At 43.1% G+C, this 243,793-nt stretch overlaps 5 protein-coding genes and 1 long non-coding RNA gene across 11 annotated transcripts in view; 4 read left to right on the top strand and 2 right to left on the bottom strand.

Moving 5' to 3' along the window:
- Nucleotides 1-6,425: 6,425 nt before the first annotated feature.
- On the top strand, nucleotides 6,426-35,874 carry DEK (DEK proto-oncogene). The gene is made up of 10 exons (XM_037518918.2): nucleotides 6,426-6,576; nucleotides 9,813-9,914; nucleotides 10,133-10,242; nucleotides 11,524-11,618; nucleotides 12,417-12,537; nucleotides 19,489-19,677; nucleotides 30,832-30,967; nucleotides 31,283-31,431; nucleotides 33,868-33,936; nucleotides 34,347-35,874. Exons 1-10 carry the CDS (start codon nucleotides 6,426-6,428, stop codon nucleotides 34,356-34,358), a joined length of 1,134 nt encoding a protein of 377 aa, XP_037374815.1. The 3' UTR covers nucleotides 34,359-35,874.
- A 639-nt stretch (nucleotides 35,875-36,513) lies between these two features.
- Nucleotides 36,514-90,952, bottom strand: KDM1B (lysine demethylase 1B). 2 transcript variants are annotated; one of them, XM_037518915.2, is made up of 22 exons: nucleotides 90,929-90,952; nucleotides 90,621-90,663; nucleotides 87,810-87,909; nucleotides 86,836-86,963; nucleotides 85,686-85,775; nucleotides 85,107-85,218; nucleotides 81,900-82,016; nucleotides 72,919-72,957; nucleotides 68,880-69,084; nucleotides 65,973-66,157; nucleotides 61,800-61,976; nucleotides 61,377-61,451; nucleotides 58,156-58,293; nucleotides 57,056-57,227; nucleotides 54,208-54,335; nucleotides 52,640-52,771; nucleotides 51,641-51,715; nucleotides 48,360-48,476; nucleotides 47,289-47,414; nucleotides 46,381-46,503; nucleotides 44,409-44,561; nucleotides 36,514-38,416 (listed from the first exon to the last, which is right to left on the bottom strand). In XM_037518915.2, exons 3-22 carry the CDS (start codon nucleotides 87,894-87,896, stop codon nucleotides 38,333-38,335), a joined length of 2,463 nt encoding a protein of 820 aa, XP_037374812.1. In that variant the 5' UTR covers nucleotides 87,897-87,909; nucleotides 90,621-90,663; nucleotides 90,929-90,952; the 3' UTR covers nucleotides 36,514-38,332. The 2 variants fall into 2 exon arrangements, with proteins under 2 accessions (XP_037374812.1, XP_037374813.1); XM_037518916.2 differs by lacking the exons at nucleotides 54,208-54,335; nucleotides 57,056-57,227.
- An 814-nt stretch (nucleotides 90,953-91,766) lies between these two features.
- On the top strand, nucleotides 91,767-115,090 carry TPMT (thiopurine S-methyltransferase). Of its 2 annotated transcripts, none has more exons than XM_037518914.2 (9): nucleotides 91,767-91,820; nucleotides 97,733-97,915; nucleotides 99,506-99,598; nucleotides 104,528-104,660; nucleotides 108,430-108,482; nucleotides 108,983-109,057; nucleotides 112,851-112,936; nucleotides 113,909-113,953; nucleotides 114,378-115,090. In XM_037518914.2, the coding sequence occupies exons 2-9, from the start codon at nucleotides 97,776-97,778 to the stop codon at nucleotides 114,488-114,490; spliced, it is 738 nt and encodes a 245-aa protein (XP_037374811.1). In that variant the 5' UTR covers nucleotides 91,767-91,820; nucleotides 97,733-97,775; the 3' UTR covers nucleotides 114,491-115,090. The 2 variants fall into 2 exon arrangements, with proteins under 2 accessions (XP_037374811.1, XP_037374810.1); XM_037518913.2 differs by having other exon boundaries at nucleotides 91,767-91,876.
- A 3,423-nt stretch (nucleotides 115,091-118,513) lies between these two features.
- NHLRC1 (NHL repeat containing E3 ubiquitin protein ligase 1) lies at nucleotides 118,514-125,054 on the top strand. The gene is made up of 2 exons (XM_037521006.2): nucleotides 118,514-118,642; nucleotides 121,016-125,054. The coding sequence occupies exons 1-2, from the start codon at nucleotides 118,514-118,516 to the stop codon at nucleotides 122,465-122,467; spliced, it is 1,581 nt and encodes a 526-aa protein (XP_037376903.1). The 3' UTR covers nucleotides 122,468-125,054.
- Nucleotides 125,055-137,893: 12,839 nt separating this feature from the next.
- LOC119253078 (uncharacterized) lies at nucleotides 137,894-140,987 on the bottom strand. Its single transcript, XR_005126983.2, has 3 exons — nucleotides 140,869-140,987; nucleotides 140,224-140,327; nucleotides 137,894-138,044 (listed from the first exon to the last, which is right to left on the bottom strand). It is a non-coding gene; the product is annotated as an uncharacterized LOC119253078 (long non-coding RNA).
- Nucleotides 140,988-237,405: 96,418 nt separating this feature from the next.
- The window catches only part of KIF13A (kinesin family member 13A), a 207,861-nt gene continuing 201,473 nt past the window's right edge, over nucleotides 237,406-243,793 (top strand). For 3 of the 4 annotated variants that reach the window (XM_037518911.2, XM_037518910.2, XM_037518908.2), the window contains exons 1-2: nucleotides 237,406-237,598; nucleotides 237,869-237,959. In XM_037518911.2, the coding sequence (XP_037374808.2) occupies nucleotides 237,544-237,598; nucleotides 237,869-237,959 (146 nt within the window). In that variant the 5' untranslated portion in view covers nucleotides 237,406-237,543. The remainder of the gene's footprint in view (nucleotides 237,599-237,868; nucleotides 237,960-243,793) is intronic. The other variant, XM_037518909.2, reaches the window with a different exon arrangement.

Raw genomic sequence — 243,793 nt, 5'->3', positions numbered from 1 at the left:
TATGGGAGCCCACATTGCTAGATTCTCTGCAGTTAGATGGGGGTCATATAACTGATGCAGGAATTGGCTTCTAAGCAGAGTCATGAGAAGCAGGCGTGAGTTTCTGTCCTGCTCTCTTCCCCCTACCTCCTCAATCACTGGAAGACTTGTGCTGAAATGGTGGAACTACAAGATTAAAATAGTCTAGAAAAACAAATAAACCAATAGAATGCAGGGGACTGCCTGGTGGAGCAAGGCATTAAGCACAACATTGTGAAGCTATCCGCAGCCTCTGCAGCAAGCCCTGACCAGGCCAGGGAGCTGACCCACATGGCACAGGAGACCTCTCCTGTCTCACCAGCTGCTCCCCTCAGCAGTGTATTTCAGTCAATCTACCTGTTCTGCTCCCCACTCTGTCTGTGGTGAATCCTCTCACCCCTCTGCACCTCGGGCCTGTACCCCAGTTCTTGTGTGCATAAATAAAAAAAAATCTTTAAAAAAATAGAATGGAAACCCTAGGGAATTAATTGTGCGAACTGACAGGGCGTTTTATAGAGTGAGAAATAAATGTTTGTATTTCAACAAAACTGTTTGAGTACTACTATATAAATGTTTGCTGAAATAACCTGTCCTATCCTAATATACCATCTCATCCCATTAAGCAAAAAATGTTCTGGATCTTTATAACAAGAGTTTGTTGGTTTGCATTTGTTCAGCAAATACTTATTAACCACCTATGATGTGTTAAGTGCTCCTTTAGGTGCTGACAATACCATGATGAACCAGAGTCCCTGAAGCCACAAGGTGCTTAATTTTTCAGTAGGGAAGACAGACAATAAACACATCCAATTTTCAGTAGTGATAAATGCAACAAAGAGCAGCAGAGACTTTACTTCTTGATCCTGACCAGTTTTCAGTAAGTCTCATCCCTCTCATTGCCTGACTGTCCACCTTCATCGACTCACATTCTATGCGCCATCATTATGTCCATGGTCCTGCCCATATTCTCAGCTCACTGGCCCTATCTTCCTTCCTTCATACTTGCCTGACAAAAACCCAACCTAGTTCAGTCCAATTATTTGCATCTTTGCACCTACTACCTCGTAGCTGAATATGGCTGGAGGCAAACCATAATCTCGACATTTCTCCATTTGACTTCCTGGACACTAACTTTAAGGGGTGCTCTTTGCTGCCTCATGGCAACCCTTTGATTTCCCCTAATTTATTTAGTACACGTTCTCCTACATTTCTCTCCTGAAGTCTCCAAGAGTCCTCTCCCACACTCACCATCAATGATTTTGCTCCTGATTTCAATGAGAAAGGTGGTATTACTTCTAAAACTTACATGATAGGGCCTCCCCTGGTGGTGCAGGCGGTTGAGCGCCGCGCTGTGAAGCTGGCAGACCTCTCCTGTCGCACACGCTGCTCCCCTCAGCAGTGTATTTCATCAGTCTGCCTGTTCTGTTCCCCACTCTGTCTCTGGTGAATCCTCTCACCCTCCTGCGTATCTGGCCTGTACCCTGATTCTTGCGTAAATGAATAAATAAATCTTTAAAAATAAAATAAAAATAAAACTTCCACTGTATCTGCTAGCCCCATACCCTCTGTCACCTTTCTTGTTACTATATGGAAACTGACCACCCTCCTACCTGAAGACAACACCTCCACTTGTGACTACGCTTTTCCTCTCACCTCCTATGGGAGATGTGGAGATGTGCCACCCAGCACCCCTTTCAAGTAAGGCCCTGCTGCCCAGCTGCAGAGCCCATGATCAGTGGGCAGCCTTCATCTGGCAGCTCTTCAGAGTGTGCCACAACTGTGAAGTCACCTCACGGGGGTCATGCCCTTCCTGGGGGCAGCCAGCCAGCAGGCCAGACAGGACACCTTGAAAAGCTGTACTCACTCCAGAGCTCCAGAGGGTTGGCTAAAGCTTTGCCAGGCCAGCTTCCAAGTTGATCTCTTCCTCAGCCCAACTTTACTTCTTCCCCCTTCATTTCAATACATATTGATCCCTAATAAATGTGTAGTACCCCATATCCTGCTTCAACATATGCCTCCAGAGAACCCAGTTGACATAATTTAGATTGCTTCTAGCTATTATCTCCTCTCTCTTTCATCATCAACTTCTCCTTCTCTATTAACTCACCCCCATCATCATATAAACACAAACTAGGATTGCCCTTCTTAAAAATCAAACTCATTTTGGGCCTCCCCGGTGGCGCAGCGGTTGAGCGCTGGGTTGCAAGGCTGCCCGCGGCCTCTGCGGCGCCGGTTCGATCCCTGGCTGCTCCCCGGCCACCGGAGGAGGGTCCCACATGGCACGCAGACCTCTCCTGCCGCCCGCTGCTCCCCTCAGCAGTGTACTTCAGTCCTTCTGCCTGCTCTGCTCTCCCCTCTGGCTCTGGTGAATTCTCTCACCTTCCTGTGCTTCTGACTGTACCCAGTGCATGTATAAACAAAGCAAACAAACAAACAAACAAATAAAACATGCCTCTATAAAAAAAAAAAAAATCAAACTCATTTTGAGTTTCCGTTCCACTTATCCACTCTTCTACACAGCAGAGTGACTGCGAAGTGTCTGAATCCATTCCTTGCCTTTGTCTCTATATTCCCATTCCTGGCACCTTCAGACTCAAGCCCCAAACAGCTCTTGTTGGTGTCGCTGTTAACTCTGGGGTCAGGGTAAGTGACAACCACGGTTGTCAGGGTCATTTTTCTAACCAATGGTCAATTATAAGTTCTCCCCTCACCTGACCTTCTAGCACCTTCTGATCCAGTGGATCGCTCTCCCACTCGTAGATACTTACTCATTTAGCTTTTGGGACTCAACTTTCACTTAACTCTCCTCCCGCTTCTGCTGCCCTTCCTCATCCTACTTTGCTGGTTCTTCCTCTGCTGACCCTCTGACTACTGGAGAGCTCCAGGGTCCACTCTTGACCCTATCCTCATCTCTACCTATATTCACTCTGTTGATGATCTCATCCAGTCTTGAGGCTTTAAATACCAACTACATGTTGACAACAGCTAAATTTACATCTTGAGCTAGAGCTTCCTCCCCTGAATGCCAGACTCTCATATCCAACTGCCTGTTTTGATTCTCCATTTAGATACTAAGAAGAATCTCAAATCTAACATGTCTAAAACAAATCAACTGAGTCCCTTCCTCCAACTTTCCCCAAGACAAAGAAAAAAGTCCTGCTCTATCCCCAACTCCTGAGGTCTTCCTCATCTCCGTAAATGGTTATTCTGAATCAAAATGGTTATTGAACCAGAAATCCAAAGTCATTATTGAGTCCTTGTTGTGCTTATCCCCCACATTCATTACTTCAGTAAATCCTTTAGACTCTATCCTATGTGTCTCCACCGCTCTTATTTCCTTAAGGTCCTTTCCAAATGTCATCTTATTAATACGATCTTCCTTAATCATCAAACGAGCACAATACAATCCCACCCACCCTACTAGTACTTCTGATCTCATTGTATTGCTATTTGTCATGCAATATATTTGCATCTTTATTTTTTCATTGTCTCAAAGGTAAACTTTGAGATGGCAGAGACTTTGTCCTGCTCTCTAGCTCCTAATGAGGGGCAGAGAGTAGGTGTTCAATAAACATTTTTGAAAGGATGTGAAAGAAAGAGTAGGTATTGAGGGAGAAGCACTTGGCTACAGAGCTAAAGGATGTGAAGGTGTAAATCATTCAAACGTTTTGAAGGAAGAACAGTCAGTCAGAATAAAAGAAAAGGAAAGGTCAAAGATAAGGAGCTTGGCTTTGTAGGGGAACATCAAAGAAGGCTGATATTTAAAAAGGAAAAAAAGGTTTTCTTGACTGCTGTGTGATCAGTAGGAGGTGGGGGTGGCATTGTGGAAAACATCTGACCTGTGAGAAGCTACTTGGAAATCCAAGGACAAGAGAAGACAGGATTTGAACAGCACTGGGAGAGTGGGAAATGGTATAAAAATTAGGGTAGCAATGACAGGATTTGCTTATTTTGGATAAGTGCACAAAACAAACACAGAATTTGACAAAAACGTTTCACTTTTGCTATGTAACCTGGAGTTCGTTGGGGCAAATCTACCTGGTCCTATATCCATTAAATCCGCTGAATAGGGGCTCCCTGGTGGCACAAGGGTTAAGCACCGCACTGTGAAGCAATCTGTAGCCTCTGCAGCCGGAGTTGGATCCCTGGCTGTCCAGGGAGCTACCCACATGGCACAGCAGACCTCTCCTGTCTCGCCCGCTGCTCCCTCAGCAGTGTATTTCAGTCAGTCTGTCTGTTCTGTTCCCCACTCTGTCTCTGGTGAATCCTCTCAACGCCCCCACACCTCTGGCCTGTACCCCAGCTCTTGTATGCATGAATAAATAAATCTTTACAAAAAAAATTCCGGGGGGGGTGCAGTTGTATGGGGAATATAACCAAAATGAAAATGCATACATTGTAAGAATTACATCATTTTTCATAAAATAAAATATTAATTTATTAGTTTCATAAAATTAATTTAATTTCATAAAATAAAATATTAATTTATAAACAAATAAATAAATAATTGCGCTGAATAACTGAGTAAAGTAAAGGGCTCCTTGGGGTAGCTAGTGCTTGAGTTGGGAGAAAAACAAAGGAGTCACAAACAGAAAGGGGAAGCATATGGGGGTGGGGAGAAGTGGGGGTACAGTGTTCCTTTTTGGAACTGCTGAATTGCAAAGCTATCTGCAGGGCTGGCCTAGGACTGGTGTGTGTGTGTGTGCATGCAGGCAAGAAGGCATTCCCTCTATATATCTCACACTCTCCCCTTGTGTGTGTGTGTCTGTGTGTGCAACAAGGCATTCCCTCTATTAAATCCCACAATCTCCCAGTGTGTGTGTGTGTGTGTGTGTGTGTGCAACAAGGCATTCCCTCTATTATATCCCACAATCTCCCTGGGTGTGTGTGCGCAACAAGGCATTCCCTGTTATATCCCACAATCTCCCAGTGTGTGCGTGTGTGTGTGCAACAAGGCATTCCCTCTATTATATCCCACAATCTCCCCGTGTGTGTGTGCGCAACAAAGCATTCTATTATATACCACAATCTCCCCGTGTGTGTGTGTGTGCAACAAGGCACTCCCTCCATTATATCCCACAATCTCCCCGCGTGTGTGTGTGTGTGTGCAACAAGGCATTCCCTCTATTATATCCCATAATCTCCCCGTGTGTGTGTGTGTGTGCAACAAGGCATTCCCTCCATTATATCCCACAATTTCCCTGTGTGTGTATGTGTGTGTGTGTGCGCAACAAGGCATTCCCTCTATTATATCCCACAATCTCCCCGTGTGTGTGTGTGTGTGTGTGCGTGTGCGTGTGCAACAAGGCATTCCCTCCATTATATCCCACAATTTCCCTGTGTGTGTGTGTGTGTGTGTGTGTGCAACAAGGCATTCCCTCCATTATATCCCACAATTTCCCCGTGTGTGTATGTGTGTGTGTGTGTGCAACAAGGCATTCCCTCCATTATATCCCACAATCTCCCTTCACATTCACAGGCCTGGGAATCTGTTTATGTCTGGGCGCCGGCCCCTCGCACGCGGCAGGGTTCTCCTTTAGGGCGCCCCTGATCTGGGAAGGGCCCTCAAAAAACACGGCAGGCTCGGGAGTCGCAGCCGCCTGACCTCGGGGACCAAGACCCCGCCTTGAGTCCCCCCCCCCGCGCCTCCGGGGACGCCGCGCGCGGCGACTTCCCGGGACGCCAACTTCTGTCCCGCCGCCCGCCCCGCACCCCCCCGGTGATGGACCCCCTGTGACGGCCCCCCTTTTCCGGCACCGCGTCGCGGAGACAATACCCGCGCTGCCCCGCGACGCCCCGCCATTCCGCGCGGCCCGGCCGCGCCCCGCCCCCCCCTCGCGTTTGGGGCGCCCCCTCGAGGCCCCGCCCCGGCTCCCCGCGGCGCTCGGGCCGCCCCGCTCCGCCCCCGGCCTCGCGCGCGCCCCGCCGGCCCGCGGCGCTGATTGGCCGCGCCGTTCCCGCGCTCGCGCCCGACCGCCATTTTGAAATCTTGTTGACTCGGCGGCGGGCGCGGCGGCGTCACGGAGAGCGGCCCGCGCGCTTCTTCTCGCGGAGCTTCCTCGGGCCTCGCGCGCCAGGCCCGCGGCGGCCGCTCCCCGCGGTGAGGGCCGCGCCGGGCGAGGGAGGCCGACGGGGCGCCGCGGGGCGCGGCCGCGGCCCTTGGGGCGGCGGCGGGGGCGAGGACGGGGCGCGGGGCGCGGGCCGGTGGGAGGGGCGCCCGGCTTCCCGCCTCGGGCCTCCCCGACGGCGCGCGGAGCGGGGGGGCCTGGGCCGCCGGGAGGAGACGGGCGCGAGTGGGGTTCCCCGCCGGGCCCGGGGGTGTCGGCCGAGTCCCGGGTGGGGGGGCGCCCCTCCCCGCCCGCCGCGAGGCCCGGACGGCTGACCGCCTCCCGCCCGCAGGCCCCAGCATGTCCGCCGCCGGCCCCGCGGCCGAGGCCGAGGGCGCCCCCGCGCAGCCCGCGGCCGAGAAGGAGCCCGAAATGCCGGACCCCAAAGAGGAAAGTGAGGACGACGACGAGGACGACGACGAGGAGGAGGACGATGAGGAGGAAGAAAAAGGTGGGGAGCAGCTCGTGCCCCCCCCGGGGTGCATGGGCAGAACCCGGGCTCCCCGCTCCTGGAGCGCCCGGGCGCGTCGGGGTGATGTTGGGGCGCATTTAATCTGTGTTGTGTGTGAAGCAGCAGCAGCAGGGAATTAAGTTGGGGTTGAGGTTTTTATTTTGGAAAACATACTGGGGAGCCCTGTGCCTGCGGTTTTTTGTTTTTTTTGGGGGGGGGGGCTTGCAGTTGATTTCTTGCCAGGCGACCAGCCTCCTGGCCTTGCAGCGTTCTTGCACAGGAAGTTTGTGAGTTTCACGTCTGTTTTTCAAGCCGTGTTTACCTCCCAAGGCGCCTCCGTTAGTATTTTCATCTTTTGCTCATTGCAGGGCACCTCTTTTTTTTTTTTTTGCCTTTTGAAGTTATGGTCTTTCACGAAGCTGCACATTAAGTTATTAATAAGTTGGCTGAGCTGCAGCACAGGCAGGACCTTTTTTAAGGAGAAGAGTCTCCAGGGGAAACTTTCACCCGGGGAAAGCTGTTGCTGCTTGAGAAAGTAGCTGAATATGAAAGCAGTGAACTCGGAGGGAAAGTCAGAGATGAGCTCAGTCGTCTCGGTTTTGAAGTGGAGGCAGAGCAGTATTTTTTTTTTTAAAGATTTGTTTATGCATACGAAAACTGGGGTACAGGCCAGAGGTGCAGGGGGTGAGAGGATTCACCAGAGACAAAAGTGAGGAGCAGAACAGGCAGACTGACTGAAATAACGCGGCTGAGGGGAGCAGCTGGGAGACAGAAGAGGTCTGCTGCGCCATCGGGGTGGCCTGGGATCGAACTCTTGCTGCAGTGGCTGCGGACATCTTCATAGTGCTGTGCTTAATTAACCTCTTGCCCCACCAGAGAGGTCCTAGGGAGAGCAGTAAAAACCACTGTTTGAATAAAAGCAGGAAACAACCTTACAGGTTTGTTGGAAGGTTTGGTACTGTTGGGATTCTCTGAGATACACAGTGCAGTGCCTCTGTAGTGTGCCAGCTTCCCACGATGTTTCTGACTACTTAAAAATCGGTGTCTCAGCATTCTTTGGTAGTAGCCCAGTCTGAATTTATTTTATTTAATAGCTGCAACTCAGTTCAACTTGAGAAAGGGTTTGGAATTTGCTTTTCAGATCCAGGTTTGACTGTTGAGTTCTTGTAAACTTAAACCAATCCATGGTCATCACTTGATGAATATACTTGATCTTAGCCAAAAGGCCGCGAAGCGATCACTTTATGAATATAATCCAGGTTTAGATTAAACCATGTGCCTTTTGTTTAAAACGGTAGGTGCCCTCAGAAGGGAATTTGTCCACACTTAAGTCCAAAAACATTAGAATAGATTGTAAATTATTTATAATACAGTAACTGAAAATTGGCTGCATTTTGGCAGTACTAATCCAAGACTTCCTCAGCACTTTTTCCTCCCATGTTTTTTTTGTTTGTTTATTTTTGAATCTTTTAAGATAGGATTCGGATACCACAGAGGGGATAAATTTATGCGTGTTGGGGGGAAATTGTAGAAGTCATGTAAAAGTGCTGTCACCAACATAGTCATGCTTGGGAGACTGATACTAGTTCAAATTTAGCCTTTTTTAAAAAAGAAAATTTTACTTTTTTGAAAAAATTGCTCAAGCAGTTCTGTGTTTCTAATTCATTCTATTTCTTTTACTTGTGGTGTTTGTGGAACAACTAAGATTGTGAATGTTTTAATTCTATTTAACTCTGAAACGTGAACTCTACTGAGGAGACAGCAGAAACAAGGAGCGACATCCATGCCAGATAAAGAGTGACTTGAGGTTTGGCAGTGGGTGTAGAAATAGGATGACAGTGGCAAGAGAGAAGCCTATTAAAAGAAGACTCCTGGGTTTCTGTCCTTGGCAGCTGAGTGGGAAACATTACTTTCTGTAAAAAATAAAGCCGGATGAGCAAGTTGCAGATGACTGTATTTTGTCTGCACTGAGTTTGGTGCCTGTGAGACATGAAGTGGAGCTGTCCATTTGGCAGCCAGTTCAGTTGAACTGAAGGTTGGGAGAAAGCTCTGGACTGGACCTAGAACAGAGGTCATTAACTTAGAGGTGGTAATCAAAGGCAAGCATTATGATTTAAATTACTCTGGGAAAGTGGCGTTGCTTTAGACTGTTTTCTCTTCATTCTATACACCATTACGAGAAAATACCTGCTGGAATCCCTTTTTCCTTATTTATTCTTTCCATACAAGTCTTTGCTACCCTTCTCCAAATCTTACCTACCCTTCAAAGCTGGGTCCATTGTTTTGGTTCTTTTCCTCTAAACCAAAAATATCCTTAATTCACAGAACTTCAGTTTGTATGTTAAATTTTTATTGTTTTTTATTTTGGAGTATAGTATTTATGTATCAATAACCCTAGTAAACATGTCTTTGAGAAGATATTCAGTGTCCTAATCACCTCTTCATCCCATTAGTATCTAGTGCAGCTTTGCACAGAACATGCCTTAAATTAAATGAATGAAAGACCCACAACAATATGTAAAATCTTCCTAATATATGTGACTTTATCAATAGATATATGACTTTAGATAAATCAGATTTTTGTTTAAGGTTAAAATATGTTATGTATTTTCTAGTTTTTTCCTTTTTTAGCAGTCCAGGCTAAACAATTTAACTGTTAGAATGATTTAATATGATTCATTAAATTACAGAGTAATGGGGCTCCCACAGTTGATGACAGTTTAAATGTAATTTTATATTACCAATAATAACTCCAGGCTGCTCTGCTTTCAGGTCCCTGTTGGTCTTTTGTCAGTAACTAAATTGTTACTTTTTTGTTTATTTCTTGAAGTGCTCAGAAATTTGATCTAAACTGTCTGATGTGTAGCAAACTGAATCCCAATTAATAGAAATATCTAATCAAAGAGTCGACTTAATGAGGAGGACCTTAGTGATCTTTCACAGATAGAGAAGTTTTCCATAACAGTAATATAGTTGGATAAAAGTTTGTTGCTTTTCTAACTGAATCCCCTGTGAAATTGTCAGGTAAGTAAAATGTCACTCTAAAAAATCTTCAGTGATACTATTTGTTTTATGAAGTGTTTTTTTAATCTTTGTTACATCATTTGTATCTCAGCATCATGCTTGGAAGAGTAGGGTATTAGGTTTCTGGGATTTTTTTTTTTTCCTACGTGTTTATCCAGTAAAGTTAATGCAGTCTAAGCTTGTTAGTAATGAGGTGTTATATTAATTTCTAGAAAAGAGTCTCATTGTGGAAGGCAAGAGGGAAAAGAAGAAAGTAGAAAGGTTGACAATGCAAGTCTCTTCTTTACAAAGAGAGCCATTTACAATTGCACAAGGTGAGTTTAGTCTTTCATTTTGGTGAGCAATGCTTAATTTTTAGTGTGTACTAAGTAGTAAGATATTGTAAATTTTTATTTAATTTGTCGTGTTGAAAGCTGTATGTAAATTATGTGAAGATAATTCTTAACTGTTTACTTACAAAATATATTAACAAGTAGTGGGTGTTTACCTTTATTATGGGTTTAATGTTTTTTGTTGTTTCTTTTTTGTCTAGGAAAGGGGCAAAAACTTTGTGAAATTGAAAGGATACATTTCTTTCTCAGTAAAAAGAAAACAGATGAACTTAGAAATCTGCATAAACTGCTTTACAACAGACCGGGCACAGTAAGATTGTCTTTATATCTTTAACTCGGTAGCATATTTATATATTAGAATATTTCATAATAGAAACAGTTTTAGTCCTAGAAAGGACTCTAGTGATCAAGTAGTTTAATTTTCTTACCATACAGATTAACACACTACGACAAACATTTGTTAAATTACTTTACTATGGGAAACAGCCACAAAGATGCAACTGGGATTATAATACCCAGGATTTTTTTTTTTTTTTTTTAAGATTTTTATTTATTATTTATACATGCACTGGGTACAGTCAGAGGTGCTGGAGGGTGAGAGAATTCACCAGAGCCAGAGCGGGGAGTAGAACAGAGAGAGTGACGAAGTACACTGCTCAGGGGAGCAGCGGGCGGCAGGAGAGGTCTGAGTGCCCTGTGGGACCCTCGCCCGGTGGCCGGGGAGCAACCAGGGAGCAGCCGGGGATCAAACCTGTGCTGCAGAGGCTGCGGGCAGCTTTGCAACCCAGCGCTCAACCGCTGCACCACCAGGGAGGCCCAATACCCAGGATTATTTTTACTGTAGTTGTTTTTATGCCAAACACAGTTCAGATTATGATTATTTGGGTGATTTTTAGATGTATTAGAAGAAATTTATTTTGGGGCTATTTTGACCATTTAGAATAAATAATAGTTTGATTTTCACTTTGAGCAAAGTTCTGATAAATCAAGTGTTAATTCTTTGCCGATGGATTTGTTAAAATAAGTGTTTCATTTACTGCTTTGGATTGAGTGTGAGCAAAGTAAGACATCAGAATGTCTGAAGCATTGTGTAATTTAACTTGTATCTTATTCAGTTCATACGCACATGAATTCACACAAGTCTTATTACTAGTTAATGGTATTAATTTTCCTGGGTGCTCTGTTCTTTTCAAAATAAAATTCCTAACTTTTCTGATTTGGAAAAGAAATGTTTCTTGTAGCATATGTTACTTAGAAAGGGGGAGTCTTTTTATGTAGTAACTTTCCACATTTCCTGCTACTGTCAGGTAACATCTAATTGTGGTTTTATAATTACCAGTACAAAATTTCCAGAAGGAAACTCATTTAAATTAAAATTACTTTCAAAAATTAAGTTTGTAGACATTTTAAAATGTTAGTACCTTAGTAGTAACCAATTTAGTTTTCAGTTGTGAAAACTAAACTATTCAACATAGTTGAATAGCTAGTATTATAATTTGGAGGCATGAAAATAAAGGTGTTAGCTTTAATTTTTTTTTCTTGTGTACATTACTAGGTAGTGAATAGCATTAATAATAAGCAACATTTTCAGGTGTCCTCATTAAAGAAGAATGTGGGTCAGTTCAGTGGCTTTCCATTTGAAAAAGGAAGTATCCAGTATAAAAAGAAGGAAGAAATGTTGAAAAAGTAAGTATTTTGCTCAGTGTGCTTTAAATTTATTTTTAAACATTTAAATGCAATCACTTGTGCATTTTCAGTAGGCTGTTCCTTGCTCTAAATGCCAAGACCTGCATGTCTTTACAGTTGTCAACTTGTGATGTTCATTACTTTCCAGTAAATACTAACTCTTTAAGATTATTGAAAACATAAAGACCTTCCTGTTATTTAGAGGAATGACATAGGTACATCATTCAGAAGGTCTAAAGGGAACATAATGAAAAATCTACTCCTGTCCTGTCCAGCTGCTGTTTCCCTGTGTGTAGGCACCATTTAAACTGTTGTGGAGATGATCAGTTTGATAGAAACAGTATCCGTCACTACAATGTGAGCAAGATGGTATCTTTTTAGAGCTCCTGTTTATTAAATAGCCTGTAGTTCACGAACACCAAATAGTAAAGATGATTACTTCCTTCTTTGAAACATCATAGTAGGGGAAAATGTATTTGATTACTAGCCAGAAGAATTACCAAGTCCATGAATTTTGTAGTATTGACATTTTTAGATTATGTTCTAGTGATTAAACTTAGTTTGTTCTTTTACTCTTGTAAAACTTAATTGGTAAAAGGCATTTTCAATTATTAATCATCTGGTTGTATTTTGTATTCCTAGTCAAAATTACGAGTATTACTTTTAAAATTCAGAGAAACATTGGCTATTTTGTATGTTAGTAGCTTAGCCAGTTTGGTTAGTAAATTGCCTTTATGGTATGGAGAAGGTGCGCTTTGCCTATGTAATCACCTAGGTATTCTCTATTTTCTCTTCCAGATTTAGAAATGCCATGTTAAAGAGCATCTGCGAAGTTCTTGATTTGGAGCGATCAGGTGTAAATAGTGAATTGGTGAAGAGGATCTTGAATTTCTTAATGCATCCAAAGCCTTCTGGCAAAGTGAGGAACAGTTTTTACTATTTCAGTTTTTACTCTTTTTATTATTTATTCCTTCTCTTTAGTGTCTTTCTATGAACAATTTAGTTAGCAGTGTTGCTATCAACATTCAGTAATACCTTCTTTATTCAAAGGATGTGTCTGCCTTGGACATCTGCAGCTCTTTCATGATAGAGACAGCATGGGGGGCACAGGAATGTGTTCCTCCATGTCAGATGTCAAGTTAAGGAAAATATAAGATGTAAGTTAAGGAAAATAATTATTAACTAAATTACATCAGGTAAGACAAAAAATGCAAACTGAGTATCCAGGGTTATGTATTTCAGAAAGCACTGGCAGAGAACAGAAACAGATAGAGTTGGGCCTCCCCTGGTGGCGCAGCGGTTGAGCTCTGGGCTGCAAAGTTGCCCGCAGCCTCTGTAGTGCCGGTTCGATTCCCGGCCACCGGCGAGGGTCCCACATGGAGCGCAGACCTCTCCTGCCACCCGCTGCTCCCCTCAGCAGTGTATTTCGTCAGTCTGCCTGTTCTGCTCCCTGCTCTGGCTCTGGTGAATTCTCTCACCCTCCATGCTTCTGACTGTATCCAGTGCTTGTATAAATAAATAAATAAATCTTTTTAAAAAAAAGAAAGACAGAAACAGATAGAGTTGAGAATGAAGTTTGGTATTGACAGGAGAGGGTATATAACTAGCAATCAGGTGAAGAAAGATGAGATTTTGGGTATTAGAACTGAGTGTTTTCTTTTTTCTTTAAAAAAAAAAAAGATTTATTTATGAGTACAAGAGCTGGGGTACAGGCCAGAGGTGTGGGGGAAGAGAGGATTCACCAGAGACAGAGTGGGGAGCAGAACAGGCAGACAGACTGAAATACACTGCTGAGGGGAACAGTGGGCGAGAAAGGTAAAGTCTCCTGCACTGTGTGGGTAGCTCCCTGGTCAGCAGGGGATTGAACGCTTTGCTGCAGAGGCTGCGGATAGTGTCACAGTGCTGTGCTTAACCCCTTGCACTACCAGGGATGCCCTGGATATTTTCTTGATCCTGGAATAAGGTTATGAAAAAATGACATTGAAAAAGCGGAGTCTTAGGGCCTCCCTGGTGGTACAGGGCTTAAAGACACAGCGCTATCAAGCTATCACCAGCCACTGCGGCATGAGTTAGATCCGCAGCCAGAGCGATAACCCACATGGTGTAGCCGAGCTCTCCTGTCTCACCTGCTGCTCCCCTCAGCAGTGTGTTTCAGTAGATCTGCCTGTTTTGCTCTCCACTTTGTCTCTGGTGGATCCTCTCACCCCCCACACCTCTGGCCTACACCCCAGCTCCTGTATGCATAAATAAATCTTTAAAAAAAAAAAAACCCAAAGAAATGCTGAATCTTAGAAGTCTCTTGGTTTGGGTTTCCAAAATTCTCAGCAGATTCCAGGAGTTGACCAGGAAAGTAAAATGGCCTCTGGTTTCTCTCATTCCTCCTAAACTCTAGATTAGGTCTGTCCTAATTATTAACTGACAGGTGACATCACTGACTTAAAATATCCATTGAAGTGTTGGTTCTGTGACCTTGCATTTTTGGTTTAAGTCTGCCTGCAAATAGTTTCATATTATAGGAAAAAGACGGAAGGGATCTGGAGAGTCTAGAAGGTTGGGTGAACCTGCTTGGTGAAAGGAGAGGACATACAGATAAGAACCAGAGATGAACTGGGTCCCTGCTTATTGTTACCTATACCAGGACAGATGAAGGGTATTTTTGTCATGTAGGTACAAACCTAAAGGGTACGGTGATTTTTTTTTTTTGCTTTACTTCACACTGGCTTAAAGATGAGAGATTTGTCTTTTTATATTTTAAACTTTTTTAGTATTTCATGTAACAGTTTGATCACTATTTCCTCAGAAGCAATTACTGAATTTCTGGGGATATTTTTCTATTCATCTTTTCCTTAGTGATTTTCAAATGTATTGGCTTCAGGACGCCTTTTTTTTTTTTTTTTTTTAATAAGATTTTTTAATTTATGCATATAGGAACTAGGGTGCAGGCCAGAGGTATAGTGGGTGAGGGGAGTCACCAGAGACAGAGCGGGTAGCAGAATGGTGGATCTACTGAAATCCACTGCTGAGGGGAGGAGAATGCGAGACAGGAGAGGTCTGCTCTGCCATGTGGGTTGACTCCCCGGCTGGGCATTGAACTCCTGCCACAGTGGCTGGCGATAGCTTTGTAACAATTTAATGAAGACCAAAGAATCTTCTATTTATAAGGGTTATTTTTATAATTTTTCATGCAAAATGCTTTCATTAATGGTTGGTAGGCACTTACTTAAATTGTTTTTCAGATTTAATTTAGAATACAGTAAATACACTTCCTGAAAAATTAGTGATAAAAGTGGCATTGTTTTTGCAAATCTATTCATGTTAACTTAAGAGAAGACAGCCTGTTCTCATTTGCTTCTGCATTTCAGTTTGTAGCAATGTACTGTTTTGCTTTAAGTATTGAAGAAAATCCAGCATCTCACAGGTATGTCAATAAGAAAAGGAGACATATTTTGAAAACTCTCTTTGGTACAGTACCAAAACTCCAAGGAAGTAGTTTCTTTTTTTTTTTTAAGCCAGTTTTTGTTACCTTTTTTTTTGTTTTTTTTTTTGAGATTTATTTATGCATACAAGAGCTCCAGTGCAAGCCAGAAATGGGGGGGGGTGTCACAAGGATTCACCAGAGACAGCAGAGACAGAGCGGGGAGCAGAACAGACAGCTCTACTGAAATACATTGCCGAGGGGAGAGTGGGCGAGACAGGACAGGTCTGCTGCGCCATGTGGGTCACCTCCATGGCCAGGGGTTGAACTCCTGCTGCAGTGGCTGCAGATAGCTTCATAGTACTACATCTTAACCCCTTGGGCCACCAGGGAGGCTCCAAGTGGGTAGTTTCTTATTAAAGGTTAGTTGTGGTGTGAAATCTGAAACCATATTAATAAACCTGGAATTTTTTTACCTGTGCATGATTTTTTAAATATATTGATCAGATGGAAAATACTGGTTTCCTAAATTATGCAGGTTTTTCCAAAGGTTGGCACATTTAATTAAGCACTGTCCAGAAGTCACATTACTTCATATAACCATCTCATCAGAAAAATCTTTAGGTATTAGGAGACTTTCAAGTTGACGGTAATCAGTATGAGTTTTCCAAAATTGTAATTTTCACTTGATTTATGATTAACAATACATCCTGTCATTTGTCTTCTTTGAAGTAACAAGACCTTATTCTTTGAGAATATGTCTATCACATACCTAAGTCTGAAGTTTTTCCAGTCTTTTAAAAATGGTGTCCCATGAAAACAGTAGTTTGTTATACAAGTACTTTCTCTTTATTTTTCCCCAAAGATTTATTTTATTTGTGCGTACAAGAACTGGGGTGTAGGTCAGATATGCAGGGGGTTAGAGGATTCCCCAGAGATAGTAGGGAGCAGAACAGGCAGATGTACTGAAATACACTGCTGAGGGGAGCAGCAGGTAAGACACAGAAGTGTGCTGCGCCATGTGGGTCAGCTCCCTGGCCAGGAATCTAACTTAAGCCGCAGTGGCTGGCCATAGCTGTGTAGTGCCGAGACTTAACCTCTGTGCCTCTAGGGGTGCCCACGAAAGTTTTTCTTGATAAAACCTTTGAATTATATTATGCAGCCGTAGTGCTGTGTATGCACTTCATTTTGTTATATAGCACTCAAAGGGTGATTACTGTTATGTTAAGTAGAACACCTTTTGTCCCTCGGCTAGTGTGGGATCATGAGGCATATGACGCAGTGTTGTAGCAGCTTACTGCCTCTGCCTTGATTCGTACTAAGTTAATAGCAGTTTTACCCATGTTTGCTTTTGCACAATCAGTATTAAGAAAGTAGTTTGCATTTTGACTCCTGAAAGGTGTCAGGAAAGCACAGGTTTCACGAGCCATGCTTTTGAGAATTGGTGTTTTCTATCCTTTCGTGTGGAGTGTGACTCTTACGTCTGTTTTCATATCTGACTCCGCTTATGATTACGTATTAATGTAATGATTTCTCAAGCTATTTTCTGTGTTTTCATCATTTAAGAAAAATGCTGTCAATTCACTAGTGCTCATTTTTTCTCTATGATAATCTTAAATTGTTGAGTTAATACTGTTTTACTAGCCTCCTTTCGTACTGCTGTCTGAGTTATTTGTTAATTAGATTTTTTTCCCAAAGAGAGATGAGACCATTGACATTAAAGATTTTATTTATTTATTTATACAAGCACTGGGTACAGGCAGAAGCACAGGAGGGTGAGAGAATTCACCAGAGCCAGAGGGGGAGCAGAACAGGCAGACTGATGAAACACACTGCTGAGGGGAACAGCGGGTGAGACAGGAGAGGTCTGCTGTGCCATGTGGGACCCTTGCCGGACGGCTGTGGGGATCAAACTGGCGCTGTGGAGGCTGCGGGCAGTTCCTCAGCCCAGCACTCAACCGCTGCACTACCGGGGAGGCCCGAGACCATTGACATTAGATTCTGATTAATAGATTCAAGTATTTTTTAGCCCTAAGGCATTTATATATATATATATTTTTTAAATAAATGATCTTCTCTTTTTTTTTTTTTTTTTAAGATTTATTTATTTATACAAGCACTGGGTACAGTCAGAAGCACGGGAGGGTGAGAGGATTCACCAGAGCCAGAGCAGGGAGCAGAACAGGCAGACTGATGAAGTACACTGCTGAGGGGAGCAGCGGGCGGCAGGAGAGGTCTGCGCGCCATGTGGGACCCTCGCTGGCGGCCAGAGATCGAACCGGTACTGCAGAGGCTGCGGGTAGCTTCGCAGCCCAGTGCTCAACTGCTGCGCCACCAGGGGAGGCCCTATATATTTTTTTTTTAAAAAGATTTATTTGTTTGTTTGTTTTTATTTATTTATTTATGCAAGCACTGGGTACAGTCAGAAGCGCGGGAGGGTGAGAGAATTCACCAGAGCCAGAGCGGGGAGCAGAGCAGGCAGAAGGACCGAAGTACGCTGCTGAGGAGAGCAGCGGGCGGCAGGAGAGGTCTGCGCGCCATGTGGGACCCTCCTCCGGTGGCCAGGGAGCAGCCGGGGATTGAACCAGCGCTGCAGAGGCTGCGGGCAGTTTCACAACACATCGCTCAACCGCTGCGCCACCCAGGAGGCCCTATATATATTATTATTTTTTAAAGTAAAAGTAATTGACTCATTTTTGGAAATTGCATAGCATAAATGGGTACTTGAATGAGTTAATGTCCTTTCACTTTGTGGTGTAGATTTGTCTAGTTCCCCATTCTAGTTTCTTTGTCACTAATTTTATAAACGAATTATATTTTCACCTGCCTCCTGAACTGAAGTGGTGAGGGGATACCACCTTTGCCTAACACATTTGAATTCTGCTTTTCATATAGTGAGTAGTGAGAGTTTAGGTGGCGAGTTATCTTTTCTCCAAAGTGATGCTAAAAAATTTACTCAAATGGATTTTGTTCTGGCAATAGGTGGTTACAGTGTGGTTCACATAACGGTATCTGTATATGTTCAAGGAATCTCATAGGTTTGGAACTTGTCAGCAAAATATCTGTGATTGATCCCACTAAAGGCTTTTGGGAATGACCTGGAGAGGCTATTTCCTTAGAACAGTAGGTTGCTGGGCACGGTTGAAGCTGTCTTGTAGGTTGAGAACATTATATTAAAAAAGCATCTGCTTTTAACATGTTTTTGTGCAGATCACAGTGACCACCCCCCCACCCCCCAACCCTTGAGACCACAGTTCCTGAGAGAGAAAGAACCTGTAGTTCATGAAAGATACTACCACTTTTATACATTTTTATAATTTAATAACAGACATAAATGAAAAGCTGCCCATACTTTCAGAAATAAATGTTGATTCCTTGGTGTTTATTTTTCTAGATCCTTATGCAAGGTTATTTTATGGTTTTCAATTCGAAAAGTTAGGAAATACTACCCTATGAAAGCATTTAAAAATTAAATTTGTTGGGCCTCCTTAGTGGCTCAGGGGTTAAAGTCCCAGCACTATGAAGCGCTCACCAGCCACTGCGACATGAGTTTGATCCCCGGCCGGGGAGCTAACGTATGTGGCGCAGCAGACCTCTCCTGTCTCGCCCGCTACTCCCCTCAGCAGTGTATTTCAGTAGATTCGCTTGTTCTGTTCCCCACTCTAACTCTGGTCACTCCTGCCTCACCCCAGTCTTTGTATGCATAAATAAATAAATCTATTTTTTTAAAGATTATTTATGCATATAAGAGCTAGGGTACAGGCCAGAGGTGGGCGGGGGGGGGTGAGAGGATTCACCAGAGACAGAGTGGGCAACAGAACAGGCCGATGGAGTGAAGTACACTGATGAGGGGAGCAGCGTGCGAGTCAGGAGAGGTCTGCTGCACCATAAATAAATAAATAAATATTTTTAAAAAATAAAAATTAAATTTGTTGGTGAATATAATCAAATGATTTTCCTTACGTGAGCTATGCTTTTTTAGATAAGTATGATTTAATTGAATATCATAGTAATAGCAATCAGCTGGATTTTGAGGTTCTTTAATTAGTTTGATAATTAGCACTGCATATTTAAAATTATCAATGAGAATATAATCCTGGCATTATTGAAAGTATATGAATGTTAGCTATATAATTCATAAATTTGGGATGTGTAAAACAAGGTTTTTATTGCCTTTATAGACTGTGTCTTCCAATCCTGTGATTAGAGGGTCCCCTAAAGCAAGGAGTTCCTCCTCTGTATGGAATGAAATAAGTTACATATTTCTCTTGATATTTCTGAGGAGTGTTTAGAACACAAAAGGATATTGATAGTGAAGGCAAAATTTAGGTTATCAATGAGTTAAGGATGTGTCAGTCTTTAGAGAGACTAAAGCTTCTTGAGATAGGAACAAGGCGAATTCATAGTTGGTTAACTTAGCAATGTAATACTTTATTGGTGTTATCTTTTGCACAGCCATTACCAAAATCTAAAAAAACTTCTAGCAAAAGCAACAAAAAGGAACGGAACAGTTCTGGAATGGCAAGGAAAACTAAACGAACCAAATGTCCTGAAATTCTGTCAGATGAATCTAGCAGTGATGAAGATGAAGAGAAAACCAAGGAAGAGTCTTCAGATGATGAAGATAAAGAAAGTGAAGAGGAGGTAAGAGAATTTTTTTCCCCCTAATTTCTTTCCATGGGACAAGTTAAATGTTTCTGTTATATTGTAGGTATAATCTGGACACAGATTCTAGCACTTAAGAGTACCATATTGTTGGGCCTCCCTGGTGGCGCAGCAGTTGAGCGCTGGGCTGCGAAGCTGCCTGCAGCCTCTGCAGCGCTGGTTTGATCCCCAGCCTCCGAGGGAGGGTCCCACATGGTGCACAGACTTATCCTGCCTCCCGCTGCTCCCCTCAGCAGTGTATTTCAGTCTGCCTGCCTGTTCTGTTCCCCGCTCTAGCTCTGGTGAATCCTCTCACTCCCCTGCATCTCTGGCCTGTACCCCAGTTCTTGTATGCATAAGTAAATAAATCTTTAAAAAAAAAAAAAAAGAAACCACCACCACAGTGCTCTGATTACCCATCTTCCTTCATACCAAAAATATACTAAGGTATTTATGAAACACCTACTGGATTTGTCTAAATTCTTTTTAAATTGTAAAGCATTTCATATGTAGCTTTATAGAAGTCTTTATTACATTAAAATAAGCATGAACTTTAATATTTCAAGACAAATACACATGACATAGACACACACAAATATAAAATCAAAGTTTACTACATCTGTATTCCCTCTCATCAGTATTTATGAAGAGGAGGTGATTTGAGAGGACATTTGGCAACATGGGGGCATTTTTGTTTTCACAACTGGGGTGTACTACTAAGATCTGGTTAGGAAATAGTCTACAATGCACAAGACAGCCTTCCACATGAACAATTCTCTGGCCTAAACTGTCTAGCCACATTAGTCAATCCCTAAATAAGACAAGGGAGATTATCCAATTTACAGGGCACGCTCTGATCACAAAGGGGCATCGAAACAAAGGTAAAACAGAGTCTAATGAAGCACTATTAACAACAGGAACTCAAATCCTTGTTAACGCTCTCCCTCATCTACCTGCTTGAAGATACACATGGAAACGACGATAAAGTCAAGCCTCTAACTAGTTCAGCAGCTCTCTACTTCCTGAGGTTGACTTTGAAAACTAAATACTGTCAACATTTTACAAATACTGCCAAGTAAAAGAAAATGCCAGACATTCCTAAGTGATAGAAAACTTGCCCACCATATAAACTTCAAAATGCTACTACTCTTATTAAAAATCCCCTATTTGCTTAGTACTTAACCCCCTTACTTTTTGCATGAAACAAAATTAAGTTGTCAAGTCAACCATAAAATATCAGTGTACTATGAAAGATTTCTCAAATGATTTGCTCCGTTATTTAGGATATAACCTTGCTTCACCCCAGCCCTCCCTACACTTCCCTTCCCATTTACCTTTCCTAGTCTTCAGGGTCCAGCTCAAAGCCCAGTTCAAATCCATTCCATACCAACCTTATCCTTTTCAGCTCCTATACTCTGGGCATGGCAATAAAGCTTAGCTCCTTAAGAGAAAAATAACTTGTACTGAACTATTTCTTTGTCTTCAAAATTAAAAACCAACAATGTGGTACTCTTTTTTTTTTTTTTTTTTAAGATTTATTTATACAAGCACTGGGTACAGTCAGAAGCGCAGGAGGGTGAGAGGATTCACTAGAGCCAGAACGGGGAGCAGAGCAGGCAGACTGATGAAGTATACTGCTGAGGGGAGCAGTGGGTGCAACAGGAGAGGTCTGCCTCGCCATGTGGGTTGCTCCCCGGCCGGCCAGGGGCCAGGGATGGAACTCGTGCTGCAGAGTCTACGGAGTACCCCTTGTGCCACCAGGGAGGCCCTGGTTCTGTTTTTTAATTTCATTTACTTTTGAATAGAATGGGGGTATGGGCGAGAGGTGGGAGGGCAGAGGTGAGAGGAATCATCAGAGACAGAGTGTGGAGCAGAATAGGCAGATTTGCTGAATACCGCTGAGGGGAGCAGTGAGCGAGATAGGAGAGCTCTGCTGCTCCATATATGTGGGTTAGCTCCCTGGCTGGGATCCAACTCAGGCCTTAGAGGTGATAGCGCTGAGATTTAACCCCTAGGCCACCAGGGAGGCCACAGCACTAAGGTTTTTATGAAATAGATTTTAAGGACATCTAGAAGGAAAACATGTTTGTTTACATATGAATATGTGAATAGTGGTAATTTTATAGTGACAGTATTCCTAATTCAACTACTTCTTAGTTTTTTAAATCCAGTCTTCCTGTCATTACCAAGGGACAGGTTCAAAAGTGAAGATATATTGTCTCACTGTTCTAAGTAGGATTAGTTGCCATCTGAATGTAGATGACCCTGATTTATAACTATTGGTTCCTGGATAATGATCACAAGGGGAATTGCCCCACTGGAAATCAAAAAGCCTTTCTGCAGTGCTACAAACAAGCATCATTTGCTAGAAACCCAAGTCAAATGATGAAAATCCACAGAGAAAAGAAAGAAAACACAAAGAAGCTTTAACAGACATTAAATATATAAAGTCACACCGTATAAAAGCTGTATCATGATGTTCTGTTTTCTACTTGGGCTGGTACTGGCTGACTACATAAAATAAGCCTGTGAAATCTGGAGTGAGAAGTCTTTCTTTTTCCTGATAAATCTCCCAGTAAATGTAGGTATTCTTCATTGCTTTAAAGACTTTTAGATTTAGGGCTAGCCTCAAAAACTTTTTAGTGCTGTTCAGTTTCTATGAAAGGCCCTGATTGCTTTTGAAAGGTAAGCGCTGGCAGGAGGAACAGTGTTTTTATGGTAGCATTGGTTTTCCTTATTCCATTTCTTGAGGACTCAGTAAATTGGCAGCTTTGTTACACATGTCATAAATGAATTTAGTTGTGGTCTTTACTATATGAAAAGAACTCTTCTAAGAGGTAAAATTGCAGATTGATTGGAAAAATTGTGAAAAATGGAATTTTTTTCACAGGAAATTACTAAGTGAGTATTACTTAATCCTGTTTATTTCCTGAAATGAATTTTTCTCTAAAGACTCCACCCTGTTAAGATCAGCTTCTTGTTCTGTTTTAGATTCTTAAATATGAGGCTGGATAGTTTGGTTTTACCTTCATGTGTTTCTGAGACCTTGGGTTATATAACCTATATCATATTTGCTGAATTTAGAGATTGTACAGAGCAGGCAGAAATCCAGCCCAGATTTTAGTTGTCCATTGAGGTTGGATGTTACTCATCTACATGCTAATATTCATATTTAACTTTATTTGTGTGGAAGAGTAGGATACTTAATTTATGAGTAAGTTTGTTTTTTAAATTAGGATTTTAATTACAGAAAACTGCCAACTTTTAAATAGAATTGGCATTTTAAGTCTTTTTTTAAGAAAATTCATTATTTTTAGCATGTTAGCCAACAGTTGCAAAGACATTTTCTTTGATGTTCTTTGTTACTGTTCCTATGATTGCAGCGAATATTTCACTATTTTTAATCCTCCTTTTCCTTGTGAAGAATTCCTTTATGAAAGAGTCATTTTAAGTTACTTTATCATTTTAGCTCTTGGACATTTGCTTATTTGAGCAATAGAAGGAGAGCAGTTTGGAACCAGGAATAAAAGGGTAAATGAAGTTTCTCTAAAATACAGTAGTTACCTGACCATCTCTGGCTGTGGGCAACTGTGAGATCAGGTGCTGTCTTTCCTGCCTCTGTTGGCCAAATAAGGAAAAGGTTCATTGTAATTTTTGGGGAGGGTGACTGCGAAAGTTATGTTTCAAAAAGAAAAATTGCTCCATCACTTGATCAGAGGAAATACAAACCCACATATGAAACCTTTTGTTGGAAGGCAAAGTTGAGTGATCAGCACAGTAAGATCTATTTAGACTTAAACTTGAATTCATAATCTTTTGTTAACACCCTGCAAGCTTGCACATTCTTTACTCTTGGCGTTCATGGGTTTTCTCAGCCAAGTTGTTAAAAGAATAGTGTATTGTAAGCTAATTTTTATTTTGTTCATCTGTTCACCCAGTACAACCTTTCTGCTGTGAGGACAGGATTCTGGCTCTGTGACAGGCGTCTTTTTTGGAGACCCTCCTTCAAGAGCCCTGCTGCCTATAAAAGATAGGTAAGCCTTTTCTCCAAAGGTATTTTTTTGTTTTTTTGTGTGGCCTTTTTTTTTTTTTTTTGGTTTTTTTTTTTGCCTTCCTTCAAAAAGTATTGGGTCATTCCTCTGACTATACCTTCATGGTATCAAAGACATGGGAAATTCCCTTCAAATTTTAAAATTTTATAGTAATCTTTAAAGAATTTAGATTGCAGTACACCCGTTTTATTTTTTTGCTTTCCTTTAGCATGTCAAAAATACTTATATTACTGCTGAATGGTTCTTATTGAACCACTCACAACATATTCAAAATAGGAAACCAGAACCTTAAAAAGAAAAACTACAACAATTTCAAAATGAATTGTTTCTTTTTTTTTTTAACTTAGTTACCTTTTTTTTTTTTCTATGCATTTTGCTAAAGAACCCAAGTCTTAACTTCTATTTGATTACATAACAAAGGTATTAGCTGTTGTAAATACCTCCAATATTTTTCCTTTATAACAGCAAAGACTGTGTTTAATATAATCATGAAAATTTTCAGAATATTTCATTTTTTAATTTTTTAAAAGATTTATTTTATTTAGGCATACAAGAACTGGGGTGCAGGCCAGAGGTGCAGGGGGTGAGAGGATTCACCATAGACAGAGTGGGGAGCAGAACAGGCAGATCTACTGAAATACACTGCTGAGGGGAGCAGTGGATGAGACAGGAAAGGTCTGCTGAGCCACGTGGGTAGTTCACTGGCTGGGGTTTGAACTCATGCCACAGTGGCTGCTGCTAGCTTGATTGTGCTGAGACTTACTAACCTCTTGTGCCACGAGGGAGGCCCTTCAGAGTATTTTAAAGGAGATTCAAAATAGGGGACCAGTATTTGTTATCCAGTGTAATCTCATTTTGATTGTACATTTCCAATCATCATTCTCCCTGCCTGTTGATGAAGGCAGACTTTGGTGAGAAATGGAAGAAGTATCAGTTGAAGTTGACCATAAGAGTGGAAAGGAAGGTTGAACATAAAAACAAAGATGGGGGTACCTTTGAAAGACATACTTGTTTGTAGTTATGTCCAGAGTAAAGCCATGAGATGGTGCTAGAACAAGATAGATGGAAACCATACTGGAGAGTCCAGGAAGTTGGGCATTGTGGCTATCCACCTTTGGGGATAGACTCATCATTCTCATTCAGAATGATTGTACTTTTCTACTGGAGCTTTTACTAAACATATGGCCTCTGCCTTTCGGGAACTAAGTCTACCTGGGGAGACGTACACTCAGGGAGCATTTACTGGTCCATTCAAGGAACAAACTATTGAGAGTCTTTGACGTGCAGTGTGCTTTTACAGCTTGCATCTCATTTAGTCTTGACTTAATGTGAGGAGATGATACATCCTCGTCTTGTAATCTGTATATTTTGTAGTCTAGAGTTTCTAGTCTATATATTTGTTTTCAGAATTCTCTATATAGAACTACTGATTTAGATCCAAATCTGATTTTATTTGTCAAATTTTATTTGTCTTACCTGGTTCCTGTCTTTTCCCTGTATCTTCAGTAATTCAAACTCTAGACCAGGAGTTGGCAAGCTCTGATGACCTGTGCAAATACAGCCTATGGCATGGTTTTTATATAGCTTAGAAGCTAAGAATGATTTTTTTCTTTTTTCTTTTTTAATTTTTTTTTAAAGATTTATTTATTTATTTATACATATAAGCACTGGGTACAGTCAGAAGCGCAGGAGGGTGAGAGAATTCACCAGAGCCAGAGCTGGGAGCAGAACAGGCAGAAGGATGGAAGTACACTGCTGAGGGGAACAGCGAGCGGCAGGAGAGGTCTGCTCGCCATGTGGGACCCTCCTCCGGTGGCCGGGGAGCAGCCAGGGATCGAACCGGCGCTGCAGAGGCTGCGGGCAGCTTCGCAGCCCAGTGCTCAACTGCTGTGCCACCGGGGAGGCCCGATTTTTCTCTTTTTAAAGTAGTCATACAAAAATGAAGAAAATAAAGACCTATACTACAAATTCATGTTTCGTATGATTTATAGCTAGGTTACTCACAGGAAAGTTTTAAATATCTGTATAGGTGTCCTGGTCCCACTATTAGTGATTTGTGATACTTCTCTTTTTTCTCTCAGTGTAGAATCTATATAGGAAAGTTATCAGAAGACCAGCTAAACTACTAAAAATCAAAATGTTTGGCTAGGACCTTGCTGGTGGCCTAGGGTTTAAGTCTTAGCGCTGTCACCTCCACAATCTGAATTCAATCCTGGCCAGGGAGCTAACCCACATATGGTGTAGCAGACCTCTCCTGTCTTGCCCTCTGATCCCCTTGGCAGTATATTTCTGTAAATCCACCCTGTTCTGCTCCCCATTCTGTCTCTAGTGAATCCTGTCCCCGCACCTTTGGCCTACACCCTGGTTCTTCTCCACAACAACACACAAAATGTTTGTCATTGCAGAATGAGGCTAATTAAATAGAACCTAAGGGTTGGAATAGATCTTTCAGGATTATCTACTGCACAGGTCTTTTTCCCATCTCCGTTCCTCAAATAATTATATAGCACCTACTCAGTACTAGTTGTTTTTTTTTTTGTTTGTTTGGTTTTTTTTAAGATTTATTTATTTATATAAGCACTGGGTACAGTCAGAAGCGCAGGAGGGTGAGAGAATTCACCAGAGCCAGAGCGGGGAACAGAACAGGCAGACTGACGAAATACACTTCTGAGGGGAGCAGCGGGCAGCAGGAGAGGTTTGTGCAGCTTGTGGGACCCTCATCATCTGCCGGGGATCGAACCGGTGCTGCAGAGGCTGCAGGCAGCCTCACAGCCCAGCGCTCAACCTGCTGCACCACCAGGGGAGGCTCTCAGTACTAGTTTTAAACTCTTAAGTTCTATACTGGAGATCATGGGACACATAAGACCAGCAGTTCAGTTTAATTGATAGGAGACGAGAGGCCAAAGATTAGAAGATGACAAGTATTTAGACTAGTATAAGAGCAAAAAATGGAAAAGATGATGTGAAAACTCCGAAGATGGTGTATACCTCTTTCTCAGGTACATGGGGAGCGAAAACCCACACTGAAACTTCCCAAGTAGTTAATAAATGAGAAATTAGCATAGCAAAACCTTGTATACAAAATTGGATTACACCAAAGGGCCATCTTAAAGAAAAAAAAAATCTAAAGGACAGACCCTTGAACTCGCACAGAATTTGGGATGTGAAGTCCACAGACAGTTCCAATAAACTTTGGTTGTCCCTTGTTGCCATTCTGTATTTTCTGTCAACATGCTTTTGTTCCTGTCATCATTAATAGCTTTTGTATGTAGTGGAAGAAGTTAAATTTCACAATGTGTTTATGGTATCACTAACTTACTACTATAATTCAGTTCAGCAGTTCAACTCTGGCTTAAGGAAACAGAGTCCTATCTTAATCATTTCCATAAGCTGCAGATATGGTGGTCACACTGGACTTAAAGGTTCTTACTAATTGCTGACTCATTTAATGGCTCACTTACAGATTCCTTATGTGTAATAGGACAATTTTGTTTAACTTTTTTTCAGCTCCAGTGAGATAAATAAATTTCACAAAGTAAATAGAGGTTAATTGCAGTTCATTCTGTGGGACTTGAATTCGTCAGATTGGTAGTATTGTGAAAGACTTCGAGGAGTGATTATTAAGTTGGGTTTAGAATGAGGAATGAATTTTTCCTAAGTAGGGAAAGGGGAGTGAATGTAAGATATAAAAGTTCATGTAAAATTCAAATGGATATGGTGTAGCTTTCCTTCTTAATTCTCCCTGGGCTTCTTCCCATTTCTCTCAAATGACCAGATTATGCACATTTGCCTTAAGTGCCAAAAATTGGCCGCTGAGATCTGTCCTTTGAGATGTCCCAATTTCCAAATTTTACTATTCCTTTAATACCTAGTGATTTCAGAGTAGTTACCTTCAGGGTAGTGATTCTTAGTACCTGCAAGACTGAAACACACAATGTGAGTGACAGTTACCTCATTGCCTCTCTGCTCAAGATGAAATCCAGAGGTATGAATTTCTTCAGATTATATTTTATGAGGCAGCTCTTTATTTCCCCACACTTACATTTATCATTCTAAAAGCTACTTTACTGAATTCCTGCCTTAAGTTTGTCGTGGAATACTTTGTAACTGGTTAGTAAAGAAAGTGAAATCCAGTATAAATAATGTAACTGTTATTGTGGGGATTCAGATGTTGATGGACCCCTGCCTGTGTAGCATAATGGATCATGGCTAATTAACACAGGTGTCATTGAAGTTGATTTTATTACTTTTATTAAATGTATCTGTCTTGATTTGAAAGAAAGCTTTTTATAAACTTCAAATTACTGGAGAAAATTAAATTTACAAAGTAAATTTATTTCTACAAGGAAGCACCTGTAATAGTAATAATTGCTAATATGCATTGCTTCCTAGGTGCCTGTCATTATTAAAGGTAACTTTAGTTTATTAATATATTTATTCTCCATAAAACCGTAAATACTATTATTTCTTTCACTCTGTTAAGTGAAGAAACTAGGGCCCCAAGATGGATAGGGGCTAGAATTTGAAATCAGGCATCTTGCCTCAAGAGCTCACACTTTTAGTCTGTGTCTTCTGTAATTCTATGACAGATGGTATGTTTGCAGTCTTGTGCTAGAGAATAGGCTACTTTACAAAACTATGGAACACTATACCTTTTAGAAGATGATGTTACATATAGACAGAAGTATAGTTTCAAATCTTTATGTGCAATAGTAACATACGGTAAATGGTTTGATTATCCTGTATTTATTACTGCAAACTTTTTTAAATTTAATTTAATTTTGTATATGTTTACATCATTTTTCACTTTTGCACAATGTATGCATTTTCATCTTGGTTATATTCCCCATACAATTCCCACCCCCCTGTAACTGCAAACTTATATACTTAAAAGTTATCTACTCCCAAATGATTAAAAATGGTGCCATGTTGTGTGTGCCTTCTAAAACTTTAATGACAGCCTTATTCCCTGGCCTTAAATTTCAACGATTTAACATTTTTTTTAAGGTTTATTTATTAATGCATACAAGAGCTGGGGTTCAGGCCAGAGGTGTGGGGGTTGAGAGGATTCACCAGAGACAGAGTGGGGAACAGAACACATGGATTGACTGAAATACACTGCTGAGGGGAGCAGTGGGCGAGTCAGGAGAGGTCTGCTTTGCCATGTGGGTCACCTCCCTGACCGGGGATTGAACTCATGCTGCAGTGGCTGCTGATAGCTGCATAGTGCTGGTGCTTAACCCCTTGCGCCACCAGGGAGGCCCCTAACTGGTTTTAATGACCTAATGTGAAGGAGCATTAAGAATTAATGCTAAATGTGTTGTTATTCTTTCCTATCTTCCCAATTTTTTGTGTAATAACTTAGTTTCTTGTAGAATATTTGAATGACCTACATGTCCAGATTTTGTGGACTAGAAAGTGATACATAATACTTACTATTTTGTGTATTAAATGCACCAGTGGAAATTATGAATTTTTAGTACTCCCTTTCAAAGACTAGTAATGATTCATAAGAATTAGGTGGAATTTTAATAAACTGAAAACTTAGTCACAGAAAATTGATGAGTCATTGTTGTGTTTTCAGCAACTCCCCATGCCCCCTCCCCCCCAGAGTACTTTTGAAAATTAGGAAGTAAGTAAAAATGGCCACTGAATAGCAAAACTCCAGGTAAAGCTCTACACAACTATTAGACACATGTCAGTCCTTTGACACCTCTTACATGCATTATTGATAGCAGTTAAACTAGGTGTGGTTAACTAGGTCCCAGCCAACAGTGTATTATTAAGATAGTGCAAAATGATACTAGGCTTGTATAAATACATGTAGTGATAATGTTGTAACAAGAGGAATGATAAACACTGAAATGCAGTGAACTGCTCTGAGAAATAGCCTGAGTCCAAATAACTTTTGTACAGATTTGTACACTTTAATTTTTTTTTTTTTTTTTTTTTTTAAGATTTATGCAACAACTTGGGTACAGGCAAGGTGCGTGGGAGGGTGAAGAGGATTCACCAGAGACAGAGCGGGGAACAGAACAAGCAGAAGGACAGAAATACACTGTTGAGGGTGGCAGTGGGCGAGGCAGGAGAGGTCTGCTGAGCCATGGGTGACCCTCGCCGGCTGGCTGGTATTGAACAGCCGCTGCAGAGGTTATGGACAGCTTCACAGCGTGGCGCTCAACCTCCTGCGCCACCAGGAGAGGCCCACATTTGAGAATCTTAATTAAATTTCAGATTAATGCTTCCTAATTTCATAGGTGGGTTGAGGTAAAGTAACTATAATTTTGTCATCTTTTCATTTATATATATTTGCTGCTTTTTTTTTTTTTTTAAAGATTTATTTATTTATACAAGCACTGGGTACAGTCAGAAGCGCGGGAGGGTGAGAGAATTCACCAGAGCCAGAGCGGGGAGCAGAGCAGGCAGAAGGACCGAAGTACACTGCTGAGGGGAGCAGCGCCATGCGGGACCCTCCTCCGGGGGCCGGGGAGCAGCTGGGGATCGAACCGGCGTTGCAGAGGCTGCGGGCAGCTTCGCAGCCCAGCGCTCAACCGCTGCGCCACCGGGGAGGCCCCTATACTTGCTTTATTTTTATCAGCTGTGAGTTAGCATTTGAGAAACTAGGTTTTGGAGTCAGATCAGTTTGAATCTCACATCTTTAATTTTAGTGGGTTATATGAGTGTGAACATAGAACCTCATCTATTTACAAAGAGTTATTGAGCAACTACTGTACACCCTGCATTTATTTAGGAATTATGGATACATCAGTAAACACAAAGGTCAAAAATCTGTCATCGTGGAACAAACTTCAGACTGACAATAATGAACAATAACAATCCCTAGATTTCAGAGTTCTTTTTTCAAGATTACAGTAGTACATATAGTGGTATAGTACAAATAACTGGTATTTGTTATTTTTAGTGATTGATTTTTGAGCTTCCACAGTAACTAGGCTTGATAAAATTGTTGAGTATTTTTTCGTCTCAAAAAATGGTAAGGTAATTTTTCACTGGTGATACTGAATACATTGTTTTTTCTGATATTGAGAATTATAATGAGGGATGACATTCAGTGTATGTGTTCTGCTTTCATTTTCAACAGCCACCAAAAAAGACATCTAAAAAAGAGACACCGAAACAGAAAGCCACTCCGAAAAGTAAAAAATCTGTAAAAAGTGCTAATGTAAAAAAGGCGGATAGCAGCACCACCAAGAAGAATCAAAACAGTTCCAAAAAAGGTATGCTAGAAATGACACATTTTCAGCAAATATAAAGATATAGCTTATAACATAGTTTTTCAGTGTGTGAAAAATGGGTAAACTGCCAAGAATACTGCAGGGAAACGTAGTATACCAGTTTGTTATAGTTACAGTTTTTCAAAATTGAGAAGCTTTTCAGTCCATGTTTTATGGGTGGTTTGTAGAGAAGTGATTTTTCAATTTTTTTTCCTATTATCCCTTTTAATGCTTACAGAATATTTCCCAGTCTGTCTTAAATGTTTGTTTTTCTTTGTAAGAAATTTTTTTTCATGTGTAATAACATCTTACTTTTAGAAAGTGAATCTGAGGATAGTTCAGATGATGAGCCTTTAATTAAAAAATTGAAGAAACCTCCTACAGATGAAGAGTTGAAAGAAACAGTAAAGAAATTACTGGCCAATGCTAACTTGGAGGAAGTCACAATGAAGCAGATTTGCAAAGAGGTAATTGGACAAATGCTTAGAATATTTTGCTTTTATTTGAAAAATACTTTCACACATTCCTTAATTCCAAACAAGATTCTTATTGCATACATTTATTGAACAATTTTTTTTAACTACAGTGTACCAAGCATTTTTACAGAGTCCTGAATACCATACTAAGTCTCCAGAGCTATTTCATAAGTAATATTATAATGTATACAGTGAAAATTAAAGTGCTGCATTCTATCCTGCATAGGAATCTTACCTTTCTTGATAGGAAATGGTTTTTATTGATGTATCTTTAGAAATTGTAAGTTTCAAATAAAGCAGAATTCATGGACCACCTTATTTTCAGCATTGCCATAGTAAATGAGATGTCACAGATTAGATTCTTAGCACAAAATTTCTGTGAAGTGCTAATGCTTCTCAGGAAATATGATCTAGTTTTTCTGTTTTTCTTTTTAATGATTTAGTTTTTAAAATTTATTTATCCATACAAGAACTGGGGTGTAGGCCAGAGGTACAGGGAGGTGGGGGGTGGTGAGAGGATTCACCAGAGAATGGGAAGCCGAAAAGGCAGATCTACTGAAATACGCTGCAGAGGGGAGCAGCAGGCGAGACAGGAGAGGTCTGCTGTGCCATGTGGGTTGCTCCCTGGCCAGGGATCTAGCAGTGGGCTGGCTGTAGCTTGAAAGTGCCGAGACTTTAACCCCTGTGCCATCAGGAGGCCCCGATGATCTAGTTTGGAATGTGAGTCCATAGGAGTGGCATCCACAAACTTGGCACATTTTAGAGTCTACAAATTTCAACGCAATTGAAATTTGAAATGTACCAAAGATGAAATAGCTTATACTTTCTAAGACATTGATTGCTTATTCATTCAGCATTTACTGAGCCTCTGCTCCAGCCACTTAAATAGATGTAAGAGGCAGAGCTCGTGGGCCTCTCTGGTGACTCAAGGGGTTAAGTCTCAGCACTATGAAGCTATCGGCAGCCACTGCAGCACGAGTTCGATCCCCAGCCAGGGAGCTAACCCACATGGCACAGCAGACCTATCCTGTCTTGCCCGCTGCTCCCCTCAGCAATGTATTTCAGTAGATGCATCTTTTCTGCTCCCCACTTTCTTGGTAAATCCTCTCATCCCCTGCACCTCTGGCCTGCACCCCAGCTCTTGTATGTGTAAATAAATTTTTTTTTTTTTTTTTTTTAAAGGAAATAGTTTAGGTGCAGATAGGGAATACAAGTGACTAAGAAAATTTTCTAAGGTCAGGGAGAGAGAACATGTGTATGGCTAAGGAACAGTGCTGTGGAAGGAGGGAGAAGTTAAAGATACAGAATGGGTCCCTGCAGAGGTAAAGGAAATTGATTAATCCAGATAGAACTAAACTGGAGGGTGAGAGGTATGTCAGAACAGTGAAGGAATTCATCATAATGGTTTTATTGCCTGAGAGGAGTGTTTAGGACACTTGAGTAAGGGAATGAAGTTGCCATTGATAGTAATGAAAAGAGGGCCTGGTTTGCGACACTGGGCATTGCTGGGGGGCCTTTGATGTTGAAAACCATGAATTCCATGCACATAAAATGGAACCAGCCTTCAAAGTTATTATATTTTCCTGCAGCAGTCTTTAGTCTCAACTTAACCACAGAGTTGGAGTTTTTCAGGGAAGAACAAAGGTCAGACAATTCTAGTACTTTATACGATTGACTCTCTTTGCAAGGGTTGGCAAACTCAGCCTGTGGGCTTAATCCATTTTTCCAGGTGTTACTGTACCACAGCTACACCTGTTCATTTAAGTATTGTCTGTGACCACTTTCACGCTACAGTGGTATAGTTGAGTAGTTGTGATTGAAACTGTCGCTGGAAAAGCTGAAACCATTTAACTCTAGCTTTGTACAGAAAAAGTTTGCTAACTTCCAGCTATCCTGTGGACTTGAAGCTGGCAGGGTGCGTACAGTTTGGAAGTGTGTGAAAAGTCAGGACTATGTCATTATGAAGTCAAGCAGCAGGTATAAAATTCACAGGAGAGGGGAATTTAGAGAACAAAGTTCTAGGAGTAGGACTTCTGAAGCCACCTGGATCACAGTGATACAATTTTGGGAAGAAACTGAGCAGTGGTGTTCAAGTTGAGGAGTCATAAATAGTACTGGGATGATAGAACAGAGAAGGATTTCTCCAAAATACCCGACAACCTGCCAGTATAAAGAACTTCATCCATTTAAGATCTACAGTTCTATTAACTGGAACTTCTGTTTACTAAACACCAAATGCCTGCATGCTGGTTTATTTTCTGCTTTCTGTTTACACCATGAAAAATACCCACCTGCAGTAGAATTCTGTGGCCAACCAGAGTCCTGTTAGAAACTAGTTGCAGATTTGTACATACCATGCATTTCTTCTTTATCTAGACAACATTGGATTTTTAAATCTACCCTGTATTTTTTTCCTTTTCACTATAGGTTTATGAAAATTATCCTGCCTATGATTTAACTGAAAGAAAAGATTTCATAAAAACAACTGTTAAAGAGGTAACTAGCCACCTTTGCTTACCTTGATCGCTTTGGGCAAGAGATTAGGTATCTCAAATACAAGCATATTTCAATGATTTTCATGTTACTAAGGATCATACTGACCCTCAGATTTCTTCAAAATAGATAGGGAAATAAATTTCATTTGCATTTTAGAGTTTAAGAATAAAATCTAAACCTGACCTCAGATCAAGACGCTTGGCTCACAACCAAGCAAAGGCAGGAGCAGCGCACAGTAGTTAATCTCAGCTGATGGAGGTCACCTTGGCCTCAGCTAAGGTCACACTGATCTCAACTGATTGCCTGAGGTCACATTAGTGAAGTAACAGTTTAAAAGTAGGGTTTTACAGTTTATGTGTGCTTAACATTACATATTTGGTATGGGAAATAACGTATGTCTTTTATTACAGCTAATTTCTTGAGAGCGAGGACAGATGACTTGTTCCATGGATTTAAGGATCTGATTTATACCATTATACCAGCAGAGAGAATGTATTTCCTTTTTTTAAATCTTTGCAAGCATTGTGTTGGTCGAGCTTACTGCGGACCTTTTTATCTTGAGTGTTATGTAAATTTGAGTTTGCCTTTTAAAATTGCATATCTATGCAGTTTTTAGTTTAAAATTTTGCATGGCGGTAATTGTTCCTTGCTTTTATAGTCATATTTTGTACATTTCGGATTTCTTTATATAAGGTCATAGATTATTGAATTGTTGTAGTTTTTAGTGCACTTAATATTAGCTAAAGACATACTTTTAATCAAGTAGTACACAAACTATTGTAACTTGGCATTTATACATGCAGAGATTATCGCAGTATTTAGTATATGAAATATTTTGAATACACATCTCTGTCAGTGTAAAACTCAATGGCGGTGTGTTCATCATGTTTAAAATAGCCAGGCTTCAGCTGCCCAGATGACTAAATCGGAACTTTTCTCCTGCATGTGTATATATGTCAAATTGTCAGCATGTCAAAAGTGACAGATGTTATTTTTGTATTTTTAAAAACAAATCTGTTGTATATAAAGTTTTTTAATTTCTTTTGTGCAGATCAATTTTTAAACTCACAGCTAGGATACCCTTACAGTTATAAAACCATGACATATCAGTGTTCAGCCAGAAGGTGTGACAGACAGAGCAGCGAAAGTCAGGATTCAGTGAAGGAAACACTGACAGAACAGTTCTCTGCTTTGCTTGGAAAGTGTCAATTTATAGTTTTAGTGATTAACTCTGCAACAGTGTCTGTAGATAACATTTTGTATTTAAGGTAGACCAAAATCAACACATCAAAAAGTACATGTTTTTGGAGTGGGATTAAATATAAGCACATTTGGCTTATGAGAAGTGAATTGATTTTTATTAACTGCTTTTGCCCGTGTAAAATGCTGATGTTTATAGAAAACTTGGCCACCTTTGTAATGATAAAAGTAGCCAGTGTAATTGTAGAAGATATGTGGGCAATAATGGGTATCTCTGACAAAATATTTCTCAAAAATGATAATATACTTGTAACATTGAAGAAATTTAATGTGTTTCTGGAATTGGGGCTGTTGGGGTTTAAATTACGGCCAATCAGGACTCTAGGTGATCAGCATACGGACCACTCCTTCCTGAGCGTAATTCTTTTACATTGTCTTAATCAGTTTATTAAATAATCTGAATTTTAAAATAAAACATGCAGCTTATGAGAGTATTAGGCTTTTGATAAACCAGTTGGGTGCTTAAAATATCTTTGCATCATAGAACAGAAATACAAAAATGAGATAAATGTTGACTGTTAGAAATTTTCACAGGTTTGACTTGTTTCTTGATTTCAGGTTAAGACCTTAGAGTTATATTACAGACTAAGCAACTAAGAAAGAACTAGGAATTGGCCTATGATTTTAAATATATAATTTGTTCCTATAAACCTTGTCAATAAAAGTAATAAATCAATGATCTAGTCTCTTGTGTTATGCTTTTTTTGGGGGGGGGATTCATTTGTGGGGAGGCTGGGGGGATTCGCCGGGGGCAGCCCGGGTCGGATCGGCGGGCGGGTGGGCTGGGGGCGCGCCGCTGCGGGTGGGCTCTCGCTGGCCGGCCCGGTGATTCCAGTCCGGTGTGCCGCTGCGTGTGGGCATCTGCTGCTGGGCTGGCCGAGTCGGGATTCGAGCCCGCGCCGTGGAGGCTGTGGGCTGCTTCGCAGCGCAGCGCTCAGCCCGTTGCGCTACCGGGGAGGTCCCCTCTTAGGGTGCGCTTTCTATACCATTTCAATCGCTGCCTGCCTTGTGAGGTTTTCAGAGCAGGGACTTAGCTCTCCCACAGCTTAGGTTATTGGAAGTGCTTTTCAGTGCTTTTCACGTGAAGTCACTCCAGAGGATTGTTAGGGACAACCTGAAGCAAGCTCACGAAGCTATCAAGTTGATTAAGGTTAACAGTTCTTAACTGGAAATGGCTGGCCGGGAATCGAACCCGCTGGCTGGCAATCAAACACAGTAATGGCGCAGACCTGCAGGTCAGAAGAGGGTTTGCAGATGAGGGGATTTACTTGACCAGGGAGTTCTCGGTGAAGATGTACCTAGTACCATCACCACAGCACACAGTATTTGAAAAACAAGTCCAGTTTTTATTAAGCAGTTTTACACAAACAGCTGACACGATCTGTAGTTTAAAACGTGTATTCACTGCCACTCAATTACAAAATCTTCAGACAACGGTGAAGAACATTCAAAGTAATCCAAGAATAAAAGAAAGTACCGTGGTGCCTTGACCAAAAACAGCAAATGATGTGTGCCGCCGGAGAGAGGAAGTGCAGATCTTCCCAAAAATACACATTATGTAGATCTTTACCTAGGTTGCTTATAGCACAGTACAAGTTTTAAGTGCCCAGGGATTAATAACTTACTGTGGCCATTTCAAACTTAAAATTTTTGCATTTATCGCTTAACACATGCTATTCTTGAACATCTTAATACATAGCACTTTAAAACAGACTACTTCCCAGTCAGTACCAATGAGGCATCAGATAACCTAAAGATCACCGTTGTTCTGCATTAACTTTGAAGCTAAGAGTCACTGTTTTCTTTTGTTTGTATCATACTTGGATGGGGAGTGAGGTGTGCCTGAGCTCTGTAAAGTTCACCATACATTCTTTACATAAAACACGGTTTCTGCTTACCAGCTGACTTCGGTTAAATTTTTTTTAAAATACTTAATATTTTGAAAAGTGACCTTAAAGTCCTTCTGAGTGTCCCTTTTAATAAGCAGACCAAAATCATTGAATTAAGACTTTTTAAAACAAAAGCACTTAAGTTATCCATATTTCTAACCTATATACTAAAGTTTGTTGGCAAGATAAGCATCCTGAAGACCCTGAAATCGATGTTTTTTTTTTTTTAAATGACTTTATTAGTGAAAAAGAAAAGTAACTATTTGCCATGTTCTCAGGCTAAGATATGGCTTATACAGTGTAATATTTACCAGGATGTCACATTTTTCTGCAGTTTTCCAGTGGACCTGCCTATGGAATACTGAAAACAATTCTGTAAAAAATATTCCTGGAGCCTGAACCCAAGAGGCATTTGGGAGAGGCTTTTATTAAATTACCTGACAAGATCGTTTTGTCAGTGATTGCCAAAATTAAGGCTATTTTATGGGTGCCATCCACTAAACTCGGCTCTAGGAAAACAGCCATATTCTAAGTCAAAAGTATGAAGCCCACACCATCTACCCCTTCTTGATAGAACATCTGTATGTGTAAGGAATTGAAAATTTTGCTCTTTTGCCAATGAGTGAACAAATTTATCATAAAAGACACCTGAATTTAGATTTCCTTTTGAACACCCAATGGAAGAAATATAAAATGATCTAGATGCTTCATTTACCTCTGAAGAGTTTGTGGTGTATCCAAAAAGGAAAGATTCCTATCTAAATTGTAAGTAAAAACTCGATTTTGGAGCTATATAAAAATCTTAAGGCTCATTGGTAAAGATGCTGATACATTGTCATAGGAGAAAATACATGGCTTTATCTGTTTTAAGTGGTTCCTGCTTGATTGACTTAGTTTCTCAATGTATGAAAATTGAGCAACCAAATAAAATGTCAAATTTGAAGGGAATCTTTCAATCATGGAAAAATCATACCCCAAATCTTAAGGTTATATTCTGCCATATTCGGAAATCCAGATGACACAGCACTAGTCAGATCTGTGGAAAATTAAGTGCTCACAAAAGGATTCTCGAGGCTAGTGCTTTCAGAATGGTGAAATGGCTTCCATTACCACACCACCTCAGGGACATTTCAATTTTTGCTATCCAGAGGGGATTTTTTTTTTTTGTTTGATTTTATAAAAGTGAGGTTTGATGTGTTTCAAATTTTCCCCTTTGGGGTACCCACGTGGCTGGATTGAAATTCTTTTCAAAATGCTGCTATCTTGCTTGCTTCTCGAACGCCACTCAAGTATGCCCCTGTAACAGTCTGCGGGAAATGCCTGTTTGTTGCCTGTAAAATAAAGAATTGCATCATTTGAGACCACGTGTAAGGATTTTAAATGATAATCAAAAGATAATACAAGCTTCTATCCCTTCCTGTTCTTCCTAAATTGGCTGATACTATACTGCGCCTATGTGACTTGTGTTGACACTACTCATCCAGGGCCTCCCTGGTGGCGCAGGGGTTAAAGTCTCAGCACTATCAAGCTATCACCAGCCACTGCAGCACGTGTTCGATCCCTGGCTAGGGAGCTGGCCTACATGCATAGCAGACCTCTCCAGTCTCGCCCACTGCTCCCCTCAGCAGTGTATTTCAGTCAGTCCACCTGCTCTGCTCCCCACTCTGTCTCTGCTGAATCCTCTTACCACCCTCTCCCGGTACCTCTGGCCTACTGTAGGGTAAAGAAAATGTCAGGCTTTTCTGCCCTCCCGCCATCAGGATAGATGATGGATCCTTGTCCTGAATGCATGCCTGATGGCGGGCACCTGGAAGAGGGTGTGGGCATAGGTAGATGGGATTCAGCTGAGCTAAGACTGTGCTTTTAAGGGCGGTGTCACGGGGACGCCAGCAGCAGCAGCAGCAGCCGCCGAAGCCGAAGCCAAAAGAGAAGCCGAGAAGCAGCAGAACGAACTCCAGAGAGCTCAGATAGAGTGAAGACTTGCTGGGGGCTGGGAGGCTGGCAGGCCTCCCAGCCCCCGGCCCCCCGAGCCAGCACCCCTGCCTTGCACATACCCGCTAAACCCCAATAAAAGACCTGCAAAACCACTGAGGACTCTGACTCCTCCTTTACCCGGTCTGCATGGGATCAGAGAACCTGCACTGTGGCCATTCCTGCCTTTACAATTGGCGTAAGTCGGCAGGATCCATGCAGACGGGTACTGGAGCCCTCCGAAGACCTGGAGGGACTAAGGAGAACAGGCTGCCTGTGACGACGCTGGAGGCGCCATGGCGGCACAGAAGGTGGATACGGTCCGGAGCTGTGGGACGAGACCTCGCATGGAGGAGATGCCCGAGAGGACCAGGCAACGACACCGGAAAGGACCAGCCAATGACCCCTGAGGCAGCAGGCCGTTGCTGAAGCAGGGAGAGGCCAGTGGACTTGAACTGATGGACTGATGGACTGGCAATCCCGCCAGAAGGCGGAGGTCCTTGCAGGTTGATATGTTTTGGGACCCTGGGGGTGGAACAGTTTTGTTTGTAAACCCCAGGAGATGGGAATCTGGGGGTGGCCAGTGGGCCTAGATGGCCAAAAGCAGCCTGTTATGCCCAGCAGCCAGGCGGAGGAGAAAAGCCAACTGAGAAGGCAAAAGCCGGTGCTGATGGTAAGTTGAGAAGCCCTAAAGCGGCTGTTAAGCAGCCTGGGTATGCTGAAGCCCTGGGAGTCTCGTCAAATCACCTGTGGGGGATGCCCTGCTCATTCCTGAGTGAGCGTGAGGAGCTGAGGAACCCGTCCTTGGGGGACGGGTGGGGAACGTGGCTTGGGGTGGAGCCCAAGCCGAATGCAGAGTTTGGATCCCCGACCCACGCGCTTGTGCAGTGGGTTGGCCTGAGTGCAGGGGTCTGCGAGTCGCATGGGTGGCCATGAAGGCCGAGTGTTGGAGCGACTGCAGACAGAAACCCTGAGGGCTGGCGATTACCCCCAACAGAACAGAATCGCCAATCCCAGAGCGAGTGCATCCTGGGGGTGGATGCTGTGTGTGCCTTGTAGCCGAGACGACAGCCAGAGATGGCCAGGAAGCCCGACGGCTCCTGGCGTGTTGCAATAGATGTCGTGAGTGATTCCCTCCCTCGTGTGAGCAGTGCCTTAGGCAGCAGATTTGGTGGCTCATCTGCTGGTACCAATAATTGTCTTTTGCACTAGGTTGGGCTTATTTGTGTTCTGTTGTATTTTGTTATATTGTGATGTATTTGCTTTTGTGGGCCATGGCTGCATTGTTTGTTTGCTAAGTTGTATATATGTAGATTATATGGCAGAAAACCCTGAGGGGGTGGACTGTAGGGTAAAGAAAATGTCAGGCTTTTCTGCCCTTCCGCCATCAGGATAGATGATGGATCCTTGTCCTGAATGCATGCCTGATGGCGGGCACCTGGAAGAGGGTGTGGGCATAGGAAGATGGGATTCAGCTGAGCTAAGACTGTGCTTTTAAGGGCGGCGTCACGGGGACGCCAGCAGCAGCAGAAGCAGTAGCAGCCGAAGCTGAAGCCGAAAGAGAAGCCAAGAAGCAGCAGAACGAACTCCAGAGAGCCCAGATAGAGTGAAGACTTGCTGGGGGCTGGGAGGCCTGCCAGCCTCCCAGCTCCCAGCCAGCACCCCTGCCTTGCACGTACCTGCTGAACCCCACTGAGGACTCTGCAAAACCACTGAGGACTCTGACTTCTCCTTTACCTGGTCTGCATGGGATCAGAAAACCTGCACTGTGGTCCATTCCTGCCTTTACACCTCCACACCAGTTCTTATATGCATAAATAAAAATAAATCTTTGAAAAAAAGAATAGGACACAGCCCCTCTCATCAGACAAGTAGGTACTCTAGGATAGACTATTTCAAGGGGAAGGAAGATATAAAAAGGTGAGGGCCATTTAATTGGGAGGACGTAGTAAGACAGTTGATGGGAGAAGCTCACTTCCAAGGAGAAGCAGCAAACGGGGGCAGGAGTGTAGGAGGCTTCAATCAGTGACTGTTGTGAAGTAATGACAAGGTCAGAAATGTGATTTCAGGGGTCCCCCCTTGTGGTGCAGCGGTTGAGCGCTGGGCTGCGAAGCTGCCCGCAGCTTCTGCAGCGCCGGTTCGATCTCCGGCCGCCAGGCGAGGGTCCCACATGGCGCGCAGACCTCTCCTGCCGCCTGCTGCTCCCCTCAGCAGTGTATTTCATCAGTCTGCCTGTTCTACTCTCTGCTCTGGCTCTGGTGAATTCTCTTGCCCTCCCGTGCTTGTACAAATAAATAAATCTTTAAAAAAAAAGGGGGGGGGGTGTTTAATAAATCGAGGTAACAAGTATAGCAGAACTGAAGGAGAGCAAAGAAGTCTCAACCTGCTCAGAACCTGAAGGCACACAGCCTAAGCAGCCATCTCTTGGAAGCAGCTGACAGCTGCGCCTGGCATGCAGCCAGTAGCCTCTGTTCCTGCAGAGCTGGCTCTTCACAGGCCAAGGATTAACTGAAGATAGCTTGGGCTTCATGACATTCTTTTGTAATCACTCAAAAATGAAGAGAAAAAAAAACACTAGATGAAACTAGCGTAAGCCCAAACTATAAAACACAAAGTGTGAAAGTGGATGAAGAGTTCTGAGAATTCATTTTATTCTGCTTAGTTTGGGGGCTGGGTAGAGTGGGGTGGGGTGATAACAAAAGCAAGCCAGTTCACACCAAAGAATCATTTTAAAACCTCAGCTGTTGGAGGCATCAGGGACTGTGGCAGCAGAGGTTTGTCATAAGTGAAAACAGCATTGATTTATAGGCTACAAAGAACAATTTGGTCAGTCACCAGGTTCCCCACTCCTACCTGCTCCACAACCCCAAGAGATAGGGGGTGCAGTGCAGGGGTGAGGTACCAAACAAAAGGGGATTAAGTAAAGTCTTCATAAATAAGAGTAAGGCTCCAGTTCCCAGAATGCCAGAGCTGAGCTTCAACCCCACAAACAAGAGAAACTACGCGTTCCCAGACAAAAGAACTCAGATACTAATTCTTGGGGGTCTAACCACTAGTTGAAAAAATTGCTGGAACTTTCAACTCATTTTTTAAGAAATGTCTCATACAAATTTGAACTGTCAGGGATTAGACATTTGGACATGTAGGACGCAAAGGAGTCACAAACGAAGGTGCAAACTAAGAAATAAGGTATGAAGCAAGAAAAGGATGCTAGCAAAAAAGGACAGAATGAGGATAAGGAAGTGCACATAAAGTAAAAGGGTCAAATTTTTAAGTCAATTCAAGGGTTGGAAGATAAATTTCCCCACCCCAAAAGTAGAATAAAAAGATGGATAATAGTAAAGAAAACCATGCAATCAAATCCAAGAGTTCTAATATATATAATAGATGTAGAAATAAGAGAAAAAAACTGTGGGAAGAAAATGATCAGAAGTAAAAATTGAAGATGTGAAAACCAAAGACTGAAGAATAAGAGCTCAATTCTAAGGAATCAAAAAAAGGCCTAGCAACCAGGAGCAGAAACCAGAAGAGCAAAACATTTCTCAACAGACATAAACCAAGAAAGAAGAAAGGCCATTTCACACACATTAGTGTGGCTAGTATCAAAAAACAAAGTAAGTGTCGGTGAGGATGAGAAGAAGCCAGAATCCTTGTACAATGTCGGAGGGAATTTAAAAACAGTGGTAGCTCCTCAAAAAAATAAAAATAGATTTAACATTATGATCCAGCAATGACATTCCAGATAGATAACCCAATAAGCTGAAGGGTACAAGTCTCTGTACGCTCATTCTAGTGGTATTCACAACGGTCAAAAGGTAGAAGTGACTCAGTGTCCACTGATGAATAAACAAATCATGGTCTATACATATAATGGAATATTACTTGGTCTTAAAAAGGAAAGGGATTCTGACGTGCAGAACATAGATAAACCTTCAGGACACTATGCTGAGGGACATAAGTCAGTGACAACAGGACAAATACTGTGATTCCACTTAATGTGAGGTACCTAGAATAGTCAAATTCATATACGCAGTATAACCGTGGTTGCCGGAGACAGACAATGCACAGGTATTTAATGCCACTGAAATGACACTTAAAAATGGTTAAGATGGGGCTTCCCCTGGTGGCGCAGCGGTTGAGCACCAGGCTGCGAAGCTACCCACAGCCTCTGCAGCGCCAGTTCGATCCCCGGCCACCGGCGAGGGTCCCACATGGTGCGCAGACCTCTCCTGCTGCCCGCTGCTCCCCTCAGCAGTGTACTTCATCAGTCTGCCTGTTCTGCTCCCCGCACTGGCTCTGGTGAATTCTCTCACCCTCCCGCGCATCTGACTGTACCCAGTGCTTGTATAAATAAATACATCTTTAAAAAAAAATGGTTAAGATGGCAAATGTTATGTGTAGCTTACCATAATTTAGAAAAATTAGAAAGAAAATGAGGGGGATCTAGGGATAAAAATTCCAAGCCTGGGAAGCAGGAAGGAGTCGTCCCAGGGATCAACCTAAGCAGAGAGCGGAGGGCCCTAGGAAGAGGGGTTTCAAAGATGGAACTAAGAGGAAAGTTTCCATAAATTCCACTGTGAATTAGAGATGATGGGACACTGGGGAGGCTTAAGGAGTGGTAGAAAATGAAAGTTAGTTAAGGGAAAAGGGACGCAGTGACTGTTCAGAAAACAGACAGCTGTGTTCAGAGGAATCCAGAAACACCCTCTTGGCTTGGCCTCGAGCATTTACAGCCACATCACCTAACACTGTCACCTGGTTAACCCAAACTGACAGGCCACGTTGAAGGAATGTGCAGAGAGACCACACAGGTTAAATCTTTAATCTACAGGAAGTCAGCAGATTCTATCTAATAATATTATCTTAGGTTATAAAGTAGATTCCAAAAGACACAGGGGTGAAAAATGGCTACTCTGGGAGTTTGAGGAAGACACTGATATGTCATCTGCTCTTTCTAGTTTTAAGAATTTTGACAGTATTTGACTTTGACTTTGCTTTTAAAGTCTGAACACATAGGGGCCTTGCTGGTGGCCAGGAGTTAAGTCTCAGGGCTGTCACTGCTACAGCCTGAGTCTCATCCCCAGCCAGGGAGCTACCCACATGGCACAGCAGACCTCTCCTGTCTCGCCCGCTGCTCCCCTCAGCAGTGTATTTCAGTAGATCTGCCTGTTCTGCTCCCCACTCTGTCTCTGGTGAATCCTCTCACCACCCTCTCCCCGCACCTCTGGCTTACACCCCAATCCTTCTGCACACAATATAAATAAAGTAAAAAAAAAGTCTGACCATGTATCACTTTAACTTTTAAAAAGTCATCAAAGTAAAAATTAAGGGGTTCACAATCATGACACGCACCTCGCCCGCAAAAAAGATGGTTCCCTGTATTTCTTCAGCGATGATATCATAGGCCTCCCCACTCCCGCCTGTCTTCACGAAGCTGTATGCCATCTGGATCCAGGGGTCTGCGCTCCACCGCGTGACGAAATACTTTGTGGGATCTGGGACTTCCTGTGTCGAGTCAAGGGAATTGTGAGAGGATTAGGAAGGGGCTTAAAAATGACAAGCCCCCAAGGATTAATATACAACCTCCCTTTCTTTTTTAGAAACTGCATTATTCTGGTAGCACTGTGAAACAGTAATTTCCAGAGTGTTCCTCTTCCCGTGCAGCTCCACCCAGGCCCTGGATCTGGGCAACTTCCTCATCTCCTGGCCCAACAGTGTGGACCCCCTGACTGCACACACACACACACACACACACACACACACACACACACACCCTCCTCACTTGTACACTTTATCCTTTTCGTAGACACACACCTCCCTACCCCAAATGCCAGGGAGCATCATCAATGGCTGAGAGTTGGGACTTTCCGTTTTCTGTGGCTCTACAGAGAGCTAGAGTAGGTTGAAAGGAGTTTCTGGGCCGCGTAGAGTTTAGGACATCCAATTGAAATTCTCAGCAAACAGCTAAGGAAGGATTGTCTCATTCTGAGTTTTAAATAATTTTTTTGGCTGCCCTGACAAGCACCGTCATGAGAAATATTTCTGTGGAAACTGTGCTAAGTTCCAAACAACTACTTTGGAAACAAAGTTTTGGACAAAGGCCCCAAGTTAGAAACCACTGTGAGAGCCATGATCACATCATGTAAAATGTGCACTAGCCCTTGGGTGTCTCAATCTCTGATTCATGTAACTCCTGAATCCTTTCTACTTTCGTCCTTCTACTTCTGCTCCTTTGTTTGAAAAAGACACAAGCCACAGCCTTTCTGATTCTCTAGAGATGGTGAGGTTTAGTGAACCGGCAAAATCCTGGGCTCCTGGGAGAAAAGATAGAAAAGGGACTATGTGTGCATGTGGGGTATGAGGAAATTCTGGGAAACATCCCTTTATTTTTTATTTTTATTTTTTAAAGATTTATTTATTTATTTTATTTATTTATACATGCACTGGGTACAGTCAGAAGCGCGGGAGGGTGAGAGAATTCACCAGAGCCAGAGAGGGGAGTAGAGCAGGCAGAAGGACCGAGGTACACTGCTGAGGGGAGCAGCGGGCGGCAGGAGAGGTCTGCGTGCCATGTGGGACCCTCCTCCGGTGGCCGGGGAGCAGCCGGGGATCGAACCGGCGCTGCAGAGGCTGCGGGCAGCTTCTCAACCCAGTGCTCAACCACTGCGCCACCAAAGAGGCCAAAAACGTCCCTTTAAAAGGGAAGTTGTTGTTGGGACTCCCTGGTGGCGCAAGGGGTTAAGATGCAAACTATGAAGCTGTCCGCAGCCTCTGCAGCACGCGTTCCATCCCCGGCCAGGGAGCTACCCACATGGCGCAGCAGACCTCTCCTGTCTTGCCCGCTGCTCCCCTCAGCAGTGTCTTTCAGTAGATTGGCCTGTTCTGTTCCCCACTCTGTCTCTGGTGAATCCTCTCACCCCCCACACCTACCTTATATGCATAAATAAATAAAATAAATCTTTAAAAAAAGAAAGACAACACAAGTAACAAAGACAATGCAGACAACACAGAGGGGAGGCCCAGGGAAGACACAGGGCGAAGATGCCATTTGTAGGCCAAGGAGCAAGGCCTCAGGAGACACCAACACCTGCATGTGCCCATGCCTCAGATCAGTTCCAGCCTCTAGAACTGTGAGGAAATATATTCCCATTGTTTAAACCATCTGGTCGGTGGTATTTTGTCATGACCACCTGAGCTTACTGCTCTAGGTACGTCAGGAAAGTCGGGTACTGCAAGGAAGAATGACGTGACCTACTGCCTTGATTCCCCTCACTCCCGGGGCACACTCAGTCGAGGCAAGCATGCCTCTCTCCTCGCCACTAACCTGCTCCTTGAACAGCTCCCGGAGTGTGGTCATGCACTGCTGCAGCACCTGCTTGTCGTCCAGGCTCCTCACCGAGGCTACCGCCTCCCCGGTGATCACAGACATCAACACGCTGTGCTTCTTCTGGAGACACAAGAAGGCGAGGCAGCTTAACACACTTACTATGCAAAAGTCTTCAAGTGCACACTTCCAAGCAGATAGGCACCTCGTGCTCACAAATTAAATTTTATTATTCCCTGCCGCCCCTTGTCCTCATTTCCATCACTAATTCATTTCTCTCACACTTTATTTTTCCTCCTGGAAAAAAAAAACTCAGAACATAGTGTCAATCTCAAGCCCAGGGGTTAACCTTTGAAAGAATTTGTGGAGAAGGGAAGTTTGCAAACAAAATAATGGGTGAAGCCTTCTCACATGCTACAGAAATGGTGTCCTTAACTCTCTTGTGAAGCCTGTTCAGGTAAAGTTTCTTGAACAGAGACAGGAAACAACTGGGATTCTTGTGCAAGACAGTAATACCACTAGAGCTTCCAGGTCGGGGTGTGCCTCTTCCTTCCCCACCAATCACACCAGCACTCACTGGACGACCTCTGGAGAGTAGTTTCAAGGGCCAACAGTTACCATGTTGACGCCAATTCTAGGGAGAATTTCCCTATCAGCCTGGAGAAACAGTGTCCACAAATGACTAATTCATTTCCCAACATACAGCACTGGCACTGCGAGAAATATGGTGCATGCCAGGAACCCTTCCCTTCAGGAAAATGTGTCAAGCATCCTCCCAGAACGTAAACATACACCCAGAGTTCCCACACCGTGTTCATTAGCCCCTGAGTCTGACACACGTGTAATTACCTCCTCAAGTACTAAAGTGTAGGAAGCGAAATCCAAGCACATTTCACCCGTGACCTTACCTGGGGATCCATGTCATAGAACACAGCGAAAAGTCCTCGCTTGCTGGCATTAGGAGGGACATGGCCGAAAAAGTCAGCCCCTTGGACTTTACTATCCCAAAATCTGTAAGGAAACTGCAAGGCAATCTGCAAAGAGCAAGAGAAAGGTGGTGAGGATTTCTTGAATCAATCTCAAAGAAGCAACCTATAGTTCCTAATTAAACTGCTCAACAAAAATACCTAAATACCCTCTTTCTATTCTCTTTACTTCTTTTGTTCTTTTTGTAAGCACCTTGCTTTTCATTTTTTGTAAAGATTTATTTTTATTTATTTATGCATATAAGAACAGGGGTGTAGGCCAGAGGTTCCAGGGGGTGAGAGGATTCACCAGAGACAGAGTGGGGAGCAGAACAGGTGGACTGACCAAAATACACTGCTGAGAGGAGCAGCGGTGGGCGAGACAGGAGAGGTCTGCTGCACTGAGTGGGTCAGCTCCTTGCAATGGCTGGCGATAGCTTGATAGTGCTGTGACTTAACCCATGCACCACCAAGGAGGTCCCTGCATCTTGCTTTTTATAGAAATAGTGCTGTGCACCCAAGCACCTCAGGGTACTTATTAGCCCCTAGGCTAATCTGAAGACAAAAAGCTTTGCTGAGACTGAATCTTGAAGCTTATGCCTGTAAGACAAATTCTGACTACTCAGAGGTCTGCCAATCTAATGTAGCATGGGTCGATTCTGCTCAAGGAAATGTTATAGGCAGAGGAAGTAAAACAGTCTCCTTACTGGGTCAATTCATGGAGGGAAGGAAAGGAAAGCAGACCTCGAACCCCCCAAAAGAGAATGGCTTATCAATACAAATTTAGATTCTGAATAACAAGATTCATTCTCCTAAAGTGAAAATTGACCTGAGCCAACTCTCTTTTTATTTTGATAATACCTTTCTGTATTCTTCATGGCCAATTATTCAAATGAAACATGTTTGAATTTTATCCTGAATCAAAAATTATCTACTCTCCAATAGCGGAAGTTAAGAAACTCCTGCCATCTGACATTAATCTCTTTACTTCTGAGGCTTAAGAAATTTAGTTACCTTTTCAATGATGCCTGCGCCTAAGCTGTTGATGGCCTTCATCTTCTTGTCTGACAAAGGTGGATTAAACTGAATGGCACCTTTCTGCAGTAAAGCCAGTGGTACAGTGACCAACACCTGTGGGAAATAATGAACAGTTAACATGCAGTCAGCAAACTTAACAGTGCAATTATCAGTGGGTTCATTTCTAGGAAAATCTCAATACCTAAAGAACACTCCTCTCTCGTCAGTCATGGATTGCTACCAACATCCCAGGTTGTTATACTGATAAGAACAAGGGCTGCCATGTACAGTTGTGCAGGCTGTTCACTGCACAAGGGTGAGCTGAGAGGAAGTGGCATTCACATGGAAGAATCTGCACAAAGGTCTTGACTGTTAACAATAACTCTGGATAAGACAAGTCAGTAGATTCCCATCCTGAAAAGCAGTGCTGTAAGAGGGAATGACCCTAAACATAGTCAGGAGAATTACATTTGTGTATCACTCCTGACACTTTCTAACATGTGGCCAACGTAATAACTGCCCTATTAACCACAAAGGATTGGGGTACTGCTTACAACTAAAATTCTTATATATCCATGTGCTTCATAAATGGCAAAACACATCACTCAAGGATATAATAAAGATAATTGTATAAAGCCATATGACGCTCGCTTGTACGTGGGGGAGGAAAGAATTTATTGCAGGGTCTCAAATGGCTTCTAGGATCATTTACAAAGGTCAAAGAAATAAATGCTAAGAACCTTCAAGAATGACTCCCAAGACCAGGCCATCAAAGAGAATTGCACTCTCTCCATACAACTTGGACCACCAGGCAATCGGGAGCCATAACCACCGCTCCCAGCAAGAGAGTCATGCCAGATACAGAACAACCTGCATCCACAAATGGATGCCCTATCCCTGCCTCTTGACTCCCTGCTAGTTAGTGAGGGCACTTTGGACCTCTATTTTCCCCACTACAGGAGAACCCGCACCTCCACCACCGCGTTTGTCAGCAGAGGTGAAGCAAAGCCACAGTCTACCTTTAACTTCCACTCAAGTACACATGACTGGTCAGACCTAATTCACATTTAGAACCTCAGCTGCAAGAGACTCTGTGGAGTGTGTGGGTGTTTCCAGGGTAACACAGCAGGATGAGCGTGGAATGGAGCTAAGGCCAAGCACCATATCTACCTAGTCCCCATCAAAGATTTAGAGTATCTGGTTTGAGTCCCAATTCTAGGATCACAGGGAGTTCAGAATTCTTCCTGTGATTTGTCCCTTTCTGCCGTGTGGAGAAAATGGAAAATATTGCACATGCTCTCTCCTCAATCTGGTTATAGATAACAGCTCCAAGCAACCAAAAAAGGTAACAAAGACCCTCTTGGAGATATAAGAACTGCATAGAAATAAGATCTAGATGTTATCTTCATGGCCAAAAAAAGGGAAAAAAGGCTTTCAAAAGCACATGAACTTAGATAAATAAATTAGACAAAAGATAAAAAACACCCTGTAAGGAATTAAAAGCTAGATCTCAGCAGAGGCAGCCTAGATTGAATTACAGAGAGTCAAATGTTTATTGGTATATCAAGCTGAGTTGGAAATCTTTCACTTATAATCTGGGGAAATTTCCAATTCAAGCAGCATGATGTATGCTATCAAAAAAAAAAAAAAAAAATGTTTGCTTTGAACACTCCAGAGCAGACTTTGAAACACAGTCTGAAGCTGTGTCCTAATTTCTCTGGGAGCCAAGAGACAGGAGTGAAAATCCAGCCCCAGGGCGGGCTGAGGATAAGCAGGGGAGGAGGAAGAGGCCTGATTTCCTGGATGCCAAGGGCCAGAGCCACAGAATACCAGAGGCTGAGCTGGCTGCTGATCCGCAATTTAAAAAATGGGTATTCAAAATAAATTTTACCCTCCACAGACCTTTAGATATTGATTTTAGCAATTCTTATCTTGGGTTCACAAATAAGGACACGGTTGCCCAATGGGTGTGAACCCTGACTGCCAGCTGGAATCACTGGGGAAGTTTCCCCAACAGGACCAGACCAGTTCACGAGACTGTCTCTGGGGGTGGAGCTTTGTGACTGTTCTCTTCTAGGTGATTCTATGGTGCAACCAGGATCTCTAGTCCAAAGTCTACACTATTACAACTACTAATTTCCCAGAAAGCTAAAGGTAAACAGGTGATGAGTACCCACCCACCTACACTCATACACCTGACTTCCTACCCCAAAACGTGCAATCCTTACTGCCATAGAAATATCAAAGACTGTGAAATACTTTCAGACAACTGCAAAGGGTACAAATACCTAGTGTAGGAGCTAGCGACAGTCCATTGATACTTTCTGGTCATTACTTCAGAAATAATTAAATTTACAATAAATTTATAGGGCTTGTAAAACCCCCTGCACCCCAAGAAAGCGCCCTTGTTCTTCAAAACTATAGAAATAGCGTGATTTTATCTATGACAGTTTTCTCTGTCCACCTAGCAAAACACTTTACCAAAAATTCAGATGATGTAAGAGTACTTCTGCCAGTTTCAAGATGAAAAGAATGTTTTCGTGATGTGAAAGGTTTCTGTGATTAAAAAAAGCAAAAAATCGGGCAGCAGTCCTCCTGCCCACCTGTGCCTATGCAGGTGTGTCTCTGCCAACTTTCTCCCTTTGCAAAGCAGCAGAGGCATCTCTCCTCCCTGGGCTGCCTGCCTGAGACCACACAGGCCTCTCTTTTGGCAAACCTGTCCCTTTGGGGGCAGCTCTTTCTGCCCACTTGTGTCTATGCAAGTGTCCTTTATTTTTTCTCCCTTTTTATAATAAACCTTTATAATAAAGACCTTTTGGATATTAAAAAAAAGGTAAAAAAATAAAAAATCATCAACTTGTAAAACAAATAAAATAGGGTTTTTTTTGTTTTTTTTTTTTTTTGCTTTTTACTTTTATGCAGTACATCTCAGAGCTTTAGTATGGTCCTATGTAACTCCATAAGCAGACTGTTGTTATCTAATACTTCCCAAACTTATTTAGCCAGAGAATTTCTTATTGTTCAACTCTCAGGATTACTGTACCATAGAGTCACTTTGAGGGACATATTTAGGATGCCATCTGCAGAGACAGTAATAACTTAATAGTATTAGGTTAATGAAAGTAGATTTGCACATCCACACAAAAATAAGCAGAGATACATAACTCCTGAGAAATCAAACGGCTCCAGGCAGATCACCCAAGGAAAAGAGTTCTGTGGAAGAGGTGGGAGGCTGACCCCGAGGCCCGGGGCAGCACCTTACAGATTCCAGCACTCACCTTTTGTGTGGTGAACAATGTCCCTTCCGTGGTGGTGACCTGCACCTCCTCCCCAGAATAATCAATACTTTGCACCTGCTCGAGAAAAACAACTGTGAAAAAAACATGACGGAGGACAGACCTATGTGATCCAGGATCCTTTCCAAATCTATTATGTGAGCTGACATCTCCAAGGCTACAGGGAAGCATTTCCTGGCATTCAGAGATGTAAACAACAGTTATAGCTTATTTCAGGGAAATATCAGTCATTAAAATTTATAACACAATGGTGGAATTTGAAAGTTCTTTATAACAAAGTATATGTGTGTACATGTGTGTATATGTGAGTACATATTATATACTTCATTATAAAGTATATAATATGTATATGTTATGTGTGTGTATACATTTGTAAAATTGCCTCTCGATTAGAACAATGCAGGAAATAATTGCGGGGAAAAAGATTTAAAGGAGAAAATTTATTTATTTTTTGTGTAGAAGAACTGGGATGTAGGCCAGAGGTGTGGGGGGTGAGAGGATTCACCAGAGACACACTGGGGAGCAGAACAGGTGGATTGACTGAAATCCACTGCTGAAGGGAGCAGTAGGCAAGACAGAAGAGGTCTGCTGAGCCATGTGGGTTAGCTCCCTGGTGGGGGATGGAACTCAGGCTGTAGTTGTGATAGCACTGAGACTTAACCCCTAAGTCACTAGGGGGCCCCTGAAGGGAAAATTTTAAAGTGTAGCTGCAATGGGTCGGGGTGTCTGGGAGCAACTTGGACACTTTATTTCTGATGACAATGCATCTCAGGCACTACTGTTTTGAACCAGCAGCAGTTATGTAACCTCAGTGACATGGGTCACGCTATGGCCATAGGCTCCATGTACCACAGAAGCGCATGGAGACCCTGGCTGAGGTCAAAGCAAGCTCGGGTCTCCTATGTAATCCACATGCCCCAAACGTCTCATCCTCGACAAAAGAAGGCTGAGCCAGCGCCTCCCACTGTCTCCGATACTTACCGGAGATTTGAGCCGTATGTCCAGTCCTTCAGCCAGTTTTTCAACAATTGCAGAGTACCCGGGGGTCAGGAGTGTGTGGTCACCAGCAAACTGGGCAAAGAATTCATTGTGGTCCCAGGAGCGAGCAGACACCTGGGGACATCAGGAGAGGTTGGATACACCAGAGGTGGTGGAAAGGCTTGAAGCTGCACCTGCGGGACAGTAAGGCACCCAAGGCAGGAAAAGCCACCCACAGGGAGGGCAGGGCAGCTGAGCAAGGGGTGCAGCATGAAGGAAGGAGAGGACAAACAGACTAGCCCAGGTGGACATGCTACTATGGAAGGCAATTCTTTTCTTTTTTTAAAGATTAATTTATTTATGCATATAAGAACTGGGGTGTAGGTCAGAGGTGTGAGGGGTGAGAGGATTCACCAGAGACAGATTAGAGCGGAACAGGTGGATTGACTGAAATACACTGCTGAGGGGAGCAGTGGGCGAGACAGGAGAGGTCTGCTGGGCCATGTGGATCAGCTCCCTGGTTGGGGATCAAACAGGTGTCTTAAACCCCTGCATCACCAGGGAGGCCCAGGGAAGGCAATTCTTGACACTGCATGGGAAGGCTTATCTTAGAATAAAAGCTGGGTATGACGTGGGCTTGGTCACGACTCCTTGGTCAATATTATATATATTAAAATTGTTTTATGTATCAACAACCCTGGGAAGGGAGAGTTCTGTAAAGACTAACACTGCATTTGATCACCTCCCTGCAGATGGATGCCAACCCTCTGTCTTCAACATAGAAATTTTAAAAGGCTGGCATGCAGCATGATTTTAGAAAACAGGACTATTGCTATTCACAGCCAAGAACTGAACGGGGAAGAAGAGGTTCCATAATGGACAATTAGTCATCAAGGAGCCTCTCTTCAAAATACAGCACATCTGAGATTCAAGGTCATAGTTGGTGAAATGAATCAGGCAAATTTAAATTTATTTTCTCAGGGAAAATAGACCATAACTGCAAGGGCGCTTTGTTCTGGCAGTGTCTTCAAACCAGGATTCCACAGATGCGCCTCTAGGGTCTCCCTGGAGGGCCCGAGAAGGTGGGGAAGACAGGAACACGCACACCCTGGCCCATCCCTGATGCAGCCCAACAGCCCTCTGGTATTTGGTTTTACACACATCGCTTCCTCGCCAGCATTATTTAAAGGTGTTTCTTGCTTTAAAATTTTTTTTTTTTTCAAAAGCACTGTGCGGTCAGTACACTCTGAATTTGTGGTTTTCAGGTTTTCAAGCAGCAAAACCACTGTTTCCTGTTTACCCCAAACACTTAAGAGTTCAACAGTGAGACAGAGGGTGAGCCCACGCTGAACGTCTTCAATAGGCTCTTGGAAACTACAACTTTAAATGAAATGACATCGAACGAAACCAGGTCTTCGAATAATGTCCTCTTGTTCAACCTTCAGCAGGATTTGTCTCCCTCATCAATGTCATAACGAAATGACCCCGAACGGAAGGACGTTATCCGAGCATCTGCCGTTTAAAATACACACACATACAGAAAAACAAGCATTTTCCAAGCCCATTCACACCTGATGGAGGTTGCTGCCACAGGCATATTCCAGGTTACTGAGGTGGAACTGAAGCACCTGTTCTTCCAGCTCACTGAACTGGATACCAGACTCCTTAATAAAAGCTTTGTAGATCTCCTCTATCTTTTCTGCAATGGGAATGGATGAAAGCAGAAAAACAGCTTTAGCTTTAGCGTTATTCCGTCATTCCTTACCCTTTGCTATCAACCGCTTTCACCCCACAAAACCCCAAACTTCCAAAGTTGTGTCCCAAGTCAAGGGAAAACGGCGCCATGCTAAGGCTGGTGTCTTGCAGAAAGATAGAGCTTCACTGGAAACAAAACTATGTGGGTTCTTTATCTTCAAAAAAAAAAAGTTTCATTTCTGCTTAGCTAAGCAACTGTCTCTTCTTTTGCTCAAGGTCAAGAAAGCACCCCCCGCTTTCCGTGCACATAGAAACACGCACACACAAAGGATTCCAGTTCCCTCTATGGTCCTGCTGACATCACCTTAAAGTCAAGTTCTTGTAACCGCTCACCTCAACTACCAGACCTACCACAGACGGCCCCTGCTCTATCCTCAACCCAACAAGATGGTTCCCTGGTGGACTTTCATCTCAAGAGTCCCCTGTCCTGTTGCCTTTAATTACTGGTTCCCCATCACTGTGGAATCTATTCCAACCCGCAGTCAGCCAGCCTCAGCACTGCTTTCGTTTCCCAGACAGCGACCGATTTAGAGGCTCTGCTGTGATGCCTACCACACCCCTCCCTGGCAGGTCTCAGTGCTGCAAGGTGTGCTACCTCCACGCCCCTCACTGAGATGCCCCTATTTACAGCCTAGCATCACTTGGCCACTGCAGGCATCAGGGTCGCCCTCTCAGAACCCCCTTTCAACTTGAACTACCAGACACAGCCCTGTGATACCACTGCAGGGACTATCTTAGAGCCCTTTCATGGAGGGTGAGGGAGGGAGGCACCTGTCTGACAAAGGCTAAGAATCTTAGCCCACATTACTTCCATATAACACCCCAAGGATGACAACTACTGAGCACATTGCAGACTAGAAGCTTCTATAACATGCTGTGCATTTGCTTGACTCAAAACAGAACTGAGTACCATTTAACATTTTTTCCTTGACAACTCAAGGTGGTCATTAAAGTTATTGCACTAGTTACATGGAGATGTCCAGGGGGCTCTGTGGGCCAGGCTTTTGCCCCCAGACTGCTAGGCTTTTCAGTCACTTTCAGTCCCTCCTGTGGCAGTATCATTCCTGCCTCTGCTATGTAGCTTTTATCTTCCTTTAAGTTTTGTAGTGGTTTGGAAGAAACACCGTGATGGTTAGAACAAGATCTAAAATGAAGTCTAAACAGATCAAGAGAAGGCTTAGTGTGGTTTCTGTAATAGTACATAATAATGTGATGTTTTTAAAAAGTGTACAAATTCATAATATTTTTCATAATAATGTGATTTTTAAGTATTATTTAAAGCTTTAAGCCATCAATAAAAGCTTGAGGACAGAGGCTTTGTAGAATTAACTACAACTTCTTAGTACTTCTATTTGTTTTTTTTTTTTTTTTTTTTTATTCAGCCAATAGTGAGATCCCAGGGAGCTGAGATACTGCTGGGCAGGCTGTGGCTGTGACCTTATATAGAGATGTGTGCACCACTATTAAAGCTTTCTAAAAATATATATTGATGAGATGAAATAACTGCTTACTCACTAGGTATTGCTGATCCTCCCTTAATAACTTTTTTAAAGTAAGGTCAAGACAAAGCAATGTTAACTTTTTTGTTGGGTGACCCTGATCGAGGTGTAAAGGAATCATCACCCAGCAACTTCCACACACGTGCAAGACACTAAGCAGGTTCTGAGATTGTGAAGGCACCTTCATAACTCAATTCCAGAAAATTCAGCTCACCACTTGGTCTGCACACTACTACACTGGATGAAAAGACCCCAGGGGGTGACCACCATAAATTTCTGAAAATGTCCTGTTATGTTTGTCAGTCGATGTGGGGTGGGTCTCAGCATCACTGGGGTAGGCTGAGGGGAAGCTAAAGCAGGGAGACAGAAAGTGTACCCCAACAGTTTCAGTGCATACAAGGGTGAAGAACTGACAGTCCCTTTACAGAACCATATAGCTGAAGCAAAGTAATGCCTTGCAAATTGAGTTCAAATGTTCACGCTTAAAAAACTCTGACATGCCTCCAAGAATTTCAGTGAATGTATTTGGGTCATAAAATTGTAGGTTAAATAAATATTAATATCAATGTATCAATATCAATGTAAATAAATATTAAAATTGCAGCTGGGCCCCCATGGAAGTCAGTCATTCTAGACATTCCACTTGTTGTAAGGGGCGGTGCCATTTGAATATCAAAGTCAAAAGATTGTGGCATAAAAAATTCTTAAATTGTACTATATATTCTTTCATTAAAGAAAATACACTGCAAAAACCTTATCCTACTGCCAAATAAAGAACTGAAATGAAATCCTGGCATATAGAAACTCTTACTAGAAAAGGTATTATGTGGTGACTGTTCACACATGTCTTATCACAGGTTCCTTGCAAGTGAGCTCCTCTGGGTGTTTGAAAATTAAATATTGAAGTCATTTTTTAAAAGACCAGCTATTATGTAAAGATTTGTGTATGTGAGTGTGTGTTTGCACACAAGCCTATAAGGGTCCCTGAGCAAGCTCAGCATCTCTCTGGAGAAAATTCTGGAGAACTCGTAGCCCAAAAGGAACACTTATAAGGACTATCCCCCCTGCATACACCCAACCTCAGGGCTGGATGATGTCACTGTTCATCAGCCTTAGGGTACAGTGAGACTCGGACGGAACCACCAGAACACCATTCTCCCCATACCTCCTAAAGGGACATCTTGCAGCTGAGTCTTATCCTTCCTCCACTCAGAGACAACATCCAAGAGAGCATTAAAATGAAAGTCCATGCGCTTGTCAATAGTGGGGTCAGTTATTCTTCCACCTTCCTGAATTAAGTCACATCTTTCTCCAAATTTATGCATGCTGATGCCAAGCTTCAAAATAATAAGAATAAGAAGGTGAACATTTTCCCTGGAAAAAATATTTACAGGTTCTCAGCTGAAGTTAGACAGAGCTCTCATGGAGAAAATGTATCTCTCAAAAATAAAGCTCAATAGGCTTGACGGTGAATGACAGCAAAGTAAAGCAGTGAAAACACAGCATGAAACATATGAGACCTTATTTGATGAGAATGTGAGGGTGGCAGCGATTGCTTCTTTCTAAGCCATGCACTCTAGCTTTGCAGCCAATATTGGTTAATGCTTCAGATGCTTTAGCTGTGCAACGGCCTCTCCTCGCCCTTGACCTTCGACCTCCTCCGTGGACTCGCAGGTAATGAGCACACAAACACGCAAACACTCACAGCAGAAGTGGACACTGAATTTACTGCTAATAAGTGTTTCAGAAAAAAAGACTTGGGCTAGAAGGTCTTCGAAGAAACTAGACAGGGTTACCCGATGGAAGACAGGATTGTCCAGCTAAATTTGACTCTCAGATAAACAATGAGTAATTTTTAAAATATACCTATGTCCCAAATAGTGCATGCAAAATATCACATGGAACATTTGGGACATACTTCCACAAAAAAACACCAACTTTTATTTATCTGCAAATTAAATTTAACTGGGCATCTTGTACTTTATTTGCTAAATCTGGCCACCCTAAAATTATGAGCTCATCAAGTGGCCTAGAAATAACACATAACTTCGCTAATGATCTTACGAAAACAAAAACATCCTTTAAGTCATTTAGCGCCACCTTCTCCGAAAGGGAAAAATGAAATCTTTGTATTTACTTTTTAGAAGGAATGAGGGAGCAGGAAACCATTTAGGGAGATGATAATAGTATCTGGTCGCTTATCAATACTATACACAAACAGAGACTTTTCTCTTTATCTACAATACAAATCTTAAAGAAACCCACTTGTTCACACATGAGCGCTACTGGGTTGTTGACACAGCCATTGACAATCTGCGCTCCTCTGCCCACAGTGACCCCTTTGAAGGATTTATCATCCCAGACTCGGCCTCCAATTCTGTCTTTGGCTTCTAGGATAGTCACCTAAAAAGGACAATGAGGGATGCTGAATTGGATCAAATTGTCTTACCGTCAGCAGTATTACACCTATAGGATGACACAGATAAATAGGCTTCATATTTAATTAACATGTCATGTTACTAGAAAAACAACTTGACAAAGCAGGCAGTGTGAACAGGATGTGGAAACAGATGTTAAAAACAATCAATGTAGGGCCTCCCTGCTGGCCTAGGGGTTAATTCTCAGCACTATCACTGCTACTGCCTGGCCTGAGTTTGATCCCCAGGCAAGGAGGTGACCCACATGGCACAGCAGATCTCTCCTGTCTCTTGCCCGCTGCTCCCCTCAGCAGTGTATTTCAGTAGATCTGCCTGTTCTGCTCCCCACTCTGTCTCTGGGGAATCCTCTCACCCCCTATACCTCTGGCCTGCACCCCAGTTATTCCACACAAATACAAAAGTAAGTAAGTGAGTAAATAAATAGTCAATCCATGTAGGCCCAGCACGGAGTAACTGAGCTTCTGGCTGGAGAAATCCCTCAGATTGTTTCCTCTGAAATCCCTAACAAGGGTTGATGAAATAACACATAAAATGTCCGTTGAAAGCTTTCACTAAATAGTACCCTATAAATTAAAAATGCACTATTAAAAACTAGGGTAAGGAGGTGAGTTTGTCCATGAAATATCTTTGTATGTCACAAAATTCCATTAGCACTGCAAATAGGTCTTCACTTTCCTAAGATATAACTGTCAGTTTTTAAAAATCCCTAAGATGTAGTATATTATTCCCGAAGATTAATTCCCTAAGATATAACTGTTTTCTTAAATTCCTAAGATTTATTATTTCCTGAGGTAATTACTATTTTTTTAAATTCCTAAGGTAATACATTATTCCCTAAGCGATAACTATTATTATTTTTAAATCCCGAAGGTAATATATTATTCCTAAGATAACTATTATTTTCAACCTCTAAAATATTATATTATTCCGTAAGATATAACTATTTTTTTAAATACCCAAGATATTATATAATTCCCTAAGATATAACTTTTTTTTTTTAAATCCCTAAGATATTATATTATTCCCTAAGGTATAACTATTATTTTTTCTTGAATCCTACGGCAGCCTATCTAAAACAGACCTCATGGGCTTGGTCTGACAAGCTGGTCTTCCACTGGACTCTTATTTATTTATTTTTAAAAAAGATTTATTTATTTATGCATACAAGAAGTGGGGTGTAAGCCAGAGGTGTGGGGGGTGAGAGGATTCACCAGAGACAGAGTGGGGAGCAGAACAGGTAGATCTACTGAAATACACTGCTGAGGGGAACAGTGGGCGAGACAGGAGAGGTCTGTTGTGCCATGTGGGTAGCTCCCTGGCCAGCCGGGACTCGAACTCCTGCTGCAATGGCTGCTGATAGCCTCACAGTACTGTGACTTATTAACCCCTTTCGCCACCAGGGAGGCACTTCCATTAGACTCTTTTACCAAGTCCCTCGTGCTGGCAGAAGAAGAGCTGCTGTCACTAGCCAGGCTGGGGACCTGGGGTCTCTGCACTGCCCTGGGCAACATTAACTGGTTACAGGAGCCCTGTTCTGTGCACAGCTGGTCATTTCCTCTCTGGAGCGCTGAAAGCTCTCTTTCCCACTGCTCAACAGGTTCTCTCAGGTACTCAGAAAAATCTATGTCACGACCACCAGAGGAGTGAGGGTTCTGGGGGGGTCTCCCTTGTCACTCAGAAAGAATAAGGGAAGAACAATAAGGGTCCTGTGGATATTTTCCTTCCGTAGACCTATATTCTTCAGAATCTCCAACCAGGAAGGCTACTTGTGGTTATATCCTCCCATTTTCTTTCTCTGCCTTCACATGAACAGAACCGTCCATTTCTAGATTGTTTTTAGTGCAAGAGGAAGGGTACCACTCCCCCTAGGCTTTGGATATTAATCATCTCCTCTTAAAATGATCTGTTGGTTTGCCAAGTAAAAAACAAGACACCTTAACCCTAATTTCTAATACAGAAATAACTAAATGATTGATTGAAACACCCCATAGCTTAATGTTACGAAGAAGGTATTTCACAATATAAACAAACTTCCTGGATCCAACTCAGATTCTTCCATTTGGCCAGCAATATAATGTAATCCAAGACTTAGGTCTTCCATGCAATCCAGATAAAAACCTCTCAAATACCAACGTTTCTCATCTCTGAACTCTTCCAGCAGAGAAAAGATCATGAATAAGAGTTGTCATTTCTTTTAGCCAGATAGAAAATAGTGAAAAGACTAACTCAAGTCTATCAAATTGATTTACATGTTTGGTTTAACTGAAAATCAATTCTCTACAAAATAAGTTTTTCAAGTGGAGAAATATTTCAGACCTAGGAAATCACAAACCACCTAGTGGATGATTAGTATGAGTCTAACATAAGTGAGATACTGAATCGCAACATTTTGGGGGGATCACAGTATCTAATCAGCTAATTTTGAACAACTGGAATAAGGCAACATACTAGATAAGGAAAAAAAATGCTTCCTTGGAGAAGCAGGCTATCTGAAACAGGTAGTTTACCTAATAGTCATCTAATAATGTCTCAACCAATGATTAGCTAATTTGAGCTTGTTTCCAAAAGCAAAGCTATTTGTTTTCCAGAGTAAGATTCCAAGCAAGTCTTTGATATGAAAATTTGAAATAGGATTTCAAAACATGAGAATTTAACTGGGTATTTCAGAAATTTTTGTGCGACAAATATGGTGGATTTCCAAGCTGCAATTTATTGTCTCAAACAATTGCAGCTTCAAGGGCTCTTGCCCCTTCTGTTGTGCCAGTGACAACCTGTCAAGCATTTCTGCTTGAATACCAAGAATCTGCTCTGACTTCTCACTCAAATTAGAAACTCTCTCCAAAGCTATGGGAATATTCCATTTTCCACTACTTTCTTTAACTAAGCCAATTTCGAATTTTGTGTCTTTTCTAGGATTGACTACCAAGACATAGAGACATAATTTATTTAGCATTCTTCACTAAAATCAGGATTCTTTAAGTCTTATAATATTTGGAACAATGGAGCAGTTAACCATCTGTTTCCGCTTCCATGTCCCAAAAATCTTACCTTAATTCCAAAGTTATGCAGTTGTCTAGCAGCTGCTAATCCTGCTGGACCAGCCCCAATAATGATGACCGATTTCTAAACAAACAAAAAAACAAAAAATCTAATTAGAGCCATGAAATCAATGTTCTCTTTCAGTTGTTCTGGAAGGTTCTAACTTCCCATAATGCTAACTCATCAACGTTTGCTTAATGTCCATAGAAAGTTATTCTCCTACAGAATGGGAACGTACCTAGATTAAGTAAACTCTCAATAGTTGGGATAACAGTATTTGAGTCTTTTCCCCAGAGAAACACATACTCTGCAAAAAGTCTTGCTTTACAATTTCCATGGTGATAATGTGGCTCTCACTAGTGTTATTAATGTGATGTACTAGCATTTATCACAACCACGGGCAGTGGTCTCGCCGGAGCTGCAGGCACCTACATTGTGATAATCTTTAGGAAGAAGGCGCTGGTCGGCACCCACGTTGAGAACCCCTGTGTTGATGAGACCTTTCCTCGTCATAAAATAAAGTATCCTCTCCACCTCCTGCACACACCGGATGCGCACGAGACCCCGGACAATGATGTGAGGAACACATTTCTGAGGCGTGAGGGCTTCCTGTGGTTGGAAAGAAAACCACACTGTTAAAACAAACAAACCAAACAATTCCTTTCCTGGAAAAGCTAAACAGAATCACCAGATGAGCGAGCGATTCCATTCCTAAGGACACACCCAAAAGAACTGGAAACGTGTCCAAACAAAACATTCTCAGCAGCTCTCCTCCAATAGCCAAATAGTGGAAACTGTCCACGTGTCCATCCGTGGGCAAACAGACACGCCAATCGTGGATACAGGGAACATGATTCGCCCATAAAAAGAGGGGAAGTCCTGATCCATGCCACCACATGGACAACCTTGACAAGCAGAGTGAAGAAGCTGGTCACAAGCGTCCACACGTTGTATGATCCCACTTCCATGAAATGCCAGTAACAGATGAGTCAACAGAGAAAGCCAATTAGAAGTTTCGAGAACATTCGGTGAGGAAAGGAAAAGGGAGTCACTGCTTACTGGGTGTGGGGTTTCCTTTTGGGGTAATGAAGATGTTCTGGAACTAGATAGCTGGATGGTTATACGACGTTGCATATATATTTAATGCCTCTGACTTGCACATTCCCAATGGTTAAAATGATAAAAATTTACTCAGTTGAAGTGAATATTTTACTACCAAAAAAAAACCTCTCAGGGTAATTCAAATCTATCATTTATCACTAACATATAAAAGGGAAGTTTGCCTGGTGAAGGAAAAAAAAGAAGAAAGCATCAACAGGAGACTACACCACTTTGTATTTTATCATGTAGGATCCACACTGGTCCACACTGACTGCTATGTGGGGCAAATCATTGCCTGGGCCCAGTGCTGTGAAGTCAGAACAGGTAGGGGAGGGGTCCCCACTCCAGGCCCCTCATCTACTTGTCATCAACCCCCAGTTCCACGAGATCCTGATCAAACACAGGACGATGAAGATCAACTTGAGGTATTCAACAAACAACACATACATTGTGGACTTGGATTGCTGCAGGTCAAAAATTTGTATTGGTGAAGTTTAAGAAAAACCATTTCATAGATCTAGAATAAGATCCAGCCATTTCACTCCTACCCAAAGAATGCAAAAACACTAAACTGAAGGTACATACACACATACACACACACACACATATTCTGTAAACAGTGCTGCAATGAACAAAGTATATGGACATGTACATATATTGAAGGGCTACACACAATAGCCAAGTTATGGAAATAACCTAAGTGCTCAAAGACAGATGAATGGATGAAGATGTGGTCTATACAGAATGCAATACTACTTAGCTGGAAAAAGAGATGACCTCTCGCCATTTCTGATTACATGGGTAGAACTGGAAAGGATAATGGAAGTAAAATAAAGTAGAAGGAGAAAGACAAAATACTGGATGTTGTCACTTACATGTGCAATATACAAAAATAAACCAAACATTAGACAAAACTAAACCAATAGCAAACCCTAGAAGTCTGACTGTAGAATTGAGGCTACCAGAGCAGGATGGGGAGCATGGAGAGCCAAGTAGGGAGGGGACATAATGGGTTATGGTGGAGAATTGTGGGCGCCTTGGTGGTGGGTGTGGTGTGGTGACTAAACCTCTACATCACAGTGTTGCAAACCAATGTTACCTCAATTAAAAGGAAATCTTTCAAAGTCTTTGACTCTTTGAAAGCAAATATTTTTGTGTTTTCTACTAGAATATTATAAATGTTATGTATATATATGTATATATATTATATGTATTATTTTCTTACTAAAATTAAAATGCGTCCAAGCTGACAAATTGGAGATTTTAAAAATAAGATTCTTGGCCAGAAATTTCAAAATCCAATAAAAAGAATTGTGAGAAAAATCCCTCTGAGGCTGATTCAGTAAGGAGTATCTTTACAGCTTATTGGAAATTCTGACCACACTTTTGCTGAGTTCAGCAAATGCTTACTGAGCATCAACCCTCAGGTCTTTTAGGGAAGACTTAAACACGTATTCTACCTTACCCAACCTAATCACCTGGGTATAATTCATATAAACCACATTAATAGTTACAATTTGTTCAAGTCATCTCATCCTGGTATTTCCGGTGAAATACCAAGATGAAACTAAAATTCCCTTTTCTTTCCTTCCTTCCTTCCCTTTTATTTATTTTTTAAAGAATATATTGAATAAAGATTATTTTGGCACACTTATAAAATATTCTGCACTTGACAGTCATTGAAATAATTGAAGACATTGAAAAATCAGAAAAATATTAAGATCAGGTGGCCTCTGTTTAAATAGAAGCTCATGTTCCCATCTTTACCCCCAATTTATCTTTATTCCTTTCAAAGTGGGTACTGTGCGAGGTCCTTAACATTTATTTGTTCCAACAGAGAATAAAGTCTTGTTTTTAGTTGTGTAGTGCAGAATAGGAATCCCTTTCCTCAAGGGGTTTACGGTCCATTCTTTAGTACTTTTTAGTTTTGCTCCTGGCATTGCCATTAGAACTCTTGAAACCAAACTTTCTACCTTACACTCAGCAGAGAGCCAAGAATTCTGATCATATACGGTCGATAGTGGAAGTGCTCAGCAAGGAGTATCTGGACATTTTGGTTGTCACAATGGGAGGTGCTACTGGCAACCAGGGGGTGGAAGCCAGGGATGCCACAAAACATGCTAACATACACAACACAGTGCCCACCTTAAGAATAAACCCCCCAAATTTCAGTGGTGCTGAGGTGGAGAACCCTGGTCTGAAGATTCCATCCACAGTAAAAAGCTCCTCTTTCAGACAAGCCTCTGTCCATGACTGGTCCTAACACACCGTCATTGACTTCATGTCCACTGGTGTTCTTGTTCTTGAACCAACTGAAACAGGGGTGTGGGCTGGGCTGCTCATGCCTACAAGCAACCCAGAAGGGTGTCCAAGAACTGAACTCTATTCTGACACCACTGACCCAGACAGAGCACCAGAGTCTCTTGGTCAAGGGCTCAGTCCCTGGAGTCCACCTTCTACCTCAAGTCCAGGCTGCCTGCACCCAGGCTTCTGACCAACTGGCTACAGCTGGGAGGTTCTGACCCTCTTCTCAGACACCCATGCTGTCCTCGCCCCAGATAATCTGTGTCATAAATCAGAGATTCCCAAGACACCCTCCTCAAGTTCAATTAATTTGCTAGGACAGCACATGATAGCACATTTACTCACAAGACCTCCGATTTATTACAAAGGATACGAAAGCTATGAATTAACCACCAATTAGAAAAGACGCATAGAGCAAGGCATGGAGGAAAGGCGAGGCACAGTTATGCCCTGTCCAGACTTGAGATCCTCTCCAAATTTCCATATTCACCAACCCCCCAAACCTCTGCAGCCCCCTCCTCTTGGGTGTTTACAGAGGTTACATTTCTTTCTTTTTTTTTTTTCATAATTATTTTTTAAATTTATTTTTTATTTATACAAGCACTGGGTACAGTCAGAAGCGCGGGAGAGTGAGAAAATTCACCAGAGCCAGAGCGGGGAGCAGAACAGGCAGACTGACGAAATACACTGCTGAGGGAGCAGCAGGCGGCAGGAGAGGTCTGCGCACCATGTGGGACCCTTGCCCGGCAGCTGGGATCGAACAGGCGCTGCAGAGGCTGTGGGCAGCTTTGCAACCCAGTGCTCAACCGCTGCGCCACCGGGGAGGCCCTACAGAGGTTACATTTCATAGGTATGATGGATTAACTCATCAGCAGCTGGCAACTAAGTAGCCTCCAGTCCCTGGCTCCTCCCTGAAAGTCAAAGGGGCGGGATGAAAAGTTATATCCTCTATGCAAGCTGGTTTCCAAGGCAACCTGCTCTCATCCACAAAGGTATTTCCAAAAGAGACTTTCAGTAACACAGCAATGAAAGACAACTTTAACACTTTCTATACTTAGAGGTTCCGAGGCTTGGGAGCTGTGAGCCAGACTGTGGATGCAGATCAAATGGATGAGAAATACTTATGTTGGCCATGCAGATGGTCCCCGTAACAAGATGACCAAGTATATGATTTCCGATAAACCCCAAGATCACACTTACTTTGCAGTTCGTATGCCACAAGGCCAGGATGAGGTTCCTCAAAGCTAGGTACATGGTGGGGTCCCGTGAATACTCGGGGAACTCATAGAGCTCATCCAGCTCCATCACGTCTGGCCTCACACACAGGGCTTTGCCACACTCATTGGGCTGGTAGAAAGGCTGGAAGTAGCGGTTCATGCCTGGAACTGACAAAGAGACACGAACAGGGAATGCTACCAGCTGGAACTTTCAAACCCAAGAGAAGTCAAGAAAAGAACAAGCCAAGAAGGAGTGTAAACAAACTCCACAGTTGATCCTACATAAATCCTTCTCCAACCAGTATGACAAAATGTGCATGAATCAAACCAATACGTCCCCCATTCTTTCCTCACAAATGTAATTTTTCTGGTATGGAGTATCTTTTCAATTTTCATTGTGGTTTAAAAAAAACACACATACCCTGACATTTACAGTCTTAACCATGCTTAAGTGGATGGTTCAGTTGGTTCTGTATATTCACACTGTTCTGTAACAGATTTGCGACTTGTACATATTCCAGACTTTCTCCCTCTTCCAAGACTGCAACTCTACACTCACTGAACCCCAAATCCACATGGAAATGTATTTTAAAAGCAATTTTTTTAAAGATTTATTTATTTATGCATACAAGAAGCGGGGTACAGGCCAGAGGTTTGGTGGGTGAGAGGATTCACCAGAGACAGAGTGGGGAACAGAAATACACTGCTGAGGGGAGCAACAGGCACGACAGGAGAGGTCTGCTGCACCATGTAGGTAGCTTCCTCGCTGGCTGGGGATAGAGCTCATGCTGCAGAGGCTACGGATTGCTTCATAGTGCAGTGCTTAACCCTTTGAGCCACCAGGGAGGCCCCCTTAAATGAAATTTTTTTTTTAAGATTTATTTATTTATGTATACAAGAGCTGGGGTACAGGCCAGAGATGCAGGGGGGTGGGTGAGAGGACTCACCAGAGACAGAGTGGGGAACAGAGCAGGCAGACTGATGAAATACACTGCTGAGGGGAGCAGCGGGTGAGTCAGGAGAGGTCTGCTGTGCCATGTGGGTAGCTCCCTGGCCAGGGATCAAACTCATGCTGCATTGGCTGTGGAGAGCTTCGTAGGTTGCATCTTAACCCCTTGCGCCACCAGGGAGGCCCAAAAGAAATTTTTATTGGAAATTTTCTTGCTATAAAATGAATAGGTTCACAGGAGTAAATAATAATCATTAATCCCTGGTAATCCTTGAGTAGTGGGGAAACGTGTAGAGACACGGTCCAGCCTTAGTTCTGTTTTTATGAATAGAGGCTATTAATATAATAGACATTTGTTTTTATAAAGCCAGAAAAATGTTATAAAAATGCTGTTTTCTAACTTGCTTTTTAATATTTACAAGAATAAAAACAATAATATTCAGTGTCCCATGTCATGAAATAGGGTTTCAGTGAACTCATAATAATTTATTACTTATTTAGCCATTCCCCTATAGCTGGGCATTTAAATATCATCAAATCACTTCACTAATGCAAATAATGATACATAAATTTCTTTGCACATAATTCTTTATACTTACTTTTGATAATTTACTTTGGTCATTTATTTAGGATAAATTTCTAAGGTCAAAGGGTTATCTCTGTTAAGGTTTTGATTCACCAAATTGTCCTTCATAAATATGCATGCCTGCTACTAGTACTCAAGTGCCTATTTTATTCCACTTTCAACAACACTAGGATTTATCACCTCAGTATTGATTTCTACAACATCTATATTTTTAGTGGACGCAGTGTTATTAATTAAAAAACTTAACGGGGCCATAATATCAAAATCTGTACCATCAAAAGTAAATTTTGTGGACACTGGTGGCACTGGGATTAAAGACACAACGCTATCAAGGCATTGCCAGCCACTGTAGCATGAGTTCGATTCCTCCCTGGCTGTCCACATATGGCACAGCAGACCTCTCCTGTCTCGCCCGCTGCTCCCCCGAGCAGTGCATTTCCGTTGATCTGTCTGTTCTGCTCCCTACTCTCTCTGGTGAATCCTCTCACTCCCCACACCTATGGCTTACATCCCAGTTCTTACATGCATAAATAAATCTTTTTTTTAAAAAAGTAAATTTTGTGAGTGTGCAGGAAGGAGAAAATCTAGAATTCTTGCTTCTACACCAAAAATTATGATGTCGAATTTTTAGGATTCCTTTAAAACAAAAAGACAACAGTGTGCCTGTTGGGACTTGAAGTTTAATTTTGCTTTTCAAGGGTAGCCATTTTCCTGAGATGATCAGTAGCATAATCAGAAGCAGAAAGACTCAGGGAGGAAAACATAGGACTGTATGAAGAGTCAAAGTTTACAGCAGCATCATATGATGTAGCCCTTTCAAATAAGCACCGACAGAGGCCTCCCTGGTGGCACAAGGGGTTAAGACGCAGTACTGTGAAGCTACCTGTAGCCAGTACAGCACGAGTTGAATCCCCTGGCAGTATAGAAACCCTCTGCAACAGTTGAAAATTGCATGTAATTGTTGACTCCCCCCAAATTCAACTACAATCGCCTTTTGTTGACCAGAAACCTTATAAATAACATAAATGGTCAATTAACATACTTTGTATGTTCTATGTATTAAGTACCGTATTATTACAGTTAAGTGTGCCACAGAAAAGAAAATCATAGGGAAAAGAAAATTTACTGCACTGTGTTTATCGAGACCACAAGTTTAGGAGAAAATCCACATCTACATGGACCCGTGCAGTTCAAACCTGTCTTGTTTAAGGTCAATGGTAAAACCAAATCCATGAAATAATGAGGTGCTCTATATCATGCTGCACATATTGAAAAAATATGCAGCCCCCCCCCAGACTCAATGCATTTCCACAGTGTGGGGGAGAGGGAAGCGGGTCATTGGGGATCGCTCTTACCCAACACGGAGGGGACTGCCTTGGAGTGGTCCAGCTTCCCAGGGCTGGTGGTGCTGGCGGCGCGGTGCGTGCTAGTGCAGGAGGGGCTCATACCAACGCAGTCGGGGTAGTAGGCACACAGCAGGGGCGCTGCCACGCTGTCTTTCAGCAAAGGAGGTAGGATAAGCATGGAGTGCCACCAGTGGTTGGAAACTTCTGACACTCTCTGAAACGGGACAGAGCAAGACCACAAGTGTAGCTGCAGATGCTGCTGATCCCTTCACGTCATTCATCCTTGGCGCTTCTGCTCTGCCTTCTTGCACCCTGTAAACCTTTTATCTGGGTGCTGCACGCTCAGAACAAAAGCAGCTGGTGATACCTGGAGGGGTATCTGGAGGGCTTCTTATGCAGATAGAAGGCCCCTCTCCTAAATCCCAGGCCACCAGCTAAGTCTTATGCAGCAGCCAATGACTATATTGCAAGCTTCTGTTTAAGTCTGACGTGAGAAACTTCATTCTGCCCAGTAATCTTTTCCCATCCACTCCCACATACATACTTTTTTTTTAAACCTAGGATCTAAAGCATAAAGCACAAACCCTAAGCATAAAGCATAATTCCCCCTAAGTAGCAGTCAAGTGTTAATGCTTTCTGCCAGTGGTTACCTAAAAAACTTCCAGAGGAAAAATGACAACGATCAAAATAAGATGCTAAATGTGGTAACTGAACAAAAACACTGTTTTCAATCTTAAAATATGTGATCAGGGCCTCCCCGGTGGCACAATGGGTTGAACACAGTGCTGTGAAGCTGTCTGCAGCCTCTGCAGTGCGGGTTCGATCCTGGCCGGCTGAGGAGATACCCACAAGGCGTGGCATACCTCTCCTGTCTCGCCCGCTGCTCCCCTCTGCAGTGTATTTCAGTCAGTCTGCCTGTTCTGTTCCCTACTCTGTCTCTGGTGAATCCTCTCACCCTCCCACACAACTAGCCTGTACCCTGGTTCTTGTATGCATGAATAAATAAATCTTTAAAAAAAAATATGTAACCATATTCCAGAGGTCATTTAGCACAGGGACTCACTGGATCAGTCTCCCCGGGATGACTATCACAATAAAAATAAAATTGACTTGGCTTCTAAAGCAAAACTGATCAAATGCTTTGTTAGACAGCCTTTTGAAACATGATCTTGAACATACACTCCAAGAATTCTCGGAATCTGATAGAGCAGAACCTTGAGCCCTGGTGTTACTTCTCCAGGCTCTATGCAAATGCCACTTGCCATCAGCAGAGGTTTGTGAACTCCAGATCTACAGGGCAAATCCAATTTGGAACTGCATTTTTTTTTTTAAAGTTTCTTTTTTTTTTTAAGATTTATATATTTTATTTTTCTTATACAAGAACCAGGGTACAGACCAGATGCGCAGGAGGGTGAGAGGAATCACCAGAGACAGAGTGGGAAGCAGAACAGGCAGACTGATGAAATACACTGCTGAGGGGCGCAGCGGGCGAAACAGGAGAGGTCTGCCATGCCATGTGGGACCCCTCGCCGGCCGGCCGGGATCGAACCAGCATTTCAGAGGCTGCAGACAGCTTCACAGTGCTGCGCTCAACTGCTGCACCGCCAGGGGAGGCCCTGGAGCTGTATTTGATCCAAATCTGGGGCCTGCATTTTTCATCTTACTACAAGCCCCAGCACCCCTTATAGGCTGCTACACACATTCATGTCTTTGCTGGCCCCTGGGCAGTCTGCAAATCTTTGTTCTCAAGACTTTTTGGGGGTTTGGCTCCCTTGCCCAGCCTGAGCTATACCAAAGAGGGACATCTCAGTCCCTTCCTGGGCACCCCCAGACTGCCCCCTAGGACTCCCTAATTCAGCCAACAAGGAAAGAAAAAAATTGAGTGCCCAGATGCTGACCCAAATGCGTCATATAGAGGTCAGATCTAGGTGTCTTAAAAAGCATGAACCCCAGCTCTTCCCATTCATTCTCTTCAACCTCTTGGGTCACACAGTGGTACTGTAAGTTGAGTCAGGATCCAAGACAGCCCGGCCCTCCACTCCTGCTGTATCTGCCACTGGCATGAAGATGAGGAGCTTGAAGGATGGCTAATGAACTAGCATTTCTCTGGTACATGAGCACCCTCACTCTTTCTGGCTATCACCCTCACTTACCTGGCTATCATTCTGTCCATATGCCCCCCAAATCCCACTCTCCCCTTTGACTTATCACTGAAGAAATCATACTTGATCCAGTCAATCTGTCACCTTATGTAATGAAATACCCACTCCACTAGGTTCTGTGGCATCTCCCCAAATGTGACCTCATTTGGAAGAATGAGGTATTGTCTTTGCAGATGTTAATTTGTTTTCTTGTTTTTGTTTTACATTTTAAAAGGATGCGTTTATTAGGATGAGAAAGAAAAAGAGAGACACCTGTATAGTCACAGGACAGGAGAGCTGGGGAGCTGCCTGCAGATATAATTTGCTAAGACGAGGTCACACTGGAGTAGAGAATGCCCTAAATTCACTATTATTGGGGTCCTTTTAAGAAGAGTGGTAGAAGGGCCTCCCTGGTAGCACAAGGGGTTAAGCATCAGTACTATGAAGCAATCCCCCAAAAAAATAAAGATCATTGTTTTAAACAGCTATTGCAGTATGAGTTCGATCCCCTGCCAGGGAGGTGGCCCACATGGCGCCGCAGACCTCTCCTGTTGTGTACGCTGCTCCCCTCAGCAGTGTGTTTCAGTACATCTTCCTGTTCTGCTCCCCACTCTCTCTCTGGTGAATCCTCTCACCGCCCACACCTCTGGCCTACATCCCTGCTCTTGTATGCATAAATAAATCTTAAAAAAAAAAAAAAAATAAGAGTGGTAGAGGGCCTCCCTGGTGGCACAAGGGGTTAAGCACAGAACTATGAAGCTATCCACAGCCTCTACAGCATGAGTTAGATCCCCAGCCAGCCAAGGAACTACCTAGATGGTACAGCAGACCTCTCCTGTCTCGCCCGCTGCTCCCCTCAGCAGTGTATTTCAGTAGATCTGCCTGTTCTGTTCCCCACCCTGTCTCTAGGATCGAACTGCAGATAGTTTCATAGGTTGTGTCTTAACCCCTTGCACCACCAGGGAGGACCCTCTGAGGCTTTCTTAACTGAATGTAAAAGGCAGCACCTGGCAGATGAACACTCAGGGACTCTTCATGGTCTGAATAATAGGGGACTGACTCATGAGGTATGGTAACTGTATTTATAATTATTATTTCCTTTCTATCCTAAATTCCAAAATTATTTGGGCCACTGTTTTACTATGGAAATATTTGAGGGGACAAATTATATTTTTAAATATACATACATGTAAGCAAGTGTGGGTGTGTGCATCTCACACCTCCCTTTATATAACAGAATTTAAAGCAGATTTGTTAGTTGTCAATTCTCCATTTGCCTAAAAATCGACCCCAGCACTTGAGTTTCAGACATCTAGAAAAATCACAAATGAAAAATCTTGAGTCATGGAAATTGAGAATGACTCCAAATCTTAGAATTTTAGAGATGCAGCAATTGAGAATGAAAATAAAGATCATTTTTTTAAACAGCCATCGGTTAGCTGCCACAAGGAGTTTGCCAGCTCAGGTTGTGAAGTTTCATAAAGACAAATCAAACAAGATGAGGCTTAGTCTGGTGGAGATCTGCTGCTCTGTGGTATGTGGGCCAGGACTGGCTGCTGCAGTGACAACAAGATCAGAACACCCAAGAATCTGGCCCAAGACCATCAACATAGGGGCCTCTTGCTCTTGTCTTGGAAAGACTGAGTGGAGACAGGGTCATAAAATCCTCTATGAGAAACAAGTATAACAAGTCTGACCCTTCCAGAAAGGATAATAGCAGTTTCTTCCTTTTTATTTCCTTTTAATGTAAAGCAACATAACTGTACCATTTTTGTCATGTTATCATTTTAAAGTCTTCAACCAGCAGCCAAATAAAAAGAGAAAATCATGAAATGGTTACATTTACTTATAGTATTTATCATTTGAAGGCACTAAGAGTCTAGCCTAGAACACGCAGAAATACTCACCAGGTCCTCGGGTAGGGAACAGTGATCTGAGGTCTCAGGCTGTGAAAGAAAATCAGGTGTTAATTAGGTTTATGCATCAAATATGGCCTTAGGTGTCAATTTACCTTCATTAAGATACCCCTTTCACCTATTAGACTGGCAAAGGAAAAAAGTGTGATAAAACACTGAGGGTGTGGGGAAGACATATTAGGGTGCCCCAGGTGAAAAATGTGAAGGAATATAATGATTCTGGAGAGCAATTGAACAAAATGTGAAAAATTTAAATGCACAGTAACTTGGCACCGCCTTGTATAACTGAAGACATACATAGTATGTCCCTGCAATTCTAAGTTTGCTATATATTCCAGAGATGCTTGCACATGTGCATCCACAGAAGCTTTAACATATATTCCAAGGAGCATTGCTTAAAATAAAAAAGGTTAAGAACAACCAAGAAGTCCAAGTAGGATGGAGAAATAAACCACATTACCATCCACGGCTCGTAACACAGCAAGGAGAATAAACAAACTCCCAGTACCCACCGCAACATGAATGCACGCACAGACATAATGGGGGATTAAAGCAGCCAGACCCAAAAGAATACAGACAGTATGATTCCACTTAGGTCAAGTTCAAAAGCAAGCAAAGCATCTACAGTAGAGGTGCTGATGGAAAGGGTTAGAAAGAGGCTTCTGAAGGGCTGGTAAGAGTTCGATTTCTTTAATGGGAGCTGACTAAATGGGGTCTTGGTGAAAATTCATCAACCTATGCATTTTGACTTGTGTGTGCACTTTCTGTTTGTATATTTCAATTAAAAACTTACCTAAATAGGGCCTCCCTGGTGGTGCAAGGGTTAAGCAGAGCACTATGAAGCTATTGCAACCTCTGCAGCATGAGTTTGATCCCCGGCTGGCCAGGGAGCTACCCACATGGTCCCGCAGACCTTTCCTGTCTCACCCGCTGCTTCCCTCAGCAGTGTATTTCAGTACATCTGCCTGTTCTGCTCCCCACTCTTTCTCTGGTGAATCCTCTTATCCTCCTGCACCTCTGGCCTGTACGCCAGTTCTTGTATGCAAAAATAAATAAATCTTTTTTAAAAAAACATACCTAAATAAACCGAAGATTGGCATACCATATGGACTGGTAATTCTAGTCCTTGAATTAGATTCCAGAGAAACTCTTGCATGTGTGCACTAGGTCAGGTGTGCAAGAATGTTCAGAGGGAAAGACATATAATAGTCAAACACTAGAAACACCCCTCCTGAGTTCTTCTAGCAGGAGGGCAGAGCAACACTATCAGCAGCATAAACTAAGTAGCCAGAACTTTCAGCGAGGATGCCTCTGGAAAACCTTACAGGTGAGTGAAAAGAGCAAGCAGCAGAGGAATGCAAATGATATATTTTAAACCAGTATAAAATATGCAAAATATTAAGTGCTAAAAATTTTAGGGTTTCATACTTCTCCTATGACATTTATGATATTTATAATATTTCCTCTATAACAAAAAGCAGATGAAAAAAATTCAGAATACAGTCTGCCCCCCAGGAGAGGGAGAGAAAGAGCTCTACTGAGGGGCACCCCAGGAGCTAAAGAAACACTGGAAAGATTCTGCTTCTCAAACCAGGAGACAGTTATATATGTGTTTGCTATCACTCTTTATTCCGTACTGATTACACGTCCTCCTTCGTGTTTTTCAATTATTTCATATTAAAAACAACTGTGTAGGCTCTTTGGCAGTGAAATTTCATTTCTAGGAATTGATCTGACAAACATACTGAAAAATGGTAGTGATGCAAAGCTTATTACTGTAGCAGTGTAACTAACAATAAATGTGTAAAGTCCCACAAGTGCCCTTCAATCATGTTAAACTGATCACAGTACTTCCAGTCTATGGACTCTATTGTACAGTCCTGAACAAGAAAGGGATCGTCACGTGCTTGACATGGAAGCATTTTTAAGACACAGCAAATGACAAGAGCAAGCAATGCATCACTGGCTGCCATTCCCTTTAAAATATTACAAGTAAATCCTTCCAGACTTTGTTTTAGGCAAAAGAGCAAGTTAAAAACGAAAATGACTTGGGTCAAGAGATGTCACTAAAAAAAATATTTCAAGAGGTCAGGATCTGGATGGTAACCAATTCAGACTAGAGGAGTAAGGTCTTAAGGGAGGATTTCTGGGGGAGTAGAGATTTAAGAGATGTAACACCGCCCTGAGCAGCTGGAATTCAAGAAGACCATAAAACTTTCCACTTTTGAAGGAAAGGAGAGAAAAGCAATTAAGTTTTCTGAAACTCAAGGAATCTGACACCTTGATACTTCCTGGAAAAGTGTACAAACATTAAAACACATCCAAACTGGTGATAAATCAAAGTAAAGAACATGGAAGAGAAGGAACTGGGGTGAGAAAAACTGGGGGAACAGTAAGCTCATGTCAACATTGAAGCAGAAGTAAAGGGAGGAAACATGTTATAGAAAGAAATGATACTGGGCTTCTCTGGTGGCCTAGGGTTTGAGTCTCAGCCGTATCACCCCTTATCAGCCCTATCAGCCCTATCACCTGGATGAGGACTTAGATCCTCATCTAGGGAGGTGACCCACATAGCGCAGCAGCAGCAGCAGTGTATTTCAGTAGATGCACCAGTTCTGATCCCCACTCTGTCTCTGCTAAGTCCTCTCACCTCCTGCGCCTCGGGCCTATACCCCAGTTCTTCTACGCAAATAAAATAAAATAAAAAGAAATGATACAATCTCTGACAGAGTAAATGAAACTAAAACAACAACACAACAAAATACCAGCAAAGATTAGGAGAGCTAAAAAGGGGGAGTGGGTTGAAGTGTGATTTTGTTAAAAATTAGAGTGATTCCAACTTCTCAACATTCTCATCATGTATTGTCTGAACATTTAAGGAGGTTTTTAGGAAATATTTCTTGAGAGGAAGAAATAATTACCCCTATGTTCCACAATTTCACTTAGACTTTTTTTTTTCATTTCTAGATTATGTTGTATTAAATACATCTTCCATAAAACCAGCCAGTAGAGTAATGACATTTAATGTGAAGCTATTTATTTCAGTCAGGATTTCTTGTGCACACGTGAAATGTTCTTGAAGGAAACTCATTTAATGACAGTCACTTCATGATGATAACTACGTAATTTTTATTTTTGCTATCATTTCTGTTCTTTTCTATATGACTTGAATTTTCTAATGATAACCATGTATCATTTGTCCAAGACAAAGTCATTCTTAAGAAAACCTTAGATTTTTTTCAAAAACTACTTAAATTGAAGAACTCGAAAAGGTAGATACCACCTGAGGAAGAGTCAAGTGAACTAAAAAAGAAAAAAAATAATAACAGTACAAAACACAACAAAGCAAAACAAAAACAGACAATTATAAACCAGAGACATCCTGCAGGGGAGGAGGAGGGAGAGGGATCAGAGGGAGGGAGGGAGGAGCACAGGGGACTGAGGTGATGGTGCACGGGTGCACTGGGGAAGGAAACTCTAAGGGGACTACACCTGGTGGGGGGAAGCAAACATTGTTTAAAAATGAACAATGACGTAAAATACATATAAAATAAAAAAATACATAAAAATAAAATAAATTTTGCTACAAAATCATACCTAGTATTCAGCAACATACTCATATAAACCATCCAAAATATATTTTTAATTGCTAGAACAATGATTGAGGAACTTTGCAGAAATAGGTTGAGTGTGAATGGCCCAAAGGCTAGTATCTATTAAAATAGGCTGCTATTTTTGACTGCTCCTTGGCTGAACTCTGCTTTAAATATTATAGGGATATGTCACTGAGTCTTTTCACTTGAGAAGCAATCTGGGTCACAGGTGCTAGTAGTGTTCGAGCCGTTTCTGCTGGCTGAGTGAGCTTCCACCTCCCCATCGACTGTCATGCATCTTCACTCCTTAAACCTCACTTTCTCGGGCCTCCCCCGATGGCGCAGCGGTTGAGTGCGGGGCTGCAAAGCTGCCCACAGCCTCTGCAGCGCCTATTCGATTCCCTGCCGCCTGCAAGGGTCCCACATGATGCTCAGACCTCTCCTGCCACCTGTTGCTCCCCTGAGCAGTGTATTTCGTCACTTTGCCTGTTCTGCTCCCCGCTCTGCCTCTGGTGAATTCTCTCACCCTCCAGCGCTTCTGACTGTACCCAAATGCTTGTATAAATAAATAAATAAATCTTTAAAAAAAAAAAAACAAAACAAAAAAACCTCACCTTCTCTCTGTGCACCAATCTGCCTGGACAATGAACTCCCCACATTTATTTTTTCTCTTCTACCACTCTGAGAGGACTTGTACTCTGGCAGTTGAGTTTGAGAATCAAATAAGGATAAATGGAAAGGTTGGGACCTCCTTGGTGGTGCAGGGGTTGAAGTCTCAGTGCTATCAAGCTATTGACAGCCACTGCAGCACGAGTTCGATCCCCAGCCAAGGAGCTACCCATATGGCGCAGCAGACCTCTCCTGTCTCGCCCGCTGCTCCCCTCAGCAGTGTATTTCAGTCAGTCTGCCTGTTCTGTTCCCCACTCTGTCTCTGGTGAATCCTCTCACACCCCTCACCTCTGGCCTGTACCCCAGTTCTTATATGGATAAATAAGAATAAATCTTTTAAAAAAAAAAAAAGGATAAATGGAAATTTTTTTGAATAAGACTGGTTAATTCCTGGACCCCAGTCCCTGGCTTAGATCTGTGTTTTCTATCCTCTCTCCCAAATGACCAACATGAAAAATAAAAGCAGGAGACCAGCATACATCCCACAGACATTAAAAAGAAACTAAAAAATAATGCAAACAACTTTTCAGTTAACGGATTTGACACCAAGGACAAAATAAACAGATTTCTTGAAAAACAGAACTTTGCAAAACTGAAAGAAAAATCTACCTGAGTAGCCGTGTATCTGAAGTAAGGGAATTTGTAATTTCAAAACTTCTCACAAAGAAACCAGCCCAAATGGCTTCACTAATGAGTGATACCAATCGGTAAAGAAGAAATATCAAACTTGCACAAACTCTTTAACAAGACAGAGGATATACTTCTCCCTCCTTTTTAATTTTAATTTTTTTTTTAAATAGGAGGCGATCCCTCTCAAGAAAGTCTATGGAATCAGCATATAAGTTCTTGTAACAGAACCTGACAAAGATACTACAAGAAAAGAAAATGACAGAGTATCTATTATGAACACAGATGCAAAAATCCTTAACAAAATATTAGCAAACTGAATCCAACAATCCATTAAAAGGATGATGTATAAAGGATAAGTGGGATTTTTCCCAAGAATGCAAGATTGTTTCAATACCTCAAAATGGTATAATTTACCACATTAACAGAGTGAAGGAGGAAAACCACATGATCATCATAAAAGATGCAGAAAAAGTTTTTGATAAGACCCAAAATCAATTCAAAATAAAAGTTTTCAGCAAACAAGAAATAAGAACATTCTTAGTCTGATGACTGGTATCTGTGCAAAGCCACAGCCAACATTCTAATGATAAAACACTGAACCCATTCTGTCTAAGGTCAGAAACAAGACAAAGATACCTGTACTCCCATGTTTATTCAACACTGTCTGAGTAGTCAAAATCAGCAAAATAAGGCAAAAGAAAGATTTGAGTCTCTTTTAAAAAGGCAAAACAGTCTTTACTCAGAGTTGACATAATTGTGGAAAGCCCTGAGGAATCTATAAAAAGATCTAAGGAGTATAATGAGTGTGGGCAAAAAAGTCTCTGGGCAAAAGTCAATACACAAAAAAATAAATTGTATTTCTATATAATTGCGACAAATGACTTAAAAATTAAGTTAAAATAAATTTCACTTACAATCACAGGAAAAATAAAATATTCAGACATAAATTTAACAAAACTTGGAGAAATTAAAGATTGTGAAGAGATGGGAGAGATAGGCTGTGTTCATGGGTGTGAACAGGTGTCAGGGAATATTTTCTGTAAAGGGCCAGTCAGTAATATGACCACACAGTTTCTGTTGCAACCACCCTGCCACTGTAGCATGAAGACTCAGCTACAAACATTGGCTGTGTTCCAATAAAACTTTATTTATAAAAACAGGCGGGGGGCCAGAATTGGCCCAGGCAACATGCTGACACCTAGATTAGAAGACAGAAAATGTAAAGCAATCAGTTTACCCTCAAATAATCGATAGGCTCAGTGTATTCCAATCAAAATCCCAGAGGCATATGATAAACTGATTGTATTATGTTATGAGGAAGTGTAAAGGAACTAGAATAGCCAAAACAATCTTGAAAAAGAAAAATTTGGAGGAAATTACACTACCTGATTTTAAGGCTTACTATAAAGATACAATAATGAAGACAGCAGAGTAGTGAGGTGAAAATAAAAAAAAATATTCATGGATGAGTCCAGAAGTAGACCTATTTTTATGACCAAGTGATTCTAATAATGATGCCAACATAATGCCATGGTAAACAACAAACAAAAAACACAGTTTTGTCAACAAATAGTACTGTACAGTTAAGTATTTATGTGACATAAACCCCTGAATCTTGGACTATACAGCACATCAAAACCAAAAATTAACTTGAGATACATTAGTGACCTAAATGTAAAGGTTTAAATGATTAAACTCCTTAAAAAAAAAAAAAATAGGAGGCTATCTTCAAGTTGAGAGGCAGTCAACGATGTCTCAGAAAAGATACAAAAAGTTTTCAGCATTAAAAAAATGGATAAATGAGGCTTCACAATATAAATCTGTTCATCAAAAGACCTATTAGCAAAATGTTAAGGCAAAGATTCAAGACACATATCCCATATCCAGATTACTTAAGGAACTCCCACAAGACATGACAAAACCAATTTTTAAAAAAGACTCGGACAGATATTTTCCCAAAGGCAAACTATGAAAGACTAATATGCATCTGAAAAGAACCTCAACAACACTAGCCATCAGGGAAATGAAAATGAAAATCACAATGACACACCAGTAAAGAACACTAACAAATGGTGTAATATGGTACAACTGCAGAAAACCATCTGGCAATTTCTTAAACAAAAAGAAATTAATTATATGACTCATGAGTTCCACTCCTATACATTTACTTTTCGAAAATGAAAACACAGGTCCTCAAAAACACTTGCACAGAATGTTCGCTACAGTTTGATTCATAATAGCCGAAAATTTTAAACACAAACATCCTTAAACGGGAGAACAGTTAAACCAGTGTGGTAAATTCATACAAGGGAACACTTCCCCACAATAAAAGGACAAAAACTAACAATGCATGCAAGGTGGATGAATCTCAAAAACAATTTGAAGGAGTGAAAGAATCGAAACACAAAGGGGTATATGTTGGCTGATTTCATTTTTAGAAGGTCAAGAGCAAACAAAACTCTGGATGGAGCATGGAAATCAAAATAGTGGTTGCTTTTGCAGAGCAGGAGGGAAATAACTGGAATTTTTCAGGGTGAGAGACTGTGTCCTGATAGGGGTTCTGGCTAGGGTAGACGTTTTCTAAAACTCAGTGGAAGTCATTGAAATCTATGCATGTGACTACAGTATGTAATTATACCTCAATTCATAAAACCATGATGCAATTTTCTATCTACTAAAAATAACGGCGTTCACTGCAGGTAAGTTTTGATAAAATGACTCTGATCTATAGGTCTTTAAATCTTTAAAAAATCTGTTCAGATATTTGTATCGAGAGCCTTAAAAAAAATGTGCCTGCTAGAAATCTGTAATAAAATGCACTTAAAAAGTTCTAGTAGGATGAATGAATCATTAAGAGTGATAACATATCAGTATGGGAAGGAAGAGAGAGTTAGAGGATTTTTACTTTTTATTTGTTGATTTTATGTGTGTGTGTATATATATATTTACATATACATACAATTTGCTTTTTAAAGTTCTGAAATTATATTCATGTAATACCTACATGAAATCCAAAGCAATAAAAAATATTCCTAAATGTTCATTCCCTTTTTCTCACCATTTCACTCTGCAAAATCATTCAAATATGTTTACAGTAATTATAAGTTGCTTTACTATTTATATCTTAAACTTCACAAAGTTGTCAATCATTCTTTAAACGGGAAATACTTGAACTAAGAAAACACTTCACAGTGATAAGTGCACATTTTTGTGACTATACCACAAAGCACTGAATTTTAAACTTGAAAAGGATGAATTTCCTGGGATGTATATTGTAATTCAATATTAATAAAAGAAAGTATTTTGTTTCTTACAGCATGATGAATCCTAATCTTCTTTAATGTACTGAAAGAACCAGAGACATGTGTGTAGATAACGCTAGATTAATGTAGATTAAAGCATTAATCACTAAGTAGCTGCCAAATTTTAACATTCTTAAATACCAAGTGACTACCAAATTTCACAAAGGGCACATTCCATCAACCACAGATTGCTAACTGCCCAAACATATCCATTCATCCCTTATTCCTTATTAACAGGCTATTTGTTTGATATTGCAACATGCTCAGTTGTAAAGTCTTTTCTTCCTTGGTCTGCAGTCGCTCGGAGTAGCTACCTGGTCCTGGTCTGGCCAGTGAGCTATAAATAGAAACCAACTCAGAACTTCCAGGAAAGCTCCTGTTTTCCCACTAAAACTGGGAGAGAGTCAGCTGGCACAGCACTCTTGCCCTTTGCCTTCCCCCCCTTTTTGCTTATAATTTGGACACAATGTCTGCTGGTGTGGCAGCCATCTTGTGACAGAACCACCTTGTGACAGAACCATCTTGTGACAGAACTGGAAACTAAGAGACTTCCTCAGGCAACCACACCAACCTGACCAGCCTCCTTCCAATTTGCTTATAACGAGAGAAAAATAAAATCCTTTATTGGTAAAGTGATTGTAGGTGGGGTTCAGCTATAGGTGAACCAATACAATCCAGATAGAGTGATCAATACAATAAATGAAAAATAGCATTGCCATTTACTGACATCTAAATGAACTTATCAATTAATTCAAAAGGAAGACCACACACGTCATACCTTAGCAGTAGCATTAGGTTTCATACCACACCGGTAGGTCTTTGCTATCTGTGACGTAAGCTGGATTTCCTTGGTAAGTTGCCTCCATTTTCCACACTCTGGCTTTGTACACTGAACCTAGGTAGGAAGCCAATGCAGAGTCGGTTAGTCTGTCCTTTGCCACTCGTGTTGTCATTTTCTTCATAAGAGTTACTGAATCTTTTACATTTCTAAGAACTTTTCTCCCCCTTGCGTCACCCCACCACCCACATAATCCACTTTTGCCCCATAAGGATAAATTCTGATCCAATGCTAGCTCAAAGGAACAGGAGAGTTCAAAGGTGATCTGCACACTGCTGTATGAAAGGTTTTCCAGCACTAACCTATAAAAATAATCAGAGCTGCGTTTAGTTAGTCAAAAAGTCTGCACACTGAAAGCAGTATGGTAACCTGGATTGGATCTTGGAATAGTGAAAATACACTAGCACGAAAACCAATGAAACCCAAAGAAAGTCTGTCCTGGTGATTTTAATTTGCATTTCTATGGTAACTAATGAAATCGAGCTTTTTTTTTTTAAAGATTTATTTATTTATGCATACAAGAGCTGGGGTACAGGCCACCAGATATGGGTGGTGGAGGGTGAGAGGATTCACCAGAGACAGAGTGGGGAGCAGAGCAGGCAGATGTACTGAAATACACTGCTGAGGGGAGCAGCGGGCGAGACAGGAGAGGTCTGCTGCGCCATGTGGGTAGTTCCCCGGCCAGGGATTGAACTCATGCTGCAGCAGCTGCGGACAGCTTCACAGTGCTGCGCTTAATCCCTTGTGCCACCAGGGAGGTCCCAAAATCGAGCATTTTTAAATATTTTTAAAATCAGTTTGTATGGAAACTTTTTATAATTATTACTTTTCCCAGTAATTAGCTGAAAATCACTGATAAGTAAAAAGCCGTTAATTATTTTCTTCAAGGTTACCTGTTGGGGAATCAATAATAATTTTTGTCTTGTTTATCAGGGAAGAAATAAAAGATCTAGATCTCATATCTATTTGAATGCATAATCTAAATTTATTATTAGCCAAAATTTAATGTCTTTTAGTAATTATTAAAGATTATATAACTTTTTTGCATCCTTTTTTTGTTTGTTTTTAATATCAATGGAGAAATCAATTCTAACTTTCAAAGTTAGGTAGGTCTTTAGCAATGTTATTGTGTTTGACTTTTAAGTAGTGGCAATACAGACTGTAATTACAATAATTTACTTCAAAATCAATTCTTGAACTTGATATATGTTATCATTAAATTTTAAAACGAGAAATTTTGAATGTCAAAGGATGTCGTAACATGTCCAACAATAATTATGGGATATAATTATCCAATAATAAAAATCACTTTATCCTTTAAAAAAAAAAGGAAAGTCTTTCCTGTAGTTATTAATCCTATATCGATGCTAATTCCTTAGTTTGACAAATAATCAGGGGTGTTAGATAACATTAGGAGAAAGTAGGTGAAAGATATTTGGAAACTCTCTGTATTATCTTTGCAAATTTTTTGTAAATGTAAAAAACAATTCTAAAATGAAAGTATTCTTTTAAGAATACCGACAATGAAGTTGGATTCCTACTTCGCTTGCATACAAAAACTAACTTGAAATAAACCAAGAAGAGTTAAAATGATAAAATTATTAGAAGAAAACATAAGGGGAACATTTATGACCTCAGATTTAACAATGGATTCTTAGATCTAAGACACCAGAAGCATAAACAAATGAACAAAAAAATAAGTTCAACTTCACAAAAATTAAAGTTGTATGCATCAAAGGATGCTATTAAGACAGTAAAAATACAGTGTATTGGAGAAAATATTTGCAGATCATATATCTGCTAAGGGTCTTCTAACCAGAATATACTATATACACAACCCTGACAACTCAATAACAGAATGACAATTTAAAATGGATAAAGACTTGAAAATTTCTTCAAGGAAGGTATAGCAATAGCCAAAAAGTATATGAAAAGGATGCAAATCAAAGAGAAAAGCAAATCATAACCATGAGATACCACTTCATACCCACTAGGATAGCTAGAATCACAAAAATAGAAAACAGGAATTGGTGAGGATGTGGGAAAATTTAAACTCTTCTACATTGCTAGTGGGAATAAAAAGGTGATCCAGCACCTAGCTATGGAAAAGAATTGGTGGTTCCTCAAAAAGTTAATCATAGAATAACCACATGACCCTCAATTTCATTCCTAGGTATACACTTAAAAGAATGAAGATAAGCATGCAAATAAACATCTGTACACAACTATTCACAGCAACACTATCTGCAGTAAAAGGTGGAAATGAACCCAACGTCCATCAACACATGAATGGGTAAATAAAAGCAGTATATCATTCAATGGAATATTATTCACCCACAAAAAAAATGAGGTACTAACATCTGCTACAACATGGATGAACCTAAAAAACATGTTAAGTGAAGGAAGTATGACATGAAAGGTCACATACTACATGGTTCCTTTACATGACCTCTCCTGAGGTCATGTCCAGCTATTTAAATGTCCAGCTATTTTAAAAAAAAAAATTAAAACTCTCCAAAAATTATATGCAAAGTATGACTGAAAATCTTAATTAGGATTTATATATGAATCATGGAATTGTGGAACATGCAACATGTTCATCTGTGTTTATGCACATACATAAAAATATGAACACACGAAAAGGCTGGAGTGACAGGTACTTACTACAGCAATGGCTGTGACCAGCTGATGGTCAGTCTTAATTTTTTTCTATTACATTGATTAATCTAAGTGAAAAATGTGATTTGCTTGAATTGACACAGAAAAAACAATAAATGTAATGAAAAAATGATTTTCTAAAAGTGGGTATTTCCAACCTTTTCCTCCTGCTTTCTGCTCCTTTTTTTTTTTTTTAAGATTTATTCATTTATGCATACAAGAACGGGGTACAGGCCAGAGGTGCAGGGGGTAAGAGGACTCACCAGAGACAGAGTGGGGAACAGAACAGGCAGATGGACTGAAATACACTGCTGAGGGGAGCAGCAGGTGAGACAAGAGAGGTCTGCTGCGCCATATGGGTAGCTTTCTGGCAGGCCAGGGATCAAACTCGCGCTGTGCATAGCTTCACAGCGCTGTGCTTAACACCACCAGGGAAGCCCTGCTCCACCCATGTTTTAGAGAACAATAAAACAAGCCTTATCCTTTTACCCAGTAGGGGAGTTGCTGGTCCGCCATGAAAGCTTTGGGACTTGGTTCCGTTTTTCCATTGCTAGTCCATATTTTTTTCCATGTAGTGTATTTGTCATATCCATCCTTATGGCTGGAACAGAAGAAAAATAATACATCAAGCTGTAAATTAACCAGGTTTTCAAAGTAGGAGGCAGACTAACAAATGTTCTTTAAAGGATTTCATTAGGCATATTCTAGAGGGGAAACCTTAGGATTGTCCAGCACCCTCTAGTCACTAGCATTCTCCCCCAAATCTATGCACCCCATCTCCTATGCACTGTCACCAAAAAGCAATCTGCTCCTAGATTTTTTAGCACTTGCAGACTAAAAAGAATAATTGTCTGATGGTGACTATTTTTCAAGCCCTGAGTGTGCACACACATAAGCACACACACAGGCAAACTACAGTGTCAATGTTCTGAGACAGCTGTGGCCACACAGGCGTGGCTGAAACAGTGGGATAATTCAGTAAGCCCGGGGCTTCATCTCAACTGGCTGGCTCCCTCCCTCCCCCCCCACCCCCTGTACCCACCAACCTCCAGCAATCAGCAAACAAACCTTCTGTAGTAATGGTCAAAGCACTCGTTACAGAAATGCTCCCCACAGGAGAGGTGGTACCATCGAGATGTGTAGCCATTTTTGGCACATCTGAAAAGAGCAGAAACAGGGAGCTGTGGTCAGGAAGAAACCGGTCTTCTCTCTTTTTTGTTTTTAACAAATGTTGAAAGCATCTCCTGTGAGGCCAGTTTATATTATCTCCACTTAGAATAGGAACGACCTATTGAACAGCAGAATAGCAACAAAGGGGAAATGGAACAGGTGATGGGTTTGTAATAACACATGGTGAAGACACAGGCACTGAACTGGTGGTCCCTGGCTCAGCTGGATGCACATCAGGAGGCCGGGGCTGAGGGGTTTCATCAGGACTCTCTCAAGCACTGGCAGGGTGTTGGGACATGAAACTAGGGGAGCCAGTGACTGCTGCCAGCTGCATGAACATGAAAGAGAGAAGCTTGGTTTCTAGTCATAACATCCGGCCTGGACCATTACTGAAAAGTGAACGCATCTGGCCAGCTGGAATCTGACCGGCAAGGGCACAACCTGGCAGGTGTAACCAGTGCAACAGCCAATAATGCAGTCAAAGAACGAAACAGGATGCCATGCTGGACACCAACACCACCCCTCTTTGTGCTTAAAGACAAACAGGATTTGTTCCGGAGGTTGCATGGAGGCTTCGGACTGAACTGAAGATTTTTCTCTGGAAGTAAAAAGTTATGCTTGGTCATCCCAATAAAAATGGCAAGTGTGCAATTAGCTACCTTGTTTCAATGAGACCTGGAATGTCTCCTGGAGAGGAGTGATGTTACATGAGGGAGAAAACAAACACTGGGAAAGTAAATACCTGTGGCTGTCTAGGAGCTCAAGGGTCTCTCTTTGCAGCCACTCCTTACTGGCCCTCCTGCACTCCATCCCAAGGAGGCTGGCTACTAGATCTGAGGACAGGGCGCTGTGCAGCGCTGATAAGCCACATGGAACAGGGAGAGGCAGGAGGGCTCAGTGTGCACAGAAAGTTAAGGATAATGTTCTGTAGCTGGATGACTTACAATATCTATATCTTTAGGAAAACTATTTTCAAGAAGGAAGGTGATCCTACAAAGAACAGGTCCACAGGCAGGAATGTGAGCCCAACCATGCCAGCTAAACAGACCTTTCAGAAGCGCTGGCAAAGCACACGGGACAGGCTGCTGTGCAGCCCGCCTTTTCACATTTTCTGTACTTCTTCTCTGACCCGCCATCTTCATCCTCATCGGTTGTCTCCGTTGCTTTTTTCTTCGCCTGGGGAAGAAGCAGCTGAGGTTAAGATCTCACCAGAATGGCCTAGGGCAAAGATGGTGGAAGGTTTGCTACTGAAACGCCTTCCATGTTAGGGGGATTCTAAAAGTGAAGGTCAACAATGCCCTGTCAGGGGGTGGGGGCTGATGATATAGCAATTTCCTTTAAACTTAGTGTGCAAAGAATTTACTACCTTGCTAGAAATCAAGGACTATAGCTCTCTAAGTAGAGAAGTGATATGCATGTGAGCCTTTCTTAGGAAAAAGCAATATTAGTGAAAAGAAAATCCACTCTCAAATTATTTTTCCTTAGAGCAGGTATGTGCAGATTAAAAAAAAAAAACAGAAAAATTCTAGGAAATGAATTATATCATTTAATATTTTTCTTTAAAAAAGTTCTACAAAAAAAATGGCAGCAAGAAACCTGCTAACAGCAGCCAACCAACTATAACGAGACATCTAGAGTCCTATGAATGATACCAAGCCAGGCATGATCCTGCCTCAGCTCACATTCTAGAAGCTGGCACACAGCTGTGATTCTTTGATTCACATACTATTACTGATTCATATTTTATTCCCCTTGCTTTGTGATAACATATGCCAGACAATTTTTTTCTATATTCCATTACTCTATTACACTATAGTGTGACTGACTATCCAGGCCTGAATGCCTGAACTAGGCTACACGCCTCTTCCATCATTTTATCACACTATAGTGTGACTGACTAGCCAGGCCTGATCATCTGCACTAGGCTGCAGCCTCTTCAGGGCTAGAACAGGATCTTTTTGTCCCACTCATCATCAGTCTGTGTGTTCCAAAAAGTTGTGTTGAATAAATAAAGGAATATACCTGCCTACCGGAGCTCCTCAAAGGAAGGCTATCAGGAGAATGATCAAACAATGCTTTTTTCTTTGTCCTTCCCCGTGGGGTTGCCATTGTTTTGAAAGATCTGCGGAAAAAAAGGGGAAAAAAAAAATCAAACCATTAAATATTAGCAATACTGTCAACACGCTGCAGCAAAGTCATGTAATTTATTTTATTTTTTATTTTTTTTAAACCTATCCTGCCCTTTACCATTTTATTTATTTTTTTAATAGAGGCATGTTTTTATTTATTTGTTTGTTTGTTTTTGTTTATACATGCACTGTGTACAGTCAGAGGCGCGGGAGGGTGAGAGAATTCACCAGAGCCAGAGCGGGGAGCAGAGCAGGCAGAAGGACCGAAGTACACTGCTGAGGGGAGCAGCGGGCGGCAGGAGAGGTCTGCGCGCCATGTGGGACCCTCCTCCGGTGGCCGGGGAGCAGCCGGGGATCGAACCAGCGCCGCAGAGGCTGCGGGCAGCCTCGCAACCCAGTGCTCAACCGCTGCGCCACCGGGGAGGCCCAAAGTCATGTAATTTAGAAGGTGAAAGTGTATGTTCTGCAGTTAGACAGCCTGAGAGGAAAACCATGACTTTCAAGTGACTTCTCTCAGCCTCAGCGTTCTCATCTACAAAGTAGGCACAGCAAAATGGGCAAAGAACAATGATGTGAGGAATGAAATCACCAGGCTTGGCAGATTATAAGTACTCCAGAAAAGTTATCCATTAGAAGCACGGACATTTCAAAAAACAAAAATAAGAAACACATCACAGGAATGACCAATAATAAATTACACTAGTGTGTGTAAAATTCAATGAGCAAAACACCTAGTCTTTGTCAACGTCTCTCTCCATCTTAGTGCATCTTCTTAGCAGTCCCTGAGTTTTATCTCTTGACAAATTTTAAAAAGAAAATCCATTCATTTCTTCTTATTAAAACCCACCAATGAACTTCAGGCACACTATCTACTCACCATCAAATACAGGAATCTTGGGTTGGTTTTCTACAAGAAAAATTTTATGAATTCTCAGACTAGCCTAACAACAGGATGCTTAAAGAAACATTAAGAATCAAAAGTCCTGTTTTCTAAAGGAAAGTGAATATTTATTTATTCACTTATAACATATTGCCCAGATTATTCTTAAAATAAACTATAAATGTGGCTCATTTTATACATGGGTGCTAAATACATATGTAAACATGTATAGACTGCATGTAAAAGTATGCAGGCACTGTAGCAAAATATTTTAATCCAATGTAGAATACAGGGACATAAATCAACCCAGATTCATGTAACATTTGACATGCAAGCATTCCCAAAAGAAAGCATAATCTCTAAAAATTTCACCGAACACTTTAATCCAACTGTACGCTGCTAAATCTTTCCTTAATGCTATAAAGAATAATAGAGAAATGGTTAAAGAGGAGAGCGAAAACATTAGCTATAAAAGCCATCATTAAATGACTTTTACTAACAGACAAAACCGATGGAAGGTTTTGAAGTAGTGCATTTTACTTTTTAATTATACAATTAACAGTTATGCAATCTCATCCATTTTTGGCACTTATCATAATGCCTATGTTTTCACTTTTGCTGTGTTCTTGGGTCCTAAAATATAGAGAAAAATTTTAAATAACACTGGAAGGACTACACTTCTTTTGCTTTTAAATATAATCTTAGAAATATTGATCAAAGCGTCATTAAAGCAAATTAGCATACTGCAAGTTTTTCCATCTGATTCTTCAAATTAATAAACACACCTGACTTTGAATACAATCAACTTATTTCATGTTCAATACAATTTCATAAGCTATTTCTTCCTAATTTTAAGTCAGAACTTTGGTTGTCTCTTCATGTGACAAAAGGAGGCTCTGTGGAGAGGACTATGTATGTAAGTGGATATAGGGGTGTCTAGATTAGTTTTGATAATTGTCAGGATTTTTTAAGTGGCTTATTCAAAAAAACTTTAAAGAAAATTCACAGAATTAATTCAAATGTTAATGAAAAGAACTCCCAGTGAGAATGAAAATATAAAACGGAATCAGCGTAATATCTAAACTACTGGAAACTTCTTCAGGAATCTCCCCTTCGAGCACCTTATGACTCCCATAAGGGTCAAATTTCCCCAAATATGGATCCAGCCCAGTCGCCTGAATGTCTATTGTGGACTTTCTCAGCCTCCAAATCAATTTATTATTGATGGTAATTTTCTCTGAACCTCCTAAAGCAGCCTCCCACCCTTCCACCAAAATCGATTTCTTAAAAAACCAAGCAAACGCAGTCGTGTCTGCACGGGTGGAGGAGGAGGGGATCCCCCCAAGTGGAGCAGAACAGGGGAACACTGGGCCTCTGCTTGGCAACGTTCCAGATCAGTGCACCCCCAACTTTCTACAGCTGGGCCTGCGCTTCCTTTCACACCTGCCAGCTGCCAGGCTGTTGACTAACAGCTCCGGTAATGGGCTCCCCCTTCTCCGCACCCCAACCCCCCGGGGCGCAGTCCGGGGGTGGGGGGGGATCACCCCAGCAACCCGGCTGCGCCGCCGCTAGCGCCCCAAGGCTCGGGGCTGAGTGTGGCCCCAATACCTGCAGGCGGGGCCGGCGCCTCCCAGGGTGGGGCGCACCCGCCAGGGCGCTCCTGCTCCCCGACTGTGGGTCTCCCCGGCCGGCAGCCACCCCGGGGTGGCCGAGCCGACACCCCCGGGAGGGAGCCCCCGTGCCCGGGCCCAGCTGCGGCCGCTGGGCTCTCCCCGCAGCTTTCTCGTTTCCCCCGAAGTCGGGGCGCAGAGCCCCGGAGCTCACCTCTGCGCCGGGAAGGTGCACGGATCTCGGGGGGAAGGCGCCGCTGTGCAGAAAGGGAAAAACACAGGAGGGGGTCAGGGGACCCCGAAACTCCGCGACGAATCGGTGAACCCCGCGACCGCAACACCCCCGCCGAGGAGCGCCCCTCCGCGGAGGGGACCCCGCCGCCCCCGCCGCCCCCAGAGGGTCCCCGCGCCCCGGCACCGCCGCCGCCCACCCCAGAGGGCGCGCCCCGCCAGGCGGCTTTGTGCGGCGCTGTCACCCGGATCCGCCGCCGCCCCCGCGCCGCCCCCGGGCCGAGCCCCCACCTCCGAGCGCCCGCGCGGCGGTGCGCGCCGCCCCCGGCCGCCCCGGCCGCCTCCGAGCCCCGCGCGGCGCTCAGGACGGCAGCCCGGCCGACCCCCGGCGCTTCCGCCCCTGTCACGGCGTGACCCGCGTGGGCGGGGCCGCGCGGGGGGGGAGGGGTGGGCGGCCCCGCCTTCGTCGGCGCCGCGGCGCTCGCCCCGCCCCGGCCATTTCCGCCGCTGCGCGTGCCGGGAGCCCGAGGGGGCGGGGCGCGGGGCGGGAGCCCGAGGGGGCGGGGCGGGGGGCGGGGCGCGGGCGCGGAAAGCAGGCGGTGCGCGGGGACGGGCCAGGAACGGGGAGGGGCCGGTTCAGGGAAGGGGCGGGGCTTGTGGAGGGACGGGGCTTGGGCGGAGGTGGTGCGCGGGAAGAAGGCGGGGCGAGGGGGGGCCGTCTAGGTACGGGGAGGGGCTAACTGGGGTAGGGGCGGGGCTTGTGGAGGGGTGGGGCCTGGGGCGGAGGCGGGGCCTGGGAATAAGGCGGGGCGCGGGGGCGGTCTAAGTACGGGAGGACCAGCTCGGGGTAGGGGCGGAGCTTGTGGAGGGGTGGGGCCCGGGCGGAGGCGGGGCCTGGGAATAAGGAGGGAGAGGGGAGGGCCAGCTCGGGAAGGGCGGGACTTGTGAAGGGGTGGGGCTGGGGCGGAGGCGGGGCCTGGGAATCAGGCGGGGCACGGGGAGGGGCCATCTTGGGAGGGGCGGGGCTTGTGGAGGGGTGGGGCTTGGGGCGGAGGCGGGCCTGGGAATCAGGCGGGGCGCGGGGACGGGCTGCGGAGGCGGGGCGCGGGGCGGAGGCGGGGCGCCTGGTCCCGGCCGGGATAATCCGGGGCGGCCCCAGAACCAGCGGCGTGCAGCGCTCCAGGTAGGCCGTCCCGCGCAAAGAGAGGGGTGCGCGTGAGAAGCGGCACGATTTGCCAGGTAGGAGCTTGCAACAGGGAGCTGGAATGGGGCGCCCTGCAAGCTTGGGCAGCCCAGCGATCCGCGCCCTGCAACGGGGCTCAGGAACGAAAGGGAACTGGGAGTAATGTGGCCGGCAGTGAGTGACCTTTCTGAGTTTGTGTTTAAAATGACTCCAAAGCAGTGTTGTGCATTAGTGATTTTTTTAAAGATTTATTTATTTATGCATGCAAGAACTGGGGTACAGGCCAGAGATGCGGGGGGTGAGAGGATTCACCAGAGACAGACTGGGGAGCAGAATAGGCAGTAGAAGTGATTAACTTCAATTAGCAATGTTACTTTATTTCGTGTGTGTGTGAGAGGGAGAGAGCTGTACAATTCCAGGTTGCCCTGCCTCTATGACAAAATTATGCTTCCCTTTTGTTTCAAGTAGAGAATTGCTTTATGCAGGTTCATGTTCAGGTTCCAAGGTTTTCATGATGAAAATGTAGATGGGAAAACTGCAAATCTCTTGCTTTTCTGTATCCAACATAAATCTTGCAAAATGCATTTCTTTTTTTTTAAAGATTTTTTTTTAATTTTTTATTTATACAAGAGCTGGGGTACAGGCCAGAGGCACAGGAGGGTGACAGGATTCACCAGAGACAGAGCGGGGAGCAGAACTCAACCAACTGAAATACACTGATGAGGGAGCAGCGGGTGAGACAGGAGAAGTCTGTTGCGCCATGTGGGTAGCTCCCTGGCCGGCGGGGAATTGAACCCGCACTGCAGAGGCTGTGGTCAGCTTCACAGCGCTGTGGTCAACCTGCTGCGCCACGGGGGAGGCCCCACAAAATACATTTCTTAACAAATGTGTGCTGAGAAGGGAATTTATGTTCCTAATTCTGAGAGAGATGTCTTCTTAAATCCTAAGCATACTGAAGCCCAAATTTTGATCTGAAGGGAGCTTTTCCTGACATATCTGCTTCTATGTGATGTGTGCTATTCTCACAGATAAATCATTAAATTTGACCCACCAAATCATTAGTTTCACTAATGATTCAAAGGGAATGTTAAAATTATTGTTGTGTTATATTGTCCTGAATATTGCAAAGTTGACACTGAAAAATAGCATTTTCCTCATACTTTCAGATGGGTTTGAGTTACTTTTACATCCTTCATTATAGTATATATATGTAATATAAGGCATCTGAAATATAATTATATAGCTATGATTATAGTTACAGTTACATCCCTTTTCTTCAATTCAATGTGTGCATTTTCCCATGCAAAAACAAATCTGTAAGAGTAGCATTTGAAAATCCGAACTTGTGAAGTAGAGCTACGATATTGAATCTATGCATCTCCTTTTTGTGCTCCCTCTGGAAATCCCACCAAAACAAGAAAAGCAGAGTTTTTTTAAAAGTCATAAACCACTAGGGTAAGGAGAGGATAGTAGACGAGAGCAATAATATTTTGAAATCTAGAAAGGAGGTGCTTAAGTGGGAATTGATTTTGTAGACTGAAGAAAGCTAAATTCTAAGCTGGCAATGTGGAAATGTAATGAACAATTCTCTTTGCATATAGAATCCTCCAACACTCAAAATAACAGCACTAGTTACCTCCAAGAGGTAGAAGGGTGTGGTTAAAACTAGGAGGATTGGGCCTCCCTGGTGTCACAAAGGGTTGATCGCAGTGATGTGAAGCTGTCCACAGCCTCTGCCATGTGAGTTTAATCCCTGGCCAGGGAGATACCCACATGGCACAGCAGAACTCTGCTGTCTCACCCGCTGCTCCCCTCAGCAGTGTATTTCAGTAGATCTGCCTGTTCTGTTCCCCACTCTGTCTCTGGTGAATCCTCTCACCCTCCCGCGAATCTGGCCTGTACCCCAGTTCTTGTAATATAATTAAATAAATCTTAAACAAAAAACAAACAAACTAGGACGTATCTACCCTCACCACAGCAGTAGACTCTAAGGGTTTATATATCAGGGAAGGTAGAGTAAAGAATCTCTGAACTGGAGGGTAGGGTGGTGGTAGTACCTTACTGAGAATATAGGGATTCATTGAACTCAGGAAATGAGGGACTTGCTCCTTTAATTTTTGCAGTTTAATATAGGAATGTTTATGTACAACCAAGTTTATCTTGGAAAACTTCTCTGTGCAAAGAAAACAGAGATAAAATCTAAGTTTCCACATGAAGCCTGCTTCGATCCCATAGTGAAGGGTGTAAGTCCAAAAGTCCCACTTGAACCATGACAGCTTTTGATACCCCTCTAAATGAGAATAGATAAGAGTTGCTAAACATTTGAGGAAAGTCACTAGTTTGAAAGGTTGCGAACAGGATAAACTAACAGAAAAAACTTGTCATAGATGACGCAGGTAAATAAAAGAATATAGCCATTCTGTCCATGAAATAAGAACAAAATAATATAAAAAGAACACCAGAGAACAAAAAGGAACTCTTGAAAATTAAAGACTAAATATCAGAGGAGAAAAAATAGCAATTGCAAAGAGAGAGAGATAAAAATGAAGGCAGCCCCATAGAATATATGGCAAAAAAATTTAAAGAGATGGAAAATGGAAGAAATATGAGAAGTATACAATACCAGACAAAAGGCTCTACAGCCAAATAAAAGGAGCCCCAGCAAGAGAAGCAGAACAAAAAGAGAAGCATCTGAATAATTCAAAAATTTTTCCAGAATTAAAGGATAGTAAAGATGGGGGAATAATTTTTGCAGTTTAATATAGGAATGTTTGTATAAACAAATACTTCTTTAAGATGGAATGTTTGATCAGTTTAGTGTCCAATTTAATGGCGAAAGCATTTGATGTAAACTTCATGTGCTGGAGGTGTCAAACATAATGTCATCTGTCCACCAAACCTTTTTCTTTTTCCCACTGAGCAATCAGATAAACCACGTTTCCCAGTCTCCCCTGCAGTTAAGTTGGAATATGTGATTTAGCCCTGGCAGATGGAATATGGACAGGCCTAGTAGGCCTACCTGGCCCCTAAACCTCCCATAAGATCCCTTCCTTCTCTGTATCTTTTAGTTGGATGCTGAGAATCTAAGAAAAGACTCCAGTTGAGCTTCTAGTTTAAAAGAACTCAGCCAAATGCATGAAAATAGATGACAACTACGGCAAAGAATTATGAAGTTTCAAAAACTAGGGTCAAATAGCTTTAAGGAGAGAGAGAAATATCAGTCACGTAGAAAATATCAAGATTGGAGTGTGTATGAACTTAAACAGTAACTCTGAAAGCTAGAAGGCGGTGGAATGATTCCTTCTAAATTGTGAAAGAAATGTTTTCTTTTTTTTTTTTTTAAGATTTATTTATTTATTATTTATACAGGCACTGGGTACAGTAAGAAGCGCAGGAGGGTGAGAGGATTCACCAGAGCCAGAGCAGGGTACAGAACAGGCAGACTGATAAAATACCCTGCTGAGGGGAGCAGCGGGCGGCAGGAGAGGTCTGCGCGCCATGTAGGACCCTTCTCCGGTGGCCGGGGATTGAACCAGCGCTGCAGAGGCTGCGGGCAGCTTCGCAACCCAGCACTCAACCGCTGCGCCACCAGGGAGGCCCGAAAGAAAATGTTTTCTAATCAAGAATTCTGTAGCTAACAAATGTATACATCAAGGATGGGGAATAGTGTAAAGACATTATGTACATGCAAAGTGACAAAATTTTTTTCTCAGAAAGCTGCTGGAAGTTATGCTCAGTGGGGGAGTGGATATGGATGGTAACCACAAAAAATTAATATGAGAGATTCATCAAAAGTCAAGAGGGAAATCTCCAGGATGATGATCTAGAGACACTCCAGAATGCTGACTGTCTAGCAGGCATGAGGGCATCCAGGTCAGAGGCTCCAGACAGTCTTTCCTGCATGGTGATGTCCAGAAAATCCTAACAACTAGAGGGGGCCTCCCCCATGGCCCTGGGGTTAAAGACACAGCGCTCTCAAGCTGTCACCAACCACTGCAGCACCGAGTTCGATCCCTACACTGCTCCCCTCAGCAGTGTATTTCAGTAGATCTGCTGTTCTGCTCCCCACTCTGTCTCTGGTGAATTCTCTCACCCCCTACACCCCTGGCTTACACCCCAGTTCTTTTTTTTTAATTACTCTTTTTTAAAAGATTTATTTATTTATTTATTTATTTATTTATTTATTTATTTATACAAGCACTGGGTACAGTCAGAAGCGCGGGAGGGTGAGAGGATTCACCAGAGCCAGAGCGGGGAGCAGAACAGGCAGACTGACGAAATACACTGCTGAGGGGAGCAGCGGACGGCAGGAGGGGTCTGCGCGCCATTTGGGACCCTCCCCCGGTGCCCAGGGATAGAACCAGTGCTGCAGAGGCTGCGGGCAGCTTCGCAACCCAACGCTCAACCGCTTCGCCATCAGGGGAGGCCCTACACCCCAGTTCTTGTATGCGTAAATAAATAAATCTTTAAAAACAAAAAAGAATCCTATCAAAAAGAAAGACTAAGAATTTATTTATAGGAGAGTAGGACAATTGTCAGAGTTTACAGTTTAACAGGCACATAGAAATTTTATATATCTAAAAATGAACATTATTAACTGCAAAGTACGAAAATTGTACAGAAAAGGAAAAGTAATCATAGAAAACTGTGTGGCTATCTGTGAATAGCATTTACCTAATCATGTCCCCCCAAATATTTAATCAAAAATGTGCTATGGGGCCTCCCTGGTGGCACAGGCAGTTAGTTGAGTGCCGTACTGTGAAGCTGTCCGCAGCCTCTGAAGTGCCGGTTCGATCCCCGCCGGCCTCAGAGCAACCAACATGGCACAGCAGACCTCTCCTGTCTCGCCCGCTGCTCCCCTCAACAGTGTATTTCATCAGTCTGGCTGTCCTGTTCCCCGCTCTGTCTCTGGTGAGTCCTCTCACCCTCCCACGCATCTGGCCTGTACCCTGGTTCTTGTATTAAAAAAAATAAATATTTAAAAAAAGTGCTATGACTAGGTTGGAAAGATAGGAAAAATGAGAATGTGTGTGTGTGTGTGTGTGTGTGTGTCTACGTGTCTGTGTGTGATTGTGGTGTATGTGTTGGGAAGCTGAAAGAGAGCTAAACACTTTTTTTCCTCTAGATGTACCTAACAATGAATAATCAAGAAGACACAAAACAAGGCTGCCATTGGTAGATAAGAGTCAAATTTCAAGATTCAGATTGGAAATCGGGACTGCTATTTTCGTAACTGTCGAACTCTTTAAATCGTGCGCACCATAACATTGATTCTAAAAAGAAGTAAATTTTAAAAGAAGTTTTAAAAATTAGAGTGAGGTGCTAGAAAAAATTCTAAGCTTACAAAAGTTACAACATGGGAAATATTTATTTTTTGTCCTCTCCTTTTTGAAAAACTGAAACCCTACTACTATAAAGTTAAGATATAATTCAGTTTATTTACTGATCTTTCCTAATGTGGAATATGAGGTATGACTCTACCACCAGACTCAATGAAAGTTATTTTTTTAAAGATTTATTTATTTGTGCAAGAACAGGGGTACAGGCCAGATGCGCAGGAGGGCGAGAGGATCCACCAGAGACAGAGTGGGGAACAGAACAGGCAGACTGACTGAAATACACTGTTGAGGGGAGCAGCGGGCGAGACAGGAGAGGTCTGCTGCGCCATGTGGGTTGCTCCCTGGCTGGGAATTGAACTCATGCTGCGGTGGCTGCAGTTAGCTTCATAGGTTGCGTCTAAACCCCTTGAGCCACCATGGAGGCCCTGAAAGGTATTTTTTTTAATACAGCTTGTACTTGGATGTTGAAATATTTTTTAATAACCATACAGCTAAGGATACTAGGTCTTCATTTCCTTCATCAATGCGATCACAATGCCTTTAATGACAACATTGCAAATATTTTCTGTTTAGGTATTGAAGAGATCTACTTGTAGGCAAAGTTGTCTCTGAAACTATGGCTGATGCAAAAACTTTACTTGATATTCAAGAGTACCCTGACAATGAGGTGCAGAAACACCAAGCGCTAACTCTGGAAGAATGGCAACAAAAGTGGGTGAACCGCAACATTGCATTTCATCAAGAACAAGGAAATCAGTAAGAAATATTTGATCTATAACAGAGATATGGTCTCTCATTATCTGACTGATTTTAAGATGCGTGTTTTCAGTTGCTCACATGTTAGCACCTCTGGCATCAGAGTTGTGGCCTATAACAGTTCAGCTGGCAGTGTCATTTCTTCCCCTGGAGTACACATCATGATGTGACTTACAGCTGGTGCCATCTAAGATTTATGAAATGTGTCTTAAAAAAAAAAAATCCCCTGTAGCACCTGTATATTGGTTACATATGCTTATAGATCCAGCAGGTACTTGGTAATATTGTTCCTCACACCTCCAAAGTGAAAAGAGATATTCTTCTTCTTTTTTTTTTTAAGATTTATTTATTTATGTAAGAACCAGGGTACAAGCCAGATCCGTGGGAGGGTGAGAGGATTCACCAGAGACAGAGTGGGGAACAGAACAGGCAGACGATGAAATACACTGCTGAGGGGAGCAGCGGGCGAGACAGGAGAGGTCTGCTGCACCATGTGGGACCCTCGCCGGCGGCCGAAGATTGAACCAGCACTGCAAAGGCTGTGGACAGCTTTACAATGCAGCGCTCAACCGCCTGTGCCACCAGGGAGGCCCAAAAAGGGATATTATTCTGACTTGGCTTTGCAATAGCAGTTGTATTGTCTATTGGGGGGCAGGAGAGAAGTTGAGAGAAATTCATGAATGAGCTAGGATAGTGAGCAGTGGATTAGAAGTAGCAGACTTGATGGAAGCAACAATAAATCAGGGCCTGTGCTAGGCAGTGTGGTCATGACACATGATCCTTGTTCCAGGCAGCTAGTCCCACTTCCCATGGGACATTAACATTATTGAATTTGTACACTGAGTGGGAGTGAGCCATCATCCCGGAGCCTTTGCGTGGGATTTCTCTGTCAGGTAGATGGCCTTAGAAGGGGGTAAGTCTTACTGTGGCACGAGTTCAATACCTGGCCAGGGAGGTGACCCACATGGCACAGCAGACCTCTCCTGTCTTGACCGCTGCTCCCCTCAGCAGTGTATTTCAGTCAGTCTGCCTGTTCTGTTCCCCACTCTCTCTGGTGACTCCCACACTTCTGACCTATACCCCAGCTCTTCTATGCAAAAAGAAATAAATAAAATCTATATATAAAAAAAAAGAATCTAACTTTTCAGAGCCACTTGTGAGACCTGGAACTCATCTAGAGAACACAGCATCAAATGAATGTTGAATAATTCACCGGGTCCAGTCCAAAGGTTTCCCTACATTGCACACGTGTGTGTACACACATGTGCACACATACACAGAACATTTAGAAAATTAACAAAGAATTTTTAAAACATAGCAGCCAAAGGGAAAAAAATCTAATTTTTTGGCTTTACTTACTACTCAAGAAAGCCCCTGGTTTAAGTCAGATTAGCCTCTCACTGCTTCTCTGACCGAGCAAGTTACTTAACCTTATTGTGTCTTCGTATGTAAAGGGATTATAATAATATTTCATAAAGTTGTTGCAATATTAAGTGACATAATGCATGAAAAGTACTAAGCATCATACAAGGGTAGTCCTTCCTCTATGCATTGGACTCATTAAAATCAACATTTTTTTTTTCTCCCCAGGCTATTAAAGAAGTATTTGGATACTTTTCTTGAAGGCAAGAATGGACTGAGGGTATTTTTTCCTCTTTGTGGAAAAGCAGTTGAGATGAAATGGTATGAGCAGATAAGTATTAACATACTTTCTTTTCTTGATGATAAATACTCTGGGTGGGTGAATATTTATTTTTAAATATTTATTTTAATTAATTTAGGCATACAAGAACTGGGGTACAGGCCAGAGGTGTGGAGGTGAGAGGATTCACCAGAGACAGTGGGGAGCAGAACAGGCAGATTGACAGAAATACACCGCTGAGGGGAGCAGTGGGCGAGACAGGAGAGGTCTGCTGTGCCATGTGGGTAGCTCCCTGGCCAGGGATCGAACTCATGCCACAGTGGCTGGGGATAGCTTGATAGAGCTGAGACTTAACCCCTTGCACCACCTGGGAGGCCCCAGTGAATGTTTAACGAATCAGAGGTTAAAAAATTCTATCACCCAGAGATGCACAAGGATGCTTTATTTTTAATAGACTATTATTGATGGGTATATAATTAAAGACAGTTATGAACAGAAACAGGGAAGTGACCTAATCTTTCTATTTTGAGCTTCAAAGAAAAAGAATTGGTTTAGAACCAAAGTGTGATTGGGAGGGCAAGGGAGCCAGCCTTAACCTGTTTCAACTAGAGCCTTGTGCAAGGTTTAGTTTTTGAAGGTGGTTTAGAAATTTAGCTAAAGTAGGGCCTCCCCGGTGGCGCAGTGGTTGAGCGCTGGGTTGCGAAGCTGCCCACGGCCTCTGCAGCCCCGGTTCGATCCCCGCTGCTCCCCGGCCACCGGAGAGGGTCCCACATGGCGCGCAGACCTCTCCTGCCGCCCGCTGCTCCCCTCAGCAGTGTACTTCGGTCCTTTGCCTGCTCTGCTCCCCGCTCTAGCTCTGGTGAATTCTCTCACCCTCCCGTGCTTCTGACTGTACCCAGTGCTTGAATGAATGAATGAATGAATAAATAAATCTTTAAAAAAAAAAGAAATTTAGCTAAAGTAATTTTTAGATATTTGCAATAGAGGTGGACAGAAAAATTCAACATAGCATAACTTTTAACAAGACAATGTATATAGTCTACAGTTCAGCTCAACTTCCCTCTCCATACACAGAAGAGATTTTATCATAAGTCATTGTTATAAAACCAGTGATGAAGAAAGTATTTCTTATAAATAATTCTGTGAAAAGAATTCACTTTAATTAACAGACTACCATATATGGATTGCAGTAGGTCATAAACCTAGCAATCATTTTCTCTGCAGAACTCTGTGGTTATTGTCATACATACCAAAGTTAATTTATAAACTTGTATATTGAGAAGTTTCATCATTAAGCTGGAAGAAAGGTTAGTAAACAAAAATTGGAGTAGCTTAAAAATGCTCTGTCCCCTGGGCCTCCCCGATGGCGCATCGGTTGAGCGCTGGGTTGCGAAACTGCCCACAGCCTCTGCAGCGCCGGTTCGATCCCCGGCTGCTCCCCGGCCACTGGAGGAGGGTCCCACATGGCGCGCAGACCTCTCCTGCCGCCCGCTGCTCCCCTCAGCAGTGTACTTCGGTCCTTCTGCCTGCTCTGCTCCCCGCTCTGGCTCTGGTGAATTCTCTCACCCTCCTGTGCTTCTGACTGTACCTAGTGCTTGTATAAATAAATCTTTAAAAAAAATGCTCTGTCCCCTATATATACTAAATAAAAGTGGCTGACCTATAGAACATGTATGAATTTGGGTTGATTTTCAAGTAGAGATAGTGACATTTTTTTCAGCCAGCCCACGTATTCTGCTCATCTTACAGCTGAGCGCATTGGTGAAATGACTGCTATAGTTTCAAATTCCAGTATGGCCATGAAAGTGAGACTCTTTAAACTATATTATTAAACCTCAACCTTACCCAATTCACTGAACCAGAAGAGAGAGCTATTTTAACCTGCAAGGAAATTGTTTTATCTCTAGAGACAGAGTGTCTTATCGCCATGTTACAAGCAAGAACAATCTAGTGCAGTTTTTGAGATAAGATTAGAAAAAGGTATGATGAAAACAGCCAGTTAAATGTGATCGTTGAATATTTTGGGCCTCGAGTCATTTGTAATAAAAATACCAAAAGTAAGCAAGAATTGCACATAAATTATCATAGGTGAGGATTTTTCATTTCTGTAATTAATCTGCATACTGAGATCTATAGAGATACCACATGTGACTCGATAAACTAGCAGCCCCAAAGCATTGAGGATAAGTGTTTAAGACATTTTCTTAGGTTTGTTTTTTTTTTCTAACAGCAACATTTTAATATAATCCAGCCTGTGCTGTCTATAGTAAACTATGCTTCATTTTCTTTTCTTTCTTTATGCTTAATTTTCTATATGGTGAGAGTGTCGTAGGGGAGAATTGGGAATATTCCAGAGGCACAGGAGTGAAAGAATTCACCAGAGACAGAGTGGTGAGCAGAACAGGTGGATTTTTTGAAATATACTCCTGAGGGGCAGCAGGTGGGACAGGAGGGGTCTACAGAGGGTGGGCAGGAGGGTCCTGCTTCACAGAAGATGAGGGTCCCCTAGGGTGACTGGTCTTGGGTGTGTCCTGACTGATGATCTGAATTAGTATAAAGGATCATCAGCTGTTTGGGTCAGCTAATGTCCAAGTTTCATTCCTTTTATCCATTCAAGCTGCCCAAATTTGCCAGCTGGGCAAGGAATGGAGGCTTAGTTTTTAAATTTAATAATGATAACACAAGAGAATGCAATAAAAATCCTTATAATTCAGACAACATTTCTGTTTATATTTCATAACTTGAAAAAATGCATGGAGAATTTTCAAATTTTCCCCATATGTCAGTTTACAAACTTCCCTAGGAAATACAAAAGACAATTTACTCATGTTTCATTTTAAAACTATACACAGTTGATGTTCTGGCCACAGAAAGTATATGGTCTCACACAGGTGAGAGGTCCAGTCAGCTGTGCTATATGTCTGGTGTTGAAATATGAGTGCTCTTTACACTCCGTCCATAGGTCACAGAACAATTTGAGCGCGACTTGAATTTCACATTTGCTGATGTGGGATTTCACCTGCAGGAGCATGCAGTGAAAGCTAAACTCTGTCAGGTCAACCAAGCTGTGTCTGAGTAGACAGAACACAATGCACACACCTCAGCCATGATCCGCAGTACCTCAGTTCACCCTGATTGCTGCAAGCCACTCCCATCCACACAGCTAGTGCTAGAACTTTCCATTTGAATCCCATCACTTCACAATGCTTCCCAGATGCCACCCTTCCAATGCCCCTGATGGAGTTTGGTGCAAGGGGTTGTTGGGTCCTTCTGAGAAAGAATTCAGTGACATTCCTGCGCAACAACATACAGTAAGTTTACTGGAGAAAGGAGAACAAGGAAATAGAGATGCCTGCATAGACACAGGCAGGCGGTCTTAAAAGATAAAAGCTGCATTTTGCCAGGACAAAGGGTATTCTTTTATAGTGTACTTTGATGGAATTATTGTGGAAAGTATCCCTTTGGGTTGGTCTTCGAAGAACAATAATCCTCTCTGCCCCCACCTCTGGCTGATAATCTTTTCTATATTTTTTTAAAGATTTATTTATGTGTACATACAAGAACTGGGGTACAGGCCAGAGGTGTGGGGGGTGAGAGGATTCACCAGACACAGAGTGGGGAACAGAAGAGGCAGACTGGGTGAAATACACTGCTGAGGGGAGCAGCAGGCAAGACAAGTTAAGTCTGCTGCGCCAGCTGGGTCACTCCCTGGCTGGGGCTCCAACACGTTCTGCAGTGGCTGCGGATAGCTTCACAGTGCGTCGTAACCCGTTGTGCCACCAGGGAGGTGGTCTTTTCTGACCACCCCTTAGGTTCCTGGAACCTTCCATGGCCAGGTTTAGGACAAGATTCATTGATCATCCCTACCCCCACCTCTGGTGTCTGTCCTTGTGAGACCTCCCATCCTAAACTTTTCTTTTTCTTTTTCTACTTTTTTTTTGCATTTTATTTTTTTAATTTATTTTATTTTTATTTTTTTACTTTAACATTCATCATTTAAAAAATTTTTTTAGATAATATCTGTTTCCCCATCCTAAACTTTTCTAAGATTCCATCACCCCCACATGGCAGTTTTTAGACATTTCATAACACATAAGACTGTGCCACCCATTCTAAAGTTCCTGTCTTTTTCCTTTGTGATGTGATAAAAAGTTTTAATGTTGGGTCCCATCCCATTTTCCCCACAAGCTTCATGATTTTTTTTTTTTGCATGATTTTTAGGAAGGTATACGGTACATGGTAGCAGAACTGACTATGTGTTTATTTAATTTCACATAAAATCATTATTGTGCCTAGAGTACTTTTTTCTCTGGAATCCAGGATGTCTAGACAGTGAATTCCATAATTATAAAGCTTACCAGGGAAAGACTGTTTGCATATGGTAATAAAAGAAATTTCTGTGTGGTGTTTCTTATCAGTAAACGGCAGTGATAAGATTATTATAGAACTGACACTAATATTCTAGAGTGTTCTCTAGTACAGTAGCTGTGAGTCACATCTGCTAGCTAAATCTAAACTAAGTCACACTTGCCATGTCTCAAGACCTCAACAGCCAATGTGGTTTGTGGCTGTTGTATTGGAAAACACAGACATAGAGGTTTTCATCATTACAGCAAGTTTTAAATGGACAGAGCCAATTCTGAGAACTTGAAAATAATTTCTAATCCATAACATGCTTTTAAATGGGAAATTCTTCTAATCAAGACTATTTGTAGTAAATCAATATCTTAAGTTATAATTTTCTAAATTTTAAATTTTTGCTAGTCACATAAATCAGTTTTTCCAAATTCCATATAACATAAATAGTGAGAATATACAAATGTGCTTCTTACATGTTTTATGAAATCCTTTGAACCTGAATTCCTATAGAGCTCCTAAAATTAAGGAAAATGTGGGTTTGTTGAAGTACTCTTTTGTCTAGTACAATATTTGATGTAATATTTTAAGTGTAAATATATGATTTTATGCAGGTTTGCAGATCAAGGACACAGTGTCGTTGGTGTAGAAATCAGTGAACTTGGAATACGGGAATTTTTTACAGAGCAGAATCTTACTTACTCGGAAGAGCCAGTCATGGAAATTCCTGGAGCCAAACTATTCAAGGTTTGTTGTGTTTTTGGTAAATAGTTATTTCCATACCTCCACAGTAGCAGTTTTTCTCAGTGTGAGTAAGTGAGGATACTATACAAGCGTGAGATGATTTGCAAATCTGATTTATCACCAGATTCACATAATGGATGTTACAGACACATGTGAGGAGGTAGGGCTTAAAGATAGAGGCTAACTGGCTGCCTGGGTGGTGAGGGATAAATGTATATAAAAGCTGAGGTCAAAGCCTGTCTATACTCATGTTTCTGGTTTTGGTTTGTTTGGTTTCTACTTCCAAAAGGCATTTCTGAGAACCTGTCTTTTGCCCCACCCTGCATAAGGCATGGAAGATACAAAAACAATTCCCATTCTAAAGAATCTCCCAGCTCAGGAGCAAAGAGAAACAGCAAATGCAGTTGGTCATACACATATCTAATGTAATGACATGGGGTATTAAGGGAACAGAAAGGAGAGTTACCTAACCCAGCCTGGAGGTGCTTTCTGAAGCACGGTGACGGATGGGGCTGGAAGAGACAGGAGTCAAGTCCATGTTCTCAGGCACTGCAGCCTGCTCTCCAGTAGGGTTTTAAGTGGAAGCATGACATGGTCAGATTTTATTTTATTTAAAAAAATTTTTTTAATTTACTTTTGTGTAGAAGAACTGGGGTACATGCCAGTGGGGTGGGGGTGGGTGAAGAAGATTCACCAGAGCCAGAGTGGGGAGCAGAACAGGTGGATCTACTGAAACACACTGCTGAGGGGAGCAGCGGGCAAGACAGGAGAGGTCTGCTGCTCCATGTGGGTCAGGTCCCTGGCCGGGGATTGAACCCAGGCGATAGCAGTAATAGTGCTGGGACTTACGCCTGGGGACTTAACCTTAGGAAGGCCCAGATTTTCTTTTGAGAAAAACCATCCCTGTGACCTGAGAGGAGGAAAATTTGAAGGGAAGTAGCCTGCAGGCAGGAAGACCAGAGAGGAGGCTATGAACAGTGGTCCAGGAAAGCCATCTTGAAGTTCTAGAAAAGTGATGTGGCCTTTAGTGGAACGGGTAACTTAGAGCAATGCTTAGGGCCTCCCCTGGTGGTGCAGCGGTTGAGCGCTGGGCTGTGAAGCTGCCTGCAGCCTCTGCAGCGCCGGTTCGATCCCCGGCTGCTCCCCGGCCACCGGAGGAGGGTCCCACATGGCGCGCAGACCTCTCCTGCCGCCCTCTGCTCCCCTCAGCAGTGTACTTCGGTCCTTCTGCCTGCTCTGCTCCCCGCTGCTCTGGCTCTGGTGAATTCTCTCACCCTCCCGCGCTTCTGACTGTACCCAGTGCTTGTATAAATAAATAAATAAAATAAAAAATTTAAAAAAAAAGCAATGCTTAGATGTCAAGTTGGCAGGATTTAGCAGTTAACTGAGTGGGGATGCTAGAGAATAAAAGAGAAGCAAGTTGAAGCACAGAGACGTTGAGTTTTATCCAGAAGAGGATGTGTTTGAGAGACCAGGGGAATGACAAGGAGAGCTGGTTTTATGTCTCCGAGGCACAGGATGGGGTTTGGGCTGGAGATGAGAGCTTTGGGAGTTTCCTTCATTTTCTGACCAGAATGATCGCACAGAACTGCTTCACAAACTTGGGGTAAAATGTGGAAATCAAGACCAACCCAATGAGGGCCTCCCTGGTGGCATTGGGGTTAAAGAAGACAGTGCTGTCGGGCTGTCGCCAGCCACTGCAGCACGAGTCCAATCCCCAGCCAGGGAGCAACCCCCATGGCCTGGCAGACCTCTCCTGACTCGCCCGCTGCTCCCCTCAGCAGTGTATTTCAGTAGATCTGCCTGTTCTGCTCCCTACTCTGTCTCTGGTGGATCCTCTCACCCCTCACACCTCTTGCTTACTCCCTGGTTTTTGTATGCATAGATAAATAAATCTTTTAAAAAATTAAAAAAAAAAGACCTCTGCAATGAGAACAAGCGGAAAACATTTACTAAGAGGGAACCAGCCACTTCCATTAAGCAGTGGAGTGAAGCTGGCCAGGGCAGTGGAAAACTTTGTCACGAAAAGCAGGCAGGTTTCAGGTGTGCCTGGACTGGGCAGCTGGAGGTGCACTGGCTGGGAGTGGGGCGTCTTATGGGATTGCTTTGAGGAGAAGATTTGGCTTTTCTGCTTGATCCTGAGTAGGGGATGGGAGGGTGACTCTGGGGGTTGCAGGGTCTGGGTCCTCTTGACACACAGGCTGTGGTCATTGTCCACTTGTCTCATCCGTCTCTACCAAAGTGCCACATCTTCTAAATATTGCAATTAATTGCTCATCAGCAAGAGTCCGGGTAGCACTTTATTTTGAAGCATTCCAAATGCATTCTCCAACGCATTCTCAAATCACCTGCAAGACTGGAGTTTAAATCACCTCTCAGACAAAGAGGCCAGTCCTGCTTCCAGATTGCTTAATGGAGCACTGGTACCTCACTTGAAATCATCTGTGGATCTTTTAAAATTTCCAGGGCTGAGGCTCACCCTTCACCAGGTAACTAAAATTCTCCAGAGTGGCTTTAAAGCTCCCCATTGATTCTCCTCTGCAGCGTGTGCCCAGACCAGGCAGCCGAATTCACTGGCTTTTCTTCCCACACTGCCCACCCCTTCACAGCACTTCCAGGCTGGTCCTCGAAGATCCTCCCTCCTCTCTCTATATCCCTCTGTCGCCTCATTTCAGAATAAAGTCCAACAGTTTCATGTCCTGACCTATCTTCCAACCTTGCCCTTCACCCCTGTTCCCACAGGCAGATGTCCCCCCACAGTCTCTGGACATGACAGAGTCCACGTCATGTAACCCCCAGACTGCGTCCCTGCTGTCCCCCTGCGATGCCTCCGATGCCCTTTCTTGTTTGGTCTTTCCTGATGCTCCCGGGAAGCTCCTGCAGGTTCTCAATGTATCCACAGTTCTGGGGCGCGTGACCAGAGCAGTCAGTACACACCATTCCGGGACCCCACACCTCTCTGCTCCACCTGACTCCTCACTGTGTCGAGTTCATGTGCATAGTGTAGAGGCAGGCACAGTCCTGTCTCCAGGCTCTCAGGAAATGAATGTCCATTAGTAAATGAATGCGGCTCACTGCACTTCTCTCAAATAACCTTCAACCCTCTGCGCCCTCTCCATCAGCCTGCCTGGTAACTGGTTGACCTGTGAAATTATCTTCAGCAAAGTCGTAATGGAGGTGTCTGCTGAAGTAATCACGCTAAAATTCAATAAGCTCTGAAATGAATAATAGCTACTCATCTTCAGGGTTACCCTCTCTTTGATTTACCTCTTTGTGTTGATCCAAAAGAACCCATAGAGGTTAAAAAATAACAAGGTATGGGGCATCCCCGGTGGCGCAGCGGGTTGAGCACAGCGCTGTGAAGCTGTCCGCAGCCTCTGCAGCGCGGGTTCGATTCCCGCCCAGCCAGGGAGATTCCCACATGTCACGGCAGACCTCTCCTGTCTCGTCTACTGCTCCCCTCAGCAGTGTATTTCAGTCAGTCTGCCTGTTCTGTTCCCCACTCTGTCTCTGGTGAATCCTCTCACCCTCCCATGCCTCTGGCCTGTACCCCAGCTCTTGTATAAAATAAATAAATCTAAAAAAAAAAAGAAAATTTGAAAAAAAAAATAACAAGGTGCCATTAAAGTGCATAAAATTATGTTCTTCATGTTAAACCACACCTTGTCTCCACCACGTTATCTTTGCTCTGTCTTCCTCCCACCTCCCACCTTTTTCCCTGTGATTGTTCCTGAAGCTCCTAACAAAGTATTTTTTTTTCTTAAAATTACAGAGTTCTTCAGGGAACATTTTGTTGTACTGTTGCAGCCTGTTTGATCTTCCCAGGTAGGACTGAATACTATTCTGCACTTTGGGCAATGCTGGGCTTGGGGGTGAAGATCTTTGCACCACTCCCATCCATCTGCAGCACCCACGAACCATTGATTGGGGTCTCAGTTCTGCAGTTATTTGACTTATCACTGCAGCTGGTATGTCTGCACACTTGATAACACACTTGTCCTTGGAGAGATTCCAACTGGGAAATATTATGATGACCTTGGCCAGGTATGAAGAGGGAGGGAGAACAAGGCAGAACTTCTTACCTGACTCAGTAACAGAAATGGATTTCTAGATGTGCAAGGAAGTGAGAGCTTATCTCCTGGAAGTCCTTGGGTAGCTCCCACATCTACCTGTCCTTACTGACCCCAAGGAAGAGCCGAAATGTGTCCCCTTTGTTTGCAGGTGCTGAAGGGCCAGCGTGCACTGTGGGGAATGCTTTGTTTTGACAAAGACTTAATATTCCTTGCATAAAGTGTTTTGCTTTGTTCCCTTTCTCTCTCTGGTAGAGCAAATATTGGCAAGTTTGACAGGATTTGGGATAGAGCAGCATTAGTCGCTATCAACCCAGGAGATCACCAACGGTTAGTAATTTGGTTTCTTTAATTTATGTTGACTTTTTAAACCTTCTGATTGCCCTTTTCCTGGGCCCCAGAAAATTAGCTAAACTTTTTCAAGTTGGAAGTAGCTTGTTATTTGTGGACTTAGAAGACCCAAATCCAATACCATCTTTGTCACAGAAGCATAGGGTTTGGACCTGGTTGAAAAGCTTGTGGCTCCATCACTTGTAGGCTGTGTTGCCCTCATCAAAGTACAGACTTCCCCAAGTCTGAGTTTATCGCTGCGAAATTGTGATATCTCTGTTTATTTCACCATCACCACATCCAAAATATTACCAGATAACACCTACCAGGCACTTGTCATGTGCTAAGCATTGTTTGAAATACTTTATGTGAATCAACACATTTAATCCACAAAACAACCCCGTGAGGTATAAAGAGTCATTATCCCCATTATACAGCTGAGAAACTTGAGGTCAAAGAGATTAGGTGTCTCATCCAAAGGTAAGCAGCCAGTGTGTGATAGATTAGACTTCCAAGACCACAGAGTTTGGCTGCAAAGTCCATACTGGTGAATCCCGTATTGGACTATTTCACAGTGTCCTCGGGGGAAATAGGGGGAATAATATGTGTGGAAAGTGCCCATTAACCCTAGATCGCTGTTAGGATAGTAGCTCTTATTAGTAATTTTATTATTGACCTTTTGGTGATCATTCTTGTTGTATTTAATCTCATTAGAAAATAAAATGAGAATATGAGCCCATCCTGTGTAAAATGACACCCTCCTATCTTTCCAATTCAGATTCACATCCTTGGATATAGCACATGAGAGTGAATTACTGAGCTGGTTGGAGACAGCTAAACACATTGCAAAAAAAAAAAAAAAAAAAGGCTGGACTACACATCTATGAAATAACACTTTTGCTTTAAAATTGTTTTTTGAATAAGGCTTATTTCTAATCTCTTCGTTAGACCTTGCCTTATCTTTTTAATACACTTTCCTTTGGTGATAATTCATGCTCCTGTTTTCCTTTCTCTTTCTGTTCACCACTCCTGCATCGCTTTTCTAGAACCTTCCTGAAATGCCTGAAAGTCCATCTTTGCTTTTCTCTCTTACATTTGTTCCTTGAATGGTCATTTCAGTTCTCTTGTTACTTTTGTTCAGTTATCCAGCAAATATGAGTTAAGCTCCTACTATGTTCTAAATATATACTATACCAGATGTTGGGGGAAAAACTGAACAAATCATCCATGGTATTTGGCATGATCATTTTTTATATTCCATCATTTGGCATGATCATATTTTATATTCTCCCAAATATCCATATCACATTTCCATTGTTTGCTTTGCATTTCTTGTGACATGAGTATTCTTTATCGATTGATTTGTCTCCATTAAACATCGCATTTGTGTAGTAAGACTCAATTCCACTAAATATCTGACATCATGGGTGTTTCCCAAGTCTTTGAGATGCTACTCCTCTTTGAGGTTAGTTCTCTGGGGGATTTTGGTTTGCATGGATAGAATCCACAGTAGGTAGCAAGCTGGAAGTCCAGAAACTAGCATTCAGACAGACCACATATAGGTTATTTCTCCACCATATGGCATATTAGATATTCAGCGCATAGTAGGAACTTAAAAATATTTGTTGAATAAATGAATGACAGCAAAGTGGACTCAAAGCAAAGGAAATATATTGTTTGTTTCCAGCCAGCCACCACCACTTCCTCTGTTCTAGATATAAAGCCCATTCAGGTGGTCTCCAAACTGCTTAATTCATGATTGACAAAGACTAGTGAGGCCCCTTCCAGATCTCTGACTTAGGGAATCCAATTCCAGCTTAGCCACAGACTCTATGCCCTTCATAGTGCCCCAAACTTACTCTTTCCTCTGCTCCCCAATCATGGGGCAGTTCACCACCCCAAGCAACCCTGATAACATGTTGGTCTTTGTTATTTATTAAGTGCTTAGTCAATGCTTTATCTGTACTTGTCAGTACTGGGCGTCTCTCAATTGCTCACCAGCTTCTGTGACTATTGTATCTCGCGTCTGACATAAGCCAGTGCCACATACAGTTGTCTTACTGAATTTTTGGAAACCGATTGAAAGTTGACATTCCAAGAAGAATAAAGGTCACCAGTCTGGAAAGCCCTACCAAACCAGTCTGAGAAGGACAGCAAGTTCCTTCTACTTCTTGAGAAAAAGCAGAAAGTTTTCAAAATAAAAATTTCTACTCAAAACTTTGCTTTCAAGAAAGAGCGATCCACTCAAGCCAGCTCTAGTTAGGGAGGTTTATGTCAAGGAGGCTGAAAGAATCACAGTAGCTAATTCTGAGTGCTTGCCAGGTACCAGGCATTTTACCTGTGTTAATTCACTGGATCCTCGCAGCAGCCTGTGAAATGATTACTAGTCTTCACCCCACTTTACAGATGAGGAAACTAAGGCATGCAGAGGCTTAGTGTTTGTCCAGCCCATGTAGCCAGTAAGTGGAGGAGCTGGCATTTGCGCTCAGGTGCTGGGCAGAGCTCACATTCCTAATCCCCATTCTGGACAGCCTCCCCAATTTCTCACTGAGCTCCTAACAGGGTGCAGGACAGAAGACCCTGGAGAAACTGGTGCGCCTAGAAGCCAGACTCCTCCCTCAAAGCTGGGCAGACTGTCCATCTGTCTGTATCTCATGGTCTCTACCTCCCTGTATATGTCTCTATCCTCCTGTCCACACCACTCAGTTTCCTCCATTACTCGATTTCTGCTCCTCGCTAGCTGACCTGCTCAGGGCACTCCTCAGCTCCACCCTCCCACAGCAGGACAGAGCAGTAGCCACAGTGCCCAACAGCTACTAACTAGCAAGCCCTTTGTGGGGCGGGGGGGTCTCTTAACTCAGTGGAGATAAGAGACTTGGGAAACTTCTGGCTCTACAGGGGCCCAGCCCTGGCTCTTCCCGGAAGACTGATGGTCCTAGACTTGACTGGGAAGCCAAGTCACCTGCTTGCCAAGGTCTCTGGAGTAAGGATTGTTCCTAGGGCATTCGCGGCCTGCAGCAGGCTTGGCAGACATTCGTTCTGCCTTGAGCTTTTGCCTGTTCGTTAGTCTTGTCTCTCCAGCTTCATAGGGAAAAGGATTGTGTGTTCCTGGGGAGTCTCAGCCACCCCAGATGTTTGTTAACTGCAGCATCCTACTGAGTCTGGCTGGAACTCCAGCCTCTCATCTTGCAGCAGGTGCCAGGCAATGTTGATACCTTGCCTGATCTGGGCCACCAGTGCGGCAGGGCCTGGGTTCACAGTGGTCTTCGTCTTCCAGTTGGGTGGGCTCTGGAAGTCTCATTTTGATCCCCAACTTCACTTCTTCCCAGCTTAGGCTGGAAACTCCCCATCCCTTTTCTGGTTTTTAGGGTGAGAATTAACATCCTACCATTCTTAGAATCAAGCTCAATAATGAATTGACAGTGAGTCCTGGTTTGCCACCCTGCTCCTCCCCTTGCAGTCTTTATCTTTTATTTAAGGATTTATTTATGTATACAAAAATTGGGGTACAGGCCAGAGGTACAGGGGCGGGAGGGTAAGAGGATTTACTAGAGACAGAGTGGGGAGCAGAACAGGCAGATCTACTGAAATACACTACTGAGAGGAACAGCAGGTGAGAGAGGAGAGGTCTGCTGCACCGTGTGGGTAGCTCCCTGGCCGGTGATCAAACTCATGCTGCAGTGGCTGCCGATTGCTTCATATTGCTGAGACTTAACTCCTTGCACCACCAGGAAGGCTCCTGCAGGCTTTACTTTTGCAGAGAAACATAACCGTTTTTTTGCGTTCTTTTTAGCTACACAGATATCATGCTGTCCCTCATGGAGAAAGGGGCTCGCTACCTATTGTCTGTTCTTTCTTATGATCCAACGAAATATGCAGGTAAAGTGGTTTTTTTTTTCCTAGTTGTCTCGTGTACTGACTTAATTCTGGACATCGGTAACATTAGTTTCTTGTAATTTATCTCATTACATTGCTTCTATACATCATGATAAGTTTGTTTTTGTTTGTTTGAGGTATTTTTGCTAGTGGAAACTAAAGTGTTTTTTTCTCCTCCTCTGGATTTGTTTTCTCCTGTTCCATTCCCATTCACAGCTCAAGCTGTCGAAGAGGGAGAAAAATGGATAATGTGGATATAAGAGGAATTTCATAAACCCTGGATTAGGAGGAACATCTCCTGGATTAGGGGGCAGGAGATTTGGTTTCCTTGCTATGTTATAGCATATCTGTGTGTTGGGCAGGTGCCTCCTATTTTAGCATTAGAGTATGGGGTGAGAAATGAGCCAGGGCAGGAAGGTGGAGTGAAGGAAATCTCTAAACTCCTGCTGTTTTTTAATTTCTGAATTCTGTGCTTCATTTGTTACATTCTTTTATAACTCTCTTTGTTTTGAATTTGTAAAGGTGATGATTCTTCTGGACACATTTTAATGTGCTTGAACATTAAAGCTCAACCTTTTTCATGATTGAACTTTTATTTTCCAGAAGAAAACCAAACACACAAACTTTATATTGGTGAAAATACTCTTTTTGATTTTCAATGGACGTTTTTTAAAAGTGCCTTGTTTTATACTCATTCACTTTAAAAAAAAATTTTTTTTTTATCTGTTGGAGTACATCAGATCTTAAACACTTGTTACAAGATTAGTCTACAACTAAGTCTGGGACAGTTAGTTGAAAACAGAAATCAGTGGAGCTTGAAGGAGACTCAGGGCAGCCTTCACCCATTTGGATAATTTAGTTATATACCTAGGTCATTGGAAATAAGGTCAGGGTGAACCCTGAGAATTTATTTCTTTAGAGATTTAGAATTCGATCTATAGAAAGAATGCTTGACCATATTTCTCTCTCATGCAGGGCCACCATTTTATATTCCAGACGCTGAAATTCAGAGATTGTTTGGTAAGTTATGGACGAGTGTTGGAAGTTAAAGTCAACCTCACAGTTAGGAGCTGTTAGCAAAATCTGTTAGTATCTGGATATGGGTGAAGTTTAAAAGTCAGAAACCATTTCATTGACGACTATTTTATCCTTAAAAAAAAAAAAAAATGACCCATTTCTGAAATATGCCTTTTGAGGTAGTGATGGGCTCATGTTAAAGACCTTTGAATTCTACTTAGAGAATTCAAAGAAGTTTAACTCTTAGGAAATATAGTGATAACAATAATTTAGAATTTAGATATGTTGCCCTTAGTACATGCCCATTTTCAGTAAAAGAGAAGGAAAATATTCTGTACACTGTTTTTAAGTCTTTTGATGTGTTTTTAGAACGCCTGATTGTATTCTTCACAAAAGTTAAATCCATTACCCTTTCTTCCCGTTTCAGGCTCAATGTGCAATATTCATTGTCTGGAAAAGGTTGATATTTTTGAAGAAAAATATAAAAGATGGGGGATTGATTACCTTTTTGAAAATTTATATCTACTTACAGAAAAGTGAGATACAAGCAAGAAATAGCAACATGTTTTTGAGCAACTAAAATGTATTAAAGAATGAAAATATAATGGATGTCTTTTGGAAAAATTGTTCACAAATTGTTCACCACAGATCTTTGCTCAAAAATGCATAATTTTAGAAAAAAAATCACATATAAATGATAAAGTTAGCTTTGGAAATGAGAGGGGATGGGAGATTTTACCTGTGTGATCTATTACAGATTGCAAGAATCCTTCAGTGTCAGCTGAAGGATTACTTATATAATTAAAAATTACTTGTATTACTCATATAATTAAAAAACAAAAGTATAATGTGTATAATAAAAAATATAACAGATGTAAAAACATTGGCATTCTCTATGAAATTTGGATCCATTAAGGGAATAGAATATTTTAACAATGATCAAGATAAAATAAAGTGGCCCAAGAAATTATATAAAATACTAGCTTTGCTCATATACCCTATTCTCAAATCCTAACCTGTCTTCACATTTTGCCTCCTTGTGTAATTATATATGGAATAGAATCAAGAAACAAATGTAAAGATTAAATCAACAAAGTAACCTTTGTAGAACCAAAAATGTTTTTCCCAAACGCTGTAAAAATAAATTTTTAAAAGTTTTTAAATCTGAGTTTGGCAAGTTTTTGTTGTTCCTAATTGAATCTTGTTTATTTTTTAATTTTTTTAAAGATTCAATTATTTATGCACACAAGAACTGGGGTGTAGGCCAGAGGTGTGGGGAGGTGAGAGGATTCACCAGAGACAGAGTAGGGGACAGAACAGGCAGACTGACTGAAACACACTGCTGAGGGGAGCAGCGGGCGAGTCAGGAGGGTCTGCTGCGCCATGTGGGTAGCTCCCTGGCCCAGGATCTAACTCAGGCCATAGTGAGACTTAACAACCCTTGGCCACCAGGGAGGACTGAAAACAAGATGCTTTAACAACTAGCTACATAATTTTCTAGTATATGGCAGTACACAAGTATTTAATCTTCCTGCTGTTATTAGAGACCTGCAGCAAATATAAATATTCTTGAAAGTGCTACAGGAGTCAGATTCACTGATGCCAGAAGTCAGAGTCCTATGCCAAGAATTCTCAGATTCTCGTGGCAGTATCATGTGATAAGGCTGTTATTCCAGGTCCTGACTCTGCACGCTAGGAAAGAATTCCCCAGCGAATACTAAGTGTAGTTGAATCAGACAAGGCTTTACTAGAGACCCACGCATGAGGAGGCCCTAGTGCTGGGGAGGATCGTTAGCCTCCTGGCTCCTGGAAAGGAGTTAGAAGGAGATATTTAAAGGGAAGTGCATGAGGTGGGGAGGGAGAGAGCAGTGTCATAGCTTGTTCTGGGCTGGGTTATGCCCAGGCATGTGCAGATGGGATCCATTGCCATTGCACATACCGGTTCTTGGCCTTCTCCCTCCCGGCAATTATGAGATGATTGTTAAGTCCAGGTCTGATGCTTTTTGTCCATCAAGGCACCTTATGGTCAGTGTGGTGGACAGAATTATCTGGCAGGGCTCACCAGTCCATGATTTAGTCCACCTGCTCAAACAGGACTTGGGACAACTCTTCTAGCTCACAATTTATTTGACCCAGGCTCTCTCAGCCGCACTGGGAGTACACGCAGGCAGATGTCAGTGAATAAGTAGTCACGTAAGCCCTGAATCTGTAAGGATGACAGTCCTGGGGACAGCATGTGGGAGGAGAGGAGAAAAATACCATTTGGATGGTGCCTTGAGAAACACTCAAAATTTCTAAATTTGAGAAACATTAAATCTCCAGATTCTCATTTCCAGCATGTATCTCCAGCTTGTTTTGATGTCGGTGCACAAAACATTCAAGCTTGAACAGCTATCCCGCTTCGTCCCCACCCAATCCTGCACTTTCTTGGGAAGCCAAGTCTCGGGGGTGTGAGTCATGAAATTAGGTAATGGTCAGAATGCTGGCTGGGAAGATGAAAGCTGGGGACCTTGCCAGAATCCCGGTCAGAGCATGAGGAATCACGCAGGTAATGGGGACCTGCTTGTGGGGAAGCACCCTGAGATTAGCCCGAAACTCAAAACTGACCAACCCAGCAGAAAAGGTTGGCAAAAGTACCACGTTTTTGCTCTTTTAGGCTCACAAGCCAGTGCTGACGTATCTACAGTCTTTGCTCCTCTTTAAAAGGTTGTGCCTCAGGCGTCCCTGGTGGCACAAGGGGTTAAGATGCAGCACTATGAAGCTGTCGGCAGCCATTGCAGCATGAGTTCGATCCCCCGGCCAGGGAGCTACCCACATGGCGCAGCAGACCTCTCCTGTCTCGCCCACTGCTCCCCTTAGCAGTGTATTTCAGTCAGTCTGCCTGTTCTGCTCCCCACTCTGTCTCTGGTGAATGTGTGAAGGACTAGTGTGAAGGGAGGGGTGTTCTTTGGAGAGGCAGCAAACAACAGAGAACATGATGGCAAAGCCCAGCTAGAATGCGGGGGTCCTCAGTAAAGGCACAAAATTTTTAGTGCTGAAGATTTTGTGCAATTGAGAAAAACGAGTCCCCATCAAAAGCCACGCAGCTTTATGTTCATAGTTTACATGCATTGATTAGTGTGTGGGCAGCAAATCATTAGGGTAGACTGTGCACGTGGACAATGCTTTCCAGAACCACACAGTGCTGTCTACCTACCAAGTCCCAGTACATCAGGGGGGACACTCTTAAATGTGTGGGGTTGGTAGCAGCCCAGCCTGGCTCACTTCCCTATACACCTGCGGCCTCTTGGTGCAGTTCTACTGGTCGCCCCATGGGGGCAGCAAAAGACCAAGACGACAGAGGCTGGACCACAGGGAGCCAACAAGATGCTGAGCCCTCCTGAGTCAGAGACAGCCTGACTGTAACACTGGGGCCTATCCAATCTCCACCACAGTTTCCAGTGAGTTGGGCTTTTTGGATCCATTTTGAAGCAATATTGGAGCAGAGAGAGGTTAAAAGCTAGTCAAGGGTCAATGAACTCTGTCGGAAAGCATGTGCAGAAGGCACTATTGCACAGCAGAGAATCCGTCTAAATTTGGGCTGTTCCAGGTCACAGCCACCATTCACATGTGGTTAATGAGCTCTTGAAATGGGATCAGTCTGGATAGGGATGTGTTGTAATTGTAAAATACACTGAAGGGGCCGCCCCTGGTGGTGCAGCAGTTGAGCGCTGGGCTGCGAAGCTGCCCGCAGCCTCTGCAGCGCCGGTTCGATCCCCAGCCGCCGGTGAGGGTCCCACATGACGCGCAGACCTCTCCTGCCGCCCGCTGCTCCCCTCAGCAGTGTACTTCATCAGTCTGCCTGTTCTGCTCCCCGCTCTGGCTCTGGTGAATTCTCTCACCCTCCCGCGCTTCTGACTGTACCCAGTGCTTCTATAAATAAATAAATAAATCTTTTAAAAAAATGAAACAGTTTAAAAAATAAATAAAATAAAATACACTGGATTTTACTTAGTACCAAAAAAAGTCTAAAATATCTCAATAATTTTATAGTGACATCAAAATGATAATATTTGGGGGTAAATAAAGTATGAAATTAAATGAATTGCACTAGCTTTTACTTTTTAAAATGTGGCGACAAGAAAATTTAACATATATGTGGGTCTCCTATTTCTGTTAGACAATACAAGTTCTAAAAATATTCCATTTTTGGTGTCCTGAATGTGTTTCTTGATTAAAGATTACTTCAGATAGTAATTTCTACTTGATGTGACTCTAGTTGGCTATTATTTTGGACAAGAAATGTATTGTAGTCTGAAATTGTAATGTTGGCTTGGCTATTGTGTCCCAATGTACAGATAATCTTTGAATCATGTAACACTTGATAAGAAAATGTTCTTTCTTGCTTTATATTAAAGCTCCCTCTGGGGGGGTTTAATAAGACAAAAAAAAAAAAGCTCCACCCTGTGTTCTCAGAAGTCTAGCAAATAAGAGGTAGCAAATTAGAGACTGATAACAATCTCTAATCGAAGAAAAAATTATCTGAGATGTGTCTTTGGCCAGAGGCGATACTCCTGTAAGACAATGAGGGAGAGGATGCCTAAAAAAGAGATCGTGGAACCACAGTGGATTCCTCAGAGAGATTATGCTATCTCCTGTTTGAAGATTTTTGATCATATAGTGCACATCTCGGTGCACTCGGTCTTGACTGAGGTTGGAAGGATTTAACCTGCTGCCATTTGAAAGGATTATGGTGCCACAGTTCTCAAACTTAGCTGCACATTCTCATCACTTAGGAGATTTTAAAACAAATACCTCAGCTACCCAGACCACACCAGGGAGCCACGGACTGTGAAACGCCTGGGGATGAGACCCAGGCATTCCCCATGTGCAAGCAAGTTTGAAAACCACTGGGACGGTGTGTGCTCCCCCTGGCTTCAATTCCAGCCCCTGTGACCCGGGGTAGGTGTAACGCAACCAACCCAGACCAGGGAGGATCTTTACCGGTTCTAGCAGCCATGCTGTCTTCATGCTCTCTGCTGTTCGTCCTCGCGTACTCCCTCGCACTCCATACTCCGCTGCACTCCACCATCCTCTGCACCGCACCACCACACTGCACACCGCTGCGCCACCCTTATAAGCCCCAGCCTTGGCCCAGGTGAATCCCATCTACCTATGCCCACACCCTACTCCAGGTGCCCGCCATCAGGCATGCATTGGGGACTGCAGGGTTCTGTCATCTATCCTAATGGTGGGAGGCCAGAAAAGCCTGATACTTTTTACCTTACCCTACAAATTGCCATAAAATTTAAATAAAATAATCTATAGGCAGGGGCTCCCTGGTGGCACATGGCGTTAAGCACCGCACTATGAAGCAATCCGTCAGCCTCTGCAGCACGAGTTCGATCCCGGGATGGCCAGAGAGCACCCCACATGGTGCAGCAGACCTCTCCTGTCTCGCCCGCTGCTCCCCTCAGCAGTGTATTTCGTCAGTCTGCCTGTTCTATTCCCCACCCTGTCTCTGGTGAATCTTCTCATGCCCCTGCATTTCTGGCCTGTACCCCAGATCTTGTATGCATAAATAAATAAATATTTAAACAAAATAAAATAATATATAGGAATGACTCAGAAAAGGGCTGGCACGGAGTAAATTCTATAGCAATTATTAATAACTAGCAGCTTTACTTCATAACAATTGTGCTTGAAGGGATTCTCATCCTCAGTCCCCACTTCTGACACCCACACTCAGTGCATTTCTCAGGCTATCTTGCAACATGCCTCCCTCATACATGAATTTGTTTTACAAGTGACCGGTAAGCATGTTTTCTACAGCTGGCGTGATAGGAGATACAAAGGAAATACACATACCTGGGCCTCCCTGTTGGCACAAGGGGTTAAAGCACCACACTATGAGGCAATCCATGGCCTCGGCACCGTGAGTTCGATGCCTGGCCGGCCAGGGAGCAACCCACATGGTGAGGCAGACCTCTCCTGTCTCACCCGCTGCTCCCCTCAGGAGTGTGTTTCAGTCAGTCTGCCTGTTCTGTTCCCCGCTCTGTCTCTGTGAACCTCTCTTAACCTCTATGAACTCTATTGTAGAAAAATGATAATGAAACCCCGCATACCCTTATATAATTGTCATGAGGTTTAATCCCCTCACCATTCCCCCCCGTATCTCTGGCCTGCACCCCAGCTCTTGTATGCATAAATAAAGTAAATCTTTAAAAAAAAAACAGAGAAATACACACCTCCCTCACCCTTTGAAGTTTAACATCTCGCCTTTGCGGGTGTTTTCCATCAGCTCAAAATTATGAGCAATGAGGGCCTCCCTGGTGGCGCAGGGGTTAAGACACAACCTATGAAGCAATGCGCAGCCACTGCAGCACGAGTTCGATTCCCGTCTGGCCAGGGAGCTACCCACACGGTGGGACAGACCTCTCCTGTCTCTCCCACTGCTCCCCTCAGCAGTGTATTTCCTCAGTCTGCCTGTTCTGTTCCCCACTCTGTCTCTGGTGAATCCTCTCACCCCCCACACCTCTGGCCTGTACCCCAGTTCTTGTACAAAAAATAAATAAAAATTATGAGTGCAGGGGCAAGGAACAGGACACAGCGCAGGTTTCCTGATCCCATGCAGACCGGGTAAAGGAGGAGTCAGAGTCCTCAGTGGCTTTTTGCAGGTCTTTTATTGGGGTTCACCAGGCATATGGCAGGCAGGGGTGCTGGGGGGTCAGGAGGCTGGCAGGCCTCCCAGCCCCCAGCAAATCCTCACTCTCTCTGGGCTCTCTGGTGATCTCGGCTTCTCTTCGGCTTCTGCTGCTGCTTTCTTGGCTTCTTGTGTCCCTGTGACGCCACCCTTAAAAGCACAGTCTTAGCGCAGGTGTACCCACTCCAGGTGCCCGCCATCAGGCATGCACCCAGGATCACAGGGTTCCCTCATCTATCCTGATGGCAGGAGGGCAGAAAAGCCTGATTTTTTACCTTACCCTACAATGAGCAATGAGACCAGGGCCTAAGTCCTGCGGATGAGAAGCGTCAGGGCAGCGGCATTAAAAGACTGGCTTCTAGTTCTTGCTTTGACACTTACAGGTTATTGAAGAGCGAGCGACCTGCTCGTCCCCGACAGGTGCGCCCCCTGGCGTGCAGAGTGGAGACATCCGCCCTACCCCTGCAGGAAGGAGCCAGGTGGGCAGCAGTACCTCGCGCGGCCACCAGGCGGCGATGGCCGCAGCGCTGGCCGCCAGCCTCAGACCCCGCCCCGTGACCGTGGCCGTGACCGTGACCGCCCGCTGGGCCGGGCCTGCGTCGGGCCGGGCTGCTGCGCTGCGCCCCGGGATGGCCCAGGGCTGCGCGCCGGGCGCCGAGGCCTCGGGGAGCGGCCCGGCGCTGCGGGCGCTCGTGCGGGAGGCGGAGACCAGCCTGCTCGAGTGCAAGGTGTGCTTCGAGAGGTTCGGCCACCTGCAGCAGCGGCGCCCGCGCAACCTGCCCTGCGGCCACGTGGTCTGCCTGGCCTGCGCGGCCGCCCTGGCGCACCCGCGCACGCTGGCCCTCGAGTGCCCCTTCTGCCGGCGAGCCTGCCCGGCCGGCGACACCAGCGACTGCCTGCCGGTGCTGCACCTGCTGGAGCTCCTGGGCTCGGCGCTGCGCCCGGCCCCGGGCGCCCCCCGCGCTGCGCCCTGCGTCCCCGGGAACCTCACCTGCCACCAAGCCTTCGGCGGCTGGGGGACGCTGGTGAACCCCACGGGGCTGGCGCAGTGTCCCCAGACCGGGCGGGTCGTGGTGGTGCACGACGGCCGGAGGCGGGTCAGGATCTTTGACTGCGGGGGAGCGTGTGCGCAACAGTTTGGGGAGAAGGGAGGTGCCGCCCAGGACATTAGGTACCCGCTGGATGTCACCGTCACCCACGACTGCCATGTGGTTGTCACCGACGCCGGCGACCGGTCCATCAAGGTGTTTGATTTCCTCGGCCAGGTGAAGCTGGTCATCGCAGGGCGGTTCTCTCTGCCTTGGGGTGTGGACACCACCCCTCAGAATGGGGTCGTGGTAACTGATGCCGAAGCGGGTTCGCTGCACCTCCTGGAAGTCGACTGTCCGGAAGGGGTGCTGCGCAGAGCCGAGAGGCTGCGAGCTCACCTGTGCAGCCCCCGAGGCGTGGCCGTGTCCTGGCTCACCGGGGCCATCGCGGTCCTCGAGCGCCCCCTGGCGCTGGGGGCGGGCGCCTGCAGCACCACCGTCAAGGTGTTCAGCCCCGGGATGCAGCTCCTCCGCCAGGTGGACACCTTTGGGCTGAGCCTCTTCTTCCCCTCCAAAATAATCGCCTCCGCCGTGACCTTTGATCAGCAGGGAAACGTGATTATTGCGGATACTTCCAGCCAGGCCGTCCTAAGCTTAGGGAAGCCCGAGGAGTTTCCAGTTCTGAAGCCCATCATCACATGTGGTCTTTCCCATCCCGTGGCCCTGACCTTCACCAAGGAGAGCTCTCTTCTTGTGCTGGACAGTGCGTCCCATTCTGTAAAGGTCTATGAGGTTGACGAGGGCTGATGGGGTGCACTCCTGAACCCCGAGTCTGGAGTCAGAAGCCCTGGAGCGGCGTTGATGAATGAACTAGTTAGCCCTGGATAATCCACCAAAGTTCATTTCTCCAATAGGGAGAATTATGACTGCCTGATAGGCTTGTGAAAGTTGAGGCAGGTATTAAAGAAGAAGAATAAATTTGCCATTTATTGGGTATGTACTCCCTGTGCTAAGAAATAGATGAATAGTTGAGGCAGGTATTAAAAAAGAAGAATAAATTTACCATTTATTGGGTATGTACTCCCTGTGCTAAGAAATAGATGAATATTTGCTTATTTAATCCTTGCAAATACCCAGTGTGGTGGTGTCTGTTACTAATGCCGTTTTAGAAGTTAGGAAGGTCACATTTGTGACTCCCAGGTCACATTTACCGAATGTGACGATCACAGTTGAATTTAATTCTGACGCAAAACCCCTTGCTCTTAAGTGAGTTCACTTCAGAGGTGGGAGAAATGTGGTTGTATGTTGCTGCTGTGTGTATTCTACTTGCAAGTTGCTATTTCTTTCCTCGACTACACCAAGATAGGAGACTTTATAGATTTCAGGAGAAAATGGATATGGGTGGCCATTGGTTTACTGCAATTTGCAGCTCCTCTACAGGCCCAGGAGATGGAGTTCCTGTGGATCCGGAGCTAATAAGAGAGACAATTGAACTGCTATTCAGAAGGTAATCGTGTCTTTTCATACCTGTGCCCCTTCACACACGCAGGTAGACACTCAGGAAATACCGCTCGGTTAATTGATTAATGCCTGTGTGGGTGACAGTCCTGAATTACCGAGGTTACTAGCTAGAGGGCTGGATGATATTCCTGTTACACGTTTAAGTTAATAAAGAGCTAAATCCCATTGCAACTGGCTCCTGGCTGAAGTAGGTTTACTTGTCTTTTTATCATGAGCCGTGACCTTAAGTGCTTTTGTAAAGGGGATTTTCTCTGTGCAAATTAAATTTGGACCGTGTGTTGCAACCACTGTGTTCTTGGTAAACATTTCCTTGGCACTTAAGAGCATTTAGGCCTCTGGTAAACACTTAAATACTTCTTGAATTTGAAGTATAGCCTTGACTGAGGTAACACCTACTTAATGTTGCTGCTGACGTGATGCCCGAGAGTTACCTAACCAAATCCTGTCCTGTTTCGGTTGGGGGAGAGCAGGTGCTTTAAAAGAATTGTCCCAGGTGACTCTGTGTGCAGCCAGTTTAGGTCACACGGCTCATCAGACTAGTCCCAGCGGTCCCTTTGTGGTGTCTTCTCCCCCACATCTTCATCCCAACTTGTGTCAGCACTAGTGAGACACTGCGAATTTCTAGGAAATACACTGTGGTCATTCAGATGACCAAAAAGCATATTTCTCACCCATTTGGCTTCATTCACAGTTCCTGGCTCACAGCTCCAAAAGCCTTGGAATTTCCTATACATGCAGGGTGACACTGGTGTCTCATCATATTCCTGAGGTGACGCTCAGGGAATCACTAAGATTGGGAACTGTTGTCTGGAGAACCAAGCAAGTGGTAAAAAGGTTGGAATTTGGGCCTCCCTGGTGGTACAAGGGGTTAAGATGCAATCTATGAAGGTGTCAGCAGCCTCTGCAGCACGAGTTTGATCCCCGGCCAGGGAGATACCCACATGGCACGGCAGACCTCTCCTGTCTCACCTGCTGCTGCCCTCAGCAGTGTATTTTGGTCAATCTGCCTGTTCTGTTCCCCACTCTGTCTCTGGTGAATGCTCTCACCCCCCCGCACCTCTGGCCTGTACTTGCGTGCATGCATAAGCAAATATTTTTTTTAAAAAAGGTTAGAACTTCCACTCTTTCCAAATGGGGACACCCAATGGCCTCTTCTACATCTCCTTCCTGTTTTGTGCCCTTCTCTTGGGGGTGTATCTGTCATCACTATCTGCCATCACCACCCCGGGTCCCTGGATTGCACAAGTAACATATGTTCGTTGTAGTACTGGAAAATGTAGATGAGCATAAAGATATTTAATCACTTTTAATTAGAGAAAACTGTTTCCAATTGTGAGTTGAATTGACTCATCACTGTGGTGTTCCTAGAAATCACTCCATAATCCAAATTTGTAAAACACTGACTATAGCACATAAATTACAAGCTGTTATACAAAGTGAAGTGAAGTTCAATTTTGGAGCTCCCAAACATAAGAGGTCTCTGTGATGGGGAGAAAGGGAGGCAGAGAAGAGAGAGACAGACAGAGAGAGGGATTTCACCAAATGTTCCCTCTGCTCCCTGCAGTTCAGCGGTACCGTGACTGGGTCTTGCTGTGAGTAGAATCCAGACAAAGCAGGACACGGGTAAATGTTAGAGACAAGGTATAAGTCTCAAGTTTTATAATGAAAGCTTTAGAATTTACAGAGACAAACTGTCAGATTTTGTACAGTGCAATTTATTTATGCATACAAAAACTGGGGTGTATGCCAGAGATGTGGTGTGCGTGTGTGTGTGTGTGAGAGAGAGAGAGAGAAAAGATTCACCAGAGACAGAGTGGGGAGCAGAACAGGCAGACTAACTGAAACACACTGCTGAGGGGAGCAGTGGGTAAGATAGGAGAGGTCTGCCCCACCTTGTGGGTTATCTCCCTGGCCGGGGATCGAACTCATGTCTCAGTGGCTGGCGAGAGCTTGATAGTGCTGAGACTTAACCTCAGCGCCACCAGGAAGATCCTATATAGCACAATTTAACTGGCCCCTAATTCAGCTCTTAGTCTTTTTAATCATATGAAAGTTGGCATTATAACCAGGAAAGTTTAGTTTAGTGTATATTTTCAGGATTTTTTTGGTCTTTAAGCTAACCAGGAGGGACGTCTGCCCTGGCTGCTTTTCAAAGGCAGAACTCCTGTAAGCTGCTTGGTGTGCCTGTGGTCAAAGGTGACATCTAGTAGAATCAGATAAACCAGGGTCTTGCTCCAATTTCCTCACGTCAGCTCTTTCTACCCTCTATCCAGTCTACATTCTGATGAGCAAGGTGTTCCGAAATAGACTCTAGCACCACAGCCTTTTTTCTCAGACAATCTATTTTCAAACCACGGATCTATCAGCTTGATCTAGCTGGACTGGCTGTGACACTGATGATTCGGGAGACTAACATACAAATTTCAAAATTCATCATTTGAAGTTAGTAAGAAGTAGTGTATGTTGATTTGCTAAATTTGGTAGCTGCAAGCTGTGCAAGTGAAGCAAATGAGGCTATCAAATGCTTTTGATTAGTTGATTTTGGTAATGTCTTTGTTAGGTTTTGGCATTAGGGTGGTGCTGGACTTGCATGCTGAACTGGGAAATAAAAGAATTTGTGTGGCTTTTATCTTATTTCTTATTCTTTTGGTAGATTTGGCCAGTGAATTCCTGTGGCTGGGGAAGTTTCTTGGGTGTGTGTGTGTGTGTGTGTGTGTGTGTCCAAGAGTTTATAATTGTTTTCTGTAGAAATATTGGCCAAGTGGAGCTCACTCAACTACACTTCAACAGGAAGTTAAGCAATTTAAAATATAAAAAGATTTTGGCAAGCATTTATTCAATAAATATTTCCTCTATGCTCACACAATGTTAAGCAACGTGAAAAGCAATAGGAATAGAAAGATGCTCTTGAGGTGCTGATAATCTGGCGTGGAGATGAACGTGAAAATCAAAGAATGCAGCAAGGAATGCTAAGTATTATGCAAAGGTAACTCACCGCCCTATGGCCTCAACTGAGAAGCCATATTGGAAGATCTAATGTCACCCTGGAATTCCAGGCTGTTTTCTGTCCTAAATACTGGTTGCTTCATCTAAAGCAAATGAAAAGTGAAGTTATATTCAAGTTTGCATTCATTCTCTGTGTGAACCAATACCAGGATCAACTTCTCAGGAGCTGAAGCCAATCAGGATTCTGGGACCTTCTCATGAAGACACACTGACAGAGCAGTGAGAATATTTTACAGATAATATCTCTCGAAACACACAGTAGTAACTTGGTTAATATCTGACCAGGTCAAAAGTACCCTTTTTGAACAAAGCCTGTTGAAGTCAGTATTTCCCACAGTAAAATATTTTATTTATTAATATAATTTATTTATTTAAATGTATTTTACATCATTGTTCATTTGTATATATCCACCATGAAATATTTTATAATATCCCATCACCACGGCAACCACAGATTTTATGGGAGGAGACATCAAATTGGCATAATAAATATTTCCCTAATTCAGAGATGTCGTTGGAGGTGTCCCGTCTCCTTCTGTGCGAGGGACACCTCTGAATGCTCTGCACCCACCACAGGCCCAGGGAGCCAGTCTTCATTGGATGCCTTGGCACTGAGTACTACTGGGCCCTCAAATTCCCCATCTTCAACACCCCAGCTGGCTTGGCTCCTGCACACTTGCCAAGGGACCAGAGACAAAACATTCAAGGTAAATGTAGAGTAAATGAATCAATCAGGATTTTTACACCAGTAGCCTCTGAGGCTATCACCTGCGGTCTTGATTGTGCTGATGCTGAAGGCTCTTGGGAGCATGGGTGCTGGGCACACGTGCCTGATTGTGGATGCCTAGAACATGGGTGTGCATGTATGTGCAAGAGTGCACACCTGAGCCTAGAGGCTGGTTAAAGGCAGTGGCAGCTATGAGAGGACAAGCCTGCGACTGCAGAAGAGGTGAGACCATGAAGCAACGTGGGAGAGAGAACGTCAAAGAGCCCAGAGAAAGAGTGCAGAGATACGTGGAGGGCTAGGATGCTTGGTTGCCTCTTGCATCCCAGCTCCCCCACCCGGCCTGTGCCTGCCTTCTTGCATGCCAGCCTCCCTGCCTGGTGTGTCTGTGTACCTGGTTCCCCGAGAGAGCATTAAAGCCTGAAAAATCCACCCAGGGCTCTGGGACTCTCTTTATACTTCTGTCCAAATCGATAGTGAACCTATCCTATGCCTGCTGGGCAGAGACCAAGAGAGACGGCAAGATTTCACATGGTAGCTCGGTGTCATTGATTGGAAACTGTATGGTAACAGAAGTCAGCAACACCGACCTCTTATAACCTCATAGAACAATGTAGGATGGGCCTCCCTGATGGAGCAAGGGGTTAAGTCTCAGCACAATGAAGCTATTGGCAGCCACTGCAGCCACACAGCACTATCAAGCTATTGCCAGTCATTGCAGCATGAGTTTGATCCCCGGCCAGGGAGCTACCAACATGGCGCAGCAGATCTCTCCTGTCTCGCCTGCTGCTCCCCTCAGCAGTGTATTTCAGATCTGCCTGTTCTGCTCCCCACTCTCTCGTGAATCCTCTCAGTGTCCCCCTCACCCCCTGCCTCTGGCCGATACCCCAGTTCTTGGATGCATAAAGTTAAAAATAAATCTTTTTTAATAAAAGATTTATATTTATTTATGCATCCAAGAAAGGGTGTAGGCCAGAGGTGTGGGTCGTGAGAGGATTCAGTAGAGACAGAGTAGGGAACAGAACAGGCAGATTTACTGAAATACACTGCTGAGGGGAGCAGCGGGTGAGTCAGGAGAGGTCTGCTGTGCCATGTGGGTAGCTCCCTGCCCGGGGATCGAACTCTTGCTGCAGTGGCTGTGGCGAGCTTCATAGGTTGCATCTTAACCCCTTGCACCACCAGGGAGGCCCTAAAAATAAATCTTAAAAAAAAAAAAAGAATAGTGCAAGAGAAATAGGGAACCTGAACAATTTGAACTCCAGGCACCAAGTACATGGTCAGAATATCTGGGATTATTTCTCTATTTCAGTGGAGACCACTCTCGATAATGTGATTTGACAGGTATTTCACAACCTGTCAGAATTAAGTATTTCTGTGGGGAGAGGCAGGGCATAAGTGGTCTATGAGGACTTATTTTTGTTGCGAAACTTACCAAATAATTTATGAGTAATATTCAGCACCATCTCTTCATGTGACCACTGTCAATGAAAGGCGTCCTGTGAGGATATGACCTTCACCAGCTTCCATGCTCTCTTCCAGCCAAGCTAACTCATTACCATCTCCCTCATGAGGAGATTGGGCTCCCCCCTGCAGCTCTCCTCCTGGCACTCTTGGAAGTTGGCTCCTGCCCCAGCAGGAGCAGTAAGAGAAGCTTCTAGCTAAAGGTTTCTCTCATGGAGCCTGGGGTCTTCCATCCAGGGCAGAGCCTCATTACTGACTCCCAGGTAGGCTAAATGGGTTGACTTTGTGCCCTCAGTTTTGTTGCCCCCACGTAGGTACTATGTGTTGGTCCCTAGCTCTGTAGCTTTGGACTTCCTTGCCTCTATCCAGTGCTGTGCTCCACTGAGACACGTCCTAACTTAAGGAAAGCTGCTAGAGACCAGGACTGTCAGAATTGGGATTTTTAAAAAAGATTTATGCATACAAGAACTGGGGTGTAGGCCAGAGGTATGGGGGGTGAGAGGATTCACCAGAGACAGAATGGGGAGCAGAACAGGCAGACTGACTGAAATACACTGCTGAGGGGAACAGTGGGCGAGACAGGAGAGTCTGCTGCGCCGTGTGGGTCACCTCCCTGTCCGGGGATCAAACTCGTGCCGCAGTGGCTGGGGATAGCTTGATAGCGCTGAGACTTTTACCCCTGCACCACCAGGGAGGCCCACACACTCTGATTTTGCTTTACCTCTTATGTCAAGGCAACAGAAAAATGGTTTACAGTGTGTGTTCAGATGTCCAAGTGGAAGAAAATAATTTGGTCCCCTCAAGTGCTGAGTTTGAGTCAATGTCGTTTGACTTTTTTGACAGGTAGGAAGAGAATCACCTGGTACCATTTGAAAGGATTATTTTGGGTTATCAGAACTCTTGGATACATAAGGTTTTAAAGTTTGCCAGGAGCACAAAGACATTGATGTCTAAGTCCCTTATTTCATAAATGAGTAAACTGAAGTCTGAAAAGGTTAAGTAACTTGGACAAGTAATTAATCTTCTTAGCAAAAAGCCCCAGAATTCTAAGCCTCACTGCCATTTGAATTCTCTCTGATTTTGGATTTTCAGCAATCTAAGTTGCACATAGCGATTTTTTCTTCATAGATCTGCAGAATTGGAACGTGTCAGCCGCTGATGTCAGCTCTCCTGACACCTAGCCTAGGTTGGCTTTTTCCTGCCTTCATGCTTCCTCCTATATGGAAATGCTTTTCTTGTGGCCAGTAGATTCCCTTGCTGCATAGAGCAGCATATGATAAATGTATTGTGTAGAACTCAGCCCTTCAGGATGTTGCTAGAATGGGGTTGCAGTGTGTGGAAGAAAAGGGTCTTTTTAGAGATAAATTTATGAATTCAATGGGCTTCTTTATTGCACCATTTCTCAAGAGTTTCTTATTAAGGTATTTTACATGATAAATTACAAAACATGTTAGTTAGCTGTAGGATACAGTGGGGTTCCCCCCCCCCAAATTTATCTGACCACAAATCTCATGGTCTGGGAAATGCTGCATCAGATGCATGAATTTTCATATTTTGCCCAAGGCTATGTGGCCAGCTTTCTCCTCAGTTCATTTCTGCCCTTTTCTTTGGTCTTCTTTCTCCGTGTTTTATTTTTTTTTAAGATTTATTTATTCATGCATAAAAGAACCAGGGTACAGGACAGAGGTTTTGGTGGGTGAGAGGATTCACCAGAGCCAGAGCGGGGAACAGAACAGGCAGATTGACGAAATACACTGCTGAGGGGAGCAGCGGGGTAAGACAGGAGAAGTATGCTCTGCTTCTGAGGTTGGCTCCCTGCCTGGGGGTCAAACTCAGCTGGTAGCTTCATAGTCCTGTGCCTTAACCCCTTGGGGGATGGCCAGGGAGGCCCTTATCTGCAAGGTTCTTCATAGAATGAATGGCAGCATCCTTGGCTCCACCGTGTGGCTTCTGTGGGTGAAACTGTTAGGACCAATAGTAAAACTGATACAAATAAATGAACACTGTGCATTTTCTCTTTACCCTTCCACCCCAACATTTCTCACATTCATTCTGAAACTGTGATGCATTTTGTGTAAATCTCTCTTTTGAGGAATTTTGGGATTACCAACACAGACCTTGACTTCACTAGAGGCCACAATTCCACAGTCCGGGTGTGAATAATTGATGGATGGAAATGTGAACAAACTTTATACTTGCCAGTTTTCCTTTCAGATTGTGAGGCTATCTACAAGATACATCAGAAAATAGTTTATGAAAAGTTGGTGGTAAGTATGCTTTTAATATCTTCTACTTCAAGGGCTTCCTTGGACACATACTTTTGGGGGAAGAGTAGGTCTTGAATGAACTCCACCCACTAATGTTTTATGGACTCCACCACCATCTCCACCCCAAAGATATCCCAGGCACCTAGGATTACAGCTCCCATCATGCCATGAATCTGCCATGACTCTTAACTTCCTGAAGGGGTGTTGCTGGGATCTAAGGGTAGAGATAAGCAGTGATGCTTGGTGTAAAATTGAGCACATGGGCCTCTCTGGTGGCGCAGGCAGTTCAGCGCAGCGCTGTGAAGCTGTCGGCAGCCTCTGCAGTGCCGGTTCAATCCTGGCCGACCTCGGAGCAACCAACATGGCGAACAGACCTCTCCTGTCTCGCCTGCTGCTCCCCTCAGCAGTGTCTTTCATCAGTCTGCCTGTTCTGCTCCCAACTCTGTCTCTGGTGAATCCTCTCACCCTCCCATGCATCTGACCTGTACTCGGCTCTTGTATAAATAAAAAAATAAATAAATCTTAAAAAATTAAAATAAAATAAAACAAAATAAAATAAAATAAAATAAAATAAAATAAAATTGAGCATATTTGGGCCTGCAGGAGGCTTGGCGTTTGCCTACCTTCAGCATGCACCTGGGGTGACAGCATTAGTGGTAGGACATATTGACCAATTAATAGCTCTCTCTCTCTCTCTCTCTCTCTCTCTCTCTCTCTCTCTCTCTCTCTCCTGCCTCTTCTCATTTACCTTGTAAGTATTTTTTTTTTACTCACCTTTCCCTGTGTGCCTGACCTTAAGGCTTGTCTTGAGTTCTTAAACTTGCAGGTGAGGATTCATATCCAGGTCACTCCACTTCCCTTTGGGGTTGCCCTGTAACAACATTTACACTTTTCAAGCTTTATATGGAACTGGACCTTCCCGGGGTTGGTTCTAGTAACACAGTGCTGTTAGTGAGCAGCTGATTATTTGTCGTTTGTAAACATTTTGGTATAGCTTAGGATTTGTCAGTCTTAAACATACATTTTAATTGGCATATGGCAGAAAATTGTGACCAGTCCACAGAGAATCCCATGTACCCCTCACCCAGCTGTGCCTTTGGGCTCGCTCAATGTTGACAGCCACTGCCTCCCCACAGGCCGCTCTCAAAGGTGGAAGGAAACTTCCAGAAGTGATGGCTGATCTGATAACAACCAGTCCAGAAAAGAAGGTAAAGTTTACTCCTCCTATAAACCTGAGAATCATGGAACCTGATAAGTACGGTCTCACTGGCCATTAGTTTAAATAAGTTACTTGTTTGGGCTCAGGTATCACACCAGGGTATTCAATTAAATCTCTAAGGATTTCTGTGGTTTGGAGTAAGAATGTTCTCATGAATACAACTTTCTCTCGTCATGTTGCATCCAAACTTTATAACTGACCCAGATTTAAGGACTTGGCCTTGACCAGAGGTCATGTTAAGGCAGTGAGAGGATTTAAGTTCAAAATGGCTCCAGTTCTCATCTGACTATTAATTGCTCAGCTACTACCATGTTTTCCTGACTTTTTGTCTCATTGGGGTCTTCCTGAAGTCTAAAAATTTTGGACAATGAGCTTCACACTTTTACTATGAGAATCCAGATTTAAGTCTCTTCAAGATAATGTCTCTTTTCCTTCCCTCTATTGTAACAGATTCTCCCCAAGGATAGCTCTAGGCTTTCCTAAAATTCCTAGCACATAGTAAGTGTAATGTTGGGATACTTTCAATAGCAAGTAACAGACCACCCAACTCAAAGCAGCTTAAATGGGAAGGACATTTATTATCTTCAGTGGAATCACAGAAGTAGGCAAGCTCCAAGGTGGGTCAAGGAAACATTATCAGCTACCCAGGTTTTTTAATAGTTTCTGGCTCTGTCTCTACCCAGGTCACCCTCAAGCTAGTGCTTCTCATAGTTGTAAGAGGACATACTTAGTGGAATAGAAACCCTTCCATTTCATGGCCTACTGTGTCCCGTGTTTTGTTTTAGGAAACAGTAACTCTTTTCTAGAAGCCATCATATCACATTGACTAGCTACAAGAAATATGACCAATCCCAACCCAAGAAGAATGGTATTACTGTGGTTGATGTAGAAAAGTGGTTCATATGCCTGGCAGCCTATTTGAATATTAATATCCGGGGTTAAGCAAGAAACTTCCAAAAACACCAATGCCCAGGACCACCTCGAGACATTTTGATTTAATTGGTCTAGGAAGGTGATCCAGGCATGGTTCTGTTTAGAAGCTATCCCCGGTGACTCTAATGTGCAGCCAACATTGAGAACCATTGACTTAGATTAACCAGAACTTATTGATGAGTCACATTGGGGAGAAATAAATTCAGAGGTCAGCCAGGAGGATGGTTATTGGATAGAACAGTCACAGACAACCAAAAAGCTTTTGTTGAAATTCTCCAAAGAAGATATAAAATGGTCACCAAGCACGTGAAAAGATGTTCAACATCACTAATCACTAAGAAAATGCTGAGACATGACACAATGAGATGTGACCTCACACACCATCAAACAAAAACAAAGTAGAAAATTACCAGTGTCAGAATAGGGAGAAACTGGGACATTTGTGCACCGCTGGTGGGAATGTAATATGTTGCAGCCCTAGTAAAAAAAACAATAGGGAAATGCCTCCAAAAATTAAAAGCAGAATTCTCATATGATTCAGAAATTCCACTTCAGTGTTGAGAACCCTAAAATTGAAAGCAGGGTCTTGAAGAGTTATTTGTCTATAGCAACATTATCCACAATAACCCAAAGATGGAAGCGACTCAAGTGTCTGCTGAAGGATGTCCGGATAAACAAATGTGGTCTACACACACAAGGAAATGCAATTCAGCATCAACAAAGAAGGAAATTCTGACATTTGCTGCAGCATGACCGAACCTTGAGGACAACACGCTGAAGGAAATAAGCCAGTCATATGAAGACAAATGCAGTACAATTCCATTGGAGTTTCACGTACCTAGAAGGTTCACGTCCATGGAGACAGACAATAGAATGGGGGTGCCAGAAGCTGGGAGATAGGAGGGTGGGGAGTTGTTGAGTAGGTACAGACATTCAGTTTTGCAAGATGAAGAAAGTTCTGGAACCAGATTGCACAGCAATGAATATACTTAATACGTCTGTGCAAGTACACTAAAAAATGGCAATTTCATATTATGTATGTTTTACCACAATAAAAAAAAAATGCTGAATAGATGCAGAGGGGTGATGGCAGGACAAAAGTGAGGAAGCTACAGAGTGCCAGCACCCTAAAGCAACAGATTTCATTTCAAAAGGCCTGATTCCCAAACTATAGATCTGAGGCATACAGCAGGGGAGGGGGAGAGAGATGGGTCAAAATAGGGGTGGGAAGAGCATAAGGGACTATGGCGATGGTTGATGGGTGATTGGTGGTGGGAGATTTATGGGGGCCGCACCTGAGCAGAGAAAGCAAGTAAAAAAGTTTAATAAAAAAAAAAATCAGAGCCTGTGATTCCAAATTCCAATGATGCTTAAGAAGAGGGGGAGGGTGGATAAGAAGAATTGGGAGAGGTTCCAGAATAGAGCATACCTAGTTATCAGCCTTTTGGAGAGCCCCTGTGGGAATTCTTTGGCAAACTGCCCTCGGAGTGCCTGGAAAGGGGAGTCAAGCTAAGGCCCCATTTACTGCAACTCTCAGTGGGGATTTTGCAAAAGGTTGGTCAACAGATATGTACTTGTTACAGGATGTTCCTCAGGGAAAGGGGAGGTTCCAGGCTCCCTGCCCTGGGGCTGAGAAAGGAGGAGAAGCTGCAGAGGAGACTGAGGAAGGAAGGAAGCAGGATGGAGCCAGAAGGAGCCCTGGAGGAGGCACATGGAGCCTAGAGACACGTGACGAAACTGCGCTTGCCTTTTGGTCGTAGATGGGGTGACACAGATGTGGGTGAGACCCATGGGGAGGTGACAATGGCAGCTTTTATCTTGATTTTGATTTTGCTCCTTCTGTCCCAGATATGCTGGGCCCCTTGGCCCCTTTCTTATGTGCCCCCCGCCCCCTGCCAGGAGGTGCCTCAGATTTGTGGCAGGCTTTCAGGCCTCAGTGGCCCTGCTTTGGGCCAACCCTGTTTGGCTGGATGTTTACCCACAAGTAGAGGGATAGCTTCGAGCACTTGATTTGAAAACTATATATTTTCCCTTCTCTTTGTTGCACGCTAATTTCATTAAAGTTCCTTTCCATTAAAGATCTTAAGCACTAGAGTATGTTCTGCCTTACTGCAGTGGATGGCAGAACCTAGTTAGAGCAGGTAGGTTTGGGGGTTCTGGGGTGCCCCACTCTCTGCCCTGTAACAGCACAACTATTAAAAATGAACTTTTTTAGTGAAAGAAAAGATAAACAGATGGGATTACATCAAACTATAAAGTTTCCATATGGCAAAAGAAACATTAACCAAAACCAAGAGACCTTGCTGATTGGAAGAAAATTTTTGCTCTCCATGCAACTGATAAGGGACTGATCACAAGATCTACAAAGAACTCACAAGACTTAACAAAAACAGAGTAAACAATCCAATCAAAAAGTGGGCAGAAGAGCTAAAAAATACACTTCTCCAAAGAGGAAATGCAAATGGCCAACTGGTACTTGAAAAAATGTTAAACATCATTTATAATCAGGGAAATGCAAATCAAAAACACGAGATACCATCTGACACCAGTGAGAATGGTACATATTACAAAAACTAGCAACAACAAATGCTGGCGAGGATGTGGAGAAAAAGGAAATCTCCTGCACTGCTGGTCGGAGTGCAAACTGGCCCAAATACTATGGAAAGCTGTCTAGAGTTTCCTCAAACTACTAAAAATGGAACTACCATATGACCCAGCAATTCTATTCCTATGAATCTACCCAAAGGACACAAATACTTTAATTCCAAAGGGTACCTTTACTCTTATGTTTATTGCAGCACTATTTACAATAGGTAAGAAACAACACAAATACCCAAAAAATACACGACTGGATCAAGAAGATGTGGTACATATACACAATGGAATACTACTCAGCAAACAAAAAGATAAACTCGGGCCTCCCCGGTGGCGCAGCAGTTGAGCGCTGGGTTGCGAAGCTACCCACGGCCTCTATGGCGCCAGTTCGATCCCTGGTTGCTCCCCGGCCACCAAAGGAGGGTCCCACATGGCGCACAGACCTCTCCTGCCGCCCGCTGCTCCCCTCAGCAGTGTACTTCGTCAGTCTGCCTGCTCTGCTCCCTGCTCTGGCTCTGGTGAATTCTCTCACCCTCCCGCGCTTCTGACTGCACCCAGTGCATGTATAAACAAACAAACAAACAAATAAATAAATAAATAAAACATGCGTCTATATTAAAAAAAAAAAGATAAACTAATGCCATTTGCAGAAACATGGATGGAGCTAGAAAGGATAATGCTCAGTGAAATAAGCCAGAAGGAAAAAGAAAAATATTGGATAGTTTCACTTATAGCAGGAATATAGGGGAACCAAATAAGGGATCAGGAAATATAATAATAATAATAAAAAAAACAAAACTAGCAGGCAACTATAAATCAGTCATTCTGCAAGAGAGGGAGAGGTAGAGGGATCAAAACAGGGGAGGGAAGAGCACAAGGGATTGTGGTGGGAATTTTACGGGGACTACACTGGAGAGAAGAAAGCATGCATTGTAGAAAAATGAACAATGATGTTAAATATATATAAATAAATACGTTATTAAACAAACCTATATTTTAGATACCTAAATAGTTGTTAAGTATTTCCTTATAGAAATACCCTACTTGAATGAAGTGGGAGCGATAAAATTTTAATATTTTAACACAACAGTTGAGTAATGAATCTAGGCAGTACTCATTAATGGCTGTTAACATCATTAAAAAACAGTGAATTTGGCCCTCCCTGGTGGTGCAAGGGGTTAAGACGCAACCTATGAAGCTATTTGCAGCCTCTGCAGCACAAGTTCAATCCCTGGCCATGGAGCTACCCACATGGCACAGCAGACCTCTCTTGTCTCCCCCGCTGCTCCCCTCAGCAGTGTATTTCAGTACCTCTGCCTGTTCTATTCCCCACTGTCTCTGGTGAATCCTCACACCCCACACCTCTGACCTGTACCCCAGATCTTGTATGCATAAATAAATAAATCTTTAAAAAAGCATAGTGAATTTATATTATATGCAAAAAAAAATATTAACAAAATGAATTTTCATAGTGGTAACCCAGACCCACTGTATCATCATCCCTGGGGTAGGGCCATGAAGCTGCCTTATAATGGGGATCTTGGTTGATTCTTAAACCACTGGAAATCTCGGAAGAGATTAGCTTCCGGGCCTCCCTGGTGGCACAGTGGTTGACTGCTGGGTTGCGAAGCTGCCTGTGGCCTCCGCAGCACCAGTTCGATCCCCGGCTGCTCCCCGGCCACCAGAGGAGGGTCCCACATGGCGCGCAGACCTCTCCTGCCGCCCGCTGCTCCCCTCAGCAGTGTACTTCGGTCCTTCTGCCTGCTCTGCTCCCCGCTCTGGTGAATTCTCTCACCCTCCTGCGCTTCTGACTGTACCCAGTGCATGTATAAAAACAAACAAACAAAAACAAACAAACAAATAAAATAAATAAATAAATAGAACATGCCTCTATTAAAAAAAAAAAAAAAGATTAGCTTCCACATGAAGGCTCTCAAGCTAAGCAAGTAGGGAGGCAAAGGAAGAAACACACATTGACGATCTCCTTTTAGGTGCCTTGAATACAGATGAAGTCATTTAAACTTCACAGCAATACTATAAAACAGTGTATTATAATCTCTCTATTGCTCAATGGCAAACTAAAGCTAAGGGACTGGTCTAAGAATCTGAATCTAGTTCTAACTGAAAGCCATTGCTAACTCGGCTTCCAGAATGTGTCCACTTTTGCATCTCTCAATAAAACCTAAAGGCTGAACTGATGAAAGTCAGAGCGATTGTCTTACATTTATCCCGAGGTCCCATGGTCACTTAAGTTCATTATCCCGAGATACTATTATGTCTACAATTTAAGTCCTTAACTCAAAAGATTGGAGACTCAGGTGGCTATATCTTTTCCTCATTTACAATGGAAGCAAATAACCCCTTCTTCTGGGGTGTAACAGCTGACAAAAGGGACTGACACACCCTCAAATAAAAACTAGCTCAGCCCAAGGGTGGGTCTGCTAACAAATGTTCCCTTTCAAATCACACTTGGGCTTTGACCAGCTGCTATTTTCACTCACCAGGAAGTGGTCTTCTTTGTGCAGTCAATGCCTCTTCCTGTACATCCTCCCTTGGAGAGGCTAAAGGGTCATATTTCTTGAGAAGGAGATCCTGTGTTTGGTGAGGCAGTGAGTCAGTCAGATAGTCATTCTTCAGAGGTTCAGTAGGAACTGGCAACTGTGTGCAAAGGTTAGAGATGGAAAACGGTGTCACACCGGCTCTCAACAAGCTTACAATCCAGTGGGAGATGTAGGTCACTAGACAGGCTACTGTAATAGTGTAGACTTCTGTGCAATGAGTCTGGGAAGCACTATGGAGCAATGATTAAACACTGTGGCCCAATCCAAGACCAGCCAGTGGGAGAAACCAAGGAAGGCTTCCTGGAGGAAATTCTGTCTACACAGAGGCACAGAGGGGTGAGTAGGCATGACTACCAGGGGCTGGCAGAGGACACAGCAAAGGCACAGAAGGAAGAAATAACAGTGTGCAGACCAAAAGAATAAAGTTGCATCTACAGGAGATGCCATCAACCCTTCCCATGTAACTAAATCTACATGTTGTTTTTCAGCAGATTTTTTCCCCTATTTCCCTCAAGGTCTTTTGGCTGTTGGTGTTTGTGTTTTTCCTGACCAGCAAGTTAATGCTACAATTAGTAGAAACCTAAGGCCCAATGGAAATTAGGCTGGACTCCTAAGAAATCAAGTGGTGGAAAAATGACTGTGACAAGACTTGTAAATAACACCTGAGCCACTGAAATGATCTCTTTTACAGGCAAGTAATATAACCTAGGGCCTCGGGCATACATGGCAAGATCGATACACCCACTTGGAATATGCCTGCTGGTAAGTTGGACTTCCTGAATCTCACTTCCCTCATCTGCAGCCTGCAGCATAAATCCTGATTTTAAATTCATGAGAGCACACTTGTGGGAGATGACTGGCATGTATTCAACACTCAAAAAATGGTAATTGTTATTCTGATACACACCATTTGCATTATCATTAAATCATGGCACAACAAGATCAAGTGTGAACGAAACGGAATTCATTTCATCCAACAACTGACTCACTACCTAGAACAAAACCTGGAATCTGGGGTCTCCCCAGTGGCGCAGCGGGTTGAACGCAGTGCTATGGAGCTATCCACAGCCCCTGCAGTGTGGTTTCGATTCCCGGCCAGCCAAGGAGATACCCACACGGGGCGGCGGACCTCTCCTGTCGCGCCTGCTGCTCCCTTCAGCAGTGTATGTCAGTCCTCCTGCCTGTTCTGCTCCCCGCTCTGTCTCTGGTGAGTCCTCTCACCCTCCCGAGCCTCTGACCTGTACCTTTGCTCTTGTATATATAAATAAATCTTAAAAAAAAACCTGAAATCTTAAAAACCAGGGGTCCTCTGGCCCACTTTTTCCTCCAATGCAGAAATCTTAATTTTTCCTTTTCAGAGAGTTCAAATTCCATTTCCCACCTGCATTCAATAATTTCTGATATTTAGACATTCTTTGGGGGGTGGGTTTCTTAGTTGAAAAGACTGATCTTACTGTGGAGTAAGAGAAAAGGAGTGAAGATGTGTTGATGTTATATCTGGAAAGTAGAAAGCTTACTTGAGGAGGGGTGTTGACTGTCTGAAAGAGGGGATTCCCTGTCCATTCACAGCATAGCCCCTGGGGGTGTGAAATGCTTTGGTTTAACCCACTAACAGCTCATGAGAAGAATTCCCTCTTTTTGCCGAAGTCTAGATTTTAACAACAGATATTCTCTCAGGGCAGTCTCAGCTCCACAGAAACACTCTCACATTTCTTTTAATCACTTCCTCATGAGAACAGATTTTCATGGGTTGAGGGTGTATTAATACAAATATGATGAGAAACTGAAGAATCTGAGCCAAGTGACTATTCCCACTTGAAATGCTTCCACATGTCTAAGTATTGATTGAAAGGACTGAGAGAAGTGTTAAGAAGTCAGGGAAATTTTTCTACAGGGAAATCAAAGTCTATGGAATTGCAATAATGAACCCAGGTCTGGCATAGCACTCATGGTAACACATTCCAACAATAATAACCTTTCTTTAGAACTTTAAGGAATAATCATTGAGCTATGTGATAACCAGTAAAAATATAGCACAAAGTCAAGTGAGACTCCTGACCAAAGAGTAAAACTCAGTTCTGAATTCTCCATCATGCATTGGCCAAGAAAAACCCAATAGGTGTGAAGAATCCCATTTCTAATATAAGTGCGAGACCACCATCTTTGGTTGGGTTCACGACTAAGTTCGTAATTTTTGGGATCCAGTAAAAAATGAAAATATGGGGCTCTTTGTTCAAAAACTGTTAATAATTGCAGCAGAACATTAAGATAGTTACAAGGTCCTTCCGAGGTCACACATCCATGAAGCTGGTCTTAATTGGGTTCTTCCTGTTGAGACTCTGAGACTACAGTTTATTTGGGAGGTATTTCCAGGAAGTGTCTGTAAGAGGAGTGGGGAAGTGAAACAGAGAAAGGTCGGAAGTCAGTTTAGGTGCATTAATAAACAGATTACCGATGTGTTCAGCTATGGTTTAATCCCATTGGGGAATTCTGGAAGACAGTGTAGAATCTGTTTCAGAGTTGTCCCATCTGAAGAAGCTGGGTATGGCTGCTCAAGGGTATTAGTTTCCAGGCTTATTATGTTCCCCTCAACACCTCAAATAGGGAATTGCAGGTAGGCAACCATGAGGACCAATGGACAGGGCACCAAAACTGTCTGCCACAACCACATCAAAAACTGGTATTAGCTTATTCCTAGGATTACAAATGACTCATGGTTGAAGAAACTGGGGAAGTGGGGTATCTTGGAGAAATTTCAAGTGTACAGCAAATTTCCAGATTGCCCTCCAATTGGGAAGACACAGAGGTTTTTACCTATACTGTAAGCTAAGTGAGAATGGGCGTTCAAAAGGAGAAGTCAAAGACCTTGACAAGTTTCCCTGGAGGTAGGGAAAACACAGGATTGGGATTCTAACACATACCCGAGAAAGCCAAAGGCAAGAGTCTGGCTGATGCTGGCAGAACCAGGAGGATCCTGTACAGGTAGTGGGTTGTACTTCCAACGTTCACTACAGGGTAAAGATGCAAATTCCTCAGAGACTGTATGGGGACCTGCAGAAGGGAGGCAGCTTGAGCTTTGTATAATGAATCTCACCAAGAGGTCACTTGGAAGGGCAAGGAGCCTGCAATGGAGATATGAGGGATAGAGTGTATGAGGAGAATCTAGAATCTCAGGGTCTGGGCTGAGAGACATAAGGAGCCATGTAAAAAAAATTTTTTTTAAGATTTATTTATGCATACAAGAGCCAGGGTACAGGCCAGAGGTGCAGGGGTGAGAGGATTCACCAGACAGGGAGGGGAACAGAACAGGCAGCCTGACTGAAATACACTGCTGAGGGAGCAGTGGGCGCAGCAGGAGAGGTCTGCTGCACCATGTGAGTAGCTCCCTGCCTGGGGATCGAACTCATGCTGCAGTGGCTGTGGATAGCTTCACAGTGTTGTGCTTAACCCCTTGTGCCACCAGGGAGGCCCAGCAGGCACAACTTCTGCCTTAAGCAGGCATCAGCCAGGCAAAATGTAGCCAGCACACCAAGACTGACACATCTTCCACTAATGTCCTTCCCCCTGGATTTGGGCTTGATTTTGAGGGGTGAGAGAGAAGAGAGATGGAGGCAGGTTCAGAAACATCATCTCTTTATTAAGAGAGAAAGTAAATGTGGGTGCTAGTGTAGTCAACCACACCTCTTCATATCACATTTTAGTCCTCTGAGCCAAGGAGGCCTGGGCGGAGAATGGGAGAAGTTGTAACATTAGATAATATTTGGACATTATACCATGCTAGACGGGAGTAGCAGGATTAGATTGGATTGGATTCTTGGCCAGGCCAGGGACTTGCAAACTATTTATTATTCAGAGAAAAATGTTGTATCACTTGCCGGAAATTTAATTAAGTATGGGTAGGATTGTTTGACAGGCAACATTTAATGAAGTGGAATTTAAAAAGCAATAAAGTTCCTTTCTACTTAGATCCACCTAATAATACATTTATTTATTCACTGTATGCATAATATGTGCCAGACACAATGCAGCAATAAATAAGACATAATTCCTGCCCTCAAGTTGCTTATAGCCTCAAGAAGGAGGCAAGAAAGCAGGCTATCATAATACAAGAGTAATCACAAAGTGGTTGGTAACACAAAGGAGGGACACCTAGGGTGGAGCAATGGGCTATTTGAAGAATAGGTAGAAGATATCCAAATAAAGAGGAGTTGGGGGGTTGGGGAGGTACCATGTTCCAAAACGGTGATCTGTACCAAGGCCCTTAGGTAATCCAGCAAGATTGAGAAAAACGGGGAAGGAAAAAAAGAACAACCAGTGCTTTCCAGAAAATGAAATAGAAAAATGTAGCTAGAACTCCTGAGGGCTAGGAGACAAAAAATGATGCTTAGTAGGTAATCAAGGCCAGAGTATGCTAGTTAACATATGGAATAAGAACAAGGGAAGCCACAAAAATGTTTAAGCAGGAATTTAATTTAAAATCACATATCATCACTTAGAGCTTGAAATTCCAGCAACATGTCTTGCATAAATATATGCTACTTAAGGAGATGGGATTTCTCCTTAGTTCAAATCTTTGTAGGATCCAGCAGGTTGTGTTACAGGGCAGGGAGGGGGCAGCCCAGACCCCAAAAACCTGCCTGCTCTAAATGGGTTCTGCCATCCGCCTCATCAACAGAAAACGTATGAGACTAATGGGAAGGAACTTTAATTACAATTAGGAAACAATACAGAAAAGACAAAGAATCTAGTTTCTAAATCAAGCACCCAAAGTGACCCGTCCCTTCGTGGGTAAAATTGGTCCAGAGCAAGGCCCCAAAGCCTGCCACAAGTTTAAAGCACCTTCCAGTGGGGACCCGCAGAAACAACTAGACAAGTCTGGAAGGAAAAGAACAAAATCAAGACAAAAACCGCCACTGTCACCTCCCCACGGGTCTCCCCCACATCTGTGTCAGCCAGTCCACGACCAAAAGGCAAGCGCAGTTTCTTCACGTGTCTCTCGGCTCCATGTGCCTCCCCCAGGTCTCCTTCTGGCTCCATCCTGTTTCCTTCCTTCCTCAGTCTCCTCTGCAGCTTCTTCTCTCCCTGCTCAGCTCCACCCTCCCTTGGGTGGGGGAGGGAACCTGGAACCTCCCCCTTTTCTGGGGACCACCCTGCTACAATCCCCCCTTTTAATTTTTATTCCACCATATCTATGGAGGCACAGATCTCAGGGTGTAGTCTTAGGAAACAGTCTTTTTTCAGGGTTACAGTGTATGTAAGAGAAGCAACAATTAGCAGCAGCATTGTCCATGAATGTCCAATATGACAGTTTTCATTACTGGAAAATAGACCATTATCCAAAACAAAATAAAAAAAAAATATCTGGAAGCATTACCCAAAACAAGACAGCAAATATATCAAAATCACAGGGGGAAAAATCTTAAAATTGGTTGAACTTATGTAAAAAAAAAAAACAAAAAACAAGTTCGCAAACTGAATCTACCTTTAAACCATTTTACCTATTTTTGCATACAATCACAGGGCAGAATAACTAAACAGCAATTTGAGCTGGCTTTGTTGGAACACTCCATACAGGATCAGAGCAAACTCTTGACATCCAGTCCACATAGGCTTCAAGAGCAAAGTTGGTCTCACCAGACCCCACCTGGGCTTTCTCTTCTCGAGGGTACCAGGGCATTTTCGTTGGCCGGGTTGTCCAGTCCTGCCAATGGCGGCAGCTTCCTCACCTTCTTTGGAGGTCTCTGGAACCCTACAAACAAAGCAGCGGGTTCTCCTCTTCTTGGTTCTGCTCTATTTCAACTTCCTGGAAGAACTCCATTCAAAGCCACACAATGAAACTCATCCCCAATTGTTTTTGTTTTAAGCAGACAAAATCCCTATGGAAGTTATGCAAAAATAGACACTGACATGAGTAGTAAAAATTACTACCACTGTTTTCATGCTGTGTTAGTACCAAGGGGAAAGAAAACGCAAATACAAGTTAGCTCTGCTGAAAAAAGAAAAAAAAAATTAACACTGCTGCAGGTCCTGGTCAGTCAAAACAAGAAAACTTCTGGTGAATCAGAACAAAATGCAACAAAATTTCCAGTATTATGTCAAAACTTATTAAAAATCAGGTGTATCTCCAACAGTCTGTTCAGTCCTTTATAGGAATTTTTTTTTCTTTTTAAAGATTTATTTATTTATTTATTTATACAAGCACTGGGTACAGTCAGAAGCACGGGAGGGTGAGAGGATTCACCAGAGCCAGAGCGGGGAACAGAACAGGCAGACTGACGAAGTACACTGCTGAGGGGAGCAGCAGACATGGCAGGAGAGGTCTGTCGTCCCCTGTGGGACCCTCTCCAGTGGCTGGGGATCGAACCGGTGCTGCAGAGACTGCAGGCAGCTTCGTAGCCCAGCGCTCAACCTCTGCGCCACTGGGGAGGCCCCTTTTGTAGGAAATTTTTTAACCCATCAAAAGTTCCATCAATGGGAATCTGTTGAGGCCTTTCCCCCCTATTTTTTTTTACAGAAACAATTCCTGTAGATATCAAACAATTAAAGTATACAATATTACTAGGCGACAATCACCACTGACAATTTACATATACCAGGTACTGAGAGGTTTTAGAAAACCAATGTTAACTTTTCTGTACATGTCAAAGTTTTACCATTTTCCCAAGTGACAATGCTTCCTTTCTAGTTTTACCTTTACTAGGAAAGCCAAATAGGACAAATTCATCTAATGTCTTTCCAGGAGGAAAGGGAGAAACTTTGTGGCGTGTGTCAGGAGCTCTACTGAGGTTCCATATAATTTCCGTAGATCAACCTGTTATAGGGCAGCCCCAATACAAAACGGGGTGCCCGACTGTGAGTCCTCACCTGTGCGCTTAAAAGGACTTATCAATGCTCTACTGCAGGCACACAGGAAAGGTTAATAAAAGGTTTATTCACAAGGGAAGGGCAAATGAGGAAATGTACAGCTCAGGGAGAAAAGTGGGAGACAAAGTTTTAAATGCGTCCTACCCGATCCGCCCATCAGGAATCCCAAATGACATTCTGAGAGCTGGCCGCCAGCCAGGAGCCGTGAAGCCAGGAGGCAAGGAGAGAGCGACCCCCAAGGCCCATGTGTTTGGTTTTTATACCACACCTGGCTGCTGAACTCCACCCTCAGGTCGATTTGTTTCTCCCAATGTCCTGATGGCTTTGGTCTGGAGTGGGGGTGGAGTCCACAAAGCCTGCATGGGATTAGCTCAGAACATCCTTTCCCCCTAACAAACCAATGACAGGCTACCAAATTTTTACTTGAATTTAGATTTCTGGCAAGCTTTGCCATAAACATCAGAAAACAACAGCAACAACAATATTCAGTCCCTATGAAGGCACCAGCTTAGTTCAGTAGTACAATGTTGACAATCAAACCACAACCTTTAGTTTTTCCTCATAACTGGAGACTTTTTTTTTCAATGTCTATAGGCACCATGTATATCAATTTTCAACCTCTAGAGGCCAAGACAGTTAGACACAAGGACATACAGACATACAACATATAGACAAAGACAGGTTTTTAGTTATGCCACATGGAATATATTACTTAACTGCAGTTTTACTCCATAGGCTCAGAAAAAATGTCAAAGTCCAAAAAAAATGTGGAGTGTTGCTGGCAGAAATCAGTTTCCATCCTGTTATAGGGCAGCCCCGATACAAAAGGGGTGCCTGACTGTGGGTCCTCACCTGCGCGCTTAAAAGGACTTATCAATGCTCTACTGCAGGCACACAGGAAAGGTTAATAAAAGGTTTATTTACAAGGGAAGGGCAAGTGAGGAAATGTACAGTTCAGGGAGAAAAATGGGAGACAAAGTTTTAAATGAGTCCTACCCGATCCGCTGATCTGGAATCCCAAATGGCGCTCTGAGAGCTGGCCGTGAGCCAGGAGCCGTGAAGCCAGGAGGCGAGCGACACAGCGAGCCCCCAAAGGCCCACGTGTTTGGTTTTTATACCCAACCTGGCTGCTTAATCCACCCTCAGGTCCCAGCCACCTTCTCTTTGGTGGTGACAGGATTTGTCTTTCCCAATGTCCTGATGGCTTTGGTCTGGAGTGGGGGTGGAGTCCACAAAGCCTGTATGGGATTAGTGCAGGACAGCCTTTCCCCCTAACAATCCTACAAAAATGAGTTGTCATCCTACAAACCTAAGCCTTTGGAAATAGAAAAAGTTTTATTAATCACAAGAGTTACATGACCTTGTTTATCACTTTAGGGTTTTTAGTGTTCAAGCTTTTTTATTAGAAGCCAATCCTGGGGTATCCTACACAGCAGGTGAAAGAGCAAAAGCAACAGTTATCTTTTAAGCTAAAGGAGTCACCTCTTGTTAGCCACCAAGCAAGCAATCCTTGGGTTTACCGGAACTGAACCTGAAAAAGCAAAATCAAAATATCAGCAACTAACTTTCAATTATAAGGCGTCATCTCCTTACTTCTGTTAGCCACTCTGGGACAGATGCTGAAGAGCAGGTTCAACATCAAAGCACAGATTACACCTCCCTCACACTAGGGAGGGACAACAACACAGGTATGAAAACCTGGTACAGTTATAAAGAGTGCTTTTCACAACAGACCTTCCTCAGTAGGAAGCAGAAACTTAGAATCTTGTCTTACACCAGCAATTGAACAAATCCAGGATTCAAATGGCAAACATGCCCAAAACAAATTGTATAGACAAAATTCACAGCAGCAAATCCTTTCAGACTCAGACAATCTTTTTAATTTTTCTGATCCAGACTTTGCAAAAATTCAAGTTATCTGCAAGAATCCATCAAGACTACCAGCAATTACCAGTAATTGCTGAAGGCTACTTTTTCCTTAACACTGAGGCATGTATTTGCTAATTTAAACACCACTGCTCCACGGTTGGCTTGCAAAACCCCTCAGGCAGAGGTCAGGAAGAAGTCCAAGACAAAGCAACACATCACTGAAGAATCATTATTGCCTTTAGAAATGCTAATGAGACAGCAGAGATCACAAAAAGAAAAAAGGTCCAAAGTCCTAGCAACAAGAACCTCTGAGTTTTACAAGGGCCCACCAAGAGGTATCAGACGCCATCTTTGACCTGGCCACATGGTCCAACGTACTACCTAATCTTTTGAGTAAAAGTGCTGTACAGAGCAATTTTTACAAAATCAAATCTCTTAGCAAGTCACTACAAACAAATTACACACAGACAATCTTGACAAACCCAAGCCAGTTTTTCAACAGCAAATATACATATGAAACAAACACTAGAGAAACCAAAAATCACATTTGCGCTTATGGTAGCCAGTGCCATGGGGAAGCCCAATTTCCCCATGGGGCTGACTAACCACGGATGGCTCTGTCCTAAATCATATTGGGCGCCACATCTGTTCCAGGGCAGGGAGAGGGGCAGCCCAGACCCCCCAAACCTGCCTGCTTTAAATGGGTTCTGCCATCCGCCACATCAACACAAAACATATGAGACTTTAATGGGAAGGAACTTTCATACAATTAGGAAACAATACAGAAAAGACAAAGAACATAGTTTCTAAATCAAGCATCCAAAGTGACCCATCCCCTCATGGGTAAAAGTCCACCCAAGCAGGACTGGCCCAGAGCAAGGCCCCAAAGCCTGCCACAGTCTAAAGCACCTTCCAGTGGGGACCCACAGAAAAGCAGAAACAACCAAACAAGTCTGGAGGGAAAAGAGCAAAATCAAAACCAAGACAAAAACCGCCATGGTCCCCTCCCCACGGGTCTCACCCACATCTGTGTCACCCAGTCCACGACCAAAAGGCAAGCAGTTTCTCCACGTGTCTCTCAGCTCCATGTGCCTCCTCCAGGTGTCCTTCTGGCTCCATCCTGCTTCCTTCCTTCCTCAGCCTCCTCTGCAGCTTCTTCTCTCTCTGCTCAGCTCCACCCTCCTTTTGGATGGGGCAGGAAACCTAGAACATCCCCTTTCCTGGGGGCCACGCTGTTAAAGTTGGAGTGGATTTCCTGGATATAATGACATAGGGTTTTGTCAGAGAACAGCTCCTCAAGCTTGGGTAGGTATGTGGTAAGGGACAAAATCAAAGGTCTGTCATGGGGCCAGAGGCAGACTGACAGAGGTTGGATGGACAAAGCAGATACCTTAAGGGGGATTATCCAAGAAGCAAGAGGGTGCTAAAGAAACTGTTGACCTGATACCTCAGGACTGATACCTCAGGACTCTACCATTTGTGGATCATCAGGTGAGTACCTAGCCATGCCTAGGTACATTTCTCTAAGTCAATGTTCCTAAGGTATATCCTTGGCAATGAAGAAAAGTGTTTGGCCATGTAAGCGGCTATAGAGAATGCTGTACAAGCATTCCTTTTCCTGGAGAAATGTTGTTATGGAATCCTGTGAAAGGGAGAGGAGCATCTCAGCAGGGAGGTTGTTCCATTCACCTTGCTGCCCCACTTACATGCAGCTGCCTTGGATTACATGAACTGGATTTCCTGAATAGGGGGTAGCTGGGACAGAGCGAGGTGGATATATAAATTGAATGAAGGTAGAATGAAGGTAGAATGAAGGGGAGACACTTGGAAAAGAGATTCATGGGTGACATATACATGGGGAGTCTGCTCCTGGCCCTGAGCTCCTTAGCAGAGACAATGGCAGCTATTATCTTGACCACCTGGTGGATTATTTGCTACATTTTCAATTCTGGGTCTCTCTTTCTGTCCCAGCTCTCTGAGACCTGGCTAACCCCTTTCTTTTAGTTCCCTCCCAGAAGGTCCCTTAGACTTGTGGTGATCTTTTAGGCCTCAGCTACCTTGCTTTGGGCCAAGCCTATTTGGATGGGCATTTACCCAGGGGATGTGTAAGTTTCAGAGTTTGCTGTTATTCGAAATCCTTTATTCTTTTCACTCTCTCTCCACCCCAGTTATTTTTTCACACTAAGAGTCCACTTTATTTGCCTTTGTGCATGTGGATGGCTGGATCTTTTTAGAACTTGCACTCCTTAACAGTTTGGGGCTTGTGGGCCCCCTTGGGCATGCTGTTACTTGACCAGCATACCTGAGCTTTCTAAAGGCTCTGACAAGTCCTGCAGGAAAGACAAGTCCTTAACTTTGCTTAACTTAGCATCTTTCAATCTTACTGACTATTTTTCCTTGGTAATGTCTGGTCATAATCCATGGATATCATGGAGAAAACACTGATGTAGGCTTTAGACCTAGCAGGCTCTGGACTAAGTGGAGAGAGGCCTGATTCTCTGGAAACCAGAAGCCTTCTCCATACTCAAGGAGATAAATTCCCTTAGCAGCTGTTGAGTGTGATCAGGGAAATCAGTGCTGTCAGAATTCTCCGTTGGGCTTCATCCCTGGGGTAGGCGTCATTTCTATTCAAGTAGAAGATATCTAAGCTCTTTACTGGGAAACTCTTATCTTTGGTGATCCATATATCCTCTGGGATAGAGGCAGGTTCCTGCCAGCAGGACCCTCCCTTCCTTTTTTCCATAAATACTTAGTCATTTTATTGAATAAGCTAAACTTGGCAGGGCATAAGCATAAAATAACTTTATTCTTTCTTCCCCTGTCCCTTCAAACCACTCCATGGTCTAATTTTTCCTTGCCTGAGGATGGACTCATAGCCATGGCCCATGGCTTTCCCAGTCATTCTTAGAAAATAAATGAAAAGCTCCTTGTTTTGGCATTACAGAATAAATCTTTTTAACAATCCTATAATTCTTATCTAGTCTAGTTAAAAATCAGAACTTTAGTCTTGTACCAATTAAGACATTTTCCCTTCTCTAACTTGGACCTGGCCCAAGCTGGGAGGCAAGACCGAGGGGATAGTTTCTTTTTTCCTTTCCCTCTTCCTCTGCTTCCTCATGTATCAACTGTTGTTTGTCACCTAGGCAGGGCTGGGTCCTGGGAGAGGGAATTCAGGACAAGGACACAGACTCACTCAGCTGTACAGCTCTCATCCTCAGTGGTCCCTCTGGACAGCCGACGCTTCCTGTCATGATGAGCTTGTGGCATCCTCGGATCTACACACCTACTGTGTGATGACGACAGTAGGGTTTCACATGCCTGGGTCATATTGCCCTTCCAGGAAGGCCTCTTGGGAAAAATGACTTTCAAGGAAACCCCAGCCAGTTACCTTCAATTCCAGTTCCTAGAAAAGTGCAGTGGAACTGTGGCTCACTCTCAAAGTGACTTGTCTGGACTCTAGTACAAGATGGAGGCACTTCCGGCCAAGCTCTGTCACCCTTAGATGTTTCTGTTGGCAAGAGTCAGACAATAGCCCATGAGTCCCAAACCCCAAGCTCTGTTCCCTTCAAACTCCCTTTCTTTGACTGGAAGTCTATCTTTTTCCTGCTTGTGGGGATGGGGTACCCAGCTCACTGAAAAGTCTCACCCCCCCCAAAAAAAAAATTCCCCTGGGCCTCCCTGGTGGCCAAGGGGTTAAGCACAGCATGGTGAAACTATCTGCAGCCTCTGCAGCACGAGTTCAATCCCAGATGGCCAGTGAGCTACCCATATGTCACAGCAGACCTCTCCTGTCTCGCATGCTGCTCCCCTCAGCAGTGTATTTCAGTGAGTCTGCCTGTTCTGCTCCCCACTCTGTCTCTCCCTGCACCTCTGGACTGTACCCCAGTTCTTGTATACATAAATAAATAAATCTTGGGCCTTCCTGGTGGCACAAGGTGTTAAGAAGCAACCTATGAAGCTGTTCGCAGCCTCTGCAACACAAGTTCGGCCCTTGGCCAGAGAGGTGACCCACATCGCGCAGCAGACCTCTCCTGACTCACCGCTGCTCCCCTCCGCAGTGTATTTCAGTCAATCTGCCTGTTCTGTTCCCCACTCTGTCTCTGGTGAATCCTCTCACCCCCACACCTCTGGTCTGTACCCCAGTTCTTGTATGCATAAATAAATCTTTAAAAAAATAATAAATCTTAAAAAAAAACCAACCCTCTTATTAGGGCCTTCCTGGTGGTACAAGGGTTTAAGTCTCTTCATTATGAAGCTATCAGTAACCACTGCAGCACAATTTGATCCCCAGCCAGGGAGCTGACCCACATGGTGCAGCAGACCTCTCCTGTCTGTCCCACTGCTCCCCTTCAGCAGTGTGTTTCAGTCAATCCACCTGTTCTGCTCCCCACTCTGTCTCTGGTGAATCCTTTCACCCCCTGCACTTCTGGCTTACACCCCAGCTCTTGTATGCATAAATAAATTTAAGAAAAAAAAACCTTTTTTTAAATCCTCCTATTGGTCTAGATTATTCATATTCAGTCTTGATAAAGTTATGTTTGTTATTGCTGCCAAAACTGGCTTCCCATTGTCTTAACATACCCTCCATGGGTTGCCCAGAGCCCTCTGTAATTCTCCAGGGACAAGTGGTACTCTAGTATTGCTCTCAAGTTTGGGGAGCTCAACTGAAACCAACCCAGCAAGAGTCTCATTTTCACATATGGTTATTTCAACTAATAACTTTCTTCCCCTGCAAGTTTTAGACTCAAGTTTGAAAGTTTTCAGTATCACTGCCTTTTGCTAGAGGCTAAAGGCATCAATGGCGTGCCAGATACTATAGAAATAACTGTACCCCTGAACTTTGATAGAAACTCCTAAAGTTATAACCTCTAGCGTTCTCATATTTCTTAATTCAAAATTATTTCTCTTAATTCAAAAGATGACATTTCCATGTTATTGCCCTGCACCATTTAATATGAATAAGTCTTAGTTGTTATTAATTAAATATAATTAATTATAATTTTGTTATAATTTGTGTTTAAACATCTTTTAATTTTGATGGATGAAACATGTAGTTTCCTATTTCTGTACAAAATAGTATCCAATTTAGTGGCTTAAAACAATAGATATTTATTTCCCCCCCCCCAAACTCTGTGACCCAGAAATTCTGGAGCAGCTGAGAGACTCTCGTGTGATACTCTCTTGAGTACAGAGAGTTACTCAAGTTGTTGGCTGGCCATATGCTCTCATCCAAAGATGAGGAGGCTGTATCTAGACTCTCTCACATTTTTTTTTGAAGGATTTATTTACTTATGCATACAAGAACTGGGGTACAGGACAGAGGTACGGAGGGTGAGAGGATTCACTAGAGACAGAATGGGGAGCAGAATGGCAGATGTACTGAAATACACTGCGGAGGGGAGCAGTGGATAACACAGGAGAGGTCTGGTGTGCTATGTGGGTATCTCCCTGGCCTGCTGGGGATCAAACTTTTGCTGCAGAGGCTGTGGATAACAGCACAGTGCTGTGCTTAACCCCTTGCCACCAGGGAGGCCCTGTATTTTATTCTTTAATAAGCAAGTCAATAAGTCAATCTCCATAATAGGGGATGGAATTATACTAGGTGTGAACCAGGAAGCAGAAATCACTGGGGGAACATTTAGAGGCTTTGTATTGCAACTTCATAAAGTTAAATGAATAAGGTGGGAAGATGCTTTTGTAATCTCAGAACCCTCCAATCTTTTTTTTTCTAAGATTTATTTATTTATACAAGAACTGGGGTACAGGCCAGAGGCGCAGGAGGGTGAGAGGATTCACCAGAGACAGAGTGGGGAACAGAACAGGCAGACGAACCAAAGACACTGTTGAGGGGAGCAGCGGGTGAGACAGGAGAGGTCTGCCGCGCCATGTGGGTATCTCCCTGGCCATCCAGGAATCGAACCCGCTCTGCAGAGGCTGTGGACAGCTTCACAGCACAGCGCTCAACCCACTGCACCACCCGGGAGGCCCAAGAACCCTCCAATCTTAATATACACTCCTGACATCAGAGAAAATTCCAACTAACCCAAGACTATCCTGAAACTTCCAAATTAGAAACTCACATAACTCTATAAAGACTGAAATATGGTAGCTACATGCTACATAAACCTGGCCAGTTTAAACAAACAGTAATTAGAGTTTCAGCTCCTTCAAAAGCTGTAGTAATGTTGGATACACTATTTGCCACTCTTTAGTGAAAAAATACCTGTTGTTGGGCCTCCCCTGGTGGTGCAGCGGTTGAGCGCCGGGTTGCAAAGCTGTCTGCAGCCTCTGCAGCACCGGTTCGATCCCCAGGCGCCGGTGAGGGTCCCACATGGTGCGCAGACCTCGCCTGCTGCCCGCTGCTCCCTTCAGCAGTGTACTTCGTCAGTCTGCCTGTTCTGTTTCCTGCTCTGGCTCTGGTGAATCCTCTCACCTTCCTGTGTATCTGACTGTACCCAGTGCTTGTATAAATAAATAAATAAATCTTTAAAAAAAAAAAAGAAAAGAAAAAAATACCTGTTGTCACCTGTCCAAAAAAAATCACTATTTATTTTTGAAGATTTATTTATGCATGGAAGCACTGAGATGTAGGCCACAGGTGTGTGGGGGGAAGTAAGAGGACTCACCAGAGACAGAGTGGGGTGCAGAACAGGTGAATTTACTGAAATACACTGCTGAGGGGAGCAGCAGGTGAGATAGGAGAGGTCTGCTGTGTCATATGTGTGTCAGCTCCCTGGCCGGGGATCAAATTCAGGGCGTAGTAGTGATAGCGCTGAAACTTAACCCCTAGGCCACTAGGGAGGCCCCACTAAATTATTTTTAAAATGAAATAAGAATTGGGGGATTTTAAATAATGTATTTATCTATATTTTATTATAATCCAAAACTGCACATGATCTCCTTTTGTTAAATAATCATATATTGACTTGTGTGTGCAGGCCCTACTCACCGATTTCAAATAAAATTTGTGGGTGTTAGAATCATGCAAAGTAAAGCTTTGTATTACTTCATAGTTTGTATCATTATATTCTTCACAAATGATCCTAAATTCATTTTTCCCCGTGATCCTTATAACACATCTCTGATAAAGACAATTGTTATCTCCACTTTAGAAATAAGAAAAAGGATTCAGAAAGTTTCTTCCAATCATACAGCTTCCACAGAGAAGAATTAATTAATACCCACTCTGGGGCATTACCTACTACTCAATCTGAGTCCCTTTCATGCCAATTTCTTTAAGCACAGAGATCATTCTTCCTGTGCATTAATTACAAGCCACTCACCAACTACCCACACAGTCTTTGTCCCTGTTTAAATCATCTCCTCTAACAAACTGAGTATATATCACATAGAACAGTCACTTGGCAAAAGCAATCCTCTAAGAACTTGTTTAAACAAGTTTCTTCTCTTTTAATAAACAAGGAGAAGCAAACTTACCCTGATATTAAAAAACATCAGTTGGCTTTTGTCCTGAAACCTGACAGCTTCTGGGTAAACACCTACTTTCTCTCGTTAGACCTTAAAGACTCCCATTTGGGATTGACTTCCTGAAAAAAAAAGATCCTAAGTCTCATTTTAGGATTCACTCCTCTAAAATACTGCTATATTCCTAGAGGAAAAATTAAAAGGGTTTAAGATGCCTGTTATTTATGGATAAGTATTCATTTTAAGAAGGAAAGAAACCCAACAGTTTCACTGTGACTTGATTAAAATGAAGTTTAGAAATTAGAAAGACCAAAGAACTTACCAACTAACCAAAAATATTCAGGAGATAGAATTAAACTGGCCCTTTTAGAGTTTTATGATTTATTGGACACTAAAGGAAATACAAGTATAAAAGCTTTGTTTTTATCATCAAGTAAATTTTTATCTTGTGGAAAAGCCTGAAAGGTGATTTATAATGTCTCACTTTATAGACAATAATATTGAGGGTCAAAGAGATCCAGTTACTTGATCCGGGTCACAGAACTGTGACAGAGCCAGGATTCCAGTTTCAGTTGTGTCCTGGAGTCATTTGCTTACCCACAAATATCTTCATAATATGTAAATAAACTAAAAGACATGCTGGGGAGGCCTCCCTGGTGGCACAAGGGGTTAAAAGCACTATGAAGCTATCTGCAGCCACTGCAGTACAAGTTCGATCCCTGGCCAGGGAGATACCCACATGGCACAGCAGACCTCTCCTGTCTCGCCCGCTGCTCCCCTCAGCAGTGTATTTCATCAGTCTGCCTGTTCTGCTCCCCACTCTGTCTCTGGTGAATCTTCTCACCCCCCCTCCTGCACCTCTGGCCTGTACCCCAGTTCTTGTATTCATAAATAAATCTTAAAAAAAGAAAAAGAGGAGAGAGAGGGAGAGAAGACAGGGAAAAAGCAAGCAAACAAGCAAGCAGGTTGTGCATGATGTACTGAGTAAAAGGAATTTCTGCACATAGGCCATCCATGCATGGAGATCAGGTTTGGTGGGAGCCTATGACTTGGCTGCTGTCTTCCAGGGAGACTTTCAGTGAGTCCTTTTGTCTTTCGGTGAGTCTGTGTCACTGGACTGTGAACGTCACACATGCTTGTCAGCTGTGTTTCAGCTGTGTCTAGGTGGAGAAGGATGATTAGAGAGGGCTGGAGTTGACTGATGGTATTTCTCTTCTCCCACAGGGAAGTTTAAAGCCAGTTGTGGGTATTTCCTTCCTCCACCAGGCTACATTCAAGCTGACTGGAGTTGGTTAACAGCAAGTTAACTCTGGTTAGTAGTTTCCCCCGAGGGCAGATCTTATTAAGAATAGAATGTTCTTTTTTTTTTTTTTTAATAGAGGCATGTTTTATTTATTTATTTGTTTGTTTATTTATTTATACAAGCACTGGGTACAGTCAGAAGCGCGGGAGGGTGAGAGAATTCACCAGAGCCAGAGCGGGGAGCAGAGCAGGCAGACTGACGAAGTACACTGCTGAGGGGAGCAGCGGGCGGCAGGAGAGGTCTGCGCACCATGTGGGACCCTCCTCCGGTGGCCAGGGAGCAGCCGGGGATCGAACCGGTGCCGCAGAGGCAGCAGGCAGCTTCGCAACCCAGCGCTCAACCGCTGTGCCAGCAGGGAGGCCCCAGAATGTTCATTTTTATTTGAAAATACTTCCTTTACCCCTCTCTCTGCAGAGAGCATGAGGGATTTATTCTCTGGTATTCATTGTGCTAACATGGTAGCGCTTCTAGAAGCAAAACTCATAGCAATGTGTGGCCCTTCTCCCCCAGTGACTGGGTCCCTCTGGAGTTTTTACCTGTTAGTCTCATCTGTGGAGGCTTTAGCAACTTTTCAATTATAGTTCAGGGGACCTGTGCCAGCACCAGTTCCTGTGGAGGTTTCTGCTTCAGTAAGTTGTGATTCTCTCTATTTTCCTGTCCATCTCCACAATTCTGGGGGCAACAGTTTTTTTTTTCTTGTGACTTTATGTCCTTTACAGATTTTTTAAAAAAAGATTTATTTATACACATAAGAACTGGGGTACAGACCAGAGGTGCAGGGGATTAGAGGATTCAGAGAGAGAGGGGAGCAGAATAGGCAGATCTACTGAAATACACTGCCGGGTTGCTGCTAAATGAGTTATAATGCATGCAACAGCTGCCACAACAAAGAATTATTGCCTGGTTCAAAACACCAATAGGGCTGAGATTGACAATGTGCTCTGTTTGCCTAGCACTCCATTAAAGCTATTCTCATAAAGATCCCTAAATAGACAATAGAAAGGTTCTTTTTTTTTTTTTTTGATTTATTTATTTATACATAAAACAACTGGGGTGTAGGCCAGAGGTGCAGGGGGTGAGAGGATTCACCAGAGTGGGGAGCAGAACAGGCAGAATGACTGAAATACACTGCTGAGGGGAGCAGCGGGTGAAGACAAGGAGAGGTCTGCTGAGCCATGTGGTTGCTCCTGGTTGGCTGGGAATCGAACTCGTGCTGCAGAAGCTGCTGATGGCTTCACAGTTCTGTGCTTAACACCTTGAACCACCAGGGAGGCCCATGTCCCTTACAGATTTAAAGGAGTTGATTTTCAGGTTCTTTTCCATTTTTTACTTGTTAAGAGAGTAGACATTTCCAAACTACTTAATATGGTAGGTCAGAAAAGAGGTCTTATTAGATTCTATACTAGTATTTTTATTGCTGCATAACATGACCGCAAATACCATAAAATTACCACAAATTTAGCACTCATAACACATTTTATTATATCACAGTTCTCTAAGTCTGAAGTCCAGACACCACATGACTGAGTTCTCTGCTTAGGTTTTCATGAGGCATAAGTGATGGTGTTAGCTGGGAAGAGTTCTCATTTGGAGACTTGACTGTACGAAAAATAAGATTTTCAGCTCATTCAGGTTGTTGCCAGAATCTGTTCCTTGAAGTTCCAGGACTGAATTCTCTGTCTTCTTGGCTGTTCCCTTCAATGGCCCTTCCATTGTCAAAGCCAGCAACAGAAAACTTTCCTTTCATGCTTGTTGATTGAGAAAAACAGCATGAGAAATAAATAAAACAATGCTGTTCATGTGGGGGTTTAGATTTTCAAATTGGAGCACACAACTTTACCATTTGGGGTCTTTGTTCAAGGGTTTTTTAAAGAACAAAGAAGGGGCTGGGGGAAGAGATAGGCTTGAAAAAACTGTTTACCAAGAATTAGGACTAGTTATAGGTTCTATTCCTTAGAGTTCACTGACTTTTAGTCAAAGTGGCCTTGGTTACCATGGAGAGAAGAAAAAGGAAAAGTTCACTTTGCACAGTTCTCAGGGAAGGCCATGTGTAGCTGGAAACTTTTTTTTTTTTTTCCGACCAGGCAGCAGTTTGTTTGTTTGTTTGTTTTTAAAGTAGAAAGTTCTATAAGATATACTCTCAAACAGAGGAAAACATTAGTTCAGTCAGCCTGATCCCTTTTCACATGCTTCACATACCTCCAGGAGAGACCTAATACTATTTTTTAATTCAAATTTTATTGATTTACCATTCATTTATGTAACTATACAATTTGGGGAGCACAACTTTACTTGCTAACAAGTGCATATGATTCACTCACCAAAGTCTAGAATCTTTTAAGGGGGCCTCCCTGGTGGCACAAGAGGTTAAGCACAGCACTGTGAAGCTGTGCACAGCACTGTGAAGCTGTCCACAGCCTCTGCAGCACGAGTTCAGTCCCTGGCCAGGGAGCTACCCACATGGCACAGCAGACTCTCCTGTCTCACCTGCTGCTCCCCTCAGCAGTGTGTTTCAGTCAATCTGCCTGTTCTGTTCCCCACTCTGTCTCTGGTGAATCCTTTCACTCCCCACCCACATCTCTGGCTTGTACCCCAGTTCTTGTATGCACAAATAAATAAATCTTTAAAAAATTTAGAATCTTTTAAGGGCTCACATAATTCTCAGTCAGGTTCATCCAGATAATCTTCTTAAAGTCAGCTGTTCTGTAAACATATCCCAATCCTCAGAGTGACTATCACATATTCACAAACCTTGACAATGATACATAATGACGCCTGGGGGGCAAGAATCTTAGGGGCTACCTTTATTCTACCTACCACAGACCCCAAGTCTCTTGAGAGCAGGGATTGCAGAAAGAAGCTTCAGAACTAGCACTGTGGGAACTCAACAAATGCTGTGGAGATAGAGAAGCATATTCCTCACCCTTCCATTCATTAGCCCCTCATATTTGCCACTCCCTGCACTTGCCCACTTTATCCTCCTGGTAGTTATCACCACTTGACATTATCCATGTATGTATTTACAGATTATTAGTTCGTTTTCTGTCTTCCCAATATTTGAATGAAAGCTCCATGGAGACTTCATTACTCTACTTACTCTACTTGCTCACCAGTGTCTTCACTGCTTAAAAAAGGCATTAATAAAGTTTGGTGGGCCTCCCTGGTGGTGCAAGGGGTTAAGACGCAGAACCATGAAGCTATCCGCAGCCACAGAAGCACAAGTTTGATACCCAGCCAGGGAGCTACCCACATGGCACAGCAGACCTCTCCTGTCTCACCCGCTGCTCCCCTCAGCAGTGTATTTCAGTTAGTCTGCCTGTTCTGCTCCCCACTCTCTCTCTGATGAATCCTTTCATCCCCACATCTCTGGCCTGCACCCCAGCTCTTGTATGCATAAATAAATCAATCTTTAAAATAAAATAAAATAAAATTTGGTAAATCAAGGAATGGCTGAATGTCTTCAGCCTGTCCATACATTATAGAAGGTGCCCCTTCAGGGCCATCGAGCCATGGGGGTAAATTTCCAAATTTCAATTCAGGGATAACTTGCTGGTATTGAGAAGTCACCAAAATCAAAACATTCATGGAATTCAATTTATGCATCTGACAGGGTGCTAGCTGTCTTATACTAAGCAATACAGATTGCAGCCAGAGAAAGAAAGTGAAGACCTAAATCAGATCATGTACCCCTTCTGCTCAAAAGCCTCCAAGGGTTCCCACCTCAATACGGAAAAAGCAAAACTCATCCTAATGGACTACGAGACCCACAAGATCTGACCCCTCCTCAGCTACCCTCATGTCTTCCCAGCTTCCCTCTCTCTCTTCTCCAATTTCCCTGATTCTTTGACAGACCTCAGACCTGGCTCACATCCAGGTGGGGGCCTCTGCCTCACTGTTTCTTCTACTGGGCCTGCTCATTCCCTTAGGCACTGGCGTGGTCTGTTCTCCCATCTCTCAGTCTTTCCTCATTTCCCATCATGTAAGGAAAGCCTTCCACTGTCACTTTATTTCAAAATTGCAGCCATTGATCATACATGTCTTTTTTTTAAGATTTATTTATTTATGCATACAAGAACTGGGGTACAGGCCAGAGGTGTGGGGGGTGAGAGGATTCACCAGAGACAGAGTGGGGAGCAGAATAGGCAGACTGACTGAAACACACTGCTGAGGGGCGCAGTGAGCGAGTCAAGAGGGGTCTGCTGCACCATGTGGGTGGCTCCCTGTCTGGCCGGGGATCAAACTCATGCTGCAGTGGCTGTGGACAGCTCCATAGTTGCATTTTAACTCCCTGTGTTGTAGAGCAACCCCGATACAAAACGGGGTGCCTGACTGTGGGTCCTCACCCGCGCGCTTAAAAGGACTTATCAATGCTCTACTGCAGGCACACGCGAAAGGTTAATAAAAGGTTTATTCACAAGGGAAGGGGAAAGGAGGAAATGTACAGCTCAGGGAGAAAAGTGGGAGACAAAGTTTTAAATGAGTCCTACCCGATCCGCCGATCAGGAATCCCCAAAATGGCGCTCCGAGAGCTGCCGCCAGCCAGGAGCCCTGAAGCCAGGAGGCAAGGAGAGAGTGACCCCCAAGGCCCACATGTTTGGTTTTTATACCACACCTGGCTGCTTAACTCCACCCTCAGGTCCCAGCCACCTTCCCTTTGGTGGTGACAGGATTTGTCTTTCCCAATGTCCTGATGGCTTTGGTCTGGAGTGGGGGTGGAGTCCACAAAGCCTGTATGGGATTAGCTCAGGACATCCTTTCCCCCTAACAATACATGTTATTTTCATTGCTATAGCCCTAGCTCTTAGCACAATGCCTAGCAAATAGTAGGTCCTTGATATATATTTGTTGCATTCTTAGGAACAGACGAGGCCACAACAGTAACTCAAATCCTGAATTACTATTTTCAAGCAAAGCAAACTTCCAGAACTTCTTCATTAGCCTTCTTCTCCACCTCCTACCCTTTGAGCAATTTATAAAATCACAGCATAAAAAGTTTTGGTGTATTCTAAGAAACCTAGTCTTCTTATTCTTTTGAATAACAATGAGCTCCGCAACTCCTAGTAACATCTGAGCTGTCTCTTGCCTTTGTAGTTGGCAGGGAGAAGTAGGTTAATGTAACTGAGCTTTTTTTTTTTTTTTTAAATTTATTTATTTATGCATACAAGAACCTGGGTACAGGCCAGAGGTGTGTGTGTATGGGTTGGGGGGGTGGTTTGAGAGGATTCACCAGAGACAGAGTGGGGAGCAGAACAAGCTGATCTACTGAAATACACTGCTGAGGGGAGCAGTGGGTGAGACGAGCGAGGTCTGCTGCGCCATGTGGTAGCTCCCTGGCTGGCTGAGACTAAACTGGTGCTGCAGAGGGCACAGATAGCTTCACAGTGCTGTGCTTAACCCCTTGCACCACCAGGCAGACCAGTAACTGAACTTTTATCTGAGTTAATGAAAGTACTTCCTGTCATTATTGGTCATGAATTGGCCCCTCCTTAGAATATTAAGCAAAAATACAAACAAGGTATCAAGGAAATTCAGAGAGAATGTAAACAAAGGCTCAAAGATAAAACTGGAAGGTAGGAAACTTTAGTTCTTACAATGCCTAGGCCACCTTCCAGAAGGTTTGGGCTGTGCAGCTATATTTAAAATACAATATTGGTGGGCCTCCCCGGTGGCGCAGCGGTTGAGTACTGGGTTGCGAAGCTGCCAGCAGCCTCTGCAGCGCCGGTTCAATCCCCGGCTGCTCCCCGGCCACCGGAGGAGGGTCCCACATGGCGCGCAGACCTCTCCTGCCGCCCGCTGCTCCCCTCAGCAGTGTACTTCGGTCCTTCTGCCTGCTCTGCTCCCCGCTCTGGCTCTGGTGAATTCTCTCACCCTCCCGCGCTTCTGACTGTACCCAGTGCTTGTATAAATAAATAAATAAATCCTTTTTAATAAATAAATAAATAAATGAAATACAATATTGGCAATTGGCATTGGCTCTCACCCTCTGACCAGCCCCTATTTTCACTTCATTCACTTTGCAATAATGCAACCTCACATTTCACAAAATTCAAGTTTTTGAACCTCACTCACAGCATGACTTTATTCTACCAAGCTAACAAAATAGAGTGGTTTATAATTAATTCTAAGCAATAGCTGAACATGATTCTAATTTTAGTTTCTAGATAGAGTGAAAAAGCCCCACAACATTCCTCAGTCCTCTTGAGTCTCTGTGGAGTAGAGATGTCCAACAGAAATCAGCATATACTCACAAGTCTAGATGACTGCAGTGATGGAGGACAAGAATAGAAAAGCTGGAAAGCAGGCCTCACAAGACTAAAACCTGACTCACACAAGGAGGTGGGGATCGAGGGGAATAGCATGACCATTAATCCAGCTGTAGAGGTCATGACCCTTAGGCACCAGAGCCTTATCACAAGGCCTGAAACCCAAGTAGGATCAGATGCTACAGGCCTGAGGGTAAAGATATGGAGATTGGGCCCACCCTGAAATCTTTGGTCCCTTCCTGGTTTTGCCTAGTTACCCCAAATCAGCAACAAATGGGCCGCTCCACAGAGGAGTGACCCCTTCCAAACAGAAGAGGACTATATCAGTGCAGTCTCTGCACAGGCTGGGGCAGCTCTCCCACTGCCCACCTGTGACTATGCAGGTGCTTCTTTTCACCAGCTCTCTCCTGCAGGGCAGCAGCCTCCTGCCTGCCCATGACCTGTCTCTTCACTGACCTCCCTCAACAGAGGCAGCTCTCCTCAAGGCCGCCCACCTGCAACCATGTAGGCCTCTCTTAGCAAAACCTGTCTCTTTCCCTTTCCCTAATAAACCTGCTCTTTAAACATGACTAACGTCTCTGTCTCATGGAGAAACCTGCCTGGGAATCTCACTGTGTGCCGCTGCAATGGGAGCTCTGGTGAAACCTTTCTCAGAATGAACCCAAGAACCCCTCACTCTACAAAACCCCTTCCGGAGGACTACACACATATGCTGGTGTTTTTTCAAGAACTAACCCTCACAGAGCCTGCTCTGGTTAGTGTGGCTCTAGACACTATCCTCTACATAAGGATCAGCCAAGAATTTCTCATTTAATAACTCATTGGTGTTCTAAAAGGTGAGGTCTTTGGGTAGACCAGGATTGTAACAAACCAGCTAATTTGCTTTTGTGTCCTGGATGAGACAGAGAGAAAAGGGGAAAAGACAAAGGGATGGTATATTCTTTGTAAATCCATTTAATAGAAATATAGGTCCCCACTTCCATGACATGTCTGAAACAGGAAAAACTATAGTGATGGAGAACAGATCAGAGGTTGCCTGGGATAGAGAGGTGAGAGCAGGAAAGGACTGCAGACAGATACAAGGAAGCTTCTTGGCGTAACAGCACGAGTTCTAAGACTAGGTTCTGGTGAGTGTGGCATAGCAGTACAAATTCGCTAAAACTCATCAAACTGCACACTCAGAAGAGTGAATTTTTAAAATTCCTGTTACTATAGCATAAAAAAGAATAAAATACTGGGACCTCCCCTGGTGGTGCAGCGGTTGAGCGCTGGGCTGCGAAGCTGCCCACAGTCTCTGCAGCGCCGGTTCGATTTCCGGGCACCAGTGAGGGTCGAGACAGACCTCTCCTGCCATACCCGCTGCTCCCCTCAGCAGTGTATTTCACCAGTCTGCCTGTTCTGTTCCCCGCTCTGGCTCTGGTGAATTCTCTCACCCTCCTGCGCTTCTGACTGCGCCCGGTGCTTGTATAAATAAATAAATCTTTTTTAAAAAAAAAAAAGAATAAAATATTAATAAATTTAACTAGGGAGGTATAAAACATGTACTCTTGAGTCCATGGATTAGAACACTTAATAATATTAAAATGTCAATACTCCCCAAATCTCAAAGTCAATGATCCCCAAGTTTCAGAGCCCATGCAACCACTATCAAAATGACAATCACCATTTTTTTCCCCAGAAGTGCAAAAACCCAGTCCTCAAATTCATTTGGAAGTGAAAGGGATCTCAAGTAAACAATATTGAAAACAATATTGAAAAAGAATAAAGTTGGAACTCACACTTCTTGATTTCAAAATTCACTACAAAAATACATTATTCAGTGCAGTCTGGTACTGGCATAAGGATAGAGACATAGATCGTGAAATTGCAGATGAGAATCCAAAAATAAAACCATAACTCGATGGCCAATTTCATCTACCACAGGGATACCAAAACCATTCAATTAAAATGGTACTGGAACAACTAGATATCCACACGTGAAAGGATAGAATTGGATGCCTATCTCACACCATATGTAAAAATTAATCCAAAATTGGTGAATGACTAAATATAAGAGCTAAAACTATAAAGCCCTTCATAGAGTGCTAAATCTTCATTACTTAAAATTTGGCTATGTGTTCTTAGATACACACAAAAGCAGAAGCAATAAAAGAAAAAAATAGATAAGTTGGATTTCATAAAAGCGAAACCCTTTATGCATGAAAGGATATTACCAAGAAAGTGAAAAAAAAAAAAAACAGCATATATAAGAATATATTTACAAATCATTTATCTGTTAAGTGCCTTATATTCAGAACAAATAAAGAATCTTACTATTCAACAACAGAACCCCCAATTTTAAAAGGGAAAAATACACAAATAGAAAGACAGTTCTCCTTGTACAAAGTACATGAATATGTTCAACATCACTAACCATTAAGGAAATAGAATTTACAACCACAATGGATACCACTCCACACCCAGCACCCAGCAGGTGGCTATAATAATTAACATTATTTTTAAAAAACAGAAAATAACAAGCATTGGTGAGGATGTGGAGACATTAGGACCCTTATGCGTTATGGTAAGAATGTAAAATGGCACCTCCTATGTGAAAAGCAGGTTGGTGATTCCTCAAAAAACAAAAGACAAAATTGCCATGAGACTCAGCAATTTCACTCCTAGGTTCATACCCAAAAGAATCAAAAACAAGGACTCAAGTAGATACTCACATGCCATGTTGACTGCAGAGTTTTGACAACAACCTAAAGGTGTAAATAACCCAATGTCCATCAACAGACTAGTGAATAAACAAAACGTGACATATACATACAATGGGATATTGTTCTAGCCATAGAAAGAAGTTCAGATACATACTACTGGGACAAACCTTAAGAACTTTATGCTAAGTGAAATAAGTCAGACACAAAAGGACAAATACAGTACAGTTCCACTTATATGAAACATCTAGACTATACAAATTCATAGAGAAAGGAAGTAGGTTAGAGGCTGTTAGGGGCTGAGAAAATGAGGGCCTGGGAAGTTACTACTTAACAGCTACAGAGCTTCTGCTTGGCATTCTGAAAAAATTGGGATGGATAGTAGTGACAGTCACAGCATTGCAAATATAATTAATATTACAGAATTTGATATTTGTTAAAACAGCAAATTTGATGCTATATATATATATATTTTGTCATAATTAAAAAACCCACCAAGTCACCCTGGTGAAGTTAAGAAATACTGATTTCAAAAATAATAATAAAACCTCATACTATATATAAAGACTATTTTTTTAAATCACCCTTGAAAAACCCAGTCCTGTTTCATATGGAATTTGATATACAGTGGGCACTCATTAGAGGCTGACAAGCCTTAAAACAATGGAGTAATAGAAAAACAATTATGAGGGGGGCTAGCCCTTAGCTATAGGATCATATGAATATTTCGGGGTGGTATTGATGGAGAGCAATTTTCCAAGCAGTATAATGTGTCTGCTGAGTGAGAAGAGAGATTTTTCTCTATTGAAACAGTCACTGGCCTGGTAAGCTGCCAACCCCCCGGAAATTATGAAGATGGAAGATGTTGGAATTTTCCATGGACATGAATAATGGGAATTGTAAATAAAGGGCACCAATTAAAGCATTTTCTCTACTTGTTAAAAGGAAACATGCCCTAGAATACTGCCAATAATTTTCAGATGTCAGCCAACAAATGACACAATCACCAGCTCTCTGCTAGAGTTTATTTTTCACTCATATTCTTGCCAACCCCAGCGATTAAAACCTACATCTGCCATGTTGGCTGGAGAGCATGACTTACTTCCGTGCTGGAGATGGACCTCAGTGCTGCCGATGGAGGGTCACCTGCGCTGCTCAGGAGGCCACTGCCAGGAAGACTTTTATTTGTTTCTTGTCATTTTCTGCTTTCTTTATTACACTTATGATGCTATGCCCTTGTATAGGTTTTATAGTTGAAACAATTTTCATATTTGAAATGTCTCAAATTTGCAATGGAGCATTTCAAGTTTTTGTATGAATTATTTATTGCTTCCATAATTGCATTTATTTATTTTTGTAGTTGGGTTTATGGAGTCAGCTGGAGCAGGAAGATGTGAGTTACTGGTCATTGTGAGTACCCGCCTCGTTTTGTCTGCTGTTAGATTAACCTGGTATCTGAGAAGCAGATGAGTGTTACAGGCTGAATTACAACCCCCCCCCTCATTCATATGCTGAAGTCCTAACCCCTAGTTCCTCAAATGTGACTTTGAAATGTTTTTATTTTTTTTTAAGATTTATTTATTTATGCATGCAAGAGCTGGGGTGTAGGCCAGAGGTATGTGGGTGTGGTGGGGGTGGGGGAAGGGTGAGAGGATTTACTAGAGAGAAAGTAGGGAGCAGAACAGGTGGGTTGACTGAAATACACTGCTGAGGGGAGCAGGGGGGCTGATATTTAACCCCTTGCACCACTGGGGAGGCCCCAATTTTGAAAGGTTTTGAAGAGGTCATTAATACAGGGTCAAATAACTTCAAATAATACAGATAACTAAAAATAACTGGAGTCTTTATATAAAGTTTAGAACACAAACACACACAGAGGGAAGATGTTGTAAAGTCAGGGAGAAGACCACTGTTCAAAAGTCAAGGAGAGAGGCCTCAGGAGGAAACAATGCTGCCGACATCTTGATCGTGGAAGGCAAGCCTCTGGGTCTGTGAGACAATAAATTTCTGTTGTTTAAGCAGCTTCATCCATAGTATTTGCTATGACGTCCTAATGCAATGAGTGAGAGACTTGTTGAGGAAAGAAGGGGCAGAAAAACATTAATTCAAAAGGACACCTGCACCCCTATGTTTATTGCAGCACTATTTACAATAGACAAACTATGGAAACAACCCAAATGCCCAAAAATAGATGACTGGATCAAAAAGATGTGGTATAGGGCCTCCCCGGTGGCGCAGGGTTGAGCGCTGGGTTGCAAAGCTGCCGGCGACCTCTGCGGCGCCGGTTCGATCCCCGGCTGCTCCCCGGCCACCGGAGGAGGGTCCCACATGGTGCGCAGACCTCTCCTGCCGCCCGCTGCTCCCCTCAGCAGTGTACTTCGGTCCTTCTGCCTGCTCTGCTCCCCGCTCTGGCTCTGGTGAATTCTCTCACCCTCCCGCGCTTCTGACTGTACCCAGTGCATGTATAAACAAACGAACGAACAAACAAACAAATAAATAAATAAAACATGCCTCTATAAAAAAAAAAAAAAAAAAAAAAGATGTGGTATATATACATAGTGGAATATTATTCAGCAATCAAAAAAGATAAACTCATCCCATTCGCAGCAACATGAATGGAGCTGGAAGGGATCATGCTCAGTGAAATAAGCCAGAAGGAAAAAGAAAAATATTGGATGGTTTCACTTGTAGAAGGAATATAGGGGAGCCAAACAAGGGATCGGGAAAAAAATAATAATAACAAGAAATAAAAAAACAAAATTAACAGGCAACTATGAATCAGAGACATTCTGCAGGGGAGGCAGAGGGATCAAAGCAGGGGAGAGAAGAGCACAAGGGACTATGGTGATGGTGCACGGATGAACTGGTGGTGGGAATTCTACGGGGACTACACCTGAGAGTAGAAAGTATGCATTGTACAAAAAGAAAGAATGATGCAAAATATATGTAAATAAATAAATTATAAAAAAGGGGAGGCAGAGAACAGAAGATAGAGAGATCGTCAGACTGCAGTGCAGGTTTTACATATAAGGAGAAAAAAGAAAGGAGAATTAGGTAAGAAGAGCCTCAAACTGTGGCAACTGAATGGGGGAGTCACCAGCAATTGCAGCCTGCTAGAGAAGCCCCATGTCCTCTGGCTCTAGAATCCCACCTCCATCCCTAGTCTCAGTTTTGGACCCCAAGTAGCCCAGGAGAGTGTGCAGCCTGGGGAGACAAAGCTGCCAGACTCCCCCACTCCCCACAACGTGTTCTCTGAAAGTAGACCGGCAGGGGGCACCTCCATGGTTGCCACATGGGTGACAGACTGTGGGGCTGTCCCTGACCATTCCCTTCCAGAAGTCCCCCCTCATCCCATGCCCTCTCTTACTAGCACATCTGTAGGAATTTATGAAAAATAACAGAAAACAAGAATTGACTGGAGGTGTCACACTCAACAAGGGGAGAAATGCCAACCTTCTGGAAAAATAAGGAGGGAAAAACTTCAATTTTCCTTAGTTTCAATAGTCAGTACTTTAATAATCTGAGAAACCCTTTCCAAGGCTAGTGACCTCCCTTGTGATTTCTCTTCAGAATCCTTTATCCTCCACCTCCAAAGAAAGAATTATGAATGTCCCACATATATATATATACTCACATATACATTTACATACATATTCTATCCAAAAAACAGTATATGTACATTTAAAAAACACAAAATTCAATATGATGACATAAACAAAATTTCTGAAATTTCCTCCATATGCCACTTTATTTATTTATTTATTTAAAGATTAATTTATTTATTTATACAGCACTGGATACAGTCAGAAATGCAGGAGGGTAAGAGAATTCACCAGAGCCAGAGCGGGGAACAGAACAAGCAGACTGACGAAATACACTGCTGAGGGGAGCAGCGGGCGGCAGGAGAGGTCTGCGCGCCATGTGGGACCCTCACCCAGAAGCCGGGGATCAAACCGGCGCTGCAGAGGCTGTGGGCAGCTTCGCAACCCAGGGCTCAACCGCTGCGCCACTGGGGAGGCCCCATATGACACTTTAGACAGCAATTCCTTATTGCAGAAAAGTCTACCATACTGAATACAGCACAAAAGCCTTCAGATTCCAAGCTCTTTCCTCTCTGTGTCTCTTTCCTGTCTCTGCCCACAGTCTCTTCATTCTGAAATGTCTCATTTTCCTGGTTACATCTCAATCATTTTAGGACAATAGTGACCCCATTCAAGGGTCTTTCATGGGGGACTGCCATTAAGGATAAGTTTAGAGGTCTCCCTTATCAGTACTTACAGCATCACACCTCCTGGATGGAACTCTTCAAAACACTACTTCCATATACTATAAAGTTTTGTTAACACAGCTGTGTCTCTACTCAATTCTGAGGGCACAATTGTCACCCAACAATGATCATAGAAACAGCATGCTTGGCACTCAATAAGCATTCAATCACTCTGACTAACTAGTATGTTGTGGGCTACACTTTTATAAGGTCCCTTGACATTTCTAGCATGGAGGTTGCCCTGTAAACAATTAAAGTGTGTTGCTATCTGCTGGATTTTGTATATAGAACCTTAGTCAGAGAATATGCACATTGAGAAAATTTTCTAGCAGAGGTTATATGTTTTCTAAATCTGTGCATTTAGATTGATCAGTAGATTGACAAAATTTGCTGGGAACTTGACCTTGTATTTCCTAACCTTCAGAACTGTGAAATATAAATGATTGTTGTATAAGCCACCCAGTTTGTGTAATAGTTCAAAGAGACTCTAAAAAAAAGAACAGAATTAACTGGTCTCAGGAGCCCCTCTCTCTAAACAACTGAACTAACTGGCATAAGGCAAAAACTCTCACTCAATAGAGCAAGGAAATTAAAGAATCAATAATGCTCTTCTCAATCAAATTGCCATTGTGGAGACTCTGTGCTCTTGACTTCTGTCATTAGTAATAGAACTATCCAGCTGGGTCAACCTTATCTCCATCATTTCCCCATAACATACTTCTTCTTTATTCAAAATATTAAATATTATTTTTTTTAAAGATTTACTTATTTATGCATACAAGAACTGGGCAACAGGCCAGAGGGGCAAGGGTGAGAGGATTCACCAGAGACAGAGTGGGGAACAGAACAGGCAGACTGATTGAAATACACTGCTGAGGGGAGCAGCGGGCAAGTCAGGAGAGGTCTGCTGTGCCATGTGGGTAGCTCCCTGACCAGAGATCAAACTCATGCCACAGTGGCTGGCGATAGCTTCATAGTGATGAGACTTAACCCCTTGTACCACCAAGGAGGCCCATAATAGTTGTTATGGACTGAATGTTTGTGTCCTTCCAAAGTTCAGGTGTTGAAATCTAATCCCTAATGTGATGGTGTTTGGAGGTGAGGTTTTTGGACAGTGATTAGATCATGACCGTAGAGCTTATGGGATTAGTGTTCATGTAAGAGACCAAGCTCACTATTTTAAAAGAAAGTAAGCTCACTATTTTTCTGCCATGTGAAGATGCAATAAGTCATCAGCCTGCACCCCAGAGGAAAGTCCCCACCAGAACCCAACCATGCTGACACCCTAATCCCAGAACTCTGGTTTCCAGACCTGTGAGAAATAAATTTCTGTTGTTAAAAGTCACTACAGTGTAGGGCCTCCCCGGTGGCACAGCGGTTGAGCGCTGGGTTGCAAAGCTGTCCGCAGCCTCTGCAGCACCAGTTCGATCCCCGGCCGCTGGGCGAGGGTCCCACATGGCGCGCAGACCTCTGCTCCCCTCAGCTGTGTATCTCATCAGTCTGCCTGTTCTGTTCCCCGCTCTGGCTCTGGTGAATTCTCTCACCCTCCCACGCTTCTGACTGTACACAGTGCTTGTATAAATAAATAAATAAATTTTTTTAAAAAATTAAAAAAAAAGTCACTACAATGTATTGTTATAATTCCTTAGTCTGAATGGACTAAAACAATAGTGAAAATACAATATATCAAAACTTTTGACATTCAAATAAAACTATGATTAGAGGGAAATTTATGGCTTAAAAGCATATAATAGTGAAGAAGAAAATCTAAAAGCAAATGATCAAATCAGAACCTAGAGAAATCAAAGCAAATGAAATCCAAAGAACATAGAAGGAATGACATAATATAGATGAGAGCAGAAATTAAGGAAATAGAAAACAAATACATGATAAATAAATAAAGTTAAAACTTGGTTCTTTGAAAAAAACAAGCCAACTCTTAGCAGAACTGATTGAAAATAAAAACGCAAATTACCTATACCCGAATCAAAAAGAGACTGTTATCTTGAAGACCATGACTTATCAATGGGGAAATAAGAAGAAATTGAAGTTCAAGATAATTAAAAACATTCCCATAAAGTAAACTCCATATAGCATCACCAATAATTTTTCAAATAATAAATAATAAGCAATCTTCTAGACATTTATGCAGCCAACATGACCTTACCACTATTTTTTGAGGGCAGAATAGCTTCATAACAAAATTTCATAACAAATTTATAGGTCAATTCCTTCCATGAGCATAGATGCCAAAAATATATAAATACACACACACACACAGTATTATGCATTAAGGCTAAGTGATATAATTCTGAGAACATAAGGTTGGTGTAGCAATTGAAAATTAATCATTTTAATTTTCTATAGCAATAGAGCCAAGGAGAAACTCTGATCATCCTAATAAATACAGACATAGCTTGTGACTGAATTTACTCATTAATGATAAAAACACTTATCAACATAAAATGAAATTCCTATGGGTTAGAGTAGCTATAAAAAGACTGCATCAATTAATATAATTAATGTGAAGCAACGAAAGCATTTCAGCTGAAGTTGGGAACAAGATGTGGATGGCCTGTAATCACTATCACCACTCCTATATTCAACAATTTATTGGAGTTTCCAGCAGTGTTCAAAGCAAGATAAGATATAAAAAGCATAGGGATTAGTAAAAAAACAAAACAAAACAAAACAAAGCTCTCACATACACAGGTGACATGATTATAGATATAAATATTAAAAGAATCTTCTAATAAACTATTAGAAATAATCAGTGAATAAACAAGATTTCTAAATAAAGATCCTATATGTAAAGAGTAAAATTGGGTTCTTCTTTATACCAAACAGTAACAATTGGCAAGTTTCTTGATCTAATGTGTTCACTTGGAGAAGTTCACTAAAACATACACTTATGATTTGTGGACTTTCCTATGTGTAAGTTCTACTTCACTTAAAAAGTAGACCGAAATATGCTAGCACAGAGGTTTAGAATTCAGTAAACACAACATCTCCTCTTACCTTTACTTGTCTTTTGTAATGTACTTGCAAATACTCACAAATTTTCCTTTGCGGCAATTCTGTTTTGGCTTTGCAGATTCTTAGCCAAGCTGCGATTGGTAAACTAGGGTCTAAATGTTACTTTGCAAGTGGAAAAATCTCTTTATGGGAACACCAGATCATTTATGGGCTTTCACTGTTCCAGTATTGACAGAGCAGCACAAAATGCAGTGTCTATTCCAGAATCAAGGACTGGTGCACAAATGCTAACAAAGTCAGCCAGAATTGAATTGCATGCAAGTTTAATTTTTTTTGCTCTTTGGCACCATAATTAAAAACCCCATTAACCCAGACAAGGAGCTCATTCAAAACCAAAACTTTGGAATCCAATGGGCCCCTGTTGTGCAAAAGCCCAGATGCCTGAGCATTTTCTCCCAGAGTGCATGACTGGCTGTTCCATTCATGTGTCAAAGAAGACCTGCAACATTCTCTCTGAGTGTATGTTCTACCTGTCCAAATAGATTTCAGTCCCCCAAACATCCCATTTGTAGTCTACAAACCAGCAGAGACATTTTAGAAATCCCTGATGTTTACAGTGAGAAAGAAGAGTAGGAAGAGAAAACGGGTAGACAGGGAGGCCCTCCCTGGGGCACAGGTGGTTAAGACACAGCCTGTGAAGCTGTCCTCAGCCACTGCAGCATGAGTTCGATCCCCTGCCCGGGAGCTACCCACATGGCCCAGCAGACCTCTCCTGTCTCGCCCGCTGCTCCCCTCAGCAGTGTATTTCAGTCAATCTGACTGTTTTGCTCCCCACTCAGTCTCTGGTGAATCCTCTCACCCCCCTGCACCTCTGGTCTGTACCCTAGTTCTTGTGTGCATAAATAAATAAATCTTTAGGAAAAAAAATAAAAGTTTGCACAATCAAAAGAAAAAAAAAGGAGAAGACAGAGAAAGAGGTAGACTTGACCGAGGCCAGGTTGTGAACTATGCACTTGTGGCCCAGGGGGCGTAGGAAGAAGGAGCGACTTCCCACTGCAGGTAGGATTAAATCCACATTCCCTAGGGTGGAGGACGGTGACTCACTGGCTGGCACCACTACTCTGGAATCATTTCCTCTCACTGTCCGGCATCCTCTCTGACCTCCTGCCCTCATCTCTCCTCACCTTCTCAGAGAAACCTTGCCTGACCTTGTGTTTTAAAGTTCACCTCCTCCAGTCCTGTCACTCTGCCTAATGTCCTGGCTATATTCTCCATAGCATTCATTGCGCCCTGAAATTCTCTTTTTGTGTGTTATTATCATCATTTTCTCCCAGTGGCACAGAGGCTCCAGGAGAAGTGGCTTTTGTCAGGACCCAATGCCAGGTACAGAGAAGAGTCTCGATAACTCTTCATTGTGAAGTGAGTGTTCTAGACTCTGTTTTACAGATCAGAAAACAAAGCTGGGCCTCCTCTGGTGGCGCAGTGGTTGAGTGCTGGGCTGCGAAGCTGCCGGCAGCCTCTGCAGCACCAGTTCAATCCCTGGCCACCGGGCAAGGGTCCCACATGGCGCGCAGACCTCTCCTGCCGCCCGCTGCTCCCCTCGGCAGTGCACTTCGTCAGTCTGACTGTTCTGTTTCCGGCTCTGGCTCTGGTGAATTCTCTCACTCTCCCGCGCTTCTGACTGTACCCAGTGCTTATATAAATAAAAAATTACATCTTAAAAAAAAAAAAAAAGAATCTTACTCTTAAAAAAAAAAAAACAAAGCTAACAAAGTGACAGTAATTTAACTGAGGTCCTATAGTTTGCGGTTGGTGGGACTATGTCTGTCTAACTCTCGAGCCTGACCTTAACCACATCGCTAAACCTGCATTGCACCAGTTGATGTTGACAAGTAAGTTGAGTGTATGGGATGGGGGAGGCTCCTGCAAGCAGTGATGCTGTTTGAGTGTCTTTGTTTGGTAAAGTACCTGAAGAAACCTCTCACCCTGACAACATGAGTTCTGGAAACAGACTAAGTAATAAGGCCTGTTCTATTTTTTTTTGAAGATTTATTTATTTACGCATGCAAGAACTGGGGTGGAAGCCACAGGCATGGGAGGTGAGAGGATTCACCAGAGAGAGGGGGAGTAGAACAGGTGGATCCACTGAAACACACTGCTGTGGGGAGCAGTGGGAGAGACAGGAGAGGTCTGCTGCACCATGTGTGTAGCTCCCTGGCCGGGGATCGAACTTGGGCTACAGAGGTGGTGGATAGCTTCACAGTGCTGTGCTTAACCCTTTGCCCCACCAGGGAGGCCCCTATAAGGCTTACTTTAAATGGTGCTCTTTAATTTGAGCAAATCTCAGAATCATCTGACAAGTTTGTTTTAAAATAAAACAAACCAGACTGTGGTCTTCCTCTACCCTCCAGGCCTCCCTCTCGATTTTGGTTTTAGTAGCTGTAAGGTGGGAATCAATAATTTACATTTCTAGCTCAGAATAGGTTTTGAGGGAAAAAAATTAATTAAGGATGAATAAATAGGTTTAAAAAAGACTTAAAGGGAGGCCTTCTGTGTCTCTCCACTTGACAGGCTGCCTCATCTCTACGGTGCCAGCCAGTCCACTGAGACACAATGGTGAAGGTCATAGTAAATTGATTAGGTCATATCGGACACCTGGTCACCAGGACTGCTTTTAACGCTGGCAAAGTGGATATTGTTGCCATCAGTGACCTCTTCCTTAACTTCAATACCACGGTCTCCATGGCACAGTGGCGTCTGAGACCAGGGAGCTCGTCAGCAATAGAAGATCCACCTCTGTCTCCCTCCCAACAGCAAGTGCAGTGATTCTGGTGCTGAATATGATGTGGAGTCCACAGGTGTCTTTACTTCTTGCAAAAGGCCAGCGCTCACTTGAACGGTGAAAACAAAATGGCCTCTGCCCCTCCTATGATACCTCCAGGTTTGTGAAGAGGGTGGGTTAGATGTGTCACAACTCTGAGATTGATAGGAATGCTTCCTGTATCACCAACTACTTGGTTTCCCTGGCCAACGTCATCCATGGCAACTTTGGCATCATAGAGGGATTCACGACCGAAGTCTGCCATCACTGCCACCCAGAAAACCAGGGATCGTTCTTCTGGGAAGCTGTGTTGAAGACTACCTGGAGCATGATGCCTGCTTCTGTTGGCACGTCAAAGACTATGGACAAGTTATCCATGATCTCATGTGAAGCCCACTGGCATGGCCTTCCGTGTTCTCTCTCCTAACATGTCATGCATCTTACCTGCAGTTTGGAGAAAGCTGCCAAATATGATACCCTGGAGAAGGGGGCAAGACAAGCATCAGAAGGCCCCCTAAAGAGTAACCTTGGATACTCTGGGGACCAGGTTGTCCCTTGCAATTTTATAGTGATGCTCTTCAATGCTGGGACTGGCATTGTCCTCGACTACTTTGTCAAGCTCATTTCTGGTATAACAATGAATTTGGCTGCAGCAACAGGGTGATGGTCCACAAGGCCTCCAAGGAGTAAGAACTTGCTGGCATAGCAGCGTGAGAAGACAGAAGCCCTCAGCTGCTGGGGAGTTCTGTCCTCAATTCAATCCCCCAACACACTGAGAATCCCCCAAATATGATGCAGTTTCCAGTTCAGATCCCTAAAGAAAGAGACCTACCTTGTCATGGACATTGGATAAAATACATTATCCAGCAAAAAGAAAAAAAGAAAAAAAATTAACAATGGATGGATAGTTGTGTTTAAGCAAATAGATTAAAATATTAATAGTAGAATCTTGGACACAGTATATGGAGATTTAGGACAATAATCCTTCATTTTGCCAATGCATTTAAAATTTTTCAAAATAAAATGTTGGGATTAGGTCTTACTTAAAGATTGGGATTCACGATGGAATATACATTGCAAGTTAGCAGGAATCATGTTAACTACAGTGTCAAAGCAACCTGCAAGGTAATGCGAAAATTAATTACACATACGAACTAATGAGTCTGTGTACACATCTCCATCATCTATACATAATTGAGTGCTTATCTAACATGACCTTTGCTTTAATTCCTGACAGGAAATGATTAAAGAGTGTGCCAACAGAAAAACATCAATCAATTGCTATTTAGTGCAGGTTAAATCCTGTGCAATAAAGACAAAGGTTTGCATTACAATTTTCCCCCCAAAACCCAGGATGAGTGCTCACAGAAAAAAAGATTTGGATTATTAACAATTGGCAAGTAGTCAATAATCTTAGATGGCAAGATCTTTCTGCAGTCAATCATTTAATTAATTGAATAACTATATACTGGAAGTCAGCTATGTGCTAGCACTGTACAAGGTGCCAAGGATTTAAAAAAAAAAAAATAAAAGGTCCCCCCTGATGGTAGAGGGGTTAAAGTTTCAGCTGTATCAAGATATTGCCAGCCACGGCAGCATGGGTTTGATCCCCAGGCAGGGAACTGACCCACATGGCACAGCAGACCTCTCCTGTCTCGCCTGCTGCTCCCCTTAGCAGTGTATTTCAGTCAGTCTGCCTGTTCTGCTCCCCACTCTGTCTCTGGTGACTCCTCTCACCCCCACCTCACACCTCTGGCATGTACCCCAGTTCTTGGATGCATAAATAAATAAATCTTTAAAATAAAATTTTAAAAATTGAAATGTAAGATAATACCAGTCCTCATGGACTTTATGAATATTCCAGTGAAGATGTAGCAGGGTGGTCCACCAGGAAAGGGGAGGTTCTAGTTTCCCTACCCTACCCAAGCAAGGGAGGCAGGGAAAGGAGAAGAAGCTGCAGAAGAGACTGAGGAAGGAAGGAAGCAGGATGGAGCCAGAGGGAGCCCTGGGGGAGGCCCATGGAGCCGAGAGACATGTGAAGAAACTACGCCTGCCTTTTGGTTGTGGATGGGGTGACACAGATGTGGGTGAGACCCGTGGGGAGGGGACAATGTCAGCGTTTATCTTGATTTTGATTTTGCTATTTTCCCTCCAGACTTGTCTGGCACCTTCTTCCCTTTTGCTACGGGTACCCACCAGGAGGTACCTTAAACTGTAGCAGACTTTTGGGCCTCAGTGGCCCCGCTTTGGACCAACCCTGCTTAGCTGGGGATTTACCGACCAGGGGATGGGTAACTTTGGGTTCTTCATTTGGAAACTATGTTAACTATGTTCTTTCTCTTCTCTTTACTGCACACAAATTGTATTAAGGTTATTTTCTATTGAAGGTCTTGTGCACTAGGAGTATATCTGTCTTTATGTGGCAGATGGCACAGCCTATTTAAAATAGGCAGGTTTGGGGGTTCTGGGGTGTCCTTCACTACACTGTAACACTAATAGGCATAGGAAATTAAAAGCATAGCACTTGGTCATCAACTCTACAGTTATTCTGGACAGTGCAGCTTCCTTGAAGTTTTTCATTTTTTCAATTTCTAAACTGATTTTTAATTTTTTTAAAGATTTATTTTATTTATACAAGAACCAGGGTACAGGCCAGATGCGTTGGAGAGTGAGAGGACTCACCAGAGACAGAGTGGGGAGCAGAACAGACAGATTGACTGAAATACACTGCTGAGGGGAGCAGCGGGCAAGACAGGAGAGGTCTGCCGTGCCATGTGGGTTGCTCTGAGGCTGGCGGGGTCGAACCGGCACTGTAGAGGCTGCAGACAGCTTCACAGCACTGCACTCAACCACCTGCACCACCAGGGAGACCCATAATTTTTAATTTGTAATTGTGGTAAAAAAAAAAAAACAGTATTTACCATCATAGCCATGTTAAATGTACTGTATGGTAATGCTAAATACATTCACATTGTATTTGTGCAACAAATTTGTGTAACACAGTTCCATAAATGTTTAGCCTACAAAACCAAAACTCTATTCCCAATAAAGAACTACTCCCATTACTGCCGCCAACCCAACCACCATTCAATTCCTTCTTCCTCCACAAATTTACTATTCCAGGGGTCTGATAAGTAGAATCATACAGTTTGTCCTCCAGGTTGTTGCACATGACAGAATTCCGCTCCTTTGTAAGGGTAAATTATATACTATTGTGGGGGCCTCCCTGGTGGCACAAGGGGTTAAGTCTCAGCACTGTGAAGCAATTCCCAGCCACTGCAGCACAAGTTTGATCCTGGGCCAGGGAGCTACCCACATGGTGCAGCAGACCTCTCCTGACTCGCCTGCTGCTCCCCTCAGCAGTATATTTCAATCAATCTGCCTGTTTTGCTCCCCACTCTGTCTCTGATCAATCCTCTCACTCCATGCACCTCTGGCCTGCACCCCAGCTCTTGATGCATAAATAAATAAATCTTTTTAAAAAAATAATATACCATTATGTGTATATACCAGGCATTTTTTTTTATCCAGTCATCCATCACAGACACTTGGCTTCCTTCCACCTTTTGGATACTTAGGAATAATATTGCTATGAACATGAATGTGTAAATACGTCTTTGAGATCCTATTTTTAAATCTTTTGGATATATGCCCACAAATGGCATTGTTGGATCATCTGGTAATTCTATTTTCATTTATTTGAGGAACCACCATACTGTTTCCGTGGCAGCTGCTCCATTTTAGAGTCTCAGCAACAATGCTCAGGGGTTCCAGTTTTTCCACATCCTCACAAACACTTGTTATTTTCTGGTGTTTTTTTGTTTGTTTGTTTGTTTGTTTGTTTGTATGCTGGCCATCCTACAGGGTGTGAGGTGTTCAGTTTTGAATTGTGGTAATGTTCTCCAATTCTCTTTACTCCTCATTTTAACAATCTCATTTTAACAATGAGATTTCAACAATTTCATTTTAACAATCCTAATTGCTTAACCAAGTAGAAATCCACTAATCTCTCCTGTTTCTACTTTTCTGGAACACACAGGAGTCCAAGCTGGAAAAACTGGGAGTGGCTGAAGTCCTTCTGCCCGCTCCACCCTCCCCTGCTCGATTCCTTTTACTTGCCAGTTCATTTCATGGGAACTGAAGATAAACTTTGCTTCTTTGCTAGGTCCTGTGAACATACTGTCATCTTAGCACTATATATATCTTTTTAAAAAAACTTAAGACTTTATATATTTTTTAATATTTATTTATTTGTGCATACAAGAGCTGGGGTACAGGCCAGAGATGCGGGGGGGGGGGTGAGAGGATCCACCAGAGACAGAGTAGGGAGCAGAACAGACAGACTGACTGAAATACACTGCTGAGGGGAGCAGCAGGAGAGACAGGAGAGGTCTGCTGCACTGTGTGGGTAGCTCCCGGGCCAGCCGGGCATCGAACTCGTGCTGCAGAGGCTGCGGACCGCCTCATAGTGCGGTGCTCAACCCTTTGCACCAGCAAGGAGGCCCAGCACTATATATATATTTTTTAAAGATTTATTTATTTATGCACACAAGAGCTGGGGTACAGGCCAGAGATGCAGGGGTTGAGAGGATTCACCAGAGACAGAGTGGGAAACAGAACAGGCAGATCGACTGAAACACACTGCTGAGGGGAGCAGCAGGTGAGACAGGAGAGGTCTGCTGCACCATGTGGGTAGCCCCTGGCTGGTTGGGCATAGAACTCGTGCTGTAGAGGCTGTGGCTTGCTTCATGGCGTGGTGCTTAACCCCTTGTGCCACCAGGGAGGCCCTTTGCACTATGTTTTCATCAGATTTAGCTACAAACACTTCAGAAATCCAAGAAAGGCATTTTATTTGTAGTGCCCTTAAAAGTGAAAGTGCAGTGACCTCTGGATCCAAAGTTAGCAGCCTGGCCAGAATGCTTTTTGGCCCCTATAACGATCCATACTTCCACTGTGTCTCATTTTTATTGTTTGACTGTTAAGATGCGTGTCTCCAATTGATTAGATAAGGAGGACTGGACTAGGGTGGAGGAGGAAGATGATAACATTAAAGAATTTCCCTAAAGTTCCTGCTCCCTGAAGCTAGCCTTCACCCTCCAAATTCCCCTCAAGGAGATCCACTTAGTAACCATCTCCTTGGCAAGTGTTGACTCTTGTTTGAAAGTTTTCTGCTTTGAATAAAAAGCCTTTGATATTTTTTCCCCTTCTGACTTTTTTTTAAGTGCTGTTGTTAAGTGCCCTGGGCCAAATTCTTCCCCTAGTCACTATTTCTATGGCGTTTGTGTTGTACACAAAAGCAAACCTTGAGGTTGGTTCTGTTACAAACTTGTAATAATAACAAATTATGTCTGTATATTATTTTCTATTGTAGAAAGTATTTGTATGGACATTCACTCATTTGATTCACAAACACACAAAAACTGCACAATAGATAAAGTTGAGCCATAGTTAGTGTTATTTTACAAGCAAAGTGGTGGAGATTCAGAGAGGTTAAGCAGCTGGCCCAGGTCAAACAGGCAAAGGATGTGACTCAAACTCAGGTTTTCTGATTTTTAAATCTGTGCTAAGGAGAGTTTTTTTTTTTTTTTTTTAGGATTATGGAATTATAAGTATACATACAAAGACAGATTATATTATTTTCCTAACGTGCATGATGCTTCCAAAGGATAAGAAAATTAGGGAATAAGCAAAATCAAGAGAAAGTAGCCAAATTTATGAAATGCAGGACACAGGTAAGAAGTCTGCAGGAACTTTGTGGAAGGGGCGTGATAGATTGCAAAGTATTGAAGGGCAAAGGCTAAGGTTTATTTATTTCACATTTTGGATAATCCCCAACACAGCATCTTGCACCTCATGAGTCAGGAAGGAAGGACAGAAGGAAGAAAAAACATAATTACCTAGGGTCCTAGATGAAATCTGCAAGAGTTCCTTATGACTGGAAGAACTTAAAAAAAGTTAAATGAAAAAAGGAATTCCATAAAAAGCTTAACGAGACTTTCAATTACTTCTCCCAGGAAAAAAAGGCTCACTGGCTACCTGCAGCCTCTTTGTGCACCCCGAGGACAGGAAGAGAGGAGAAACAAGATAAAGAGCTGGCTCTGAGTTGCTGTGACTCTCATTCCAAGCACCTGTGGATCACGTCATTGATAATAGTACAAAATTGAATAAACAACTTGTACTGAATTTTCTAATCTTTCATCATTGTTTTGATGTACATAATGATATTAATGACCCACCAATTGATCTGAATGTCTGAGGTCACTTGGAGCAGTGCCTGGCACACAGCAGGTGCTCCATAACTGTTATGGAAAGAATAAATGAATGTGAGGGGTCAACAGGAGCAGACCAGAGCAGCCTGACAGGCAGGGAGGTCCTGCAGAAGGAGCCTTCCTATGCACTCCCTTTCCAAATTGCTACTTTTTAAGGTTTATTTATTTATGCATACAAGAACTGGGGTACAGGCCAGAGGTGTGGGGGCTGAGAGGATTCACCAAAGAAAGAGTGGGGAACAGAACAGGCAGACTGACTGAAATACACTGCTGAGGGGAACAGTGGGCGAGACAGGAGAGGTCTGCTGCACCATGTGGGTAGCTCCCTGGCTGGGGATCGAACTCGTGCTGCAGCGGCTGCGGATAGCTTCACAGTGCTGAGACTTAACCCCTTGCACCACCATGGAGACCCAGTAATGCCATATTTGAATGTTGGTAAAACATATAACAGTGATTTTACTTGGCATCAATTAGAAGTTGATTTTGAAACAATTCAGTTTCAAAACACACTACTCCCCTCAGCAGAGTGTTAAAGGAGATCCACCTGTTCTGCTCCCCACTCTGTCTCTGGTGAATCCTCTCACCCCCGCACCTCTGGCCTACACCCCAGTTCTTATATGCATGAATAAACAAAAAAAAATCTTTAAAAAAATAATATGGCATTACCAAGGAACTAAAGTACACTCAAAACTTGAAAAAAAAGTGGACGTTCTGTTTGGGATGGTAGCACCCCTCTCTCAGGTCCTCCTTCAGACTTTGGAAGGGAAGTACCACCAGTCACAAGACAGACCCCTTGGTGAGAATGCCTTAGGGGGCTGTGTGCTGGTCACATCACCAGTGACATCACGAGTGCTTCTGGAGTTCACTTCTGAAAACATTTATAGGGTTTTTGATGATTTATTTCATAATTCCACTTCTGAAAAGGTAAACTGAAAACTTCTAAGTGGATTCAAGATTTCAGTGTTTAAGAGAAACCCCACCAACTGGGAGAACATTTTTGCACACAACACTAATGATAAAGGACTGATCACAAAAATCTGCAAAGAGCTGATGAGACTCAACAACAACAAAGAAAATAATCCAGTCAAAAAATGGGCAGAAGAGCTAAAAAGAAACTTCTCTGAAGAAGAAATGCAAATGGCCAACAGGCATATGAAAAAATGTTCAACATCACTTGTCATCAGGGAAATGCAAATCAAAACTACCATGAGATACCATCTCACACCAGTGAGAATGGCACATATTAAAAAAACTAGCAACAGCAAATGTTGGTGAGGGTGTGGAGAAAAAGGAACTCTCCTGCACTGTTGGTGGGAGTGCAAACTGGTCCAACCACTATGGAGAGCTGTGTGGAGATTTCTGGACCTACTAAACATAGAGCTTCCATATGATCCAGCAATTCCACTCCTAGGTATTTACCCAAAGGACACAGAAACATCAATTCCAAAGAGCACCTGCACACCTATGTTTATAGCAGCACTGTTTACAATAGCTAAGCTTTGGAAACAACTCAAATGCCCAAAAATAAATGACTGGATCAAGAAGATGTGGTACATATATACCATGGAATATTATTCAGCATTCAAAAAAGATAAACACATGCCATTTGCAGCAACATGGATGACGCTGGAAGGGATCATGCTCAGCAAAATAAGCCAGAAAGTAAAAGAAAAATACCGGATGGTCTCACTCATAGCAGGAATCTAGAAAACTTAAATAAGGGACCAGGAAAATGAATAACTAAGAAAGTGCAAATCATAATCAACAAAAACTATGAACCAGAGATACTCTATGAGGGGTGGGGGGCAGGGAGGGGAGGGATTGGGGTCAAAATAAGGGGGTTGCAATTGTATGGGGAATATAAAAATAAAATTTATTAAAAAAAAAAGACTTCAGTGTTTAAAGGAAATCTGTACAAATTACTAGGTAGACTAAAGAATAGACACACCTCAGTAAATTGAAGAAATCTTTTGTATATTGAATAATGTACCAATACCAGTTAGCTTCCTAAGTTTGGTTTTTCATATTTCTAATTTTGTGTGAAGTAAGATGAATCTATATTTTGTAGATATCAATTAGTTGACTGATGGTGCTGTTCACTTCAGCTGTGTCCTCACTGATTTTCTGCCTGCTGGGTCTATTCATTACTGATAGACGAGCATTGAAGCCTCCAATTATAATGGTTTCATCATCTCCTTGTCTTTGTTGCTATTTCAGTTTTTGCCTCATGTATTTTGACTTTCTGTTGTTAGGTACATAAACATTCAGGATAGCTAAGCCTTCTTGGAAGTGGTTCCTTTATAGTTATGGAAAGTCTCTCTATACCCAGGTTAATTTTCTTTATCCTGAAGCCTAAAATTAGTATGCAATTTTCAAAAGAAAACTGGAATAAAACTACCGTTTCTTCCATTTTTAACGTATCACTGTCTTAAAGTGGGTGTTTCTTACAGACAACATATAGTGTGGTCTTTTTTTTTATTCTGACAGTCTTTTTTTTTTTTTAAAGATTTATTTATTTATTTATTTATACAAGCACTGGGTACAGTCAGAAATGCTGGAGGGTCAGAGAATTCACCAGAGCGAGATTGGGGAGGAGAACAGGCAGACTGATGAAGTACACTGCTGAAGGAAGCAGCGGGCGCAGCAGGAGAGGTCTGCATGCCATGTGGGACTCTTGCCCAGTGGCCGTGGATTGCACCAGCGCTGCAGAGGCTGTAGGCAGCTTCACATCCCAGCGCTCAACCACTGCACCACAAGGGAGGCCCTCACAGACTCTGTTTTTTAACTGTTATTATTTATACCATTCACATAAAAAGTCATCATTGGCAATAGTTGGGTCAGTATCTACACCATGTTTGCAACTGTTCTGTTTATTTATTTTTTTAAAAAAGATTTATTTATTTATGCATACAAGAACTGGGGTATAAGCCACAGGTGTGGAGGTGGTGAGAGAATTCACCAGAGAGAGAGTGGGGAGCAGAACAGGTGGATCTACTGAAATACACTGCTGAGGGGAGCAGCGGGCAAGACAGGAGAGGTCGGCTGTGCCATGTGGGTCACCACCCTGGCAGGGTTCGAACTTCTGTTGCAGTGGCTGCTCACAGCACTGTTTTTAACCATTGTGCTACCAGGGAGGCCCTGTTCTTTTTATTGTACTAGTTCTTTGTTGTTGTTGTTGTTTTAAATCTTATCCTTTTTCTACCTTCTCTGATTATAATTGAGCATTTTGCGTAATTCCAGTTTCTCTACTCTCAGCATACCAATCATATTTCCTTTTTTGTCCTAGAATTTGGAACTAATCTAAGTCCACTTTTTTTTTTTCAAAGATTTATTTATTTATTTATACAAGCACTGGGTACAGTCAGAAGCGCAGGAGGGTGAGAGGATTCACCAAAGCTAGAGCAGGGAACAGAACAGGCAGACTGACGAAATACACTGCTGAGGGGAGCAGTGGGCAGCAGGGGAGGTCTGTGCGCCATGTGGGACCCTCGCCGGTGGCTGGGGATCGAACCGGCGCTGCAGAGGCTGTGGGCAGCTTCGCAGCCCAGCGCTCAACCGATGCACCACCGGGGAGGCCCCAATCTAAGTCCACTTTTAAAGAACACTATGCAGCTTGTGAGCCGTGCAAGTAGCTTTTCAGAGTGGATTCCTGAATCATTGCTCCCATCTCTTATAACATTGCTGTCACTGATTTTATTTATCTATATACTATAATCATCCAATACATGGTTATTTTTATTACTTTGAACAGTTAATTCTTAGATAACTCAAGATTAAGAAAAATAAAAGATTTTCCCCCTTCATTTGTTCCTGTCCATCATTCTTCCTTTCTTTCTGCAGTAAGTTTCTGATCTTTATAATTTTCCTTTTCTCTGAAAAAGTTCTTTCAACAACATCTCTTATAGGCAGATCTGTTCTGGATGAATTCCCTCATTTTTGTTTGTCTGAATAGCCTGTGTTTTTCTTCTTCACTTTTTTTTTAATATTTATTTATTTATGCATACAAGAGCTGGGGTACAGGCCAGAGGTGCAGGGGGTGAGAGGATTCCCCAGAGACAGAGTGGGGAGCAGAACAGGCAGACTGACTGAAATACACTGCTGAGGGGAGCAGCAGGCGAGACAGGAGAGCTGTGCTGCGCTATATGGGTAGCTCCCTGGCCAGCCGGAGATCGAAGTCGTGCTGCAAAGGCTGTGGATTGCTTCATAGTGTGGTGCTTAACCCCTTGCACCACCAGGGAGGCCCCTTCTTCACTTTTGAAGGGTAATTTAATTGGCTATATAATGGGTCTGTGGGCTTCTTCTTTCAGCACTTTAAATGTTTCACTTTAATCCCCTCTTGCTTGCATGGTTTCTAATGAAGAGTCAGATATTCCTATATTTGCTCTGCTATAGTATTTTTCCTATTCTGACTCCTTTCATGATTTTTTCTTTATCTTTGATTCTTTGTAGATGGAATATAATATCTTCAAGTATACTTTTTTTTTTAAAAGATATTGTTTATTTATTTATACAAGCACCGTGTACAGTCAGAAATGCAGGAGGGTGAGAGAATTCACCAGAGCCAGAGGGGAGAACAGAACAGGCAGACCAACGAAATACACTGCTGAGGGGAGCAGCGGGCAGCAGGAGAGGTCTGCACTCCATGTGGGACCCTTGCCAGTGGCCGGGGATCGAACCAGTGCTACAGAGGTTGCGGGCAGCTTCTCAACCCAGTGCTCAACCGCTGCGCCAGCAGGGGAGGCCCTAAGTATACTTTCTTTTAGTACTTTCCTGCTTGGTAGTCGCTGAGCTTCCTGGATTTGTGGTTTCATATTTCATTATTTGGGGAAATTCTCAGTCATTACTACTTTGAATTATTACTGTCCTTTCTTTCTCCTTCTGGCATTCCAGATACACATTTTATGTGTGTGTGTGATTTTCCAATATGTTTTGCATAGTCTGTTCCTTTTTTAAAAAAATCTTCTTTCATTGGGAAGTTATTATTTTAAACTTCACTGGGAAGTTTTTATTTTTTTTTAAAATATAATTCTTACATCATTTTTCATTTTTGCACAATGTATGCATTTTCATCTGGGTTATATTCCCCATACAATTGCACCCCCCTTATTTTGACCCCAATCCCTCCTTTCCCCACCCCCCTTGGGAAGTTTTTATTGACATATCTTCACTGATTCTTTCCTTGGTTGTATCCAGTCTACTTACTTCAAACATCTCTTCATTTCTTCTAACTTCTAGCAATTCCTTTTAATTTTTTTAGGGTTCCCTGCTCTCTCTTTCCATTGCCCATCTGTTCTTACATGTTGTCTACATTTTTCGTTAAAGCTATTAACATTTCCAGTGGCCTTTCAAATAATTTCAAAATCTGCATCACATCTGAGTCTGGTCCTGATGTTTAGTTTGTCTCTTCAGATTGTGTTTTTCTTTGTCCTTTGGAATGTCCTGTCATATTTTTTAAGTGGGACATGATGTTTTGGGTAATAAGAACTTCAGTAAACCAGACTTGCTGTGGGAATTTATGTTAATCTGGCTAGAAATGATATTAAATGGCTATATCTAATGTTTTCTGTAGTTGTAGATGCCAGAGGCTTCAGTTTTCTCTAGTGTCTTGTATTTTTGTACTTTTCCTATTTTCTTTAGGTTTCCTTAAGAACATTTCAATAGAATCTGCGTCTTGCATGTTCTCTAGTTGTAGCCTGTTGTCATTATGGTGGAGCACGGCTGGTTTGATGGTAAGGTCGGTGGGGAGAGCTCTATAATCTTATATAATCAGTCATTTAGTGGGCCTGGGTCCCTGGACTTCAGCCATCAGAAAAGTTTTTATCCTTTTTTGTTTGTTTGTTTGTTTCCCTTAAGAGAAACAGATGACTGGAGGGGACTGAAATTGTGTAACTGCTCTTCTCCCTACCTTAGATAAAGCTTTACTCCAGGTAAATTGATCTCAATTGTCTGTATTCACATTTCTTACCAGATCTTAAGGTAGTAACTTGTCCTTTGGCCTCAGTTCTCTGATAAGTCTAAGAAAATTCATTGACCTTCAAATTATTCAGCTTTTTTCTTATTGTAAAAGCAGGAGGGATGACTTCCAAGCATTTTGCATGTTAGAATGAAAACTAGATTTCCCCTACATCTTAGAAGACCTCCACTAACCTATCCTCCCTTCGTTCTTGTCGAGGATGAGAAAGCTAAGACATTAAATTACTGGGGAAGGTAGACAAGTATTGGAACTCAAATACCATCCTTCTTAGTTCCTAACTCTTTATGCTATAAACTGTGTGCTTGTCAGATGCATTCCTCCTTAGCAAAGACATTTGAACAAACTTCTCTACTCTGCCAAGGATTTCATTTAAACATGAACAAACAAGTTGCATAAAACAACAGCTTCAAAGTCTACAAGCAGAAGATGCAATTGCATGGTGAAAGTGAGCTTTTCATAGAATAAATATGAGCAGAGACAAGGGAGGTGCAGTCACTTGGCCAGATCTCAACACCTGACTAAATCCACGTCAGTTGATGAGGCCCCAATGTTTTCAGACAGAAAAAGGTGCTACTGAGCAATTCTCTGGTGACCAATCAGCCTTGAGCCCAGAGGCACAAGGTTTGGGGCAGGGGACTATTCGGGGAGGGAGAGGAGAGGACATGGAACAGAGGAAGAAGTTGATGGAGGATTTTATCTTTGGTGCCTCACACTTCTCTGGCATTCAAGCTGCCTTTCCCCCCTATGCAGGGCACTATGTCTCTTCTGCCTCCCCCCAATATTCAGTTTTCAATTTCTGCAAGTCTAGTTTCAGCGAGTGGTCAGTTATAACAATCATGACCTTTTTCTCCCTTCACTAAGATATTTCAGAACTTGCAAAAGGTCTGAACTTCCAAGAAAGTATTTAAATGTTGACAAGTGGTCACTGAGAATGGAGATGCCTCTAAGATAGTAAACTAAGATGTAAAGAGTGTATATTTCAGACAGAGGAGTCTATGCATGCTTCCCTTAATTGTTGCCAATCCCCCCTTTTCATAAAACTTGCCCTTAACACCTTTCATTAGGGGGCAGGGGAAGCGATCAATATTAATCTCCTTAGAAGAAACAAGCAATTTTGGGGATATAGGTACAGTGCCAAAGGAGTATATCTCTAGGCAGAAAACTCTGAAATACAATCCATCGGCAACACATTTCTCCTTAAGAGGACTGCCAAATACAATTACTCAGAAAATAAAATTTTTCATGTTTAAACTGGTAGAGAATTTCTCAGGGAAATAGGAAACGTGTGAAAGAATTTTTAAAAGTCAATGTAGACTAACTAGTTTTACCTTTTTTATTTCTATATTTCATTTTTTAAAATTTTTTTAAAGATTTATTTATTTATTTGTACAAGCACTGGGTACAGTCAGAAGCATGGGAGGGAGAGCATTCACCAGAGCCAGAGCAGGGAGCAGAACAGGCAGACTGATGAAAAATACTGCTGAGGGGAGCAGCGGGCGGCAGGAGAGGTCTGCGCACCATGTGGAACCCTCGCCGGTGGCCTGGGATCAAACCGGCGCTGCAGAGGCTGTGGGCAGCTTCGCAGCCTAGCGTTCAACCACTGCGCCACCAGGGGAGGCCCTATATTTCATTTTTAAAGCAAAATTTGCCTACATTTGGAGAATATTAGAATCCAGCTTAATTTTCTCAATTAGGACTTTGTTCTTGTCCCTGCTAACATGACTTTGAAGTGGAACATTTGAATGTCAATCCTAGACAAAAGCTCATATTGTAAAGAAAAAAAGAAATCTTTTTTTTTTTTTTAAGATTTATTTATACAAGCACTGGGTACAGTCAGATGCATGGGAGGGTGAGAGAATTCACCAGAGCCAGAGTGGGGAACAGAATAGGCAGACTGATGAAATACACTGCTGAGGGGAGCAGCGGGCGGCAGGAAAGGTCTGCGCGCCATGTGGGACCCTCGCCAGTGGCCAGGGACCACTGTGCTACCAGGGGAGGCCCAAGAAATCTTTATTTTTAACTAGAGAATGCATTCCAAGAATTTCTCATCACTGAGTGTGGAAGAACTCTAAGATACTTGCCACCCATACACCTAGAAGCCAAAACCAATTATGGTGTGTTTAAGCCCAGGCATTTCTTTTTGAGAAGCTGTGGAAAACAAGGGTACCCAGTTTTGTGGTATTTTGCTATTGAAACCTGAATAGACTTAAACATAAATCTTTTACTGTGGGCCGCAGCATACACTCACAACATAGGGAGGATGAAATGGATCACCACAAATATTCATATTTGGAGGAAGACCTTTTCATGTGAGAAATAAGGAGAATTGGAGTTCTCTTTCTTTGCCTATGTTTTCTCTGGAAAAATAAGAATGGCCTAGAGGGCAAAGGTGAGGTAGGGTTAAGATGATGACGTGGAAAAGATACTCCATAGAGTTTTGCAGTGCACAACCTACACACTCGTATATGGTGGGCATGCTGGTCCAAGCTCTTCATAGTAAGGTGGGATAACCATGAATTCTACCCTGTATGCATAAATAAATCTAAGAAAGAAAAGAAAAGAAAAGAAAGAAAGAAAGAAAGACAGAAAGAAAGAAAGAAAGAAAGAAAGAAAGAAAGAAAGAAAGAAAGAAAGAAAGAAAGAAAGAAAGAAAGAAAGAAAGAAAGAAAGAAAGAAAGAAAGAAACTTCCAATTCCAGTGTTTTTCCTTACTTGCTGTTGGGTTGAAAATTAATTTACGGCCTCCCTGGTGGCGCAGGCGGTTGAGCGCTGCACTGTGAAGATGTCTGCAGCCTCTGCAGCACGGGTTCGATCCCGACAGGCCGGTGAGATACCCACATGGCACAGCAGACCTCTCCTGTCTCGCCCCCTGCTCCCCTCAGCAGTGCATTTCAGTCAGTTTGCCTGTTCTGCTCCCCACTCTGTCTCTGGTGAATCCTCTCACCCTCCCGCGCATCTGGCCTGTACCCTGGTTCTTGTATAAATAAATAAATCTTTAAAAAAAAAAGAAAAATCAAAAACTTTTGGTCCTCAATTTCTTTATCAAACAAAGGTTTAAAGTATAACTTGTTCATAGGGCTTTGGAAAGACATAAAAGCATCTTCTCCAGTGGCAAACAGCACTGCTATCCATTCTGTTGCCCAAGCTAGAAACTTAAGAATATTCCTAATATCTCCTGCTCTCTCATGCCCCACATTTAATCCAAAACAAATCTAGTTGGTTCAGTCTTCAACATATATCTCAGATTTTCTCACTCATCTCCGTGGCTATAGCTTTACCACAGCGTAGACATCATCATCGGTAATGCGAGTCCCCTCCACAGTGCTCCCACTTTGACCCTGGGTTTCCCCACCCATGCCCAAATCACTCTCCACATAACAGTATGTTTTTAAAAGTGTAAAGTACACCAAGCTCCTGCTTAATCCTTCTTGATGGCTTCCCGCTGTATTTTTAATATGACATCTTTATGAAGATACAATTCACATACCATATGATTCTCTCTTTTTAAAAGTATACAAGTTCTGGGCCTCCCCTGGTGGTGCAGGTGGTTGAGCGCCACACCATGAAGCTGTCTGCAGCCTCTGCAGCGCTGGTTCGATCCCCGCCAGCCAGGGAGGGTCCCACATGGCGAGCAAATCTCTCCTGTCATGCCCGCTGCTCCCCTCAGCAGTGTATGTTGTCAGTCTGGCTGTTCTGCTCCCTGCTCTGTCTCTGGTGGAGCCTCTCACCCTCCCACGCATCTGGCCTGTACCTCAGCTCTTGTATACATAAAGAAATAAATCTTTAAAAAAATTTAAAAAATAAAAGTATACGCATTCAATGGACAGCTGTGTGGACATCTGTTAAAACAATAAAAAATGGTTTTACCATATGGTCCAGCAATTCCACTCCTAGGAGTCTACCAGAGAACACAAAAACACTAATTTGAAAGGAAACCTGTCCTCCTATGTTTAGTACAGCACTCTTCACAATAATTAGCATATGGAAACAACACAAATGCCCTCAAACAGACAAATGGATGAAGAAGATGCAGTATATATACACAATGGAATACTACTCAGCAATAAAAAAGATAAACTCATGCCATTTGCAGCAACATGGATGGAGCTGGAAGGGATTCTGCTTAGTGAAATAAGTCAGAAGGAAAAAGAAAAATATTGGATGGCAACAGGGAAAAATATATATCATTAGCAGTGATGGCAGAGAGTATACAGGCTATTTTATTAAAAATAAAAATATACATGTTAAATGTATAATGTGGTTTTTAGCAGATTCACAATGTTGTTCAAACATCACCACTAGCTAATTCCAGAACATTTTCTCATCCTAACGAGAAAACCAATATCTAATAGCAGTAATTTCTTATTCCCTCCCCTCCCAGTCCTTGGCAACCACTAACCTACTCTCTGTCTCTATGGATTTTCCTATTTTGGACATATACTACAAATGGAATCATGTCATACCTGACTTTTTATGTCTGGCTTCTTTCTGTTAGTATAATGTTCTCAAAGTTCATCCAATTTGTTGTAGCGTGTATAGGTACTTTTTTTTTTTTTGATTGCTCAATAGTATTCATTTGCATGCAATATTTTGTTTATCTCTCCATCAGTTGATAAGCATTTGTGTTGTTTTCATTTTGGAGCTATTATAAATGATGCACTATGGGAATTCATGTACAAATCTTAGTGAGGACTTATGTCTTCAGTTCTCTCAGGTAATACCTAGGAATAAAATTGCTAAGTTATATGGTAACTCAATGTTTAACTTTTCAAGGAACTGCCAAACTATTTTCCAAAGCAGCGGTACCATTCTACAATCATATCAGCATGATCCAATTTCTGCACATCTTCACCAGCACATGCTGTTATCTGTCTTTTTTATTATAGCCTTGAAAGAACTGGAATTTCATTGTGGTTTTGATTTGTATTTCTCTACTGGCTAATTATGCTGACCATCTTTTCATGTATTTATAATATTTCTATATTTCATTAAAGGAATTCTGTTCAAACACTTAGTCCTTCTTACAAATTGGGTTATCTTTCTTTTTACTATTGAATTACAGATCTTCTTATCAAGTCTAGCTATCAGGTAAGTGTCTTATTGGATATATAATAATCCTATTATCCTTTATTCAGTGGGTTATTTCACTTTTTAATGTGTCTTTCAAAATACAAATTTTTAATTTAATCAAATCCAACTTAGTGTTTTTTTTGTCACTTGTGCCATTGGGGTCATATTTAAGAAAGCATTGCCTAATCCAAGGTCATAAGAATACGCTCCTACTTTATACAAAGCTTTTGTAGTTTTAGTTCATGCATTTAATTCTATGATCCATTTTGAGTTAATTTTTGCGTATGGTTTGAGATAGAGGCCCCATTTTACTCTTTTGCATATGGATATCCAGTTGGTTGCTCACTTCCTTTTGATAAAAATGCCCACTTCCCCCTACCCCACTGAATCACCTTGGTGCATTTGTCAAAAATCAATTGATCATACATGTCAAGATTTATTTCTGGATTCCCAATTAATCTCATTCAGTGGTCTGTCCTTTTGCCGGTACTACACTGTCAGGATTACTGTAACTTTGTAGTAAAGTGTGAAATAACGAAATGTGTGAGTCCCCTGACTTTGTTCTTTTTCGAGATTGTTTTAACTACTCTAGGTCTTTTGCATTTCCATATGAATTTTAGAAACTGCTTGTCAATTTAAAAAGTTGTTTTTTTTTTTACAAAAGCAACTGTGATTTTGATAAGAATAACATTGACTCGGTAGATGGACATATATATTGCATATTGCCTTCTTAAAAATATTATCTTCCAAGCCATGAACATAGGATGTCTTTGGATTTATTTAGGTCTTTCTTTTCCAATGATGTTTTGTAGTTTTCAGTGTACAGGTTTTGTTTGTCCTGCTTTTGTTAAATTTCTTCCTATTTTATTCTTTTTGACACTATTAAAAGGGGGATAGTTTTTAATTTATATTTTTGATTACTCAGTTTTACAGAAATAAATGATATTTTTGTATGCAATCAACTTTGCAAAACATGCTTATCAATCTCTGTGTGTGTGTGTGTGTGTGTGTGTGAATCAGTAGGGTTTTCTTTATATAAAAATATGTATGTTTGTGAATAAAGATAGTTTTGTTTCTTTTTTTCCAATCTGGATGCATTTTGGTTTATTTCCTTGGATAAAGCTTCCACCAAGATACTGAATAGAAGTGGTGAAGTATCCTTTTCTTGTTCCTGCTTTAAGGGGGGAAACATGCAGTATTTTACCACTAAGTATAACATCAGCTGTGAGTTTTTTCATAGAAGAACTTTATCGGGTTGAGGAAATTCCCTTCCATTCCAAGTTTATTGAGAGTTTTTATCGTGAAAAAGTGTTGGATACTCTCAAATTATTTTTCTGTATCAAGCTGATCACATATTTTGGTCTTTTTTACTAATGATATCATGTAGAATGAACTGATTTTCATGTGTTAAACTGACCTGCTGTTACCGAGATAAATCTTACTTGGTCATGGTGTGTAATTATTGTTATAAATTGCTGTATTGGGTTCAGTAGCATTTTTTTGAAGATTTTTATATCTATTTTATAAGGGATATTGGTCTAGGTTTTGCTTTTTTGTTGTCATGCCTTTGTTGGGTTTTGTATCAAGGTAATACTATTCTTACATAATTAGTTAAGAAGTATTTCCACCTCTACCACTTTTTGAAAAAGTTTGTAAAGGATTGATGTTAATTAAAATGTAAATACTTGGTAGACTTTATAGTAATATCACTTGGGCTTTTGCTTTTATTTTGGCAAGGCACTTTGTTTTGGTTTTTTTACTAAATCTTTTATCTATTATACATCTGTTCAGATTTTCTATGTCTTATTGAGTCGATTTTGGTAGTGTGTATTTTTCTAGAAATTTGTCTATTTCATTCATGTTATCTAATTTGTAGTTGTATAATTATTCATAGTATTTCCATGTGACTTTTGATTTTTGTAAGTCGGTAATAAGGTAACTGATTTCACTTCTGACTTTATAATTTGAGTCTTTTCTCTCTCTCTGCTGTCAGTTTTGTTAATCATTTATCCACTGAATTTTGCATAAAATGCAAAGTCTTCTTGTCCTCATAGATCCCACATAAGGGCCCCTGATCTATCAATTTGTGTCTGTCATCTCTTGGTCCACTTAACCACACTGGCCTTCTTTCAGTTCTGGAATACATCGGTCTCTTTGCCAGCTTGAAATTTTTGGATAAGTTGCTTCATCTGCCTGGAAAATTCTTTTCCCTATGTCTTGCTTGACTGGCTCTTCCTCACCCGGCAAAGCTCAAGTGTAATAAGCCACATTCCAAGTTTGGAGCACAAATGTATTGTTGGCATCCTATTCTATTAATTCCTTATATTCTCTTCACTGTATACCTAATACTTAACAAAATGTCTAGCTCAGAATAGTAGTTCAAACAATTTACATGGTACAGAATTAAACGGGAGGATAAAACCAGAACTCTGAAATTTACAAAATACTATAAAAACATAACATAGCATTGTGATCCTTTTAATTGTACAATATTATTTGTGGATTTGCTTGTTACTAGAAATTAGATAAAATTCATTCTTTCAGAAACCTAAAGGTAGAAAGAAACCTTTAGACAAAAGTGGGTCCTGTCTAATTTTTATTTGGCTGTAGTTTAATTTTTAAATATTTTGGTGTATTCTGGAACATCTTCAGAATTCAAAGAAATGAATTTTCAAGAGGTACTTAGTTTTGATCTTGTGCTTTGTACACAGGTGAGCTCATGATAAAAAGTAAATCTTTAATGGGCCTCCTTGGTGGCGCAAGGGGTTAAGTCTCAGCACTATGAAGCTATCAGCAGCCACTGCAGCACAAGTTCGATCCCTGGCCAGGGAGCTGACCCACATGGTGCAGCAGACCTCTCCTGTCTCGCCTGCTGCTCCCCTTAGCAGTGTATTTCAGTCGATCTGCCTGTTTGGCTTCCAACTCTGTCTCTAGTGAATCCTCTTTAACACACACACCCTACACCTCTGGCCTGCACCCCAGCTCTTGCATGCAAAAATAAATAATTTTTTTTAAAAGAAAATCTTTAAAATGTATTCATTCATGTATTAATTGACATTTATTAGGTACCAAATATGTACCACACTCTTGTGAAGCACTTAGGGGTCAGAGACTAATACAAAAACTGTTGACTTCTGAGTAGAGAGAAGGCACAAGGGCTCCTAGTTGACAACAGTGAGGACAGGGACAGAGGAATACGGGTGATGCTAGGAGAGCAACAGCAGGACAGAGAAAAGATGACAATGGTCTACACCAGAGTGGCAAGCTCAATGCTTCAGGGGCCAGGCAGGCTTGTGAGAAATGAAAAGTGATGGCATCTGTATCCTGGGGAGATGGCATGCTCTACTTGAATTTATGTACATGCCAATTAAAAACAAAAACACAGCGACAACCAAACAGAATACTTCTTCACCCTTCTGTACTGGCCAGCAGTCTGAGCCTAAGCAAAGCTGGAGGGCAGCGGAGAGTCAGCCAGTTCTGCTGAGCTGGAGTGGGCTAGTACTTGCTTAAGAGAGTTGGCTGCGCCATTGCTTCCCAGCTCCGTGTTCTCTGAGGTCAAGTTGGCAGCTTGAAATGAGTCATGGTGAAGGGAGTATTTACCCACGGAAATCAGCAAATGCCACACATCAGGGCTTTCTGCCAAGCTCCTTTGGCATAGAAGAAAGTGAGCAGGAGAGACTGGAGTCGAGACTCACTCCCAGAAGTTGATATATTTTTTGGTTTATCCCGCTTACTCACATTCTTGTTGACATCCCTAACTCTTAGAAACATTAAAAAAAAATGAACTGGCTGTAATTCCTTTGTTAGGTCTTTGGTAGCCAACACTAAATGTAGTAATAATAATAATAATAATAATAATAATAATAATAATAATTAAAAAACTGGGCCTCCCTGGTGGTGCCAGGGGTTAAAACTCAACCTATGAAGCTATCCACAGCCACTGCCGCATGAGTTCGATGCCCAGCCAGGGAGATACCCACATGGCACTGCAGACCTCTCCTGTCTCGCCCGCTGCTCCCCTCAGCAGTGTATTTCAGTCAGTCTGCCTGTTCAGTTCCCCACTCTGTCTCTAGTGAATCCTCTTAATCCCCGCATCTCTGCCTGTACCCCAGTTCTTGTATGCATAAATAAATAAATCTTAAAAAAAAACCAAACTCATCTGAAGTCTGTTTTTGGAGATGATCGGGACCAAATATCTTCTTTAATTAGAGGAAATTAACTGTTACTTTTATTTTTGGCATTTGATTGCTATTTACACTCTGACTATGAGAAATTTCTCTTGTTCAACTCAAATCTCCCAATCATGGGAGCAAACTCACTTTATTTCAAATAAAGTACTACTCGTGGGTCTTTAACTTAATCATATTTTTTCTAATTCTACTTCCCACCTGAAGAATGTGATGATGTAATTTATAATCAGATTTTTAGGACTGGGAAAAACCTTGGAAATTATTGTATCCAGGGCAACAGATGGATTTCAACTCTTCCAAATTCCCTCATTGATGGTAGTGATTGGAGTCTGTTCCAACTCAGCAAGGAAAGTGAGTCCATTACATTCTCAACATCTGCTTTTAATATTGGAGGTGAAGAAGACATCACTCATCCACCCTAGCTAGCTCTGAGCTGGTCCAGTCTCTTTATTATACATATTAAATATTGAAGCTATAATAGATGAAGAACTTCCCTGAAAATCAATGGCATAGATAGGTTTATTTCTCCTTTCCAATTCCACTAATCTTGCCTGTTTGTTAAGGGTCCTTTATTTGTCTTCTACCCTTAATAACTCCATTTCCACTTCAGGCCATTCTCCTAGGCCTGCAACATTGCCAGAGATAAGTTCTCAAACACAAATATGAAAATGTCATTCAGCGTTTAAACACTGGTGATTGGGCCTCCCCTGGTGGTGCAGTGGTTCAGCGCTGGGTTGCGAAGCTGCCCACAGCCTCGGCAGCACCGGTTCGATTCCCGGCCGCCAGCGAGGGTCTCACATGGCGCACTGACCTCTCCTGCCGCCTGCTGCTCCCCTCAGCAGTGCACTTTGTCAGTCTGCCTGTTCTGTTCCCCGCTCTGGCTCTGGTGAATTCTCTCACCCTCCTGCGCTTCTGACTGTACCAGTGCTTGTATAAATAAATAAAAATAAAAATTAAAAAATAAATAAACACTTTGTTGATTCCAACACTTTCTGATAGTGTACTTGTCTTTGCTTATTCCCTGTAGCTCACTTCCCATCTGCAAAACCCTACTCATTCTTTGGACCAGTTAAAATGTCGCCCCTTCCAGGAAGCTTTCCAAAATTCTTCCCTATTACCTGAACTAATCAATCCATAAGAGCAAGATTTCAGGGTTTAGTCCAGTGGGGGCTCTCTACATATCAATGATTTTTATTTGTGAGTGATAAGTCAACTTGGAACTAGATTCACCTTCGTGGCAGGAGCCAGGATACTACACCACCATAGAAATTCCATACACAAGTTTTTGTTACTTCCTCTTCTACTCTTTAAAAATTTGCAACTGAAGGGCCTCCCTGGTGGCCTAGGGGTTAAGTCCCAGTGCTATCACCATGACAGCCCACCATGGCATCCTGAGTTTTATCCCCAGGCAGGGAGCTAACCCACAAAAGGCACAGCAGACCTCTCCTGTCTTGCCTATTGCACCCCTTTGCTTTGTATTTCAGCAAATCTGCCTGCTCTGCTTCCTACTCTGTCTTTAGTGAATCCTCTCACCCCACCCCCTGCTCCTCTGGCCTACTCCCCAATTCTTCTACACAAAAATAAATAAAATGTTTAAAAAACAGATAAATGTGCCTGGAAATGATACCTAAATAAATCACCTAAAATGCAGGTACTAAAACCTTAAATATACTTTCTTTATCTAAGCATTGTTTCTATCAGTGAAAAACAAAATACAAAAGGCTCAACCATTATAGAGATGGATCTATAGCCTTCAGTATACGATGACGTGTGATGCAGTCATTTAAAATCATGTTCAATTTTTGCAGCAGGGACCTTTCTTTGGTGGAGACTGTGTAAAACCAGCAGAAGGCTCCCTGAGGAGCCAGAGGTGCTTTGGGAGGCTTGCCCACGCCAGGCCCCTTCTGGCCTACAGTCCCAGCCCAGAGGGGAGCAGTACCCACCGCTGGGGCAGACCGGGCGTGCCGGGGAGCGCGTCCCCCACATCAGCATTTTAGAACAGGGACCTTTCTTCAGTAGAGACTGCTTGAAACTGGCAGAAGTCTCCCAGAGAAGCCAGAGGTGAGCTGGGAAGTTCGCCCAAGATGCCAGCCAGTACCAGCAACACAGTGTCCCAAGGAATACGGCAAATTAGAAAACAGGCAGTAGGGAATAGAAAAACCACATGCAACCCAGCAACTCCTCAGGAAAAAAGCACACCACAAAAAGAAAACCATCCACCAGATTGCAACAACAGTAACTTGGAAGAACTTCTGAGCCTTCCAGAAAGAGAATTTAAAATTGCCGTGATTAAAAAACTGACAGAAGTCATAAAGGAAAACAATGATAAGGGAAAAATAATTATTGATCAGAAGAATGAAATTAAGTCTCTAAAGAGGGAAGTAAAAGAAATGCAGGAGATCAAAGAATTAATGGAGGTGCTAAAGAACTCTGGGAAAAGTAATGAAAGCAGAATAGATGAAATGGAAGAACGAATAAGTTCTCTTGAAGACACAGAAATAAAAAGAACTAAAACAGAAAAGGAAGGAGAAGTACGAAGGAAAAAGACCGAAGAAAGACTTCGGGAATTATCTGACTCCATGAGAAAAGAATATATAAAAGTTATAGGAATCCCAGAAGGAGAGGAGAGAGATGTAGGAACAGAGAAAATATTCAAGGAGATAATTGAAGAGAACTTCCCAAACGTGAAGAAGGAGCTGAAAATTGATATACAAGAAGCAAGAAGAACACCAAACTTCCATGACGAAAGGAAAAATACAGCAAGACACATAATAGTAAAGCTCCCAAGAATCCAAGACAAGGGAAAAATAATGAAACTGACAAGAGGGAAGAAACAGATAACATTCAAAAGAAAACCAATCAGACTGACATCAGACTTCTCCGAAGAAACACTACGGGCAAGGAGAGAGTGGAAGGACATAGTCAACAGACTCCAAGAAAACAGATGCCAACCAAGAATACTCTATCCCGCAAAGCTCTCCTTCCTCTTTGAAGAAAGAATATGGACCTTCCCAGACAAACAGAAACTCTGGAATTTCATTACGACTAAACACCCACTCCAACAAATACTACAATGAGTCTTAAAGCCAGAACCTCAGAGGGACGAATAACAACAAAAGAAAGCCAAAAAAAAAAAGTTATTAAAAGAATAAATAAATAAAATCAAAGGAAAGACAAACACAATGGCAAATACAGATGCTAACATATCAATACTAACTCTCAATGTAAATGGACTAAACTCTTCAATAAAAAGACACAGAGTCGCAGGCTGGATTAAGAAAAAAAACCCAACCTTTTGCTGTCTCCAGGAAACACATTTAGCTGCAAAAGATAAAAATGGACTCAAAGTTAAAGGACGAAAAACAATCCTACAGGCAAATGGACCAAAAAAGAAGGCAGGAAGAGCTACACTCATATCAAATAAAACAGATTTCAAACTCAAAAAGATAAAGAAACCCCCAACGGTCACTGCATTATGATCAAGGGGACAATACTTCAAGAAGAAATAACACTCATTAACATATATTCACCAAATGAAGGAGCACCAAAATATATCAGACAAGTATTGTCATCTCTGAAAACAGACATCAGAGAAAACACATATGTAGTGGGAGACTTCAACACACCACTATCAACAATGGATAGCTCAACGAGACAAAAAATAAGACACTAAAGCTCTAAATAAGGATCTAGAGAGCTTGGGCTTAACAGACATCTATAGAACACTAAACCCAAAAAAATCTGAGTACACATTTCTCTCAAGCGCACACAGACCATTCTCCAGGATAGATCACATACTGGAACACAAGACAAACATCAACAGATACACCAGGATTGAAATCATACCAACCATCTTTTCTGACCATGAAGGCATCAAACTAGAAATAAACCATAAAAAGAAGGCAAGGAACTCTCCTACCTCATGGAGATTGAAACCCACACTACTGGAAATCCACTGGACTAACGAGGAGATCAAAGAAGAAATTAAAAAATTCTTTGAATTGAATGACAAGGAGGACACCAATTTCCTAAATGTATGGGATGCAGCAAAAGCAGTAATAAGAGGAAAATATATAGCAATAGAGGAGCACATCAAGAAACAAGAAAGAACTCAAAGAAACAACCTAATCTTGAAGCTCAAAGATCTAGAAAAAGAACAACAAAAAAAACCCAAAACCAGTAGAAGAAAAGAAATAATAAAAACCAAAGCAGAAATAAATGAAATCAAAATTAACAATCCAAAAGATCAATGAAACCAAGAACTGGTTCTTCAAAAAAAATAAATAAAATAGACAAACCCCTAGTCAGGCTCACAAAGGAAAAAAGGGAGAAAGCACAAATAAACAGGATCATAAATGAAAGAGAAATCACAACAGACACAGCAGAAATCAAAAGACTAATCAGTAACTACTATGAACAGTTATATGGAAACAAGTTCAACAATCTAGAGGAGATGGACAAATTCCTACAACTCTACAATCACCCAAAGCTAGATAAAGAAGAAATAGAACACCTAAACAGACCAATTACAAGCAGCGAAATTGAAATGGTAATCAAAAACCTCCCCAAAAAACAAAAGCCCAGGACCTGATGGATTTACAAATGAATTCTACCAAACATTCAGAGATGAATTAGTGCCTATCCTTCACAAACTCTTCCCAAAAATTGAGAAGGGACAATACCAAACACGTTCTATGAAGCCAACATTACACTAATACCAAAACCGAACAAGGATAACACAAAAAAGGAAAACTACAGGCCAATCTCCCTAATGAACACTGATGCAAAAATCCTCAATAACATTTTAGCTATCAGAATACAACAAAATATCCATAAGATAATTCACCACGACCAAGTAGGATTCATTCCAGGGACACAAGGATGGTTCAACATCTGAAAATCAATCAACGTTATCCAACACATCAACAAAAAGAAATATAAAAACCATATGATAATATCAATAGATGCCGAGAAAGCTTTCGACAAAGTGCAACACCCATTCATGATAAAAGCACTTGAAATTCTTGGGAAGCAAGGAACATACCTCAACATCATAAAGGCCATATACGACAAGCCAACAGCCAGTATCATTCTCAATGGTGAAAGGCTGAAAGCATTTCCATTAAGATCTGGAACAAGACAAGGATGTCCACTCTCACCACTGCTTTTCAATATAATACTGGAAGTCCTAGCCAGAGCAATAAGACAAGAGAAAGACATACAAGGAAACCAAATAGGAAAAGAAGAAGTCAAACTATCACTATTTGCAGATGATATGATAATCCACATAGAGAACCCCAAAAACTCCACAGAAAAACTAATTCAACTCATCAATTAGTTCAGCAAAGTGGCAGGATACAAAATCAACATGCAAAAGTCAGTAGCCTTCCTATACACAAACAATAAATCTAAAGAAGAAGAAATAAAAAAAATCCCTTTTATTATCAAAACAAAAAAATCAAATACTTGGGAATAAATCTAACAAAAGAGGTAAAGGACCTATACAAAGAAAACTATAAAACACTGTTAAAAGAAATAGAAGAAGACACAAAGAAATGGAAAGACATCCCCTGCTCATGGATTGGAAGAATAAACATTATTAAAATGGCCATTCTACCAAAAGCAATATACAGATTCAATGCTATTCCAATCAAAATTTCAATGTCATTCTTCAAAGAAATAGAACAATTATTGATGAAATTCATATGGAATCACCAAAAATCCCGAATAGCCAAAGCTCTCCTGAAAAAAAAAAAAGAAGGGAATGGGCCTCCCCGGTGGCGCAGCGGTTGAGCGCTGGGTTGCGAAACTGCGCGCAGCCTCTGCGGCGCCGGTTCGATCCCCGGCTGCTCCCCGGCCACCGGAGGAGGGTCCCACATGGCGTGCAGACCTCTCCTGCCGCCCGCTGCTCCCCTCAGCAGTGTACTTCGGTCCTTCTGCCTGCTCTGCTCCCCGCTCTGGCTCTGGTGAATTCTCTCACCCTCCCGCGCTTCTGACTGTGCCCAGTGCATGTATAAACAAAACAAACAAACAAACCAGCAAACAAATAAATAAAACATGCCTCTATAAAAAAAAAAAAAAAAAAAAAAAAGAAGGGAATGGAGGCATCACACGCCCAGATTTCAAACTATACTACAAAGCCATAATCATCAAAACTGCATGTATTGAAACAAGAACAGACACACAGACCAATGGAATCGAATGGAAAATCCAGAAATAAACCCACAGATTTATGGTCAACTAATATTTGACAAAGGAGCAAAGAATATGTACTGGGGGGCCTCCCCGGTGGCGCAGTGGTTGAGCGCTGGGTTGCGAAGCTGCCTGCAGTCTCTGGAGCACCGGTTCGATCCCCGGCTAATCCCCGGCCACCGGAGGAGGGTCCCACATGGCGCGCAGACCTCTCCTGCTGCCCACTGCTCCCCTCAGCAGTGTACTTCGGTCCTTCTGCCTGCTCTGCTCCCTGCTCTGGCTCTGGTGAATTCTCTCACCCTCCCGCGCTTCTGACTGTACCCAGTGCTTGTATGTATAAATAAATCTCTAAAAAAAAAAAAAGAATATGCATTGGAGCAAAGAAAGTTTGTTCAATAAATGGTGCTGGGAAAACTGGGTCGCTACATGCAAAAGAATGAAGCTTGACCACTACCTCACACCATACACAAAAACCAACTCAAAATGGATTAAAGAACTAGACATAAGACCTGAAACCATAAAATACATAGAAGGAAATGTAGGCGAAACACTACGGGATATGCACATCAAAGACATCTTTACAGACACATCACCCAAAGCAGTGATAGTGAAGGCAAAGATAAACAGCTGGGACTACATCAAGTTAAAGAGCTTCTGCACAGCAAAAGAGACAATAACAAAAACTAAGAAACCCCACCAACTGGGAGAACATTTTTGCACACAACACTGATGATAAAGGACTGGTTACAAAAATCTGCAAAGAGCTGATGAGACTCAACAACAACAAAGAAAATAATCCAGTCAAAAAATGGGCAGAAGAGCTAAAAAGAAACTTCTCTGAAGAGGAAATGCAAATGGCCAACAGGCATATGAAAAAATGTTCAACATCACTTGTCATCAGGGAAATGCAAATCAAAACTACCATGAGATGCCATCTTACACCAGTGAGAATGGCACATATTAAAAAATCTAGCAACAACAAATGTTGGCGAGGGTGTGGAGAAAAAGGAACTCTCCTGCACTGTTGGTGGGAGTGCAAACTGGTCCAACCACTGTGGAGAGCTGTGTGGAGATTTCTGGACCTGCTAAACATAGAGCTTCCATATGATCCAGCAATTCCACTCCTAGGTATTTACCCAAAGGACACAGAAACATCAATTCCAAAGAACACCTGCACCCCTATGTTTATAGCAGCACTGTTTACAATAGCTAAGCTTTGGAAACAGCCCAAATGCCCAAAAATAGGTGACTGGATCAAGAAGAGGTGGTCCATATACACCATGGAATATTACTCAGCATTCAAAAAAAGAGAAACACGGGCCTCCCCGGTGGCGCAGCGGTTGAGCGCTGGGTTGCGAAGCTGCCCGCGGCCTCTGCGGCGCCGGTTCGATCCCCGGCTGCTCCCCAGCCACCGGAGGAGGGTCCCACATGGTGCGCAGACCTCTCCTGCCACCCGCTGCTCCCCTCAGCAGTGTACTTCAGTCCTTCTGCCTGCTCTGCTCCCCGCTCTAGCTCTGGTGAATTCTCTCACCCTCCCGCGCTTCTGACTGTACCCAGTGCATGTATAAACAAAACAAACAAAAAAAAAATAAATAAATAAATAAATAAAAAAAACATGCCTCTATAAAAAAAAAAAAAAAAAAGAGAAACACATGCCATTTGCAGCAACATGGATGGCGCTGGAAGGGATCATGCTCAGCGAAATAAGCCAGAAAGAAAAAGAAAAATACCGGATGGTCTCACTCATAGCAGGAATCTAGAAAACTTAAATAAGGGACCAGGAAAATGAATAACTATAAGAAAGTGTAAATCATAATCAACAAAAACTATGAACCAGAGACACTCTATGAGGGATGGGGGGCAGGGAGGGGAGGGATTGGGGTCAAAATAAGGGGGTCACAGTTGTATGGGGAATATAAAAATAAAATAAAAAAAAACAACAACGTTATCTATCATGTCAGCATTTGAGCCATAGGTTGCAAAAAATAAAAAATAATAATATTAAATAAAATAAAATCTTGTTCATGAGAAGTTTTCATGTCATGACAAAGATCTTATGATGTGATAATAAGAGGAGAAAGAAAAGTGAAATATGTATTACAATACTACTTCATGTGCTGAAACAAGACTAGGGAAAGTGAAGCAGACTGCCTCTGAATGATTGGATTATGGGCTATAGTTTTTTTGTACTTTCAATTTTTGTGAAGATCACTTATTCTTATACTAGGACTTTACTGAGATATCATTATATTGAGTAAATGCATATATTTTAAGGTTAGTTTTTCAAATATAAAAATCAATGAATATACATGTAGCTACACTCCATAAGATTACCTATCAGATCAAGATTGGGCACATTTCCATCACCCCAGAAACTTCCGTCCTGTCTCCAATTAATACTCAATCACCTTTATTCTGACTTTTATCACCATAGATTAGTTATTCTTGTTCTTGAACTTTATATAAGAGGAATCATGCAGTGCACATATTCTTTAGTGTATATCCTTTAGTGTGTCTGACTTCTTTCACTCAACCTAATGTTTCTGAAAGTCATCTATTTTGTTACTTATCTCAGTGGTTTGTTATTATTTACTACTGAGTGGTATTCGGTTGTGTTATTTTACCACAATTTGTTTTTCTATTCTCCTACTGATGGTAATTTTTGGTTACTACCAATTTGGTGCTATCATAGATAAGACTACTGTGGACATTCACATACAAATCATTTTGTGTACATATGCACTATTCATGGTTATATACCCAAAGGGCTGAGCTATAGGCAGATATGTTTGGGTTCATTAGAAGCTATCATAGAACTTCCCAGTTATATTCCCATCATTAATGTATGAAAGATCCATTCTCTGCCATCCTTGCCATCATATGTTCTTGTCCATCTTTTGAGTTTTATTCATTCATTCAGGTCTGTAATGTTGTCTGACTGTGGTTGTAACTTGACAATTATTTTGAGGATCTTTTCATATGCCTTATAGCCTTTTGATTCTCTCCTTTTGTGAAGTGCCAATTTTAGGCTTTAGTTTATTGCTTGTATTTTTAAATGGAATTTTATTTTATTTAATTTTTATTGGTGTGTTGGAGCTTTCATATATATGTATATGCAGATATATATATATATGTATATATTCTGGATAGAAATCCCTTCTTAACTATATACACACAAATATTTTCTTCAAGTCTAAATCTTTTCACTTTCCTAATTTTGATAAAGTCTAATTTTCAATTTTTTCTTTTATGCCTTTTGTGTCTTGTAAATGAAATCATTGTCCACTCAAAAATCATGAACATGGGCCTGCCCTGGTGGCGCAGCAGTTGAGCGCTGGGCTGCAAAGCTGCCCGCAGCCTCTGCAGCGCTAGTTCGATTCCTGGCCACCGGTGAGGGTCCCACATGGCGCGCAGACCTCTCTTGCCGCCCGCTGCTCCCCTCAGCAGTGTACTTCGTCAGTCTGCCTGTTCTGTTCCCCGCTTTGGCTCTGGCGAATTCTCTCACCCTCCGGCGCTTCTGACTGTACCCAGTACTTGTATGTATGTATGTATGTATAAATAACTAATTAATTAAATAAATAAATAAACTTTTTTTAAAAAGATCATGAACATATTTATCTAGAATATAAATATTCTAGGTATTTTTCTAGAAGCTTTAGAATTTTATCTTTTCATATTCAAATATGAATATGGGGCCTCCCCGGTGGCGCAGCGGTTGAGTGCTGGGTTGTGAAGCTCCCCGCGGCCTCTGCGGCGCTGGTTCGATCCCCGGCTGCTCCCCGGCCACCGGAGGAGGGTCCCACATGGCACGCAGACCTCTCCTGCCGCCCGCTGCTCCCCTCAGCAGTGTACTTTGGTCCTTCTGCCTGCTCTGCTCCCCGCTCTGGCTCTGGTGAATTCTCTCACCCTCCCGCGCTTCTGACTGTACCCAGTGCTTGTATAAACAAACAAACAAACAAATAAATAAAAAATACGTGCCTCTTAAAAAAAAATATGAATATGAATATAGGGTTTTTTTTTTTCAGTCATTGGGCTGAAAACAACTTAAACTTAACCAAAGAAGTACAAAATGGCAGGCTGCTAGTGAGTTTATCCATTATTTAAGTTGAGAAATACTGAAATGTTGGCACCTGGGGGGAAGAACAAGAACTATGAGCCTGTAGTACATTCTGATCCTGATGATAACTCCACAGATGAGTAGATGAGCAGTATTTGGGTCTTCTTGTAAAGATTTGGGGGAAGACTTAAGGAATTTGTGTGTGCTGGTGGGGGGAGATTGAGAATCAACAGAACTATACAACCCCTAGGGTCCAAATAACCCCCTCTCTGGGGCTTAGAATCAAACCAGCTCTTAGACTTTTCTTCAATCAATGTTAATTCTGGTAAAAGCCAAGTTCAGACCTTGACACCCTGTCACACAGACACCTCCAGAGCCAGGAGGCATGGGGGAGAGGCAGGGTGGAACAAGCAAAGGAGAAACATATCATTAGTTCTGATGAGCTGGCATGAAATAGATGTTACTCACTTCTCCAATGTAGAAAAATATTGAGAAAGATGACCAGAATTCAGGGCTCCAAATTCTTAAAAAGTTGTTAATGAAAAAAACTGTCACCTGGGCCTCCCCTGGTGGCACAGCGGTTGAGCGCTGGGCTGCGAAGCTGCCCGCAGCCTCTGCAGCACCAGTTCGATCCCTGGCGACCGGCGAGGGTCCCACATGGCGTGCAGACCTCTCCTGCTGCCCGCTGCTCCTCTCAGCAGTGTACTTTGTCAGTCTGCCTGTTCTGTTCCCCGCTCTGGCTCTGATGAACTCTCTTACCCTCCCACGCTTCTGACTGTACCCAGTACTTGTATCAATCAATCAATCAATCAATCAATCTTTTAAAAAAAAGAAAAAGAAAAAAACTGTCAACTCATGTGAGTTTTTCAAGAGAGAGATATACACAGTAGATAAGACACAGTAACAATTTATGTCAATAATGGCTTTGGGTCTTCAGTATTGTCCTTTTAAGCTAGACTTGACCTGGTTTTTGCATGGTCTTAACTTGCTCCTTTGGCTTAAGGGTCATACTGTAGACAACAGAGTAACTTCTTTGGCTTTCTTCACTAGCCAGAAAGATAAGTATCTTTTATATGACCACTCTCTCTTTTTAAAAAATTTATTTATTTATGCATACAAGAACTGGGGTGCAGGCCAGTGGTTCAGGGTGTGAGAGGATTCGCCAGAGACAGAATGGAGAGCAGAACAGGCAGACTGACTGAAATACACTATTAAGGGGAGCAGGAAGTTAGATAAGAGAGGTCTGCTGTGCCATGTGGGTTATCTCCCTGGCCAGGGATCGAACTCGTGCTGCAGTGGCTGAGGATAGCTTCATAGTACTGACACTTAACCCCTGTGTGCCACCTGGGAGGCCCTCATTTTTGTGACTGTAGTGGATACTGTGGCATGTTATCCAGCTCCTCCATTTGGGACCCATGCACTCATTTCCTCAGCTGCCAGAAGTGTTGGTTGCTGATGGCTCATGGTGGCACCCATACCAAGTATAACTTTGGCTGAAGAGAGTTGCCTTACCCAAGGTTGCAGTCCTCCAGGGTCAATTTGGGGAGAGTTGGGAGAATGTATTAACGCTAAGGCTTGCCAATTTTGTTTCATTCAGAAAACCCAGATCTAAAGATCTCCATGAGATGGGCGAAGGTTTTTGATGCAATGGTGATATCTCATATTACATCGCTCGTATCCTTGAGACCGAGTGTTTGTCTCAAGAATACTCCCTAAAAAAACCTCTTATAAGTAATTCTGTTTCTATGGTGCCCCCCTAAAACAGTGGCTAATTACATGACTTGTTTTTTCTTGCTGAGCTGAGGTAAATCTTAAGGGTCTTTCTCCAAACAGCCCTTTAAGTAACTATAGAAAAAACAGTGGTGTGATAAACAAGTTGAAACCCATTTATCTGATCCAACCCTTATTTTATTATCAGTCCTCTAAATCTTAGAGTTCTGGTGGCAAGAAGAGACAAGGACAGACACGCCTACAGAAAAGTGCACTAAGGGAAAAAGAGAGCTACTTGAATCTATAGCCTCAAGCAAAGCCTATTTAAACCAGTTACCCTAGGGCCTCCCTGGTGGCACAGGGGTTAAGTCTCAGTGCTATCAAGCTATAGCCAGCCACTGCAGCATGAGTTCGATCCCCAGCCAAGGAGCTACACACAAGGTGCAGCAGATCTCTCCTTTCTCAACCGCTGCTCCCCTCAGCAGTGTATTTCCGTAGATCCACCTGTTCTGCTCCCAACCCTGTCTCTGGTGAATCCATTCACCCCCTACACCTTTGGCCTACACCCCAGTTCTTGTATACATAAATAAATAAAAATAAATCTTTTAAAAAAAGTTTTTTTATTATATAAGAAAATAAAAGGAACTGTTACAGGCAACCCCAAGGGAAATAGGATGGTTTGGGAGTGAGTCCTCAGCTGTCCTTAAAACCTCAAGACAAGACTCAAGGGCAGGCACACAGGGAAAGGTTAATAAAAGGTTTATTTACAAGGGAAATGAGAAGAGGCGGAGCACAGGGTGGGGGGGTGGTTAAGAGAAAGTAATTGGTTAATATGTCCTTCTGGTAATGCTTTCTGAGCTGGGACCCTGAGGATAGGCTGAGGACAGGCAAAAGGAAGTAGCTCAGGCACATATGTGTTCAGTTTAGTATCAAGCATCGCTGCTTAACTCCATCCTTAGTTCCTAGCAACCTCTCTTTCTGGAAGTCAAGGGTCATGGCATGATGGGAGTTACTGTCCTCAGTGCCTGGGATCTCTGGCATAGAGGTGGGGGTGGAGTCCATAAAACATCAGTGGGTAGAATTCGTTCAGAACCTACTGTTCCCCCCAACAGAACAAAAACAGGAGTCTAAGAAAAAAGAACAAATTTCAAGAAAGAGCTTTTGGAAATGAAAATCAACTAATTCACCAAATAAAAAAATTCCGTAGACATGGTTGATAATAATGTTGGTGGAAATCTCTCAGGATGGAAAACAGGAGTTAAAAAAATAAGAAAATTAGAGAAACATTCCAGGAGGTCCCAAATCCCACGAACCAATTTTACAAAAAGAGAGAATGAAAAAAATGGAATATTATCAATGAGATATTAAATGTTTCAGAACTGAAACATACAAATTCCAGATTCAAAGGGACACAAAAGCTCAGTATAAGAATACAGAGCATGAGAATGATAATGACAATAATTATTATAAGACCCACATTAAAACACATGTTGGTTAGTTTTCAAATAGTGGGGAATAGAGGATTAGTGAATTTTAGATAATAATCATCTTCCAAGTTGTTCCTTGTTAACCGAAACGCTTATGTGTAAGTTTTCTGCCAAAGGTCTCTTATCTAAAGTCATTACCACTTTCCTTCCTTTTGCTCTTTGAGTTCTGCTCACCACAAAACAGTACACCAAATCCTTTTTGGTGAGGTAGCAAAAAAATTGCCAAGGTTTTGGGGTTTCATTCACAGAGCAGAATTCTCAAAGAAAAAGTTTGGACTCAGGCTGCATCTTAAGGTTGACGAAAGCAGGTAATAAACCTCTGCCCGGCGATGCTTTTAAATTCATAACTCAATCGGAATATAAAGGTGTCATTCTTTTGAAAGGCTATTTTTCAAACACTCTAATGAAAAAGCTAGCGAATATTACTATCAATTCTTCCCTTTCCTTCCCAAGCCAATAGCATTCCTCTGCCTTGAACAGATGGGGCTCTGTGATAAATAGCCCAGTGTTTCAGTCCAGCAGCGATGGCACTGACATCTTGTCCCCAGTGTCTAAGCTGGGCTGCCCCTACACTTTCATTTCCTTTGACTAGATGGAGCAGTGTTTAAGACTCAGACCACAAAACAGCAGGGGTTAGTTCCAGCCATCCTCACATTCCAGCCATTCTTTATGATAATGACGAAAAGGGTGAATGCCTTCTGGGGAGGATCCGGAGTAGGTGGGAGGTGCACGGGTGGATAGAAGAGCTGCCTCTGCCTGGCTAAGGCTCACTGTATTAATAGCTCAGACACTGACTGCTCTGGTTAATTACTATTCCCAGAGGATTCAGCTGGGTTTCCATTTACAGAGGCTGGCATTACAAAGAGTGCACACACACACACACACACACAACCACTAATGCTACTGTTCCAACTTCATTCTGATTGGCTTCATGGAAGCCCTCACCCTCCCCATTATTACTATAAAGAATGTCAGTTATCATTGATTGAGAAAATCACCCACCTCTTAAGGAACATCAGACAGAGCGCTTGTTGTTCTAATGACTTCACCTGCACCATAGGAAGTTTAGACTACGATTAACATTGCATCAAAGTCCCCTTTGTCACGCTCTTGCAGAGAAGGGCAGACAGAGGCAGCTGCCCTCCGAAGGAGAAGGGATGTGCTGTGTGACTATAAAAGAGGGAACCGCACATTCATTTTGGAGCAAAGGGCCAAGTTTATATTGCTAAACCTGCAATTTTTTCCAATGATGTTGTATAGTTTTCCTAGTATGTGAGTTGGTTCAAAACCAATCACATTTGCATATATCTGCATATAAACACCTTTGGGTATGCTTTCTCTTTCTGCCTGTCTGCCTGTTTTCATTCATTAAAAACTCCATGCAATGAGGAACAGTTGCCAAGTGTTTAATGCATGTGATCTCTAAACACTCAATTCTCAACAGATCATTGAATGCCTACTAATTGTTGGATAGCCTCAGGTTGCTGGGGGGAGGGTGTTCTGCCCTCTTGGAGCTTCCAGACTAGTCAGTTAATACACTCATGAGTGTGGGATCTAAGTTACATGGGGTCTAAAGTTTAACGGTTAAGGAGGCTCTCTAACAAGAAAGACTACAATTTACTGTCGAAGATATCTTTAAAATGAATATAGAAATTACCCCCCAATTGTAAAATTGTCCCATCTAAGTGAAAGACCTGAAATTTAAGCTTCAAAAGATCATAGTAAATTCTCTGATGGGAATGAAGATGGTAATCTGTAAAAAATCGCTGTTCTTTTAGTGGTCAGTCAGGGAGACTTCTGCTGCTAGGCCATCCAGAAAAGTAGAAAAAAATGGCTAGAGGGCATGCATGTGGAAATAACCCTTCCTTGGCCAGGATACAGCAGAAAAAAACAGAGGCTGCCCAGACATCTCTGCTTCCATCCAAACCAGGGGCCCATCTGACCCTCAAATATTTTAGGATTTGTTTTTCTTGGGATTTGGGTCCTTGAAATTTGGGTATTTCTGCTCCCCTCAGCAGTGTATTTCAGTAGATCTGCCTGTTCTGCTCCCCACTCTGTTTCTGGTGAATTCTCTTACCCCACACCCCTGCACCTCTGGCCTACACCCCAGTTCTTCTACACAAAAATATATAAATAAAATCTTTTTAAAAATCCATTCTTCTTGGGCCTCCCTGGTGGCTCAAGGGTTAAGATGCAACCTATGAAGCTATCTGCAACCACTGCAGCACGAGTTCGATCCCCGGTCTACCAGGGAGCAACCCACATGGTGCAGCAGACCTCTGACTCACCCACTGCTCCCCTCAGCAGTGTATCTCAGTAGATCTGCCTGTTCTGTTCCCCACTCTGTCTCTGGTGAATCCTCTCACCTCCCCACACCTCAGGCCTGTACCCCAGTTCTTGTATACATAAATAATCTTTTTTTAAAAATCCATTCTTCTTACACTCCTCAGCTCTGATTCCTCTCATATGAGCTCCTTTGCTTTAATACAAACCTTCTCCCAATTCCAATGTAACATCTATCTTTCTTATAAAGAAACTACCAACAGGACTGATTGATAACTTACATGACATTCTGGCTCTCAGTGCCTCCTCAGTCAAGACAGAGCAACTCCCTCAAAGCCTTTTGCCTGTCCTGAGTGTTCTTCCATCTTAAATCTTGCAAATTTGAACTTCTCACTGGCATTTTATTATATTCTTTCTTTATATGTGACAGCAATCTAGTGAATTATTTTTTAAATGTAGTCTTCTATGTTATTTATATGAGCAGCCTCGTAAATCTGTATTGGAACTAACTGGCTCCCCTATCGAAAGTTATTAAAATTGATTCACTAGTACTATTCTTGGGAATTGGTCATAAAGAAAATCCATTTTGAAAAAGCCTTATATAATGATACTTATAATGGAATGAATAAGCTATTCAAAAGTCCAAGACAATTAGATAGTTAACAGGGGTTCTAGATGAATATATATGAAAATTATATATGAATGATGGACTATTATTTGAAATAATAAATGTGTTGGCTATGCCACTGAAATGACTGAAAAAATAGGATATTATATACACTATGATCTAATTCTGTGAAGCCACAGGCACATATCAATACAAATTGAAATGGATTTTACAGTCACAAAATCGATGTACAATGTGGTGTGAAAATAGGTGGAAGATTTTTTTTATTATTAGAATTTTTCCTTGGCAACATTTAAAAATTGATAAATAGCAGCTTGTCGAAGTTCTAACCAGTTTTAAGAGAGTTGGGCTTTTCATTAATACTCAAATTCATCTCTCAGCGGCCATAGGTCTTCACAGTCCAGTTGAGTGAGCAATGTCTACTTTGGGTGTTATGGCTCCAACTGGCTCAGGAAACCCCACATCCAGAAAAGTTAGTTTGTGAAAAATACATCTTATTGACAGAAGAGCACAGAGAGATAGGAAAAAGCAAATGGGGTTGAAATGCCTATCATGTCAGCTGGAGGATCAAATTGGGATGGTCTGGAAACACATAGGAACTTTTGAGACAAGCCTGGTAAAAAGCAGTGAGGTAGCCTGGTAAAAATTCAGACTTTCCTTAAAAATTTGGAACTTGTATAATTTCTCCTCCCTGAATTCTTTCCCAAATCAACTCCACCCCTCTGTTGTTCATATGCATCTTTCTTTGCGCAGTGAACGAGACAGGAATTTTTAATAATGAGAGATTAAATGTCTGCAACGGACACATTAGGAGCCAAATACTAATTATTAATCAGACCTGTTGAGTAAACCATTAAAAAAAATTCTTTTGGCCCCAATAGCTCATCAGCAATGAAATGGACATGACTGATCTAGCCCCAAAGACACGCAAAAAGGAGACTCACCTGCAGAAGTCACCTCACAGACATTCCAGAATGATTGTGTATGGTACACGCCACAACGTGAAGGAGGTTGGTCAGACCAAAGTCAACAGCTCTCACCTGTGAAGTCTTTCATGCTTTAAAACTAAGCGTATCCTCCTAGATTGCTGACAAAAGGCTAAATGATTCAGATAATAATTGGTTTCTCCAGAATCTCAGAATCCTCGAAGATTCTTCAATTTTATCATGGCATTGGAAATGCTGGGTTTTAGGAAAGGTAGGAGGGGTGGATGTTTGAATAAAGTCAAGGGTGTGACTAGTCATCACTGGGTGGATCAAGAAGATACATTATTACAGCCTCACCTACAGACAAAATGGTGACCTCAGCCCCCAGGAAGAGCTGCCCTCTCTGAACACATCTCCATGAAGCTCAGGTTGAAATGATCTCTTTGTATTATTCGTCAGGCAACAATTGCCCTTAAGATAAATATCCCATCCTTTTTATGTGACTGCTAAAGTTGAGAGTTGTTAATTCACTGCCAGCCAGATCTGATGCTCTGACTGAGCCTCTGTGGGTAAGAGATAGGAAGCTGTGCTCATCTGAGAAAAAGTTATTCTGATGCACAGAGAGTGGAGCAGGTGGCCAAGAAGCAAGGATCCAACATAACCTACAATTATGGCAGGTATTTAAGAAAAGTACCAATGAATACATTTAATGACTATAAGACCAGGAAGCTTGTGTTAGTGCAGGTCCTCCAAAAGTCAGACATCAAATTGGGATGAAATGTGCAAAAATGTTTGTAGGGGAAATGCCTGCATAGGAGAAAATACAGGAAAACCTGGGTCAAACTGGGAGGATTATCAGAACCCTATGCAAATCTGACTCTCAGAAAGAAAAGGAAAGGACAGTTGCTTAGAAGGATCTTTAACTGCCAAGCAATCAAGATTCAGCAAGGCCACTGGAGAGTCTGAAGTCAAAGTCAATTGTGAGAAGCATCCCCATCTCCAAAAAAAACCTGCCTTAGCACCTTTGCTCCCCTCAGTGACCAGCAGGAAACAGCTATTGAGGCATAGTCTCAATATACACACATCAATGGATCTCAGCTTCATCAGCTGAGGTCCCCTGTCAGTTATTACCCCCAAAGTTGGAGGTCTGCAATGCATAGACTCAATGTTCTCTTAAAGCTACCTACAAATGGCACCTCCCCTGGTGGCGCAGGTTGTTGAGCACCGGGCTGTGATGCTGACCTCAGCCTCTGCAGCGCTGGTTCGATCCTGGCTAACCGGCTGGCGAGGGTCCCACATGGCTGGCAGACCTCTCGTGCAGCGCCCGCTGCTCCCCGTAGCAGTGTATTTCGTCAGTCTGTCTGTTCTGTTCCCCACTCTGCCTCTTGTGAATCCTTTCACCCTCCCTTGCATCTGGCCTGTACCCTGGTTCTTGTATAAATAAATAAATAAATAAATCTTTAAAAAAAAAAAAAAACTACCTACAAATCAAAATCCCAGTAGTGCTGAGAAAGGAACAGCAGATAAAATAAGTCGTTAGAAGACAAAATAAGTGTATATAAGTCACGATTTTAAAAAAAAGTCAGAACTAGGTTTTGCAGGAAATAAATAGTAAGATCACTTTCTGGTCCTATCTAGGAGTGCTGTTCACAAGCAGGCTAACTTGAACCACAAATATAAACAAAACTGGCATGAGCAGGATACTTTGCTCTATAAAGTCAAGATTCATCAACTAATACTGACAGTAGTTATAGTTTGGACTTCAGCTTCAAGAGATGAAGAAAACTGGATTTTAGCAGAAGTAGGGTTTTAGAATATTTTTCCCAAAGAATAATTCAACTGTTGAATATATTACTCCGGATGGACTTAGAGTACATTGATGCCAGAATCTTGAATATCTGCCTGTTTATTTTTTATAATACCAGACTAATAAAATACAGGCCAAGGTATCTCTCTGAGACAGATCTGCAGAACAAATGAAACATGGAGAAAAAGATCCAACTGCAAATGGAAATTTACTACATGGTAAAGGGAGCATTTCTAATTAGTAGGAAAAAACATTTGATAAATTGTGTTGGAACAACTGGTAACCATCTGGGAAAAAATAAACTTGGATTCTTACCTCATATGTTACACTAGAATAAATTCAAAAAGGATTAAAATTTTAAATGTTAAAAATAAAATAAAAGCACTGATGGGAGAATTGTACAATTTTCTCTAAAGTGGCAAAGGATTTTCAAAGTGTGAAATAAAACCCAGATGCTAAGGAAGAATAGAAAATTTAATTTGATAGAAAAAGTGGATTTCACAAGGGGAAAAAAGCACCTTACACAGAAACAGAATACATAAGCTGCAAAATATTTCTGTAATTTATATACAAAGGTTCAATTTCCCTAAAATATAAAGAGACCCTATAAGTCAGTAAGAAAGACCATTAACCTAATGGAAAAATGGGCAAAAGACAGGAAGAGAGAGTTCATGATTCTTAAATATATGAATATATAATATATATTAATATACAAATTATATATAATTATTATATTAATTATATATTCATATAGAATTTGTAATAGCAAAAGATGGGTAACATCTACATTCAATAATATATATTTACAGGTAACTATATAGAAATAATATATAATTATATAAACCTGCAAAACTTCACTCAAAATCAGAAAACTACAAGTCTAATTTCTACCGAAACATGAAAGAATCTATGAGAAGCTAATTTTTTACCTATTATGCTGGTAGAGATAACCAACACACAATCTTAGCTCGGTCTTCTGCAATGCAGGTGCCAAGATGGGGTTAGATATGCAAGAGGTAGATCCAGGGAGGCTCAGGATCCAGAGAGGCTCAGGCTGCCACACAGTTCTGAAGAGTTTGACCTGGCTGAGTCCTTGAGCAGAAGCCAGCTAGAGAGGAGTCCCCCATCTTGCAGCAATGGGCACTGGTCTGGTGGGGTCCCAGCTGCGAGTGGCCCTGGGCTGGGAGCAGCAGGTGGGAAGTTGGCCTCAGTGCATGCACATGCCGGTTCAGGAGACAGCAAGAATTACTTTCCTTGAAGCAGGTGGTCTCTGGTGCCACCACACACATTTTATTAGCAAAGGTTGAGAGAGACAGGCATTCTTCTACATTACTCGTGGGAGTGGAACTCAGTTTAATTTCTATGCAAAGCAATGGGTGGCAAGTCTCAAAGTATTCAATGTGCAAGCCAATTTCAGTTAGCAATCCCACTTTTTTTTTTAAAGATTTATTTATACAGACAAGAACTGGGGTGCAGGCCAGAGGTGCCGGGGTGGTGGTAAGAGGATTCACCAGAGACAGAGCGGGGAGCAGAACAGGCAGATGGACTGAAATACACTAGTGTGGGGAGCAGCAGGTGAGACAGGAGAGGTCTGCTGGGCCATGTGGGTAGCTTCCTGGTGGGGGAATCAACCTCATGCTTGCAGTGGCTGGCAATAACTTAATAGTGTTGTCTTTAACCCCTGTGCCACCAGGGAGACCCAACAATCTCACTTCTATGTATTTTTCCTGGGGATAGATATTCATGTTCAACAGCGTTCAATTCAGCATTGTTTGTAATAGCAAAAGATGGATAATAACATAAATATGCATTCAATAAGGAACTAGTTAAATCAATTATATAATCTTTTTCAGTTGTAAAATAAAGGAGGAAATGCTTCCTGTACTTCTACAAAATGATCTTTAAGAAACATTATTAAGTCAAAAAAGCAAGTACAAATGATATGCCAAGATTAAGGTTAAGCACTTTTTTAAAGATTATTTATGCACACAAGAACTGGGGTACAGGCCAGAGGTGCTGGGGATGAGAGAATTCACCCGAGACAGAGTGGGGAGCAGAGCAGGCAGATCCACTGAAGGACACTGCTGAGGGGAGCAGCGGGTGAGACAGGAGAGGTCTGCCGCGCCATGTGGGTCAGCTCATGCTGCAGTGGCTGTGGATAGCTTGATAGTGCTGAGACTTAACCCTTGTGCCACCAGGGAGGCCCCTGGGGACTTCTTGCCCTTTGGGAAGGGGGAAGGCAGTGCAGGCCCATCCTACAAAGCATAGCACTCAAGACTCAGGTGCCCAAGAAGAATAAGAATCCTGAATCCAGGGCAAGAGATAAGAGGGTTCTGGAGAGAGTAAGTGAAGGAGTGGTCATTGGTCAGTGAAAGAATTCCCAAGGTGCCCTTTGAACTGTGACATAAAGATGTGGAGAATCTTCCAGAGGCTCAAATGGAAGCCCTGAGCGAACAACCAGTCTGGTATTTCCTGGAACAGCAAGATGGCCAGCGTGGCTGGAGGTGACAGTGCCAGGGAGATGCTCAGAGTTGAGACCAGACAACAGGCAGTGTTCAGGTGGTGATAGCATGATGGGCACTGGTAAGGAGCTAAGATTTATTCCAGGTGTGAGGGAACACCGCTGGGAGATGTTGAGTATAGGAATAGCACAGTGAACGGATTAAAAAAAAAAAAAAAGCTAATGGGGCTTCCCTGGTGGTGCAAGGGGTGAAGTCTCAGCACTATGAAGCTATCACCAGCCACTGCAGCACAAGTTCGATCCCCAGCCAGGGAGCTACCCACATGGCACAGTAGGCCTCTACTGTCTCGCCCGCTGTTCCCCTCAGCAGTGTATTTCAGTAGAATTGCCTGTTCTGCTCCCCATTCTGCATCTGGGGAATCCTCTCACCTCCTACTCCTCCAGCCTATGCATCCTTCAGGCTCACCTTCCATGAGCTCCCCTCCTGCTCTGGCCCAGCCGGCTTCCCTTTCCCTCCAATGACAGCTCAGTCAGTCCACAGGGGGCAGCAGATCCCACTGGGGGGGGAACATTTATTCCTGTTTCTTTCCTTGTGGTGTCTCCTTGTGCTGCTGTGTCCCTCCTGCTCTTCTCGAGGGGACCTCTTCACAGCTCTCTGCACCTGCTGGCAGTGATGCTCCTTCCCGCAGGCTTCAACACCACAAGACTTCTGCTGGCTCTAACCCAGGCTATGCACTGCTCCTGGGGTCCCCCTCGCCTTATAATGGGCCCCCAAACTATAAAATATGTCCAGTAACTAGTTATAATGTAAGGGGTCCCTGTTTCATCTTTGAGATGCCCTGGTTGATAGAGAATTAGAGCCCAGACCCCTCTATTCCATTCAGAAGTCTCCCCATCTTTCAGTGACTAAGGCATCATGTCTAGCGTCTTGTCTTCTTGGAATGGAGTCTGTCCTAGGAGGCTCTTCAGCTCCATCTTCAGATCCTTCGGGTCATGACTTTGAGAGGACGAGCTAGTGTGCCTCCCTCATGGGGCAGGGTTGGAAGAGAAGCAGGAGGAGGGAAAGACAGAGTCCATGTGGAGCCATGAGAAGCCTGGAGGGGCTACCTCAGGAAGCAAAGGCCCAGCCCCCATCCAAAGGCAGTTTCGGATTTACTAGCATTGAATACAAAGTTGGGGCAAGTAAGAAGGGAATGTACATGCCTGGGGGAAGCAGTGTTTGGAGATGCAAACTAGGGTGGAGTGACCAGGTTGCCAGGGGGGCTCCATTATTCCTGCCAGTCTAAGCATATTATCTCTATTCTTTTTTTTTTTTTTAAACATTTGCTTTTTATTTATGCATACAAGAGCTGGGGTATAAGTCAGAGGTGTTGAGGGGGAGGGTGTGAGGATTCAGCAGAGACAGAGTGGGGAGCAGAACAGGAAGGTTGTAGGGGCAGGACAGGCCACAGAGCAGGTGTTTTGATCCAGCAGACCAGGTAAAGGAGGAGTCAGGGTCCTCACTGGCCTTTGCAGGTCTTTTATTTAGATTTACCAGGCATATGGCAGGCAGGGTTGCTGGGGGACCTGGAGGCTGGCAGGCCTCCCAGCCCCCAGTAAATCCTCACTCTATCTGGCTCTCTGGCATTCTCTCTGCTTCTCTTCTTCTCTCGGCTTCCATTCCTTCTTGGCTCCTGCTCGCGTTCCCGCGACACCACCCTTACAAACTCAGTCTCTCAGCCCAGGTGTACCCACTTCAGGTGCCCGCCATCAGGCATGCATTCAGGACCACAGGGTTTCCTCATCTATCCTAATGGCGGGAGGGCAGAAAAGCCTGATGCTTTTACCTTACCCTACACAGATCTACTGAAATACACTGCTGAGGGGAGCAGCGGGAGAGACAGGAGAGGTCTGCTGTGCCATGTGGGTCACCAACCTGCTCAGAGATTGAACTCATGCTGCAGTGGCTGCAGATAGCTTTATAGTGCTGAGACTTAACCCCTGTGCCACCAGGGAGGCCCCATATTATATCTCTATTCCAATATCTGCCTGCTATTATCAGCAGATACTGGTTTTCAAGTATGTTCCTCATACAAGGTGAGAGGCCCTCCTGCATGACCCTACACCTAGAAGACAAACAGAACTCTGGGCACCAAGACAATATCCTCAAGAACAAGGGGTCTGGAGATACTACAAGCTAGACGTGGCTGCACCCCAGCAGGTTAAATCTATATCAAACCATGCCGCGGACGTGAAGTCAGCCAGGTGAACTCATTCTTCCATTAGCTGCATCCTCAGAGACATGTCTGAAGCCACATGAAAACACACACTTCTTCTGAGCTCCTTTTCTTACTATGTCAGACAACAGAATCAGCTATTGCAGATAGTTTTGGTAGTCGAAGAAAAAGCAACCTATCACTGAAGAATCATTATTGCCTTTAGAAATGCTAATGAGACAGCAGAGATCACAAAAAGAAAAAAGGTCCAAAGTCCTAGCAACAAGAATCTCTGAGTTTTACAAGAGCTGCCACGTGGCCTCAGACACCATCTTTGACCTGGCCACATGGCCCAATGTACTACCCAATCTTTTGAGTAAAATTGCTGCACAGAACAATTTGCACAAAATCAAATCTCTTAGCAAGTCACTACAAACAAATTACACACAGACACACAGAATCTTGACAAAGCCCAAGCCAGTTTTCAAAAGCAAACCTACATATGAAACAAACACACTAGAGGAAGAAAAATCACATTTGTGCTTATGGTAGCCAGTGCCATAGGGAAGCCCACTTTCCCCATGGGGCCGACTAACCACGATGGCTCTGTCCTAAATCACGTTGGGCACCACATCTGTTACAGGGCAGGGAGAGGGACACCCCAGACCCCCCCAAACCTGCCTGCTCTAAATGGGTTCTGCCATCCGCCGCATCAACACAAAACATATGAGACTTTAATGGGAAGGAACTTTCATACAATTAGGAAACAATATAGAAAAGCCAAAGAATCTAGTTTCTAAATCAAGCACCCAAAGTGACCCGTCCCCTCGTGGGTAAAAGTCCTTCCAAGCAGGATTGGCCCAGAGCAAGGCCCCAAAGCCTGCCACAGTCTAAAGCATCTTCCAGTGGGGACCCACAGAAAAGGATCGGAAGCAACCAGACAAGTCTGGAGGGAAAAGAACAAAATCAAAATCAAGACAAAAACGGCCATGGTCCCCTCCCCACGGGTCTCACCCACATCTGTGTCACCCCGTCCACGACCACAAGGCAAGTGCAGTTTCCTCACGTGTCTCTGCTCCATGTGCCTCCTCCAGGTCTCCTTCTGGCTCCATCCTGCTTCCTTCCTTCTCAGTCTCCTCTGCAGCTTCTTCTCCTTGCTCAGCTCCACCCTCCCTTGGGTGGGGCAGGAAACCTGGAACCTCCCCCTTTCCTGGGGACCACCTGTTTCATAGTGACCGAGACAAAGGAAACAATCCTGATCAGTCTATGCATCTTGGTTTTTCTTTAATATCAATGTAAAAAAAACTGTAACCTTAGCCAATATTTTTTTAAGCAAACAATACTAAAGATATTGACATTATAGTTTACTATATGGATAAGAACAATTCTTATTACAAATTATCAAACAAACACTAAAAAACAAACTTTTTGTTTTTTTTTAATCTAAAAGTGCCTTTTGCCATTTATGTAAATGAAGCATATTTCATATTATTTTAACCTTCCAATTTCTTTATCGTTGTTATGTACTTGTGTTCAATACCGTCATTAGAGCTGATCATGAATTATTCACATAGTTCATTGAAAAACTTAATTTGCTTTGTTCTTGGTTTGCAAATGACCCATTGCATTTCATTTCATTATTATTTCCAATTGTGAAATTCATCTACTTCTTTTGTGAATAGTTATCTGCTTGTTGTCTTAGAGCCTTTCTTGTAAAATTTGATTGTCTTTATTGTGAAATAATTTATTAAGAAATATTTTAAACATGATAACTCAAGAGAATATTGCAATAAACCCCAACCTAACAATCATAAATTTTAATTAATTAACATTTGATCATTTCTACTGAAAGCAAATCCCCATATCGTATTGCTGTCTGCCTGCATCTTTTTAAAAATGACATTTAGGGACCTCTGTGGTAGTGCAAGGGGTTAAGCACAGCACTATGAAACTATCCGCAGCCTCTGTAGCACGAGTTCAATCCCCAGCCAGGGAGCAACCCACATGGTGCAGCAGACCTCTCCTGTCTTGCCTGCTGCTCCCCTCAGCAGTGTATTTCAGTAGATCTGCCTGTTCTGTTCCCCACTCTGTCTCTGGTGTATCCTCTCACCCTCTGCACCTCTGGCCTGTACCCCAGTTCTTGTGTGCATAAATACATGAATCTTACAAAAATAAAATAAGTAGAAATAAAAATGACATTTAGTTACATAACCAAAATACAATTATTGCTTCACCCAAATAACAGTAATTGCTTCATTAAGTCTAGTATCCAATCCATACTGAAATTCAGAAAATTAGCCTCAAAATATCTGTTTATATCAGTTTGTCTGAATCAGAATTCAATGCTCCACATACTGCCTTTGGTTATGTATCATGTATTTCTCTGAAGGAAAATATGTTTCTTTCTCTTCATCAAGTATATGAAGATACTTGACCTTTTATAACAATGATTTTACAAATTGTGGAGGCAACAAATAGATGTGAATGAAGCCTTTTTAAGACCGATAGATGTTGAACTTGGTTTAGCTGTTTGGGAGACAGCTAAACCATATCCTCACAAGTATTGCCTTAGGAGCTATTTTTGGAAACACATCTGTCCGCAGTGATACAGAACTACTCCCTTCACAAAAATGTGGGATTTTCTTGTTGAGATAGGAACAGTCATTTCTTTTTTTTAATGCTTTTATTTTTTAATTATTTATTTTTAACTGAGGTAATAATGGGGTAACCCTCTCAGGTATTACCACCATAGTGCACCCACAACCAACTCACCCCATCCCCTCTTGGTGTCTCTGTTTTCTAGTCAGCTATCAAGGGTTAGTTTTTTAACTTGTCTTTTTCTGACTATTTATCTGGTCACTTTATATTCCACTTATTAGTGACACCATCAGGTGTTTATCTTTTTCCTTCTGACTTACTTCACTTAGCATTATCCTTTCAAGGTCCATCTATGCTGCCCCAAATGGCATGCATGAGTTTTTCTTTTTGATGGCTGAGTAATATTCCACAACCACATCTCGATCCACTCATCTGAGAAACAGTCATTTCTGGAGTCATAGTTCCTCCATTTATCTCAGAATTTAGGCCAAGTGTGTAGGAAGTGCTTTCTAAAATGGCAAAGTTATACTTGCAGCACTACCTGGAAAGCAGAGCCAGGAGGAGGGAAAGAAACCACCCCTTAGCAAGCTTCCTGTGGAAACTGGAACTCCTCTCGGCTCAGCAAAAGCACTTTCCCTGAGGAAGATTTCTCAGATTGCTATTTTCTTTCCATCTTAAGATTTTCTGGGAGACAACTGCAATTAGTGGGGACAGAGATCTGGAGAAGCTTAAGCAGCCCTTCAGAGGAAGGAAGTTAATACTATCCTAAATTTCCTGGAAACAGAAATGGTCTTTCCCCTTCTACAAGGAGGAAAATATTACTTAATTTACAATGGCCTTTAAATGACTCCAAACAAGCTTAGTTTGTGCCTTTTCCATGGAATTTTCACTAGTTTTGTGTCTTGATATTAACTTGGCTACATGAAAATTCTTTTGCTTCATTTTTTTTAAAACAAATATGTCAGTGTCTGTTCACTAGTGAGACGCTTGCCCCACTGAGGATCCCAGTGAAGCTGGTGATGGGGGACTAGAAGGAGGAGCCCAGGATGGACTTGTATCCTCGGTGCCATGGAGCAAAGACCCTGGAGTCTGCTGGATTGGGAATTACATGGGAATTACATGGGGCAGCGACCTGGAGCCTCTCTACAAGTTTATGCAAGAGCATTAAGCCCAAATGCCCCACGGCATCAACTGTGTGAGCTGAATTAACTTTTCTTCTATGCATCTTCAGTGAAGCTAATTATGTGCCAATTTTGGAAGAAATGAGAAAAGACTCACTGGAATCACTTTTCTGTTCTGCAGTTCAGAGGTGAAACCTGAGTTGAGAAAGTCTCCAGAGCATCAAGTAAGAAGTGGGGAGCAGAGAGCCTGGCAAGCACCCTGCAAGACTGTCTTGAGGGCAGGGAGGGACCCCTTGGCTCTCCAGCCTCTCAACTCACAGGAAGGAGGCTTTAATGAAAGATGTAAGACCTGGCCTGGCCAGGGGGTAACAGTTGTTAGGGAGGGGGCAGCTGATTTGGACCCTCCCCTTCCAATCACCACCATATTCCAGTGATGACCTCTTATAACAGGGTGGTCCCCAGGAAAGGGAGGGTGGAGCTGAGCAGGGAGAGAAGAAGCTGCAGAGGAGACTGAGGAAGGAGGGAAGCAGGATGGAGCCAGAAGGAGCCCTGGAGGAGGCACATGGAGTAGAGAGACACGTGAGGAAACTGCGCTTGCCTTTTGGTCGTGGATGGGGTGACACAGATGTGGGTGAGACCCGTGGGGAGGGGACAATGGCAGCTTTTATCTTGATTTTGATTTTGCTCTTTTCCTTCTGAGCTTATCTGGTTGTTTCTGCTCCTTTTCTATGGGTCCCCACTGGAAGGTGCTTTAGACTGTGGCAGGCTTTGGGGCCTTGCTCTGGGCCAGTCCTGCTTGGGTGGACTTTTACCCATGAGAGGACAGATCACTTTGGATGCTTGATTTAGAAACTAGATTCTTTGCCTTTCCTGTGTTGTTTCCTAAAGTTCCTTCCCATTAAAGTCTCATATGTTTTTTGTTGATGCATTGAATGGCAGAACCCATTTAGAGCAGGCAGGTTTGTGGGGTGTGGGCTGCCCCCTCCCTGCCCTGTAACACTCTCAGGCAGTGAAGTTCAAAATCACACCTGGATTTCGAACTTACCAATACTTCCCTACTGATTCATCCATGTTGATTCACCTGTCTTGTATACTTAGTTACCAATAACTTCAAACTATTCATGAAAATCACACTGTCTGCCTTGCTTTGTTGGTGACCAGATGTGTGAACTAGTCAGATCCCCTAAGGTCTCAGGTGTGAGTCATTCATTCACTGATGGTAAAGAACTGGTTTACATGATCCTTAAGATCCCTTCTGGCTTAAAAAACCAGTACTGGGTTTTGGGGACCCTCTGCCAATGCTTTAAATGCTCACGATAATGTGTCACCTGTTTTACAGGGAAAAAACAACTAGAAACATGGTAATAATCATTGCATTTGCCTCCATATTGACTATTCAGAAAGGAACAGAGACCCAACTATTGAATTTATTCATTCAGTGGCCATCCATTGAGATCAGAGTTGACAGTGGCGTCTGTTTCATGGACGGGTGATACCCAGATGATCAAGGCGAGTTATTTTCCATCTTCAACAACAGTAATAATAAAAATAACTGCCCATTACCTGGCTCCTTTGATGTGCCTGTCATTTTACACACTCTAATTCCTTAAGGAGCTCATAGTCCAGCAGGAAGCCAATGGATTATGACCCATGGTAATAATGGCAGGGCGGCTCACATTGATCGAGCGCTGACCGTGTGAAGGCACACACATCACTTTCTGTGAATTATCTCATATAATCCTCAAAACAGTGCAATGAAATTATCCACTTACTAGTGACATTTTGTAGATGAGGAATCTAAGGCAAAAAGAAGTTATATCATTTGCCCAAGTTCACACTACTGGCAGGTATATTAGGTTAAAAGTGGTTGTTGCTAAGAACTAGGACAGGGGAGAGAAAATGATGGATGAGGGTTTGAGAATTTTACAAATCTTTCCACACTGTTTGGTATTCGAGCCATTTGGGGTTTCAAGTGTTCCAGGGCAGGGAGAGGGGTAGCCCAGACCCCACAAACCTGCCTGCTCTAAATAGGTTCTGCCATCCGCCACATCAACATAAAACATATGAGACTTTAGTGGGAAGGAACTTTCATACAATTAGGAAACAATACAGGAAAGGCAAAGAATCTAGTTTCTAAATCAAGCACCCAAAGTGACCTGTCCCCGCAGGGGTAAAAGTCCATCCAAATGGGATTGGCCCAGAGCAAGGAGTGAAAGCTGCCACAGGTCTAAAGTCTGGGAGGAAAAGAGCAAAATCAAAATCAAGACAGAAGCTGCCACTGTCCCCTCCGCACGGGTCTCCCCCACATCTGTGTCACCCCGTCCACGACCACAAGGCAAGCGCAGTTTCTCCACGTGTCTCTCGGCTCCATGTGCCTCCTCCAGGTCTCCTTCTGGCTCCATCCTGCTTCCTTCCTTCCTCAGTCTCCTCTGCAGCTTCTTCTCCCTGCTCAGCTCCACCCTCCCTTGGGTGGGGCAGGAAACCTGGAACCTCCCCTTTTCCTGGGGACCACCTGTTATACACAGGCAGATGTCGGCCACAAACTGAGAAACAGACAAAAATCGCTGTAGAAGGAAGGGGCGAGGGCGTTGGGAGATCAGAGTGATGTGGGGAAAGTTAAGGCGAGCTCAGCACCAAAAGCAGACTTTCCAGTCCCAGACTTTTCCTCGTGTCATTCATCGCCTCCTTCCGTCTCACTGAGCAGAGGTGCTGGGACCTTCTACTTCTGGGGACAGGACATTTTGTTTATGGCCCCTGAGTGACCATATAGTTCAAGAGGATCACCAGTCCCCGTCTCTGTGTTTTTTCAAAGATTTATTTTTTTATTTATTTATGCATACAAGAACTGGGGTGCAGGTCAGAGGTGCAGGTGGGGCATGATAGAGACAGAGTAGGGAGCAGAACAGGCAGATCTACTGAAATACACTGCTGAGGGGAGCAGCAGGTGAGACAGGAGAGGTCTGCTGCGCCATGTGGGTCACCTTCCTGGCCAGAGATCAAAACTCAGGCCCTTGAGGTGGTAGCGCTGAGACTTAACCCTCAGGCTACCAGGAAGGCCAGGGATTATATTCTCTTTAGAGCCTTCTTTTTTTAAAAAAAAAAAAAAAGATTTATTTATTTATGCATACAAGAGCTGGGGTACAGGCCAGAGATGCGGGGTATGAGAAGATTCACCAGAGACAAAGTGGGGCACAGAACAGGCAGACTGACTGAAAGACACTGCAGAGGGGAGCAGCGGGCGAGACAGGAGAGGTCTGCTGTGCCATGTGGGTAGCTCCCTGGCTGGGGATCAAACTCATGCTGCAGTGGCTGGTGGTAGCTTGATAGAGCTGAGACTTAACGCTTCACACCACCAGGGAGGCCCCCCCCATGCCTGTGTTTTCCAGACCCTTCTTTATGCGCCATTGACTATGCTTCCTCCACACTACCATGCCCCATTCCCCCAGCCCCAGCAACCAATGCTTAGAGATTTTGCACAAGGTGTGGAACAGCAGTCCAGATGTGATCCTCTCCACACCTGTCCCAGGAGCCCCTCCTTCCTACTTGGGCTGCTTCCTGCAGTGATTAGATGTGGTTTGCATCCAGAAGGGAAGCAGCAGGCAGGATTACAGGGACAGGAATCTGACTGAATGATTTCACGCTTTGAGTGATGTAGAGATACAATCAGTGTCACATTTTCTGCTGAATGAAAGAAAATATACCCTTTTCTGCAGCATCAGAATAAGAGTGATAGGAAAGAGGAAGTTAACTACAACCCCAACACACTTAAGATCTGAAGAGTCCAAGTTTCTCCCACAACTTCTCTCTCCCCTTGGTGCCCCTGGTCCTTTACCGCTCATTTCCTGACTCCAGTCCTCACACAGACATCTGACTTTAACTGGACCTGGATTTACTTAGAAACCAAGATATTCCCTGCTGCTCTGTGTGCTTAACGGTTACTGGGAAGGCCACACACAAAGGCGTGGATGGCAGCCGTTTTCCAACACATGCAAACCTCTAGAAAGAAAGATGAAAGACCACAGGTCTAGCAGGAAACATGGCAGTAACTTGCATCTCAACTTTTTCATGCTCTGGCTACAGACTTTCCTGAGACCTGTGTCCTCCAAGAGGTGTGTCCTTCCACCTTGTTCTCTATTTGCTTCAGCCAATTTGAGTGCATCTCCCATCCCTGCAACCCAATCTTTCCTGATTATGACTTTTTCCTCCCCTGCTTGGCTAACTACCCCTGAGCCCTGAGGATCTAACTCAGGTGTCCTCACTGACATCTCCCTCAGGATGGAAATCGCTGCTTCCCACCAAACGGGTTCACACACCGTGAGAGCACGGCCCACTTTAGATGCAGCTAGCTGCACCTCCCCTGCCTGGGAACCCCCTACGGGCAGAGACAATGTCAGCTTCTGATTTCCCAGCAATTCCCACAGTGCCTCACGCGCCAGCTGCTCAATAAACATTGGATAAATGAATGGATTCATTAGTAAACAGGTTGGGGGAGCTTTTCAGCCAATGCCTTAGCATGAAAGCTACAGTGCACTGTCCCTGTGCTCCCTAGTTCTTGCAAACTGATGTCCCCAGGGCTGGATAAATTCCTCAGGTAAGGCCTGTTTTGTTTTGAGCTGCCTCTTTCCTTGTTTTGCTTACATTTTAACCAGTGCCAAATATTCCATCAGCATAATAGGGAATACAATGGGGACAGTCCCCTTTGCTCTCATGTTGTGGGCGAGAGCCAAACTATCCCTAAATACTCATCCAGAATCAGCCCAATCCATACTTCCCTGATCTCTAAGTGAATTCAGGAATCCCTGTTTTTGCAGTTTCCAAGGGATGGCTAGCCAGGTCTGGGAATGGCTGGGTAGATCACTGCTTATGAGGCTTGGTTAAGGGTCTGTGCATTGCTAGAAAACTCAGACCCTGTGTGGTCAGTGCCCGGTCCTGTTCAGAGGAGGTCAGGGCAAGAGAGTTCTATGTCTTGTGGTGCAGACAGAGACTTCCATCCAGAGACATCTCCCAAGCCCTCTCTTGCCCACTCTTGTCCCTGCACACTCCCACCCAGGCCTTCCTCATGTCTAGCTTGGCCAATCCATCCCTAGCTCTATCTTTAATGTCTGCTTACTCCCAGAACCAATCCTTCCAGCACACAATAGCTGATTAGCTACCTACGGCACAGAACTGCATTATCTTCCTGCCCCCACCAGTCTCTCCACACAGACAGCTCTTCCACAAATGCTCAATCAAAATTCTATCCTTTTCTCAATGACAGTAATAACAAAACAACTGCTATTTGCTGTGAGTGTCTTATGTAGGTGACATTATAAAATGAGCGAGACATCCTACATACAGCATCTCACTTAATTCTCAGCAAAATCCTGTGAAATAGATGTTGTATCCACTTTAAATTTAAATTTACATTTAAAAAGGACACAAGGCTTGAATGTCCAAGACAAAGATAGCAAGTGAGTTACAGAGTTGGAAAGCAAACCGCAGTGATTCCGACATCAAAGTCTGCCTTCCTGCCAAGTGACTGTGAGCCAATAACCTCTGTAAAAACCTCTGTCCCCTCGCCCCCACCCATGTCCTAGATCACAGCCATTGAAATAATTATTTTCTCTTCTGCCTTCCTAGTATTTCGTGATTCTATTTTGGAAGCTACATATTGCATTAAACTGTCAAGACTCATACTAGCAGATTATGGTTTCTATTGCTTTGTATTATTTTTGGTGCCAGAAAAAATATAGATGAGTCAAGGCAAATCCATTATCACCCTTAGGAAAACCAATATATGCATGTCCCAATTTGTATGTGCATTCAAACCCCAAGGTCACCATTTTCCAGGTATGTTACCCTGAATAGTTACTGATGTCTTCTCATCTTGAAAGAACAGTATGTGTCCCTGTGGTTATTGGGAAGACTAAATAATAGAACTGTGCCTGGTAGGCAGTTAATGTTTGTTATTGTTAACTATTCCAATATGCAAATATTTTTGTAGTAGATGGATTGGAATCCTTTTGTGAAGGGAAACACTCCCTGCATTCCCAGTGTGCTCACTACTCACTGAATACGTCTATACTGCAGATATGTTTTTTTCCCCCTCATCCAAGAGTTCCCCAATTCTCAGAGGACACCCATTGGGTGTTCTACAATTTAATTCCATCTGACATGATCCACCCGGAGCTGGTGTCAGATGCCATAGGTGCAGTCCCACAACACCCCCACATTCCTAGACACCAACCACAAGTCCAGGTAACCATTGTGTGTTCTGTAACCCCATCTTTGGTTCCAGAATTTGTTAAAACAGAATTCAGGAAAGCAGTTTACTTACTCAATTACTGATTGATCAGGAAAGAATACAACTTAGGAAGAGTCAGAGGGAAGACAGGCCTAGGGCAAGGGATGGGAGAAGCAGCGTGGAGTTCCCATGCCTCCTCCAGGCTCATCTCCAATGTTCTCCAACCTGGAAGCCCCTAAAACCTCATGCTTTTAGTTTTTTATTTTAATTGTGGCTTTTCTACATAAGGCTGGCTGATTAAATTGTTGGCCATTGGCTATTGGTTCAACCTCCAGGTAGGGATGGTGGTGGGGGTGCAAGTTCCACCCTCTCATCGTGTGGTTGGTTCCCTTAGCAACCAGCCCTCATCCTGTGGTATGTTGGAGCTTTCCAACTATCATCTCATTTCACCTTCAACCTTCTGGATCTATTTTAGGTATGAAGGACAAAGCCCAAATACTGTCACAAAACATGAGCCCTGAATAATAGATGGACACCAATATGTGTGTGTGTGTGTGTGTGTGTATGTGTGTGTGTGTAGATTTCTTATTATATCACAACATCTCACCCTCTCTAAGGAAGAATGACTCTTCCCTGCCCTGCTGATATTCATCTTGTCCATATAACTTGCTTTGTCCAGGAAAAATCAAGAAGCCATGGGTACCATTTCTGAGCCAAAGCTTGAACAGTCACGGTTTAGTCTGCCACCTTCTCCTTTCCTTCTGCCACAGCTCTGGCATTGTCCCTGCTAAGCGCTATTTCATCAGCCTGGGACTCGGAATGAAAATGGTTAGAGCTGAGCTGAGTCACGACCAGGCTGTGATGAAGAAGTCATGTGAGTGAGGGAGAAAACCATATTTTTATAAGCCATTGAGATGCCAGCGTCATTGGTCTCTTAGCCTAGGTTGAGAGATACAGTTGTTAAACTAGATTTATGGAAATCCTCTTGAGTATTTACCTGCTCCATCATTACTCTTCCGTAGACTTAGAACACTAGCAGTTTTTACATCAGCCTGGCAGCCCACTTCTGACTGAAATAGCTTTGGAGCTTCCTCTAACAGAAATCAGATGACTCCAGAGTCCCTGGGAATGTTTGTCATCAGGTGTCTGCCAGTTTTTCAGAGCCCATGGTATTTCCAGTTTCTAAAGTAAACCCCAATTAACAAGCACTTCCCAACAAGAGCCCTTGGGTAGAGTTTATAGACTGGGGTGTGTCTAGAGTGCAGTGTTAGTACGTCAAGATTGAGGATTTTGTAGGATCCCCAATGGATGAAAAAAACTCCTGGACCCCACTGAGTTGAAAGGGAAGCCACTAACCTCTCCATAGCTCAGCATTAATCCAGAGCTTTTCTAGGCTAGACCGGCTCTCTGGTGTGTCTTTATTATATGCCAAAATTTCAACAAGCTGCCTTGTCTCTCCCTGAGCCTTTTTTCTCAAACTGACTCCAAAGTGGGACATTGACTATGCAGCTCCCAGAACCTTCCTTGCTGCACTGAAGAAAAGTACTTTCCCCTGACCACCCAACCCTTCTTTTTTTTTTTTTAAAGATTTATTTATGCATACAAGAACTGGGGTATAGACCAGAGGTGTGGGGGGTGAGAGGATTCACCAGAGACAGAGTGGGGAGCAGAACAGGCAGACTGACTGAAATACACTGCTGAGGGGAGCAGTGGGGTGACAGGAGAGGTCTGCTGTGCCATGTGGGTAGCTCCCTGGCTGGCCGGGGATCAAACTCATGCTGCAGAGGCTGTGGACAGCTTCACAGTGCTGTACTTAACCCTTTGCACCACCAGGGAGGCCCATCACCCTACCCTCTTAACCCCATCCCTTACTGGATTTTTCTGCTTTACTTTAATTACATAGGAAGGGATAAGGATTAAACCAAGCATGTGCACATCAGAATTTTATAGATTCTTCTATAGATTCTTCTTCTTAACAAGTCCATTTATTTAAAACTCAGGCCTCCCTGGTGGCGCAAGGGGTTAAGATGCTTTGGAAACAGCCCAAATGCCCAAAAATAGATGACTGGATCAAGAAGATGTGGTCCATATATACCATGGAATATTACTCAGCATTCAAAAAAGATAAACACATGCCATTTGCAGCAACATGGATGGCGCTGGAAGGGATCATGCTCAGCGAAATAAGCCGAAAAGAAAAAGAAAAATACCGGATGGTCTCACTCATAGCAGGAATCTAGAAAACTTAAATAAGGGACCAGGAAAATGAATAACTATAAGAAAGTGAAAATCAAAATCAACAAAAAACTATGAACCAGAGACACTTTTAGGGGGGCGGGGGCGGGAGGGGAGGGATTGGGGTCAGAATGGGGGGGCTGCAATTGTATGGGGAATATAAAAATAAAATTTATTATTAAAAAAAATAAATAAAATTTTAAACTTAAAAAAAAAAAGAAAAGATGCAACCTATGAAGCTAGCCACAGCCTCTGCAGCAGGAGAGCCTCTACCCACATGGCAGACCTCTCCTGACTCGCCCGCTGCTCCCCTCAGCAGTGTATTTCAGTCAGTCTGCCTGTTCTGCTCCCCACTCTGTCTCTGGTGAATCCTCTCAGCCCCCACACCTCTGGCCTGTACCCCAGTTTTTGTATGCATAAATAAATCATAAAAAAATACTTTAAAAATCTCTGCTCTGTAGTCTATGACTCTTTCTTGGATGGCTAGCTGCTTGGATTTCTATTTACCAAATGGCTGAGGTTGGGATTTCCACAACCTTCCCCCCAGTGCTTGGGAAGTTTCCTTTTAGGGAAGGGCTCTGGAAGGTCATAACCCCATCATTTCCTAGCAAATTGGCCTGAAGAACAAATTGTGGCAGGACAACAGGTTCTCTTTGTGATCTCGAGTATATAATTTGCACTTAGGGGCTCTAGGGAGGGCTGGTGGACACAGGGTTGTTGAGGATTTATCCTCTTGGGGATTACCTTAATGACCACTGTGCGTTTCACTTAAGGAACACAACAGGGTCACATCTAGTGAGTAATGTTGAGTAACCCAGACTCACTGAATGCAGTCCTGGATCCACAAATAATAGTGATAGTGATGGTAATGACACCACCACTAACTGATGCTTATTTGACCCTTACCAAGTATCAGATCCTGGTGTAAGTGTACCTGGAACAGCATGATAGCTGTACTCCAACCACCATTTATTTTATTTATTTATTTATTATTTATACAAGAGCTGGGGTATATGCCAGATGCACGGGAGGGTGTGAGGATTCACCAGAGGCAGAGCAGGGAACAGAACAGGCAGACTGATGAAGTACACTGCTGAGGGGAGCAGCGGGCGAGACAGGAGAGGTCTGCTGCACCATGTGGGATTCTCACCAGCCGGCCGGGATCGAACCAGCGCTGCAGAGGCTGTGGAAAGCTTCACAGCGCTGCGTTCAACCTGCTGCACCACTAGGGGAGGCCCCCAACCACCATTTTAGAGATCAGGAAATGGCAGTGGAGACAGAATAAGTGACTTGAACAAGGTCATATGTCTTGCAAGTGGCAGAGCTAGAATTTGAACCTGGGTTGCATGACCCCAATACCCAGGCTTTTTCCTTTCTGGCACTAGGCTCTCTTTCATTGATCACCGTGTTTACCATCTGTGTGTCCAACTCAAAAGAAGCCCCCCTCCTTCTGTAGGGATTTATGGACGAAGGGCGATGTCATTATTTTGTGCATTTTATTGACATTCTCCACACTGACAAAATATGACAATAGTGACACCCATGAAGCATCTTCTTGTTTTCTTGTTCACATTGCACTTATCCTCTCTGTTGAATCTAGGAGTGGGAAGGCAGCTTGGCTTTGTTTGTTTGTTTGTTTCTTTCTTTCTTTTAAAGATTTATTTATTTATGCATGCTAGCGCTCGGGTGCAGGTCAAACATGCGGTGGGTGAGAGGATCCACTAGAGACAGAGTGGGAGCCGAACAGGCAGAGCTACTGAAACACACTGCTGAGGGGAGCAGCTGGTGAGACAGGAGAGGTCTGCTGCGCCATGTGTGTCACCTCCCCAGCCGGGGATCGAACTCGTGCTGCAGTGGCTGCAGACAGTCTCACAGCACTGTGTCTCAACCCCTTGTGCCACCAGGGAGGTGCTTGGCTTTAATAGAGCCTAGAAACTGACCTTGGAAGGTTTTCAGAAACCCAAACAGCTCTCTCTTCCCTAAGTGTCATACACAATGGCTTCAGGATTCTTCTTTGGAGCAGCTTCTGGGTTTCCCTGTGACCTGCAAAAAATGCAGCCATTCTGCAGCCCCCAGCATGGCTTCAGGGATGTGCCAGCTCCCACTCATAAAGCTGTGATGAGAGTTTCACAGGTATTAATTCACCTTATCTTCGTAACAACCCTACGAAGTAGGTTCCTTTGCTATTACCAGTCACCATCATCCTATTTACAAATAAGGAAACCGAGGTCCTAAAGAGTTAATACACATTTCTTCCTCAGAAAGGGGAAGGTTCAGGGCTCCAACCAGACAGTCTGACCCCAACAGTCACACCCTCAACAAATTGGGATTGGTAGGGGAGGGCAGGGCTGATTCTTCATGGAGATCTTCTCTGAATGTAGAACTTTAGTACAGAGTCAGCCAGTCAGCAGAGGGATGACAACATTGGTGATGCTGGAGAAGGATCCAAAAGATGCTGAAGGTCACCTTCCAATTCTAAGAAGATATCATCCCATGGGTCTCCCTGGTGGCACAGGGCTAAAGACATAGCACTATCAAGCTATCACCAGCCACTGCGGCATGAGTTCAATCCCCAGCCAGGGAGCTACCCACATGACACAGCAGACCTCTCCTGTCTCACCCGCTGCTCCCCTCAGCAGTGTATTTCAGTCAATCTGCCTGTTCTGCTCCCCATTCTGTCTCTGGTGAATCCTCTCACTCCCCCGTGCCTATGGCCTACACCCAGTTCTTGTTTGCATAAATAAATCTTAAAAAAAAAGATATGATCTCAAACCCATTAGGTCTAAAAACTGCTTTGAAGTACACATATTGAGTAAACCTTCCCTGAAGAGACGTGAGGACCAATCTGGGGTAGGGGTAGGGGTTGGGAAACGTGAAAAGGAGGAGGGACCACTCAGCAAACAACCAAGGGAAGCCATTTATTTAGCCAGAAACACTGAATTCATCATGCCCCCTGGTGTCATGGGCTATCAGACTTTCAGGCTGGTCACCCGTCACCCTTCTGCCTCCTCAATCCTCACATCCTATTGGCTGCTGACATTCCACTCTCGTCTCTGCAGTAAATCCTACATCTGCTGCTTGGGCTGTTAGCACTGTCACTGGCTGTGTTCATGCTATCACCACCTCTCGTCTGGGTGGAAGACAGTCTTTTATGAGTCATTCGTGAGCGTGCACTGAACATGTCAGTGCCTGGCTCCAAACACCAAACTTTCATTCGGTTCCCATTGCTCTTAGAATAAAACTGAAAATTCTCAATCAGGCATTTAAGCCTTTCATGTTATGGCAGAGAAAAAAGGGACTGGAGTGCAAGGGTGAAGAGCAAAGGAGGTGGGGCACAGAAAGAATGCCTGTGTGTATTTATTTTGTAACAAATTACCATAAACTGTGGTGTAATACCAAAGAAGAGACTCTCATAGTTCTGGAGGGCAGAAGTTCAAAATCAAGGCTAGGTTGATGGGTCCCCTGAAGACTCTCTGGAAGAGTCCCTCCCTGGCCCTTTCTAGCTTCTTGTAGCTCCTGGAAATTCTTGACATTCCTTGGCTTGTAACTGCACCACTCTAATCTGTCTCCACCTCCACCAGGCTTGCTTCTCTGGGTGTGTGGGTCCAACTCCCCCTTCGCTTTTTATAAAAAGATAGCAGTCATTGCGTTTAAATACCATCCCAACTCAGTATGAACTCATTTTAACTTAATTACAGAGACCATATTTCCAAAGACTAAGGTTAGATTCATAGATCCTGGGGGTTATCAGGACTTGACTATATCTTTGGGAGACATAATTCAACCACTTTCTGTCACACTGCTGGAAATCACAGAACAACACCCCAGAGATGGAATCTTAGGAAAATGTCCCAGATGATGCGAAGAATTTCAGGAACGGAGGATGTAATATTAGCCAGGGCAGGGCCAGATCACCAGGAGAGTTTTTTGAACCAGGGACTAGTATGCATGATCAAAGTAAAAGCTAATCAAGAAAAATTGATCTGGAAGCTGGATACGGGAGCGATTACAGGAGGTAAAGGAGGAATTTCAAGGATGAGGATGTCTCAGTCACCCAAAGGCTAGGAGACAGACACAGAACCAAATAGCTAGGCCCAGGGAGCTGTTCATTTTGCCTCCTCTGTTCAGCAATATATCCCAAGAGCCTTGGACAGGGTCTGTTACATAGTAGGTGCTCAGTTAACTAGAGGAATGAATTTCTATTTGTTATATAGAGGAATGAATGGGTGGAGGAAGCAGGCTTTGACAGTAAGAATGGAGAAGAAGGCAGATGCCACCAGCCTTTCAGAGGTGGTCTGAATTAGCTGGCCCTGTAACAATATGGGGGTGAAAAGTAGGACCAGTTGAGCTGCACTTAAAGCCAAGCCCATAAGGTAGAACCTGTTGGAGACAGAATTGAGCCTCTCTTGGACCACCTGTCTGCCACATAGTGGAGTAGCCTCCTGCTCTCTCTGCTATTTCCACCCCCATGGAGCGTGACCTTGGAGCACAGGGAGCAGAGCTTTATTCCTATTCCACGTCTCCCAAAGCTCCCAGCACAGAGCAGACTCTCGGTGCACTTAGGAAGGACTGAGTTTCCACAATTACGCAGCATGGAAAGAAACCCCCTGGTCCACGTCCACTCCCCCCAGACGCAGACTGTATTTAAGGCTTTTGTACCTCCAAACGCCTGGCACACCATCGGCGCCTCATAAACACTTGTTGAGCCACCCAGAATAATTCTGATTCAGCCGGTTCCGCCGCCCTGGCCGCGAGGGAGGCATCTGGCAAGGCAGGACGCCGGAGTCCGTTGCTATTAAATTCTTATGTAAGAGTTAATGACCCTCCCGGCCCACTTGACATCCCTCCCAAGATAAGGGAAGTGGAAGAAGAAAGGAAGGGCAGAGCACTACACACACACACACACACACACACACGCGCGCGCGCGCGCGCGCACACACGGTGTCTTTGCGTGGCAGAAGCACAGAGCCCAGATCAATTTCCAGCCCAGATCAATTTCCAGCCTCCCTGCCCCACAAAGGTCTTAAAACACGGCCGCCTGCTCCGAGTGGGGCGCGCCGAGAGGGGCGCGCGGCGGCCTGGGCACCCCGCGCGCGGCCTCCGCGGGCCCCCGGGCGCGCCCCGGTTCTGGCTGCGCCCACAGCGGCCGCGCAAGGTGACTCGAGTTCAAGGCGGCGCCCGTGGGGTCCCCGCCGGTGCCGGGGCCACCTCGGCCCGGGGACAGCGGGCGTCCCGCCCCGGGGGTGCCGCGGCCCGGGCCCCGCCGCCGGCCGCGCGCCCCCGCGCTCGGGGGGCGCCGCGCGGCCGGCTCCGGCCTCCGGGGCGCCGGGTTCCCGGGCGGGGCGCGCGGCCCTCGCGGCGCGGAAGATGGCGGCGCGGCCCGGCCCCGGGCGGCCGCGAGGGGCCGCGGTGCTGCGCGCCCGGCTGGGCCGGCGCGGCTAGAGCGGCGCCAGGGCCCGGGCGCGCGGCCTCCTCCCGCCCGCCCGCCGCCGCCGGCGCGCCCCGCCCCGCGCGCCCGCCCCTCCCCGGGCCCGGCCGTGCCCCGCGTCGCGCTCCCCCGGGATGGCCCGCGCGCCTCGGCGCTGCCTCGCGGAGCTCACGGCGGAGCGGCGGCCGCGCTCGGGGGGCGCGCGGCTGCGGCGCCGCGCGTGAGGGGCCGCCTCGGGCCGAGGGGCGCCGCCAACATGTCGGACACCAAGGTAAAAGTTGCCGTCCGCGTCCGGCCCATGAACCGGCGAGGTGAGCCGCTTTCCGCTCGTTTCCGCGCGCGGGCGGGCGGGCGCGGGGCGCAGGGCGGGGGCAACTTTGCCAAGTGCGGGGCCGCGCGGCTGCGGCGCCCCGAGGGGAGCCGGGGGCGCCGGGGCCGCCGAGCCGGGGCGCCGGCAGACCCGGGCGCCCCTCCCCGGCTCCCCGATCGGCCGCCTCCCGGGGACCCCCGCGCCGCGCGCCCCGGCGCGCTGGAGGCACCGCCGCCCCACTTGGCAACGCCGGTGTCCCCTCTGCTTTCAGAGCTGGAGCTGAACACCAAGTGCGTGGTGGAGATGGAAGGGAACCAGACGGTCCTGCACCCGCCTCCGGCTAACACCAAACAGGGAGAAAGGTAACGCGGGGCCGGCAGGGCGGGGAGCATCCGAGCCGCGGTCTCCTGCAAGTTTGAGGCAGGAAAATGGGAGCGCTCGCCCCTATTGTTAGGGGGAGGCTTCAAGTTTGCCGCACGCTCCTGTCTGCGGCGCTGGCAAGTCCAAGTTCTCCTCCCGCGGCCCCCACCCCGCACCCCTCCCTGGAGGGCCGCAGCCTGCACCGGCCTCGGGCGGGCGCCCGGGCACCCGCAGGATAAAGGGGCGGGAGGTGGGTCTCTGAGGGGCGCCTGCACATCATCAGCGCAACGACCACATTTTACGGATAAGAAAACTGAGGCCAGACTCGAGGCAAGTGACCGCCCCAAGGCCCGGGAGCCCGAGGGATGCAGGGCGCACCGCGCTGCCAGCATCCTTCGGGGAGATTGTGCAAGGACTTTGCGTGTAAAATGGAAGGAAACCCCCCCCCACACACACACACACACACACACACACACACACACGCAATCAAGCAAACAATCTTGATGCAGGCTCAGGCCTGAGCCATTTAAAATCTATTTCTTTTTTTTTTGTTGTTGGTGCTGGGTGGAGATAATGCCTGAATGTATTGCGCGAATTTTGATTTTGGAGCAAACAAAAGTCGTGCTCTGAGCTGTGTAGACACTGGGGGATATTTAAAAGGGGGCTGCATTTACTAGATGGCAACATATTTGCATTTGAAAAGTGGTAACTGTTGGATCCTTATTAATTCTGCTCTGTTCCACGCAGCAGTATGGGAAAATGCCCTAAAATAATTAGAATATTTGGCATTTTTCTGGTAAGCCCCCGAGAAGAAAAGGGTTGGAATTCATTCAGTAGAGCGATGCGGGAGCATGTGAAAATAGAAAAAAAAAAACAAACAAAACTGGGGATTTGACAGAATTCGATCCTTTTGGGCATGAGGATGAGTTGTGTTTGTAAACTTCACCTGTTGATCGATGTACTGCAATTTGGTGGCTATTGGTCTTTTTTAGAGATTGTCACTGAAGAGATACTCTGTCAGGTTTGTTATGTTATTGCTAATAGAAGCAGCTGCCTCCATTCTGTAATCATGTGGTGTTTTACACATAGTTTTGCTAAATTAGGGGGAAGGAATTATTGGAAGTTTGGGCAGCCTTTGCTTTTTGGTGTTAAAGGTAGAGATTTTCAGCCAGGTGGCAAACAGTGTGCTACTTACAGCAGATTGTTACGGTGACAATAAATAGCTGTTATATTTAAAATGCCCTGTTAAATACTTTCAGTAATGAATGTATCCTTGGGTACTATTTTAGATACGTTTTAATTATTTATTACTTTTAGGTACATTTGTAGCAAGCTGGGTGTCTATTTCATGGTCCTAGAAGTGAACTTTTTGCTTAGATGAAAATAGGAGTAGTTTAAATGAGATACCTACACCACCAGCATTTTTTCCCCCAAACTGGATTTTTTATATTGTTACAGAAAAATCATTCTGCTGAGTCAGTTTCTTCAAAGTCCAGAAAGCAGGTAGATTAGCGTAACTCCTGTTAAGTAGTTGTTGCTTCTGTTTTTTCCATGCTCTGTGTCACTCTTAACCATAAGGAGTGCTATTGTTAGCTACTATTTAATGAAATGAAGCTTTGTCATTTGTGGAGAGAAACAGATTTAATTTTGTGGAATTTGGATAGAAAGTTTCACTGTAGACAGTTGGTAAGAAATTATAAATAATCCATTGATCGTTTTTAGGGCTGCCTCAATTGCCAATCAGGATCTCTTAAATTCAAATTGAAAGGGTGCTTGGGGGATTTATCTATCCAGTGGTTTGCTGATTAGCATAGCCCCTTATCTGGAGCCATAAGAAGAGCAGTGAAATACAGGTGTTCTCTTGTTCAGTCCTCCTGACAGATGTGCTCCTTGGAGTGGTGGATGGGTCTTTTGTGGGATTCTGCCTGGTTACCTTTCATTCAATTTGCAGACAAACTGAGGTGTCAGCTCAGCCATCCTACTAGTAGATTAGGATTACTGTCACTGCAAGGATGAAGACACCAATTGTATTTTGATTTTCACTATGCAGCCTGGTTTCATATTTCTCCACCAGATTTTCCCTCAAAGCTGTGGTGCATTTAAAAATAGAAACAATTTCTCCCTTGGGCTCTGGGTTGATTAATTGCAACAATTCTTCATGTTGTGTTTGTAATTTATTTCTATCATTTGTTTTGGGGTAGAGCTCAGGGCAAGGTGAGAATGTTGTTTTTCTTACCTAGAAATTCAAGGTTGGAAGTGAAGAAATTAATAGTGGCAAGCCTGTGTGAAACTGAGAATTCTGAAACCCCACAAAATTATAAATGTGTTAGCCAGGAGTAGAAATTCTAAGTTACTGAGTGAAAGTTTTCAGTCCTACCAGTAAAAGCCAGCAGGAGTGCATTGATTTCCAGGAAAAGTAACAGCTTAGGTTTCATAATTTTCTCCCCTTTTTTGGAATCAAAGCCAGGACTCCATGATGCTGATATGATCATAGGTTTTGGGAGGTTAATTCTGAAATTGAGGCATTATAATACATTGCAGAGCCTCAGGTTAATGTGCTGGTTACTGTTCTGAAACATGAAAACATATGAATTTGTTTCTTTCTTAAAAAGTCACTGCACTATGTTGGAGACATTTGTGAAGTTCACATCATGTGGTACCACGCTCAGCACATGGGAATCCAAAGATAACTACAGATCCAGGGCCTATGCCAGGGGCTCTCACCTTTGAGAGATAGAGAAATGAGGTTTAAAATGCTTAATATACAGTGTGGCGGATTATGTAGACTCTAGTGTTGCCTTTACAGATACCATATTATTTGGAAATTACATGTTTCCTCTTCTGCCTTCTCCTTGAGGCTGTGAATTTCCTGAGGGCAGGTACCTTGTCTTGCTTACCTTGTCCCATGCCCTGAACAGCACCTGGTACATAGCAAGTGTCTGCACTGAGTTGGTTCGCAGTGTGCGGGTGCACTGAGGTGGGACCCAGGGTCTTAGCAACCTGCAGACAGGTGGTTTTGTGCCAATCATGTGGGTGCTGGAAGCACAGGTTCATTTTTTTTAAGATTGGGAGGAAGTCTTTTGTTAAAGCGAAAACTTACCTGCCACACTGTGTTCATGGAACAGGATGTTGAAGCAGGGGAATTCAGAAGGGGGGAATAGAATCAGAGCCCCTAATTTGCCAAAATGGGAATTCATTAAAAATCAAAGTAGAGGGGGCCTCCCTGGTGGCATAAGGGGTTAAGTCTCAGCACTGTCAAGCTATCTGCAGCCACTGCAGCATGAGTTCCATCCCTGGCCAGGGAGATACCCACATGGTGCAGCAGACCTCTCCTGTCTTGACTGCTGCTCCCCTCAGCAGTGTATTTCAGTAGATCTGCCTGTTCTGTTCCCCACTCTGTCTCTGGTGAATCCTCTCAACCCCGTACCTCTGGCCTGTGCACCTGTTCTTGTATGCATACATAAATAAAATAAATCTTTTTAAAAAATCAAAGTATAAGCAGACAAACAATGAAAAGTCTTCCTCTCATCACTACTGTCATCCTCTGCCCTTCCCATTCCCTCAGTTCTCCAAAAGGAAGGAAACCATAGTCATTCAGTATTTTTCACACATTTTCATGTGCACATGCACGCACGCGCGTACACACACACACATACACACACATACACATATATTTCAACAAATATCTTTCTTAGCTTAAAGACCAGGATACTAAGATGCATTCATTCATCTTTACATCCAGTATGGTTGGAAGTGGTGATTTTTTTTTAAATTTTTAAAAAAAATATTTATTTATTTATTTATTTATACAAGCACTGGGTGCAGTCAGAAGCGCGGGAGAGAATTCACCAGAGCCAGAGCAGGGAGCAGAGCAGGCAGAAGGACTGAAGTACACTGCTGAGGGGAGCAGCGGGCGGCAGGAGAGGTCTGCGCGCCATGTGGGACCCTCCCCCGGTGGCCGGGGAGCAGCCGGGGATCGAACTGGCGCTGCAGAGGCTGAGGGCAGCTTCGCAACCCAGCGCTCAACCGCTGTGCCACCGGGGAGGCCCGGAAGTGGTGATTTAAACAATATAGATGAGTGGCTTATGCATCTGATCTCCATAACTTTTAGGAAGTGAATCTTTATGATAAAGTGAATCTTTATGATAAAAAATCATCCCAAAGGACGATGATTGGTAGTTATTTTTTTATAAAGTTTTTTCTTTTCTGTTTTTATTTTATTTTATCTATTTTTTAAAAAGATTTATTTATTTTTATTTTTTTTAAAGATTTATTTAAGAAACAAGAGCTGGGGTACAGGCCAGAGGTGTCGGGGTTGAGAGGATTCACCAGAGACAGAGTGGGGAACAGGACAGGCAGACTGACTGAAATACACTGCTGAGGGGAGCAGCGGGCGAGTCAGGAGAGGTCTGCTGCACCTAAAGATTTATTTATTTCTGCATACAAGAGCCGGGGTATAGGCCAGAGATGCGGTGGGGTGTGTGTGAGAAAGGACTCACCAGAGACAGAGCGGGGAACAGAACAGGCAGACTGATCGAAGTACACTGCTGAGGCGGGGCAGCGGACAAGCCATGTGGGCTGCTCCCTGGCCAGCCGGGAATTGAACTTGGGTGCTGCAGAGGCTGCGGATTGCCTCAGAGTGCCGTGCTTAACCCCTTGCACCACCAGGGAGGCCCAGTAGGTTATTTTTTATATCTGATATGCTATTATCATAAATTTATATGAACAAAAAGTTGAGTGTTCCCAGATAATACAATTAACCTACCAAATTATACCAAAAAGAAACCCCGGTGGCGCAGGGGTTGAGCGCTGGGTTGCGAAAATGCCTGAGGCCTCTGCGCCACCGGTTCGATCCCCAGCTGCTCCCCGGCCACCAGAGGAGGGTCCCACATGGCGCGCAGACCTCTCCTGCCGCCCGCTGCTCCCCTCAGCAGTGTACTTCGGTCCTTCTGCCTGCTCTGCTCCCCGCTCTGGCTCTGGTGAATTCTCTCACCCTCCCGCGCTTCTGACTGTACCCAGTGCTTGTAAACAAACCATCAAACAAACAAATAAATAAATAAAAAACATGCCTCTATAAAAATAAGTAAAATAAAATAAAATAAAAAAAAAAGAAATGTTCTATTTTAAGATGGAAAGAACCTAGAATGGGACTTACTTTCCACATACATTTTTGTTCTTACTATTTTAGGTGAGTAAATGGTAGCATCCAAGGCAATGTACACGTATAACCTAGCTTAGCTAAAAGAAAAACTGGGCTAAATTTTGGGCTGTTAGTAAAAAGCATCCAAGTTTAACTTCTTGCCCAATTTTCCATGCTGTAGGCGGGCGATGTCGTCTTGTAAAGTATATGAGGGAGGGTGGAAGAGAGGCATTGGATGTTTTCTAGTTCATGCAGTACATGAGCTTTACAGCATTTTATTTCCAAACTGGCTTTCCCTGCCTTTCCACATGCTTCTAAGATATTTGCTGCTCATGTATTTCTGTAGACCAGAAATTTAAATATGTTGGTGATATTTTCAGGCCTTGGTTGAACTTGGGAAAACTTTGCCTGTGAGAAAAGTGTGGGGTGTACTTAACCTTAATTCAACATTTTTTAAATTCTTTTTTTAATTTTTTACATCATTGTTCATTTTTAAACTATATTTGCTTCCCCCCACCCCCTCAGGTGTAGTCCCCATAGAGTTTCCTTCATCAATGCACCTGTGCACCATCACCTCAGACCCCTGTGCTCCTCTTTCTGATCCCTCTTGGGCCTCCTTCCCTGCAGGATGTCTCTGATTTATAATTGTTTGTTTTTGCTTTGTTGTGTTTTATACTGTTATTTTTTTTTTTACAT

The sequence above is a fragment of the Talpa occidentalis genome, unplaced genomic scaffold (assembly GCF_014898055.3).
Source record: "Talpa occidentalis isolate TD23 unplaced genomic scaffold, MPIMG_talOcc4v2.1 talOcc4.2, whole genome shotgun sequence".
Classification (NCBI taxonomy): domain Eukaryota; kingdom Metazoa; phylum Chordata; class Mammalia; order Eulipotyphla; family Talpidae; genus Talpa; species Talpa occidentalis.
This window is presented reverse-complemented; position numbering and strand designations above follow the sequence as displayed.

What these genes read in the sequence shown, in the direction of transcription:
- TPMT (XM_037518914.2), top strand. Translation starts at nt 97,776, where the DNA reads ATGGCTGATGCAAAAACTTTACTTGATATTCAAGAGTACCCTGACAAT. An exon ending in CATCAAGAACAAGGAAATCA is followed by an intron (nt 97,916 to 99,505) that starts GTAAGAAATATT and finishes TTTTCTCCCCAG; the next exon opens with GCTATTAAAGAAGTATTTGG. An exon ending in CTGGAGCCAAACTATTCAAG is followed by an intron (nt 104,661 to 108,429) that starts GTTTGTTGTGTT and finishes TTAAAATTACAG; the next exon opens with AGTTCTTCAGGGAACATTTT.
- NHLRC1 (XM_037521006.2), top strand. Translation starts at nt 118,514, where the DNA reads ATGAGGGAGAGGATGCCTAAAAAAGAGATCGTGGAACCACAGTGGATT. An exon ending in TGCACTCGGTCTTGACTGAG is followed by an intron (nt 118,643 to 121,015) that starts GTTGGAAGGATT and finishes TGACACTTACAG; the next exon opens with GTTATTGAAGAGCGAGCGAC.
- KDM1B (XM_037518915.2), bottom strand. Translation starts at nt 87,896, where the DNA reads ATGGCAACCCCACGGGGAAGGACAAAGAAAAAAGCATTGTTTGATCAT. An exon ending in TTTGACCATTACTACAGAAG is followed by an intron (nt 85,219 to 85,685) that starts GTTTGTTTGCTG and finishes CTTCTGTTCCAG; the next exon opens with CCATAAGGATGGATATGACA. An exon ending in CCATCTTTTTTGCGGGCGAG is followed by an intron (nt 38,417 to 44,408) that starts GTGCGTGTCATG and finishes TTTATTTTACAG; the next exon opens with GCAACAAACAGGCATTTCCC.
- DEK (XM_037518918.2), top strand. Translation starts at nt 6,426, where the DNA reads ATGTCCGCCGCCGGCCCCGCGGCCGAGGCCGAGGGCGCCCCCGCGCAG. An exon ending in CGATGAGGAGGAAGAAAAAG is followed by an intron (nt 6,577 to 9,812) that starts GTGGGGAGCAGC and finishes ATTAATTTCTAG; the next exon opens with AAAAGAGTCTCATTGTGGAA. An exon ending in AAGGAAGAAATGTTGAAAAA is followed by an intron (nt 11,619 to 12,416) that starts GTAAGTATTTTG and finishes TTTCTCTTCCAG; the next exon opens with ATTTAGAAATGCCATGTTAA.